Consider the following 219,638-nt stretch of genomic DNA (forward strand, 5'->3'; position numbering starts at 1 on the left):
AGGCTCAAGGGTTACACTTCTGCTTTTTCTTTTTACAGCCACTTGTCTCTCTTCTTTTTACCGTATTTAGTCTGACATGCTGAAAATGAGAGTCTGCTTTTCCAGACTGGACATTTTGCCCCATGTGGTATGTGGTGCGACCACCTGATGTTCCAGGCCTTCCATGATTGTTCTACACTGGCTGACCAAGAAGGTCAGTGCAAGCGTGGAAACTGACAACACCAAGTCTTAGCTGGTGACTTATAAATGAAGTGAGACCACACGTGGTTTTATAGCACATTCGCAGCAGCATACCATGGTAAGCCTTCCAACCTGATCTACAGGCACATTGGATGAGGAAAGTAATTCATCAGAAGATTGACAGATGACAAATGGACACTTCCAACCTGAAATAAAATATAAAGTGCAATCACTCTGGAAACAGTATGTAATTATCCAAAAAATTTAACATACTTATGACCCTGCATAGATCATAAATGTGCAGAGCACTCCTAACTATTTAGGCCAAGGTCATGTGCACAAATTTTCATAGAAGCACTGTTTCTAATAGAAAAAAAAAAAAGTCCTGGAAATATCCCAATTTTCCCTCAAAAGAAGGATGAATAATTGTGGCATATTCACATGATGGAGTACTACTCAACAGTGAAAATTAGTGAACTTCAAATACATCAGTATGGATAAAAAACAATTTGTGCATAAAAGGCAAACTAAAAAAGCTTATGCAGTATTATTCCATTCACATTAAGGTTAAAGACATATAAAACCAAATATGTTATTTAGGATACACGCATAGGCAGCAAAACCAATGAAGGGGACAATAAATGTAAAAGTCAGATGTGTGGTTACCAAAGAATGGGATTGGAGTGAAGGGGTTCATAGGATTTCCAAACAATGACAGTGTCCTATGTCTTAAGTTGAATGGCAGGTATAAATGTTCATTTTAATGTTTTTATAATTCACCCATATTGTAGGTATTTATTTAAAAAATAAATGCTTAACAAAAATAATTAAAGAGAAAATATGGCTTAGGATTATTGGGGAAAGCCAAAACAGCATGCCTAAATCTAAGTCAACTTTGTAAGATAAGACTTGAGAACAAGATGACAGATTGTCCTGGAGCTTGGGGACAAGACCTAACCAACTGTGATTGTTTTTGGGCTCTTTCTCCTGCTTCTGTGGGGGAAAACTATAACACTGTGCTTATTGAATGCTCCCTCTGTTCCCTCTACTATGCTGACATTGATTTTACATCCTCAGCAAGGTTGAGTAACTGGTCCAAAGTTAAGCCACTTGTCAACAGAAGAACTGGGACTCAGACCCCCTAGTCTGTCTCCACGGTCTAAGCTGCTAATCAGAGGGCTCTGCCATTGCAAGAGAGAGCTTCTGTGAGGGCCCTGCCCTGACATCGACCTTGGGTGAGTCACCCAGTCTCCCTGACTTCAACTTCTCTCTTTTAGAACACAGGAGCAGGGATTCAAGGAGGGCTCGGGCTTTTTTTGACTTGGAATCTGGATACCACCGATGTGATTGGCGATTGTTTAACACTAGCCGCACACTCTTGAGTTTCCAGAAGAGAAGTCTTCCATTCTCCTTATGAGACTGCTCCCTAAGGAAGGGATGGGTGGCTGGGCTTTGGAGGTTGTCCAGGTCCTCCCTGGGACCAGGAGGTCAGTCACAGTTCAACCTATCTGCTCTGTTATACCCACCCATCCATTGCTGTTCCCCTGCAGGGGCCAGTTTAAGCCAACTGCAGAAGAAAGTAGGCATTGTGTGGTGTTGGTACTAAGCAGCCTGCTTCTAGGCTACTCTCCTGATGCTCAGCATGACAACTCTGTGGGGGTTAATATTATCATTCCTATTTTATGATGCAAAATCTGAGCCTCGGGAAAGTGACAAGATTTACATCCACCCAGTTTTCCTGACCCTTTAGCTGGGGTCTCTAACCCCCAAGCCATTTATTCTCCTTTCCTTTCTTGTGCCCCTTTCTTGGGGTGGGGTAGCGGTGCGCATCCTGCAGCAACAGCAGCCTGGTAGCAAGCAGGACCCTTGCCAATGGTGAGGCCCAGGCCTGGTTTTTCAGCTAGTGCCAGCTCAGGGCACAGATGGAAGAAGCACTGGGAGGAAGCTAAGGAACCTGCAGGACAGAGGAGGAAAATAGCAGAAGAGGGTGGGGGAAGGCAAGCAGAAAAGGAAGTGTAGCTGAGGCTGGTAGCAGTTTGTCTGTTCTCCTCTTTTGTGGCAGGAGAGGCAGGAAGGGAGAAAGAAAGAAGAAGAAAAGACATCTGTGGCTTGAGCAAATGAGCAAAGGCCCTTTTAAGCTCAAAGCTGTACTTTCTATGACACAAATCAGTTCCCTATTTTATCTGTACAGTAAACTTAACATTCTGTCTATCAAACTGGCCTGGGGTGAAGTACCTGTATTATTAAGAGAACAACTTTGATGAAAACAGCTTTCGCTCACTGCACCAGTTGAAGCCCTGTTGGAAAGAACATTGCAGTAGCCTCCCGGGAAGGACAACTCCTGGCCTTCATCTCCCCACCCCCTGTGTTCAGTCCTCAGAGTCCATCTGCCAACGAGATTCTCCTGTGAAATATTTCTGCCATCACCTGCTTTCCCTTGAGCCTTGGTCTCCCCTCTTGCTACTTCTCCATAGCTAAATCCACCCCCACTCTCAGGCTTCCAACAGCAGGCCCTCCTTTAGGGCTTCAGAGGCTTTTTGTTCTTCTAGAACCACTATGAATGCCATGTATGCTCTCAGTGATTGAGACTCCCTGATGATCCACCTTATTCCACACGGATTCCCAGTAGTTGACAATCTCTTTGGTCAGACTGGCCACCAAACACCATTTTCTCTCATCAGTCATATGGCCCAGCCACTAGTTCAAAACAGCCATCCAGAAACAGAGTGGGTGTAGATGATACGTGGGATCCCAGGCAACCAGGAGGCCAGGTGGTTCTCATCGGTCAGGTCATGTTAAGAGCAGGAGAGGGTAGGAAGGAAGAGTTTTCTGGCCTAGGAATGGGTACTTCAGAGATAGGGAAACCAAGATAAAGCTTGTGACCTGCAAGAATTGAGGCTCTGTCCTCCAGGAGAAATCCTCGGCAGCACAGGATATGGCTGTTGATTACCAATTTTCTGTTGCCTTTTATCTGGTGAAGCTAGATTAGTTTCTGGTCTTCCTACCCAAGCAGTCCATCTGGGTTCAGAAGGTCCCCAAATAAATGACTTAAACAAATGAGATGTTTCATGTTCTTGAATAGATGATTCAACATTATAAAACTGTCCATTATCTCCAATTTAAATTAAGTAAAATGTTAATGTGCTCCCAATAAAAACAGCAATAGGAGTCTCTCTGCTCATGTTGGAGCTAGACAATTTGATTCCAAATTTCTGTATGAAAATAAACAGGCAAGAAGAGCGAATAAAAACCCTGAAAAAGAAGATCAAGGGTAGGGAAAGGACCTCACCCAGTCAGATATTAAAGCATACTGAAGCCTATCTAGTGAAAACAGAATGGTAAAAACAATAATAAAATAAAATATTACCAAAAAAAAAAAAAAAAAACCCCAAAAACCAAAAAAACCGCAGTGTGGCACAGCTGCCTGGCCAATGGAACTGCAGAGAAAATGTAGACATAAATTGAAGAATATAAGGAAATGAAGTCTGTTATGAATGTGACATACCTAATGGAGGAAAGATAGGCTTTTTAATAAATGGAGAAAGTATAAAGCCATTGGGAAAAAGACAAAAGATCAGATTTGTACCTCAAACCATTTGCCAGAGAAAACTCCTAATGGATCCAAGATCTTAATATAAGAGATGAAGAAACCACAGTTAAATTTCTTTATAATCTTAACTATGACTTAAAATCTAGAAGTAATAAAAGATCATTCTTATAAATTTAGCTAAAGAAACATAGGGAAGCATTTTATGCAAAAAAAATCATAAGCAACATCAAAAGATATAGGCAGTAGAGAGTTACATTATGTTTTATAATAAAAGGCTACTCTCTCTAATGGATCAGGTGTTCATAAAAATTGAGAGGGAACCCCCCCCCAAATACCCTAGACAAAAATTGGACAAAATGATCTTTAAATGCATGAAAAGATATTCAATCACACTTCTATTAAGAGAGAGGTAATTATAACCAGGCTGAAGAAATATCTCACATATCAGATTTTGTAAAATTTTTTTTTTTTTTTTTTTTTTTTTTTTTTTTTTTTTTGCAGTGCTGGGGGTCAAACCCAGGGCCTTATACTTGCAAGGCAAGCACTCTACCAACTGCACTATCTCCCCAGCCCTGATTTTGTAAACCTTAAAGCCCAATGAGAGAGTGTTGTTGAAGCTCTGATGAAACACTTATGCTTGCAAAGTGTCACATTCTCTGTGGAGGGCAATGGGCAACACATAACAAAATTACTTTCATTTGCCTTGTGACCCAGGAATCTCACTTCTAGGTTCTTATCCTCAAGATACACCTTCACATATGTACCCATGCAACATCTGTATACAATTGTTTGTTGCAGTTACATTGGCAATAGCAAAAGATTGGAAACCTAAATGTCTATCAGTAGGGATCTGATTGAATACATTTTGGTATATACATATGTATATACATATGCACACACAGTTATTATTGCAGATATAATCTTGGGAATGATAAATCAGAAGCTAATAAAAATAGTCACCCACAGGAGATAGAAGGAAGCAGGAAACAGAGCTTAAGTGATAAGGATGTAGATAGATTCTATGGTTCTTTTTTTTAATTAAGTCTGACATTTAAACGAGGTTACCATGAGATATATCCTAAAAATGAAATTAAGGCAAGGAGAAAAACAAACCTTAAAAATAAAAACAAACAGAAACAAATAAATTTAAGTCATATTGTATCCCACAGAAGAGAATTATTTCAAGTAACTGCAAACACAGTTCTCAGTGAAATGTATTCAACAATGAAAATAACCGCAGAGGAACAGTGCTCAGTTTTTGTATTTTTAGTAGAAAAATATGTAGGTGATTTTTGAAGTAATTTTTATGTGGCCTAAAAAATTAGTGGGAACCAAGGTTTATGGCATAAATAGAGAAAAATATGAACATAAACTCAAAGAAGAAAAAAACTTAGTAATATTAAATTTAACTGAAAATACCAAGCTGCACTCGTGATTAACTAGCACTAAACATTGAAACGTCTTAGAAGCAATGACATTCCAAATTTTAAACACATGGAAAAATTCTCAGACACAATTATATTAAGGAAAGAATACATTCCCCACCAAAAGGGGGCAGAGGCTCCTATTGAAGAAAGGATTGATTTCAGGTATGGGCGGGAAAAGGAGAAAATAAACCTGAGTCCTCTTATCTTTTCTTACTCCTCAGAAAGCAAGGAGATGCTGAAAGAGGGATGTCAGAAGAACTTAGGAGCAACTCCTTGAAAGGTGTTACAGGAGAAAATTTGGGAACAATTTGAGTATCAAAGAGAAAAATGACTGTATTTTAAAAACTCAAACAAATAAAAATCCACTAGTCCATAATAATGAAACTAAAAACATCATTTGCTAATGTTGGAGGTAACTATACTATGAAGTCCCACAACAAGAAATTTTAAAGACTAGATTAATTGCATTTAATCTGATGTTTCAAGGAGGAATTGAAAATCCTCCTTGACTTTCACAGAAAAATGCTAATTAATAATTGCAGAATGAATGCTAGAATAAGAAAATCACCATTTGGCAAACTGAAATAAATAATTGGTTAAGCCAACGATCACCATCAATTGATGCAAAAATGAGTTGGTGAAATGTTTTGGGGGAACCTCATATTCCAACAATAACACAGGCCACCGGTCTCATCCCAGAGACTGCTGGCTAACTGCAAAGTTGACCTTCTCAGAACTGAGATCTGGCTTCACTACCTTAATCACATGATCCACTCAACAGTATCCATATTGCTTCTTGATGTGGTATAAAACTAAGTACATCCATCTCACTTACGAAGTATTCTTGCCATCAATATTTAATCTCAATCTAATTAACTTTTAGACTTAACTTTCAACTTCCATGAAGTGGATATATAATTAATCATCCAAAGGAGGGCACTCTGGGGAGTGAATGATTAACAAGCTTGCTATGCCCAGCTGTACGTGGGACTTTCCTAGACACTGGGAACATAAGGTCCTATGAAATTTACAGCAAATAAAGGGATAGAAGAACAAGTTGGGCCGCATTAAGAGGAAACAATAATCATTTTAAAATTCCAAATGTGGAGAGTTCACAAGACCACTACTTGGTCTTCTAAAAAACAGGGGAGGGTAGTAAAGGAAATATTCAAAATTAAATCAGATTCAAGAATCATGACAACCAAATGAGATGCATGACTCTAAGCAGGATAGTGTTTTAAGGAAACCATCTACAGAAGGAATTTGGGGACAACCAGAGAAATGTTCTGAATATTAGGTATCAGGGAATTATTAATGAACTCAGGTATGATAATGGTATTGTGGTAATACAGGAGAAAATTCTTACTAGGGTTTTTTGGGGGAGATGTGCACTGATGGATTTAAGGTTTAAGGGCCATGAGGTCTACAATTTACTTTTAAATATCATGAAAAAATGTCAGCAACGATTGAAGCTGGGTGAGGGGTATGTGGGGATTTTTTGTGCCATTCTTTCAGCTTTTCCACATATTTGAAATGCTCATGTCAGTTTTTAAACATGGCTGGATTCCAAATGTCTATAATCTTCAGTTCCCTCTAGAGAGTCATCGGGGGCATTGGAACTGCCCAGTGACCCAGGCCACCTCATTTATGTTGTCTCCATCAAAGGAGAAGAAAATCCTGCTTGAGAGACGGCTGGTATAGTCCTTCCATCTCCCATGTGTTAATCCCAGTCTTGACCATTTTCTGCTTTCTGTGGCCTTCCCAAATCTCACTCACCTTCAATGCTCACTTCGTCCAGAAGCTTGTCTTATTTCATTCTTGTCTACCAGGGCCTCTGCTCTCTCTCTCTCTTTTCTACTAGAGATTGAACCAAGGGGCACTTTATCACTCAGCCATATCCCTACCCTTTTTATTTTTATTTTGAGACAGAGTCTCACTAAATTGCTGAGGCTGGCCTCAAACTTGCAATCCTCTGACCTTAGCCTCCTAAATCACTGGGATTTTAAGCTTGTGCCACCATGCTCAGCATCTCTTCATATTTGGACTACAGTCTTGACTTTTACCCATAAGCCATCTCTTTATTATTTGTCATACTATATATTCCATTAATTTGATGAGATTATAAACATCCCGGTGAAAGGACTATATTCTATTTCTTTGATCTTTTCTTTATAGCAAGCATAAAACTAGAATATTATTTCTATATAACAAAAACTTCCTGAGTTAAATATGGAAGTTATTAAAAGACATCTGCAAAACTATGAAATAAAAAATAGCTGTTCAAATTTAAGAACCAAATTGATGTTTAAAATAATTGAAATTCTAATTCTAATGCAGGAACAGGAACTATGTGACCATGAAAATCTGGCTTTTCAACCGCAATACTTCTCCAATTGAGCCTGAGCGTAGACTCAGCATCCTTCTTAAAATGCATCCAGGAAGTGCTCAAAGCGACACTTCAGCAGAAAACTATTTGCTATCTCTGTCCTAAGATTCAGGAATCAGACTTTTGCCCCCCGCCCCCCCTGAACTCATCAACTCTACATTTAACTCCAGTGCCACGGTCTCCTTCATATTGCTTCTTTGATCGCACTCTCATGCCTTACCTACATCTAAACTCTTTTTCTAGTCCCCAGGAGATCCCAATAAATCCCTGGCCTTCCCAGGCTTCACTAACCTTCCTCCATCACCATCCCTGGAACAGTCTCCTCTGGAGGATAACATTCCCTGCAGTACAGGATCCTGATTGCCGCATTGCAAAGTGCCCCGAGATTAGACTACATCTCATGGTCCTGTACTCATTCACATTTGTCAGATCTGGAATAGGCCTAGAGAGAAAGTGGCCAGATTTAGCAAATGAAAATGCAGGATGCCTAGTTTAATTTTAGATAAACAAATGATTTTCTTTTCTTTTCTTTCTTTTTTTTTTTTTCTTAGTAAAAGCCTGTCCTAAATATTGCGTAGTATTATGTATTTTATCTGACAAATCTAAGGTAATGAAGTGATCTCTAAAAGTCCATTTCAGAGAAAGACTTCAAACCAGGGGAAAAAAAAAAAACAAGAGTAGAAAGAACTAAAACCTCCTTACTCCCACATATAATTTTTTTTTGCAAAGACAATATCTGTGGTCGAGATATATTTAATCAGAACAAGGAAGTCAATTATTTATGAAAAAAATGTTGTTCATGATTTTTAAATTATTTAACTAAATAATTTGAACTCCTATGGTGAAAAGGTTTAAAAAAGTTTTCACATCTCTGAACTCCAGTTATCCAAGTGAAAGAATTCAAATTCCCTCATAAGAAATGGCAAATTAAGGGGCTGGGGAGATAGCTCAGCTGGTAGAGTGCTTGCCTTGTAAACACAAGGCCCTGAGTTCGATCCCCAGCACCCAAAAAAAAAAAAAAAAAAAAAAAAAGAAATGGCAAATTAAAGATCGACAGACTAGAAACATCAAATAGTGCAGGTGGTGGCCTTGAAATTGGAATGAAAACCAAATGAACCACCATCATCGTCCCAGACCATGACTGCCTGGGAAGATCCTGAATATAAAATGAACAAATCTTTATAGAAAGCCATTTTATAGCAATAGACCTTCATAGATGACCTATAACATCACTATATAGATTTTTTTTTTCAAATCAATAAGGAAAAGACATTAGAATACCCCATAGGAACACAAGTAAACAGCATAAAAGGTTAATTCACACAAGAAGAAGTAAGAGTGGCTGATAAAGATATAAACAAGTCCATAGTCTTACCAAAGCAAAGAAATAAAGATATAAACAAGTCCACAGTCTTACCAAAGCAAAGAAATAAAGATATAAACAAGTCCACAGTCTTACCAAAGAAATGCAAATTAAAGCAAGTAGAAAATGCCAATTTAAGCTATCAAAGTTAGCTTTTGAAAAATAATAATAATATTCAGGTTTGTCAAAGAACATTGCTAAATGGGTACTCTTGCTGACATGGACTACAAACTGATAGAAACTTCCTAAGGATAATTTAGTAATAGGTATAGAATTCTTTTTTAAATTAATTTTAATTTTTTCTAACTAGTTATACATGACAATAGAATGCATTTATGCATTTTGGTAAGTCATACATGGAGTATAATAGAATCCTTAAAATGTTCATGTACTTAAAAGAAAATGAAAAATTTCTGAAGTTTTCCCTAAGTTTAGATTTATTTATAAAAGTACACAATTACGCTGGGTGTGGTGGCACAAACCTATAATCCCAGCCACTCAGAAGGATCATGAGTTCAAGGCCAGCCTCAACAACAACAACGGTGAGGCGCTAAGCAACTCAGTGAGACCCTGTCTATAAATAAAATACAAAATAGGGTTAGGGAATGTGGCTCAGTGATTGAGTGCCCCTGAGTTCAACCCCCAGTATCTCCCCTCCAAAAAAGTACACAATTAGAAATGATGTAAATGTCCATTGATAATGCAATAATTTAAAAATTGAATCTATCCTTAATATGAATAGAAAACAATATTTAGAAATAATATCTAATAGAACAATTAATAGAAACAATATATGATAATATGGGAAAAATAAATAATAAGTCCTACTTCTGTAGGACTTGAAATTGTCCATATAGTTTAATGGTTCATGAGTCACATTTTATAATCACATATACATACACACACTGAAACATTAACAGTAATTATCTTCAGGTGATTGTCTTATCTACTTTAAAAAGTTTCCTGATTTCTAAAGAGGTCTTTAATTTGCTTTTTAAAATAGGGTAAAAATTTAAAAGATGCTCACTGTACAGGTAAAACAATACTACCTTGTGTTGGTTTCATAGGACTGCCATAACAATTTATGGCAAATTTGGTGACTTAAAACAAAAGACATTTACTATCTCACAGTTCTAGAGGCCGGAGGTCCAACATCAAGGTGGACAGCAGGGCTGAGGGGAAGAACCTTCCTCTCTGGCTCCTCGTAGCTCCAGGCTCTCCTTGCTTGTAATCTATAACTCACTTCTCTACCTGTCTTCCCCTGGCCTTTTCTCTCTGTGTCTCTTGCAAGAACATGTATTACTGAATTTAGAACTTTCCTCCTTTCAAATTGAGATCTTTAATTACATCTGCAAAGGCCCCCTTTCCAAAAAGGGTCACGTTCACAGGTTCCCAATGTTAGGGCATAGACACATCTTCCCAGGGCAAATTCTCAACCCATGGCACACCATTAGGTAATACAGGATAAGTCACTTGACTTATAAATGTCAAATACATAGTATTTGGTTTTTCTTAGGACATCTTCAACCACAAGTAACAGAAAACCCAACTCAGGTTGAACTAAGTAAGAAAGGAAGTTGTTGAGTAGTCCAAGTGTCCTGAGGCTGGGCAGGCGGAAGAATTCAGGCCCAAATACTATGGTTAGGACCATTTTCCCACACTTTCTGGACCTCTTGGCTAATTCCTTCTTTCAGAGTGGCCAGATGGCTTTTTCAGGGAGTTGCTGGATCATATCATCCAATGAGAGACAATTTAACTTTTTGAGAATTTTGTGAACCTATTGTTAACAGGACCATTATTTGAAAATAAGATTACAATTAAATTACATTAAAGCAAAGGTAATAAATGCTCTACACTCATCTCTTCCTCATTATTTTACTTTTATTTATACTTTTGAGATTATTAACATCTATTCCATCCATCTCTATGGTGGAATAACATACATTTCTTCCCAAGTCCATGTTCAGTGACATTATGAGGGAGCTTAAAATCAATCATAGTAGAAGTATTTTCACCACAGGAATTGGCAAATGTTACAAATCAGGGATTTTTTCCAAGAGCCAGTTGTTAAACATTCACTGAAACACACACCACTCTCACTCTCAAGTTCCCCCCTCAATCCTGCCAGGTTCAGGTACAACAGGATGGAGACATACCTTCAGATAAAGTGAAGATCCAACTTCATTGGATATTTGAGTCACATATCTATCTCTGAACTAAACACCAGAGCTGAGGTACAGTGATACCTTGTTCTCCATTCTGAAGCTAGGTGAGAGGGCTACCCAAGACTATGGATTTAGGGTGATCCTCATATGAATGTAAGGAGCTTTCAAAGGAAGAATGGGGAGATGGCTATTGGGGAAACCTCATGGTATAAGCTCCAGGGATTGTAAAGCAATAGGCTACACATCATCTCAATCTCCCCTAAACCTCAAGGTCTCCTTCTTTCATTCATCTTGGACAAAAGGTGCATGATGTTGGACCAGTGAGGCTCCTGGCAAGTGAAGTGAGAGGGGTATTCCCTGACATGAGACGCCCTCCCCACAGTCTCTAACCCTCCCCTTTGGAGGGATAATGACCTTACTCTTAGTGAAGGAGACATATTCAAACAAATAATTGCAAAATGATGTGATGTATGCATTCATAGAGAAGTGTAAAAGCTATACTAAAAGCTAGTGGGGGAGTTAGGAAAATGGGGACAGCTCCCCAGGGAGGGTGTGTGAGCTGGACCTTTGCATGCACACAGGCAAGAGGAGCACAGAGGAGAGTTGATGTTCCCAGGGCACCGCTTGAGCAATGGCCCTCAGCCCCCCAGCTTCCTTCTTGCCTCCTCTCTTCTTCCAACACTCTAGACCCCTGAGGAAGGTGTGAGTTCCTCTCTCACTCTCTTTCCAGTCTGAGTCAAAAAATTAAACCCAACTTGGTAGTCACACAAAAGCACTGCTTGCTGCACCCTTGCATGGAAGACATGCAGGTTTTCAATGGAATCTTCAAAGCATCTGGACCACTTGGGAATCTCCAGCTGCCTCACCACCTCTAGGATGAAAGCCGCTCTTCCTCAGGCACAGCATCCAAAGGCACAGATTCTTGCTTTGTTAGCTTTTTCTCTTTGACTCAATTACTCTATTGCCACAGAACCGTTTTCTATTTTCATCCCCGGGCAGACGTTTCTACAACAGTCTTTTGAGCCTGGGGACCAAAGCACCATTTATAGCTTTGCTTCTGTGGGGAAAAGTGCTTTCAAGTGCCCAACATCCAACTTACAAATAAATGATTGAACTCAACTGCTTTTAAGCAAAGAACTTCCTGTAATGTTTTGCACACTTCAGTGCTAAAGACTGGTGTGTGTGTGTGTGTGTGTGTGTGTGTGTGTGTGCATATGCGCGCGCGTGTGTGCCAAAATTTCTAAATATGGGCACCAGGTGTTGCATTTTCAGACTGACCAAGTGTGACTCTTTTTTTAACCTCTTAAAGCAACAGAATCATATATCTGTTTCAAAGAATACTTGGCTTAAAAAATGGCCAGCATCCCTCCTCCAAAAATAAATAAATAAATAAAAATCAAAGAGCAATACTGAAAAGGTAAGGGGAAAAGATATATTTATTTCCACCATATAAGAAAACAGGTTAATTTATTTTTTAACTTTATCATTACAGATTAAGGCAAGCTTCCAAGCACAGAGAGATCAGAGATCAAAGCAATCCACACAAGTTGGTTTTACTTTGAATTCAGCCATCCAAAGAAATTGTCATGATGAGGTTTCTAGTTTGCTTCAAAGCAAGCACAGTCCTCTCCAAGAAAGAAAGAAGAAAGAAGAAAGAAAGAAAGAAAGAAAGAAAGAAAGAAGAAAGAAAAAGTTAAAACCACACAATGAAGATAGTACATATTTTGTGTCCCTGAGAAATCATTAGATAATTCATACTTCAGAAGGAGTGATCAATTGCTTTTTTTTCATTGAAAGCAGACTCCTGGGCTCATTATTTCATTTCAGCCCCCCACCTCTTGATTCCTCTTTATTTCTCTTCTACACCCTTGACTGATCTGCCCTCCTCAATTTCTTTATTTCTCTCTCACTTCCTCTAATCATAGGGTATGACGTGGTTAGAATTAATGCCCCTGAACCAAAGAAATTAACTTAATTGTAGTTTTTTTTTTCCCCTTTCAAAACTACCTACTTACTGGTGTTACTCAAGATCCATGCCCTGTGTATAAACATTAGCATGATGAGGCCTTGTCCCACAAACATAATATATAATATATAATTTTTATGCATGTAAATCTAGGTTATTTTTTTTAAATAACGTTAACTGTTAAACTGTACAAACTTGCTTCTGCGTTTGAATGAAATCTAGTATTTCCCAATGAGCTGAGCTGACTATGTGCTATTTAGGATCCAGTGCAAAATGAACATGTGAGGTCTCTGGCACAACAATTTTTAGGAATTTTGAGATGATGGTGGCAGAGTAGTGAGCCAAGTGTGGGACTCTGCTGTGGGGGATGGGGCCCTGGTGACTGAGCAGGTCACCCACCCATGGAGTTGGCCCTGCTGGTGTGTCCTTATTAATGAGAGCGCAGATATATACAGTTCTCTAGGCTGGTACAGAATGAACAAAAAATTCACATCGAAAATTAAATAATGTGTGTCCCCCAAAACAAATGTAAACATCCTGTGATGATTTCCAATACACTTCCTGAGAATTCACTTATTTACCGTAAGTGACACAGAAAATATTGTCATTTGTTACAGCACCTGGACCAACTGATGGAGAGGGTATTTTGGGTGATCCATTTTTTAATTTTTAGAATTTAATAAAATAAACTTAAATTGTGCTAACAGTGGAAGGAATTTTGAAGTCACCTTTCCCCTGGGGCTAGAAGCATTTGAAATGTCTGAGTAGAGGCCCTGAGGGCCAGACAACATGACTGACAGCTATGGAATAACTGACAGCTGGATGATGGAAGAGCTGATAAAGCTGAGAGAACTCTGGAGAACGGGTTTCTCTGGTCCAAACAAATCAAATCATGGTCACGTTTTCCATTAAGTGTCCCATGGTTGCAGTTGAATGGGGTTTTCATTTTGTCCTGGTCCTTCTGCAGGTCCCAAGGTCCTCTTCTTTGTACCCCCATCCAGTGTCCCCATCCTTTGTCCTGGACAGTACGCTTTCCATTTGTGATAACAGAGTCATCGTCCTCTGTCCTTTCTTGCTAAGTTGGCAGGATATTAGTGGCATCTTCTGTCCAGACTTCTATTGGCTTTGAAGTGGGTTTATGAAATGGAGAAGAGTGTCTGAGTTTCAGTTGCTGGATGGCTTGCAGCCAGATTCCACTGCATTTCCCAAAAACAAATACAAGCCACCATCATGAAATTTACCCTTTTCCCTCAATTGTCCAATCCAACTTCCAACTGAGACTCACATGAGCACCAGGAATTTTATCTTTACAACCCTTTGGGCACGGATGAGAAAACTGGGACTTGGAGAGATTAAATAACTACTAAAAAGAGGAAGGCTGTGTCTCAGCCACTGCATGGCCTGACTCTTGCTCTTACTCTGTACTGTTCACCATACTCTGCTATAAATTATAAGACTGAACATTTTCACATTTTCCAGGAAATGATCATATTTATAAGACTGCAAGTATGCTTATACTATCTCGCAGTGGTTTTCCTTATCTTCTGTCCCTCTGTCAATCACCTTTCTGATGCCCATACAGCTCTAACTGTCCTCCCTCAAAATCCACCCTCCCAGAGGATGCTCTTAACTTCCCAGGCATCCAACCCAATCACCCCCACCACTGCCCCGACTCAGATGCTGTTAGAAAAAAACTAAAAATAGCAAGCCCAGAATACTCACCAGCAAGGAAAAATAAACTAATCCTCCTTAAAGAAGTTGAAAATATTTCAGGAACACTAAAACATTCAAAAATCTAGAGTCATGTTGTATAAGTTGACTGGCAAAATGTTGTACCACCTTGTACAAATTCAAATAACAACAAATGTGCCTGTAGCACTTTATAAAGCTCTTTCACAAACACGCTTGAACTTCACACCATGTTATGACATGGTTGCTAATATTAGGTCCATTTGACAGAAGAGAAAACTGAGGCACAGAGTAGGTATGTGACTTGCCCAGAATTAGTCAACAGGAGAAGTGAAGTCAGGTTTTCTGATCTGGGAGCCCAGGTTCTTTCCACTCTCCCACACAGCTATTCATTGAACTATATCTTCAGCTCAATGTACATTTATTTCTCCTTTTCTCCAAATGACAAGAAACACAATTAGAAAGGGCTGAAAGCCTGCTCTAAATCTCTGCAGCTTACACATCCTCTTGCTACCGAATTTAGAAGTCATTGACCTTTGCTTATTCTTTCAAAACCTGAGTAGTCTTTAGATCACTGGAGAAACATGAATTATTTAATTAAAGAATGTAGGACAGCTAGGAAACTACCCAAAGGAAAAGAAACTTGGATCCAATGCTTCACTTGGTTCACAGAAATAAATTCCAGTGAATTAAATACTTAAATATTAAAAAAAAAAAACATTTAAAAATGAGTCGAAAACACGGGACTTCCCCCTTCCCACAAGAAAGGGCCACTTTTGTAATATCTTGACAAGTCCCAGAGCTCAATAAGAAAAATACAACACATCCAGTAGAAAAATATGCAAAAGATATAAATGGAGGACTTATTCAAATGTACATTTCCTTTAAATAGATATAAAGATGCACAACTCATTACATATTCAAGGGAAAGCAAATGAAAACTCCATTGGAGTATCTTTTTCCAGATGTCAGATTTGCAAAAAAAATTCCAAAGTTTGATAACATACTGTGTGCTAAGTGTGTAAGAAAATGGACCCATTATCCTTGTGGTGTGTAATCTGAGTGTAAATTACTACATCCTCAAAAAGCAATTTGCAGATTTCTATAAGGATTTAAATGCACATATGGAGGATTTCAGCAAATTGCTTGTCATCAAAGTGTCAGTGTAAATGATGGAGCCTGGACTTTATTCTAAACCGCAGGCTATTTGCACAGCCCTGGAGCTAAAAGACCATGAGGCCAGAGAGGCCTCTACCAACACATTAAATAGACATCGATATGCACTCATCTCAAGTGACACTTCTTTTTTAAATGAATTTTTTTTTTTTAGAAAAGTTTTAAGTTCATCACAAAATTGAGCAGAAGGTACAGAGATGTCCCGTATACCACCTACCTCCCATATGATCAACATCCCCTACCTGAGTGCTCTAATTGTTAGGTTTGATTACCATCCAAAGTCCACACTACATTATAGCTCACTCTTGGTGTTGTACATGCATTGTTCTATCAGTTTAGACAAATGTGTAATAACCATGATAATGTCAGACAGAGTAGTCTTATTGCCCAAAATATCCTCTCTGCTTTATCTATTTGCTCCTTTAATTTTCATGATAAACTGGAAGAAAAATGTTTGTTATGCCTGTTTTAATTATGAGGAAATCATGACTCAGAGCTTTCTTGTCCATGGTCACAAAACTGCTAAATGGCAAAGCCAATCTCAATGCCAGAACCAGCTCTATCCCTACAGAACTGTTGCCTCTGCCCTGTTTGTTCAACCAGCTCGAATCCCCCAGTCTGAGAAGGCGGAGAGACCTGTGTTACATGATCCTGGTCCTCACAATGTGTTGATCAGGCTGAGGCGTCAGTGGGCTGGCGAGTTCAGGAGAACATGGACACAGCAAGAAGGAGGCTGACTACAAGCCAGGAAGTGGGTTCTCATCAGATGCCAAATCTGCTGGCATTGTGACTTGTCAGCCTCCAGAATTCTGAGAAACCAACGTTTGTTGATCGAGTCAAAAACAAAAAAGTGGTGGTCAAATGAATGAGTGGCGTAATGCTGATGTTGGCCTGTGCAGATAAAAAGGATGTTGCAAAAAGGAAGAAGCTTGCAAAGTAGAACCCAAAACAGGAAGTCCATTGAAATCTTCAGAAGTCAAGTCATTTATTCATGATGAAGCACTCTGGACTTTCTCCAACGGGGACTTTGCTATACAGCCCAGAGAGCTTTTAAGACAGAAAATACTGACACCAAGTGGTGACAAGCAGAAAGAATGTCCATGCCCAGGGCCAGCGCTGGAAATGAAACTGTTTGGCCAACCTACATGCCACTAGCTCCTAGGCAAACTGGCTTGTCAATCATACCACCAATGGGCTCATCTCGCAGCACCTCTCAGATGTGGTGATCAGGGTTTGCTCCCAAGAAGCTGGAATTCCTTCCGTGCCGTCAGAATGCCAGACATGCTGGTGCTGCCACTGCAGGCCTGTGCTTCTGAGTCCTCGTTTACACTGCCATGGTCTGCGGCGCACTTATGTGTGTATGGAGAACACACAGAGGCATGCAGGATCGATGCACTCGCGTGGGTATTCATAAGCTCATGCATCAGGTGCAAAATCCCTTATCTTACTTCTGTGTATGGAGAAAATATGAGCTTCATTATTTTATTTATAGAAGGACTGATTTTCCTTTCTTCTGGCTGGGATGTGCAAAAAAACTAAATTTTAGTCCCATCTAGTCATTTCAGTCCAACTGAATAATTTCAACTGTCCTGCTGTATGACTCGGCTTTTTTTTTTTTTTGTGCTTGGATGACTCTAGGAGATTAACATCTTTCAGAGTTCTGCTCTCTTTCCCCAAGGTGGCACCTGGAGATGTGGAAGAAGCGTGTGGGCATCTGTCCTTGTGGCATTAGGGTACAACGTCTCAGAGCATGACCGATGAAGTGGAGCCAGTACTCAAAGGGAAGGTGACACTTTCTTCTAGTGCCCCACCTGCTGTCATAAGCGCTCAGGGGTGCAAGTTTATGTTGCCCAGAATATTGATGAAAATGCTGCACCAATTAAAAGCAGTCTTTTCACTTTCAAACCCAAATATCAAGAGTTACATGTTGTTACTTACAGGTTGTTATAACAACAAGGAGTGGGCACAAACATGCCTACCTGTAATCCCAGCAACCTGGGCGGCTGAGGCAGGAGGACCACAAGTTCTAGGCCAGCCTCCACAACTTAGTCAGACCCTGTCCCTCTCCCCAAATAATAAAAAGGGCTGGAAATGTAGTTCAGTGGTAGAGGGCCCCTAGGTTTAGTCCCCAATACCAAAAAAAAAAAAGGTCGGGGGGAGACAAAGGAGGAAATCTATGACTATTGTATTTTTTTAGCTTTGTATAAAGGAAGACAAAGTAGAGGTATCCATCTCAGTCATGCTTCACAAATATTCTGAACCAGTAGTTTCAAAGGCTTGGCAGTAGGAGAGGATTTTGTTGAGCTTGCAAAAAACATGGATATCCCATGGCACCCCTGTTCTCTGAGATTTAGATTCTACTGGCCTACCATGGGGCCTGGTCATTGTTAAAGGCTAAGGTAGTTCTACCCTGTAGCCAGGATTGTGAACCAAAAGTTTAAGCATAAAACAAATATTTATATAACACTGCATGCAAGTAAGAAGTAAGCAATGTTTTTGTTTTTCACCCATTACTATGGACTGAATGTTTGTGTCAACCTACCAGAAATAATTCACATATTAAGCCCTAATCCATAATGTGATGGTATTTGGAGGGGAGTACTTTGAGAGCTAACTAGTTCACAATGGTGGAACCCCTGCCAATGGGATTAGTGCCCTTTTAAAAAGAGATGAGATTGGTGATCGCTCCCTCTATTATGTGAGAATCCATGAGAAGGTGTTATCAGTGGTCTACAAACCAGGAAGAGTCAACTGGTATTCCAGAATGTTGAGAAATAAATTTCTGTTGTTTAAGTCACCCAGTTCATGGCATTTTTTTTTTTTTTTTGTTATAACAACCTGTCTGAAGAAGACACCATGGTGACCCAGGAGACTAATGGATGCAATTTGCCTACTTTTCCTCTCAGAGGTACCAAACTGCTCTTGGATTTACTTTTTCCTCCTACCCCTCATCGAAAGCTGTCTAAGGCAAACCCCTTCCTTCAGTGGAAGCTCTTATTGCTAGAACCTCTGCCCTTCTACCTTTCTTAGCAGAGTGTGACTGACTAGTGGAACACAGATTTTCCACCTCTGATGTCATATAGCCTCACGTTTTTTAAAAGGAGTCATCCTCCTTTGTGCCACAGTAGCATATAGTTTGTATAAGTTAAAACATTTTGGTTAAAGATAATCACAACATTTAGCACCTAACTATAAGCTATTGTCTCCACAATTTTCAAACATTGAATATGACATTTTTGACAATTTAGAAAATAAACAATTACTCACAAGCCTTTATAAAAAAAAAAATACTGTATAGCAAAGGAGTCCCTGCTCCCCGCACCAAAATTATTCTCTTTGAGAAACAAACATTTAAAATACATTTCTCAAATTTGTTGCATGAGAATTGAGTTTGGTGCCATATTTGTGATGTGAGGTTGTTTCTGCTGGGCCGTTGAACCCCTTTTTCCTCCCAGGTGGTGATAAAAGACTTTCGCTTCCTGGCAAGGAATAAGAGAGGGTTTTGGCTCCATCCCCAGCTAAACCAGCTTTAAAGAGATAGTCTGGCGCAAAGGCTTGTGGGCCCAAGCTCTCCCACTATAGGTAGGACAGAATTCCCATTGGTCTCTCTGGGTGGAAGCAGAAATGGTGTTCTTAAGCTATTATTAGGGACTGTCAACCATGTACCAGGACCTGTGCTAAGCTACTTAACGCACGCAAAGGTTAAAATCTAACTGGGAAGATAATCCGTACTTGTCCACATAAAGAAAGGTCAGTAGGGACAGAAGGGGAATAAAATAGGGTATTAAAATGTGTGTAACGTCCCAGGAAGCTGGCCCTGAGGTGAGGATTGGTGTGCAGGAGTCTGTTAGGATTGTCCTTGGGATCAATTTCTGTGGGGTGGTGATAGAAGTAGACTGGGCAGGGGGAAGAGTGGAACCACAGTATAATCCCCACATAGCTGTGGCCAGTCTCATAGGACATGCGAGTTTGGTGGCCTGAAGAGTTGTCACCCACTGAAACAAGCTGGTCTGGCCTTCAGATTAACTGGTAATTGATGTGGGCTGGCCCCAGGGAGGGTTTTGACCATACGAAGGTGGCTGTCTTTGTCAGTGAGCCATCGGCTCCAGCATTCCTGTCCTGGAGGGGACTCTAGGCAGCACACCACAGAGTCCACTATAGGAGTCTATCATGTCCTTGATGATAAATGTTCATAGCAGGAAAGGAAAGTGTCCATTGCTAAGAGACCAGGAGAAAGTAGGGGATTTGAAACACAATATTATCAGCTTCCATTTGTCATTTATTTCATCCAAGACCAGCTCAAACCTCCAGATTTACAGATATCACTGTGGAGTCAAATTCACCCCATCAAATCCAGCAAAGAGCAGCTGAAGTACTCAACAGACTCTTTTTAAACCATAAAAGTAAAACACACTTCAAGTTGGATTTAATTCCATGTACCTTACAATTTGGGTTATGATCCTATTGTTTTCCAATTCATTGTCTAAATGATTGTAAAATTCTCTTTCAAAACTTTTTTTCTGACTTGCCTCTGTGGTCTGGCCCATTTATCTTTCAGTCCCCATTCCTACTGCTCTTAGTTTCTTTCGGGTCTTTGCTCGAAGGTCACCTCCTCAGTAAAGCCTTCTTGGATCAACTTAAAGATAGCACCCCAGCCCCCTCCTGGCAGGCCTTATCCCCTTTCTTTCCACACATTTACACCATCTGGCTTACTATAGTTTATTTAATGATTTTATTTATTGTCTGTTTCCTTCTAATAGAATGTAAATTCCTACAGTGCAGTGATTGCTCTATTCAGTCTGTACACCCATGGCCTAGAACAATCCCTGGAACATGGGAGGCACCATAACATCTGTCCAGTGAATGGTTGGCTCCAGTTTCATCTGCTCTCTCTTGACCATTTGTAATAGTGCTCCAGTCGGAGTCCCAGCTTTGGGTTTCCAAGTCTCCAGGGCACCCTCTTGCTAGTCACCCCTCCAAAGGGGCTGTGAACCCACAAGCTAAATGTTCAGGGTGTTCTGAAGAGGAAGCACTTCACAAAGACCTTACGGGAAACCTTTATTACTCGTAATTTATTGTATCATAAACTTTTCCACTTAATTTTATGTGTCCTGAAGTTTGAAGCTGAAGAATCAAGCCAAATGCTCCAGCTTCCCAATGATGTGTGTGTTGTGGCTGGTGGCAGCGGTGGGTCAGTCAGCCAACGCTGCAGACCAGCACCAGTGGTGAGGAGCTCTGGAGCCTTGGGAGCTGGTTGCTGACATCCACGCATGACCACGACTTCTCCACCTTTGTCTCCAGCCCACTCCTCCCTCTTGAGCACCACACCACTTCCACTCCACTTAAAAACCTTCCCCCAGTGCCTGGAACAGCCACTAATCATTGCTCCCCAGGCTGCTCCTTCACCTTTGTCCCCACCACAAGGTCTGCAGGGCCATGGCTGATGGCATCCCATTCTCACCCCCAACCAAGGACCAACAGCTCAGCCTGTCATTGGGCCTGTCATCTCACTTCAGGGTTCCCATTCACTTCTCTGTCCCATTCACATTTTAGGATGATCTTCTCTTAATTGCGTCCCTTCTCTCTCCCTCTCCAACTCACCTCACTCGTCCCCGCCTGATTAATTTTTCTAAGGCACCGTTTTGGTCACAGTTTGCTTGGGCTCAAGCAACTTCTCTAACTCCCAAATTTATTCTTTGCAAATGCTACTCCAACTCTCCTACTCCAACTCTGCCTGAAGGCACATACTGGTGACTTTTCACTTCCACCTTACGCTCAGGCTGTAGCTCACTATTTTGTCCTCAGCTAGAGTTTAAGAAATATGCTTGAGTAAAGACTAGAAGTCACAACGACACTGTTTCCATCAGTCCCCTTGTTCTGTCATTTCTCACTTTGTGGATGAAGGTAAAACCCCATATAATAACTAAACTACAGGATTTTCTTGTACTTATTAGGCACCCAGAATAGATGGATAGATAGATAGATAGATAGATAGATAGATAGATAGATAGATGAATAATAGATTTGTATGTATACATATACAAATTGCTCCTTAGTGGCAAGAAGCAAATTTTCCAAGATTTTTGTCACACAAGAAACTCTACCAGTTTTCCTGGCAGTTCTAAGCTCCAGGGACACCTGCTGCCAAAACCAAACACAGCTGTTCAGGCAACAGAGGAAGCTGGTGCTCAGAAGAAAACCAAAACAAGACCCTGCCCACACAATCAAGGATGGCAAAGTTCCCAGATCTACAGCTTGAACTAAATAGATGAACCAGGGTATCTGATATAAAAGAAAATAAAACTGCCGGAAACAGAAGTTTTCTCTCTTAAACTGACTTCTTCCCAAGTGTGCAGAGTACAACAGCTGGACTCATAAGAATAAAAATAATATTTGCTGATGAGAAGAGACACCACCGTTCCACCAGCCAGGGAAAACCTGGCTCCCCAGCCCCTCTGCCGGCTGCTTTCCTGCCTCGGTAGAGCTCTCTAAGAATAATCATGTGGACACCAACTAATCCCCCAAGTGAGGAAAAATCAGTATTAAACTAGAAGGGTAGTGACCACACGTGCCGCTTCCTCTCGGCTGTTGTCACCCAACCAGGCAGAAGCACGGGTCAGGAGTGGCAGGGTGAGGAGGTGGAAGGAAGAGTACCCAGCACCCACAGGGGTCAGTGCTGGTTTTCATGTTATCCCATGAACTCTTCCAAGTCGGCACTGTGATTGCCACTTTCCAAATCCGAAGCTGAGAATCCCCCTCATTCAGGAAGGAGCACACACCTGCTTGCTCGGTGGCAGGTGGTTCCGGCTGGTCTCTCTCCAGCACCACCGATCCTCCCAACTGCGTTGCACAGGGTGTTCTAAGCGTTCTGCGGAACAAACAAAATAAAGTACAAACGAGCTGGGAGTATGTTGGGCAGAACAAAATTAACCAGGTTTCTTCACCTCAAGTCTTCTCGAGCCCGTCAGTGTTTTAACACACTTTGCACAGAGTTTGTCTGGATTCCCCAAATTTAATCCCCTGCAAACATTTTTTTATTATTATTTATTTATTTTATCACGGCAGACCTTTTTGTTTAATCTTGAACACTCCATGGAGCTAGCGTCCCCTGAAGTCCACACTGGGAATCATTTCCGGACACCCTTCCCGTCTCACTGAGAACCTGGGTTTGTTCTTGAGGGGGCCTGACACCGTGTTTTTAAGGATTCAGGGAAAGCAAAAGACCATGGAAAGGGCTCTGGCAAAGTACCTAGGAAGTGATGGGAGACAGGGAAGGGACGGGGGAAGGAGAAGCTTGAGTCCTGCTGATAGCCGTGAACAGGTGAGAGCACTCTTTGTATGCCAGTACTCTTTGAAATGCTCATTTAGCCTTCATAAGATAAGTATTATTATAACCCCCATGGCAGAGACGAGAGAATTGAGGCACAGAAAGGTTTTGCAACTCACCTAAGGTCACACAGCTCATGTCTGAGTGTTGAGTTCAAGTAGTCTGGCTCCTTTCCTGTGTTCTACTTGCTCCTGTTGAAGAGACGTTCAGGTGGGAATACTTGGAGTGGAGAAAGGCAGTCATGGGAGAAGAGTCATATTGTCACTGCACAAACAGTATAAAAACTTAATAATGGCAGCCTACATTTGAATTCTAATTTGTTCTGCAAACATGTACTGGTGCCTACCTTACCAGGTACTATGCTAGGTACAGAGGATTCAGCTTGAATGCGCTAGACTTTTGGTCCAACGGGATTAGATCATCACAAGACAGGATGGCACGTGCTGCTAGGGGCCAGGAGGCAGACAGTGGAGCAGGAAGGCACCTGACCCAAACTCAACACAGCCCTTCGACAGCTTATGCAGGACTTTCCCTTCCAGACGATGCTTGAGAGGAGGAGCAGTTGGTCTGAAGTATTTCAGGAGGAACAGGCCTGCTTGCCCCCAGAGCTTGGAATTCTGGAAACAGCACAGCGTGGTGCTCTTGGAGCTGCTTCTGCCGGAAGTGCAGGGTGCTGGGGCTTCCGGACTCTCTGCCCTCGGCCTAGTGCACGTGCAGTAACCTCCCCTCACTTGGGAGTCTCCACAGCCAGTTCTAAGCTTGATCCTGGGCACAGTAGGAACAGGAATGCTCCCCCAAATCCCATGGGCTCCCTGAATTTCCCAGATCTGCTGCCGTTAAGAGGGACTTGGGGGCTATTTTTGGTCAATGGGCTACGGGCAACAGTAATGGGTATCATTTCAAAGGCCAGGCATTTACTGCTGATGCAATATCCCCAGTCCAGTGCCTCTTCTCTGCCTCAGTGCTGAGGTGGCCTCATAGTCCAGATGCTATAGACACAAACGTGTGACGTCTCCATCGGCCTGTGTCTCGAGTGGAGCTGAGACCTCCACCAACAAGTAGCATGAAAGGAAAACAAACTTTGGAGTGTTAGGCCAACACAAAGCATTTGGGAATTATTGACCAATCTGCTGGAGCAAGGGAGTGCTCAACATTGGATACAAGTATCTCCAGAAAATGATGGAATAGTAAGATGGAATTGATTCCTGCCATGGGCGGTAATGCCAGTGAGGATAATAAGAACAATTGACCTTTATGCATTGTTTTGAAACTTTCAAGGCACTTTGTGAGCATGATATAATTTAATTCCTGCAATGACAATGAGACTTTGGTGTCCTCAGACCTATTTTAAGATGGTGCTGAGGGATTCCACACTTCCCTTCAGGCGTTAGTCCATTTTCTGTTTCTATAACAAAATACCCAACACTGGGTAACTTACAAGAAAAGAGGTTCATTTGAGCTCACAGTTCTGAAGGTTGGGAAATTCAAAAGCAAGGGGCATGTGCTGCTTCAACCCACAGTGGGACTCACGAGGGTAAGTGGATGTGTGTGGAAGGGACAAACATGGAGGACGGCTCCACTGCACAACGACTCACCCGTGACTCAATCCAGTCCCACAGCAGTGAGTACTCACCCCACAGGGAAGGCATTCTTCCTCTTGAAGGCTCCACCTCCCAATGCCACCACAATGTCAACCAAATTTTAATGTGTTTTGAGGGGACAAACTGTAGCACAGTGGCTTCCGCTGTCCTAACTGTGATCCTAGCCTGGGTCACTTGATGCCAATGCAAAGAATCCTCTGAGGCAGAAAAAAGGAATTAGAAGTCACGAACTCCATCACTTATCAAAGCCAGGTGGAAACAAATCCCCTTGCCTTCTCCAGCACTGGTGTTCTATTTCAGAGGCGACTTGCCTCGGGAAGATATGACTTTTACATGGAATCCAAGGGGCTTTGTCCTTCAGCCCTGCGCATGCTGTGGGACCAGGAAATGCGTTCAACTGCTCTTAGCTTACTGCCTTTGAATCATAACTCTTGGCTAAGGCCACATGGTGTAAACTCAAGGAAATCTTTTTTTAAAGCTAATTTGCTTTGTGATTACAAGCATGATTTGTGTTTATCGTAGAAAATTTGTAAAACACTGAAAAGCATGAAGACGAAAAAGAAATTATGAATAAACACAACAACCTGTGAAATCCACTATTTTAATGTTCAGCTTGCCATCTGTCTCTCTAGTCTTGTCAAAATTGGTGTCATACAGTTATCACAATGTTGCAGACTGATTTTACAAAGATTGTATTATGAACATTTACCCATGTTGTTTAGTAGTCTCATTTGAATGACTTAGGTGGCTGCATAGTGCTCCAGTAAGCCTACTGATCTCTATTGCTAGATGCTCACGTTGTTTCCTTGTACAGGTAATGTGGCAAATACCTAGGCACGTATACCCTTATGTGTCTCTCTCCTAAAAAATGGAACTGTCAGGTTGAGGGATTTGGACATCTTAAGGATTTTTTCACACCATAGTCGGATTTCTCTTTAGAAAGAGTGTACCTCCAACAGTGTAAGGGCATCCCCATATTCTACACTCTCACTTCCACTGGACATTTTATCAGTCGAGGTCCAGTTAGGAAAATGAAAAGCACACTATGGATTTCAACAGGGAGAATTAAATTTAGGGGATTTGTTTAACAGGCTCTGAAGGCTAAAAAGCAGCAAAAAGAGGACACTCAAAGAGAGTGACTTCAGGAAGCATGTCCCATTCCTAGGTTGGGATAACAAAGGGATGTAGCTGGGGTTGTTGAAAATTGAAAGTTTGGAGCAGGGTCCCATGGAGCTGAAACACAGACTTCTGAAAAGAGGGTGCTGCAAATTCAGAGACTTTTGACAATTACTGCAGCCAGAGTGGGAAACCATTCCTAGAAACTCAAGGAAATCTGCTACCCCAACAGTAGCAACCAAAAAAACCAAAGCACCAATTCCTTCTCCAGCTCTCCCCACTTGCAACCTCTCACTAGTACCCCCTATTGGCAGAGCCTAACAGACTCGGCTGACAAATGAGAAATAGGATCTGCCCAGTTCCTGCTCCAACCTGGTGGAACCCATCAGAAAAACGTAGGTAGATGTGGAGCTGAGAGATAATAGCCTAATAACCACACAGACATCATCACATTTAAAATTTTTGTTGGTGGCTTAGGAGGCTGAGATGGGAGGATCATGAGTTCAAAGTCAGACTCAGCATCTTAGCAAGAATCTAAGCAACTCAGTGAGACCCTGATTCTCAATGAAATATTTTTTTAAAAAAATGGGGACCTGGGGATGTTGCTTAGTGGTTAAGCCCCTCAGGGCTCAGTCCCTGGTACCAAAACAAACAAACAAACAATTGTTGGTAATCTTTTCAATATAAGTGATTCAAAGCATGAATCATGACATTAGTTAATATGATATTTTGATGATTTAATCATTTTATAAAACATAGAGATCAGATTTCAGATTGAACTGGAATGGCTTTAAAAACAAAACACAAATTACTAGTGATATTTATTTAAAATGCTTCCCCTGTGTCAGACCCTCTGCCTAATAGGTTAGATGGCTATCTCAGCCCTCCTTTTACAGATGGAGAAATTTGAGACTTAAAGAAGTTAAGCAACCTACTCAAGGTCACAGCTTCCAGGCAGTGGAGATGGAGTTTTTATGGCCAGTCCGACTTCAATGTTTGAACTCCTATCCACATCTCTTTACCACTGCCCCATCCCTTTACTGTTTGGGTGGCATGCCTTTACCAGTCAGTGGCCACACCTGGGAATGAACACAACCACCCCACACTCTGGCTAGACTATTTGCCTTCTCCCTGCTGTGAGACTACTGGTAACCAGGACTGCTTCTGACATAAAGCCTTCAGCACAGCAGTAGCCAAACACCTAGCAACAAGGTTTCAAATGGATTCTTCTCCAAATGTTGATCTCCAGCAAACAATCATAGTAGTCTGGAATCCCAGAGTTGCATTAAAGATTCTTCCAGATGTTATAATTCCTTCTCTAATACTTCATTAGAGTTGCCCAGCATCTGCTTGAACATTTTTCTAACATACCACATACAAAGCAACTGTCCATATTTTTGACAGCTGTAGTTATTAAAAATGTCTGTCTTGCAGAGCTGAAATCTATTACTCTACAACCTCCACCCGAAGATTTCCAATTTTGTTTTCCTGAGCAACACAGAGAACTTTGCAGATACTTGAAGATGGCTCCATCACTCTCCCTGACAGTGTGGTGAGGTGCTGCTCATGTAGTTTTGGAAGTGCCCAAAGTCCCAAGTGTATGGCAGTGAAGGAAGGCAGAGCTCAGATCTGTTCCTGGGGGAGACCTGTGTATAGGAAGGCTTCTTGGTGTGTGAAAAGCATGTGTTTTTTTCATTAGATAAATCTTAGCTCAAATCCTGGCTCAATTACTTCTTAGTTGTCACCATTTATGAACTCTTTAGCCTTCATCAAGCTGTTTAGACAAATGAGGATGGCCGTTCCTACTTGAGAGTAGCTCTGTAAGGATTCAGTCAGCAAAAATTGGTAGGTGCTTGTCCTGACCACATAGTAGGTGCTCAGGAAATGAGATAAATAAGTGTGTTGATGAAAGTCACAGACTTTATTTTTCCTAGAAAGTAAGGAAAATGTCTTTTTATGGCAGTGATTCTTGGTTAAAGTGATTCTTATCAGAAGTCACAGCCTTTAGATAGTTTATCTGATAGATAGGTTATATAACTATTTTAGAGTTATATATTAAACTACTCTCTGGACAACCTCAGGCCACTGAAAAAACTGCACTTGGAATCAGAGGAACTGAATTCATGACCTTGTTTGGTTCCTCGGTTCCTTATTTGATCTTGAGTAATTATCTGAGCCTTGGTTTCTGTATTTATAAAATGCACCCACATAAGTGAACATGTGGTCAATGCCTACCACGGCACACCATGGAGCAAGAAGAAGCAGCAGAGTAGAACACAGATCTGAAAGACAGTTGTGGGTGAAGCAGTTCTGGGTGACAAGCAGAAAGAGAAATATAACATGTCCTTTAAGTAAAATCAAAACAATCACATGCAACATATAACACACACATAGATTTCAGCTATGATTGTCTTTGAGAACAGACAGAGCAAGTGAGTAGGGAATTCAAAAAGGATCAACAAATGAAGACAGCAGAAGGCCCCAACCCATTCAGATATAAATAATATGCAAACAATGATGCTTTCCTACCTTTCTCACAAGGTTATTCTGTTCTGAGGAGCTAATGAGATTATGCATCAGGAAACAAATGTTAATTTGCTATTTTCAGTAAGAACCATATTGGACAAAGAAACTGAACAGAGATAGAAATTCCTTCAGCAGGAAGCTGTTAGCAGGGTAGTGCCCACAAAGCCTTGCCCTCCTGCAGAGTCTGCCAGTCGATGACATCAGAGCCCTCATACAGAAGGGTGGCAAGCTCCCCCTCACTTCTGGAGACATCGCTCGATGGCATAACCAGGAGCAGAGCAGTCTCTTCCATGGATCCTCTGCGAACATCCCACTCGGGTCCTCGGAAGAAGAGACCCAGGCAGACTGGGGCCTCCGTGAGCTCCACTCCTCACGACATCAGATTTCGAGATTTGGTCCTCTTCATTTTGGAGAAGAAAATGGGAACCACCCGCAGATCCTTCCTCATGGAGCTGGCCCGCAGGAAAGGGTTCAGGGTTGAAAATGAGCTCAGGTAGGACACCACCCATTCACTTGGTAAATAAGCAGGGGCTCTGTGAACAGCTTCGTTGGAATCCAAGAATCCTGGGCTTTCTTCCACTTATGGAAGAGGGGATGTTCCCACCGGGAGAGCAGCAGGTAGATCTGAAACCAAAGAACAGACATGGGCCAATCAGGTCAGGGAAGTGAGATGAGTGGGGATGGAAGATAATTATTTTGAAACTAACTGGCACCAAAAGATAAGGTGAAATTGTTTTTTTTTTTTTTTTTTTTTTTATCTTTTGCTGTTATGCAATGAGTTTTCTAGGGATGATAAACCAAGAGCTAGTTGGAAACCATTTGATTTCAATTTTGACCAAATAGAACAAAATATCAAGTTCACCAAAAATATCAGCTACTTTGGGGCCGAAAGCGTGGTTTGGGTGCTTGGCTCTTGCCTCAATATCTGACTGTGCTCAGGGGACCAGTGTCTGTGAGGAGTTCGGGTGAGTGACTAGCTGACTCACCACAGCATCCAAATGTGGGCTCCATCATGCTTTTCCGAAGAGCAGTCCAGGTGGGGTTCAGAGAGGGAAGCTGGTTAAAGATTCAATGACAGCTTATCCAGGGGTGGCATACACCCCACTTGTGTGAGGTGATCCAAACCCAGGCAAGAAGGAAACTGATGCAACCATCTGGGATACTTTGACTGGTTCACCCACTAACCCCTCAATAGCAGGTATCCCTGTTGTTTTTCTAATGGGTTTGTAAGTTCTTTGTGGGTCTCAAATAGATGAAGAGAAGACAGAACAAAATGTAGAAGCAAGTGGTGTAAGAACCTTGACAGAAATGATAGACCCATATCAGAACTGCCAAGGATGGTCCTGGGGACAGACTGGGGATCCATGGAATTCACTGGCTGTGACTGTGCCAGGAAGAGATTAACCACAATTTTTTCTTCCAGAAAAAATTACAAGAATTCAATGTGAAAAGACATTTTGATTTTTAAAATAGTTTTTGATATTTAAAAATAAAACTGTCAAGCATTTCTTGCTGGTGAAATGTGATCTTCAAAATGCTGAGGTGACATGTTCCAAAAATCAATAATCAGATATGTTCAATTTCTCAGCTCCATCATTCATTGAATATTGACTTTTCTTTTTTGTTAAAATGCCTCACTCAGAAATTCCTGGGTTGCCAATGATTTCTCCCATGTCCCCTTTTCTCCCTTTCTTCCTTTTTTTAAAGCCCTTATAGCCACCCTCCACCTCAGTCTCTGAAATCCTTTCCATGAAGTCTGAATTTCATCTAATTATTAAGTCTGCCTAACCTCGGAGGCTTACAGAAAGGGTTAGAATGGGGAGGGGAAAGGATTATAGGTAGAGGCCCAAAACAAGAATTGCTTTTTAAAAAATTAACAAATTAAAAGCCCTGGTAAATATGGGGCTTCTTTTCATGGTAAAGCAATCTGGCTGGGGCCAGAGAGGAGGTGAGAGCCAGACGGCCAAAACACTCCTTAGGCAGAAAGCTCTCTGTGGTTCAAGCTTCTGGCAGGGCCCGCGGCCTTAGTTATGGACGTAGCAGTGGATACGTACGAGGTGGCTGAAGCAGGTCCTTAGGCCGATGACAGGTAGCAAATTTCTTGTGTTGGCAGAGGAACTGAAGAGGCAGCTTGGTGCCCCAGATGCCTGCTGCCAGGGACCAGGCCAGCTGTTCCGGTGACAGAGGAAACGGGTGCTTGGGGAGCAAACTGCTCTGTGCATGTGATGGGGCAAAGTTCCCAGGCTGGTGGCTCAGAAGGCAAATTAAACACACATGTGCTCTATGGAGCAAAAATAAACCACAGGAAGTACAAATCCTAGCTCTCAAACAGAATTTTTGTACATAGATGTATAAGCTTTCATCGGAGAGAAAAGTAAGAACTATTATAAGTGGAAATCTATGGATCTCAAATCCTGGCTCAAATCTGACCCTTCCTGGCCATGTGGTGTGGGTCAAGGCCCTCTCTTTCCTCACCTTGGTTTCCTGATAAATGTTTCCTGTTTGGCGTGATGACCAAATGAGATGATGGATGACAGTGTGCTTCCATAAATTTAAAAAGTTAAACAAATGGAAAATGTAATTTTTTTTCTTGTTAATTAACATTGACAGACACAGCAAAACCTTAAGGAGAGTGTTCTCTCTCTCCTTTTCTTAACTAGGTTGAATGATAGAAGCAAATCAAAGACAGGAAGGAAACCCATCAAAGTGTTGCAAGTGGTTACTTGGGGTGGGGTGGGAGTAGGAGGGAGAGATTATGGCTGTTTTATTTTCTGTGTTTTCCAAATCTATTGGCAGTAAGCATATGTTTTAAAAATGGAACTAACAAAGAAGCGTGGTTTCTAAAAGAAAAGAAACTTCTCAGCAGTGAAGGCTATGCCTTTCTTTCCTAGTATATAAAATCCAAAGAGGGAACTAAGAAAAAGAAAAAGAGAATGACTTGCTCTGAGACAGGCAGCAGTTTCCATACTTCCTAGCACCCTCTCGGGTTTTCAAGAAGATTAAAATTGAGGGAAAAAACCTGATTCCTACTTTACCTGGGCCTGAATACCTATAGTAGAAATGGTGCGTCTTAATATGTTGAATGCTCTGGAGCTATTTCATGGTCTCCAGCATGTGTGTATCATACTGGGGTGGGACTGCATTCACATGTATGTTATATTACAAAAGACAGGCTATTCAGTGTGTCACGGGAAGCTGATTCTTGAAGCAAATCAGGGGAGGTGTCAGGTCCCTGGAGGCATTTTTGCACATTGGTTAAAAAGGATTCAGAATTTTATTCCATGACCAATATCCTAGATTTTAGAGCCACTTCACAGTCTTCATCTCCCCTAGGACAGGCTGGGGAAGGATCAGGATCAACTGCTTGACATGCTTTTGGTTCTTCCTGGATTCTGAAACATGGAGCTATTTGGAAACCTATCATTAGCCATCCTCTACAAATGCCTTGGCTAAGTTCCCCTCTGTGGCCTGACCCTAATCATTGATGTGACGCGGACAACTGTGATCAGGAAGGATGGCACTCCATAGTAACACACACCTAACAGCTTCATACTTGCTGAATGCCATTCCTCAAACAGCTGGCCACCCACCAGATGACAGTAGGGCCTTCAGTGGGACCCTCCATGACTTACCCACAATGGACAGCATAGTCTTCAACAGAAGCAAGATACAGCATCAGGCCATCATCAGTAAAGGGCTTCACCATACCCGCCCTGTACAGTATTTGTCAGTTTCTGGAGAAATAAAATAGTAGAAGACATGAGTCTTGCAAGCAATGAGTTTACCGTCAGTCAGGGGATTCAGGAATGGTAACTTTGTTATCAGTTAGTATTCATCATCATTATCATCATCTACCAGGTATTCCACATGTGTACTGGTCTTCCTTCAAAAATTATTCTGTCTACTCAGCTCTGTACTTCCAGCCATCTTGTATTGTTTGGTTCACTTTTATCTAACATGATTGCTTGTACATACCATGCTTTCACTATGCCATTTGAAATATGGCTTCTGCCTCACTCATCATTCCCAAACTAGTGCCTCCTAAGTCCTTGGGAATCTCAAGATGGTAAAAATCCACGTCTTTCCACCTGACATTTGGCAGAGACTCTCACCTTGACCAAATTCTATCATGGCTTCCAGCAGTTCAAGGTCATGCCCCAGGGGTGACCCCCTTCAAAGTGCCTGCCATCAGAAAGCTCTCGGCTGCCAGCAGAAATACTGTTGTTCTAGCCCCAAACCTGCAGTGGCAGATGTGTCCCTGAACCCCCTCTTAGACAGTTGCTGTAGTTTATAAACCCTTTCTCTGCCTCTTTGAGATGCGAATCTTCTAACCACTCAGAAGGAGCTTCGATCTCTTTGAAATGCAAACATCAGCATCAGAGGAGATTAAACTCTCAACTGCAGTCTCTGCGGGAAGGCGAGGATCTCCTTCTGTGGAGACCTTGCTCTAACTTGCCCCACAGAAGTTTCTTCTCTAGGTAAGCTCTGACTAATGAACTCCCTACCTGCCCGCTTGTGTCTGCTAGTTTTCCATTTCCAGAACCTGACAAATACTGTAACGTGGATACTAACAGAACCCATTGCTGGTGATGATGTGCTGTTTTATCTCACTCTCATCCAAGACAATGCCTTCCCATGGCACCCTTGTGGATAAATTTTGGAGTAGTAGGCAGGTCAATAGTAACACCCAGATAAGCTTTAATTAACACAGTTCATCCCCCCACACACCCATCCCCCCCCACACACACCCCTGGTCTTTCCCCAGCTCATCCCAACCTTTAAAAAGATTCCTGCCTTTTCTTCCCACTGAGCTCATTTCATGCTAGACCCTTTCCCCTATTGCAATGATCATTTCTGAAGAAAACCTGTTCTTTAACTATGTCCAGCTTTGTTCATCTGACATAGTTCTATCACTTCAAGTTTTTGGAGCATGAAATAAAAATATTCAAAGTCCTCCTTTGCACAGTAAACAGAATACCAAATGAAAGAGATCAGTTACCTGTTCTAGAAAATAAGATGTTAGGCTGGTTCATCTTCAAGGCTCCTTCCAACACCCAAACACAACCTCACTAGTTTTTAATTTGTGTTTTTTTCTCATTCTTCCCTCTCTCTCACATACCTTCTCCCTACACCTCTCTGCTACCAAGACCATTAAAGGCCCCCAAGGGGACAGGACTTGCTCCCTGTGTGGGGGAGTCATGCTGGAAGTCAGCTCCCGGTCTTCCTCTCCTCCAGCTATGCCTCCTTGTCTCCGCGAGGCTACCAGGTAGACCTCATCCACAGAATGTAGACGATTTTTTTACACACAGTAGACTGCAAGAAATATTTGCTCTGAGAATAATTTATCCAGTGGATATGAAACCAGCCCCAAAAGCTTGCATTTACCAAGAGTAATTTTTGTAATTAAAAACATTTTCCCTACATTGCATGCATATTACTTTATTATTAGCAACCTAATACTTTTTATAAATTCAAGAGCATGGAATGTAAATTTCATCCATGCTCTGGTTCAAATTACTTCTATTTCAAAATTTACAGACTTTAATGAAAAATTTCATACTCCCATTAAGATGGGCCAAAAAATCAGAGTGAGATCCTCTCAATCATAAGGAGAGCAAGATTAGAAAGAGAAATCTGTCTTTACTGGTGCTAATAAGAGCAAGGGGTCAGGCCAAACAAAACTGCTTTGATTTTTTTCAGTTTCAAGGATTCTGAAACAACTCAGTTGCTAAGAGAAATTGGCAGGAGGCTTTTAAAACCCTCAATAGCTCAGCTTAACTGTAAATGTCTAAAGTCATTGTTTACAAAAGAAGTCCTACAGCAGATGGGAAAAATCAAGAATGACCTTTCCCAGGAAACAAAGAAGTTATAAAGACTATAATGAAAGCAGGTGACCATCCATGAGATCTGAGAGAGTCAGACTGAAAGGGTGGAGGGTCTGTCTCCACGAAGGGACAGCTGCCTCTTTCATCATGGAGGATTTTTCTAATTATAGGGAAAGAGGACCAGTTAGGAAAGAGAGGCTGAAAGAGCAGGGAAACTAGTATCTGAGAAAAAAATTCAGATCTAAGATTTATGAGCTAATTCCATAATCCAGGGTTCTTGAGCATGTGAATGTCTCACACACAATTCTTATAATAAATTTTTAATTTTCATGTAAAATTATATTCCTGACTTTTTTTAGCTCACATAATAATTGTTCACATGTATAGGGAACAATATATTCAGACTTCCATCTCAGAAAAATAAAATAAAAAGAACTGGGTGTGTGGCTTAGTGGTAAAGTACCCTTGGGTTCAATCCCCCCTACCTCAATATAAAATAAACTTCTTACAGGAAGCACTGGTGTCCCAGAGTGAGTGTTCCTGGTGGCCTTTTATGACTCAGTTTGAAAAGTTGCACAGTGTTACCTCCCCTGTACCCTATTGACTGAAGCAGTCACCAATACTCTCAGATGCAAGGGAAGGAAAAATCCATGAGACAACCACAGTACAACCCAAGCACTGCATTTTGAGAAACTTCACTGAGGAGAAAATCTCCCAGCCTAGTTTTTGCCCCTCCCTATGCTGTAGGGGTGAGCACCGGGACTTCTTCCTAGCTGACTATATTTTGGTACCTGTTATGCAGCTTCCCTCTATTCTTCTTCCTCTAGCTTCCTGGGTGTCTCTGGTAGACGTTAGGGTTTGAGAGACATTCCTTTAGAGCTATAGATTACTTCATTCATTTATTTATTCTACCAACATCCACTAACCATGACTCTGAATTGGGTCCTGGTCCTGGTCCTGCACCAAGCCATAGGCTTGGTTATAACTCACAGAGGAAGCCACACCCCTGCCTTCAGGGATGCCAAGGACCAAGCCAGGCATGTGAGAATTACTCACGAGCTAGAAGAGGTGACCCAGAATCTTCTTCCCTGTACAAAGCAGAGGAATGAATCCCAGGTCAGAATTGCTACAATTGGTTCAAAGTCACCCAAACTTAGTTCAAGACATTAGTAATTGGTCATGATTAAGAAACTAGGTGAGAAGGGAGTTCACTGAAATTTCAGGAGCAGCCGTCTCAGCAGCATCTTGGGGTCTTTGGAAGAAGTCAGGGGCAGCTACCTGAGGGTTCGCCCAAAGTTCTTTGGCTTTTCACTGTAACAGGCCTCCATGGGCCTGGCAGCAACTAACTCAGTCTTATTCCGGATTTATTTGCCCTTTCAAATGACATTCATGTGTATTTTTCCCCCTAAGTAAAAAAGTGATGGTAGATAGTTCATGGCAGAACTTGCAAAGTGTAGAAAAGTATGTCAAACAAACGAAACCTCCTTCAGGGGTCCGACCACAGTCTCTTAGAATGTTAAAAGGTCGCTGGAGTCAGGTGCACCTGCGGGTGTGTCCCAGCTTCATGTAACCTCTCCAGCCTTCATGTAACCTCTTTTCATCTGAAATTATATAGTCTACCTCATATGGCTTATGTGAGGGTTAAGTAAGAATACATATGTGTGTGTTTATGTGTGCATGCGCGTGTGCATGTGCACGAGCTGTTATTATCATTTCTGCTAATAGTCTGGAATATTTATTTCTAGTTTTTTTGTTTGTTTGTTTGTTTTTTTGGTATCAGGGATTGAACTCAGGGACTCTTGACCACTGAGCCACATCCCCAGCCCTATTTTGTATTTTATTTAGAGACAGGGTCTCAACCAGTTGCTTAGCACCTCGCCATTGGTGAGGCTGACTTTGAACTCGTGATCCTCCTGCCTCAGCCTTGCTGGGATTACAGGCATGCACTACCACGCCCAACTTCAGCTTTTTTCCTCATATCGGTATCTGTTGTTCATTGTTTTATAGCTGCTGCCCCTGTCCCTCTCCATCCAGGCATTCCAGATGTCCCTGGGAGAGGCAGGACTATATCCAGGGGGATCCCAGGTAAAGAGATGGAGCGAAGTTGGGTTGGGAGAGTGGATGGTAAGAAGGATAAAATTGTTTGGAAGATGAGCCCAGAGCGCCTCCTCCGCATACTCTCAGAGATTGAGGCAAAACCCAGAGCCCAGAGAGCGTGGAAATCTCCCTGCAGATCCTCCATCTTGGTGTGTAGCTATGGAGACTGTCTTTCAGATTCTCTGGGACAGTTCTACATGATCAGCCATCTAATTGTAGTCCATACAGAGGACATAAAATAGCAGAATATAAATTCTATGTGGCAGCCACAGGGGCAATTGCATCTAAAAGTGAAACACAAGAAGTGTTATTCCATTTACATTTCTACCTTTTGGTGGAAATCAGTTTTCTTCAACAGCCATTCAGATCTTATTCCTTCTGCAAAAGGGAAGGAAGAGAACAGCTCCTGCCACTGCCCTGGATCGTGTGTAGTCACAGATGGGCAGCTCACAGATGGGCAGCTCACAGGCTTTGGATTAAAGTAGATTTAGGAGCAAATCCCTGCTCCACCAATTACCGGCAGGGTGGAAATTTCACTGTGCCCAAAGTTTTCTCGTTTTTAGATGGGGTAGTAATGCCTGTCTCATAGCTGAAGAATATTCATAATGAAGTTGAGGCACATCTGAAACATGCCAACCATAGTATCTGATAGAAATTTCTCGAATATTATTAATATTTTCAATATCGGAGTGCTCAGAGCAGAAAGGAACCCATGTGTCAGCAAATAGACAGACAGGTGCTGGAAGATGACAGGGGGCACATCTCCTGGTAACGCTGTCAGGAGAGGGCTCAGGACTGAAAGTAACCGGCGCACAGAGGCGAACCTGTGAGCATGATGACAACCCCAACCCAAGCAAAGACAGGGCAGCCCAGAGCCACGTGGCCTCCTGGAGAGGGTCCACCAAACCCAGGCAACACAAGATGGGAAAGAAGGGCCGGGCCAGAGCAGAGAGCATCCCCACAATTCATATTTCATAAATTATTTGTGGCAAAGGCCTGGTTTACAAAGATTTGTTTCAGACCCATGTTTTCATTAAAAAAAAAAAAAAAAAAAAAAAACTATTGTGGCAATGTCAAATTCTTATCAAAATTTCTAAAAACCAGTTTAAAATTTTTACTCTTATCTTGTTGAGAACCAGTGACCGACTCTGTGTGACACTGGCTTGAGAGGTCTTGTTGGCTTGGTTTTTTTGTTTTGTGTGTGCTTATCTTTGTTTTCGGTGTGTTTTGTTGGCTAGTTGCGTAAGGAGCAGGCATTGGAACTTTAAATCAGACTTCCTTCACATGATATGGAGCCCGTGGCCCACACATCTGCTTATAAGAAGTTCATGTGGTTCTCATCCAACGGCATGAGCTCAGATGTGCCCCGCTGTCCAGGAAATCCCAGGAGGACAGTAGGGTTGGTGGGGAGGGGTGGTGAGAGTCTGAATTTGGGAGTTATATCCCGGGACACCTTCTTGGCATAACCTTCTCCCTCTGAATTTAGAGAAAACCTTACCAACCAGAAGAATAAATATTCATGTCTATCATAATAGACATAAGTATATAGTAAATAACAATATATAATAGATATTATAATATAATATAATTACATATTATATGATTATATAATAATATATAATAGATATCATAATAAAAATGTTTCTAAAGGGCAGAAATAGAGAGGTACTAACCTTTCCTATATAAGCCTGTTAATTCTTTTGTTGTCTTCTTAAACTCTTGACATAAAGAACCTTTCAAGAAATTTATCAGAAATAATTTTTAGAAGTATATGGGCCTAGAATAGGGAAGTAGTTACTCATCTTTCCTTGGCTTGGGTTTGACTGCAGCACATTTCTGCTCCTGCCACCCACGTGGTCTCAGCTCTGACCTCTGTCCCCCACCCCTCTCCTGGTGCCAGCCTCAGATCCCAACGGTTGACCAGGCATTTTCACTTGAGTCTCCTGCCCTCTTCTAAGGTGGCATGCCTAAAATAACTTTAATTCCATTTCCCCACCCCTGCCCCAGACAGATGCCACCTGTGAAATCCCTGTTTCCAACAAAGAGTTGTCACTTTGCAGTGATGGAGATGCTGGGGTAACATTTGACTCTGTCCTATATTCTCCGCCTCTTGCAGGTGAGCTAATGCCAAGTGCCCACTGCATTTCTCCCTTGCCTTCCTTTCTAGTACGGCAGCAACCAGACTGGGCTAAAATCATCTCACCCCTTAAGCAGCTCCCCAAGCGCCCCCACCCATCGCTCTCCCTTCCCAGTCATTGCGTGCCCCAGCTCCGTCCTTTAGAGTGACGCTGCGGTGCTGATGTTCTGCTCCCAAAGCCTGCACGGCTTCATCAGACCCTGTGTAATGTCATGACTCCTCTCTCAGCCACTTCTGCAACTACATCCCCACCTAACCCCTCTACTCCAGGCCAGGCCATTTTTTCTGAGTCCCTCTGATCTCTGGACATTTTTTTTTCCCCAGGAGAACCCAAAGTTCTACCTTGCAGATACCTTATTCCTGCTCATCCATTACAACCAGACACAAATCCCACCTCTTCTGCAAAGCCATCCCCAGCTCCCTCCACGCTCTTCCTTCTCTAACACCACCTGCAGACCTTGTCCCTGCCTCGTGTCTCCTCACAGCCCATGTCACTAGCCACCTGCTCCATGGGAGACACTAACACCCAGAAACTTCTCTGTCCCTCTTAGGTGCCCATTGTCTCACCACCACCTCCACCAGGAACCTAAGACTGTGCGTGTAATCGTGAATCCCCAAATACCCAATGGATTGAACAGTAATTAAAAAAAAAAGAAGGAGAAAAGGGAATCAAGGAAGAGAAGTAGGAAAAGGAAGAGAAATGTATTCTGTTTTTCTCTTGGATGCCTGGCTTGTTCTCACTATTTCCCAGATTTATAGAAAATTTGAATGGAAAGGACCTTAAAAATCATAGGGCCCAATGATAGGATGCTAACTATGACTTGTTGAAAACGAGACACAACTGCCCCAAATAAGTTCATCAAAAAATGTACCATTTAAGAGCTATGTGACCTTCAAGGTGTCATTTAATATCTCTGTTCTTCAGTTTTCTGTTTTTGAAGTGTGAACAATATAATAATTACTTGTGGAGCTATGTGACTATTAAATGAGATGGTATATGTAAAGTACTTGACAGAGTCTGAACCATGATAAATGTCCAGTCATTGTTAGGGAAGAGATCCCTACCTGAATTATATCACAGGGGTGTGCTTCAAGACATACAAATCAATATTTCCCAAAAGTCGGTCACAACCTATAAATGGACTGTGAAATTAATGGATTGTGAAAGCAATTTATGGGGATGTTGCTATGACTTGAATGTTGTGTTCCCCCCAAATTTGTATTTTGAAAGCTAATCCCCAAGGTGATGATACGAGGTGGGACTTTTGGAAAGTGATTAGATCATGGAGGTTGTCACACTGGTCAATGGGATTAATGCCCTGAAAGGCCCCAGAGAGCTGCCTTCCCCTTTCACCCTAAGAAGTTACGTGTCAGGTGCCGTTAGTAAGGAATGGTCTCTCACAAGATACCAAACAAGCCAGCACCTTGATCTTGGACTTCCCAGCTCCAAAACTATGAACAATAAATTCCTGTTGTTTATAAACTACCCCCACTTAAGCTATTTTGTTATAGCAGCTCAAATGGACCAAGTCAGATAAGCACATCAACATCTATATGTATTTCTATTTGAATTTTGGGTCATGATATAAAATGTATTTATAACTGTGGATCACAGTTAAAAAAAGTTTGAAAGCCACTATATTAAAATGCCCTACAAATAAAAGTGAAACAGCACACCAAACCACATGTAGAGTGCAAGGTGTCACTTTAAGAACAATTTCATCTTCCATCTTCCCTGGACTTTGGTTTTTCCATTGACACCACAGTCTTGTTAATATTGCCTTAGTTTTTCTTGCATCTGACATGTGACACAGACCCCTTTTGTTGCTTCACTAATTAAAATGGAGAGGATTCCCTTGCATGGAGGCCTGAATTCCTTGGGCCTAGGGTCTGGTCTAGTGGGTGCCTTTCTCCATCAGATGGAATGTGTGGAAAACTTGAGGACAGAGAAGAACTTCTGGCTTTGAAAGCTACTTAAGCCAATAACTCCCTCTTGCATTTTCCAGTGATTCTGTCACCCACATTGTAGCAGAGAACAACTCGGGTTCCGACGTTCTGGAGTGGCTTCAGGTACAGAACATCAAAGCCAGCTCCCAGCTGGAACTCCTAGACATCTCCTGGCTGATAGAGTGCATGCGGGCAGGGAGACCAGTGGAGACAACAGGGAAACACCAGCTTGTGAGTGTCCAGCTGTGATTGTCATTGCCCTTTGCTTGGTGGCTAAATAACATAGGTTTTAGAATCAACGGATCTGGGTCAAACCCTATTTCTCTGCTTACTTCCTCTGTGTCTTTGGCTTTGCTGGGCTTAGGTTTTCTCCTCTGTGATACAACACTAATGCCACCTCATGACACGGCATGAAGATTAGGATAACATGTGCATGGAAGCCCTTACAGTGCCTGATAAAATATAGGCACTGAGTAGATGGTGGTTAATTTTATGAACACATTTATACCCAATATTTCAAAATATTTAAGCCTGGATATTCTGGTAGCCAGAAAAAATAGAGCGTTTTTTTTTTTTTTTTTCTTACTGTGATCATTTGGAAAGAAAAATAAAGTTTAGCTCTCAATGCCAAATTCTCAAGCAGTAGCGCCATAACTTTGGGGAAGAGGTCTTGGACCATAAAAGCGTTAAGTTCTCAAGAAAAAGAAAATGATAATTATTGGAGATCCTTTTTCATGTTTTTTTCTGATTTCAAAAAAATACATGATAAAGATCACAAATTCAAATATTAGAGATGTATGTAACATGGAATTTGAGGCCCTTATAATTCTATCTTCCTCCCAGAAACAACTGACATCAAACTGCCTCCAACTTGTTACCTCATATGTACCTTTATTATAGCCATAATTAATCATTGCTTAACATAGATGCTTATGCATTTGTTCAGGTGAGAAGAGCTGACTCAGCCCACTCCAACCCAGACCCCCAGAGGATCCCAGCACATGCTGTGCGAAAGATCTCCCAGTACGCATGTCAGAGAAGAACAACTTTAGACAACCATAACCACGTATTCACGGTAAGAGGTCTTTACCTCAACACCCAGAGCAAATGAAGTGTTTTCAGCCCCTTTCTATGGGTCTGCAAATTAAATTATGGGAGGGTTTTTTTTTTTTTTTTTTTTTGAAATCTAAAAAAGATTTCTCCACACCCCATCCCCCTTCCCCCTAGTCTGATCTTTGGTTTTTCTTCTGTCAAGATTGGGTTTCCTTTCTTGGAAATGGACAAATACATTTGGCTGATACTAGGATACTATGTAGAGATTTCTGATTATTGAGAGTTGTCATTAATAGAAACAACATCAAAAAGAGATATTCTGAACAATGAAATACTATAATTGGTCCAAAACATAGTAAAAGCATATAATGCATTAGGAGCAATAATGCATTAGTAGCCTTTGCTAGAAGTCAAAAGACTGAGTCCAGGGACATGGATTCCAGCCTGCTGTTAACTGATCTGGGCAGTCAATTCCCCTGAGCCTCACTTCCTCATCCCTGCAATAAGAACTCAGCTAGACCGTCTCTAAAGCTCTGTGAAGTGTTTCAAATGACCCTAGCAAGCCCATGAGCAGTCAGTGGTACCTGAATAAAACATGCCATAGTACATCAAACACAAAGCTGCTCATTTCTAAACTTCCAGTCCCATATCCACCAGGAAGACCAGGACAATGCAGCTCCTGGGCCCGCTCCTCATGAGGGCACACATAGCAGCTGCTTCATCCTCTCCTAGCAAGGCAAACATGCCCCACCTGGGATAACCCTGGGTGGTGGGGGTGTCTGTGTCACCTGTGAGCACACCCACTCATTCATCAAGTCTACATTAAGTGTCAGCTGTGTGCTGTGTACACACTAAGAGACAAATGCCCAGTGGTCACAGCAGAACCCTTGCCATAGGCTGGTGGGGAAGACAGCAAAGAGGAAAGGATCATGCTGAGTCATGTCCAGCCAGACGTGGTGAGTTAAATCATTCCTGAGCACCTGACGGCAGCAAACTCAGTTTCCTTGCAAGACACTCGACACCTGTCTTTTCCATTCAACTCCATGGGATCCCACGGGGAGGGTGCAAAGGTGCAAAGGCAGCCTGATCCCCACCTTGGAGAAAACCATCAGGTGGCATTCCAATATGTAAAGGAGAGACAACCAGAGGCACTTGGCGAGTGGAGACAGACCTTTTGTTTATCTGTTTTTATTCTTCAGGATGCTTTTGAGGTCTTGGCTGAAAATTATGAGTTTAGAGAAAATGAAGGTTGTTATCTGATATTTATGAGAGCAGCTTCCGTACTGAAATCTCTGCCATTCACCATCAGCAGCATGAAGGACATCGAGGGAATTCCCTGCCTGGGGGACAAGGTGAAGTGTATCATAGAGGTAAGGGCAAAGTGGAATTTGTCCACCTCTTAATGGGTAAGGGTTGAGACAGAGACACAGAGAGAGGATTGTGAATACCCTATTCACATAATTGACAGAAAAATCTGTCATCTCTCTCTCACCATCTCAACATGTATCTCCAGATTCAATGTGGAGATAGAGGTATCTATCCATGCATTTATATAGAGAGAAGGATAGATGCATAAACATGTATGATTCATACCCAACATTATCACAGTGGGAGCCGCGTGGGGCCAGCTAGTGGAAAAAGAAGAACTCCTGCTGTTGTTATTACCTGCGGTGAAAGACTCAAGTAACCTGAAAGCTCATCAACAGGGGACTGGTCTGACTCCAACAGGCTGTGTGGACGGCTCAGTTCTACTCAGGGTTGGTCCCCACTAGTGGTGGGTGTGACATGTGGAAGCACTGATTCTACAGCTCTACCTGTGTGTTCCAGAAGGAGAGCCACTGTTTCTATATTTAGAAATGTTTAAGGAGTCCCAGGAAGACAAGTGGGTGATCCTGTAGTAGTCTCTGTATAGTCAAATCATTCATTATTCAAGGAAAATATCCCAAGTGTGCTTAAAGGAGAGGGGTCCTGAGAGTAATTGTACAGGCTTGAAGAAGGACCAGCTTTTCAGTGGGTCCTAAATTAACCAGCACAATAGAAAAGTCCTCTTATTTTAGCAAGTTAATAGCCACTGAAAAGAAAATTATGACAAATCTGTGGGCATATGTTTGTCAATGAACATTTTGGTTTGGGTTCTGTAGATTTGAACCTAGTCATTCTCTATCTTTATCCTTGAGGATCATAAATAGGTCTTTGGATACAGGATTTTAGATTACAGGAAAATTCTTGTTTTCTCTAGATTAGCCAGGGAAATATCCTGCAGGCAATGGGTGCGCATGTCATGAAGAATCAAGCTGCTAGATCTGTAAATGTGGGAGTCTTGGATTGTGATTGTCCAGTGTCATAAATTAAAAAAAAAATTTTAATTGTCCATAGGAAATCATTGAAGATGGAGAAAGTTCTGAAGTGAAAGCTGTCTTAAATGATGAACGATATAAATCCTTCAAAGTAAGTGACTTTACATGTTTATTGAAAATGATTTTATAATTAATCTTCTTGCTTATTCTGGGATGGTTTTATCAGTCAGTTCAGGCTGCCATAATAAAATGCCATAGACTGGGTAGCTTAAACAATAGAAAGGTATTTTCTCCCAGTTCTGGAGTCTGAATGTTCTAAATCAAAGTACCAGTGTGGCTGGATTCTGTTCAGGGCTCTCTTTCTGGCTTATGTTTGGCTGCCTTTTTGCTGTGTCTTCTCACAGTTGAGAAAAAGAAGGTGAGCAAACTCTTTGGCATCTTATAAGAGTATAAATGCCACCATGAGGGCCTAGCCTCATTACCTCATCTAAGCTTAATTACCTCCCAAAGACCCATGTCCAAACACCATGATGCTGATGCTGGCATTAAGTGTTCAACATATGAATTTGAGTGGGGGTGGTGATTTTGTCCTTAGCAGATTTCTAGGAAGAAGATGCCTAAATAAATATGGGTGTTCCAGCATATCAACATGCTATGGTGATATGCAAATTACCTTTCCTTCCAAGAATCTCTCAATTGTGGCTAAAATTGTCATAGGACATAAAGACCAAGCAGATAGAACAAATCTGCTCTTGCAGAGCACAGTTGTGTCTAAAAAGCTCCTCTCTGCATCCTCACTACTCAGAAGCGGGGCTTACCTCTAGTCTACCCTAGATTGCAGGTAGGCTGACTTCAGTCAGTTCCTTCTGTTCAGAAGTGGTACACAGGCATAAAATGTGGCCTTGAGCAGGAGCCCAGGTCTGGAGTACAGATAGACCAGGGTTTAATCTGGGTTCTGCCACTTACCACCTGTGTGGTGAGGGAGAATTTATATAATCTCTTCGAACCTTCTTTCTTTTTTTTTTTTTTTTTTTTTTTTTTTTTTTTTTTTTTGGGTGCTGGGGATCGAACCCAGGGCCTTGTGCTTGCAAGACAAGCACTCTACCGACCGAGCTATCTCAAATGTGGGGTAGATGGGCAGAGCGTCATTGCGTGTATGGGACTCTCAGCACAGGTGGGAACTCCGTAGGGATATCTTCTCACTCGCTGGTGGCACAGGTGATCTGTCTGATTATGTGTAAACTGGATCTGCCTCTCATTTCTTAGCTGGAACAAAAATGCCTCTAAAAAATTACCATTGTCTACCTGGTTGGCATATTCCATAGACACTGGGTGGGAGTTCTGCTTGTACTGTTTCTCCATTGCCTGAGACCTAGAAAAGTACCACTTCATTGTCATAGTGATTATTTTAAAAACTAATAGCATGACTTTCCTCCCTTTTAGCTCTTCACTTCTGTTTTTGGAGTGGGATTGAAGACATCTGAGAGATGGTTCAGAATGGGTTTCAGAAGTCTGAGCAAAATAAGATCAGACAAAAGCCTAAAATTTACACACATGCAGAAAGCAGGTAATGGTCTCTCTCTTCTAAACCTCAGGTTTCCCTGGAATAGTCAGGTTTGGTAGAAATCGTAGCCAGTTGTGCTTTGATGTCAATGCAGGTGAGCTGGGACATTTTTTTGGCATCTGTTGATGTTTGAATCCAAATCTTGGCTCCAGCACTTTCCAACTGCATGATCCTGAACAAGTTAGTTAAAACCTTCAGGCCTTGGTTGCCTCATTGATGAAAGGGAGACAAGATTGACAGTTCACAGGGGAGTACATCAGAGAAGGCAAGCAAAGACCTGAGCTGTGTGCTGGCACCGAGTAGAAGAGCTTACCTGTGCTGCTTTGATTCCTTCATCCAGATGTCAAACTGGGGTGCCTGACCACTGGTTCTCAGGGACTCCCTTGACATTCAGGTCCTGGCTCTCCCCCTGGGTAAGAGACATGGGTGTGGGGTTAAGGACAGGGGATGTCGACATGCAGGATTGGAGAGAAATGAATACTTGGAAACTAGAGTCATCGTCACAGTTGTGGCTCACAACTGTGGATCTGCCTTACAAACTGAAAAACACCAGGAAAACAGAAGGCAAATGGTGGAAACTCAGACCCAGGGTTGATCTTCCCAACCAGGACCCTATAAACTGAGAAGACAGGTGTGGAGGCATGAACTCTGCGACCATTACCTTCAAGCGTGGCAGGGCCTCCCAGGGCTCAAGTGGTTTGCCCACTTCCATTTATGGAGGGTTCCAGTGAATTTTTCAAAAATGAAGAAATGTTGATACAGGGTCAATAATGTGTGCTTTAAATTTATATTTTTAACATGAAATACAACATAGAAGTACAATAGAATTTTAATAGAAATATTTGTGGTTCTAAAGTGGTCACAGTCCCCAAGCACTATGGCTACTGGAGTTATAGAGAGATGATGTCAACAAAATTTTACTGATATGAATGTAAGGGACTCTTCTACCAGAGGATATCAAGGAACAAAAGGAAAGCAAACAGCTATCTTCTGCTTAAGTAATGACAACAAAGAATAAAATCATAAGCAAAGGTAGAGGAATTCTGCAAAACCAAGTCTTGGTGGGTCCCAAAAAGACCCCCACTCATCTTTTGTGGATTTGTTAATCCCTGAAAGATTACTAACAAGCTTTATACAACATCATACAGGAAATAAAAGAATCTAAGAAAAAAAGACCCAGTCCTTATATTCTGGGCTACAGAAAATACACATTTAAAAGGTATGATTATATCAATTATAGAGATGTCATTTAAAAAATTTACATAAGTATTAAACAACAATGGCAAGTTAATGGTTTGGAATGACGGTAAGAACCCTCAATGCTTAGAATCACTTAGTTGGAACCCCTGTCAAAGGGCATTAAGTGCTCTTAAGATCTAAGGAGCCTCCAATTTCCTAAGTTTGTGATCTGGATTTTTCTTCTTCCCTTTGGGCTCTTCCAACATAGTGCATGAAGTAGCTATTCATTTAATCAGTCAGTGTTTGCCCCCGCTGTTTAATGCTGTTAGTTCTATGTAGAAATCAGGGAATACCCTCTCATCATATTTACTAGAAAAACAAAAATTTGGTTATATGCATTTCTTGGAGCAGCGCTCCAGTGTGCAGAATTGTCAATGGGAATTGCTTAGGGTTCTGCAGAGGGTAAGCTAACACACATTTAAAGTGTGACAAGTGGGCCAGGTGGAGAACCTGGTTCCCTTTAACGTATAATTGTGCCTGATTGCAGTTCTCTGGGACTAGAGTATTCACCTGCTCAAAAGTCAGTTCCTGAAATATGGAAGCACATACATAACATTATGCGATGTGATGAGTTTCTTGCCATACAAAAAAGGAAACCCAATTAAATTGTTTCCATGGATGTCACCAAGTTCTCATAGTACCCCCTGTTCATTCTTGATACCTGCAGGCTTTTGAAATCATTGCTAATCATAATTTTGTTTCACATACAATAAGCACGGGAGTGTTGTGGTTACCAACTGATTTGTACTTTGTATATCAGTCATGATGGCACTTTCTAAATGAGAGCCAAATGCAGTTTTGTTTTTTAGATCACACTCCCCACCCTCACAAAAAGCACCATGTTACCATAAAAAGGTGGCTTTTTAAAATAAAAGGAGAAAAAGTATCAATTGTGATACCAAGAAAGTACTCCCATAAGCTAAATAGTCCCATAAGTGTGACATTGGACACAGTTTATAGGGACATTAGTATAAGCATCATCTCTTCTTGATCTCACCAACACATTTCTGCAAGTGTTCTGTGTCAGTCCATTTTTTAATTGACCTGAAATGAACAATGTAGATGAGGAAAAGGCTATTTGGGGCTCACAGTTTCAGAGGCCTCAGTCTATAGATGACTGACTCTATCCCTCTGGGCCTACGGTGGCAAACATCATGGTGGAAGGGTGCAGCAGAGGAAAGTAGCTCAAGAGATAGCAATAAAGAGGCAGGGACAAGTTGTAAACTCCAAAGGTACATCCCCAATGACCCATCTCCTCTAGCCACTGCCCACTTGCCTACAATTACCACCCAGTTAATCCATATCAATGAACTAATTCATTGATTAGGTTACAACTTACAATCCAACCATTCCACCTCCAAAGAATTCTTGCATTGTCTCACACGTGAGCTTTTGGGGAACACCTCATACCTAAATCATAACATGCCCCATACAGAGATAATACGGAAGTTTGAGAACTTTGTGAACAGGATGTTCAAGTCAAATGACCTCGCTGCTCCCTCCCTCCCTTGATCTTGGGGTGAGAAACAAGGACCAACAGATTTGCTTCACATCCATCCTGAGTGTCAGTGGTGGATGAACCTGCAAGGAAGTAGACCTAAGTTTGTCAAAAGAAAGAACAGCCCAAGCAGAGCTTACAGACAGGATATGGGCTGCCTCTGGAGGTATCAGTGCCCCTGTTATTAGAGAGATGCAGCAGAATTTGGAAGGCCCTCTCTTGGGAACCCTGCAAAGAAGAGCATTCCCTGGTGCGGGATTACATAATTAGATGTCACTCAGGCTCAGTGAGTCTTCCTTGCAATATACTTCCTCCCAATCCTTAGAGATAAGCCTCCCTGTCTGCCTGCCTCCCTCCACGCTGCTCTGGGAAAAGCCCAGTCATTAGCTCTTCATCCTGACACTGTCTGAGCTTTCATTTGTTCATGGTGGCAGGCAAAGAAGTGGCGATCCAAACTCCTCAGACACTTTCCACCTTGCCTCAGACGCAAATCTACCCTCTTGCAATTCTTGACTTTCACTTTTTAACCCATTACCTTCCATCCTACATCTTACCATCCCAAATCCTCATGCATTACCATTTTTTTTGATCAAGAAGGCTGGATCTTCATTAGGATCTCAGACTGGAATGGTCTGGATTTCCAAGGGATATAAAATGTCTCCTTCTAGTAAGGAGATTGTAAGTCACAGTCAGACACCAAACAGCCATTGCTATCAAGGACAATCCACAACCAAGTGAACTGTGGGGCTTATTCTGTCACCATGGAAACAGAATTGAGGGGATGCCTGTGGCGATGAAGCGCCCCCGGGGGCAGAATCCCCTCCACAGAGGTAGGTTTTTTGTATGTACCTCACTCTCTCCTTTGACCTGTCAAATGACCTTTCAGGATTCCTCTATTATGAAGACCTCGTCAGCTGTGTGACCAGGGCAGAAGCAGAGGCAGTAAGCCTGCTGGTTAAAGAGGCTGTCTGGGCATTTCTTCCAGATGCTTTTGTCACCATGACAGGAGGATTCCGGAGGTAACCCTCGTTCTGCTTTGCTTCTCCTGCTCTAGTACCTTCAGTGGCTCCCCATCACATACAGGCTTCCGAAACAGCACAAAACACCTTTTGGGATCTGATGCTGGCTTCTCTCTGCAGCTTGTGTCCTGCCCTGGCATTTCATTGCAGCAGCCCCAAAGGGCTTAAAATTTCCTGCACATACAGAGCTGTTGTTTGCCTCTGAGACTTCACGCAGTGGGAATTTTCTCCCTCAACTGCCATTCCTCAAATTGTCACCTGGCTGACTTTTCAGCCTCTAAGACTCAATTCAGACATTTCCTCCTCCAGAAGGCTTTCTTCATCCCTTCTTCTCCAGGCTGGGCTAGGGACCTCTCTTCAGTGCTCTCTGGACACCGTCCAAGCACTTAGTGCACACATATTCAGTAATTCAGCCCAGTGTTTATTCCCCACTAAGCTGTTAGAACTTAGTTCTCATGAGACCAGTGCGTGATGCCCAACACAAAGTAGGTGCTCAAGAACCTTGTTTGGGTCACAGATGAATGAGTGAATGGATTCTTCACAGAGGTGTGTGCGGGGGTGGGCTATTGAGGCACCGGTTCAGTAGAGGATTCTTCCCTCCAACGCCCCCCTCCACCTCTCCCTCTGCTCTTTTTACTTCGTGGCTATTGGCTGTTCTGACAACCAGATTTGGGACAAAGGAAAAAGTGAGAAAAAAAACTGAACCTAAGAAAAATCACCTTAAGTTATGTCCTAATTCTAAGAGTGTTACCTTGTAGTGTATGAATGCAGTTCTTAGGTTTGCCTGTTGTCATGGCATGTGTGTCTGTCTGTCTGTCTGTGTTTTACAGGTATGAGTGAACATGTAGAAGGAATGAAATTCTTTGTTACTTTCCCCGCCCCCCACATCATCCTACATGTACTATATATGGCTTTTCTTCTGTGTCATAAATTTATTTTGCAAAAACTAGAGGCAAAAGCATTTTGTGTCACGATCCTTGGCCTCAGGGCATAGAAACAAAGGTAGTTTTTTAAAAACTGAGGGCTAAAAATCTAATTGGTTTCCATTTCATACCACTTTTAAAAATTAGGGGTAAGAAGATTGGGCACGATGTAGATTTTTTAATTACCAGCCCAGAAGCAACAGAGGAAGAAGAACAACAACTGTTGCATAAAGTGACAAACTTATGGCAAAAGAAGGTAAGAAGAGATACTAAAAATACATGACTACCTACTCAAGCATTATATTAACATGTTGAATTTTATATATTATTTACCTCATAATTGTGTGATAACCAATAATCAATTCTCAATTATTAGTAAGACATTATCACAAAGCCATGTGACCTACAATGAGATTTAGCTGCTGTGTGTCCTTAGAGTCCCTGTTATGAATATGTACCTTGTTTATTTACACTTACCCTATCACCAGAGGGGCCTCTGCAGCCACGTATGTGTGATTGACAGGCAGAGGCCATAGAACACCCAAACATAATGGGAAAGCCTGGGAAATGCTGAGAAAGTCTCAAGCTAGGAATGCAGCAGGACCACTCAGACCAGGATCAAATAGGGTGTCGCTGTGCCTTGAATTCCCGCCTGGACTTTGTGCTGGATGGGAAGGAGGAAATGAAGGAGGGCAAGCTGGGTCCAGCAGAGGTCATGGCTCAAAGCCCTCACCCACTGACAAAACCAGATCCTGACGGGCTGGCCCAGGCCCAGCGGAGGAAGCCAACCTGCACTGACGCTGAGGCCCGGGCTCTTGTCCCCCTCTAGTGAGAGCCCCGTGTTCCAGAGGGACCACAGGGCTCCACCCTGCAAAGCGAGTAAGCCGAGGAGGCTGGACTGGTGTTCCCTGGTGCTGCTTTATCCTTTCTCCTATCCTTTCTCCGTGGATCGTACTTGTGAGGTGTGGACCCAGCTCTCTGATAGGCCAGTGAGAGGAGATTAGATAAAGTGAAAATTAGAGCTAGGAACACACAGCCTCAGCGCCATGGACTCTAGACGTGAAGAACCAACTGGAACCACAGCCAAGTGCACTGTGAGCCTCTCCCAGCATCCCTCTCAGAATAATGGACCCAGGGTAACCAGGGTCCCTGATGGTGGACACAATAGGCCCCTTTAGGGGACAGCAGGACAAGGAAGAGTCAGCTATCCTGACCATTCCTCTGCATGGGTGGAAAAGAGGAAAGACTCTCCTTGACAGATGAAGGAGCACGGTACTGGACCCTGCAGGCTGAGGTCTGGAGGAATGGGCTGCTTGGTTGCCCACCTGGGCCCTTGCAAAGGGGGACCCATCGTCCTGTTTACGGACACTCCTCATGCTAAGACTACCCCAGATCGGGATGGGAAGGGAGGTGGCAGCGGGACCCTCTTGCCGTTGGTCCTTCCTGGGTTTCAAGGCTGTCATACTGCCCTCCCCAAGCAGAGGTGGGTGTTTTACATGCAGGCCCTGCGATGGCGGCTGATGCTTAGCTAGGAGACTGGGGACTTTAGAAGCACAACCCCGCCGTTTCCTGGCTGTTCAACATGGAATTATTCCCTAATCTTTCACGTTCCCCTTTTGCTTGTCTCTAAAGCAGGTATGACACGCCTCTGTCCTCGCTAACATGGGACTGAGAGAGCTGCATAAGGAATGGGCACGGTGCCCGAGAAAGTGCCAGGGCTAACAAATGTGGCCGCTGCCACAATCTCTCATGCTTACTGAACTCTGCCTGAGAGCCTGGCGCTGGGGCAGATGAGGGGACACAGGAGGAACCGGTGCAGCCCCCTCCCCTTCACTCACTAACAGCTTGACAGCAGGGAAAGGGGCGGAGCAGTTCTGACCACACCGCTGCAGCTCCACGCCTGCGCCCCAGTTCTCCATATTTAACTTCCGCCTCTGCTTCACAGTCATGTCCCTCTCTTCTTTCCCAAACCATAGCCTAGCAGGCACGCATGCACATACTCACAGTGAACAAGGCTGACCAGGTGTTCAAAACCCCTGCGGAGCATGAACAGCCAAGGGTATCAGGGGAGCCACCTCAGATGACTCTAAAAGTTGCCCTGGCAGAACATCCCTTAGTGGGAGGTGAGAAAAGGGGAGGCAAGGGGCTTGGCAGTCTTGACCTTTGGGGAGGGGTCTCCGTTGCCGAAGACTTGGTTTGCCTGAATTCTAAGACTGGCCATGGATAGTTCACCCCAGGGAAAGGACACCAGCCAACTCTGGCTAGGGTTCACGCCTGGCAAGCAGGACCTTGGGTACAGACCCCCTAACTCTTCCCTGCCACCACATCTCCAGCTTGTGGCACTGCCAGGAGATCCAGTTCACCAGGAAGTAAAAGAATAGAAGTGGACCCTCCATAACCTCAGCTTCTGCATCCAGGATCCAACCAACCTTGGTAGGAAATATTAAGGGAAAAACTGTATCCGTGCTGAACACGTGCAGAGTTTTTTTTCATGTCATGAATCCCTGTGACAGCTATTCACATAGCATTCATATAGGTCCTATAAGTGATCTAGAGCTGATTTACAGGGAGGATGTGCACAGGTGATGTGCAAATTCCACACCAGTCTATAGAAGGGTCTCATCTGTGGACTTTGATATCAGAGGGGTCTTGGAAGCAATCTGGAGAACACTGTTTTCACTTTGAGAAACTGACTTGACTTTCAATAGGGGATGCTGATTCTGCTGAGGAGCTGGAGGAGATTGAAAGCAACGGGTGGGAAGGGACACTGGCTGGAGGACCTCAAGCTCAGCTGATCCTGTCCCACCTTCTCTAGCTCTCTCCTTATCCTGAGTTCTAGTTGCTCTGTCCCCTGAGGACAGCGGGGAAGGAGCAGGGGAATGCCTCCTTCCTAGTCAGGACTCTGTTTCCAGTGGAAAAAAGAAGAACATGCTGGTGGGTGTTGATGGGGAAGCCAGAGTCCAACCCTTGAAAGGAATTTTCACAGGAGAGAAGTCATGGGGGAGAGAAGAAATGGGGAACGAGGCAGGGAACTAAGAAAACAGAGATAGCCAAATTCCAGAAGGAAAAGGAAAACTGAAGTCCATATCAGGGTTGCATACATGTTGACAACCACACCCTGCTGCAGACAGAACCCAATAGGCAGAGGGGGCGTCTCATTCAGGGGAGGCAATCCTGTGAGCCTTGCAAAACTCAAGACAAACTCAACCAAGGACGGCTGTATGTGACCAGCGAAGTGTCACCACCGTGGCAAGAGCAACAGCACCTTTAGGAAGCCAGCACTGCAGATGTTTTTTGAAAGGAAGGTAGATGTTATTACAAATTTGACTTCAATGTGAGACTTCTTAATGTTTTAATAAGTTGCTCTTCAAATTTACATATTGAAATGTACATGAAAGTCAGCTATAATGTACCCGTTTTGGCAAGTTTCATTAAAAAGCATTTAAATAGACTGGTGGTCGGAGGTCATTTATGGCAGCATTCATTCTCCTACCCAGAGGTTCCTTCCAACAGCGGAGCTCCCTCCTCAACCCTCCCAGGGCCTTTGTTCCTGCTAAGCTGCCCTTTCCTGAGATGGCAAAGGAAAAATTCTCCTCTGAATGGAAACAGTGGCTCTTGGGGTTCTGCAGAAGAAATGGAAAGTGTGTCCCAAAACAATAATAAACGGAACCAGCAATGCTCAGAGTGGGGTCCCAGGACCAGCAACATCAGCATCATCTGAAGACTGGGTAGAAGTGCAACTTCTTGGGTCACTGTGAGAACAGGCCCTGCAAGCTGTGCTTTCTTAAACCTTTCAAGTGCTTTTGATGATAAAATTAGAGATCAGAACTTAAGGCTACATGGTAACAAATCCCAGGCACCAACAGCTATGATTATGCTATTTCGGGGTTATTTGCTCCTTCAGTTGCCACTTGGCTTTAGCAGTTAACTGCCACTCTCTGCCTCTCTCTTCCCCTCCTCCATCCTGTGTGTGAAGAACTCCCAGGGAACAGATGGCAACTTGCTTAGCCGTGTCTCAGAATCACTTGTTCGCTTGCTGAGTAGACACCTTCAGATGAAATATCTACCTCTACCCCACTTGCTCCAAGGCAGGCAAGAGAAAGAGCAGCCCCAGTGCTGCTGGAAATAGTAAGTCACCCTGCCCCAAAGTGGAGCTGAGCCTCCAGTCGCAAACTTTGATCTACTTAAACCTGGTCATTAGTATAGCATGGGGACACTATGTCAAAGCCACCCACCTGAAAGCAGTGTGACTTTGTTTTAATGGTTGGTTTGTTCTCAAAGGAGTAAGGGGAGTCTCAGCATTCTGAGAGCCAGAAGTAGGGAGGCAAATTCTCTCAAGGTTTTGCTGTTAAGTGGCTTTGGCTCAACCTTTCTGGTAGCTAAGTTCTTTTTCTGCAGAGGGAGGATAAGACACTTACTCGCTCAGCTTCCTCACCTACTGTGCCAGGTAGACTCTGGATGGAGCTCAAAAATGCATCTGCCTCCATTCAGCCCTGGAAGGGTTTTGTTAAGAGTCGGCCATAAAATCACAGACTCCACTGGCGACCTTCCTGGTATCCTGTTGTTTCTTTTCAGGGGTTACTTCTATACTGTGACCTTGTGGAGTCAACATTTGAAAAGCTCAAGATACCTAGCAGGAAGGTGGATGCACTAGATCATTTTCAAAAATGCTTTCTGATTCTAAAATTGGACCATCAGAGAGTGGACAGTGACAAGGCCAGCCAGCAGGATGGGAAGACCTGGAAGGCCATCCGTGTGGACTTGGTCATGTGCCCCTACGAGCGCCGTGCCTTTGCCCTGCTGGGATGGACCGGCTCCCCGGTAAGTGCTACATGGACCCACAGGATGAGGCTGGCTTCCCATAACATGTTGACCAGGTCTCCTGGGGCCCAGGGGAGAGATGACAGCAGGAGGATGGGGTGCCATTGTGGTGCTGGGTTCAGAAACCTCTAAATCAGGCAGTCTACCCACCACAGTCATGTCAGGTGCGGCTAGAACAGCTATGTCTGATGTGTGGTCCCAAGAGCAGCAGCAGCAGCAGCCTCACCTGGGAACAGGTTAGACTTGTAAACCCTCCACCCCACGTAGACTTACTGACTCAGAAACTCTGGGGCTAGAGTTTGAAAAGCACCCCTCCCCCAACTGATTCTGAGAGAGCTCAGGGGTGAGACCAAGGAAGCAGAGAAACTAGCAGGCTCACCCAGACCTGGTGACAAGCCCCCGCTCTGCCTCCTATTAGCCGGGAGATCGTGCACTTAGTCTTCCCAGGGGGAAAATGAGGACTGTGGCCTCGGCTACCTCAAGGTTGCAGAGATTTGGAGACAATGCTCTCAAAGCCCATCAGCGCCAGGTGCGTGGCCAGTACTGACTAAATGGCCATTCAACCCCCATCATTTTACGCTCACAGGAGAGGGAACCAGGGGCTGAGTCCCTGTGGCATGTGCTCCGCCTTCCCAACCAAGCTCTCCACACTTCCACCTGTTTTCCAAAGCTGTTGCCTTGAATGAAATGGATCCTCGGAGGGTTTTATACTAATGAACTGCACAACAAAAATGAATTGTTTTTGACTTTGAATTAAATGCCAAGTGTCTTTGCTTTGGGCTGGAATTACCTCAGCACAGGGTCTTAGCCCTGGGATTTCTTATCTGAATCAAAAAATGTCAACTGGCAATGAAATGCATCTTTTATTCATAAAAGAATGAAAAAAAAATAAATGAAAGACACATCCTAAATGTAATTTCTCCAGTAGACATAAATCTTTGGGAACACAGAGACTGTTGAGAAAGGGGACGGTGCCAAAAGGAAATCTTCACAAGATCACACAAGGTCATGCCAACTGGGATTTATGGGCTGAAACCGCTGCCCTTTGCCCAGTTTGTTTTTAAGACAAAATGTTTTCAGCACATTCTGGTCACTTTTCTCAGAGTTCTCAGAAATTATGGCTACTGGTTCTACAAGACACCGGCAGAACATCAAACTCACCCAGTTTAGCAGGGTGACTACACGAGTTATTAAACCTCTCGAAATTCCCGTTGCCCATCTGTCCTGGGGTAACAATGATGCCCACCTCATAGTGCTGCACCACCTGGGTTAAATGAGATGCTGTCTGAGTTTAAAAGTACCCAGGGCTCAACACACTTAAAGCTGAGCTACTTTTGTGATTGTCTTATAATCTTTATATCACTTAAGTGACACACTTTTGGTGGGTTTTGCTGGCCTCTACTGGCTCTAGTCTGGTGCTCTGTCCCCCAGGAGATAAATGTGGGTGGGCAACTAGGATTGGTCTAGTCCAAAATTCCTGGTCCACTCTAATGTCACCTCAGCCCAGGGATAGTAACTACCACAAAGCTTCCACATGATCTCGGGGCCCAAGGACTTCCTGAGGAGGGTCCATCTGCAGGAACACATGAAACTGAGGTTTTCTGAAGCCACCCAGGTATGGTATGCTCTCAGGACTGTGCAAAGTTCATTAGTTAAAAATCAAGAGAAACTTGTTTTCCCCTGAATCACATTTCTTCCAAGCAGGTTAGCATCACTTTATTTCCTGGTGTTTTAGTCGGGTTTCTTGTTGCTGTGACCACAAGACCTGACAACAACATCACAGAGGAGGAGAAGTTGATTTGGGGCTCATGATTTCAGAGGTTTCAGTCCATAGACTCCATAGTTCTGGGCCCCAGGTGAGGCAAAACATCGTGGTGGGAGGGAATGGCAGAGGAAAGCTGCCCAAGACATGGGCACCAGGAAGCAGAGAGAGGACTCCACTTACCAGGGAGGAAATGTGAGCACCAAAGACACTCGCCCAGTGACCCACCCCATCTAGCCACACCCCACCTTGCCTACAGTTTCCACCCACTTGATCCATTCAGGTGGATTCATGCACTGATCAGGTTAAGGCTCTCATAACCCCTCATTTCACCTCTAAGCTTTCTTAACACGATCTCACATACGAGCTTTTGGTGGACACCTTATATCTAAACCAAAACAGCCAGAATTTCTTCAAAAGTATTGTTCATGTATATTTATGTCAAATGTTGGGAGGAGACACACTGTAGTCTCTGGAAACACAAATGATTATGGCCAGGTACCTACTTCAAAAAGCATCTCTTCCTAAAGTGACCTTACTTCCATTGGCCCTAAAATTGTCATAATAAACCTGAATATCTACCAAGAGTACACATACTGTGCTGTCTACAGTGTCACAGGGCACAACTTGCCCATGTGTATGCAGTGACTATGAAACAGCCCAAAGTCTAAAGTCTGTCGGGAGCAATGATACAGGCAGCCTGTGCTACTACTGCCTCTGCCCATGTCTGCCTGTGGTTATCTGAACATAAGATCCTTGCCCTACCTGTTTCACAGCACTTACTTTTTAATGTATCCCATAATTAATGAATTTCTTCTGCTATTGTGAATTATCTATGCCCCTTGATAGAATCTAAGTTCTCAGGGGAGATGTCTTTCTTTTGTTCACTGTTCATATTCCAAGCACCCAGACACAGCTGGCACTCAGCAAATATTTGTGGAGTAATTTCATTACCTTCCAAATGACAGACACAGTGCAATTCCTAATGGGGCGTGGAAACTGCTCCTCAGGCTCTTGCAGAGGAGCCCAGAGAAACGTCTCTCACCCAAACTGTAGAGCTGGGGATCTGGGCACTGGCTCCACTTGCCCCAGCCTCACCTCCTCCTCCAGCCTCTCCAGCTGCCACCAGTCACCAGTCACACAGTGGGGTGTGAGCCGCTGGGGGAGGAAGGAGAGCGGCCAGGGCTGGGAAGGGGGAGGCGGTGGGCCAAGCAGCACTCCTGAACCTCCACAGACCTGTCACTACGGCACCAGGTTCTGCTTCTCCCCAATTTCTCCACAAGCCTGGCTCCATCTCCAGCAGGCTGTGAAGGACTTCTGCTGGACCCAGTCAGGGACAGCTAACTTCCCTGATAGGAAATCATCCGTCGCCACTAGAGGGCGCAATGACCCCAGGTGTTCTAAGGACAAAATTTCTAGCTCTGGGTTTCTCTCAGGAAAACCAGTCTCAAAAACCTTATTCATTATTCTCATTTCCAAAGCTTTCTTGTCCTCTTAGGCTTCAGGTTTTGCTCCCTGTAGCCTCGAAGCCCAACTCGTGATCTTAAGAGATGCCGTTTTGGAGGAAGCGACCTCAAAGAATCTTAGTAGGAAAGAATGTTAAAGCCAGAGGGGAATTTATCATGTATATCCTCCATCCTTTGACCAACCAAGATTCAGAGAGGCTGGGTGACTTGCCAAGAGATACACAACCAGGTAGGGACAAAAATCCTGGAATCTGAGTCCCCTGACTCCTTGTCCTCTTTTCCAATAATGATATTTAAATTTTTAAAATAAAATTATTTTATACCTGGCCCAGTATTTACTTCTACACGCCAGGCATTATTTGACTAGTGAACGGGGTCATGGACAAAAGACATCAGGTTCCTGTTCTCACTGAGCTTACAGTCCAGTGTGTTCATGGGAACACAGAGCTCTGCCATCAGCGTCTCCCTAGGAGAGAAAAATCACTTTGAGAATGTTTAGTGGAGATGGATATTCCACGAGAGGTTCTCAGCTATCTCTGAACGGAGAACAGTGAAGACATTTTGGACTTGATGTTGATTCGTTCTCATTATCACTTTCTAGCAGTTTGAGAGAGACCTCCGTCGCTTTGCCACACACGAGCGGAAGATGGTGCTGGATAACCACGCTTTATATGACAAAACCAAGGTAGTGCTTCCTTCCCCAAATGGGCAACTTTGATCCTCATCCCTAAGACAGGTCCCCTGAGCACTTTCCCTGGACTGATTTTAGTGTCCAGGGATCCTTTCAGTTGCTATGAGTGTCCCACTCCCAGCTGATCACAGTAAAGTGCAGTGAGAAAGACCCCCTACGGGCTGACAGTCCCCACCTGGTCCAGAGTGCAACTCAGCGTCTTTGGGCTCAAAAAAGATAAGCTAAGGTAACCCCAGAGCAAGCAGAGCAGTGAACAGATTGAGTTTGCTGTGTCCTTGCTGTTTGCGTGAGTGACTTCAAAGAAAACCAGGGATCCCCCCAAATCCCAAACACCACTTGATTACCCCTCAAATGCTGAAGCAGTAGCATTCTGAGTGGTTAAAGAGAGATCCTGCAAGGAGAGCGAGAGTTGCCTGGAGATGGAGATGGGCAGTGGGCTAGGCTCACCAGCAGTGTGACTCCTGTGCTGTGAATACTTGCCTTGCTGTGGTCACGATCCAATTCACACCTTAGGCAAATGGTATATTACTACGAGGCTTATGAAGCATCCAAGATTCAACTGTTATATCCATGAGCACCTAGGTCTGTTCTTCTTATAGTGGTCGAGCACACAAAACTAGGTTCTGGAGGGGAAGAAGATAAAATAACTGGAAGTAATGGTCCTTGCCCTCTAGGAGTTCACAGTCTACATGAGATGTATTTAGTTAGGGATGCCTCGGTTACAAGTATCAATAGGCAAAAGAAAGGGAACTAGGTTGCTTACTGCAGTGTCCAGGGGTAACACTGGCTTCAGGTGCAGCTGTATCCAGGTGCTCAGGCAGGCTTCTGCAGTGTTAGATTCATTCTCAATCCAGCTTTTCCATGCTCCAACAGAGCAGAACCTCTGTCTTAATAGTATGAGCAAAAATCCCAGCCGATATGGTAACTCTGATTGGTCAGACTTGGGTTGTGTGCTTCTCCCTGGAGGTGAGAGTAGCTCCACCTGACTTTCATGGACTGAGTGTAGAGGGAGGGGATTTCTCAAAGAAATTCAAAATGCTGCTCGCAGAGAAGGAGCTGTAGATGCTAGCGGGAACCCCCAGAAGCTGAGCATGTGGGTGGAGGTAGATGGATATCATTTAGAAAGACTTACAAATTGATACATAATAAATAATTTAAGCAGACAGGCATTCTATGTGCCCAGGAGTGTGCTATTTACAAGAAGATATGTGGAGGAGGAGGGTGGTGCTCTGTCTTAAGGGGGATCCCAGGGTGGGAGCGGGTGTAGAGACTAGAGAACACAACACTTAGTAAAGTGTCCTAAAACTACTAGCAGCACATTAGAATCATCCAGAACTTTTAAATAGATAGATGACAGGGCCTCTCTTGAAGCTTCAATTTCCTTGGACAGGATGTGGTTCAAACTTCAATTAAAAAAAAAAAAAAAAAAGCAACTCCATCTGGTGGTTCTAATGAACAGCTGTTAAGAACTAGTAATGCCTTTTGCTTAATATGGAAAGATGTCATGACTTTATCTTAATTCACTTAGTATCATTGTTTAAGTCAGCTTTTTTGTTGCTGTGACTGAAAAATCTGACAAGAACAATTAGGGGAAGAAAAATTTATTTGGGGGCTCACAGTTTCAAGGTCTCAGTCCATAGATAGCAGGCTCCATTCCTGAGGGCTCAAGGTGAAGCAGGACATCATGGTGAAAGAGTGCGGTGGAGGGAAACAGCTCACATGGTGATCAGGAAGCAAAGAGGTCTCCACTTGCCAGATACACATATATACCCAAAGCCATGCCCCCAATTCCCACCTCCTCCAGCCACATCCTACCACTTCCGTTACCACTCAGTTAATCCCTATCAGGGGATGAATTCACTCACAACCCAATCATTTATCCTCTGAACCTTGTTGCATTGTCTTACACGTGAGCATTTGAGGGACCCCTCACATCCAAACCATAACAATCATATTCTTCGAAAGAAAAATGTAAAATTTACAGAAACTAGTTACAATAACTTTTTCTACTCAGCAGCAAAACTTTCTGATTTTGTAATAATTCATTCTAACAAAGATAGTTTTACAAGTCATATTTTCACTGTGTTTGCACTGAGATGCTTTAAAAAAAATAACTGAATGCACATATTTCTCGTTATGTTTTCAGAGGATATTTCTCAAAGCAGAAAGTGAAGAAGAAATATTTGCACATCTGGGATTGGATTACATTGAACCATGGGAAAGAAATGCCTAGGAAAAAGTTGTCTGTCAGTTCCTTAGCCCATTTATTGATTGGGTTCTTTGTATTTTTGGTGTAAAGTTATGTTCTTTACAAATTTTGGAGATAAGTGCTCTATCTGAAATGCATGTGAAAAAGATTTTCTCCCACTCTGTAGGCTCTCTTTTCACATTATTGATTGTATCCTTTGCTGAGAAAAAGCTTTTTAGTTTGAATCCATTCCATTTATTAATTCTTGCTTTGATTTCTTGTGCTTTGGGAGTCTTGCTAAGGAAGTCTGATCTTAAGCCAACACTAGATTGTTGCCTAGATGCCCTTCAACAGATGAATAGATAAAGAAACTGTGGTGTATATATACACAATGGAATATTATTCAGTCATAAAGAAGAATAATATTATGGCATTTGCAGGTAAATGGATGGAACCGGAGAATAGTATGCTAAGTGAAATAAGCCAATCCCAAAAAAACCAAAGTTCGAATGTTTTCCCTGATAAGTGAATGATGATATATAATAGGGGTGGAGGGGGGTGAGAAAAGAATGGAGGATCTTTAGATTACATAGAGGGAAATTAGAGGGAGGGGGTATGAAAAATGGTGGAAAGAGACAGACATCATTACCCTACGTACATGTATGATAACATGAATAGTATGAATCTACATCGTGTACAACCATAGGAACAAAATGATATACCCCATTTGTGCACAATGAATCAAAATGCAGTCTGTAAAAAAATTTTAAAATCTAAAAAAAATTTTAGAAGTTGTCAACATTTTGTTCCCATTCTTTTCAGGTTAAATAAATCATGCTTCATATTTGTAAAGGATTGCTTAAGAAACTTTACGATTCTTTAGGACTTATTGAAATGCGGGTTGCTACTAGAAATAAATGGCTTTGGAGACATGATAAGGAAGCATGTGGTCATGGGTTATGGTCTGACAGACCCTTTGTACCACAGCAGCTTAGAATTCACAATGTGCTTTTCAGTAGACGTGGGGTCGTCGCTGCAGCTCACGGGGAAGCCCTGGAAACCCACTCTGCCCTCAGCGTAGCTGTGATACTGGATATCCTCAATAAAAATAGGAGGAAATGGGATGATGGCGTCGTCCTTGCTCAATTATCACAAAATGTTTTTAAACACAATAAACAGCTTACGGTTTATCTTGGGAGGACAAACAGGCTTGGTTAGAATTTGCAGAGACTCCAGCTCCCGACCGGCTCGGGGCAGTTCAAAGCCCGCAGCTCTCCCGCCACAATGGGGCTGGGCTGTGGGTGTCCCAGCGCTGGGCCGCATGGCGTGGAGTCTCCCGCTTCTCCTCAGGAGGAAGTGCGGCGTCCTGACCCACCTAAGGACTAGCCCTCCTTTTCCACCCTGGAGTCTTTCTCAGGAAGGTGAGCTCCTCAGTCTCCTAGTCTCAGGGCACCCAAGGGAAGGGAGGGAGCCTCTGGAACTTCCAGCCAGGCCCATTCTGACCGCTGTTTCCTTCAGGGGGGCCACGGACCAGACCCTGTGGTCCGAAGGGACCTAAAGGCATCTGTCCCGGTTTGGTGTTCTCAGCCTGCAGAAAAGCTGGAGGCAAACTCTGGTGACCATTAGCCCATATTCAAGAGAGGAAAGCCAGAGGGGAGCATTGAAGAAGCCATGTGGAGGGAAGAGAAGGGACAGGGGGTGGCCATGAGCATGGGGAGAGGTCCCCAGCAGAACCGGCTTCCTTGGAGTTTCACCTTCGTGGGAACTCACGTTCTTGTGGTCAGGTATTGAATTACACATCAGGGCTCCATGGCTCCCCATGCCCCGCTCTGTGTGTGTGTGTGTGTGTGTGTGTGTGTGTGTGTGCGCGCGCGCGTGCGTGTGCTTTATGGTTGAACCAACATTACCCAGGTTCCTCTTCCTGAACCCAGCCCCACAGCATTAGTAGAACGCCCGGGGACTGGGGTCAGGGAGTGGCTGGAAGATGGACCTTAAATACCCGAAGGCAAGAGCGGCCCAAGGGCTGGGGTTGTGGCTCAGCGGTAGAGCACTTGTCTAGCACGTGTAAGGCATGGGTTTGACCCTCAGCACCGTAAAAATAAATGAATGAATAAGTAAAGTTAAGGTATTAAAAAAAAAAAAAAAAAAAAAAAAAAAGAGCAGCCTGAGCCCGGGGAGGTGAGAATGGTTGCACAGGCCTGCTAGTGCTGGTGGGCCCAGACCCAGGCCTGAAGTCAAGGAGCACCTCCAACCACGTGAGCAGAAAGACGCTTGCACCAAAGTTCCTCTAGACACCCCATCAGGCTTAAAGGGGCCAGGGACAACGATCTCATGGAACCCAGGGGTTGACAAAGGAGCACAACCGGACATCCTGAGAACCATACCTTGGGTGAGACGGCCCAGGGCCAGCCACTCCTGCAGACCTTCAGGGGCCCTGGGGACTCCCTCAGCTTTGTCCATCACTCCCTGAAACTCCCATTTCTATTTTCTGAAACAGAGAATTAAACAGGGCCAACTTGCCTGTTTAATCTAGGCCTGAGGGGTCCTTAGTTGACCAATGACCATAGCCAATAGGCAGGCTGCCCTTGCGTCAGCTGTGCACTGTGTTCCAATCAGCCAGGTTCGGGTGTGGCTTGCTTGCAGCATGGCTGCCTGCCTCGGTGTGTGCAGTGACCGTGCTGCGGAGCTGCTTTCCGAAGGGCTGCGACCAGGCTGCTTCTCTGTGCAAGATCAGCTGTGGTCATGGTGAAACCGAAACTGGGGGCACCGAGGATAATAGGTGCTGAATTCAGGGAGATTGGGAGGTGTGGCCTGGGGCAGAGATGCCCACCTGCTTAATCCCCTCATAGTTAGAGAAACCTCAAAGTGTACCCACAGGAACCCTCACCGTCCTGGCCACCGGAGAAAGTACACCCCCAAAGTCCACTGAGGAGTCAGCAATCAGGGTCAGTCACAGACCAGGGCCGGCAGGGATTAATATTCAGAATTCAGCTCTTCTTCAATAAATCAATATCCTCTCAGAGGAGAGGCTTGGATAACAAGGAAAGGAAAGGAACGGCAAGATGACGATGACAGAAAAATGGCCGGTGCGTGCAGGAGGAGGGGAGCTGTTATGGAGGAGAAGAGTAATCGCCCAGCTAGGTAGGACAGTACAGGTTAGAAGCTCCGCGTCAGGGGTTGGCCCTCCAGGCGGGGGAGCCTGGGGATGGCTTCACAGGGCAGGGCGGACCCCAGCCTGTTTTAAAGAATGGGAGGATTCTTCGCATCTTCCATAGCGGTCCAGGTAAGCGCAGAGGCCAGGAGGTCCCCCACGTTCCGCACTGGAGGGGTTGCTGAGCCAGAGCTTCCATGTTTGGAACAGACTTTTGGAAACAATCGTCCCAAGACTTCTCTCCATGCTTGAAACTTGAAAGGGAGGGAAAGAAGTTTTTGCGATGGATAACAGAGGCCAAAGACTGGCAGCCCCTAAAACAGCCTTCAGATGTGTTGTGTTTGGTCTTTGCTGTGTTTTAGGGATTTTAAAAAATAGTGGCCAGTATTTAAAACTAGATAAAATGCACATTTAAAAAAAATAAGATTTATGGTTTCTTTTGGAAAAGACACGATAGGCCATCGATTTGCTGGAGCTACACAGCTCCTCTGTAGCAGGCATGTGGGCCCAGTTAAACCAGGACACCTGGCCACTGTCCCACCACTTCCCTTTGACAGCGTCTGACCACAGTCCATGAGATAGTCCCCTGGTCCTTTCTGCTGCCCCTGTGCTTCCCAGGGACAATATACAATATTATTTTAGATAGTATGTAGATGAATATCTTTATGCAGATATAATCAACAAATATTTATTGAGAGCAGCCCATTTTTCTAGGTACAGGTGTAAAATAGAAAACAAAGTTGTCAGAATTTTCTGTGATTATAAGCATGAATCTTGCATTCCATGAAGGCATTTATTTTAATCTATTACAAAAATCACAGTTTTCTGATTATGGTGGTGATATAAAGATTCCTTTTGTGAATATACTTGTCTAGGCTAGAAAAGTGATCAGTGTAAGGGCATGTAAGAAATATTTCCAGCCTCATGAGGAAGAATGGGGAGAGAAGAGTTGAAAGCAGGTGACTAGCTTTTGGGAAACGAGCAGGTGGCCTTCCTACCTTCACTAACCAACTCCTCAGCTCTGATTCTCTGAAGGTCCCCACCAGTCAATAGCCCCATGCACGAGTTTCCTCATTAGAGAATCTTGAAGATTCTAACAGCTACTTCCCTGATTTGAGAAGCCCTGTAGAGAGTTCCACAAACGCCCTCTGCTGAAGTTGCATATGATTTTTTGCTCTAGGCTAGAATTATTATCAAGTAGGTTGGTGATTGGTTATCAGAACCCCGCCATCCTCAGTGCCTCCTACTATAGGAACAGAGCGCCCTCTAGTGGCCAGCAAGAGAACTTTAGGAAGCAAATACAGATCTTGGTGGATCAAGTAAGAATTCAGAGCAGGATCTTAGAGACTTTCTACACCAACCCCTTCATTCTATAGATGACAGATAAAGATCCGTAGACAGGGAGTGACCACTCAATGTCACACAGCAAGTTAATGCCAGAGTTCTTCCTGATTTAACAGAGAATCTTTGTACAGACTGGTCTTCCCCATTTACCAGCTCTGACTTTGGACAATCTCTCTGAGACTTGGTTTCCTCCTCTATAAAAATTCTGGTTCTTTTGTCTGCATCTTTCAGAGGATTAAATGAAGCAATGCTGTAAAATGCTTAAAAGAATCATTTAGGGATCCTTTGGATTGGGAAGGGTGAAAGAACAAGTTGATAATGCCTCTGGGGAAAGGACAATTAAGTACCCTGCCAGTATTTTACTTGCAGTCTTTCTCTGCAGAAGGTTCCAAGTCCCTGGAGCCAGAACAGGAGGTGGTGGGGATTGGGGCAGTCAGTGTTTTGGCTCTTGGACTCTCGGACCCCAGCCTGCTTCGATTGGCCAGCACAGGGGACAGGAGACAAAGGCCCCATCAAATGTCTCCAGAGTTTTTGTGAAGCTGAAGTGCAGATTTTTTTTTCTATATTTTCAGTTGTTGAACCTTTATTTTGTTTATTTATACGCAGTTCTGAGGATCAAACCCAGTGCCTCACTCATGCTAGGCAAGTACACTGTCACTGAGCTACAACCCCAACCCTCTAAGTGCAGATTTTTAGGACTTTAGGGTACTCACTGACATTTGTCTTTTAGGGACAGATGAGAGCCACAGTTGAAGTTGCTTTTGCCTATTTCAAGTGCATTTTTGTCAACCAAATTCATCCTAAGCATTTCAGATTCCTCCCTCCTGCATGCATAGCCCCATAGCTGCACAGAAACTCCCCCCAGTTACCAGTTAAACTCATTATTCATAACACTTCGTTTTGTGCAAACTTAAATCATCTCTCAAAACAAATTGCTTTCCAGTCTACAGGACCAATCAAATTCACTTCCTAGAGCCATCAGTGAAACCAGCAAAGTAACATCAATGCCACATACCTCCTGGGGTTGGTGTAAAAATAAAACAAAATAATAGATGAAGAATGCTTTTAAAACTAAAAAGTACTATAAATTTAAAGGAGATTAGTCTCTGTCATATTATCCTGCTATAGCTCCAGTCCCTGGGGACTGCTGCACAGAAAGGTAAGCATATGACTTTAAAAGTAACAAATCAGTCATCTCAGACGGACTGGCATGTAAATCCAAGGGCAAGAATACAGTGTTCTGTGAAGAAATTCCTGGAGAGCTAAGTGAGGGAGACCAAGTGACCCTCGCAGTGGTGACCTTGGATTTGAATACACCGCAGCCTGCAGTGCATTTGTGTTCTGCATTTCCATGGCATGTAGGGGACAATATTTGCACATGAAACAAATCCAAAACATGTGTTAAGCGTGTTAGCTTCCCTGGTGAGGGGGAGGAGGCAGAGGGGGGTGTGATTCTAGCCATGCATTGGGCATTTGCTGTCATGCAAACCTAATATGGTGTGCTTGGCAAACTGAGACGGCTGTGATTTCCATATGCAATGCAATCTTATGTGGTCTGTTGTTGACCGGAGTGTCAAGAAGATGTTCAATAATGACTGCAGTAAGAGCAATAGTCTTTATATTTACCCATGGAGTTGCTGGTTTTCTTTCCTTGTGTGGATGCTGATGTCTGATACCATTCTCCTTTTGCCTAAAGGACTTCCTTTAATATTCTCATAGTGCTGGTCTGCTGGTGGTGATCTTTTTTTTTAACCTTTGTATATCTGAAAAGGCTTTGCCTTTTTTAAGAGATGGTTTTGCTTCAATCCCCAGTACCACAAATAAATAAATAAATAAATAAACAAAAATTCTAGATTGACAGTTTTTCCTCTGTACTTTAAAAATGTCGTCCCATTGTTGAGCTTGTATTGTTTCCCATAAGAAATCTGGTATAATCCTTATCTTTGTTTCTAGGATATAATGTGTCTTTTTCCACTGGCTGCTTTTACATTCTTTATCACAAGTTCTGAGCAATTTGATTATGAAGAACACTGGTGTAGTATTTTTGTTGTCGTTGTTCATGTTTCTTGTGCGTGGGATTTCCTGAACTTCATTGATCTGTGAATCTACAATTCTAATTAAAATTATCATTTATTATTTCTTTTTTTTTTATAGAGTAGTCTTTTTTTTATTGTAAACAAATGGGATACATGTTGTTTCTCTGTTTGTACATGGAGTAAAGGCATACCATTTGTGTAATCATAAATTTACATAGGGTAATGTCGTTTGATTCGTTCTATTATTTTTTCCCTTCCTCCACCCGTCCCACCCCTCTTTTCCCTCTATACAGTCCTTCCTTCTTCCATTCTTGCCACCCTCCCTAACCCTCATCCTAAACCTAACCCTAACCCTAACACTAACCCCTCCCACCCCCCATTATGTGTCATCATCTGCTTATCAGCGAGATCATTCGTCCTTTGGTTTTTTGAGATTGGCTTATCTCACTTAGCATGATATTCTCCAATTTCATCCATTTGCCTGCAAATGCCATAATTTTATCATTCTTCATGGCAGAGTAATATTCCATTGTATATATATGCCACAGTTTCTTTATCCATTCATCAACTGAAGGACATCCAGGTTGGTTCCACAATCTGGCTATTGTGAATTGAGCAGCTATGAACATTGATGTGGCTGTATCTTTGTAGTATGCTGATTTTAAGTCCTTTGGGTATAGGCCAAGGAGTGGGATAGCTGGGTCAAATGGTGGTTCCATTCCAAGCTTTCTGAGGAATCTCCATACTGCTTTCCAGAGTGACTGCACTAATTTGCAACCCCACCAGCAATGTATGAGCGTACCTTTTTCCCCACATCCTTGCCAACACCTATTGTTGCTTGTGTTCTTGATAATCGCCATTCTAATTGGGGTGAGATGGAATCTTAGGGTAGTTTTGATTTGCATTTCTCTTATTACTAGAGATGTTGAACATTTTTCATATATCTGTTGATTGATTGTACATCTTCTTCTGTGAAGTGTCTATTCATTTCCTTAGCCCATTTGTTGATTGGATTATTTGTATTCTTGGTGTAGAGTATTTTGAGTTCTTTATAGATTCTGGAAATTAGCACTCTATCTGAAGTATGAGTGGCAAAGATATTCTCCCACTCTGTAGGCTCTCTCTTCACATTACTGATAGTTTCCTTTGCTGAGAGAAAGCTTTTTAGTTTGAATCTATCCCAGTTGTTGATTCTTGCTTTTATTTCTTGTGCTATGGGAGTCCTGTTAAGGAAGTCTGATCCTAAGCCGACATGTTGAAGATTTGGACCTACTTTTTATTCTATAAGATGCAGGGTCTCTGATCTGATTCCGAGGTCCTTGATCCATTTTGAGTTGATTTTTGTGCAGGGTGAGAGATAAGGGTTTAATTTCATTCTGTTGCATAAGGATTTACAGTTTTCCCAGCACCCTTTGTTGAAGAGGCTATCTTTTCTCCATTGCATTTTTTGGCCCCTTTGTCTAATATGAGAAAATTGTATTTATTTGGGTTTGTGTCCATGTCCTCTATTCTGTACCATTGATCTACCTAATTGGTACCAATACCATGACGTTTTTGTTACTATTGCTTTGTAGTAGAGTTGGAGATTTGGTATTGCGATACCCCCTGCTTCGCTCTTTCTTCTGAGGATTTCTTTAGCTATTCTGGGTTTCTTATTCTTCCAGATGAATTTCATAATTACTTGCTCTATTTCTGTAAGGTACGTCATTGGGATTTTAATTGGAATTGCATTGAATCTGTATAGCACTTTAGGTAGTATGGCCATTTTGACAATATTAATTCTGCCTATCCAAGAACATGGGAGATCTTTCCATCTTCTAAGGTTTTCTTTAATTTCTTTCTTTAGTGTTCTGTAGTTCTCATTGTAGAGGTCTTTCACCTCTTTTGTGAGGTTGATTCCCAAGTTTTTTTTTTTTTTTTTTGAGGCCATTGTGAATGGGGTAGTTTTCTTAACTTCTCTTTCTGAAGATTCATCACTTATGTATAAAAATGCATTGGATTTATGAGTATTGATCTTGTAACCTGCTACTTTACTGAATTCACTTATGAGTTCTAAAAGTTTTCTGGTGGAATTTCCAGTTTCCTCTAAATATATAATCATGTCATCAGTGAACAGGGATAGTTTGAGTTCTTCTTTTCCTGTTTGTATCCTTTTAATTTCTTTGGTTTGTCTAATTGCTCTGGCTAGAGTTTCAAGGACGATGTTGAATAGAAGTGGTGAAAGAGGGCATACCTGCCTTGTTCCAGTTTTTAGGGGGAATGCTTTCAGTTTTTCACCATTTAGAATGATATTGGCCATGGGCTTAGCGTAGATGACCTTTACAGTGTTAAGGAATGTTCCCACTATCCCTATTTTTTCTAGTGTTTTGAGCATGAAGGGATGCTGTATTTTATCGAATGCTTTTTCTGCATCTATCAAAATAATCATGTGATTCTTAACTTTAAGTCTGTTGATATGGTGAATGACATTCATTGATTTCTGGATGTTGAACCAATATTGCATCCCTGGGATAAAACCCACTTGATTGTGGTGCTCTATCTTTTTAATATATTTTTGTATGCGATTTGCTAAAATTTTGTTGAGAATTTTTGTGTCGATGTTCATTAAGGATATTGGTCTGAAATTTTCTTTCCTTGATGTGTCTCTCTCTGGTTTAGGTATCAGGGTGATATTGGCTTCATAGAATGAGTTTGGGAGGGTTCCCTCTTCTTCTATTTTATGGAATATTTTGAGGAATTTTGGAATTAGCTCTTCTTTAAAGGTTTTGTAGAACTCGGTTGAGAACCCATCTTGTCCCGGACTTTTCTTTGTTGGTAGGTTTTTGATGACCTCTTCTATTTCATTGCTTGAAATTGATTTATTTAAGTTGTGTATGTCCTCCTCGTTCAGTTTAGGTAATTCATATGACTCTAGAAACTTGTTGATGTCTTCGTGGTTTTCTGTTTTGTTGGAATATAGGTTTTCAAAATAGCTTCTAATTATGTTTTGTATTTCACTCATGTCTGTTGTGATATTTCCTTGTTCATTCCAAATTTTAGTAATTTGAGTTTTCTCCCTCTTTCTCTTTGTTAGTGTGGCTAAGGGTTTATCAATTTTGTTTATTTTTCAAGGAATCAACTATTTATTAATTTTTTCGATTGTTTTTTTTGTTTCAATTTCGTTGATTTCGGCTCTGATTTTAACTATTTCCTGTCTTCTACTATTTTTGGTGTTGGTCTGCTCTTCTTTTCTAGGGCTTTGAGCTGTAGTGTTAAGTCGTTTATTTGTTGATTTCTACTTCTTTTCTTGAATGTGCCCCATGAAATAAATCTTCCTCTAAGTATTGCTTTCATAGTGTCCCAGAGATTTTGATATGATGTGTCTTTGTTCTCATTTACTTCTAAGAATTTTTTTATTTCCCTCCTGATGTCTTCTGTTATCCATTCATCATATAATAGTGTATTATTTAATCTCCAGGTATTGGAGAAGTTTCTGTTTTTTATTCTGTCATTTATTTCTAAATTTCAATCCATTATGATCTGATAGAATACAAGGTAGTATCTCTATCTTCTTGTATTTGCTAACAGTAGCTTTGTGGCATAAAATATGGTCTATTTTAGAGAAGGATCCATGTGCTGCTGAGAAGAAAGTGTATTCATTCTTTGTTGGATGGTATATTCTATATATGTCCATTAAGTCTAAATTGTTGATTGTGTTATTGAGATCTATGGTTTCTTTATTCACTTTTTGTTTGGAAGATCTATCCAGTGGTGAGAGAGGTGTGTTAAAATCGCTTAGTATTATTGTGTTGTGGTCTATTTGATTTCTGGAATTGAGAAGGATTTGTTTGACGTTCATGGATGAGCCAATGTTCGGGGCATAGATATTTATGATTGTTATGTCTTGCTGATTTATGCTTCCCTTAAGCAGTATGAAATGTCCTTCTTTATCCCTTCTGACTAGTTTTGGCTTAAAGTCCACATTATCTGAAATGAGGATGGGTACTCTAGCTTTTTTGCTGTGTCCATGTGTGTGGTATATTTTTTCCCATCCTTTCACCTTTAGTCTGTGGGTATCTCTTTCTATGAGATGAGTCTCTTGCAGGCAGCATATTGTTGGATTTTTCTTTTAAATCCAATCTGCCAGTCTGTCTTTTGATTGATGAGTTCAGGCCATTAACATTCAGGGTTATTATTGTGATATGATTTGTATTCCCAGTCATTTGACTCATTTTGTTTTTTTGACATGATTTGGTTTCTCCTTTATTTGGCTATTCCTTTAGGCTAGTTCCTCCCGTTGCTGATTTGCATCGTTGTTTTTCATCTCTTCCTCATGGAATATTTTGCTGAGAATGTTCTGTAATGCCAGCTTTCTTTTTGTAAATTCTTTTAGCTTTTGTTTATCATGGAAGGCTTTTATTTCGTCGTCAAATCTGAAAGTAAGTTTTGCTGGGTATAAGATTCTTGGTTGGTATTCATTTTCTTTCAGGGCTTGGTAAATGTTGTTCCAGGCCCTTCTAGCTTTTAGGGTCTGGATTGAAAAATCTGCTGATATTCTTATTGGTTTCCCCCTGAATGTAATTTGATTTTTTTCTCTCGCAGCCTTTAATATTCTGTCTTTATTTTGTATGTTAGGCATTTTCATAATAATGTGCCTTGGTGTGGGTCTGTTGTAATTTTGTATATTTGGAGTCCTATAAGCCTCTTGTACCTGGTTTTCCATTTCATTCTGCAGATTTGGGAAATTTTCTGATATTATTTCATTGAATAGATTGTTCATTCCTTTGGTTTGTTTCTCTAAGCCTTCCTCAATCCCAATAATTCTTAAATTTGGCCTTTTCATGATATCCCATAATTCTTGTAGATTCTGTTCATGATTTCTTACCATCTTCTCTGTTTGGTCAACTTTGTTTTCAAGATTAATATTTTGTCCTCAATGTCTGAGGTTCTGTCTTCCAGGTGTTCTATCCTATTGGTTATGCTTTCTATGGAGTTTTTAACTTGGTTTATTGTTTCCTTCATTTCAAGGATTTCTGTTTGTTTGTTTTTTTTTCAGTATCTCTAACTCTTTATTGAAATGATCTTTTGCTTCCCGTATTTGCTCTTTTAACTGTTGCTTGGTGCGATCATTTAATGCCTGCATTTGCTCTTTCATCTCTTCCTTCAATGCCTGCATTTGCTCTATCATCTCCTCATTTGCTTCCCTGATTGTTTTAATTATGTACATTCTGAACTCCCTTTCTGACATTTCTTCTGCTGTGCTGTCATTGGGTTTTATTGCTATAGTATCTAGGTTTGTTTGGGACATTTTCTTCCCTTGTTTTCTCATATTGGTCAGATATCAGTGGGACTCTGAGATATTGCAGATTTCCTCTTTGGCTTATAGTGTCCCTGTAGATTTCTAGTAAATCACCTCCCAGCCTTCAGTAGCCTGAAGTCTTGGAGGAACTTGATAATGCAGTGCTTCCGAAGAAAGCTGCCCTTAGCCTGCTACTGGGTCTGGGGCTTGGGGATGGCTCTGTGCGGAAAAGCTCTCACTGGGCGGGCCTGCTCCAAGAAACTGGCGTAGGTCGAGCCTGCAGCCGGAGGGAACAGGGCTGCTTGGGGAAGTCTCTGGCTGCCCTGTCCTGGCCCCAGAAGCCGCCTGCGTGCCGGGCCCACCACTGGGTCAGGGCTTGGGGTTGGCTCTGGGCGGAAAAGCTCTCACTGGGCAGGCCTGCTCCATGAAGCTGGCTGTGGGTTGAGCCTGCTGCCGGAGGGAGCAGGGCTGCTTGGGGAAGACTCTAGCTGCCCGGTCCTGCTCCGAGAAGCTGCCCCTGTCCAGGCCTGCCACCCGGGCCAAGCTTCACCCGGTGGGAGACACTCACCCTGCGGTTCTATGTTGGTCTGAGTCTCTCAATACCTCCCCTTCTTTAATCCCGGATTCTGGAGCGACGGGAGATGCAGTCACCCTCTAGTCTGCCATCTTGGATTCCCCATCATTTATTATTTCTTCCAATTTTTTTTCTGTCTGCTTCCTCTCACTCTAGGGACTTGCATTACATGTTTATTGAGTGTTTAAGTCAGCTTTTTAACTGCTGTGACTAAATGATCTGACCAGCACAATTATGGAGGAGGAAAAGTCTATTTGAGGGCTCAGTTTCAAAGGTCTTAGTCCATAGAAGGCAGGCTGCATTCCATCAGGATCAAGATGAGGCTGAACATCATGGTGGAAGAGTGTGGCAGAGGAAGCATCTCACGTATTGATTAGGAAGCAGAGAGAGACTCGGCTTGTCGATACAGATGAATACCCCAAAGCCACACCCCAATTCCCGTCTCTTCCAGCCACACCCTACCACTTCAGTTACCACTCAGTTAATCCCTATCAGGGAATTAATTCACTGATTGTGTTAAGATTCTCACAACCGAATCATTTCTCCTCTGAATTTTCTTGCATTGTCTCACACGTGAGCTTTTGGGAGACACCTCACATCCAAACCATAATTTTGAGCCAATCAATGTTATCCCGTGTATTAATGGGATCACTGACATTATATTCTTGTTTTCAGGCCTTTTAAATCTGTGTTTTATTTGAAACCAATTTTATTGATATATCTTTAAGTTTACTAATCTTTTCTCACAATGTATAAGTTTCCATTAGTCTCATCCAGTATATTTTTCATCTCAGGCATTATAGTTTTAATCCTTAAATGTATGAGTTGGGTTTTAGAAAACATCTCCCATGTCTCTATTTAACTCACTTAATCTTTCCTCTAGCTTATTGAATATTTGGAATATAGTTACAACTATTTTAGTGTCTGTCTACCAATTGTATCATCTATGTCAATTCTGCATCCAAGTTGCATCCAAGGATCTTCCTCATGATGGGTGATGTTTTCTTACCTCTATGAATACCTAATAATTTTCTACTGGGTTCTCAATGTTATAAATTACACCCTGTTGTGAGCTGGATATTTTTGTTTTTCTGTAAATATTCTTGAGGTTTGTTCTCAGATGTGGTTAAGTTACTTGGAAACAGTTTGATATGTCCTCTTCTTGCTTTGTAAACTTTTTCACTCAGGACGAGAGCAGCCCTGTCCTAGTGTAACCTAGGGTTAATATTCTTTCTCAGTACTGAGACAATACTTTTCTCAGTATTCTTCCTGATTCCTGATGAATTATCATGTTTTCTACTCCTGGTGTTTGGGAACAGGCACTGTTCCTGGTCCTGCATGAGCCTGGGAGCCTTGTTCTCCCTAATTCTTTAGAGTGGTTCTTTTTCCAGCCTTGGGTGGTTTGCTCACATGCATGTTCAGGTCAATACACAATAGAATCCTCAAGAAGGACCCTCTTTTGTTCTCTGAGCTCTGTTTCTATGTAACTCCTTCCTCTCCAGTACTCTGTCCTGAAAATTATATTTGCCATCCCTCCATGAATTTCCATCTCATGAATGGCACATGCAAAGGACACTTGGTAGGAAGATCATGGTGTCTGCAAAGCAGAGAGAAGTCCCATGTGACAGGAAGGACCATGGCACCCAATGAGCAGAGAGAAAGCCCTTGCTGCTGGAGGATCCTAGGTGTCTGAAGAGGAGGGAGAAAGCCCATATGGTTGGAGAGGACAAGTATCTCTGTCCACCTGCAAGTCAGGAACTGAAGAGGACCATAGAATTCAGAGGATTGTGCTGGGGGGTGGTGAGCACAGGTAGACAAAACGGGGTAGGGAGGGGCTTTATTTTGCCTGGTTTGTGAAAAACACAGTTAAAATATCTGAGCTGAGTGGACATAATCTTAGAGACAAACCAATCCAAATATTAGGTGCTGTGTAAGAAATGGGTCCCAAACACACTGTAAGATCATTCGTAGCTTAACAGCAGGGCAGGGCTGGAGAACCACATCTTCAGACTTCTGGTCTCAGCCTTTTGAGTACAATACGGGGTCTACCTTCCATGACAGATCAAGTATCTTCCATCAGTCACCCTGGTACCAGGAATGTCTCCGGGATAATCTTAGTTTCAAACCCAAGATGCTCTTCTCTTATACTGTCATACAGCAAAAGGAAAGCCACACATATTTTTTAGGTTCATAAAAAATGACTTTACTTTTTACTTTGTTCCAAAATAAGTTTTTGTGCATACAGCAGAAACAAATGACAGAAACACTGAACCTTACAAGTTTAATAGAAACAATTTGAAGTGAGATTCTAAGCAATGGATTGTAAGTAGAATTAAAATAAATGATCCAAAATACAAGCCATACCTTACTTAATAGGCTGCAAGGTTTTTTGACATGCACATTTCTATGCACCGTGGAGTTGAAAGATTAAAACTGCTATCTCCATCTTATGAGTACAGAACTGAGGCTCCGGAGATCAACAGTGTGCCCTAGGGCTGATCATGAGTATCAAAGTCACAGCCGACTTCTCAGTAAATCCAAGGTCCTTCCCAACATGTAAGAGAAGTAAAAGTACCAGCGTCCCTGGCACATCTGCTTACAAATGGCCAAATCTGCTTGTCAAGGCGACTGAACCCATGGGGCAAAGTGGTTTCGAAAAGCAGGTGTTGGCATGTGACATTGGTTGATTGGCTTTAATAGAACCATTCTGTTGTTCAGGAAAGTAGGACACATTTCTGACCAATCAGAGGCCCTGTGTGAGAAAGAAGTGTTTTCCAGGATACCAAGATGACTCATGGAGCTGGCAGATGTTCCCTGGGATGCTCGGGACCAGGGTTTCCCAGTAGGATGTCTGACATGCTCAAAGGCAATGGCCCTGAATGGAGGAAACAGGCTGTCTAGAAGCCTCCTCGAGGAGAAGGTGAAAGCCCCACTGGAGCTGGCTGACACTGTCCCTGGCTTTTCCTTGGATGGCAGGTGTGTAGCTACTCAGCTCATCCCTCTGTGCTCATCCCCTGGGTCCTCTTGATCTCTCTTCCTGCAAGATTTTTTTTTTTTTTTTTTTTTAAAGATAGTCCAAGGACATGGCCTTCTCTCTCTCTGATGGAGTGGATTAGCACTCATTCCTAATGATCTTCCAGGGCAACTCTTGCCTCCCCTCCCCTTCTTTACCCTACACACAGCTCGTAGCAGAACTGCCTTCCTCAGACGCTCTCTGATCACAGACTCAAGTGGGGGTGATGATTGATGTCTCTTAGGTGAGTAGTGGACATCTGACATGCTAGGAAGTCACCTTGCCCAAAGTCACAGAGAACATGAAACTAGTGGTGAGGCCAAAAGAAGGGGATGGGAGAAAATGGGGAGGGGGATGCAGAGGATTTGAAAACTGGAAAGAGGAATTGCTTGCAAGCCAGAGGGTGGTCTATTCTAGAGCAATTCCCACAAAATAGGACAAACCGGTTGCTGTTTGTCCAGTTTGCTTAATGGGTCCAACACCATTCCAGGTGGTCTCTCCTCTTCCATTGGGCTTCCCTGGAGAGAGCCCTCTGCAAGCTAAAATGGCAGTGCTGTCTGTTCATGGGCTCAAGAATCTTGTGCCCTCCAAAGGATATTTTTTAATAAAAGCAATTGTATCTTTAGCAACCACTCCAAAGGCACCAAGTTCAAAGATATTTGAGGAACTATCATCAGAGGTATCATAATGTCTTACTTCTAAAATTCATTAAAATACCTCATTGTAAAGAAAAATCACTTTAACATGAAATGCAAATTTCCCCCAACATCAACATCTTGAAGGCTAACTGTAATACTACAAATCCCTGTACTTGGAATTTGGAACTTGAAAGAACCTGGCCTTTTCCGGTTCATAGGTACAGACAGCATCACATCTAGATTTGAAGTTTCACCAGGTACTAAGGACACCTAGAACTATATTGAGATGTCAACAATTTGGGTTGAAGTTTGTGTAAAAAGTTTGCCATAAACATTTTCTTTTTGACTTTATGATTATGGGTAACAAATGCTGGTGATCAGTTGTTTGACTTTGTCAGGCAGGCAATATAGGAAGAGGTAGGAAGGGGGTCAGGGAGAGAGAACTGACATTTTTACTACCTACTAATTGGCAAACACTTCCCTTTATTTCTTTTTTAATCTTTTCAATGACCACATAAAGCAAGTATTATCATTCCCTCTTTTGCAAAGCCCAAAACTGAGGCTTGGAGAAGTTAATCAACTTCGTACAGCTGCTCAGGGGCAAGTTGGACTTTAGATTCCAGATTCTTTCCTCTGCTATTTGATATGATCCAACCAGATGTGGTCAGGGAACGTGTGGCTCCACGTGATTTCTACCCTGAGATATTCAGAAATAGGAACTGGCTTCCCCTCACACATTTCACATAATGTTTCATTTATATCCTAACTCGTACCAGGCTGATCTTGGCTGACACTTAGCCAACATAGAAGCCAGGTCTGATAGCTGCTGCTGCTTCTTCTTCTTCCTTTTCTTTCCTTTTTTTTTTTTTTTTTTTTTTTTTTTTTTTTTTTTTTAAGAAAAGGGATCTGAGAAAAAGATGAGAAGGCAGCAAGACACTCAGAAACCAGGCCCTTTTCCCAAGATCACAAAGTAAAGCAAGTTCCCACTGGGGTCATGATTGGGACGTACGGGGCTCTATCTGATGTATGGCAAATTCACCTGGTGCTCCACTGCTTATTAAACCACCAGGTCTGAGAGTTGGAATGAACCTTTTTGGAACCATCCCCTAAAGAGACAAATGTACCCCAAAGTGTTCCAGACCTATAAATAAAATTTGAATTGGTTAAGAAGCAGCTTGACACATCTCTTCTCCAAGCACAGATCCCTGGGTTTCAGCCCTGTTCTGCTCCCGTCTGCTCCTTGATGAAGCCACATCATTCGAGACTCAGTCTGGGAGTCTGGGAATAAGCCACCACAGTCCCCTCCTCCTCTCTCTCTCTTCAGGAGGACGGTAAGTGTCAGGCAGGGGTTCCTCGCTTCCCACTACAGTCTTCACGTATATGTGAGCTTCCTGTGCTCCTATTGTATTCTCATCTGTGGGTGACCTCCTAGGATTCTTAAGAAAACAGAGATTAAAAAAAAAAAAAATACACTAGAGATTTCTGCTTCTGGCCAAGATGGAATAACAGCAACCATATACATTTACCCTCCCACGTGAAACAACCCAAAATCAGATAAAACATTTAAAACGATAGTGTTCAAGACACGGACATCAGATAAGGAAAGACAGTGAGCCTTGAGGGACAGAGAACCGATAAGAGAGGTCTGCAATTGTTTGAGTTTACTACCGTGGGAGGCTTTTAGGCACTCAACTCTCTTTTGTTCATTGTTAGCATGTATCTCTTTTTCCATCCTTTAACTTTCAATCTGTCCCAGTCTGTATATTTAAAGTTGGGTTTTGTAAACATCATATAGTTAGATCTTGCTTTGCTAGCCAATCTGAATATCTCTGCCTTTTAACTGAGGGTATTTAGATAATTTACATTTAATGTGATTATTGGTATGGTTGGGTTTAAATCTATCATCTTGCTATTGGTATTCTATTTGTTTTATATGTTCATTGTTTCTTATAAAATATTTTTCTGCTTTATTCCATATAGATTGTAGAACTTTAATTAGTTTCATGAAAAAATCTACTAGGATTTACATTAAATTACATTTATTACCTAGATAACAAAGTAACCATAAATTTGTGGTGTTTGACATCTTGGTACTACTGAGTTTCCCTACCCAAGAACATGGTATATACCCTCCTTATTCAGTATCAATGTCTTTTACTAAAGTTTTATTATTTTCCATGAAGCATTACATATCTTTCTTACATTTATTCTTCACCTTTCTATATATTTTTATTACCACTACAAAGTGATATTTCATAAAATTACTTTTTTTATTGTTGCTGATGAGAAATGCACATTACTTTGATTGATTTTTGTATTCAGTGAACTTGTTCAAATATCAATCTTGTCAATTATAATAATTTATGTTTAGATTATATGGTTTTTCAATGTAGGCAATCATATAATCTGCAAATAATGTGAATTTTGTTTCTTTCTTTTTAATCTTATGTTTTCTTTTTCTTTTTCTATCCTACTGTATTTACTAGGACCTAAAATGAATAGAAGTGATGAGAATCTTTGATTTATATCTGATAATCCCAGAAAAAGAAAAGAATGCTTTCAACATTTTACTCTTAGGTATGATTTTTGTGTCATTTTTTAAAAAGGATGTTATTTTGCAAGTTAAGAAGTTCCTACTCTGGTTTTCCGAAAGTGTATATCAAAAGGGACTGTTGAATTTTTTTTGAACTCTTCTCCCATTGAGGTGGTAATACAATTTCTCTCTTTGAATTTGTCAGTGAAATAGATTACATTAAGTTGATTTCCTAATGCTAAATTAACTTGAACTCCAATAAAAATGCATGGAGAACCCCTTTGTGCTTGAGCTTCATTTGGCTGCATTCCTTCCATTTGCTTACATTGTACTTCTGTGCAGGAGAGGCTTTAAAACCCTTAGCTTGCTTACTTCTGTGTTAGTCATGTAGAGAGATTATAATAAAAATTCATACCTCAGCTATCTTGGGATTGTCGTAGATTTCTGTAATTTCACATGGTCTCTCACTTTCCTAAATTGGTTTAAAAAAAAAAAAAAAAAAAGAAGTGAAGAGTCACAGGTTTTGACCATAACCATAATTAGACTCAGTGATTCTTAAACCTGAATGCATATTAGAATCACCAGAAAACTTTAAAAACAAAACAAAAATATAAGCAAATGATACTGTTAAAAAAAAAACTGAAGAAACATCATTATGAGTTACTATAAAAATAATCCAGAATTGAAAGATGGAGAGATAAAACAAGACTGGCCCTGAGTTGATACTTAGATTCACTGTACTGTTTTACTGCAGTATATGTTCAAAATTACAATAATCCCTCTTTGTCCAAGATTTTGCTTTCCATAGTTTTAGTTATCTATGATCAAACAGGGTCCAAAAATGTTAGTGGAAACTTCCTGAAACAAACAATCTAAATTTAAAATTTCTATTTTGAGTAGCATGATAAAATCTTGGGCCATCTAGCTTTATCCCAGCTGGAAAGTAATCATCCTTTAATCCAGTGTATCCATGCTGTACATGCTACCCACCCCATGCAGTTAAGAAACCACATTCACAAAACATTTATTACAGTATTTTATCATAATTGTTCTATTTTATTATTAGTTATTGTTAATCTCTGTGTCTAATTTATAAAATAAACTTTCTCATAGGTATGTATGCATAATGTATATATGTATATACAGGGTTTAGTACTATCCACAGTATCAAGCATCCACTGTGGGATCTTAGAATGTATCTAAGGGGACTATGAATAAGAGGGGGGGCTACTATAACCATAATGAAAGTATCTATTTTTAAAAAGATCAATGACACAGCTCTATTGTCCAGAAGTTTTGACTTAATTGGTTTTGGTTATTGGTGATTTTTTAGCCTCCTAGATGATTTTAAAGTGTACTGAAGGGTGAGAAACTATTGCTTCAATAAATAATACCACCATCGCCTACAGTACTTCTTAATGTGTTTGAAGTTTACAGCTTGTCAACACACCTTTACATGTGATATAAAGATGTTCACCACCCAAGATGTCATTTTATTCTTATGATTTTTCCTACTCCTTAAAATAGGATGGGTAGTTTTTTGTTATGTTTTTTCTGGCACTGAGTATTAAATCCAGGGTCTTGCACATGCTTGCCAAGTGCTCTACCACTGAGCTGCATCCCCAGCTCAGGGAGGTAGTTTTTATAACACCCGTTTTTTGAATTGAACCAACAAAGGCATAGAAAATGTCACTTGTCCAGGATCATATAAATCATAAAGTGGCAGAGCCTAGGAAAGAACCAAGGTTTTCCCTCTCCCTGTCAGTGCATACTTAGCATTGTGGAAACAACCAGGAATGTTCATAAACAGGTGGAATTAGAAGCCAGAGTCTATGTGACCACACCTGGGAAATTTGATGGATATCAGTCTGTGTGGCCTTTGAATTCTGAGCAATCTGGTACTTAGGGATGGGAGGTAGATGCACAAGATCTTGCAAACTTGCATGTGCAGACTAGGAAACGGGCAGGTCTGTCCTGGGCACACCTCCGCACTGCTCTCCTCCCGTCTTCCCTAATGTGGCCTCCGTCCTCCCCTTGTGAAGCTTGGGCCCTTTCTGCCCCTCAGCTTGGAAAACAGACCCTCTGTGCAGACACGTGTTTGCTGTGGCAGCCAACATCCCCTCCACGGCTCCTTTACGACACCCGAGTACCATCCTCATGGCCAGTGACTTCCTCAAGCGACCTGAGGGTTGTGCGCAAAATCAGGTCGGCCTGAGCACAGTGTCAGGTCTGGAAGGGGAGTTGTGGCTCAGAAACTCCACTACCTCGCCCTCAGGGAACAACACTGGCCCTGAATTCTCAGACTTTTAGCCCAAAAGCCAGTTCACTGAAATACTGATTCCTGCTGCAGATCCAGAACCTAAGAAGCTGGTCATCACCTCAGCGGACTCATGGCTGCTTCTTCTTCTTCTCTGGTGAATCAAAGTAAGTAGCAAGGCCACCAGCAGAGCTGCAGCCACCAGGGATGGGATGCTTGCCGCTAACCCTAGAGAGGGCCCACAGTCCTGGCACAGAGAGAAAAACACAGTCAGGGAAACCCCGATTCTCCAAGATGACAGGAATAATTCAGCAGGTTAGAGATAAAACAAAAAGCCTGCATGAAGCCTCAGTGTCATATACAAAATCAGAAGAGTAACGTAATACTATTTTTTAAGAAGTTTGTAGGGAGGGGTGGGGGGAAGGGGAAAAATAACAGAATGAATCAACCAACATCACCCTATGTAAATTTATGATTACACAAATGGTATGCCTTTACTCTATGTACAAACAGAGAAACAACATGTATCCCATTTGTTTACAATAAAAAAAAAGAAAAAAAAAAAAAAAAGAAGTTTGTACCCTACATGACAAGGGACTTGCTTTCATAGGACTTGATTTACCTTGATTTACTTAGTTTAAATCAGGAGGCAAGAGTCATAATCTAGAAGAGAATGGACAACCAATCTAAACAGGAGTTCCTGGGAACAGAGACACAGATGTCTCCATGTGGGAAAAACTGAGGAGCCAGCCACACACAGCCTTCAGATGCCTCGTTCACCTCACAGTCTGGCCAAAAGCAAAAGCTTTTATTATGTTCTACACCATTTTGATGTGACTTTTCATATGTATTTATATTAAACGCATTAACCATTTTTCAAATGTCTGTTTTATCTGAGTGGAAAGTCAGGCTTGTAGCCACCTGACTTCACATTTGCAGACTTGTTTCTGGAAATACTGAAGACGATCAACAGGATCCTTATTAACATGCCATTCCTATGTAAGCCTTGGTTCTCCTTCACTTTTGGTGGGTGTGATTTTATTATAGAATAATAAAGTATAAAATCATAAATATGCAGGTTGATGGCTTCCCGATGATGAACATACTGTATAACCAATACTCACACCAAGAAACAATCCTGCCAGGGCCCCAGAAACCCCCCAGACTCCCTTCATCTCCCCCAAATGTGAGCACTAAAATACTGAAATCTATCACCATAGAGGAATTTTGTCTGTTTTTCCACATCACATAGATGTAAATGTAAGGTGTGTGGTCGTTCGTGTCTGACTTCTTTTGTGAAATCTACCTGTGATTTTATAGGTTCTCCCTCACTCTTGAACTTAGAAGGTCCTAAGAATAACATTTGAGCCAGGGTCTGGGCTTGGTGACTGTTCACATAGCAAACTTGAATCCTCAAAACAGATGCACCATACAGATAGAGCTTTCTTATCCCCATTCTATAAATGATGGAGCCAAGGCTTGATCATTTAAGAGCATACTTACTGCTTCTTTCCCACTTGTAACAACCGGAGAGGAAGTCTGTGTGAAACCAGAAAACATCGTCAGAAGACAGAGATCGATAGAACGCACCCCGAGCAGGACAGCCTGAAGGCGGTTAGGCTACAGTGCTAGGGTTCACCCCTCCTCTACGCTGTGAGCAACCACCACTCCCCAGTAACCTCCCTTGACTGCTTCCCAGGTAAGAACTGGAGTGGAATTTGACTGCAAAGAGGAAGAATTCAGCAATTCAGATGACATCTTTATTATTCACACTGTGGCTCTGCTGTGGCACATTTTCATCTCAAAAAGTTTTCACCTGTCCCTGGTCCCCACGGCCTTCCCAGCACTCTGGGCACGCTTTGGCCTACTTGTCCCCAGAGCTAGAGGGGAAGTGAGTATAAACATCGAAGACGGGCAGAAGGGAGACTCTTTAGGGAGGACCAACCTGTTCTTCAACTGTAGTGACACAAATGACTGAGCCTGTGAGTGGCTCCTGCTCCTGGGGACAAGGCCATGTTGGATGAATGTGTGTTTCTGGTTCATGGCCACTTCACAGGGGGTGCTGGATCTCACCCGTTTCCGAGCTATTTAAGACAGGAGTCTTGCCTTGATCAATAAAACTCAGGGAACAAAGTTCTACCTGAGCAACACGTCAGGTGGTCCCGGGTGGGACTGAGAGCACGGGTCTGTTCTCAGTGGACCGGTCTTTCCTCCACTCACAGGCTCCAGGGTCTCTTTTCTTCCTCTAAAAAAACAGGGACAGTGCCAGCTACCTCTCGGGTTGTGGGGGCATCACATGGGTACCAGAAGTATGAGCTTGTGTATCCCTTTAACCTGCAAAGCTCTGCTCAGATCTGTTGTTTATTTAATCCTCTCAGCAGCCTCCATGGGTCCATGGGAATGCTGGGGGTTTTCAACAGCTATGATCTCTGTTTTACCAAAAAGTGAAACACAGATATTACGGGACTTGCCAAAGGCGCCACAGAGAGCCATAGATCTGCCCTGAACGTGAGTGTCTGAATTCCGAGCTCAGGCCTCTTTCCCGGGAGTTCCTTTAGAGGAGGAATCCGATAACCAGGCATGGACGCTTGGTACTTCAACGACCCCACTTCTGTCTGCACAGACTCTTCCTGCTCCCACTAACCCTGTATCTGCCTGAGGCATTTTATTTCTAGAGTGGTAGGAAAAGTCAGCCATCATTTCAGGTAAGGCATATATCTTCATATTACAGAAATTTCCTTGGGGCAGCTCTGGCAATAAAAGGGGGGGCAGGTTTAACTTAGGATGCAGAGGCACCTTGTGAAGCCCCAGGGCAGGTGGGAAGCTGGCTTTTTCAGGGACTGGAGGTAAGAAAAGGGAACCTGTCAGATGAAACCACAGCTCTCTCCCTCTCCTAGTAGCACGGCCTCTGGTCTGTACCTTTCTTTGCCTGTTTGCTTTCTTTGCCTCTCTCGGGTGGAATTTTCTGCTCTGGTATACACCTGCTCATTGCTAGGCTGTCAAACACTTTTCCCAGATTGACTCGTTTATTCTTCACAACAAACAGTGAGACAAGATTATAATGATCCCATTTTAGAGAAGAGAAAAGTGAGGCACAGAGAAGTGAAGCAACTTGTGTGAAGTCACACAGCCCTAGGTGGTAGACTCAGGTAGTCTGGTTCTGGGACCCATGCTTTTACCTACTGTGCCTACCCTGCCTCCAAGGTCAAATGCAGCACTCCAACCCAGTTTTTCACACTTGAGAGCTCAGAACGGTCCATCAGGGCCTGACTTGCCTATGCAGCCCTGTTCCAAACTCCCTGTGGAGAAGCTCTGACCATGGCAACCACCTTCCCCACTTCCCTGTGCACTGGCATTGCCAGCACCAAAAGAGAAGGCTTATCAATAGAAACGTCACCGCCAAGTCGGATGGCTGACGCCTGGCTTTCCAGAGACTGCCCAGGAGGCAGGGCACTCAGTGCTAAAGCAGAGGTCTTACCCAGGTTCAAAGTGGGCATGGGACAGTTTTCAGACCAACGAGCTCTTCACCAAGAAGGATCTCCAGAAGGGGATGGCTGTCATCCTAAGGGGTTCGTCCTCCCTCCCTCACCCCAACTGGCCCAAGCAATGGCTCCTCTGCAATATCTCAATGATGGGCCACGCAGGAGAAGGCAAACCTGGGGTCTCTCTAGACCTGCTGGGTCCCAGCAGCCTGAGGGAAAGTTGAAGCCGTGACCAAGGAAAAAGATTTCGACAGGAAGAGGAGGGATGGAGAAACCTGTCTACGGACACAGGCAGAGGCCGAAGCACTGAGGCAGGTCAAGGCTCAGCAGGCAGGGACCCCCACCCGGCAGGGGCAGTCACCAGACACAGGCTGGCGGGCACCATAGTGCAGCAGGAAGTTACCAGGGTCTAACTGTCTGCTACTCTCTGGAGCTTTGCCCCCATGTTACAGAGAATATGAGCCCAAGCTTAGGAGTCCTCTGAATAACCACGTAGCTCATCAGAAAATCAGCACAGTCAACCCACAAAACACTGGGCCAGGAAGATGCCGTACTCAATCATGGCACAGTACTGATCGGAAAACAACCCAGCCGTTAGCACCACCCCAGCACAGCGTGAGGACCGAAGCCAGCAGATCCACTGTGGATTGAAACTGTTCACCCTGCACAACCCAAAAGTCTCCATTTTGACTGACAACTAAGTCACATAATCAAGAGCCTGAACATGTTCATCACTGACCCAATTGTTCCTCTTCCAGAATATATACTGAGGAAATAATCCTAAATGCAGACAAGGATCGTCTACAATGACACTAATCACAAAGTCACTCCCAATTATAATTAATCAAATAAGGAAATACTTCACTTGAAGAAATCACATATGACTACCCTCCATTAGGGTTGTGAAGACTGATAGAAAACATCTAAAGGTATGAAATTATACGGAGAGTAAGAACACACTAGTACACGAGAGTGAACGTCAAGATTTATGTGAAGTCCATAAAGAGTGGGAAAGGGTTAATGCCGTAATTTCTGTCGATTGGAATGAAAGGTCCGGGGGTGTCGGTGTGTTATAATTTTTATATTGAAAATGAGGCTCTCGGCACCCCTCAGCTGTTCACCGTTGCCTTTGACAGGCTAACTCATCACTGCACTCGAGGCACGTGGGGCAGAGTTCTGGAGTTCCCGTGTAAATTCGGCCTTGACCTTGGCTGCCTTCCTGGTGAACAGGGTGGCTGTACTTACTGCGTTAGCCGGCAGCGTGAAGTTGAGTGAAAAGCTCTGCAAGAGAGGAGGAAACATTAAACTTGGCAGGAACGGCCAGCAAGCTCCTGAGTCCTTAAACTCCCCACGGCTGGTGATTCCACAAGAAAGTATGGATCCCACACATCAATCAGCCCGGGAGCCCCAGAGGCAGCAGGGGAGCAGGGGAGCCGAGGTCATCAGGAGCCCCTTCTCAGATTGTCTGTCTTCCCCACACACACACTCCTCCAGGTCACCAACCAGATTAGGGGTCCAGCCTGTGAGGGTCTGGCCCAGGAGCCCTGACCCACGAGGGCAGTAGAAACATCACCCGAAATTCAGCAAGGTGCAGAAATTCTTTCCCCCCCCCCCCTAGAATTCCTTTCAGGGAAAGAACTGCAGGAATTTAGAAGTACTTTGTGTTTTCTGCGTGGAGCAGAAGATGAGCCCCCCAGAGGCACGTTCTAGCGCCTGATCCTAAACCACCGTCCCCGGAGAGTTCGCTGGGAGAGATCAGCCTTTCATTTTCGCCAAGCCAAGGCAGAGGTTCTGGGCGGTGGAGCTGGACTGGTCAGGGTGGCAGAGGAGAAGCCCTCCCACCTCCACCTTCCCCTCGCCCAGCTCCCAGTCTTGCCCATCCCATGTGGAATCCATGTTTAAAGATCGCAAGGTCAGCGGGGCACCAAAGAGCCTGCCCAGGTGCCCACTCCTCAGGGTCAGGCTCTGCCCAGGCTGCCATGGCTCCTCTCCTCCCTCACCCTTCAGTTTGGGCTCACTAGTGTGTCTTCCAGGCTCTTCCCTTCCCCATCTGACAGTGGGTGGACCCTTCTCTGACTGGGCAGATGACATGTTCTGGCCCAGGTGCCCCTGGGCTGCAGTGGCCTTGTCTCCACTTCCTGGAACTTCAGCCCTGAGTCTAGCCAGCCTGGTTAATGCCCCCACGGCCGGACCCTCCCTCAGTCCCAGCCTCCCTGTCCACCAAGCGCTCAGCCTGCACTCAGGTTCTTGATCTTCCTGCAGTCCCCCCAGAATAGGTTCTATCATTCTAAGAATAGTATGTTTGCTAAGTTTTAATATTACATATTATCCAAAATAGGAATATTGTGAAATATTAAAGAATCCCAAAGGATCCTAACATTTTGAACCTGAAGTGCCTCAAAGGTCATTTTACACTTCCAAATCTCATTTGTACAGAAAAGACTGAGACCTAGGGACTCATCAGAAATTATCTCATGGACAAATAGGAGCAGTTAGAGCCTCACTCTGAAAACAGGTCAGTGAACTTGGTCCACGTGACCCTGATCTGAACTGAGAAATGGTTGTAGCAGATAGTCCCCAAATGAGCAAAACCAAGAGGACACCCATTTTGGCTAACAGGTGGGTCAGAATTCAGGTGAATTACTGAAGGTGAAAATCTTCCATGAACCAAGAGTGCTTTGAGCACCCAAACATATACTCCCCCTTGCTCAGCCTTCAATTAGGATGGCCTCATCCAGGGCTGGGGTTGTGGCTCAGTGGTGAGCACTTGCCTAGCAGGTGTGAGGCACTGGGTTCCATCCTCAGCACCACATAAAATAAATTTAAAAAAATAAAGATATTGTGTCCATCTGCAACTAAAACATAGTTTACAAAAAGAAAAAGAAAAAGATGGCCTCGTCCAGCTCGAAAGCTTCAGTGGCGACTCTGCTCACTGCTCTGTCTCTTAGCAACAGGGCACCTTCCAGCTACGGAGAAGGACACCAACGCTGGAGGATGGCAACGCGTTGCCCGAGTCCACACAACTCATCAGCTGCAACCAGAACCTGGGTCTCCTGGTGACCGCCTCTTTCCAGCACTCCACTCAGCTTCCAGATAACTCCTGCGTTTCTGCAGATGAACTGCAGGCACTCTACACCTCTTCTTCTGGGACACCATTAGGCAGGGATCGGCTGAGCCTCAGGTCAGGGTCCTCTGGCTCAAGGGATCTAACCACTGTCCTTCATGCTATCACCAAACGGGCTGCGAGGCATTGAAGCAGCTGCCCAGAGGTTATCTCATCAGCGAGTGCTGGGCTCTGATGTCAGCGGGCCCCGGACAAAGCTTCCTTTGTGGGGAGGACAGAAGAGGCGAGACAGCAACAAGCAGGCTTTTGCATGTGTTGTTTATCAATGTTTGGATGACGATGATTTTGGCCAATTTTAGAAAGACATTTTGTAGAAACAGTACAGTATTCTCAGGGCGAGAAAAACATGATGCCGTGCCCTTTAGAGATGCAGCTGGGTGGGATGAGGCAACCCTGGTCTCAGAACCACCTGATCTGGGTTTGAATCCCGTCTCTGCCGTCTAATGGCTGTACGATCTTGGCTATATTGCTCAAACTCTCAGGTCTCCATCTCCTCACAGCAAACTCATTCCCCCAGGCTCAAAATGGGATACTATTAACTGGCCCTGCCCACTTCGCAGTGTAAACATAAGGGATATAATGTCTGTGGCAGCTCCTTCTAGTCTGTAAAATACTCTAGTGCATGAGGGATCATGTGGTGCCATGTTCTTCAAGGCCTGGCCAGCAGAGTGAGGGTGGAGAAGCCCCTCGGGAAGTTCTTACTGCATGGAACTGTAAGCCTGAAGTAGCAAAATTCAAGGTGCCAGCAACTGATCTGCTTCTTGCCTAGGGCTCGTCTGAGCAGGTATTCTAGCTATAGGGAGATTCCCGAGGAGGATGTTGTCCTTCACTAGGAGTTTGCTGCTTGTGAGGGGAAGAGAGTCAGATGGGGCAATGACGCAGTTATTGAGGGTGTGCTGGGTCAGACACTGCTCTCATAACCTCCCCATGAGGGAGCACTGTTATCCCTGCCTCACAGGAGAGGAAATCCAGACAAGATAGGTTTCTGGAGATCGTCAGCTGGTAAGCAGTATATCTGGTTAGACCACAGGTCTTCCTAATTTAATGTCTAAATTTAACTTCTTTGAATAATCCTCCCTTCTTGTTTTTAGATTCTACACAAGTGACACCATGTGATATTTTTCTTTTTGTGTCTGGCTTATTTCCTTTAGCATAATGTTCAGGGCCAAACTGGTTGTAGCCAACAGTAGGATCTCCTCCCTTTTAGATAGATGGAAAGTCCAGTGTAAGGAAGTAACAGCTGACCCAAGGAACTCCTCCTTTTTAAAGGCTAAATAATATTCCATTCTGTACACACACACACACACACACACACACACACACCACTGTTTCTTCAGTCATTCATCTGTTAACAGACATCCAGGTTGTTTCTGTAATCCTTTAATAAATCAGAAGCCTCATCTGTTTTCTTTCCTAACTTAGCAAACTTCACTTGAATCAAAACCAAATACATATCATAAGTCAATAAGAAAGGTGGGAAGCTTCTGATGCAACTTATGAACATGCATGTTGCTGATAACATAGCAGAAGGCGGACGGAACATACAAGAAAGGTAAATCACTGATGAGATCCCCTGATTCCCCAGGAAGCAAACAGAGCTGAGACATCTACTCCACATCCTTGTTCAACAACAAAAATATCAAAATAAAAGATGAGATCAGCTATTGTTAGATAAGAGTGTAGGAGAAGAATTAGTATTTCACATACAGGAAAATAATTAAAACCCAAGTTCCTTCATTGTGCCAAGGGTGCAGTTATACTTAGTTGAATTAGGAGACCAGAGCTTTAAGGCCTGAGAATTCGTTTTTATAGAAAGGAAGGTTAGGCTAAGATGCTAGCACTCACTCACCATTGCCGACGGTCTCTCAAGAACCTTCTCCAAACCCTGCCCTAGGCAAGCTCCCTTCTCACTGGGGTTATTGGCTTGGGTCTCCCATTTGTAGGAACATCCAGCTGGGAGAGCTGGGGAGGCAGGGCGAGGTGGCTCCAAGAGAGCCTTGGCCAAGCCATTTATGGGCAGGGGAGTAGCCAAGCCCTCAGCCCGTCCCTCAGGAAAGATGGGCTCCTGTTCCCTGGCCACTGTCAATGGCCCGGGCCCTCCATCCTCTTTGCCTTTATTTTCTGTCCTTCTTACTATCCAGGCAAGCTTCTTCGATCTCAGCAAAGATACCACAGCTGGCCTGAGAGCTTGGTGGCTCCTGCAGCTGCCAGCTCTTTAGAAACAATGGATCACAAGGGCTGAGAGTGGCCGCTCTGTCCCCAGCTGACAGGCGTCTGCATGGACCGTGTTCCTGGCCATGACAGAGTCCCCACGCTACCAGCCTCTGCTGAGGATGTGTGCAGGGCGGGTGTCAGAGCCACTCTGAGGCAGAGCTGTAGCTGCTAGTGAGGGCACACTCAGCGGTCAGTGAGTTGGGCTCCTCTGCTACCTGTGCTCACATTTCCTCTAGCTGAGGAAGCTGTGGACACAGGTGGTTTTCTGTAGCTTAGGATTTCTGCCATGGATTCTTAAGATGGTGAGTGAGTTGCCAACAAAACCATAGAACTGCAACCAATTGGTCATTTAAATGAAAACCACCACGTGAGGAGCAAAGAGGGGCCTAAAGAAAGAGCAAGTGAAGTGACCAGAGGTCATAGCTTTAGACAACTCCAGAGATGACATTCAAGGTGCACTTGGAAGAGGGGAAGAGGGTCACAAGGCGCAGCAAAGGCCAAGCTCCACAGCCTCCACGTGCTCATGGAAGTGGAAGGTCCAGTGCATCTGGACCAACAGAAACCAGGAAGCCACCTAGAAAGAGGGTAAGGGCAGAGCAAGCGAGTCTGAGGTCTGATGACATAGACAAGGCAGGGCAGGGTGAAATTTTTTTTTTTTGGTGCTGGGGATTGAACCCAGGGCCTTGAGCATGCTAGGCAAGCACTCTACCAACTGAGCTATACCCCCAGCCCCTGGGATTTTTATTCTTAGAGCATTAGGAAGCTTTTCGAGGGTTTTCAGAGAGAGTGTGATCCAACTGATACCAACAAGCTCACCCTGGCTTCTCCATGGAGCATGGATTGCAGGGGACAGGGGTGGAAGCAAGGGACAGGGGTGGAAGCAGGAGACTGGTTGGAATGGGCTTGTGGCCCATTTTGGAGGTGAAGGCAGTGAGACTTGACGATGTGAAAATATGAGGCAGAGAAGGGAGGGAAGGTGAGGGAAGGGCAGAACGAAGCCAACTCCTGGGCTGGGGCTCGGCTAGTGGGGTTCCAGGCACTGCTGGCTTAGGGAGGTGCTACTGGGAAAACAGAGTTGGGGACCTACAGCTCTGTTTTAGCGGCTGTACCTCAAGATACAGGTGGTCTGGGACTGAAGATGGCCATTTGGTGGTGGCACTGTGGATGGGTTTAAAGCTGCAGGTAGGCAGAGCAGGGGACCAGGATAGAAACCCAGGACTCGAGGACACTTAGGGGGCTGGAAGAGGAGGTACGGCCAGCACGGAAGGCTGCATGAGAGGAAAATCAGAGGCCTGGGGTCACAGAAAATAACCATTTCAAGAAGAGGGGGTAGCAGTTAACTCTGTCAGTCGCTACCTAAGAAAAGATGGAGCAGCCCTCTGATTCTTAGTTGGCAGCTGCTAGTGATCCTGACAAGGACAATTAGTGGCACGACCAGATTACCTTGAATTAGGTGGGTTTCCCATCCTGGTTAGACACCTGAGTCCCCTCACAAATGTACCATCTGGGCTAGAATAACTTCTCTCCTCCCTCTCTCTGTCTCTATCCGTCCCCTCCCTCTTCAGTTCCCTCTCCCTCTCCCTCCCTCTTTTTTCCCCCCTCCTTTTCCTTATGGTGAGCCTGAACTTCCTTACTGTATGGTAGTCTCAGGTGGTCAGATTGCTACATGGTGGCTGCCTTCCGTTAGTATTTATGCTTCCAGAAACCAACTTTTGGTGTATTTATGTGATGTGTTCTAACTCCCCAACTGTACTGAAAACTTACAACAGGAACTGTTTCCTGTGTTACTCTTTCTGTGTAATTATGTCTCATTGGTGACTCACAGTCCATCATTTTGTTTCATCTGCCCAGACATTTAATGCTTTTATATTTCAACTATCTTCTTTCTACAGTGTCTGTCCTTTGTCTGCATTGCTTTTATTGATTTTCATATTGGTCTTTGATACATTTTATGTCCATTTCACCAGTATTTCTTTTACAATTTCTCAGACTTCCTACATATCCATTTTTTAGATTTCTTTAAGAAATTTAACCTTTAAGTAAATAAGCATCCCCAAAGGCTTGAACACAGGAATGCATAAATATCAATTCTGAAACAGTTGAGAAATGCTTAATATTAAATAATATAGAAGTTCTAAGCTATATTTTGGAAGACGGAGAAAAAAATTCTCAAAAATATACAATTCATCTAAACAACCACTATCTACCTGAGAGGCTGTATTAAAGAAATCATATACCTGGCTTTCAGTGATGCGAGGATACTTGCAAGTTCACTGGTTAGAGTGAATCACAGGTAACTAAACATTGGGAAAGCACTTAAAAATAAAAAAAACAAATTTACAGATGCATAAATGTGTGAATGCACATATAAACAAACATTTATATTAACTATATTCTTAACTCATTCACCTCAGGATCCATGTTATCTGCATGGTCACCTTTGTTTAGCCCTAGGTATAACATTCAAAATGCAATTTTCCTCCTTATTAGCACACTTTCCTGATATCACAAACATCTTCAATCAGGGATCATTCAAATCCTGAAAAATCACAGAGATCCCTGAATGTGCACTTCCAACCCCACAGAGATCACACTGAGTGGAAGCCTGGTATCTCCCACTTGTCTACCCCCCTAACAACAGCTGGCCCTTTCATGGGGACCCAGTTAAGGCATTCACCCATGAACTCTATCCCAGCCCCAAACAACCCAAAGTCCAGCTTAAACTGCCTGCTACTAGAAGGACTTCATCCTGATTATGATCCCCCCCGAAAAGGACTAGGTCTGGGGTTGGAATTGTAAATCCCACTCAGAGCCCAAATTCCATTTGAAACACACATAAACTTTTGTTAGGGCTGGAATTAGAAACCTTAAATGTGTATCTTCGGAAGTACAAACATGAAGTACATTCAAACAAAAAAAAATTTTGTATAGCTCTAGTCTCACAATAAAACACCAGAATTACTTGAATGACTTCAAGGGAGTTGGAAGCCGTATCTGTGGAAATTCCACAACTTGGTCTAGGTCATGTTTTCTCAACCCACTGAAAACTACTGAAATTCTGGGTTAGATAATCCTTTGTCATGGGTTCTGTCCTGTGCATTGTACAATGATTAGCAGCATCCCTGGTCTCTGCCCACTACAAGCACATCACTTCCCTACTTGTGATAACCAAAATGTTTCCAGACATTATAAAATGTCCCCTGGCGGTGGGGAAATTATGCCCAGTTGAGAACCTCTAGTGTAGGAACATAAACGGGTTGAGTGAAAACCATTTATTTCCCAAGGCATAAACTCTTCAAATATGAGGTATGTCTTTTGAGTTACCCGGGAGGCTTATAAGAACCCTGGTGCCTGGGTCCTACTGAATGGAATAGGGGCAACCTCAGGTGACACAATGAACAGTTAGGGGTGACAGCCACTGTTGCAATCAGTTGCCTCTAAGGAGCCAGGCACCTTGTACTGGACAAGACCAATGTGGCCTCCACCTCCAGGGGCTTCCAGTGAAGCTTAGGGCTTCACTTCCTAAGACCAAAGTGACCATCTGAACTGAATCTGCTGGTACCCAGAAAACAGAGAAAACAGCAGGTCCTGCATTTAAGGCTATGTCGACCCTACTGGCAGCTGCCGGGTCACAGGCAAGTAGGCAGCCTTAGTCTCTTAATCTCTAAAGTGGGGATGCTACAGTTTCCAATGACTACATTCTTCAAATCAGCATACTTGGCACCAATTATGCTTCTAACTTTGCTTGGCACATGAAGAATCAAACCTGTACCAAAGAACTTAGGTTTGGGATCTAGTACCATCTGGCCAGACCGGGGATGCGCAAGGCCAAGGGGTTAGTGTGAACCCTGTCTTTGCCTTGCTTGTGCTTTTCTGACACCAGTAGGAAACTGTTTCTAGAGCCATGTGCTTGAGACTCACCAGCGAGTAGAAGGCCCTAGATTAAGCTTCCTGCAACATCCTGCCCGAGTGCTGGTGGTTGTGGAGAAAATGATCATGAAGAGGATCCATTTTGTCTGAACTAGTAACACACACCCAGGACACATCAATAAATCCACATTGTTTAGTGAAGCATCCTTTCTAAACAGCCATGTTAGCTCCCCCATATTCTCTTTGATATCATTTCATGAAATGTAAAGTTACTCAAAATAAAAAATACTCATACATTTATAGATAACACTTTATTTTTTTTAAAGAAACCTTTTAGGCATCTGAGATTATTTTCAGAAGTTCAGTCTATAAAGAAAACCTTAAAAACATCTGCTGAAGCCAAGGGAATGTTTGTTCCCAAATTGAGTACTAACAATACCAAGAATTATCTGAGGGTTGTCAAACGGATCAGGTGGGTGGTAAATTCCTATGTGAATTTGCCAGTTAGCCATATTTAACAAATAATTTAACCAGGATGAGCAATTTGTGAATCCTATGACACTTTTGAGGGAAGTAGTGAAATAGAAATGGAATCTTTAGAGGAAAAGAGAGAAAATAGTGACTCAGTACACAGCTTTGCCTCCTCCATTTGAAGAAATTCTGCTGCCTAATGTTAATCAGACCCTCCTCCTGCTCTAGGATGCAGGCCTTAGCTTCGGTGAGCTCAAATTACACTAAAATTAGACCAGGCTGGAGCTCCAGACCCCCAAACTCCATCAGGTCATTTGGTGAAGCTAATTCTCTAGTCTTGCAGCTCTGTGACACCCAAGGCATGGCACCCAGTTAAAGGACAGAGCAAGCTGAAGGGCCATCCTCTGGCCCCTTCATCCACTTCCAGGAACATCTGCAGGCAGGTCGCTGAGAGATCAGCACAGCCTGTGCAGGGGCCTGGGTCTTCTGCCTAATGGACTTTATTTGGGGAAGCTAGCCTTGCGGCTCTTTGCGGGACCTGTGCCCTGCAGAGATCCCCCATGGGTGCAGGCTTCCAGAGGAGGGGCCTGTCCAGCCCCAACTGAATCAGAGCTTGTCTTCTGGGAATACATCACTCGCAGGCCTACATAAAGGTTCTCATAGGGCTCCATTGTTGTAAATTGGCCACATGGTGACAACAGTTGAAGTCACATACTTTTGAAAATGTTCACAATAAAGCAATAAAAAGAATCATCAGTGTGGCAAACGCTGAAGCCAGCTCTGTTTCTCCCTCCCGCCCACTTCCCCATGGAATCTGTTCGTCTTACATAGGCTTCTCAAGGTTAAAAACACAGGATCCTCGTCTCCTTGGAGAGAGACCCTTGGCAGCCTCCTGATGTATTCTGATTTCAGTTTCAACTTTGATGGACAAGATGAGATAAAATAAAACCTCAGAAGATCCAAAGATCTGAGCAGTGGAACCCACTGTAACAGGCAGGAGGGTCTGAACCACAACAAGAGGGGTTCCATTTGTCACATCCAAGTTCATCCTGGGCAGGGTCTGCCATCTACCAAGATGTGAGAATGGAGGCTGAACCTTAGTCCAGGGCCAAGGGAGGCCAGAAGAGAGCTTGGTACGGCAAAACACGTGGGGCCAGCACTGGAGGCCTGTACAATAAAGCTACAGCCAGTGGGTTGGCATTTTTCACACTGCATTGATTAAGGCTTTGACAGCTGATCCTTTACATACTTACATATATACAGACATATATTAATAATAATAATTTGATTTCTTTTTCTGTTTTAAGGAAAAAAGTATTTCCATGCATTTCTTTTATGCTTCTTTGTATTATTCTAGTTTTTACTCCCAGCAATCATTGAACTGACCATCATCTTCTGGTGGCATATTCTGATCTTTAAAAAGAAGAACCTTTAGCCGTTTAGAAATATTATGTTCAAAATGATGATTCATCCCAAGGGAATTCCAGTGCTGGGGAGTTTCTTGGCTCTAAGTGGAAATATTCTTGGGTGCTGCCCTGTGTTCAACACCAGCCAAACAGGACTAACCATCATGTAAACATTATTTTAAAATTATTCCAACATAAATACTCTTTTAAAGCTAACATACCACAGCTTTTAGCTCATAATGCCCATAGATGCCTTAATGAAATGCCATTCAAAACTAATCATTGTTTAAATTATACCTTGAGGTGCTAAAATCATGTAAACATCATCCTCCGTACTTCCCTAGAACAAGTGCCAAGTGTTGTGAATCCTGATTGCAAGTTGGTGATTGAATGCTAGTTAATCTGAGAAAAGTTACCAGCATACTCTTTAACCTGTTTGGTTACAGGAGATTGGTCACAGGTGGACTTTTTCCACCAGGTGATGATTCTAACATAACAGAATTATTTTCAACAGTGTTCACCCGTGAGGGACCTGAACAGGCCCCTCCTGAGATGTCTTTGCACGTCTTGCAGATGCAGTTTGAACCCGCTGTCAAGGAGTCAAGGTTCACAGCAGCAGGTGTTTCCACAGTTGGAGGGTCTTCCAGGCCCAGGGACCTCCCCAAGCACAGGTGGGGATCCTCACGGCAGTGAGAGTGGCGATACCAGGAGGAGCCAGGATGTTTTCTTTTTGGAAAACTAGGAATTCTCCCCAGCAAATGTTCTGCTGGAGTTTACAGCGGATGCCATGGCCCCTTAACGCAATTAGGGATGGGGGAGCCCAGAGAGGGTGGGGAGGAACATGCTTGAGGTCTTCCACCTTCGCAGTGACAATTCTCGTGCTCAAAGCTCCTGTGTGCGCTGCTTGCTGTTATGTCTCTTTTAGCCCGATGTTCACCTTTTCAGGTTTCCTGGTTGACAGGTCCCTGGCGGAGAGAAGGCAAAAGTTTCCAGCCAAGCTCTAATAAATTAGTTAAGCTTTTATCCTCACTGCTCAGTGTAACCTGCATCTCCAGGATTCGGTCAGATTTCGTGGCACCTATAGAAGTATGAGGAAGAGGACTGACCCACCAACCCTAGGGCTGGCCTCTTGCCCGCCAGGAGCAAGGGATGGAGTGCGAGCAGGAAGACACGTAGCTCAAGTGGACTTCAGGCCTTAATCTCTACAGCCCACTGACAACACTGCTGCTGGAACCAAGGGAACATCTTCCCTCCTCCTTGGCCAAACGTGCATGTGCCTTCATTCAAATATATACCTTCAAGACTGGATTTTGAGTTTTTTTTCTTGAGAAATATACTGTATGCTGTTTTAGGGCTGATTTGCCAGGTGCTGTTGTAAAAGCATTCTCAATGCCTCTCTTTCGAGAACGTGGGCATTATTTCTTCATGTGCAGGGCATCCTGGAACTTGGTGCTGGTATATCGGGCATGAAAGCCTTTCTTGTTAATGGTGTCATCCGTGTGGAATCGAATCATCAGGGAATCCCCAGCAGAGTAGATCTCTTCCAATGGCTAAGAAAAGGAGAAAGGGAAACCAGGGGACTTGAAGTCAGTTGACTGTGACTGGAGTTTAAATGAGGAGGGGACAGGACCACACCCAAGGACACAGGATGGCCCAGGCTGCCATGAGGTGTCCCTGCCCCAGAGACAGAAGGGCATCCATACAAGATCCTTTTCAAATGAAAGCACGGCAAATTCTGCTCTAGAAAGTTCTGTGAGCCCTGCTTTCCCAAACATGCTCCCAGACCCACAGATCATATAGCATCTGTGGTTTAAGTGCATGGGTGGGCCAGGCACTGTGCTCAGCACTTCCAGATCTGACCTTATGGAGACTTTCAAGAACTTTATGAGGCAGGCATTATCTCCATTTCACACTTGAGGAAACCAAGACTCAAGTGCACACAGGTGGGCAGGACCAGAGTTGGACACTTTCTGATGCTGAATTACATGCCACGAGTCACCCAGCTCTGTCACCACTCTGCTGTGTCTCCCAGGAGACCTAAACCAAGGACCACTCTTCAAGCTATGGCCTGACAAAGGACAAAAAGTGTATTGGAGCTGAAAGGTCCTGCCAAGTTCCAAGACTGCCACATCCCAGGTCCTAGTAGAGCCAAATGGGGCTTCCCACAGAGCACACTGCTCAGGACCCGCCAAGGTTCCTCTCCACAGTCGGAAGGACTGTTTCCAAGGCAGTGCATTAGGTAAGTCACACTCTGTCATTCTTTATTTTTTGGAGGATGAGGAAAGATGGAGGGAAATTACTGAAAGACATAAATCCCATGTCAAGTATCTGTGTACAAGGAGCTTCCGTGATTCCAAATGCTTTGACATAAGTCCAGCCAATAGCAAAGAAGATTGAGTGATGAGCCCTGAAGGCAGAGAAAAGGCTGGAGCCCAGCGTGGGCAGTGTGGCAGGGCCAGGGAGCTACCAGGACACTGTACTGTTGGTGCACTTCATCCACTGAGCACCGACTATAAGCCAGGCCCTGAGCCACATGCTGGGAAAATAATAGAAAAACAGGCCTGTCCTGGTCCTAGGTTTGGTGGCCCAGGAAAGAGACAATCATGAGAAAAGTGTCAATGACTTTGAGTATAAGTATTGGTTATAGTAAGACTGATTTCATAAGCATTTGGTTTTGGTTGGGAAGAGAATTGTTAATATAGAGAATACACAAAATCATAATTAAATAGTAAGAAAATCCTGAAAGCCAAACAAAAATGGAAGAGGATTCTTTGCAAATATGGGGCCAAAAGGCACAGAGCTCTTCCTTGGACTGACCTCAGCCCAAAGCCTTCAGGAACGGGTTCCTGGATGCTCCCTCCCAGCCTCCTCTCCCACGATCCTCCTATTTCCCCCTCCACTGCAGAAAAAATGGGCCTCTTCGCTGTCGCTAATGAGCAGTAGGGACAGCGAGTCCTACTCGTGCTCTGATCCCATGGTTTTTGCCCATGGCGCTGGCACCCTGGACTCACCCCTGAGCCACAGAAGCGGCCCAGCCTGGGTGCCGAGCTGTCGTAGCCGTCGTAAGCCTCCATGTAGTCGTAGCCACAGTCGGCCTCCTCCTCCACCTCGAAGATCCGGAATATCAGCTCCACGCCGTAGCCATCTTCTGCCACGATCACCCAGTCACAGTGGGCCTGGCTCGGGTAGTTGTTGTCCCCAAACTGGGCGTGGGAATAGAGCTCTTTGGTCTGCACTTCAGCCTTCAGCCTGCCCCCACACTCTGGAGAAGAGAGAATGAGATGTTCCCCCAGCACCCAGAGCCCAGGTGCCGCCCACCCTGCTGACTGTCAGCTTCTCTGCAGGGCCGGGTGCATGCCTTGTAGGGGACGCCAGGAAATGCCATCGTTCCAGATCACAGAGGAGTAAACAGAGGCCCCTGAGGGGCCAAACTGGCCCTTACCAGACAGGTTCCATGTTCCCATGCTGGGCCACATAAGGCTTCTGGGAAACTCAGAGTGCGGAACTGAAAAGCTGGCTTTGTTTTTCTCCCTACACTTAAGAAGATATGGGGTAGATGAACAGTTTGCCTGACTGGCTGCTGGGATGTGGGATCTTGACCACTTCAAGCCCTGGAAGTGTCAGAAGCTCAAGATGGGCTCGCCAGCCCCATAGACTTACTGTAACTTTTCATTTCTGCCAACAGAGGGCGATAAAGGCACATCAGAACTGCGGGTGAGCACCCAAACCCAGAAACCTCAATCCTGGACTTCCTCTTGCACTTGAGTTGACTACAAGCCAACTGTGAGGTCCCCATGGGTGTCACAGGTGAGCCACACCTCAGCTTTGGGCTTGGATTCTATAGCCTTGGCTTCTGTGTTTTACTAGGACAGAAGTCCAGGTTGGCCGGGGCCTGTGCCATCTTGTGTCTATGCTACTTGAATCCACAAAAAATAAAATGGATAAATGAGATAGGCAGGTCTAGATCAGGAGCACCTGAAGGCAGACTCCTCCACAGTGTTCCTTGATGTGCTGCACACCCCCAGATGCCAGCGGCTCCCCGGTGTGGATTCCTGCCACCCTGTTCTGAACACGCAGGCCCAGGGGGAGCCTGTCTGACTACCAATTTCTTCCGAGTTTGACCAGTCTTTGGGAAATCAAATTCCTGAGATGAGACGGCAATGAAGTGAGTACAAAGCAGGCTAGGAGGCCTCCTACCCCGCCTGTTCCAGGCCCCACGGGGATGACCTCTAGTCTACCTGCCCGGGCTCCTTTACCCCCTCTTTACTTCCAGCTCTGTTCAGCCACTGGGAATGCCAGCAGGTCAGAGCAGGGAGAGAAGTTAGGTTCTGCATCCTGGCTCCTGGCTGCCTGTTCCTCCTGCAAGTCACTGCTGGGGCGGGAGGGGATAGTAGCCTGTGGGTCTATAGGCCTAGTGACTGTCCTGTCCCTTGCTGTGTCCCCACATCCTGCCCATGCTTTGTAAACAGTCTTTTTATGAAATTCTCCATAAATAACAACTCTAAGTATGTCCCCATTTCCTGCTGGGTCCCTAACCCTCCTTGAACACCCATGTTCCAATTTCCATCTACAGGGAAAAGGGTGAACTCACTAGCCAACGGCCTTCAAACTTCTGTGGGGGAAGCCAGACCTCCTCACAGTGCGGAAGGGAGTCTTAAGCCATGAAGAGGTTTTGGCTAAGCAGGGCCAAGTGAGACCGCCTGGGGATGCTGGCTGCCATTTTACTCGACCTGATTCCTACTTTCTAGCTCTGAAAAAAACTGGAGGGAGGAGGTTGTGAAAAGGGTCATAGGGTCCCATGATCATGACCTTAGACTCAGTATCAAACTCAGGAGGCTAAGTGGTTCTCAGGTACCACAGGCTCTAACACAATCTAAGCCAGAATCAAAGGGCCAACACTGGCCCCAGGGGCTCTGGTCCCAGGCGAGAGCTAACAGAGGAATGGCTAAAGAGCCGAGCCAGTTTTCTTATTGACCTTCTTCTACTTAGCAAAGTAGATAAGTCATAAGCCTATACGTTTTCCCAGGATCCAACAGAACTATTGATATTTTGAGGACAAAATAATGGGGAGCAGAAACACATCTCATTTTCTTGAACTGGTCCTCAGAAGTAAAGAGGGCTACTGCCCCCGCCCCCTCCCAGACTGGGTTCTGCAGACCAGAAAAAATCACAAATACATTGTTAAAAGGGAGGAATGAAGGAAGGAAAGACACGGGGTACCAGCAAAGTGCTGTCCCTGTCAAATTTGTCAATTAATTAACATCAAAAAGAACCACCCTTCTGCCTGTGGTCGCCCATGTTTCCTTTTAACATGGACATTTTATCACAGCTGCCTTACCTTCCCCCAGAGAAACACAAGGCTGCGCTTCCCTGCCTTTGCCCCCACTCTGCTCCTGTCAAGGAGCTCATCACCTGGAGCCCTGTACCTGTGCTGTATGCTGCCAGGAAGCCTTTCCTCTGCACAGAGGCATCGGAATAAAACCTGAGAAACAGGCTACTGCCCGAAGCCACCACGGGGTCTGGTTTCTTGCTGCCACAGAACCGGCCGAGGATGGGGGCCAGGGTGTCGGGCCCGTCGTACATCTCCAGGTGGTCATAGGCACATTCCTGGTGCTGCTCGATCTCAAACTCATTGAATGTCTGGGGAAGAAGGAAGAAAAAGTAAGGAAAAGGTCTGGGGTTCAGCTGAAGTTGGAAAAAAGGAGGAGCGGAAGTGCCCAGAGGGGTTTGTCCAGCCCCTCTGTGGAGGACCATGTCTGGAGGCAGGTCTCCCCTCGGTCCCCAAAGCAGCCCATGAGTTACCTACACTCCTGCTGCTGACCACCCGGAGTGGACTTCCTTCCACCCCTACTTCATCCTAAGAGTTGGCACTGACTGTGCTCCTCCTAGTGCCAGCAGCTGTGTTCAGAGATTTACAATATCACCTTATTAAAAGACCCTTTTTGGCCAGGTACAGTAGCACATGCCTGTAATCCCGGCAACTCAGGAGACTGAGGCAGGAGGATCACAAGTTCAAAGCTAGCTTCAGCAACTTAGCAGACCCTGCCTCAAAATAAAAAAAATAAAAAGAGCAGATGATGTGGCTCAGTGATTAAATGCCTCTGGGTTCAATCCCCAGTACCAAAACAATTTAAAGAAAAGTCCTTTTGGACCCATCATCCCAGATGTGAAACATAAAAAAAAACTTAAATATAACCTATAATATACATATATATAAACATAACCTATAATATAATATAGTTATATATGCTATATACAATATAGTTATACAGTATAATTAAAAACAAGAATATAATTAACTAATATAATATTAACTAATGTGATATCTAAGTTTCAGATTATAATTTCTAACTTAAAAGCATCTTTGTCAATTTTGCTGAAATATTCTCAGAATCAAAAACTTGGGACTTAATGGGTCCTTGCAAGTCTGTCATGTGTCCGATCTCTGCTTTTACAGATGAGGAAACTGAGGCAAGGAGATGTCAGCTGACTTGTCCAAGGTCATCCACTGGTAGAGCCTGACCATAACCCAGAAGCTATGGCTTCCTTAACCTCTGTTCTCTATGGATGAAACAGGAGGGCAGGCTGCTCCGTGCAGATGAGAGTGATGGCCATTTGTTGGGTACTTTTTCCATGCCAAGCATTTCTCTCTTAATTCTGGTGATGCTATAAGAAAAAAGCAGCGTGCAGAAGGGGAAGGCTTAGAGAAGCTACCTGGCTTGCCCAAATTAACACAACCAGAGACAGAGCTAAACTTGACCCCGAGCCAGCCATCTCCGTCCACACTTTAAATCATCAACCATTTATACCACCTCCCTCCTCCCCATGTCCCTTAAAAACTGTTCCCCGAAGCTGGGAGGGGACCCCTGTGCTTCAGTCGTACACAGGCTTTGCAGCCCCAATGGAGGCAACTGACGGGCTGCCTGTGGGGACAAGGAGACGGGACAAGGTGAGCAAGGACAGTGTTAGAGGAAGTCTTGGACTGAAGTACAGAGTAGAAGTGAGGCTGTTAGTTGGGGGGAACCTAAATTTAAGACAGGGAGGCTGGGGTGACAGGACAGAGATGCAGGTAGGGAGGGGAAAGAAGAAGGATCCCTCTGAGGCTTCCCGGAATAATGAGCACTATGAATGGGAAAAGCTCACACCTCAGGAGAAGGGGAGCTCTGGGAGCAGGGGGGACTGGGTAGAGACACCAAGCAGGAGAGGGAAAGCAGGGCACCTAGTGGGTCACGCAAAGGGAAGGAGAAGCAGGCCAAGGAGGTGGGGAGCTCCCCAAAGTCCATGTCTGCCTTGTCACTGTCCCCATGCAGTGAAACACCAGGTGTCTTGGGAAGTAGTTAACTCACATTCTATGATAGCAAAACATAGAGTGCAATCAATGTACCCCACCTGCTCCATTCAAGGGAATGTCTTTTTTAAAGGAACAGGCGTATGCAGGCACCTGAGATAAAGGCTTCTGATTGTGCGGGTACACGATCCCATCCCCAGGGGGCGCCAGTCCCTCGGGTTGGCAGAAAGGTACTTAGCCACTGCAAACATTTTCCAGCAGACAGCAGGATTGCCTTTCTTGAATGCACTCTAACTCACCCTCACCCAGATTCCAGGCTATTCTGACTGACCCAGAGTAGTAGCTCCTGGGAGCAAAGCACAGTAGCATCGCCTAAGTGGGCAATGCATGCACAGGAGGTGCCTGCCAAGGGCACCCTGCAGTCAGGGGTCCTTTCTGCACTCCCCCCACCCCCGGCAGCCCATTCGCCTGCCTCTCCTCCCCTTTACAGGTCTCATCAGTAAACACCCTCACAAGTCCCTGCGCCAGAGTTCACGGATCACCACGTTCTCCTTTGTTCTCTCCATTCTCCCTGAATTACCGCTCTAGCATTCTCTGGAGTCAGAAGACTTGTTTATAAAAATTGTTGTCTGTCAGAAGTACAGACTCTCCAATACTCCAGGATCTGAGAGCCACTGGGGGCTGAGGAATGAGAATCAGAGGAGAGACTAGTTTCCCCTTTGAAACGACTGAGCGTGACCACACATCAGATTCGTGGAGGAGACTTTAAAGAAAAGAATTCAAGGTGGTGGTTGTTGTTAATTCAAGAAAGAATTAGCATAATGCTTCTATTGAAAATTGAAGAAAAGGATATAGAAGAATATGAATAGTAAGATTCCATTTGAGAAGACTGAGTAAGAGAAAAGACCATTATTTTCCCATGCACATGTATGCTTTGTATGTGCGTGGGGAATTTCTGAAGTAATCCACAAGAAAGTGTTGAGAATGGTCTTTTCTAGAGTGCATTGGGGGATCTGGGGACTTCTGATTTCCCCAGCCCAATCTTCTGAACTTACTACTTTTCTTTCTTTCTTTCTTTACCTTGAGAATGAAACATTGTGTAAAAAATCAAAACTGGAAACACCTGAATCTCACACAGCCCTGCAGATCCGTATGTTGGGCACCACCCCAGCCAGGTGCCCCTGTGAACAGGTGTGTTTATAGAGCTGTTCTTCATTTTCTCTTTTCATCTGCACAACAGCCCCAGGAAGTGGGCTTCATTAGCATCCCCATTTTCCAGGTAGTCAAATGAAGACCCAGAAATGAATGATGTGCCCAAGTTTCAAAGCTGGGAAGTGGCTGAGTGGAGACTCAAACTCATATCCACCTGACACCAAGGTCCATGTTCTTAATAAACTACAAAAATGACTCACAAGTTTCACCCTGTGACCTGCGGTCGAAGAGATGTTCCAGGTACACTCCCTCCGACTGGGGTATTTATCAGGCCAGTTGGGGCTCGCCAGGGTCCCCTCTGCACTGCTGATCTTGTGTGCACAGCCGGCTGTGGACACATGGAGAGAGAAGTCATTAACTTGTGGGTAGCACCAAAGGTGTTCATTCTAGGGTAGCTTCTTCCCCTGTCCCTTGTCTCAGGGTCATCAACGGTGGGGGTGGCCAGCCTGGATCAAGTGTCCCCTGGTGCAGAGACTTGCCTATTTGTTTGAACTGGTTTTGCTGTCTTCCTGGCTGTGGCTCAGGAGCCAGGTCACCTCCTCACTTTTACTATTCACATCAAAGTCATCATTGTAATCTGCTAGAGTTCAGAGCACAGGCCCCTGGCTTTGGAGCTTGGTTCAAGTCCTGGTTCTACCACGGACAGTCTTAAGGGTTATGTCCTGATTTGTAAAAGTGGTGCCAACCTCGTACATGCGGCTTAAATGAGATCACGCATGTGAGAGGCTGGAGCCAAGAGCTTCATCCCTTCTGTCTACACGCTTCCTTTTGCTTCTCAAAGCATTTTCACTTGGAGTCTGCCTGCTCTGTCCTGGTTACAGTGCATTGGCAAACGGGGGTCCCAGGGCTTGCTCAATGCCTAGCAGTTTGGCCAGTAGCTAGGTTCTGTCTCCCTCTGTGATGAACACCGTGGTGAGCATTTTGTATGCATCTCCCCACTCAATCCTTCCCATTTACAAATAAGAAACTAGAAGAGGCCTGTGGTTTTCCCATCCTCCCCAGCCTTGACTTCCTGTACTGGGCTTCATGGCTGGGCCAAGGCATGAAGTCTGTGTTTATCACAGGGGCACAAACTCCCTTCTCTTGACAGAGTAAGAATAAAGGGAAGGCTTCTTCCAGAATGACAGGACATTAAAAGTCTTCTGGCCATGAAGAACTCCCAGTAGTGAATGGGGCAGGAGCAAAGGTTTTCCCAAAATATATTTCACTGAGGTCTGTATATGGTAAATAATACTATGATAGGCATAAACGGTCGATATTTATTGACATCTAAGGGTATAATATGTATCAGACTATCTGAAATACTTTCCAGGCATTTTTACAAAAGTTTTAGGAAGGAGATAAATTTAGCCCCCTTTTTTGAAAAAACACTTTTTTAGATGTTGATGGACCTTATTTTGTTATTTATAGGTGGTGCTGAGAATCAAACCCAGTGCCTCACACATGCTAGGCAAGCGCTCTACCACTGAGCCACAAACCCAGCTCCATGTTTAGCCCGTTTAACAAAAGAGAAACTGTGACTCAGGGGGATTAGTAACTAGCTAGTAAGCGGCAGAGCTGGGATTGAGACCCAGGGAGTCTGATTCTGCTGCCCACAGGCTTAACCACTCCGCTGTTGTAACTCAACTAGGCTGTCCTGTGCCTGCTAAGACCTGGCAGGAGAGCCACAAGCAGTCGCCAGGAGGAGGGCGAAGGACCAGCCTAAGAACACGAGGGTGGGAGGCTGCCCACGCCTGTTCCCGCCCACGCCCCGCCCTCCCGCATGCGCACTAGCACTCCAAGGGCAGGGCATGGGGCCGAGGCAGCGCCACCCCCATGGGCTCTGCTCACCCTCTTTACAGTCGTGCCCGTTCTCATGCAGCCGGTAGCCGCTCCTGCACCTGCACAGGTAGCTCCCAAACGTGTTAACGCACTCGTGCTGGCAGCCACCGTTGTCCTTGGCACACTCGTCCTTGTCTGGGGAGATCAAAGGACTCTCCTAAGAGGAACTGCCAACTTGGGAACTTCCCTCATGGCTCAGAACCTGCTCACAGTGGCCTCCTCCGGGGACCACCCCCCCATTGTCCATTCCCTCCCCTTTTCTCCTTATGCGGAGCCTCTGCTCAGATTCGGGTGTCACTTGGCATGGGTGTTGGAGGACTGTAGCCACAAGCCAACAAATGCCCAGGCTTGGTGGGAACTACCACAGCTAGAAAAGGCCAAGGAGGATTGTCCCCAGAGCCACTCCTTGATCTGAGATTTCTGCCTCCATGTAAGATGCTGCTATTTTAGGTCACCCAGCCGTGTGGTAGTTGGTTAGGGCAGTCGTAGGAAGCACGGCCACCAGTATCACACCAAGCCAGATCCTCTGGGTGCAGGCGTGACTCTGCCAAGGCAGAGGGACCAAGAGGGAAGGGAGGGAGCAGGCAGAGGGGAGGTGCCCAGGAAGCAGGGAGGCCAAGGCCTATAAGGCTGTTCCCCCTCAGTCCTGGCCTCACCTTCACCCCCTTACCTGAGAAGAAGTGGGCCCTGAAGCCACGTTTGGAGACGGTGTTGTCAGACTTGAACTCCACACGCATGTTGTTGCTCTGGGAGGTGATGACCTCGGGTGTCTCTGAGCCACAGAACCTGCCATGCAGCCTGGCGTCAGGGGACAGGCCACTGCGCACCTCCACAAAGTCGTATTTGCAGACCTACAGGGAACAAGGTGGAGAGCAGCCTGCTATGCCCACGTCCCCACCCCAGACCCCCTTTCTGAGAGCTGCACCTCGCCATGTAGCTAGATGGGCTCAGCCCAGCCCAGGGGGAGGTTCCCTGTCACTAGAATGAGTTCCAGAGGGCAGTAGGACTTGGCTTTCCAGCTGGGGCTCAGCAGTGATGCCATCGCCTGGCACCAGCGCTTATGGCTGACTGTAGCCTGACTTCTACTTATTTTGTGTATCGGGCTTCCACATGAGATTTTGCTTGAAGAAAGGCCCCCACTGCTAAAAGAAGGAGAAGCAGAAGAGAAAGACACAATCCATCTCTATTATATTCTCATGTAGAGAAACTAAAGCTCAGAAGGGGAAAGACATTTTGTCTGAAGTCACACGGCTAGCAGTGGTGGAGTCAGGACCAGGGTGGCTCCATGTTGCCGGCCGTAGCAATGATTTTTCTCAAAAGCAACTTCACTGCTGAATGGTCTGATCAATTTCTTTCAAGGGTTTGTTTTTCCCATGCAGTATTCACTTGGTGGCGAATCCCTCATTGGCACCAGAGCCTCCGTGTATCAGCATCATTCGGATTGGGGTCTCTTCTCAGTACCCGAAAGGGCTGACTAGGTGACAGTCTGGCTGGTGCTGTTAAGGTGAGAACCCCAGCTTGGCTGGGGCAGGGGGAACATGGAAAAGGGCCTGTGTGCCCCCAGGGGTCCCTCCAGCTCCAGGTGCAGACAGGGAGCATGACTGACAGGCACTCTGGTTATAGGACACTGCCTGGGTCTCGTCTGATGTGGCCATCCATGACCACTCCCAAGAGAGGGAATAGGTCCTCTCTAGCATCCTTGTGCCTAGGTGGTCCTCAACCCCTCTGTTCTAGCTGGACACCAACTCCCACATTCACACCCCAGACTTCAGACCTGTCCTGACCACCCCTAAACCCTGACACCTGCCTCCTTCATTCTTGTCCCCCTTCTCCTTGGATTTATTAATGACGAGGGCTGTCACTGCTGGTTAATACTCCCCAGGATCCTATGACTCTGAAGCAGCAGCTCCAACACAAGCCACCTCCCTGGTGCCCAGCTCGGAGTCACTTCTCATCCTAGTCCCACCTCAGTGAGAGCAGAGAGACATACGTCATTGCCTTCCAGTTCAAACACTTCGAACTGCAGGGAGATGCGGTACTGAACAGGGGCCACCACCTGCCAGACACAGTTTTTGTTTGTGGGATACTCCTTGGGCCATCCAGGGCTGGTGATGGTTCCGTTCAGCTTGGTAATGAAACCGCCACAGGCCACTGCACGAGAGAAGCAGAAACAAGATTCATTTGGTTGTAGTTCCAAGTGACTGCAATTTCCCCCAAGCAGCAATAAGCCCTGCTGTTCTTCAGTAATAATGAAAAAAGTTAGGCCATCTGAACTGATTAATGCAGTGTCCTGTTTTCTAACCTAATTGTTTCAATGAGGATTGGGAGGGACAAAACTGGGAAGTCTTTACTGCTTTTAAAAATGACAACCATGAATTGGGCCTGTTGTGCCCCAGCACAGGTAGGGGTTCCACATAACTTGGAGCAAAGGACAAATAAAAGTGTTTGGGCCAAGCTATTCGCCATACCTGGCTTGCATGAGCAAGCAGATTCACACAGGTGGGCAAGGTGCACAGACCCCAGCCAGGTAGAAGAGGGACAGAGGAAATAAGCTATTAGTTCACAGCCAGCCAGTTGCCACATCTCTGCCCCACTTCTCCTGAAACTTCTCCCCGCCCCCCTGCCATTCCGGCTTGGCAGGACCAGCACCAACCTTCACACGTCTTCTTGTCGGCGGCCAGCTCGTAGCCGGGGTCGCAGGTGCACTTGTAGCTGCCCAGTGTGTTCACACAGCGCTGCTCACACCCGCCATGCTCTGGCCGGGAGCACTCGTCCACCTCTGCTGGGAGGGAAGGCACCCCCTAAGTCATCACACAGCCACCTGGCTGGCTCCCTGCCCTTCACATCCCAGGGACCCCAGATGGAGGCTTCCAAGGACCAGTGTACTCCTGCTGACCACCTCCAAGGAGTCCTGTGCCCATGTCTGGAAAACTGGCAGTAGCTACAGTTCAGATGGGGTCCTGATGACCCAAGCAGGAGTTGGTCAGCCCATCAGGGCTCCTAGGGGAGCCCATTCCTGGACCATCAAATTCTACCTGGTGTCCAGTCAGCAGTGTGTGTGTGTGTGTGTGTGATTTCAAAAATCTCACAAGGTTCCATACCATTGTAATGCCATGGAACTGAGGATTCCCACCCCCCTAATATAGAATTTCTTGGAGACATTCAATAAAAGGTGACAATGAAAGGACACTTTTCTAGATGAAAACGTGTAAGTACTCTAGACATTAAAAGTGGGACCTGTCACTCAGCATTCTTATAGATACCCTCAAGAGGTAGATGCAGGAAGATCTGAAAGGTTATGCAAAACACTGGGTTCCTCAGTTAATCATTGCTCCTGGGAGAAACTGCAGGGAGAAGCCAGGAGGAGAAAGGGTTGGGGAGTCTGAGGGATTCCGCACCAACACACTTCTAGTGATGTGTTTGGCACATTAGATAACAGGAGGTAGAATACCACGAGTGCTATCCAGAAGAACACAGGAGCCCTTGGAGAACCCCCCGCGCACATTTGCCCATGCACCACTGAAGAACAGACAAATCCTAGCCGTTGGCATCTCCAAAGAGCATTAGAAATAAAAGGAAAAATACTCTGCATTGCCAAGCCCTGGTACATCTATCCCTGAAAGAGCATGTAGGATGCAGCCAACAGAGGTAGAGGAGTCTATCAAAGGGACTGAGGTGTCTGGAAAAAAAGTCCAGTCTGGGGAGAGGAAAGAGTGCGGTAGGGCAGGGAGGAGAGCATTGTTCCATAACACCACGGAAGACAAGAAAAGCACAAATGTGGAGTTCTTCCCCCAAACTGTCAAAAGAAGACAGAAATCAGGACATCTAAGAGTTGGTAAAGGCCTAGAAAGACACCCAGTCTCCTGCCAGAGGCAGGGGTCCTTCGAAGAGCAGTCCCAATAGACAGCTTTCCAGATCCTGCCTGAACACTCCAGGGAAGGGCTTTGGCTATGTCTTGAAGGTGCTTCTTGGGTTGTCTAACTCCTTGCAACTTCCAACCCATAGGTCCTGCAAAAACACAAGTCCTCTAGCCTCACTCCTCCCTCTCTGCTGTACTTTCCTACTCAGATAAACCCATAAGTTGCCAATCTCCCCTTTCTGGGCTGCACGAATCCCTCACCAGCCTGGATAGGGTAAACACCTCACTGTTTCACAGTCACTAGTAACCTGATGTACCCCCTCAGAGTGGGGTGTTCTTGGGCTCAGCAGTGGCCAGTTAGGGGCTACTGGGATTAGAAATGGCCCAGGCAGGGAGTTGAAATGTCTGTGGTCTCAAATAAATTTACTATTCAGTCTGCTGAGATAGTAAGAATCAGGCAATTATTTTTTCATCACCTTACAATATGCAAAGCACTGCCTTAGACATCTGCTAGGAAATATAAAAAGAAGAGAACAAATAATGAGGAGCAGGGGAAGGAGTCCAGGCTTTAAAGTGAGACAGGTTGGGCTGGATCCACCAGGGGCTCTTCTCCTACCTGGGTGATGGCTGGGATTTAACCTCTCTGAGCCTCCTGTGCAGGAGCAGGAGAAGAAGGGTCCTTGCTTTGAGTGGTGATTGAAGATGATGCCTGCGATGCACCCAGCATACAGTGAGCAGGGTGATCACTACAGACAACAGGGGAATTTCAGTGGCTTCTGAAATTCAGTGGGTGGAGAGACACAATGATGGGGGAATGGAAGGAGAAAGCTACCTGGCGACACCTGAGCCAGGTGAGTGGAGCAGTGCAGGCCTGAGGAGGAGAAGGAGACAAGGCAAAGACAGAAAGATGGAAAATACATCAAGGATGGGCCGGTGGAGGAAGACCAGACAGGCAGGAGGGATGCACAGCAGATGCAAGAAACTGGGTGGAGGGCAGAAGAAACCAAGGAGAGTCTGTCAGAATAGATGAAGACCAACAAAGGCCCAAGACAGGACAGGGGGAAATTCTGATGACCGAAGGTACAGTGGCTGTGGGCAGAACACACAGGCAAGAACCATGGATAAGCAAGTTTCTTGGTGTGTCTTAGCCAGGCGCAGGAGGGAGCCAGTGGAGTGGACCTAAGCCTAAAGCGAAGGAAATGCAGTTCCGGCAAAGGCCAGAAGGGTGCGGCGTTGAGCCAGTGAGCAGGATAACGGTGGACTGTTCAAGAGCAGTGGCATGTCTCAGGACTCAGAGCAGTGGCATGTCTCAGGACTCGCAAACCTTCTCTAGTGTGGATGGAGGGTGTGCAAGTGTCCCGGGGGCCCTGCTCTAAGTGGGAGCGTGGTTGTCTGCGTCACTTCCATGCTGCCATGAAGTAGCATCTGCTCCAAGTCTACTGGCTCGGGCCTGCTCTGGGCTGTAGTGGCCAAGGTCAACCTCCCAGAAAAGGTCTGGGAGAGCATGTGGGTAGGAGAAGAGGCTGGAGCCAGGGCTCTGCTCAGCATGGCAGCAGCCCTGGCTTCTTTCTCTCCTCTGAGTGGAATTAGTAGGGGGCGGAGCCATTCTGTGGCTAAGTAATGAGACGGCTTAAGCAGGATCCCAAATATGGTTTCAGAGAGAGTTGGAGAAAGGGGCGAGAGAGCACATGGTAGGCTTTTGAGGGAATACCTTGAAGGAAGCCAGTCCCCATCCCTAGACACCGGCGCTGCCCATCTGCACTGGACAGTGGAATATGGGGCTCAAGGTGGAATCCTTGCATTCGTCACATAGGGGGTGTGGGACCAAATGACCCAGCCAACCCCTGAATGCCACTGCCACCTCCCAGAGCAACAGAATGTGAGGTGCTCTGCTTGCTGCCCAGCCAGTAGGCCCTGAGAGGGGCTGCCATCTGGCATCAAGAGACAGGGGCTGAAGCCAACTGGCACCCTGGCCAGTGTCATGGGCCAGCTGGGCCCTGGGCAGAGCCTGCTGCCAACTGGCATCAAGGCAAGAGCCTCTTCTCGCTCCAGCTCTCCTGAAGGCCTTGTAGTTACACTTCCAGTTTCTTTCACTGGCTGGGTCCTGACACACGAGCTGGACTCGCTGGGAGAAGGCTGGGCTAAGGAAGGTGGCCATGACAGTTCCTGCTCTCTTTCTTGCTCTCCCCAGGACGCCTCAAAAAGGAAAACACTATAATCCCACATCTCGTGTGGCACTCACAGCTTATAAAATGCCTCCACAGATGTCACTTCACTGGGACTCCGCAGAAACTGGTTCGAGAAAAGGGGCAGATATCCTCCTCCCTACTCTACAGAGGGGACAACTGAGGCTTCAGAAAGGACACATGGCTGCCTGCTTGGGTGGTATGGTTAGAAGAGGGTTCTTCTGACATCCAGACCCTTCATGTAGAACCTGGAGGAAGGGTCTAAAAAGGAGGTCAAAGGGGAGAAGGGGAGAGGGACCAGGATCTCTAGGCTGGCAGTGCCAGGAGCCCAGGAGAGGTGGAGAGGCAGGGAAGCAGCCTCCCTGGGCTCAAGTAGCTGGGCCGCTGGGGGGGTGCTGGCACTAGTTAAGGGGTCTCCACTGCAGAGGACAGGCTGTCTACCAGGGCTGTGGGAGTCCTACTGTGTGCCAGTTACAATGCACTGAGCAACATCATGGTCCCCACTAGGGTATGGTCTGCAGGATTTCAGGGGCCCTGAGAGCAGACAAGGAAGATCCACCCATTCACAGGAAGCCCACCCTGGGGCCAAGCATGCTGGGTCTGCCTTCATTAAGACCCTACAGAACGTGGGTCCCCAAGGCAACAAGGAGGTTTGTTCCCAGAGCGTCCCCTACTCTGCTCCCCCCACACTCCCCTGGGGTAGGCACGGAGGCTGGGGGCGTCAGCCTTAGGAGCTGAAGCCCTGGGTTGTCTCTGGCCCACACTAAGGAGCGTAAGGCCATGTCCTAGAAAGTCTGAGCTGTGTAGTCACACTGTGCTGGGCTCCTCTGTCTGCCGCTTTCCTAGCTGATCCTGAGCAGCCCTACTCAGTGCTGATCAAATGTAACTCAAACCTAATTCAAAGAGCTATTTGGGAAATTAAATGACATCAGGTAAATCAAGTACCGTACACAGCCCTGGCACACAATAGGTGCTCAATTAATGATCACTTCGATTCAAAATTTTCGCTGTTATCAATATTCACCTTCACTAAAGTTGGTTTGACCTTGTCAACTTGCTAAGTCTAATTTCCAAGCACAGACCAGCCTGCCCTGCAGAGGCCAAGGCTGAGCCTGCTCCGGATCAGTTGGGAACTCCACGGGACCCTACACACAGCTCTGACATGGGTCGCTGCCTCCTCCCTGCGGGGAGTCTGGTTTGGTGCTGAGGTGCCATATGGGTTTATGATTCTAACACTGGGGGAGCAATATTTCTTCCTGTGACTAAAACTGGAAGCAAAACGCTAATTCATACCCTTGAAAAAATTGGCCGCAAACCCCGCTTTGTTGATGGAACCATCAGACACGAACTTCATCCACAGTCTGTTGGAGCTCGATTTCACATCCTCTGGCTTCTCATAGCCACAGAAGTGGCCAATCAGCGTGCTCTCCTCCGTGGGGCCATCCCGGATCTCCAGGTAGTCATAGGCGCAGCTGTCGTGCCTTTCGATCTAAAGGGAGAAACAGAGACAGTGCGGATGGTGGCAGATGGCTTGGCTTCGTGGTGTTCGACTTGAGAATGAAGCCTAAAGATCACTCTCACAACCTAACCCAGCCAGCGGGGACTGAACTTCTCCAAACTGTTCTCTTGTTACAGCTGTCAAGGGTGAATCAAGCTGAGAAGAGAATAAGAGAAGCGGAAGAACAATACTACAAAACTACCTTGGATTCCAACCTAGGTCCCTCGACCTGTCCTACAAGCTGCCTGCAGAAAGGAGGTGAACCAAATTTCAAAGCTGGCAAAAACTTTGATATCAGATGCCCAGGCACAACTCACTGGGGACTTGAAATGGCTTCTTAGGTTCCTGTTTTTAACACAAAAACATATCTTTGCAGAACGCTTTTCCAGTCAAAGTTGCCACTTAACTCCATCCCAGGTAAGACAATCCAAGCAGTCCTTACCTCGAAAGCTTGGAAGGTAAGTCCCACGTGGAACCCCTCCGAAACTGTAATCCTCCACACACATTCCTTGGAAGGCCTGTAGTCGTCTGGGTAGTTGGGAGATTGAATCTGGCCTGCATCTTTGTTAATGTCTCCCCCACAGGTAGCTATAGAAAGAGAGCATGGGAGGAAGGGTGTCAGAGAAAGGCAGGCGGCCTCTTGTCACCAGTAGGTGGCTCCACGCACCGATATTTTCATCTCCATCCAACAAAGACTGCCTCAGAAAGGCACAAATGCATCTGTTACAACTCTGAATTTTTTCATATAAAGAAAATAACCATACGGAGCCTTCCCTGGGCATTAGATTCACCTGGGAGATCACTCCAACTGTGGATGCCAGGGCCACAGTCCCAGAGGTTCTGATTCGAGTGGGTCTGGGGAGCGCTGAGCAGCAGCAACATCCCTAGGTGATTCTAACATATAAGGCAGGGGACGTTGGGCACACACACGCACACTCATGCACTCACACAAACAAGAACGTTATTTCCTTTACAAAAACAAAACTCTGGCTTCTCCAAAAGTTATGTAATTTAAGGCCAACAGGAGCCTTCATAATTTTCTAGCTGGGTCCTCCCCCACTTCTTTTTTATGGTGGGGCAGGTGGTGTGGGGAGTGAGCCAGAGAAGCTGGGCACATAGAGCAGCATTACCCTCAAGGCTGGCATTCAGCCAGGGGATGGCGGACCTTCTAAGAAGCGCAAGTGCTTCCTGATGTTGTCTAGAGTTTTCTTTTCACAAGTGAAACAAACAGAGGCCCAGAAAGGTCAGGTTCTTTGCTCAGGCTCACACAGCTATTCAGAGACCACTGCTCTATAACCCTGACACCACCCTGTGAGGGTAAAAAACTCCCTGGCTGGACAGGAAGGAGGTTCAGCAGGCTGGTGACAGGTAGATGACACAGGTTCTGTGGGGAGCACAGCTGGCCTCTGCTTTCCACCTGTGGCAGAAGCAGCCTCACAACTGTCAGCATGCCCCTAACCGGGGTCACCCCATCCTCAGGCTCTGGCAAGCTACCACGCAGGCCCAGGGTGGGTCAGGGATAGCAGGCTGTGTGGGAAGGACAGCAGCCACCTGAGTGGCTTCTTTCAGCATGAACAAACCTTCATACACCGCGAAGAAACCTTTGCCCAGGATGTTGCTGCTGCTGCGGAACTCCACCCAGAGCCGGCTGTCCGTGGAAACCACGGGCTCTGGGACCTTGTCACCACAAAACCTACCTGGAAAGTGCAAAAGACACAGTCAGGATGCCTGGAGATGCCAAGAAGGTACTCACTGCAGACTGAACAACATGGTTTTTCAAATGTGGCTTGAAGTGAGCAATAACCCAGCCTGTGACAGCTGATCCTATAGCATACAGAGGGCTGGAAGATGGGATTGAACGTCCCATGATCACTGTGTCTCGCAGAGGAGAATCCCAGATTCTGATCAATCTAAGCACCCAGGGTACCACTGAGGTTCCTTCCCTGCCAAACGGGTCCTGTGGCGCCTCTGCAGGCGTGGTGGAAGGATGGTCTGAGACTGAGTCCTGTTTCTTGCTATTTCCTGTCCTCTCATGCCCCTGCCTTTGGACATTATGCTTTGTTGCCTCAGGAATGGAGGCCAGAGAAGACACAATGAAAGAAATGGATCCTGGCTTTTGAATCCCAGGAACCAAGTCACAATACCGTAGATGTGGAAGCCCACATGGTGAATGAGTGCACATTTCCTCACCCTTGTCATTTCAGAAAGATTCCTAGGAGAGAGGAGGGAAGGGACAAGGAGGCAGAATTGGAGAGGGCACCAGGCAGCCCCTAAAAGAACCTGTGCCCTGTCCCACCCTGAACTGAGACTCTGGATGGAAAAGGACAGACAGAAACCCCAGGCAGGTTTCAGGATCTGGGAGAAGCAGAAAATTGCATCCCTAGTCCTTGACCAGAGTCTGAGGGGCAATGGGACCCTAAGATTCCCCTGCCCTTCTTGGGGTCAGAGTAGAAGTGTCTACATGGTTCAGCAAGACATTTAGCCATGATGCAGGCATGTGAGTTCCTCAGCAGAGCATGGTATGGCACGGCAACACAATTCTAGGCTCCTGGGGGCTGTGGAAGCAACTTTCTCAAAGTCCGCAGGGTTTGGGGAGTCACAGAATAATGTCTCCCTAGCGTGGAGGAAGACATGGACTTGGTACCATTCCGAACTGGCCTAATATTGAGGCAAAGAAGAAGCACAGTAGCCATTTATCTGGCCAGAGCACTGACTTGTTGGAGATGAGGACATCCCAGCAAGGCCAGCCAGGGTGGCAATATGGGTACCTCCCCACCACGCCTTGGCACGAAGCATGCCCACCCCAGGGGAAGAAAACACAAGTTGACTGAGATCGAGTTCCTAATACCTGATAGAAAAAGGCTCATAATAGGGGTGGGGATATAGCTCAGTTGGTAGAGCACCTGCCTTGCATGCATCAGGCCCTGGGTTCAATCCCCAGCACCACGAAAAAATAAAAAAATAAGGGCTCATAATAGATGTGAGTTTTTGTTCTTGAAAAATATCCCAATATTTCTTTGAATGCATACATGTGGTCTGAAATTTGGACCTTCTACAGAGGAGAAGGTGAAGGCCAGGCCTTCCCAGTACATGGCAATCCACGGCCATGGGTCGGGTTCGGGTGGGGCAGGTGTGGATTGAGTCTCACTGGTCAGAACACAAAGCAAACAGGGTCTACATGGACCAAAAATCCATGGTTCTGCCAAGCACCTACTATGCACAGTCCTCAAAGAATTTCTTTAGTTTGGGGAGAGGAGTTGGGGCGGGGGTGGGGGCACCTCCAACAAGTATCGGTGTTCTTTGGAGGAGATGAAAATATTCTAAAATTGGTGAACACACATTGACTTTAAATAGTGAACTGCACAGCATGTAAACTGTACCTCAACTTTTAAAAGTCTACTTAACAGTTATTTAGTGGACACTGTCAGCTCTACATCAGGCCCGGGGCAGACCACTTGAAGCTATAATTCTGCTTTACCTTTCTGAGAAATGGGGGAGCAGTGAGGTTGGGGAAGAATAGATGCCACGAGGGGCTTTCTTAACACCCCTCACAACTCTGGAGAATGTTCTCTGGGGAGAGATGGAAGAGAGGGCTGCTCATCTCTGCTTCCTTGCGATTCTGGGCACTTGTAGCCATTTGGATTTGGTGAGCTTAATATTCAGAGAGATGAGATGAAACTGCTGCAGAGACTTTGGCAAGGAAAAACCCATCAGAAGCCTATAAATTTTCGGTAATTGTTCCTCTGGCGTGGCCAATTAGTTTTGATTAGTTTTTGGAAAAAGACACATACCAGCGCTCGTCAGCGGGGAGACAGCTCACTGAACAGCAGTTAGACAAAGCCAGTCCACAAAGGGAATTCCTCCTTAGCCTAGCGAGTTTCAAGTCCAAGTTCCTGCTTTTAAAACCCCAGCTGTCACAGTCAATGGGGACTGTTTCCAAAAGAGAGAGGGACACTGCCTGTGCACCACTGCCTGAGGACCTAACCGGATCAGAACTGCCCACCAGCTGAGGGTCAGAGGATCACCAGCCTCTGCTCTGTACCCTGGAGGAGGGAGGAACTGCAGCTGGGTGTATTTACAGCCTCTACAAAGCCAGACTTGACAGGATAAAGTACAAATCTAGGTACTCCCCCCTGATCCTTTTGTCATTCTTAACTGGAACCCATTACCTGGCCCCTTGAGTGACACCCCAGCATTCTCAGCTTCACCACACAGGCGCTCAGAGAAGCCCCTCTGTCACTGACCATGTCCATGCCAGCCACCGTCCTAGGCACCTCACGTGGCTTATCTCGTTTCATCCCTGCTGCTCTCTGACTTAGGTGCCGTTGCTAATCCCATTGCATACATGAGAAAATGGAGGATCAAAGCTGGAAATGGAAGCAGAATTTGAACCTCGACGTCTAGATCTGGCTTTTCAGCATCAATATCACCTCCTTCATCATCACCACCAGCACCTCCACTGCCCTCAAAAGGAACTTGGGGGAAATCGTGAACATTGCACCATTTTGGATAGACAGACATAGACTCTGCTCTCTAGGAACCTAAGCACCATGCCCATTTCCCTGTTTGGAAACAGCCGAGTAAATCCAAATGAAGGTCAAAGCCTCACACCATGAAGCAAGTCTCGTGAAACACAGGTCTTGGCTGCTGGCCTCACTCTGTCATTCCTGTTGGTCCAGGAGGCTGCTCCTGCCCAGGTAACCCCACAATGGTGGGGCCATGTGACCCTGATGGCCAGCCTGGACTTTTTGAACTTTTCTCCCCATTTCAGGGAAAGGGGGCTTTTGTGTGTATTGTGGAGACCCAGAATGCCCAAAGACAGTTCTGCATATAAAAGTACATCATTAAGAGTAATTCCTCTAACAGGAATACATGGAGGGATCAAATTTCCAGGACAATACTTAAAGACGACTGGACCGGTTCTGCATGCAGCCATCGCCTTCCACCTTTTGGTACGATCTTGTAAGTGGTCCCTGAAACTGAAAAACCAATTTGAGGTCTTTAACCAGTCACAAAATGTTCTTCATCTACTTAATTTTTCCTTGAAATCGCTAAGTGAAAATCTGGGTCTCAAACAGTCTCCTTCCAGGGAGAATAAACAGGCTGGAGAGAAACTGGAATAGAGAAAAGGTATCGAATTCCTAAACTGATATCTGGTTCCTGGATTTGGAGGAGGAGTTTAATAAGGATATCAAGAAGAGGAAATGCAGATGAGGACCACTACAAGTGGGCTCCATGGGGAGTCATAAAGGGTTCATTCATAAAAAGTCATGCACGCATTATGCCTGGGTTTTCACACACCGCCCTGGGAAAAAATGCAATGCACGGTTTTTCAGAGCGAGATGCATACTTTCACAATCCGCCCTAATCCGCTCTCCCTCCTGCCAAAGGGGCATTGACCTGCCTCCTCCCAGTAGATTTCATGGCACTGACCCCTCCCAGGGACCAGCTCGGCTGACACAGTGCACTTGTTCCAAACACAAAAGTTCACTAACAACTGCATTTGGAAACATCAGAGCAGGCCAAAGAGTTGGCAAAGGAGAGCTGCTGCACAGGAAGAATGGTGATCGCAGAAGCTGCGTGCGCACACGCACACACGCACACCACATACATACCACATACCCACACACCACAACACGAACATACCACATACACACACACCACACCACGTACATACCACACACATACACACCAAACACGTTCCACACACACCACACATCACGTACATACCACATACACACCCCACACGACATACATACCACACACGCACGCACACACACATCCCACATGACATACATACCACACACACACACACATGCGCACCACATACATACCACACACATACCCCAAACGACATACATACCACACACACACACCATACCACATATATACCACACACACACATCACATACATACCACACACACACACACGCTGTACCACATATATACCACACACACACTCCACATATATACCACACACACATACACACCACACCACATACATACCACACCATACACATCAAACACGTTCCACAAACACTACACATCATGTACATACCACACATACATACCCCACACAACATACATACCACACACACACACACACACCCCACACGACATACATACTGCACACATACACAGTACCACATATATACCACACACACCACATACATACCACACACATACACACCACATACATACCACACACACACACCCCACACCACATACCACACACACACACACATCCCATACCACATACACATACACACTATACTACATACATACCACACACACACCACACCACATACATACCACACACACACCCTATACCATATTCATACACACACACACTGCACCACACACCACATAATACCACACATACTGTACCACACACCAAACATACCATACACACACACCCCAAATACACATCACATACCACATACACACCACACACCAAACACCCACCATACACCAAACACACCACACACACATCCACCACATACCACCCACACATACCACACACCAAACACACCAAAACACACACACACACCACACGCACACACGCACTGCACTAGTGGGTAAAATATGCACTCCAGAAACCCCAAAACAAACAAAAACACCCAAACCATCGCCACCACCCACAAGCTGGGCAAGTCCTAGCCCATTAATGAAAGCGTAGCCAAGACAGGAGGACCTGCAGTAAGAAGATCCCTGCTTCAAGTTAAAGCAAGGGGAACACCTGGACAGCTGCCAGTGCCCATTCCAGGAGCGTGACTTGGCCCTCTTTGGGGAAACGGGTGACAGAGAGCTTCCTCCTCCTGAGTCTTGAGTCTATCCCATTCCTGGGGGGATAGGGCTGCCAGGTTTAGCAAACAAAAATCCAGGAAGTCCGGTCAAATTTGAATTTTGGATGAACACAGAATAATGTATTTTATGTGTCAACCCCAAGAGGAGATCCTGCTCAGATCCAATAGTCATCTCACCCTCACCAGGATATCTGAAGAGCACCTCTCTTATCTGTCATTAGCTAACTGTGTGACCCTGGGAAGTTAGTGCCCCCTGGGGAGCTTGGCTTTCTTGGGAAGGGGTGGGTTCTCTGCCAGGCTAAGGGGGCCATGGTTCCATGTTCTCATGGAGCTCCTCCCACACAGCTCTTGGAAAATGCACTTATAAAAGATCCAAACAACTGAGGAGTATGCAAAACAAAACGTGAAGCAGACCCCACCTCACCTTCCTGTCTCAGAGGCAACCATTTCACCAGTTTGATGAGCATCCTTGCAGTCCCCGTTCTATGTATTTGGTATTAGATGTGAACACGTGCACGTATATTCTTAGGTCAGCAAGATCATTTTCTGACCCAACTTGTGGGGGTCCCATTTCACTAGTCTCCCAGAAATCTGTCTTCATGGAACTCTTCCCAGGCCATGCTGGTCCTCAGCCAGGTTTGGAAACCTGTGTACCCAGGGATCCAGCCCTCTGTCATTTTGCCATACCTGATCAGTGCTGTCTGTAAAACCATACCTCCCTCTGGCTGCTAGCACCTGCCATGCCTGCTCTTGTTAGGCAGGAAACAGAAACAGGGGACACACAGCCTCAACCCTTTCAGGGCTTGGTATAACCCACTTGTCCTGCAGTGTCCACATTCCTGTGCGTGCTTGGCTTGGGGATCACTTTCCTGTCCTGTGTACATGGACTGCTTTCTACTGAATAGATTCTTCCTCATGGTGGCAACCTGGAACTCCCACTCAGAGCCTGCCCTGGCTGCTTCCCAGCTCCCTGGAGCTCCCAGGGACATGGATTCCTATCTGTTTTGCCTCTAGAAATTTAAATTCATGGCCCTCCTGACACAGGTGCTTTGTGTGCTACTCACAGTGATAACAGAAACTTAGTAGCTACCAGAGCCCCTCCTGAATCCAGCCAGACCTCCCGTCACTGTCTCTTCTGCATATCCCACGCTTGGTTCCCCAGGATCCAGCCTGCTCCGGGGCTCCGTGTAGCAGTGACATTCTCAGTTTAGCCCTCTCCTCAATTTCCCAGGGTTGTCTTCAGCCAACTGCCCCAGCCATGGCTCACTCTCAGGCTCATCATTCACAGCATAGCACGAGTGGCTTTTCTGCTCATAGAAAGATATGCCAGAGACCAAGTCCTCACCAAGCCCCCAGGCTAATCCAACCCAGAAGCCCACCCTACAGACTGCTCTAGCAAGGATAACCCCCTCAGCTGGGACCCTTCCGTCTAGCTCCTGTCCATCGGCTTCTCTCTCCAACTCCACCATGGCTGCCATTCCTGAGCCGAATAAGTTCCAATGTCAGCTCCCAAGTCATGGATCCATTAGTCCTCAACACAGTGTTCATCTTCCCTGGTCATCCATGAGGGATCTGTTCTTTTGTGGCAAGTCTTGAATGAACTCAGCTTTCTCTATACACTACCTGCCCACGGTCCTTCACTCAAAAGTCCAAGCTGCCTCTTCATGGATGAGTTCACGCCCTGACCACAAAAATATATATCCAGCATAGAAAAAGGGAAAAATTTCTAAACCAAGAACAGAATAATTTTTTAAAAAAATACTCTACCATACTAAGATAACTACTGTTACTTATTTACATTTATAATTTCACTTGGTATTTATATTTTAGGTCACAAAATGGTTTCTTCCAGTGGGATTCAATCTGCACAATGTTTTTCAAGTCATTTTGTTTTGAATGATTTGGGGTGGGACATTAGGTATTCAGTTCACCACATTCCCTACCACTTCTTATTCTGTTATACCAATTCCATCTCATTCTTTTATACCTTTGAGGTCATCTAAGTTTGCAATGTCTACATTAGGTATGTATGCACGTATGTATGTAAATATGCACACATATTTTTTAATTAATGCATATTCTATTTTCTGTGTAACAGCATACCACAAACACCTTTCTATATTAACACATAGCCACGTCCAATTTTTAATGACTAGAAAGTTTTTCATTGAAAAGATGTATCATCATTTATTTGGTTAACCCCTATTTTGTTGAATGTTTAAATTGCTTTCAATTTTCCTTGCTTCAGTGCACATCCCTGTAGCTAGAGCTTTGCACACTTCCTTAATTAGCTCCCTAGGATAAATTCCAAGAAGTGCAATTGCTGGGTCAAAGGTTATAAGCAGTTTTAAAAGCTTTTAACATGTGTGGCCAAATGGAGTGTTCAGAGTTTTACAATGACACAGGCCCTTGAGAGCTTCCTGTGACTGCCGACAAGGCGGTCCCTTGGAGACAGTGAGAGCATCCCAGGGAACACCTGATGGCTTCTCTCTTAAGGCTGTCTGAAGTCCACTCACCCAATAGGGGGGCTTTTCTCCAGTAACCATCCCGGACCTCCACATAATCGTACCAGCACAGTCGGCTCTTAAACAAATCCATGGATGTGAAGTTCAGGACGATCTGTAAAGAATTACCATAAAGTGAGTTTGGACAACAAAGCCCGAGTAGTTCTGCATGATATGTCTTGCATACCGGTGTTCTCATGTTACCTTTTAGCATACAGAGACCCTAGAATGCAATAGGAGTGTTTTCTCAAAAATACAGGCACAGGAAACCTCGTGACATTAAATAATAAACCTTAGGCAGGATGGGGAGTAAACAGAAGGAGATGGACCCTTAGACTCTGTCTGGGGAATCACTTGAGCTTTTGAAGTCACTAGGTGGTTTACAGAGAGCACAATGCATTAAAAAGACAGCCCAGGGCGCATTGAGACTGGGATTTGGAAGGAGGTAAGGGGTCAGTGAAGTTCAGAGATATGGAAAGATCTTGTAACATCATCAATCATTCGGGGGGCAGGGTGGGGTTAGCCTGAGTGCATCTGAGCACCTCCGTGATCAATGTCCCTTCAGCCATGACCTCATTCTTCTGAGGTGTGGTATGTCTAATAGCCTTCCTATAATTAGTGCACTCATTCATTCCACCATGGTTTGCTGACCACCTACTGTGTGCTAGTCTGTGTTGAGCAATGGAGAGAGAGCAGTAAGATGGTATCAGCCTTTTGGGAAGTTAACCAATGAGGCAAGACAAGTGTGACAAGCCAGCAAGGACACTGAGGGCAGGGGGAGGTGGCAGGAAGACCCCTCTGTCATCCAGGGAAGAGAGAAGTGAATTCTGCCTCATGACACCTTGGGAAGATTTCTCAGAGGAGGTGTCACTAACCTAAAGGGACTAGAGGCAGAGAAACAGGGCTGGAGAAACTGACATGGGCTAAGGCAAGGAGCTGTCAGAGAATCTGCCCTGCAGGCCCTGCATCCTATGTGTCTGCAGAGAGGCAGCAGGAGAAGCAAAGAGATGGGGGAAGCTGGGGAGCGGGCAGGTTCAGCTGGAATGAGACCAGGCATTTCAGCTCTCCTGGTCATCTTTGAGGTTCCTCAGTGGATGTCTCTCTGGTCAAATAAGTGAATCCTTAGTGGAGGGAGCAGGGTGGTCCTGCAGACTGGGCCTCAATACACCCATGATCTGGCCTTGATCCCCTGTCACCCTCCAGCTTGGGGTCACCCTGGCAGATGGCCAGGAATGGAGTGCAGGTTTCCCCTCTCATTTCACCCCTCACTCCAGCTTCGGCTCCTGCCACACTGAGAAGCCCAGCTTTCTGGTCCAAGCTCTCTAGCTGGCTCTCTGCCCATGTTCAGCATGTCCCTGCTCCTTCAATTCTCAGCTCTTCCTGCTCTCCAGCTAGTCCTGGTCCCTGCACTGCACCCAACCCTACTCCTCTTTCAACTCCAGGGACCTTGCTCTCAGCAGCTCCTCTGGCTCCAGCACCTTCATTTCCTGCCCCTCCACTGGCTACTTCTCTTATATTCACAATAGCCCTGGGGACCCTCTGCCTGGAAGGATACCTACAGCCTAAAGGGGTATCGGTCAAAGGCTCTAGTCCCTCCAGCCCAGACCTAAGGAATAGTGATTTGTCCTCAAGCTCCCTGGCCCCTCTAAACAGGAAGTTTTGAACCTGTGCTTTCTGGTTGTCACCACACTGACCTAACCTCTGCCTACTTCTTGACTGGCTTTGCCCTCCCTGCTCCCCACTAACTTTATGAGCACCTCAAAACCAAGCATTTCCCATCCCACCTACCTGACAATAGGAGACCCATTACCTCAATCACTCAGGTGCCAGGCCCTGATATAACCAATCCCTCCCTTACCTCTGTCATGGACCACCCCAGTATCTGCTCTGTACCCATGCTGAGGGCTCTTATCCCTTTAAGATGTCTGTGTCCCTCCCATTCAACCCCATCTTGGTTCCCCTTCAACTTTTCCTGATTCCCAAATTCGGGACTGCTGAACCCCATCCATTCTTCTAGATCAATCTTCCCTATCTTGTATCTCATGTTTACCAGATTCCTTCCTCTGTGGCTCCCTACACACCCAGCTCAAAAAATTAAAATCCCTGCTTACTTTCTAGAGCTTCCAGGGTCAGTCTCTGTCCCCTTTTTCCAGAGCTCCTTGATACACCCACACTAGTGAAATCCTCCCCAGGCCTGGCCGCCATTTCCTCAAGTCCTTCCCTGGTTTCCTAGCTGGATATGATCTGATCTTTGCCTCGTTGGAAATACCCACTCTCTCTCACAATGATTCAGAGCAGGTGTCTTTAGTCAGGCAGATCTGGCTTTGCTTCTCAGCTCCACTCCTTACTAGCTCTGGAATCTTGGGGAAATATTGATTTCTTGGCCCTCTAGTTTACTCATCTGTAAAACAGCACGCACACCATTGGGCTGTCCAGCAGACTGCATATAAAAGCAGTACATAAAGAGCAGAATGCCTGCCCAGCATGTAGGAGGCACCCCATACATGGCAATTAAAATGAGGTCCCAAGAGTGTGCATTTAGAGACCACAAACTGCCCCTCACAGGCTACCCATCAAAAAAGGTATTGGGGGTGCCCACCTCTCCCCTAGGGTCAATACCACCCAGTGGTCAGGTCCTAGGACAGGAAGCATCTTCTCCCATAAAGCCCTATAGTCTCTTAGGAAATGAAAAGTGAGTTCCAGAAAATAACGGGCCAGCTTATCTCTATCATTGTGTGTGTGTGTGCGTGTGTGTGAGAGAGAGAGAGACCACTTTCCTTTAAAACTGGTGTTTTTCAACCATACTGTATATTAGAATCACCTTGGAAACTTCAGGAAAAAGCTGGTACCAAGCCAATGTCCCTCCTTCCATTAAACTAGATTCCCAGGGAGCAAGGGGGAGCCCAAACTAAATGCTAAGCCTCTTAAAGACAGGGATGTACCCTAGGTTTCTCTCACATCCCCCACAGTGCCTGTATTCAGGTGATTGAGTCCAACAATACTTATAAGCTGGTTGTACGATAATTCTTTAGTCTTTGCTTTTTAAAATTACAGAAAGGAAATGTTAGTACAACTTCCCTGGTAACACATTCATGATCTGAATGAACAGGATAATTATTCAGGCTAATTATTTTAAGTGTGTTAGTGAACCATAAAGACCATAGGGGAAGAGGTGATGAACGAGAGGTGATACTTGAATCAATCAAGTTTGCTAATTACTAGCAGCTCTGGGGAAGGCTGTGTGAAGCAGAAATTGGAATAATTGGTGCAGGAATTTCAATGATGTATATTCTCCCTGCCCCCAGTTAGCACAAATAATTGAGGCTTACATATCACAGCCTAAGCTGTGCAGGGCAATTCAACAATTTGGAGATTACCAGACTCATTCCTCTCCTCCTCTTCCTCTTCCCTGCCTCCCTCCTGTTAGGGCCTCCAACAGACACAGAAGCCTCCCATCTGCTTAAGGAAGAAGATCTGAAGTCTCCAATACAAGATGGCAAGAGCGCCATTTTAAATGCTCAGAGTCAAAGAAAGGGTGTACATGTGTGGGTACACACGTGTGTGTGCAAATGTGTATGTATAAATGCACATGAAATGTCTACTAGCTTGTTCCCTCTAGGTAATAACATAAGATGATGGTCAAGCATGTAGGTTCCCAGTCGCCCAGGTTCACATCCCAACTATGAAACAAATTTAGTATCCTTGGGCAAGTCCATTTCCTTACCTGTAAAATGAGCACGGTAAGGCCGTCTAGCATATGGGGTTGATGTGAGGATTCAATCAAACTATCTAGATTACATAGTGAGTAGGGAATTCAGTCCTTAGAAAATGCTCACAATGATTCTTAGCCACTTCTCTCCAGCCATCTCACTATGCTAAACCCAACACTTAAATGGACGTCTTTTTAAAGCTATGGATTAGGAAAGCCCGAAGGCTTCCAGGCACCTGAAAAATTCCAATGCACCCTGCTGCCACTCTCAGCTGCTGTCACTCAGTCTCTCATGTATCCACATTGCTGGTCAACAAATATCCACTGTGCGACTGTTTTTGTGCTATAGACTACGTGAGGACTGAGGGTGGACAATCTTTGAGCTTAAGGTTTAGAAATGGGACAAATAAACCAGCAGTCATGGTACTGTAGGACATCTGTGACAGGTGTGATTCCAGAGAGATCTGGGAACATCTGTTAGGATTTGGATGTGAGGTGTCCCCCAAAAGCTCACATGTGAGACAATGCAACAAGGTTCAGAGGAGAAATGATTGGGTTGTGAGAGTCTGAACCCAATCAGTGAATTAATCCCCTGATTGGGATTAACTGAGTGGTAACCAAAGTGGTAGGGTGTGGCGAGGAGGTGGGAATTGGAGTATGGTTTTGGGGTATATATCTGGCAAGTGGAGACCTCTCTCTGTCTCTGCTTATTATCACATGTGCTTCTCTCTGCCACACTCTTCTGTCATGATGTTCTGCCCTACCTTAAGCCTGAGGAATGGAGCCGGCAGTCCATGGACTGAGACCTCTGAAACCGTGAGCCCCCAAATAAACTTTTCTTCCCAGATCTTTTAGTCACAGCAGCAAAAAAAAAAAAAAAAAAAAAAACTGACTAAAACAACATCTAAGACAACCTGAAGAACACTTGCATTTGTAGCTATGAAGTAAAAAGAGAAACTTTGGAGTACAAGGTCTGGGTTCCTATTCCCAGTTCTATATCTTACCATGAATTTGGTAAGCTCACCTTAATGTGTGAGCTTCTAATTCTTCCTTTATAGACTGGATTTAGGAATAGTTACCCTGGGCTGGGGAGATAGCTCAGTTGGTAGAGTGCTTGCCTCCCAAGCACAAGGCCCTGGGTTCGATCCCCAGCACCACAAAAAAAAAAAAAAAAAAAAAAAAAAAGTCACCCTGAAGTAGGGTTGAAAACATGCCACCCTTATTCCAGTACAAAAAGGCCCTTGCCCTAGGCCCAGCTCTAGAGGGTCATGGAATCTTCAGGGACAAATGCACATGTAAACCCAGAGCTTTCCTGGTCTCAAGGCCTCACTCCAGGGATCCAGGACCCTGGAATTCCCTGTCCAAATAGCTCTGAGCCCACTTTCAGGGCATGCAAGGACCCATTCCTTGGACCCATCATCCTGAGGGTGAGTGCATACCTGGCCACCCGCCTCCTTTAGCCAAAGAGCAGCTGTCTGCAAAGTAGGAGTGGGTGATGTCTGGGATTGTGGGCCAGGGTGCCAATACAGTGCTCCTGAAGCAGCAGACTGTGGGCTTGGGGCCAGTTCTCCCATATTGTCACCTTCCAGAGTAGCACTCTGAGCTGTCAATAAATTCTAAATTGGACCTTGTTCTCCAGGGCATAATAACAGTGTACTTATGAAGGTAAGAGATAGAACCTACTTTACAGTTAGTTTGATTTATAACTTACATGGATATTTAGTATGCACTAGGCCTCCATGTGTATGGGCGAGACCGGTGGAGAAGTTCAGAAATAATAAATGTATAGCATCAGGGAAGTGCCTGGTATGTACTGTGTGCTCACAAGAAAACTGTATTGGGTCTCAGTGGTAGAGTGCTTGCCTCTACGTGGGAGGCACTGGGTTCAATCCTCAGCACCACATAAAAATAAAGGTATTGTGTCTGTATACAACTAAAAAAATATTTTAATAAAAACTGTGTTATTACTACTAGTAACTGTAAGGATAAGTCCTCTTGTCTCACCCAACTAACAAGGAGGTTTCTCATCTTTAAATTTTATTTATTATTATTTTAATTGTACATATTTATGGGGTAAAGTGTGAGAATTTGATATATATATGCAGTGTGTAATGATCAAATCAGGGTAGTTAACATTTTCATTTCCTTAAACGTTTATTTTTAATAATTAATTTTGATTAACGAATAATGGTAGCACATATGTATGGGGTACACTGTGAGATTTCAGGATGTGTACACCACATGCAATGATCTAATCAGAGCAGTTAATGTTCCCACCTACCTTTTCCCCTGGAGTGACAGAGATCCTCCAGACACAGTGAGAGTAAGAAGGGTAGCCATTTGGGAAACCAGGTGCAGAAAAGTTTCCTGTTGTGTCCTGAAGGGTCTCCCCACAAGCTGCACAAGCAAAACGAGAACTATGATGAGGGCTCCTGCACCTGCTCCCTGCCCAAAAGCCCCTGTGCAGGGCTGCACAGCAAGGACACCCTTCACCACCCAAAGTCCTTTCCACTGGCAAGAAGCAAGCCAGGCACATCGACAATTTTTTGGCTAACATAAGTGAAAATAGCATCAGGGTGCAAAGAGTAACATCCATCTGCTAAGGCTCTCGGGACTAAGGAAAGCCTGGAGTTGGGCTGGAGTACCCACTCTCTGGCCAGCTGTGTGGCCATGTGCTGGACTTTCATTTTCTTACCTGTAAAGTAAGCAGGGCCTCACTCAGAGGGGGCATAGAATCATTTGCATTGTATGAAATGGGTCCGCTCAGTGCTTGGGACCCACTGAGTGCTCCATACACTGCAGTCATTATGATTGCTAATGATAACATATGCCCCAGGAAGAATGTGGAAGTGCCAGTCAGTGAGGCAAGGAAAAAAAAAATGCTTTTAAACTCATCTCAGCTGTTGGTGTGATTTTTTTTTTTTTCTTTTTTTTTTTTTTGCAGTGCTGGGAATCAAACCCAGGGCCCCAAGCATGCTCGTCAAGCACTCTACTACTGAGCTACACCCCCAGCCCTCAGCTATTAGTTTGAAACTTGCACACACCTCCTCCTCCTCCCTCTTTTTTCGTTTTCCCCCTGCCACACACTTCCAATCCAGCTACCAAATAGTCAAGAACACAGAGAGGAATGCAGAAGCACAGGAGGTTAGAATATTCTATAGCATGCTATTCTGTCCTTGTGTGTTTGAAGGGTGCTTGGTCATGAGCCTAAAACATAGAACGTAGATGTTAAAAATATTTCCCCAGATTTGTCCTTTAAAAAAAAAAAAAAGGGTACCTGTACTTTGGGAGCTGCAGGTTTTGGAGTTCCCTGAGCCCCAGGGACTTAAGCCCCAAAGACAAAGACACTGGCTTGCTGAGTGCCTCTCATCTTAGGGGGCCACCTCCAAAGCATGGAAACAAGTGTCCTTAAGCATCTTCTCCTACATGTGATTCAACCTCTGCCTGACAAAAGCTTAGCTTTCAGTCACTATGTGAAATGACTTGAAGATCCGTATTTTTTGGAACTGCAGGAAGAGAGGTGTGGAGAACTGCCCATCCCTGGCCTCAGGAAATCCTGGATATCAGGGCTTCAATATCATATTACCGAACAACTGCCAGGCATCATGAGGATTATGCCCGGCAGTCAACACCCCTGAGGGTTCCATGGAAATTATTTTAGAATAATCATCAACATTCTGCAACAACAGATATATTACTGTGTGGCTCTGTGGTATTTACCAGCTGCCTTGGACCCTTTTGGGAAATAAGCAGCATATACATTATAACTAAATAAATACTGTGGCGTTTCCCAGGGAGAGCTATAAGGTTTCCCTTTAAATTCAGCAAGGTTATATGATATGTGTGTTCTGTATTTCAGCCCCAATATGCCCCCAGATGACTGATAGCTGAATGGACATATTTCCGAGTTTCATGAGGATGCAAGCCCCACACAGCCCTTTGCAGGCCCCACGGTCCTGTATCACAGAGCAATGTGACAGCACAGGTTTTCTCCAGTGGCCCCCATCTGGAGAGTTGCTGGACCTGTTGGTAATGGAACTTCCTACTGTCCTCAAACCACAGGAATGTGTTTTGTCCCAGCCATGGTAAAATCTTGGCTGCTGTGACCTGTGATTTGCACTGTCACCCAGCAGCTCAGGGGATGCAAGGAGACCTCACCCCCAGGGTAGCAGGGGTTGAGATGGTGCTGAAAGTAAGGGGAAGAGAGGCAAAGAGGGCCAATTTAAATGATGGGGACTGTTGAACTGGACACACAATAGACCTTTGCTCCAACCCAAGGGTACTTTTCAGTCTTCGATAGCAGACTACTGGTCCTTGATCTAAGACTATAGAAATGACCTCCTTTACAGCACTGAGACTTCCCCTACCCAGAGTATTTGGGAAACAGATCCCCATTATCCCAAAAGCATTCTCCCTCACTCTGTCTTCCTGCTTAGCTCCCTGGTTCTTGTCTTGCCAAATCCACATCACCAGTTCCAATCATCAGGTGCTCTGACTGTTATGGGGCCACACTGCCCCCTATACCTGTGTACTGCTCTCCTACTATGATTTCTTTCCCTCTGGACCCCAGGCTTTGCCAGAGAAGTCCAAAGACCCCCACAAGTTTAGCTGTAGGCTCTGAGACCTACAAGTCTCCCACCATTTTGGTTTTCTACGCTATCTCACACCTCCTAAGACAGGTCTCAGATAATAGCTGCCAAGAAACAGACCCCTTAGGTTTCCCAAGTTATCTTAGCAAGGGGCTGCTTGCAAACAGCATTGAGCTGTGGGATGCTCAGAGGTATTGGGAACGCTGTGGATTACAGTTACCTGGGCATTTGTACAGCTTCCGGGCTTGAGCTATGTCTCCCTGACTGAGACGCACACGCTGGCCAATGGTTGGCCTGACGCCATTGTCATCCCGACGGGGAAGGATGGTGTCTAAGAAAACCCCTCTACAGGAACACAAAAGAGAGAGGAAGAAAAGTCAGGCTGTCAGCCTGTGCACATGGGGTTTACAGTCTTCATTTCCTTGCCCCTCATCCCGACAGCATTCCTTCCCCCAGCCTGCCTCTCCCCCGCTGGCATGATGGGGGCAGCTTCCCTCGCTCCGGCTGGCCTTCCAGCATTTCATTTCACCAGTTGCCTGCTCACTTCCCAATGAAAGATGACTGCCAAGTTAAAAAATGTGCCCTAGCCTGGTTGCCAGAGCCTTCCTTGCTGCTGTGTAGTGAGCATTTCCATGAAGCCCCTGACAGCCCTAGCTGTGGGGCCAGCACACTGCACAAGGCAGGAAGCACCATTCAGACAGAAGGTGGTGTGAGGGGCGCCTCTGGAGGTGTGCACTGGGCACTACCATGCATAGATAAGTCCATTCAGGGAGAGCCTGGGAGCTGGTGCAGTGTGAGGTTCTGGGCCACTGACCAGCAAGTAAAGGCAAATGAGTTGATGAATCAGAGCTTGAGGGGTCTTGACGGCCAGAGAGAAATGCAGAGAACAAGAGAAAGTTGAAAGAGACTGGCCTGGATGGTCGGGGCAGCCCTTCCCCGTATTGGCATCATATTCTACTCCTACGTGAATGACATCTAAAATGACAGCCTTATTTCTAAAACACAAATGGAAACCAGGATGCCTGGCTGAGCCCTGGCCTTATCTGCACCTCCCTGTGTGGGCGTGGTTTCTCCCCACCTGCTCTGCTGCCAGCTCTGAGCCTCCTCTGCCTCCAGACCATCTGTGTGTGGGGCCTCTCCTGGAGGTTAGGCCTTCCATTGAACCGAATCCTCCTGATACTACCTCTTTCCTTCTTTTGTATCTGAGTTTCTGGAAAGAACTGCATCTGTTTTGATGCTCACCTATCATTCATTCCTCATTCCATCACATCTGATGCCACCTGTAATGGTCACCACTCACCTACCAAGGGGTGTTTCTCAGTCTTTGCCATGCCCTCCACAGCCCTGGGACCTGTTGCCCCCTTCCCTCTTCACTCTGTTCTCCCTATCCCTGGGGCACTGCTCGGAGCTGCTCAGAGCTCTACTTCCTGCCCCTTGGGTTTCTCCCCACTCCCTCTGTTCTCCTCTCTCCATGTTCCACCCACTCCTCGGATTTTGCCCACACCTGGATACCCACAGTAAGTTCTATTTCCAGCCAGAACCATCTACCAGACCCCTGACACCTGGTGCCACCTCCTCTGAGCTATCCTAAGGGCCTCTTATGCCCAACTGCCCCAAACCAAGTTTGCTCCATTTTTCTCCTTTTGGTTCCATGACCTTGTCTCCTGAGACTGGACCAAAGGTTCCTGAGCTCCTCCCTCTCCCTCATGCTCTCTTGGACCAGTGACTAGGTACTGCGCCTTCTGGGATGGCATCCCTCAAGTCCCTAGCCTTCTCCTCATTCCCAAGCCACCGCCTTAGCTCAGGTGTGCCCTGTGAATGGTGAAGGAGGGCAAGACACCCATCTCACATGCCAGATCTGCTAGTGACTTTGCCAGGCAGTGACATGGTGTGCTAGCCTGGGCTGCTTAGACCATGTGGTGGTTCTTATGTTTATGCTGCAAGATTCCTTTCTTCAGGGAACTATCTACAAATGAACATGTCATTTGTTAGGGCACAGGTGCCCATTTTTACAGTAGCAGGAGACTGAATTTAGAATTGAACAGAGTCATCACTTATGGTTTAAAACCTGGTGAGGTCACTAAGAGAGACCAAGGATTCCACTGAGGTTTCTCTAGGGGACTCTGGACCTAGAGAGGAGACAATAGGAGTTAGAGAAGCCAGGGCACAGTTAGAGAAAGGTGGGCATAGGGAGGCCCAAAGGGAAATCAGCGGATGGTCCAGACTCCTCATGCTATTGTTGGAGAGAAAGTGAACTTGGAGTCTGATTTAGAAAAACAAGCAAACTAAGAGCAAAACTATGACAAAGTGATGCAACCAGGAAGAAATACAGATAATATGCATGTTCCAGGTTAGTACAGAGTTTAGGGAAACTGTTTAAAAGAGAGAGAGCAAGGAGAAAGGAGAGTGTGCAGTTAGTAGCTAGGTAATTGTGGACATTTTAGCATTTCCTTTTGGATGTAAATAGTTATTTTGCAAAATGTTTTGAAGTCAGCCCTTGTCTTGGCTGCATACTTTAATTCAAGAGTCATTTTTTGAAGCCCACTGTGCTCTGCTCCCCGAGCCTAGCAATAAGAGACCTGCCTGGGGTTGGGCACTTGACAAACACCTTCTTTTTTAATCTTCTTTACACCCTGGGAGGCAGATCTCCTATCACTAGGCTTCCCACTCTACAGGTGAGAAATCTAAGCCTGTAGGGCTTACACGACTTGCCCAGGGGACAGCCAGCTCTGGAACCCAGGCAGCCCTGGAACCCACCCCTGAGCATCTTCTTCCTTCCAGTCAGTGTTTCCCTCCCTCCAGGAAACAGTGGGCCTTCAATGACAGTATTAAGAACACAGAAGACTTCGAGCCCTGGAGACCTCAAGCAGGCACACTGATCACATGCGATCAGTGTTTGGAGCTGGGACATCCCAGTATGTCCCAGAGCCACCGGCAAGGCGCTGGGCTCCGAAAGAGGTCTACTGGAAGAGCTGCCCTGGGTAAAACACTGCCACAGTGCTCCTCCCCCTCGAGGAGGGTGACCCCTACCACTAACATTGACGTTCTGCTAGACTGAGAGGGGCTCTGGCAGATGCCGTAGGGAATAAAACCGTCAGCTCTGGGTTCTCCAAACAAAGACATCCCTGTACTAGAAGGCTGTCTCCTCCTGTTCCCTGGACCTTGCCCAACAAAACCTCCAGAGACACCACTCCCCACAGCCTGGGTCCTACTAAGGGGGAGTGGAGAAGAAGCACAATAAACCAGAGGGAATAAAGTGGTAAGGAGACAGCTCAGTTGTAAAGAAAAACAAAGACTGGGTTTCCCATCAGTGGGAAAAGTCTTTGTTCCCTAGAGGAGTACATATTTGTAGGCTATCATCTGCTCTTTCACAGAATCAAAGACAAGGCTTCAGGGGATATTTGACCAGGAGTAAGGACATGGAGTTAGGGAACTGAGAAACTTTTATTTATTTATTTATCTATTTGTACCAGGAATTGAACCCAGGGACACTTAACCACTGAGCCACATCCCCAGCCCTTTTTAATTTTTTAGTTTTAAGATAGGGTCTCACTAAGTTGTTGAGACTGGCTTTGAACTTGCTGTCCTCCTGCCTCAGCCTCCTGAGCCACTGGAATTACAGGTGTGCACCACCATGTCCCACTGGGACTAGAGAAACTTTTGATGAAGTTCCAAAAAAGCCCACTAGTAGAGACCCAAAGGAAAGAATGGTTTTCTGAAAATCCATGCAGAAAATTGGCAGAAAAGACAATTTAAGTTTCCATGTGTATGAAAATTGGCAGAAAAGACAATTTAGGTTTCCACATGTAGCATACTAGATTTGGGAAAAAAAAAACATTCTGAACTCTGAGGCAGAGGTAAAAGGAAAGCAGTGGTAGATTAATAAAATAATTAATCACACCTCCTAATATTCATATCCCTTTGCAATGTGAAGTTGCCACTCCTGTCATTCAGAGGTGGAGTCTGTTTCTTCACTGGAGTCTGAGCTGGCCTTGTGGGTTGTTCTGACCAGTAGACTGTAGCAGAAGAGATGCCACGCAAGTTCTAAGACTGGGCCTTAAGGGGCTTGCCACTTCCCAGCTTGCCCCCAGGAGCTGAGTCCTCACACAGAGAAGAGCCTGGTCACACCTACTGGAGGATGACAACCCACGAAAAGGGCATGGCCAAGCAGCACTAACTGCCCAGATATGTGACTGGCCATCTTTACCTTCCAGTGCAAACTGTCAAATGACTGTTGCTGTGTGAGTGATACCAGGGAAGACCAGAGAAGAATGAGCCAGACTGACCCAGAGTATCAGAAAAAAGAATGAGCTGCTGTTTTAAGTCACGAAGTTTGGCAGCGGATTGTTCTGCTAGGTTAGGCAGAGAATTGTTCTGCAATAATAGATATGATAACGGCTGCAGAAGGGAAAGCTGCCCATCACACCCAGTGCTGCCTCTGTCAATCTCCCTCCTAGAGACTCTGGGTACTTTGGATGAGGAGAGATTATTTCATGGGTTTGGCTCATGGATTTCCACTGGTTCATGCTGATAAAATGGTTCACTTTGATAATAGCAGTAATGGTTGTCTCCTGAGGGGCAAAAGGGTTGGGATTGTGAGCTAGAAATCTCAGGGGGGAAAAATAAGAGATTTTTCTTTTTTAAAGAAAGACAAGAAAAGAAGTGCTGGGGGGCTGGGGAGATAGCTCAATCGGTAGAGTGCTTGCCTTGCAAACACAAGGTCCTAGGTTCGATCCCCAGCACCCAAAAAAAAAAAAAAAAAAAGAAAAGAAAAGAAAAGAAGTGCTGGTGTCCAAAGAGCCCTTGTCTGGCCTCTGGCTCCTGAGTTTTTTCTAGCACCTGGCACAGAGGAGGCCCAAAGACACTGCAGTCCCCACAGCCCACTCCAGCTTGGAGAGACACAGATTCTCCTTACTGAAGTCATTTACTGTGAATATGTGGAAAGAATTGCAAAATGCTACAGACCTCCTAGGCCCCTCTGAACTCATATATTAGTGTATTCATTTAACAAATACCTATCATGTGCCAAGCACACAAACTATGTGCCAAGCACCCTAATGGGTGCTGGAGGCTAAAAGAGAATGAGATAGACTCTGTCCCCAAGGATCTCATCTATCAAGGGAGAGAGGAATATGAAAGATAAATAGTAACAGATCAATAATAATTCCATAATTAATTATAAAGCAATATGAAGTTACAGAAGCCACAGAAACAAGATCCAGGGTACCCACTTCTCAGGGGGGCCAACTTGACAATTTCCTGCTCTTGAAATACTTGGTCTCTCTGTAATAGCCTGCAACCCTGGGATGATGGAGTGACACTTGGTTATTCCCTGTGCCATTTCCCAAACTGGGGGCTCAGCCCAACACACAGGGACACACACCCCCTGACAGGCTCTCATCTTGCCCACTCTACTGGCTTCCTGAGACTCTGCACGCAAAGCCCCATGGTGGGCCCTCAAAGTCTCAGCCTCCCTGCCTGGAAGAGGAAGCCCAGCCAGCTTCAGATTTCCTGTACAGAAACAGGTAAGATCGTATCTGTCAACCTCTCACCCATCTACACCAGATTAAGAAAATGTAACATGAAGGTTAGAGATGGAAGGGGCTCAGAGGACACTCTCATGAGGAGACTGAGCCCCACAGAGTGGGAGATTCAACCAACCACACAGCTGCCCCTGACTGCTGTCTGCACCTATCTCAGCAGCAAGGTTGAGAGAACTAGGTCTGGAACCCTGTCTTCCTACTTTCAGTTCAGTGGTCTCTTTGTCACACTCCAGTGCCCCTTGTGTCTTTGAAGAAGAGTCAGGAGACAAACAAAGAACCAAGGGTGGCTCAGCCTATGCCACTTGAAATGCTGGATACAGGAGAGAGGTCAGGACTGACTCAGCTGTGTGGCCAGGGAACAGTGCCCTGGAGAACTTGGGATGCTGTAATGTACTAATATTATGACCCCCATCACCAGGGGCCTCCACCCGTCTCACCTGAGAATGAAGGAGCCCTGGTGACTAGTTTCCCTTTCAGTCTAGAAACTCTCCTGAGCTAATGGCTGCCTTTAATCTTTATGCACATGGCAACTCCCAAAGCAGATTGTTTCCCTTTTTGCTGTGACTCCCAGGAAACACAGGGCAGGGTCTGCTGCTAACCCAACAAGATGTACAAGAACTTATGGCATGTATTCTGAGTACTAATTTTTTTTTCCAGGCTTCTATCCTTATTTTTTCCTCTTTTCCTGATTTTTTTTCTTGTCCTATTGGAAATCACCTCACACCTTTCCTGGGGGGAATCATTAAATAAACAAACAGCTGGTTTTAAGAGGAGACCAGAAAGAAAGTGCCAAGAGAGAAAATATCTGTATTGTGTTTCTTCTTTAACTCAAGAGCAGGGAAGACTTACAAAAATGGGACTGGTAGGGAAAAACTTGTATACGCAAAACATTTATGTGGTCCAGAAGCAGGACAGTATGGAGAATACATAACATCTGTACAACACAGCTGCACAGCTCTTCAGACCCTGCCAATACCAGCCAGAAGTAATTGGTCCAGTCCTACTCAGTAGCTTCCATCATCTGTGACCTGCAGGCAGGGAACCTGGATCCCTGTTCTAGCTCCAACCCCAGCTACCTGTGCACCTCTGAGCTGGCTGGAGCCTCACGTCTTTACCTCTAAGGTGAATCTGTGATTTACAGTCCTCCGTCCTCTGACACAACCCAGCTTCCAATAAACCAAACCTCTTCTAGGAGAAGTGGTGAGCACTACCACGCTAACACAAGGACATGCTTTAAAGATGCTCCTCCACCCCCTGAAATTTTACACACAGCCTCTAAGTTATTACCCCAGCCAACCTCTCAATAATTCCCCTTTTCCAGTTTGCTGCTTGTGACATTAGGACATGATGGAACGCCAGCTTCACAATGGGATTCAATCTTATTAGCGGGAACCTGATTAGATTATATTTCACTGCAGCCCAGAGGCCACTGTATTTCAAGGACAGACAGGCCAGCCGTGCTAGGAGCATGCAGAGACTCGCTTGCTCTGCACAGACCTCAGGAATCTGACCCAAGCCTGCGGCAGGTACAATAAAACAGACAGCGTGAGCATGGGTTCCGACCTTGAGAAGGTGTTCCGGGCGTAGTGCATGATGCTGTCAAAGTCGTAGGTCTCTCCCAGAGAGCTCACTTCCCCAGCTTCCATTTTTAAGAAATTATACTCCTGACCTGTGACACAACACTCTGTTAAGGCCTTTGAAAACCAAGGCAGCACCTGAAAGGAGGCAGAGGAGGGAGAAGGAGGGCCCATAGCACTTCCCACAGCTCTTATCCCACCTAGTCAAATAACAGGCTCGTGGAGCTTCCTGTTGCTGTTTCTAACAGAAGTTGGAAATTGGAAACTTAGCACAAGCCCTGTGTTCTCCTGGCCTCGCCACCCAACACCCCTCCTCAAATGCCACTTGAAAATCTTTAACTATATTTGCAGGCTGATTAGCACTCAATCTGCTTGTCAAAAAAAGAAAAAATTATTTTTAAACTAAAAACTAAAAAATTCTCTTCTGTCAATTTGAAGAAAGAAAAGCAAATGAATCCAAGTTAAGTTCAATTCCTAGAACTTCACAGTTTAGATTCTCTAAAGCATGTTTAAGGTTACCATATAATTCAACAAGCAACTTTCCTGTTAAATATCAAAGGTTAAATCAAATTATTTAATATGAGAAGACATGTTTTTAAAAATCTGTGCACATCAGCTGCCTTGGGGCAGAATGCTTCTAGGCAGAAACGCGGTTCTTACACGCACTCATCTCTTAACTGCACTGCCGTTTCAAAACCATGTGTTGCCCGAGTCAGCAAAATGACTCATGACAGCAGCCAGGAGAACTCTATTTTTGGCTGATCAGTCCTGATGCTGCAACAGTGTTCTGGTCGATTCCGCTCCATCTAGGAAATTGTCCTTTACAACATGGAAAACCATTATTTCGCTTCTGTTCTACAAACTTGAGCAGACGTCTGCCCAAGAAGGCACAGGTGGACAGTGGCAGTGCTGGCAGCAAGTGTCTGCACATTTGGGTTGCTGCCCCATGTTTAGCTATTACCTTTGCTCAACTCCCAACAGGCCCTCTCCTCCACTCCCTCTTGACCCTGTGGATGCCACCTTCCTGGCTGGTGGCTTCCAGACTCCACACGGGCCTCCTTACCTGGCTGGATGTTTTCTCTGATGATGGTGACATGCTGGTCTCTGTCTGGCCGGGTGTGTTCATGCCAGAAACCAACCACGTGGCCCAGTTCGTGAGCCACAATGCCAAACTTGTCACAGTTTTTCCCAATGGATATGGCCTGGGGACCCCCTCCTCGACGCCCAACATAGGAGCAACAGCTGGACAATGATAGAAACACTCAGGTCAGCAGGTCAGGGTCCCACCCCGCCCACTGGCACTTTTCAGAGGTGAGAGTCCTCTCACTGTTCAACTCTCTGCCCATACAGAAATTTCCTCCAAAGATGCTTCTTGAACATTCTGGGAATATGAAGGAAGAGAGAGTTTCTCCTCCTGGAATTAAGCACATGCACCTGGGGTTCAACTGGATGATCTATGAAGATGAGGAAAAGAGACAGCAGAAGGAGGCAGGAGTTTCTGGAAAGTTTGCCTCTTGGTACCATTGTCAGAGGAAACAGATGACTCCCTTCTGGGCACAAGTCTTTTTTCAACTAATATTTATTCATTATTCCTAATACACTGGCCAACACTGATTTTATCAAACTATTTTGACAAAGGTATAAAACTTAAGATGTCCCATAATCTCATCATCCAGACGTCTCTTGACCATGCTTCAAAAGGTCGAAGTTTCTCATCTGCACATCCAATCTCTATCCAAAGCTAATAATTGCTAACAGTTTCTTAGTACTCCCAATTAAAGATACAAATATACAGAAAGATTTCTTTATACAAGTATATATTTAAATTATACAATACACTATGTACCTTATTTTTCATCCTGCCTCTTTCCCTCATTTTAGACTCCACAGAACACATTATAGACCTCTTTAATTTGTTTCAAAGCAATATAGTACCAAGTTTATTTCTCAGCACTAAATATTTTTATATTATTAAAATTTATTTCATCAGTCTGCTACCAATGTACACTTAGTTTTTGCTATTTAAACAAAGCTGCAAGAGAGAAATAGAACAAATAAATTACAATGAAACAAAAGGGAAACAGGAACAGTTGGAATCTTACTTGTTCATGGCAGGGTGAATCCCAAGCAATGGAATTGATGAATAAAAGGATATGTGCATTTGAAATTTTGATTATGATTAAAAAGTGATATTTTTCCATTGTAGAATGCATCATGCTATTTCTTGTATAAAGAAAAGCACTTCATTTTTCGTCAGTTACTTTTGTGATCAGTCCAGCTTATTAGAGTCTCTTTGGGTTTCTAATAGTTTTTCGATTGATTTTCTGGGTTTTCTAGGCACACGATCACATTAACTTCCAATAACATGAACTTTGCCTTGTTCCTGCCAATATTCATAGTGTTTTTTTCATTCTCCCATCTCATTATATCACTTAGTATTTCCAAAACAAGGTTAAATCATGGTAGTAGCCATAAACATCTTTGGCTTGTTCCTGATTCTAACAGAAATCCTTCTAGGATTATTAGCAATATTGGCTTATGGTTTCAAATGATATAAGATACAAATGTGTTTTATATGTATATGTGAAAATACATACAAACTTTTTGTAATTGACATCTATTACTGTGCTACCTCCTTCTTTAAAACAGAAAATGCATGTTGAACCATGCAGATGCCCTTTAGCATATATTGAGATTTGCTAAAAGGCACATCTTTGGCCTATCGGTCATGTTAGTAGATTTCCTAATGTTGAACTAATCCTGTATTCCTTAGGTAAGCCTACATGGCAACCTACTCTTCCTTTTTCTTACTGCTGAATTCTAATGTTTTACTCAGGATCTTGCATGACTATTCATATGTGAGATGTCTATAACTTATTTATTTACCTATAGTTGATGCCCTTCTTGTCATTTCAGGGCAGTAAGGCTATGATAGCCCCTTAAAGGAATTTAAAAATGTTTTCTCTCTATGTTCCAAAAAGTTTCAGGAGTATCAGAAAAATCTGATTCTTGAAGGTCTAGAAGAATTCCCCTATAAAACTCTGAATTTGGTGCTTGGAGCAAGATAGCTTTTTAACCTCCATTGTTCAATTTCTTTCAAAGTCACTGGTCTGTGCCAGTACTTTACATTTACCTTGAAGTCATTCACATTGTCAAGATTTCCACATTTCTTGCCCTGGAATGTTGTAAACTACTCTTCTATGATCCTGCCACATCTTTTCCATTTCTAATGTTGTGTGTTTCTGTCCTGCCACTTTTTGTCTCAGTCACACCAACAAGTGGTTTATCTATTGTCTCTTGTTTGTTTAGTCAAAGAATTCACTCTTGAATTTATTAGCCCTATAATGTTTTACTTTGTTTCCTTGTGCTCTCATTAGGTTTATTTTGTTATTGTGACAAAGGTGGTTTATATCTGTTTTATTTATTGTTGCTGACTTCTTTTAATTGGATACTTACTTCTTGAGTATTGGTGTGGATATTTTATGGATAAAGCTTTGTCCTTATTTATTTCATTTTGAACCACTGGGCTTTCATTATCTAGTCATTCTACCTTTTTAATCTTGATTTCTTTATACCTAAGAGCTATAAAAAAAATAGGTGGAGAAGCTTTTAACTTGCCAAGTAATGGTAATTCTATTTTTGTTATTGTGTCCAGTTTCATTGCTTTGTAATCTGAGGATATTTTAATACTATTTCTGCCTTTTAGGGTCCATTGAGATGATCTTAATGCTGAATAGAGGGACAATGTCTATATGCCTTCAACTAGCACTTTATAAAGATGTTACAGAATATGATAGATCTACAGAATCAACTCAATTATATTTTTTAAATCCTCTATAGTTCTCTACTTACTTTTTATTCAGCTTGATACTAACCTATTTGGGCTGATGAAAATGAAGTAAATCTCCTGCTGCTAGTATTTCTGTCAATTTCCCCTTAGATTCCCAAGGCTTGTTTTATAACTCTTAATGCTATGCTATTTAGTGCATAAATATTTATGACACATATTCTCACCATAACTTGTACCTTTTCTTATTATAAAGTATCCACCAATTTTTTTTTAACACTTTCTAACTTCAAAAACAAAAACAGGGCTGGGAGCTCAACTCAGTGATAGAGTTGGCTTAGCATGGACAAGGCCCTGGGCTCCATCCCCAGCACCACAAAATAAATACACACATAATCAAAAACAAAACCAAAACAATAAAAGCCTCATCTATAATTAAAATTGTGCTGCCAGTTTCCCTTGCTAGCATTTGCCAGTACATCTCCTTTCCTTTTGCTTTTAAACCTCTCTGGGTTATGGACCTAGCTCATGATTCTTAGCTTATGTTAGAGCATGCAATTCGATTTTTACTTTTGACCTAGGATGGGAACCTTTCTTTTTCAGTGGAGAGTACCTCACACTTATGTTTATCAACATAACAGATATATTTCTTCATAATTCAGTCATTCACATTTCTGTAGGAAGTGTATAAGCCCATGCAGAATTTTGCATCTAAGCACATTCATTCTTGAAAAAGGACAGCTCATCCTTCCAGGTATTGGCTTCTCAGTGGGGTCAGAGGTTAAGAGTCACTGAACTAAGCCTTTCCCCATATAAAACACAACCCATTGCTCTCCTGGAAATGGAACCTAAGAGTGGATATTCTGGAGTCACTTTGGACCCATCTGTTTTGCCAGTGGCTTGCAATTTCGCAGAGGGCAAGGAGAGTTTCCAGCAAAGCCTCAACTTCTATAAAGCATCACCTTAGTGTTACAGAGGAATTTAAGACTCATGCACCCCTGAACCATCACCTCTGATTCTGCTTAAGGTGGCTTTGCTTCTGAATACTCACCCACAGGTCCTGTAACTGAAAACGATAAAGCTTTCCTCATCCGTCCTCTCAATGAAGGTCACACAGGTGTGCTTCTCCCAGTGTCTCATGGCCTGCTTGAAAATGGCCCTCTGACTGCCTGAAACGACAGGGCAAGGACTGGTCACTTCATACTTGGGGTCATACCTTCCTCAGACATGCTGGCCTAAACAAAGCTTGCTCTGATGAGCAAAGCAAACAAACCTGCTAATAATACTGTAATATTTGCTTAAAATATAAGAGCAGATTTTAAATATTCTCACCACCATCCCCACACATATACCCCAAATGGTAACTATGGGTGGTGATGGATGTGTTAATTAATTTAATTGTGGTGATTATTACATGATGTAATCAGTGTATTAAATTATCACTTTGTACACCTTGAATATATACCATTTTATCAATTAAGTATCTTTTAGATTTTCAAAACGCTTTCAAAAAACATGGGTGCTTGGAAGTACAAAGAGGGCTGGGGCTGACAGTCTTGAGTGCTAGAGGGGTGCAAATAAATAAATAAAATAAAATAAAAACAGAAAGCACTGCAATAAACTCCCAACACAGTCTAGAAGATATGGATGAGGTGTCATATTGTCCCCCAAAACACAGACACAGAATAAAGAGGAACAGCTATCCATTCTTTTTGACATTTGACACTTTCAGTTAATTTGTTTATAGCTGAATTACTCAGTAAAATAGCAATTTTACTTATTAAAGAATATCAAACTCCTAAAATATACCATGAGTTCATTTTGATGAAGGTAATATAATCTGTGGTCAGAGGAGCACACCAGACTTGACAGAACACAATTAAGATTCCAAAAACATTAACAGCTTTTCATAACCCTACATTTTGGTTCCTTGGGCATGCATCCTTCTCTGCTATTAGAACTGGAGGCTCCCCGAGGGCAGGCTGAAGTCCTAGTCATCTTTTTACTGCAGCACTTATTGAAGCATCTGGCACTAGGAAGTGTGGGTAATGCCACCATCAAGAAAGGGGCAGCTCCATGCTCCTCCCAGGCTACGGGGACCCCTTTCTCCACAAATGTGCAGTTATTTTACCAACTTGCTTTCTGTGGTTCTCAGTGGCCATGGCAGGTCATCAGGATACCTGCTTTTATCAAACACCTCTTATAGTAGAAGTCACAGAGCCGCAGGGAGCTGAAGGACTGGGAGGCTGGGCGCTCACTCTGTGGCTTTTTACTGAGGTGTTCAACTCTGGCTATACTGGCCACAGTATAGTGGGCAGATTTTGCTTCTTTTGGGCCAGGCCCTGTCCTAGGTGCTGGAGATATGGGAGTGAAAACAGGAAGAAAAAAAAAATTCTAGTTCCCATAGAGCTTGGGCAGAGGTAAAGCAACCAGAAATGAGAAGGGAAGTAATTTTAGGTGATGGTAAGTGCTGTAAAGATTCTAAACTGGGTGCTGGGGCACCAAGTGGCTGGTGGGGTTATGGGGAGGCAGAGGGACTTTCTGTGGATGTGTGTCCCTTGATGTGAGACTTGATTGATAAGAAGTGGCCAGCCACGCAAAGCTCTTGGCAAACAGAAGGGCAAGTGCCAGACTACATGTGGAGGTGGGCATATTCTAGAACAGGAAGATGGCTGCTGAGGCTACAGTGTAGGGACTAGGGAAGAACAAGGAGAGGGCAGAAGACGGAAGGGGAGGGAGGCGGGCCACCAGGGGAGAGCCTGGTAGGCCACGACAGGCAGTTTCAGTTGCACTCTAGAGGCAATGGGAAGCCATGGATCACTCACATGTTCTGAAGACAATAACACTAATAGAAAATACTAATGACCACATGCTAGGCCCAATCCTAAGTGCCTTATCTATATTAATTTCCTTGATTCTTAAAACATCTCTATGGAATAGAAAATGTCAGGATTTGAACCCAGGGAATCATGCTACGTCATGTCACCTCTACTGGCACCCTGGTTGCCCTGGAGAGCACTACTCAGATGGGGGTTAATAGGGACCACGATGTCCTGGTGTTCATCTGGGCAGAAGATGACAAGCTACCATGTACAGCCACTTGGGCTGTTCCTTGTGCCTGGGGATGGGTGTGGCTTGTCCTCACATGGTCACTGTGCAAACTCCATCCGTCTTCAGGACCAGGGTGATTTGTTCCTTCCTAATCCTTGGGAACGAGGTGACCACTTTGGGGATACAGCCTCAGAAGAGACTGTGGTTGCCCTAGGAACAAGGGAGCCTTAGAAGATTGGGACTGCTGTGGTCCTGGCATCCACTCTGTCCCACCCAAGTCACTCCTGGGAGGATGCTGTCAACCCTGGGAGCCAAAGCATCCAGCCCCAAGGGAGCCTTTTCTGGGGCTACTAACCAGTGAAGTTCCCTCCGATGACATAGGGGATGACGCCTCCAGGCCATATCCTCTCAGTTCTTGAAGTTGTGGCTCTTCGAACCCGGGCAGAGAAGGTCTTGGCTGTGGCATCCAAGGTCCCAGGGCTGTGCGGAAGCATGATGTCCTCTTTACCATCTGCAAGACAGTCAGGGCACCATGCACTTTGCCCTCTGATTCCACTTGTGTTACCTCAAGATTGCATGAACCACAAATCCACAGAGGGGCATTAAAACCCGCATGCTAAGGCGGGCATTGCACCTGTCCAGGGCTTGGGCCCTGGGATGGCAGCATTCCAAATGGGAGGAAGAGGAAGTGCAGTAAGTGGACCAGCCTCTGATGGGAGAGGATCAGCTTGTTTGAAACCTTGAAAGGGGCCCCTGTGGGCCACAGAATCAAGCCCCCTGTGTGAGGCCAGATTGGGCTGAATGTTCTCTTCAAAGCCATGAGCATTTGGGGGAGCAAACTGGGTCAATCCTTTGCCTTGACTCAAGACAATCAATGTTGCAAATATTGAAGTAATTTGGCCAGTACAGCAAAGAAAGTGGACCAGAGTGTGAAAAAATAAATTATTTGTAGGATAAACCCTGGAAAAAACCAAGCCTCATAAAATCTCCCAGCTCTCCCCAGTGTCTGGTCACATCTGGACCCATAAGAGAAGAATGTAGGAAACAGAGGTTTGATTTAAGGTTCTGAGTCCAAGCGTTAGACTTCTGGAAATAGCAGAGGTGGACAGGTGGAACAGAATGCTTAAGCCTGGGGCCGCCACATACCTGAATCCACACTTGTGTTATTAATCATTCAGATAATTTATGGGTTTGTGAAAACAAAAGGTCTGCTTGCCTGGAATCCCTCATTGTTCTCACCTGGGGCATTTTTGCTTCAGTTTTCATCTCCACCCCCTAAAATGCAGTTTTGGGGTTTTTTTCCTTTAAATTCTTTTCAATTTTCTTACCTTCATTAATTTTATTTATTTATAATTTCATTCTTTTTATGCATTTTATTCTGATGTCTTCTTTCTAGCTTTTTTTTTCTCTTAAAAAATTGAGATATAATTCACAATCATAAGATTCACCCTTTTAAAGTGTACAATTCAGTGTTTTTAGCATATTCATAAAGTTATGCAATCATCACCACTATCAAGATGTACAATGTTCTCATCACTCCAAAAAGAAACCCTGTATCTGTTCACAGTCACTCCCCATGGCTCTGTTGGCAGTCCTTGGCAGCCAGTAATCTCCCTTGTTTCTATGGATGATGTCTATCATAAATGGAATCATGCTCCAGGTGCCTTTTGTGTCTGGCTCCTTTCAATGGGTATGTTTTTCAGGTTCATCTATGTTGTAACATGAATCAGTTCTTCATTTCATTTTATAGCTAAATAATATTCCACTGTATGGATATACCACAATTGGTTCGTCCATTCTTCAGTTGATGGACATTTGGATTGTTTCCCCTTTTTGGTTATTATAAACAATGCTGTTAAGAGCATTCACGTACACATTTTTTTTGGACTGTTTTCCATTCTGTTGCAAATATGCCTAGGCATGGACTTGCTGGGTCCTATGGCAACTCTATTTAACCTTTTGCAGAACTACCAGACTGTTTTCCACAGCATCTGTACTGTTTCACATCCTTGCAGCAATATACCAGGGTATACAACACTTGGTATTGTCAATCTTTTTTTATTATAATAATCATCCTAAGGGGCGTGATGTGGCATGTCATTGTGGTTTTGATTTGTATTTCCCTAATGATGAATTATGTTGAACATCTCAGATATGCTTACTGGTCCTTTGTATATCTAGTCAAATCCTTGCTCCACCCCTTACTTGTTTTCTTTTTTTTTCCATGTTACAAATAATTCTTCTTTATATTTGTTTGTTTTTGTGGTGCTGGGGCTCCAAGCCAGGGCTTTAAGCATGCTGGGCAAGCTTTCCACCACTGAACTGCATTCCCAGCCCTAATTATTCATAATATGTTATAGATGCCAAATCTTTATCAGATACATGAATTCCAAATATTTTCTCCTGTTCCATAGATTATCTTTGCACTTCTTACCATTTGAAATATAAAAGTTGTAAATTTTGATGAAGTCTCATTTATCTGTGCTTTTCTCTTGTTGCTTATGCCTCTGCTGTTATATCTAAGAAATCACAGCTTAATCCAAAGTCACAAAGATTTATACCTATGTTTTCTTCTAAGAGTTCTACATTTTTAGTTTTTATATGTAGGTCTTTGATCCATTTTTAGTTAATTTTTATATATGGTATGAAGTTGGGGTCCAACTTCATTCTTTTGCAAGTTGTTCTGGTGCTAGTTGTTAAAAAGATTAGTTTTTCCCCATGGAATTATTCTGGCAAACTTGCAAATATTAATTTTAAAAAATCAAAGATTTTCTAGTTCTGTGAGTTGAATGCTTAACCCATAAATTTTCAATCTTTCTTATTTTCTAATATTAACATTTTTAAGGTTTCAATTTCTCTCTTTTTCTTTACCCACATCCCAACTTTTGACATGTACATTTTCAGTGTTAGGTACTGATATAGTTTATAAGTTCCATTTAGACATTTTTCTTTGACCCTTGAATTATTTGGCAGTGTGATGTTTAATGTCTAAACATTTAACTCTGTGTATATGTTATTGATTTCTAACACTGTATTGTATTAAAATATTTTAAGATTTGTGGATCACATATTCTCTGTTGCAAATACTCAACTGTGCCATTATAGTATGAAAGCAGTCAAAGACAATATGTAAATGAATGTGATGGTTGTGTTCCAATCTAACTTTATTTGCAAAAACACATGGCAAGCTGGATTTGGCTTACTGACTGACATTGATGGTTGGCCTATGTGCCAAGATATTAATTCCATGATATTTAGAGTTTTCCTTTGTTGCCTAGTATAAGACTGATTTTAAAAAAAATATTCCATGTGTCTTTAAAATAATGTACATTGTCTTATTGACAGGTGAAGTGTGTTACATATGTTGTCCAAATAGTCTACTTCCAAATACTTTTGGCTCTTTGGTGTATCAGTTTCTGCTGTAGTGTGGATAAGTATGTCCCCCAGGCTCCACCAAAAAGTTCATGTGTTGGAGGCTTCGTCTCCAGGGTGGTAGTGTTAAGAAGTGGTGGGACCTGGAAGACTTGGGGTCTAATGGGAAGTCCTTAGGTCACTGGGGGTGCTGCCATTGGAAGAGATTAAGAGAACTCTCATGGGACCCCCAAGTGCTCAGAAGAACGTTATGTTATAAAATCTGAGCGAGCCTGAGCCCTGAATTTGTAGCTTCCTGCCAGCTCATGTGATCACTCCCCCTCATACATACCCCGGTCAATATTTTTGCTATGAGGTCCTCTCCAGATTTGAGCGCCATGCCCTTCAATCTCCAGAACTCTGATTAAATAAATCTTTCTTCTTTAAAAGCAGCCTGCCTCGGGTATCTCCTTATAGTGATAAAAATGAACTAACAACAGCTACTGAGAAAAATGCTTTAGATAACCTCCAGACCTGAGACTAATTGTTGTTTTCTCCTCTATTCTTAATTTTTGCTCTAGATTGCTTAAAGCCATAGATTGCTTAAAACCACAGTGGTTAGGTAATACAAGTTTAGGATTCTTAAATGTTCCACATGAACTATTTCTTTTATCATTACTGACCCTCTTTATAATGATAATAATAAAGTTCACCTATATGATCATAACAGAGCTTTGCACTGATCAGAATGTCAGGGTTCAACATACTTTTTACTTGTACAGGAAATAGTTTCTTGTAAAATGAAAATTTTATAGAGATAGACTATAGATTCACATGCAGATACAAGATATAAAACAGATATTTTGTGTGTCCTTTACTCAGTTTCCCCCAATGGTAACATTTTATAAACTACAGTCCAATATCACAACTGGGATATGCATATTGACACACCCACTGATTTCATTCAGATTTCCCTAGCATTACTTGTATGTGTGTGTGCGTGTGTGTGTATATAGTTCTACATAATTTTATCACACGCAGAGTTTATGTGTCTACCATATTCATGACACAGAACAGTAACAGTTCCGTCATCATAAAGATTCTTGATATTGCTATTTTAAAATCACATCCACCTCCTTTCCTCCTTCTACCTATCCATCCTGGCAACTACTATTCTGCCCCATTCCTAAAATTCTCTTGAAGAAATATATACATGGAAGCATGCAGTATATAACCTTTGGGGATTGGCTTTTCCCAGTCAGCATAATTCTTTAGAAAGTCATCCAGGATGTGTGTATGAAGTATCTTTTTGTTTCTGAGTAGCTGTGCTTGAGATCCATGTTCCACAGTTTTGTTTAATCATTCAACTGGTGAAAGGTACCTGGATTGTTTCCTGCTATTACAAAAAAAGCTCCTATGAACACTCATGCTTCTCCATTTACCTAGGTCTTCCTTGATTTCTTTTATCAGTATTTTAAAAAAATTTTCATCATACAAATCCTATACATGTTTTGTTAAGTGTCTATCTAAGAATCTCTTTGGAGTGACCATAAAGGACATACTGGGTTTAAAATTTTTGTTTTTGGCAGGTACAGTGGTGTACACCTGTAATCTCAGCAGCTTGGGAGGTTGAGGCAGGAAATCGAGAGTTCAAAGCTAGCCTGGGCAGTTTAGCGAGGCCCTAAGCAACTCAGGGGGACACTGTCTCTAAATAAAACATAAAAAGGACTGTGGATATGGTTCAGTTACTAAGCGACCCTGAGTTCAATTATTTTTGTTTTTGCATGTTTGTTGTTAAAACACAAAAATATAAGCAATTTTTGCATGGTGGTCTTGTATTCTACAATCTTGCTGAGTTCACTTACGGGTTCTAGGAGTTTTTTTGTTTTGTTTTCTTGTAGAGTCCTTGGGTTCTTCTACAACACAACATGTCATTTACAAATACGGACAACATTTTATTTCTTCCTTTCTAATTTGTATGCCTTTTATTGGTTTTTCTTGCTTCACTGCAGTGTCTAGAACTTCCAGAACTCTGTTGAATAAGGGTATCAGAGCAGGCATCCTTGCCTTGTTCTGGATCTTGTAAGGAAAGCATTCAGTCTTTTACCATTAAGTGTGACACAAACTCTAGGTCCTTCGATAGAGTTTTTGTATCAAGTTAAGATAAATCCTCTCTATTCTTAACTTGCTGACTTTTAATCCTGAATAAGTGTTAGGTTTTGTTAAATGTTTTTTTCATATCAAATTAGTTGGTGATCACAAGATTGTTCTTTTTTAGCTTGTTGATATAGTGGGCTACATATAAAAATATTGATTTTCAAATGTTAAAACAGCCTTGCATTTCTAGAATGAATCTTACTTGGTTATGGCATATAATTCTTTTTATACATTACTGGATTTGATTTGCTAATAATTTATTTAGAATTTCTGCATATAAGCTCAGCTAAGTTTTAGGTGGGCCTCTTATAAACAATAAACATCCAGATTGTTTTTCTTGCTATTCCACATAAGATTCTTTCAACACATGAATTTCATTATTTGTTTTATAAGCAATATGCCTGGACATATTGCTTTACTTTCATTTTGTGCTTTTTTTTTTTTCTTTTATCCCTTTCTCCATTTTTATTTCTTTTCTGATTTCTATTGGATTTATAAATTTTTCTATACTTCCTTTTTATTTCTGTTATTCCCTTTGTTTTTTAGCATTGCCTTTGATTTTTAACATTCATGTTTGACTTAACAAAGTATAAAGAATTAGTGAACAAGAAGATGGATCAGCCAGGCATGGTGGTGCACACCTGTAATTCCAGTGGCTCAGGAGGCTGAGGCAGGAGGATTGAGAGTTCAAAGTCAGCCTCAGCAAAAGTGAGGCACTAAGCAACTCAGTGAGACCCTATCTCTAAATAAAACACAAAGAGGGCTAGGGATGTGGCTCAGAGTGCCCCTGAGTTCAATCCTGGTACCTGCCCCCGACCAAAAACAAAAGATGGATCAGAAGAACCCAGAGCTTCCAGTTTCATTTTAAGAAATAAAAGTCTCCTGAAAACACAGAAAAACTTCAATTTCTTATGTTACTTGTTACCTGCTCTCAAACTCCAAAATTACTCTCTATTATTAAGGGCTGGTTTGTGTGTCTGCAACACAGATTTATGACTACCTTCAAATCCATCCATTCCTTTGCTCACTGCTACTTCCTGCATCCCATTTCTCCTACCTGGAAATGCCTCTTTTAATATTCTGTCATGGTGATAATAAATTCTTGTCAGTCTTCATCTGTAAATATCTTTTATCCTCACTCTTCGTAAACAGAGTTTAAGTGGGAATATACAGAATTCTAAGTTGACAAGTATTTTTTTCCTCATCAGTTCAAAGAGTGTATTCCAATGACTTGTGGCCATCATCATTGCTAATGAGAACACTCTTTTTCGTTGAATGTTCATTCCATTTCCCATTATGTCTTATCTTTTATCGGTTTCCTTCTATTGCTCTTTGTCTTTGGCAAATTATAGAATCACTATAATTGTGTATATATAGATTTATCTTACTTCTCTATTTGGGATTCAGTACTCTTTTTGAAATTTCACATCTTCCTTCAATTCTGGAAAATTCTAATTCATCATGAGTTTTATTTGGCCTTTTCCCCAGTCTCTGTGCCTCACTTTCTAGAATTCTTATTGATTACACATTGGAGGCTGCCATTTTAACCTCCACATCTCTATGCCTTTTTTTTTTTCCACATTTTACATCTCTGTCTATCAGTGCTGAATCCAGTATTACTTTCACAGATCTATTTTTACCTTTTCTTTCTTTAGTTGTGTTCAACGTACTATTTATCTTGTTCCAGTTTTAAAGAATACAGTCATCATTTATTGAAGACTTATGTTGGTGCTTTTTCAAATATGCCTTCTTTTTTTTCATACCGTCTTGTTTTTTCCCTCCAATCTAATTTCTAGTTCTTCTTCTGGCTCATTATTCATTTTAGTTAGATTTATTTTAATTCCTTCAGGTTGTCTTATCTTTGAATATTTTGAGATCCCAGTTCTTCGATTTGTTGTGTCTGTTGATTCTTGTGTTTCTAAAGTTTTAAAGTTCACCTTTTAAATATATTTTTTGTTTTAGTTGTAGGTGAACACAATACCTTTATTTTATTTTTATGTGGTGCTGAGGATCGAACCCAGGGCCTCACACATGCTAGGCAAGCACTCTACCACTGAGCCACAACCCCAGCCCTAAAGTTCATTTTTAAGCAAAGGTGTTCCTTTCTTCCAAGAGTACCAGGTGCCCTGGATCATGGCTGTGACCCCATTTTGCATTTTTTCAGAGCTCTTGGAATTCCATGGATCCCAGATCAATATTTATGTTGATTTCTCACTTTGGGGTTTCCTACACAGGAAGTATAATTTGAGAACTCATACCTGCATGTGGAACAGGTTTGGGTAAACTAAGTCTCTTGCAGAAGATATTTTTGTCTCCAATTAGAGCCTGAGAAAGATAGCAAGATTTGTTTCCACTCCTCTGAGTCCTTTGAGAGCATTTATTTGATGTGCATCTCAGTCTCTGCTTCCTGCCTCACCTGGGATCACAGCCACATCTTCTGGACCTCTACAGACATTACATTGGCCATTAAAACAGCAGCCCATGGCTCTTCACATCCTAGTCCAGTTTTGGTGTCCTCTGCATGGTTTCACGACCATCTGAAGCTTAGTTCTATGAGGTTAACTTTCCCATTATCTTCTCATCGTGGTCATTTACTGATTTTTCCCCTTAAACTTCACTTCATATTTTTGATTTGGGGTGGTGGAAATGTTTGTTTGTTCCACGCCCCCTCAACATTTCTATGCTGGTATAAGAGGTACCCACTAGTTTAATTGGTCATATTGCCCAACTCAGAAAGTTGATATGTAATATATTTTTAAACCTGAAATTAATTGTTGTACTGCTAGAATTTCTAGAACAGAAGTCATACACTTGCAGTCTTGGGATCAACCCAACCCACAGATGTGTTTTGTTTGGCCTGGACACTGCTGGCCCACACTATGTTTTTTTAAAAATCTCACTTTGGAAGCCAACTTTTTAAAATCAAGGGATTTCATATAACAATCCAGATTTTCTAGTTTTACTTTAAAAATGGAAAGATCTGGCAACAGTGACCCCATCTTCCATCCTGGTACAACCCACTGGAGTACAGGAGCACCTGTCCTAGTAGTCAGAGGAGGGGGACATGTTCTCCCATTTGTCAGAAACCCCCTCCTGTTTCATGTTGTCCCATTCAGTCCACGTCCCCCACTTACATGAACTTCCTGGCCCTATGCATATTTGAGTTTGCTATCGCAGCCCTAGAATCCACTGCATTAAAGTTTCAAATGTGGATTGTTCCAATAGAAAGGAAGCTCCATGAGAGCATGAACCGCGACTGGCTTTTCACCCTCAATGCTCCAGACCCTGCACAGTGCCTGGCTGGTGTTAAGCTTTCAGGGTATTTGAATTTTGAATGAATGAAAGAATGGATGAGCCATTCTAAAAATAAACAGCTCAACAGTCCAAACAATTCTGTGGCGGAAACCTCTCCAAAATGTTGGCAAGGCTGAAGCCCTTAATGTTTACATCCTGAGAATCATCATGTCTTAAGTAATCACAGGCAGCGATGTAGCAAGTGGAAGTTTGTTATTCATTTCCCATATGGTTTTCAACAAGTCTCTTAATTTTCTTCTTCTGCCAATTCCTCTTTGGGCAAAAATATTCCTCCATTCAAGGCAATAACACCAAGACATCCCAATGCCGCTCGGACAAGCTGTGCTACACACACATGTGATCTAGTAATGTAAGGGCTGATTTTATGTGGCCGAGTCAGCATGGGAAAATCTTAAGTGCACCTGGAAAGAGGCTAGGGTGTAATTTCCAGAGATGGGTTATTGAATGACAGCTTCCCCTTCGGTCCAGTGAGAAATTTAATTTGCTGAGGACTCAACACAGGAAGCATTTGCCGATTAAAAATATGTCTAAACAGATGTTCTGCTTAGCCTGGAAGGAGGATCTTAATGCAACTGTCATTATTGGATTTTCTTGGATTACTACTATCTGGAATTGGAGTCCAAATAGAAGGATGTAATTATTTATTATGGCCAAGAGTCCTGCATTTGAAGAGGAGCTCAGGGGTGTCTGAAAGGATTTAACACGCTGGGGGTGGAGTAGGGAGGGGGATAAAGCCCATTTAAATTCTCTGGCTCTGGGAGGGGCCCTTTCCTCTCTGACAGTGCAAAGCGGCCATCGCTGTTCAGTGTTCCATTTCCGGCTAAAGGCACAGCCGTGTCATAAACAGAACCAGGCCTGGTCCAGCATTCTCAAGCAAGCAGTTGTGATCTTCAGATTAGGCAGAGGGTCACTCCTACACCAGAAGTATACACCAGACTGTCCAGCCACCTGCAAAATTCTCACCCCATGAGTGGTGGGAGAATCCATACCTTGTCTGCCCCAATTCTGAAAGACTAAAGAGAAGCCCCTTAGTAAGAGGGGAGATAGTAGATTATCCTACACAACAGTTCTCAAACCTGGCTCCACAGCTAGAATCAGTTAGAAGCTTTTAAAAATGCCGGTGTCATCCTCTGCCCAGGGATTGCGACTCAGCAGTCCTAGTGTGAAGTTCAAGGCATCTGCAGTTTTTAAATCTCCCCACTGTTGACCAAGCTCAGTGAAATCTGGGAACCACTGATAGGGCTCAATGGTTAAGATGGAGGCATTTGGGGCTAAGGGAACTTAAGCTCAAGATAAGTGCTGCCATTTGCTACCTGTGTGGCTTGAATAAACCCCTTCCCCCTTCTGAGCCTGGCTTCCTGTGAGCATTGAGTCAGGCAAAGGATGTCAAACACCTGCAGTGAGGAGGGGCTTAGTTGACTTACAGTGATTACTATGAAGGCCTGGGTTGGGGACAGGGTAAAATGTGAGCCTGAAGCTAGTTGGGCTTGGTGATGACACCCAAACACACTGCCACAGGTGACATGCATGGATTCCAGCATCGAGGGGCATTTTGCACCCAAGTTTGTGGGTCCCTTGTTCCCTGGTGCAACCAGATTCCATTATTCTTTGTTGTGGCACAAAGGCCTTAGGGCCCATGACTGAAGGCGAAAGCTCCATTCTCTTTTTTTTTTTTTTTTTTTTTTTTGGGTGCTGGGGATCGAATCCAGGGCCTTGTGCTTACAAGGCAAGCACTCTACTGACTAAGCTATCTCCCCAGCCCCCTCCATTCTCTTTTATGAATATGATTCTAGAAATTCAGTTCTGTCCAGTCACAGCTCCCTCCATGGAGTAGTGACAGACTCCATTTCATTCATCTCATTCTTAGCCACCAAAAGCTCAGCTCCCATCTCCTGGCTCTGCCAGGGGGTGCTGGGAGAGCCCAGCAATGCACCCTCCCCAAAGCTGCAGGCACAAATCCCCACCGTCAGGGCTGAAGGGAGCCACATAATGCCAGGAAATAAACTTGCTGCTGAAACCAGCAGCCGGGACGCTTCCCCCAGAGCCTTTCTCCTGCTTGGGCGGTCTCTTATTCTCAGGGAGCGGAAGAGGGGTAGGTTGCAATTAAAGAGGAATCTGAGATTGGCACAACTTATCTTTCATTCAAGCAAAAACAAGAGGCACAGCAGTCTGGCGCCCAACGTTGTCCTGAAGGGACGGGATGGCAAGGATCAGCCCATCCTTACCTCACCTTCCAAGTCTCCTTCCTCCTCTGGTTTGCCCTGGGTGTCTAGAGACCTGCTTGTTTGCCCCTGTAAGGCAGAGTAGAGGGATTGGCCTATCGTTGACATCACTAACCTCTCTGAACAAACCAGGATTGTCTGAAAAGCTGCAGACTATGGGTATAGCCAGTTTCAGAGGTATATGTGTATGGGGGGAGTGTGTTCTTCACCTTCCTTACAAAGCCCAGGATCTTTTATTGCAGTGCGGGTCCCGTGTGCAACCCAACTAGGGGCAGAATTTCAATGGGCTGCAGCAGCCTTGTTCCTTCCTGTCCTCCGCAATTGTGTTTCTGTGCAGCTGTTGAACAGCTGTGGAATCCCAGTCCAGAGGTAAATGAAGCACTCTCAATGTTGGATAATATAATTCTTGGAAGTGGAGGTAGGGAGGAAGAAGGGGAAGAGCTACATTCATTGGGCACTTTTTAAGTTCCAGACACCTGGTCATGCACATCACATAAATATTATTTCTAATTCTCACCGAGTCTCATATAAGGAGTTGAATAACTTAATCAAAGCCATGGCTATTAAATGGGTATTTTTCACTGCTGTGACTAAATGATCTGACCAGCACAATTATGGAGGAGGAAGGGTTTATTTGAGGGCTCACAGTTTCAGAGGTCTTAATCCATAGAAGGCCAGTTCCATTCCTCAGGGCTTGAGGTGAGGTTGAACATCATGGCTGGAGAGGGAAGCAGCTCACATCGTGGTGATCAGGAAGCAGAGAAAGCCTCCGCTCTCCAGATACAAAATATATGCCCCAAAGCCACGCCCCAATTCCAATCTCTTCCAGCCGCATCCTTCCACTTCGATTAGTCCCATCAGGGATTAATTCAATGATTGGGTTAGGACTCTTACAACCCAATCATTTCTCCTCTGAACCTTCCTGCATTGCCTCACATGTGAGCTTTTGGGAGACACCTCACATCCAATGATGGGTGAGCTGGGATTCAAACCCAAGTGTGTCTGACTACCCCAGCTGGGTCATTTTACACCTGCAAAAACTTTACCAGTTTATACTTACCGTATAAAAAACTCTGATACTATCTATTGTTGGTGAGCAGATAAGATGCAATGATGGTCTCCAGATATGACCCCCACAAGTCCCCCCCTTATCCTGTGAGCTCAAGCTGATTCTCACATGCTGTGGAATCCATTTTGAACACGGCAGAAGCAGAGTGTTTGGAGTTCTGAATTCCAGGCCTTGAATGATCTGGCATCTCCTGCTTCCTCCCTCTGGGAAGCCAGTTGCTATGCTGTAGAACTTTCTCAGACTAGACCGAATGGGGAGAGGGTCCACGTGGAGGCACACTGGAGCACCAGGGGTGAATAAAGCTTTTCTGGACTTTCCAGCCCCATTCAGTTGCCAAATGAGTAACATCAAATTAGTGACCCCAGCCAATGTCAGTCAAGAACTGCCCCACTGAGCTCAATCAGCCCACAAAGTGATGAAAGGTAACAAGTCACTGTTTGAAGTCAGCATGTTTAAGGGTACTTTTGCCCAACAGTAAACCACACAAAGAAGAAAGAGAAAATGAGCAAAGAATACAAAGAGGCAAGTCCCAGAAATGCACACCCAAATTACTAGCAAACACAGGAAAAGATGCTCAAAGCCATCAGCAGTCAGAAAAACACAAATTAAGTAATAATAAGCTATTCTTCACTGGTTAAAAACACTGACAACACCTAGTGCTAGTGAGAATCTGGGGAAAGGGGCACACTTGTAAGTTGCTAGAGAAAGGTGAATTGTCACAACTGTAGACATGCAATCTAGCAACATCTCTTAAAAACATACTAAATGTAAAAGGCTATCTGTCAGAAATGTCTCCTGCAGGCATTGCTCATAAAGACAAGAACCAGAAGTGAAGTGAATGCTAATTAAGAAAGTACCGATTGAATAAATTATGATCCATCCCTTCCAGGAATATTTTGCAACTATTCAAAAGGATAAATTTAAGTTAAAACAAGTACCTTCTAGGGGTTTTCCATGAGGTAATTGATGAGAAAAGCATGATGCATTTAAAAATATGTATCAAGTTTAAAATGACAAAGCCTCTATCTGGGTATATGTTTATGTCTGCTTATATACGTATAGTTCTGCGTAAGTGTATATGTCAACATAGGTGCATGGTGCACACAAAGTCATTAGCGGACGTCATCCCAGAGAGAGGAGAGGGGTGGTAGGGGCCAAAGAACAGAAGGAGGTACCAAATGAAAGGGAAAAGAACAAAAGGCAACACTAAGAAATAGTGTATGATGACATTTTCGCATTTATGCATTGTGGGAAATGTGCATGAAATTATATATACACATGTATATGTACGAAAGTTAACATTAAAGCAAAAGCATAAAGTAAATCAAATACTCATTTCTCTCTCATCCCTCCAAAGGCATCCTTGAAACAAAGGATTCTGGTATTTAAAAATTATTCCTTTGTTCTGCAGTTAGCTTTATGTAGAAGAAATGCCATTGCTGACCGTAAGCCAAGTCCTAAAGGCCACAGCCAGAGGAGAGTCCTGCAGGCTCTCTCCTTTGTCCCCACTCTGAACAGGAAAGGCTTCTCTGGAAATGAGATGCCTCCAGTGATCTCTAGGCCAGAGCTCTCAGGACTAGTAGGCCACACTCATGTCTGAGCCTTGTGTGTGGACAGGCCATGGGGGTACTTCCAGGCTGACAGGTGGCCCCTGTCCACAAACAACCTGCTACCTCACCCATTCCCTCCCTCAGCAGCCTAGGGGTCTCTGGTCTATGCTGCCCCTCCATCCCCACCCCACTGTGCCTCTTGCTGGCCTCCCAGGCCCACTCATTCCTTGAGTTGCCAGATTCCCTCACCTTGTCATCTCTCCTCGCAGGCCTTCAGGGGCTTCAACTTTGCAAGCTGAGTGCCAGAGAGAAAAGTCAGGCCAAGCACACAGACTTCAACTGATGACTATGCAGACCTAGCACCAAATGCTGCCATTCCAACCCTTTCTCTGGCAAGCCAGCCCCTCTCCACCAAAGGAAAGTGTACCTCAAGTCCACGGACTGCAGGGCTTAGTGTCTGTGAATGCATTCAATGCCACTAAATGGTGCACTTTAAAATGGTCAAAATGATAAATTTGTAGTTATGTTTTTTTGCCATTAAAAAATATAAAAGGTACCCAAAGACCTGGTGAGGGCCTCACATACATTACCCTTTCTAGCTTCCTGGCTGCTGGCATTCAAGGCAGTAGCGTTTGTCCAGCTCTCAGATGGCTGCTCTTCAAGTCCACCTATAAGAACAGGGAAAAGAAAGAGGAGGACACATCAGCCTTCTCTGCACCAGTTTCAGGGATGAAGGACCACAACTGGTCACCAGTAGTGATTTGTTCCACCAAGGTTTATTGAGCACCTACTATGTGATGGGCACTGTTCTAGATACTACAGCAAAAAGATAACCAATTTTTTTTATAAACATGCATATCGTTCACAAATTAGAATATTACTCTCCTTGATCAACTCAAAAGTACTCGGAGTCAAATTTAGAAAGAGGCAAGTCCAAAGTCCACTTTCTGACCCCTACTCCATAAGGAAGCCCCAAATCATGTACAACAAGAGAAGTTATACTCCATTTATGTATGATGTGTCAAAATGCATTCTCCTGTCACATATAACTAATTAGAACAAAAAGAAAGAAAGAAAGAAAGAAAGGAAGAAAGAAAGAAAGAAAGAAAGAAAGAAAGAAAGAAAGAAAGAAAGAAAGAAAGAAAGAAAGAAAATAAAAGAAGAGAAAAGAGAAAGCAAGTCAGCACAAAAACAGAACAGAAGCTGTCTTGTCTGGGGTCCACCCAGAAGGAATGCAGTTGCTGTTGTCCTGGTGTTCTGGGTGTTCTCTATGAATTCTGGTTTCCCCTGGGGAAGAGTCACCTTGAAGAAACTGCTGTTTCCTATAAAAATTAGATTGTGCAGATCCTGTATCCACCAAGGACAGTGAAGCTGGTGTGTGTTTGCTAATGGCCACCATCCCTACACCAAGTTAACACTGATCTCCACCAGGATGATGTCAATCACCAAGTGTTTCCTAGTCCTACTATGTGTCAGGTACAGTTCCAAGCACTGTGGGTCCAGCTGTGAACAACATAGACAGGGTTCCTGTCCTCGAGATGTATCCATTCTAAAGAGGAAACTGGACAATAAACAGTAGATGAGAAAACAAATGAAGAAGATAATTGCAGTTTCAGAAAATGCCCTGAAGATCCAATTCAGTGTGTGCAGAGGGGAACTGGAGGAGTCATTTGTAAGGTGGTTGAGAAAGCCCTTCTGGAGAGGTGACACAGGGATTGAAATCTGAGACAAGCAGGATCCGGCCACGTGGGGATCTGTGCCAGAGCATCCTCAGGAGAAGGAAGGATGTAGAAAGAACCTGGATCCAGAGTGGGCTTGCCATGTGGAGATGGGTAAGGCCCAAGGAGGAGGCAGGGCCCTGCCAGATGTGCTGTGATCTTTGATTTTAGTCTCTTCGTCACCACCCTGTGGAAGAATTGAAAGAGTGTGTGTGTGTGTTTTAAGATTGCTCTGGGTATTGGTAGGCAGAAGTGGAAAGCAGCTGATCAGTTAGGAGCTTTGCCTGGTCCAGAGGCCTGGACAGCACACTGCAGTAGAGGTGCTGGGTCCCTGCTCATCAGAAATCTAGCTGGGGACAGAGCCAACAGCAGGGGCTAGAGGACTGGATGAGAGGGATCCCCAATGACTGGTAGGTAGGGCAGCAGACTTTTACCCAGAAGAGACAATTGCACACATGAAGTCACATGGAAGCTCCCAAAGGATCAAAGGATAATCTATTTATAAGAAAATATAATATTTATATATATATAGAGATGTATATATATAAAGTATATATATTTTTTAATTTGTTTAGGAACTTGTAGCTTATAAAGCATTTCCCCTGCATTCCCCTTTGATCCCCATTAGAACACTCTGTGGTAGGTAGAATGTAACCCCCATTTTACAGAGGAAAATACACCCTAGGGTGATTAACTCAGAGTCACCCAGCCAATAAGGGGAGCTGAGGGGTCAGGACATAAGTCTGCTGGTCAGAAACCCCTTGATCTTCCCTGTGCCACAGCTGATCAGTGTCCAGCGCTGCTCAAACAGCAACTCACCCCAGCATACAATCTAATCCCTGGGCCACCGAAGCCCACCATGCAGCCCCTCACACCAGCTCCTACAGCCTCCTGACCAGCAGGCTTCTTTCCCTCCCTCCCATGACTCTGACCTTGCAGGGGCTGCAGCTGCGGGGCCTCCTGTAGAGAAAGGTCCCAGTAACGCCAGGCGGGGACAGGAGGCTCCGTGCTGCATCCTGCTCGTTCCGCTGCCTTTCTGGCCAACTCGGAATCCACTCACACACTCCCTGCAGCTGCCGGGGCCTCCGCTGCCAGCTCCCGGCCCTCGGGGGATTCTTCCAGTTGCGATATCATTTCCTCTCAGGCTAAAGGTCAGGGGAAATCCTGATGGTCTGAAATGGTTCACCAGCCCAGGAATGTGCCATCTGCGGAGGAAAGGCGAGCTGTCGCGGAGCTCCGGGGCCAGCCTGCCTCCACTCTCTGAGCAACTGTGGATAAGAACTTGGGCTGCAGCATCTTTCATCTGTCAAATGGGCTGTTGCGAGGATCAAATGAGGTAATAGGTTTGTTTAGGCATTCGTTCATTCAACAAATATTTATCCAGCACCTGCTACGTGCCAGACGCTGTTTCTGCTGCTCAGGATACGACACTGAAGAAACTCTACCCTGACCTCATGGAAATTATATTCTAATGCAGGGAAGGGAAGAAAACAATAAACGAATAGACAGCGAAATATTTAAGACAGCTGTTGATAAGTGCTGTGAAGAAAGTAAGTGAGGGTGAGGGGAACAGGGAATGCTAAGGACGAGGGTTTTCCATTTCAGGTAAGGTAGAAAAGCAGAGTCTGGAAAGAGCAGGGGCAAGTCTGTGGCTTTCTGGGGAAGAGGGGACAGCAGGTGCAAAGGCTGGGGCAGGAGGGTGCCTGGCACTAGGGAGGTGGGTATGACTGGAATGGAAAGAGCTAGCAAGAGAGTGGAAGGCCATGAGGTCTGTGGGCAGTGGTGGTCTGCCCGGGCAGCTCATGTGAGGCCTTGCTGGTCATTTTTAGGACTTTGACTTTTGAGTGATCTAGATAGGAGCCAGGGAATGAGGAAAGAGCTTTGTAACTACACCAGCTTCGTATGTGAGAGGGGATACTAAAGGTGGACAGGGCTGGGAGCGGTGGTGCATGCTTATAATCCCAGTGGCTCAGGAGGCTGAGGCGAGAGGACCACAAGTTTGAGGCCAGTCTAGAAAACTTAGTGAGACCCTGTCTCAAAATAAAAATTAGAAAAGGGCCATGGATGTAGCTTAGTAATAGAACTCCCCTGGGTTCCATCGCCAGCACTAAAAGAAAAAGAAAAAGAAAAAAAAGGTGAAAAGCAGCAAAGGAACATGGGAGCTGAGATTTGAAATAAGAATCCATATTGCAGTGCAAGCCCAGTACTGATGGTCAGCAATTTAGACTTACTTGGTTCCTACAAAAAGGAAGAGAGAGAGCGGGAGCACACTAGCTGTGTGTGGACACAGTCCTGGCTGCAGGGGAGTCACAGGCTGTGATGGAGGAGTCAAGGCTGGGACAGACTGCTAGCTCTGCAGCAGGCAGGGGAAGGGAGGAAGATCCTTATTTACTTGGCTCTCTGGTGCTTGGAGTTAGAGCAGGTGCAGAAACTCTGAAGGTGGGGAAAACCAGGTGCCCTAAGTAAACGAGCACTGAGTGTACTAACTGCTAGTCATGGTGCTGACCAAGTCCTAAGAACAGTGCTAAGTACTTCCCTTGCCTGGAGTTTTCCAATTTTAGCCTCATAAAGACCCATTAACACATGGGCCATGAACCATGCCCATGTTACAGATGAGCGCCTTTGTGTGTGACTTGCCTGTCCTGAAGGTGCAGAGATGTACTGGTAATGGCTAGAAGTGGGTGCTGTCTCACCTCACACCTGTGCTCCTTCCCCAGGAATGAGGACAAGCACAGGGAGGCACCTGGTAGGGGCCATTTGTTCCCAAAGGCCATAAGGATTTTTGTCCAGTGGGTCAAAGACATGGTTGGGGTCATGGTAGTTAAGAACATAAATCCCTCCTCTGTCCTTATCCTCAAGAGACGCAAGCTCCATCTTTTTTCTCAGAAGGACAGCAAACCTCAAATTTCCAGTGTGCTCCAGTGGGATCTATTTGGAGTCCATGTTCTTCTTCTGCCACTTCCCACTCCCGCTTCAAGCTTAGCAACACAAAGCACATGGTGACTGAATTTCTACTTTCCTCTTCCTATTCAGCTTTCTTAGCTACTACAACCTCCACCTGCCCAAATCTTACTGGTCCTTCAAGTCTCCATTCAGGCACCACTTCTGGGAAGCTGCCAGGTCCTCCTCTCGGACCAGAAGCCCTTGTCCTCTGCACTTCCATAGCTCCCTGGCTCATTCACGTCCCTCACCATAAGGTACTGGGATCTCCTTTGCAGAATCCCTGTGCGCTAGTTTTTAGCTTCTAGCACTTTGAAGGAAGAGACTTAACTTCTGGCCAACCAAGAATACCACACCAGGCCTGGCACATAGCAGGTACTCAGTAACAAACGATGGAGGGGAGAATAAGAAAACAAATGAGCTAGTATTTAAGAGAAGAACTATAATTCCTAGCTCAGTTTTACCACTGGAAAAATTTGTCCTTATCTGCTTTTATGGAGAGAGAGGGAGGCAGCTATTCCTGGAACATGGACTCCCAACCTTGGCTGCAATTTTGAATGATCTGGGAAAAAAAATTCTGAAAAAAGTACTGTGGTCTGGGCCCCAATCCCAGAGGCTCTTATTTAACTGGTTGGGACAAGGTCTGGACACAGGAACTTTGAAAATCTTCCTGGGTGATCCTGAGGTGCAGTCAAGGTGGAGACTGGCCACTCAGAATCCTGTCAGAGGAGACGTCATCTCATTTCCGTAGAGCTGACCTCCCTTGTCCAAAGCTCCCCGGGAATGGAAGATGTGGAGTTGGGGGCAGACCCGTCAAACTCTAGGAAAAGCCATTTCTCACCTCTAAATGGATGAAATGTGCTCCTCTGTTTTCTGTAAAAGCTAATGTGTAAGACAGGTGAGACTCAGCCGCGACTACAGATATAGGCACCACAGAACAAGGAAGAGAGGTAACAGCCTGACGCAGACAAAGACTGGTAGGTAGCAAAGAAGGAAGTGTCCTGGGTATGGAGATAAATTTTCCCTGGAGTATGATTGCAAGATTAAAAAAAAAAATGTGAAACAGATATCTCCCCATATTTGGTCTTTGCTTAATTACCTCTTCAGTGAGAGGATATGCAAAGACCTTGTAGATTTCATTAGTCACAGGGGTTTATTCAAACGTCTCCTTTGCATAAGAAACCCAGGCTTACAGCTGGTCTCTGGGAAAGAATGCCTTCCAGGCCTTGAAAAGAGAGCTCGGGCCTGTTTGGGCTCTCACTGAAACACAGCAGAGGTCAGCGGCCCGTGATGCATGGGGCCCGGCTGAAATGTTTCTATCCAGCATTTGCAATTCAATCCCACAGTTTCCTTTATGGAACAATTCACTAAATTCAGAGTTGTTCTTTTTTCTAATTCACCATATAATTCACCTCCCAAGTTCAATTAAGAAGCAATCTGTTAGCAACTTTGGGAGCAAGCTGCTTTTCTTTGGGAAAGCCCAATTTTCTTCCGCTCCCAACAAAAAGTGCCTTTAATTATATGCATCATACGATACATTGATGTACACACAACACCCCTCCACCATAATTAATGAAATATTAACGATATACATCCAAAGACAGAGAGCCTAGACAGGTAGGCTTTTCCAAAGCCCTTGTGCCATAGATCAATATTGCCCATTTGAACAATAGTGGCTATGAATATTCATTAATATGGAAATTAATAAAGAAACATATTAATTATTCCTTTTGTTCCTCATTCTTAAGGCGTGACATGACTCGATCCTTGGTTCTCTTAAACACAAGATTACTTGCCTTTTTTTAACTGCTGATCATTTGAAGGCACATCACATATGTTGTGTATTTAATCCTCAAGCCAATCTGTGGGTATTATTCCCATTTTACATGCAGGGTAACTGAGGCTTAGAGTACTCACAGTCTTTGAGTACAGAAGTTGAGATGGATCAGTCTGGATCAGTCTGGTACTCAAACCCTTCATCTATATCATATGTCAAAGCCACCCTGCTGGGGAAGACTCAGTTCTTGTGTTTACTGATTTTAATAGCTGTATTTACACCTTTGACCCATCACAGGTAAATCTAGCATAACATTGCTTTGCTTTGCTCTAAGAAAACAAAAAATAATCTTCAGCACAAGATCCTAAAAACAATTTTGTTTCTAGTCCATTCTTTTCAAAAAACTCTTGGGTAAGCACCTGCTCTGGGTTCCTGCAGACAGTGCCTAGGGGCCTGCTTCTAAGGGAGGGGCTAAAGATTGGCAATAAACAATGACATCATTTCGTGGAGTGATGAAGCACTTTGAAGAAACTTAAAAGTTTTATGAAAGAGTGATGGGGAATGAAGCCCAGGAAAGGTCTCTATGGGAAGGTGACATCTGAGCTAAGTAACAAGAAGTGGACATTTGAGGAGAGTGTTAGCAAAAAACAAACCAAAACTTCAAGGGGAAAAAAAACTTCCTGAGAAAGGAAAATGCAGAGTCCAGTGTGGATGGAGCTGGGGTGTAATGCCAGCATATGGGAACTGACACCTGAGAGGGTCACCTGAGTGAGCCTTCCCTTCACAACCTTGTCTTAATTTGCTGGGCCCTTTGGTCACACATATTATGTACAGCAATCCTGAGAGTAAGTAATATTATTCCTCTTTCACAGAACAGTAACCTGAGGTTCATGAATAAGTGAATAAGTTGGCCAAGGTCACCCCACTAGTCAGTGGTTGGATTTGCACTGCCAAGAGAGTCCATCTGACTCAAGAATCCATGCCTGTGACCCTGCCCTCTACTTCAGATGTGCACAGGTGTGGCCTCAGTCACATTCTGGGGGCGAGACTGGGGATGAAGCATCTGCATGCCTCTGTCTGAAAACTACCTACAAGACATAACTGCTCAACTGAGGTTTTACTTATTCACTAGGAAAAAAAAAAAAACAAAGGCAGATCTCCTTTAAAAGTTGATTTAGGAACAAACAAGGCGATCACTATGGTAATTAATGTGTAATCTTAAGCAATTCAATGCCAAGTCACTCTTATATCCATGCCAAATTTCAAATGCTACAGAAGGAAAAGGGAACATGAGTTAAAAGATCATTGCCAGATTTTGTTAATGAAATGACTTAATATTGGCAAGTGTATAATAAAATGGGAATTCTTATACACTTCTGATGAAGAAGTGCCACAAATTGGTAATATTTTATGAAGTAATTGTGAAAGATGTGTCAAAATTTTTAAACAAGGCAGTAATATGATTTCTAGGTATCTGTACTATAAATTAATTGGTAATGAAGACAAGGCAGTTCATCTCAATGCTTTTTTTAATATAATAAAAAAGACTATAACAACCTTACCCCCAAAGGGCATAAATTATATAATGGAACACTGTCACCTTTTAAACAGTTTTAGAAGTTTACTAAATGAAAAAATGTTCATATGTAAGTAAAAGAAAAAAAGTTAGGCAATAGTACACAGTAGGATTCCTATAGAAGCCTGTATAATTCTAATTTCATAGAAGTTACATAAAAAAAAAAAAAAAACCTGGAGAAACATACTGGATGGAAATACCCATTGTCATCATCTCTGGTTGGCAATTGTCCAGTGAAGTTCATTTCCTTATATACATTTTGCAATTTCCAATTTTTGTTCAACACATTATTAAAAGGATTTTCTTAAAGGAAAAACTAGATAACAGTATACACTTCGCCCAAGAATGTGTGCTCTGCAGTTTATAGTGTACACACACATGTGGGTGTCCACAAGCATGCACACACATAAACAGATGCCAGGGAAACCATTTTCTGACAGGTTAAAAAAAACAAAAACAAAAACAGATGTGTTCATGCAGATGAAAAAGTTGTAATCTAATCTTTTTTTCTGCTCTGATCACAGAAGGAAACAGAGTCCACACCTTGGCAAGGTGAAGAGAGGAAAGCTCATTGATGAGAACAAGGAATGCCTCTCAGCACCTTCTCTCAACCAGTGTTGGTGACCTTTTCCAAGATCCAACCTTGCCTTTTCCAGTCAAGTTCATGGGCAAATACCTACATCCTGGCACTGACTGATGAGGCCTAGAACTTGCTCCTGCCCTAGGCAGAGACTCTTGGGCGACCTATTAATCTTGCAAATTTGAGCCCTCCTTTTCTAGGAGTCTCTAGCCAGCTGTCCATTTGTTTGACACTGGACCCTCTGTTCATCCTGAATGCTCGTATCTGCATTCCTCCTGTTCCCCGATTGCTGGATGAGTTACCACCAGACCTTCTGCTAGGCATGCTCTGGGATACCTATTGCTCACCTGCCTTCAAACCTCCAGTTCTCTCCTGACCCCTGAACTTCAGGTATCCTTGTCTCCTTGGTCCATATTGTTTGTACTTAGCCTGACTTTGGCTTCTTGGTTGTGTCCATTATTTACTGCTGCATAAAAACTAAACCAACTCATAAGGTTGTTACTAAGATTAAGAAAGGAATAATACGCACAGAGCAGATAGTACTGTCTGGCTTTCATCAGCAGTCACTGAATTAGTTACTATTACTATTAATTATTATTATTGACTCCCAAACTCTTCTGAAGTCTGAAGGAACAGAATGGAATAAAGCAAGAAGGCATAGAGACAAGACATGTTATTATACTTCAAGCATCACAAATCAAGGAAAAAGTTCAGATTCTCCTTAAAGCAGACTTAATGAAACCAAGTTCAGGCTGAGAATCCACTGATGGTCACTGACAATCAGTGGAAGGAAGGGGTCCCACCATAACCAGGCATAAAATTTCTTTAAATCTTTCTCCATATGGTGCTGCTTACCCATAACAATTGAAATATTAAGTAAAAGTACAAAAAATTCACTGATTAATTAAGAAAAGGCTCATGTGACCAATTTATATGTGGTCATCCTATTATCCCTGGGAAAGTAGAGCTGATTGACCAAGATTCCCTGTGTAATTGTTCCCAAATTGCAGGCTGGCATTGTGAAGAGTCTAATTAATGATTATTGGATACTTTGCATATGCCAAATACTGCCTTACCTGTATTTTCTCATTTACTTCTTAACACAGTTCTTACAAGGTAAGGACTTTGGCTAGATTTAGTTGCAAATGAGAGAACTGAGGCTTAGAAAACTTTAAAACAGGCAAAGGGGCAAACCCAGATGCAATACCAGACCCATCCCTTTCCACAGATGTCTTTGCAAGGGCTAGAGATTCAGCCTTAATTATCTAATAGAAAAGGTCAGGAAAATCCCAGGTTCTTGCTCTGTGGCATCTAGAAGACAAAGGATCGTGTTCACTGGGAGACCTTTCTGAGTGTACCTCTCAGGGATGGTTCTAAGGCTTCAGGAAGCCTTGTGTATATTCTGAGGTATAAAGTTCCCAGGAGACAGGAGCAGCGCCTCCAGGAAGAAGAGGAGAAGAGAGAACAGTGCAGCAGGAATACGACAGAGGAGGAGTGGGAGTCTGAGTCCCCAGGGACACTGCCTCTAGCAAGCCCTCCCTGTCCTCACTGTCCCCTCCCCCAGATCCACTCCCCCACCACCAGGGGGCTACCCTAGACACAGGTGCCAATAGTCAATAGTTTTCAGTCCCCAAACCAGGAATCAACCCATGTTCTTGAAGGCTGAGTAGGTCCTGCCTCAGGAATAGAAAACAGTCCCCTCTGGACACAAAGGAAGGCTCTCTATAACCCGAGGGATCTTTGGTTTCTCTGAGCCTGTTTTCTTTCCTATGAAAATGGGTATAATAGGATCTAACTTTCTAGGTTGTGAACAGCACAATCTAAATACAATGCCTGGTACATCATCAGGGGCCATAGCCCTGATCATTCTTCAGGTCACCTTAAGATGCCAAACCTCCTATATCTTGATGACCATGCTGTAGTCCAAGCTCTGTGCCCCCCTGACTGGGCCAGCCTTCACTGTCTCCCCCAAATGCAGCTCTTCCCAGACCCCCACCTGCTGCATTGCAGCCTCCCTAGATGAAGGGTTGGCCTGAACCTGCCCAACAGGTGACAGCTGGTCTCTGTCCCACCCAAGGCAACAGGTCAGGAGGGTGTGAGAAGGAGGGAATGACAGACAGGAAGGGGTGGCTGCTCTTTCCCTCACAGAAATGGCTGTCACCTGAACAGCCAGTGGGGTTTGGCTCTGTAGAGTTCCGTGAAACTCTAGAGGGAAACTGCTGATCTCAGAGGCCTTCAGGGAATTTTGCTTCACCCAGATTTCCAGAAGTTTCTGAGAAGGGTGATTTCTGAAGGAAGGAGTGGTCGGGTGGCAGCACTGGGGGGAAGTCAGAATCACAGTTTTCATGGTTGGTGGGGAAGCAGGAAGGGAGCAGCAGGGACCAGAGCACAGGAGACACCAATTAAATTCTTGCCTGAAACACCAAAGACCAAAAACTGCACCAAAAGCTGAAAGCACATGAGAAAGGTGCTGGAAGAATCTTCTCAGCCCCCATTTATTTCCTTTGAGGTCCACTGAGCAGGATCAGCAATGATCTCATTTATTTGCTGTGTTTATAGCCTGTCTCCCTCACAGCCTGGAAAATGCAAGCTCCATTTTCTTCACTGGCTCAGTGCTGGCCCATCAGAGGTGTATGAGCAACAGCACTGTCAGTGGGAGAGTGGATGGGGAAGGGGGAGGATGAGTGGGGAGGATGTGAGGTCAGTGGGACATCAACACTGTTGGTGATGTTCTGAGGGGCAGCAGGGCCATGGGGAGGAGAGAAGGCAAGCTCAGGAGAGCTGCTTAGGTGACAAGACATAATTGGGTACCTGGTGGATGTGAGGGGAGAAGGAGGGAAGGTTCTCAGGGACATGATTAAGGCACCCACCTGCCAATTCTACACAGTGACATTTGCCAATTAAAAGGATAATGAGAGGGCCCGTTGAGAGTAGTTAACATAAGCAACATGCCATAAACTTAGTAGGAAACGTGTGCAGCCAGAGAAGCATTACACATTTTTATTGCAAAGATTTGTAAAAGTAGTAAGTAAAGGAGAGATGTCCTGCTCCCGGATGGGTGGGCAGGATGGATACCTGCGCTAGCTTCTCAAACTGTGGCTTTACATCTTCACTGCCCAAATTCTAAGACAGTTTTGTTGGAATCCTATTATATTTTGTAGGAAATGATCCTTAAAGTCATCCAGAAGAATAAACAATATGAGACTATTTTAATCAACTTTTTTACTGCTGTGACTCAAGGACCCAACCAGAACAACTAGAGGAGGAAAGGTTTATTTGAGGGCTCACAGTTTCAGAGGTCTTAGTCCATGGAAGGCTGGCTCCATTCTGTGGGGCGCGAGGTGAGGCAGAATATCATGCAGAAAGAGTGTAGCAGAGGGAACCAGCTCACATGATGATCAGGAAGTAGAGAGAAAGAGACTCCACTCTCCAGATACAAAATAGCCACACCTCCAATGAGCCACTTACTCCAGCCACAACCCACCTGCCTCCAGTTACCACTCAGTTAATTCCATCAGGGATTAATTCACTGATTAGGTTAAGGCTATGACCCAATCGCTTCTCCTCCAAACCTTATTGCATTGTCTCACACATGAGCTTTTGGGGAACACCTCACATCCAAATTATAACAGAGACACTTCAGGATTTCTAAAATTGAAGAGTAATATTAAAGCACATAAAGAAACTAACAAGGAGAGACACAGACAAATGGGACCAAATTGTTAACACTACATATAAAAACACACCATGTGATAAAGGAGTCATCGCCATACATGAGGAAAGAATAAAAAACAGAGGTGTTGAGAGTACATTTCAGAAATTAGGGGGAGGGGTGTCTAACCCACTCCCTAACAAAGCCAAATGGATTGACAAGTGTAAAAAAGAAAATTTAAGTACTAACAAGCAAAGCATAGAAAAACTACAGAGAGACAGAGACACAGAGACAACAAGGAAAGTTATTTCCCAAAGCTATTGAAGAAATAATCTTAAAATTTGAGAAGTTTAAGAAAAAGAAAATTTGGTCTGATAATCTAACTTCAGAATCTTTAAAACTTTGATGTCAGAAAGATGAACTCTCCAAAATGAAAACAAATCACCTATATAAGGGAAAGTATCGGTACTGAAGATAACAATTACTATCCACAAATAAATCTGCATAAATAGTTTATGCAAATCAGTGAGAAAAACTATATCCAGTGGACACAGAGATGAAGGAAATGAGCAAAGATGTGAAAGAAAGACTACAAATTTTTTTTTTTTTTCCAGTGTTGGGGATTAGAACCCAGGGCCTTGTGCTTGTGAGGCAAGCACTCTACCAACTGAGCCATATCCCCAGCCCTACAAGTCTAATTAAGTAGCTACTACAAACTGAATGTTTGTGTACCCCTCAAAATTCCATGTTGAAATCCTAACCCCTTGTTTAATGGTATTTGGAGGTGGGACCTTTGGGGGGGCAATTAAGTCATCAGGGCTGAATCTTCACAAATTGATTAGTGACCTTATAAAAGAGACCCCAGAGAACTCCCACATCCCCTCTGCCATGTGTGACACAGTGAGAAGGTGCCACCTATGAACCAAGAAGTGATCTGTCCCAAGACATGGAATCTGCCAGAGCTTTGGTCTTGGACCTCCCACCCTCCACAACAATAAGAAACAAATATCTGATGTTTATAAGCTACCCGGTCCAAGGTGTGCTGCTACAGCAGCGCAAATGACTAAGGCAGTAGATGGTCACTGTTACAGTTGGGATAGGAGGTGTCTCCCAAAAGCTCCTGTATTGTCAAAGGGATGTGCAGAGGTGCAACAACTCTACTAGTTTGAAGGGACTGAGTGGTAACAGTAGGCAGGAGTGCGTGGCTGGAGGAGGCATGCCCCAGAGAGGTTCACCTTTCCTGTGGTCCCCTGCCCTCTTCCCTCTGCCTGCTTCCTGCCTGCCATGAATGGAGCAGAGCTCCTCCACCATGTCCTGCCACCATGATGTTTTGCCTCACTTTGGACCCAGAGCAATGGACCTGGCCCACCATGGACTAAACCTTTGAAACCATGAACCAAAATCAACTTTCCCTCCTCTAATTTGTTCTTGTTAGGTATTTTGGTCACAGTGACACAAAACTGACTAACATAATCATATGGAAGTTTAGTCTTGAGAAATGAAGATAAAGCTAAAAACGAGGCACCATTTTCCAGCTACTAAATTAGTAAAATAAACAAAAATATAATGATATTGCTCAATCGTGGTAAGACAGGTGGAGGTTGAATTTTTATTTTGCAAGGGGTCACCTATCTGGAAAATTTGGGCAAGTAATTAAAATGTGCTCTTCATGAGATTAGGCACTGGGAATGCATGGACAATGATAACTCACATGCCTCAGACAGTGTGGGAGAAACAGGCAGACATGAGCATCCAGAGGCCTCCCTGGGAAGAGCAGGTGAGCTCCAGAGAAAGGTGAGAGGGGAGGGAGGAACTTCCAGTACAGAGTCAGGGAGGAGGGCGGATGGTGGAGGATGAGTCCAGGTCCTCTGCCCTGGGTCTCCCCTGGTCTGATCCCAACAAGTCTTTCCAGCGGTCCCCCACCTGCCAGCCACCCTGAACTGTGTACTGCCTGGGCTGCTCCGTTCTCACTGCCCAGGTCCCACCTGACCAGGCTCCACCTTCCACCTGCAGCATCCACCATTGCAACCCTGAGCAAAACCTGGCAAGGCCACCTCAGCCTCTTCCAGGAAGTCATGTTCCTCCTCCTGAGAACCAGGACAACATCCTGTGCATCTCTAACCATGTGCTTAGTAAGTACTTTCAGCCAAAGTGGCCTCAGTTAAAGCAACCAGTATTACTGCTATTCCCATTTTACAGACAAAGAAACTGAGGTCTGGTGAGGTAAAGTACTTGATCTGGGGTCAGCAGTTGGAACCTGGCAGAACTGAGAAAATCTGACTCCAGTCCTTGCTCTTCATTTCACTGCTTCTTCCCTAGTGTTCTAACCAGAGCAGAGAAGGAGGAGGGAAACCCCAGACAATGCAGAATATTCAGTTAGGTGCTTTGGTCCTGCAGAAAGAAGATACAGTAGGTTCTCATTATTTGTAGTAGTTATGTTCTATGAACTTGCTGGATACCAAATACCAAATTAGTGAATACCAAATAATGGCTCAAGGGAAGAAATATACAGTACAGTCTACTAAATAGAACACACCATACAGTGTCAGGTCCACATGTCCACCAACTGATAACCTCGTTTCATGTGTATTTCTGTTTAAAGACACCTCATTTAATACTGGTTATCAATTCACTCATATTGAACTCATAGGCAACATCACCGTAACTCATGCCTGAGAGCAATACATAGCTTTATAAAAGGACATCACAGCCGTCTTGCCATCAGGAACACTAGTCAGCTCTTCAGCACTATACTTGGGGACCATTTTAAACATCAAAATCACCAACAAAAACAGAGCACTAAGTGCATCACAAGAAAGACCCCTGTTCACAGTACGGGGGTTGAAACATGGTCTGAAGGTACAAAACTGGCCTCAGCTAGGAGCGAGCAAACACAGCCACTCAGAAGTTGTTCTCCAGGTTGCATGTCTGAGAATAACCACAAAAGTGCTGTATGATTTTAGCATTGCAAATGAAAGTTTTGTGAGTAGGAGAATTCACAGATTGGTGAACTATGAGATCAACTGTACCTCAATAAAGAAGCCAGAGGGAAGAGGCATTCACTTTGATGGGACCAAGGACCCCACCAGGTTCCTCAAGTCCTCACTGATGGGCTCATAAGTGACACATCATCTGAAGCATCTGACCATCAGCATCCCACCTCATCAAAGGAGGGAAGCAAATGAACTGGCTCTCAAGATCAAGTGTTAGTTTCTGAGGTAATAAATGGAGCCCTAAAGAAGAGTGGCCACTCTGGCCCATCAGCAGGGGACAGCTGAGAGCTTCAGCAAGAACCTGAGTTCTCCCAGCACGTGATGGACTGGACTCAGGTTCTTAGGTAAGCAGTTGACTCCCCTGAGTCTCCATGCCAACTGTAAAAGGGCAGAAGAAACTGTTTGGTGATCCACAGAGCTGTGCTAGGTTGAACTAATAATGATACTAATAAAGGGCGGGAAAGAGCTTCAAGCACTATACAAATATACAAATTTTTGCCACCTGGACTGGATGTCACGTGTGATTTTCAGTGGCTGTGATAAATGCGTGCCAGACTCCCTCAGGACCTGCTCCCTCAGGACCTTGGTCTGCATGTACAGAAGAAGAGGACAGCTCACCAGTCCACACAGGAATTGAACCTGTCACCAGCCCTCATCAGCTTGTCCTTTTGACTAACAGATTTAGAATGAATCAATGGAAAACAGTCACCCACTAAGAAGTGAACCAGGCCAGGCCAGCAGATCTGGGCCCAGTGGGGCTGAATGTGGGGGTACCCATCAGGAAACTGGAACCATTTGGGAAATCAAAGAAAGAAAAAGGTCCAAAAAAAGGAAAAGAAGACTCTAAGCCCTCTCTCAGGGACTGCAGGAACCCCGGGCTGTGTGGCTGGGAGCCTGTGGAACACAAACCTTCTCTGTAGAAGCTACCAGAATGTGGGAAGATCCAATCCATGAACAGACACAGCTGGCCTGGTGAGGGACAACAGAAATGGGCAGGGACTTCTCAGCACAGGCCAGTACAGGTGTGAAGCAGAGCGGTCATGTGGTACTTTACCCAGTGTTATGGTTTAGATGTGGTGTCCCCGAAAAGCTGGCGTGTGAGACAATGCCAGAAGGTTTGGAGGAGAAATGATTGCACTGTGAGAGTCTTAACCTATTAGTGAATTAATCCCTGATGGGATTAATTGAGTGGTAACTGAAGTGGTAGGGTGTGGCTGGAGGAGGTGGGAATTGTGGGGCATGACTTTGGGTATATATGTGTATCTGGCAAGTGGAATCTCTCTGCTTTCTGATCACCATGTGAGCTGCTTCCCTCTGCCACGCTCTTCCGCCATGATGTTCTGCCTCACCTTGAGCCTCAAGGAATGGAGCCGGCCTCCTATGGACTAAGACCTCTGAAATCGTGAGCCCTCAAATAAACTTTTCTTCCTTAAAATAGTTCTGGTCAGATCTTTTAGTCACAGCAGTGAAAAAGCTGACCAAAACATCCAGCAACTGAAGGCAGGGCTGGTGAGTCTCCCCAGGCCCTACACAGTACCCAGCCCATGCTGCTTATGTGTTAATCTGTCAGCATCACCTGCTTTCAAACAGGAGTGCAATTCCTTTAAAGAGAAAACATTCATAATACATGTTCTAATGTAGAAACAGAAAATGCTTTTACACAGATAGAAATGCCAATAAGCATGCCCCCAAAGTTATGTGGTTGTTCAGATTGAACACTGAGCTTCAGCTGAAGCTCTGAAGAACAGCAGATGGACTGATAGACTCTGCGGCTAAGACTTTCTCAGTGCCCAGTCAGAAGTGCTTCAGAAGCACTCAGTTGTCCTTATAAAAGTCTTTGAAGGATTTTATCCCATGGCCTTGGCAGAGATGACTGAATGACTAATAAAGATGTGCCAATGTTTCAAAAGACCAGCCCCACTTACTGGGTCACAATAAGAGTAGCAAGGAGCTCAGGAAATCAGAGAAAGAAAAGATCAAAGAAAGGAGGAGGTCCACCCAAGCCCTCCCTCAGAGACCTGAAGGAGAGAAGCAGAAAGAGTAGCAAGGATGTCCATTCCCTGCCCTGTACCCTTTCAGGACAGAAGGCTGCTGGGGTCAAGAACTATGGAAGGGTGGGGTTGTGGCTCAGTGGTACAGCACTTGCCTCACACATGTGAGGCACTAGGTTCGATTCTCAGCACCACATATAAATAAATGAATAAAATAAAGGTCCATCAACATCTAAAAAATATTTTTAAAAAGAAGAAGAACTGTGGAGTAGGGGCTTCACTTTAAGTCATAACAGTGCTTTGAGGTGATGGCATTTATCAGTAAAATGCAAAGGCCCCTTTGTCTCACAGAGGTTAACACCTATTCATGGTCCCATCCATGCATTTGTTGGGGCAGGAAGAACCTGTTCTGGTGCCAACTCACATGCAGGGTCACCAGCCCTCTATGTAAAACACCGAGTTATACCCCTGTCTGCCTTTTCTTTCCCCCCACCCCATGCCATCCAGAGCCTGGGACATGACATGCCACATTATAAACAGGTGCCAGAGAATAAAGGTTTAACAAAAAAGAAAAGAAACCCCCAAGGAGGACTATATCCCATGTCATAGTTGAAGTTCCAGGATTTTCCTCTCTTGATGGAGAGAAGTAACCTTGTCCAGTGTCATGAGACCTGAATTAGGGCCCAAGGTGGCACCACTTGCCCACTGGCCCAGTGTGCAAATTCAAATGCCTAAAGTTGGGGGCCAGGCAGGTAACACTTCAGGGTGAAAGAGGTTAGGTGTGAAAGATGACAAGGGAGTGGTGGGGACGATGGCAAACCACAGAGCACCTGCCCTTGCAGAGCTCAGCCCATCGTTATGCAACCCCGTTGATTGTTGCCATGTGGGATTGCTGGACCAGCATGGCCAGATCTTCTAACTTTTCAAGAGACGCCAGAATTCTGGGTTTTTATGAGAAATCAGATTTTTAAATGTTGGCAGTAAATTCAAAAAAAATGTAAGCACTACAAAACAAACAAAACACATCTGCAGACCAGATTTGGCTGGTGGGCTGACCACTAAGACCTCTGAGCTGGAGGAAGGCAGCCATGCCTATGGGCATTGCTAATGTCAGAGAAGGGAGGGAGGCCTCGGGCAGAGGTGCCTAGCCCCAGGCATGAAAAGGTGTTGGAGAACCAGGGAAGCAGAAGCAAAGGGGAGCAGCTTTAAAAGTCCACAGGCTCAGCACCAAGGCCAGCTGGAGCTTTGTCCTCATGGTTTGTGGGCAAGCAAGGGTCATTAAAGGGGACTAAAGGGAAATAATATGACCAGAACACTGAGTGAGATTCCACTGGCAACTCCACCACCATCATCACCTTCTCTCTCTGCATCTCCCTGGAAACCACAGAAATAACAACCCAGAAAACAGCCCCAGAAAAACATGGCTTTATCCAGGTCATCCTGCACATCGGCCACAGGAGAGCAGGATAGGAAGCCACATCCCAAACTTAGACCAGCAAGGCCACTGGCCACCCCTCAAGCCGTCTCCAGATCTGAAGGTCCAGCCTACTGGTCACCGGGTGCTCAGTTCCCTCCTGCTCTGCTATGGGAGAAGCTGGGCTTCCTTAACCTCCTCCCTCCAGCCCATGGCCACTGCTTTCTAAGAAGGGACAAGGGGAGGCCACAGCCATATTGCTGCCTATATTTCTGGGAGCCTCCTGGAGAGTCTCTGGAAGGGCCCAGGTTATATGGAATTTAACCAGACTGTTCTGAAGTTCCACAAGATATCAGATGAAGGAAAACCAAGTCCTCATGGTTATCTAATCAGCAACGACCACAGCTGGCACCACGTGTCCCATTCACGTTGCATTCAGGGGGCTCATGAAGGAAACAAAAGATTCATTCATGGTCCAACTCTCCATCTTATCAATAAGGAAGCTGAGGTCCCCCAAGGTGAAGTGACATCCCCAAAGTCTCCTCTATTGTTGGTAACTGAGGGTTGTAGTCTGTTATCATGCCCAGTAAATATGCTTGAGCAGTCAGCACATGCGCGAGGAAGGCTGACGTCCAGACTTAACAAAGCGCACCTACCAAGAGGGGCTGAGATATTCAAGAACAAAGGCACCTCGCTTTAGGAAAACTAAAACGGTAGGTTAAAAAAGGTTAAGGGAGGGTTGGGGTTGTAGCTCAGTGGTAGAGCGCTTGCCTAGCATGTGCGAGGCCCTAGGTTCGATCCTTGGCACCACATAAAAATAAATAAATAAGATAAAGATATTGTGTCCATCTACAACTAAAAAAAATTATTAAAAAATAAATAAATAAAGGTTAAGGGACTGGGTATGGTGGTGCATGCCTGTAATCTTAGCAACTCAGGAGGCTGAGGCTGAGGGTTGCAAATTCAAAGCCAACCTCAGCAATTTAGTGATGTCCCAAGGAACTTAGCAAGACCCTGTCTCAAAATACAAAAAGGGCTGGGGATGTGATTCAGTGGTTAAGCACCCCTGGATCCAATCCCTGGTACAAAAAAAAAAAAAAAAAAAAAAAGTAAAGAGGTGATTACTTATGAAAGCATCCTTTATTTTTATCAAAAAGGATTCACCATTGCATTCTTTTACACCAGGGTTAGAAACGCTTTCTAAACCTAGGCCACTGGTATTGGGCATTTATTGGAGGGCGACATAAATAAAAAGACTTTAATAGAGTCTATTTCATTTTATTCTGCTTTAGACATCAACCATTATTTATACTAAGATCAGGAAACATAAAACCCCATTCAATCCATTCAATAAATCATATAGTCAAAGGAGAGCAAAATTAAAGACAGAATGTAGATGTGGTTCAGTGGTAGAGCGCTTGCCTAGCACGTGTGAGGTCCTGGGTTCAATTCCCAGCTCTGAAGGAAAAAAAGAGAGGAGAGAAGTAGAAACAGATTAAGAAGAACCAAGAGAATGATGCTTGTAAAGGTGAGGCAGTCTTTCTGTTGTCAAAGCTGAGAAGCAAAGATTGGTCCCGCCACGGGTAGAAGCGGTCTCCAGCTCTTGTAAGGCTGTGTCCCCAAATTCTGAGTATTAAGACGGCTGATGGGAACTCATAAAATATTTTCCCATGAAAATGACATCATAAATGGCAATGTGAGGGTGTGATTATGAGGTCTGTCCCTAAAAGCCAAGTTATCCCCAAAGAAAGCTGGGCTATCACAGGGGGTCAATTTGCTCAACCGCCACCTCCCCAAATGAGAAACTGCTCCGTCACTACTTCTCTTGGGCCACAGATCTGGACCCACTACCTGCTTCCATTGCTATTTCATTTCCACCTCCAATCTCCCCCAGGGAGGTTTTCAGCCTTCTGCTAGGCTCATGGTAAAACCCCCTCCCTGGGACATCTCTTCCACCCTCAGGACTTCTGCAGTACCCCTACCAGGGTACCACAGGATTTCAGTAGAGGACACGTCAGCTGAGGAACTGTGAAGTAGAACTAGGCATGGTGGTCGTACTGGGAGGAGTACAAGAGGAGATGGAAGCAAAAACAAGAGACATTTTTTGGCCCCTGAGAAATCACCCTTGTTCCTTTCTTTCCAATTCCTATTTCTGTCCCCAAGAGGTGTCTCCCAATAGCTCACGTGTAAGATAATGCGAGAAGGTTTAGAGTAAAACGATTAGGTTGCGAGAGCCTTAACCCAAATGGTGAATTAATCCCCTGATAGGGGTCAACTGCGTGGTAACTGTAGCCATACTCTGCTTGTACCCCTTAGATGCCCATGAGACCATAGTGTTACAATAAACTCTTTCACTTGAGTTATCTTGAGTGGAATTCTGTATCTTACAACTGAAAGACCCTTGGCTAGTGTGTCAGGTCCTAACTCTTCATTTGTCCAAGCCTCTCAAGTTAATCTCCCAATTTTGATTCAGGCTCCCAGATTCGTGCCTGGGAGGCTCAGAGCTGCCTGGATGCATACTCAAGAGCATCTGCCTGGCTGGCTGTGCATCCTCTACAGCTCCAGGTGGACTCTCAGCCCCGCTTCTTCAAATTCTGACAAATGTAGTCATAATAGAGATCAACTCAAAGGTGAATTTGCTTTTCCCAGTCCTTCAAGTTCTCAGTGAACTCTGGCTTCAATCCAAGCTGTAAGTCAGCCTGAATGAGGCCCCAGAGAGTGAGATGATAGCATCCTTATGTTGCATCCTTTTGTCCTTCCCAAAGAGCAGATGTGCAATTTATCAGATGCTTCTTTATCATCTCGGATCAACTTATTAAATTAAAAACTTTCTGGGTGGAGGAGCTGCCAGGCCTTGCCGGTTCCTGTCCTGACGTCCTCCTATTCTGCCAGTGCCTGCTGACTTCTGTCAGCTAAGCTCAGGCACTGACTCTGGGGCCAGCCCTGTCCTCAGGCAAGGATTTAAGGATTTGGGACTCCACACTGAAGAGGCTGGGCAGCACATCACTATTGCCTCTGATCTGGCTCTAATCTGGCCCCTGACTGATTTGTGCACTTCTGATTTATTTCTTACTCTGTCCCCATCTTCCTCTCCCAGGTCAATCAATACTCAGACTTCAGTCCTCACTAACTCCCACTTCTCACAAGAGCCAGGGATCCTTGCCCTGCTATTTGGAGCTCCCATCATAAAACTAGAAGCCTGCTAAATGCTATTGTCCTAGGCTTCTGGATTCCCAGATTGGACTCCTTACTCACCCCCTGCCTGGATGACAATCATCATCTAGAGTTCCCTCCAAGTGGGAACTTCACCTGCTTTAGGGGGTAGGTGACCACCCCATAACAGCAGGGGGTTTGATCCCAGGTCCCACTCCTCCAGCCTGCCCCACTCCTCCAGTTCACCCAGAGCATGACAATAATCACTCTTATCATTAAATCTCAGTCTCCTCAATGATGTGGGGAAAGGTGGATACAGATGCATCCTTGGTGCTGAGCACAGAAGGAGTCCCCCATTAGCACTTGCTACATGAAGGAAGAGAAGAGGGGAGGAAGTGATTCTAATCATGAAGCTGGCATCGGAGAGGCAGCAAAGTTGTGGGGCAAACCCCAGGAGTGGGCGTAAAGGACAGACTAGGAACCCAGCACAGGAAGATCATCAAGGTGTACTCTGTGGGAGTCCAGGAGAAGTCTCATGGCCGGAGCAGGATAACTTGGATGACTTGTATGTCAGGAGGTGGAAGGGGCTGGGAGGAGTGAGCAGGAACTCCAGCACATTCTCGCTGACTTAGAGAAGTGCTAAGAACCATGTTTTCCACCTGGGAGTCTGTACAAAGGACCCAGTAAGAGAAGCTATTTGTCTATAGCTAAAGGATGCCCTTTTGGGGCAAAGCGATGTGGGCCTGCTCAGCCCCAGGGCAACAACCCTGAGCCTGAGAGTCATTTCTGTTGCTGGCACCCACTCGGAGCCAAGGTTCTGAGGATTGTACCTTCAAGCAAATGATCCCAAACCTGACAACCTCTGAGGCAAGTGGGAGAGAAGAACCCACCACACAGTCCTGAGCCCCTGGCCAGATCCTTGGGTTTGATCCCTGTTATGGTTTAGACATGAGGCATCCCCCAACAGCTCATGTGTGACACAATGCAAGAAGGTTTAGAGGTGAAATGATCAGGTTATGAGAGCCGACTGGAGGAGGTGGGTCATTGTGAGCGTGCCTTTGGGGTTTATATGTTGCAGGGTGAGCAGAGCTCTCTCTCTCTCTCTCTCTCTCTCTCGCTCTCACTGCTTCCTGGTTTGATGTCCTGAGCCACTTTCTTCCACCACACTCCTCTGCCATGATGTTCTGCCTCACCTTGAGCCTCAAGGAATGGAGCCCGCTGTCTATGGACTGAGACTTCTGGAACTGTGAGCCCCAAAATAAACTTTTCCTCCTTAAAATTGTTCTTATCAGGTGTTTTGGTCATAGCAGTGAAAAAGCTGACTAAAGCAATTCCAAATAGCACATGGGATTCACAGTTCTCAAATGTCTGGCATTGTTTATGTGCCCAGTGTGATGCAGGAATTCAAGAAGGAGGCCCAATACCAAGTAAAGATGAGTCACTGCTATTGACAGTCTGTCTGATGGAGAAAGGCAACCCCTCTCATGCAGTGGGGTAATCGAAAGTGGGATGTGGGGCAGCTCCCATTCACCTGTGGAACTCATGCTTATCTTTTACATCACCTTTTGGGTGGTGATGAAGAAACCAAGTGTCCATCAGCTCAGCAGGACCCATGGTGGTGATGCCAGGGGCCACTTCTAGAGGCAATGGAGTATGGAGACATGGAGAGATAAAAGTCCTAATCTTCACTTTGCCAACAATTACTTGTGTGATCACAAACAGGTTCTTTGACCCTCTGAACACTGGTCTCACATCTATAGGTACTAACAGTACCTACCATGCAGAGCTACTGGGTGAAGGGTGAAGGTTAAATGAGACCGTGTGTGTAAGGGATTTAATCCCTAATCAATAGACGAATGGTAGTTGTTGTTATTCTTTTCATTGTTTCTATTGAAGAGGAACCAGCACCTAATTGATTTTCAGACTTTTGTGACCCTAGAGTTTGATTCAGAATGACGAAGGAAGTTCTTACTGGGGGATTGACAGAGATTTCACATATGCTGGGTGGGATCAAATCCAAGGACTGACCAGAGTGTGTTGTTGCAAACCCAGCTCCAGCACTCCCCCAAGGTCCTGGCAGGGTACTACAATGAGGGGCTCCAAGAGATCCACACACTTGGGGACCACAGGGTCTGCGACACAGAAGTGGACTAGGGAGAAAAGAAGACAAGGGAGCCAGCAAAGGGACAACACCATGGGTATTATGGCTTTTGGTGTTAGACCCTGGAAAAATGCTTCACCTACCACATTCATTTCATCCCCCAGTAGGGCAGGTATCCCATATTAAGAATAAGGAAGTCGTTAGCCTAAATCCTTCAGCTAATGAGTACAGAGCCAAAGACACAAACCAAGGCCTACCTGACTCCAGGACCCGTGATCTTAACACTGCAGTCCTCCATGCTTCCAGTTGTGCACGTCGACATGTGTGGAAGCACACAGAAAAGGGAAGCCAAGGACCAGAATTTCATAACTTGAGATCCACAAGGTAATTTAAAACTCTTGAAATTGTGAGCAAAATTGTGAGTGAGAGGGTGTGTGTTTTTCTCAGAGAAATGCTCATAATATTCACTGGACTCTCAAAGAAATGCAAGAAACTCAAAATATCAAGTGCAACATATTAGAAGAAAAGAAGTCACCAAGACCTTATTCTCTAGGTCCCTGCCTCACCCAGTTCTTGGGGAGACATGAGGTAGAATTGGGATGAGGAAGGGAGCCCCATGACAGACCCTTGTCTCTCTAAAACCGGAGGCCCCAGCAGTAGAGGCCATCAGGTTCCTCAGAGGTGGTACTCGGCAATGCATGATGGGAAAGAAGACTTGAATCCAATGAACTGCCCCAGCAAGAAGTCCACCTGGCATTCATTCATGCACTCAGGACACGGCTCCTTCCACAGAATATCACAGGCAGCCACCTGCTGCCACTCACCCAGACACTTGTTAGTTAGTTTTCCTGCCCCAACAAAGAAAATGAGTGAAATTCTGAAGCCATGTCTACCAAGCCTGGGGAATGTGTCCATGGGACTAGAGGCTGAGAACAAGGCTGCTTAAAACAACCCTGCACACAAGTTCTCAAGAGCCTTGAGACAAATGGGTCTCTTTTCAGACCCTTCATTCTTAGAAAGCAGAGCCCAAGAACTCTGAACCAGAGTTTTCTGATTCAGGATGTCTGGGTATGTAGTAACCTTTGATGCCAAAAGTGAGCCCAGTGATGTCTACTAGCCTCGGTTCCCCCTTCTCTGTAGCCTGAAATGCAGAGCTCGAATTCAGATCTGCCTTGAAAGAAACGAGGATATGGTTTCATCAGCCCCTCTATTCAGATGGGAACACTGAGACCAAGTGGGGGCACCCTGTGCCACTCCAAGTCCTGGCCAGAGTAGGAAGAGGATTCTCTGTTAGTAGACAATGATGCGGTGGGTGAAGAGACCTCTGACTTCAGAGATGATGCCCAGAGAGGGGACACAGGCTACATCCAAAGTGACATCCTGGACTCTCTCCTACTCATTTATTATTTTGAACCAGATGCCAAACTGTTGGGGTTATGCAGATGCTCTACACAGATGGCAAGAGTTTGGGAAGCAAGGATTTAGAACAAGGTTGGCTTCTGAAACAGAGATGGATGTGGCCCAGTGGCTCAGAATAAGAGAGGCGAGAAATGTCAGCTTCCATCAGAGCCAATAAGTAATTAAAACCGCTTCCCCTTTCAGAGTCCTCATTACAGAGATCAAGAAATCAGATCCATTAACCAGACAGAGACAACTGCAAGACAAGACTTCCTCTCCAGGTACATCTGCAAAGATAGCTTCCTTGGATCTTTAGGGAAGAAATAAATAAGCAAAAAGTCCAAAGCAGCAACCACACAGGCTTCTGCACATCTTGTGTGGTTAAGAGAAGTGTCTAAGAGCTCAGAAACGGGGCGACAGGTTCTGCCACCATCACACTGAAGAGGATGCAAGAGAGTCAGAGAGTGTGTGTGTGCCTCCCGCTAAGTACTTCCTTCACTACACAGCTAATCCGATTAGCAGCTTTAGGAAACTCTGCAATGTTAATTCAAGGGCCCCATTCACAGAGCAGCTTGGCCCATGCCTGCCCAGAGCTCCCATTCTTCTCACCGCAAATAAATGCATAGAGAAGGACTTTCTCTGCCCAAAGGATATGCTCTCCCTGCCCCACACACATCCAAAATGCTGCTGCCACATCCTCTGGCAGCTCCCACAGCAGGGAAATGGGCCCTTCCCCAAATGCGGGAAGACAGAGCTCTCTGCACTTTCCCATAGCTGGCAGCTGGTGCTGAGTGAAGAGGTGTCACAGATGCGTTCAGCTGCGGGGCCATAGATGAGCGCTTGGCTCTCTGTGGGCCTTCGTTTCTTGATCTGTAGAATGGGGACTTTGAGCAGAGGGAGCAGCTGGAACAGAAGGCTGGAAGGAAGGAACTCAGGGCGTGTGCAGACACGATGTCATTGCATTTGGCTGGAGGGCCAGCAGAGGGAAGGGAGCCTGGAATGTGGACTGAGTGGATGGGGACCTTGGGAGGCAGACTAAGGAATGTTTCTGATAGGCGATGGGGGGCTACTGAAGGGCTCTGAAGGTAGCATTGCATTAGATCCCCAGGACTGTCCTACAAGTCCCCATAAACTGGGTGGTAACAACAGATCTGCTCTCTTAACTCTGGACACTGAAAGTCTGAAATCAAGGGCCTGCCAGGGCTGTGCTCCCCCTTTATGCTCCAGGGAAGAATCCTTTGCCTCTTCCTCGGTGTGGAGGCTCCTGACAATCCTTGATGTTCTTGGCTTGCAGCTGCATCCTCCTATCTCTGCCTCCATCTTCACGTGACCTTTTCTCTGTGCCTCTCTGGATTTATAAGGACTCCAGTCACGGATTTAGAGTGGGCCTGAATCCAGGATGATTTCATCTAAAGATCCAATTAGATCTACAAAAACCCTATTTCCAAAGAAGGTCACATTTTGAGGTTCTAGGCAAGAGTTTTGAGGGGCGGACACTATTCCACCCACAGTTGTTGCAATGTTAACAGGAAGATGGTAACAACAGGGCCAGGGAAAGAGATTCCAGGCACTGATATGGACTCGAACAGTTGCCACTAAGTGAATAGAACGGTGCCCTCTGCTGGGAGCCCCAAAGCCCTCAGAGGCTTCCTCTGTGCGCAGTGCAGCCCCTGAGTGGGCTCTTAAACCAGGCCAGGCACAAGGTCTTTGCTCACCCGTATTCCAGCCTACTTTCCAGGTTGTTCTCTGTTCCTTCCAGTTGGCCACGTGATTGGTACAACCTGGGATTTGGGAAACCCAGCTCTAGTCCTGACTCTGCCACTGAGTGAACTTGGAATGTTGGCACCTCAAGGAAATGAGGCCACATCTAGGGCCAATGACACTATTTCATTCTGCAGCCAGGAAAGTAGCTCAGCTCATAGCATACACCAGGAAAGGAGGCCTCTGGGCTGCCCGGAAGGTTTCTGGGCCCTTCCCCTACACCCCTGTGCAGGAACTTCAGTCCTCTTCCCTGAGCTCCCTTCCCCAGCCTCCAAACAAAGGAAACAGGCCCTTGGACCAAAGCTCGGAAATGCAGTACCCTCTGTCTAGGACGACACCTTTCGCACATTTGGATGTAGGAAGAGGGGGTAAAGGTGTGGCTCCTTCTTAAGAAATCTTTTTTTTTTAATTATTTTTTTGTAGTTGTCGATGGACAGAATGCCTTTATTTGTTTATATTTATGTGGTGCTAAGGATCAAATCCAGAGCCTCACACACGCTAGGCAAGCACCCTGCCACTAAGCTACACAGTCCCAGTCCTGTTTTTTTGTTTTTTGTGTGTGTGTTTTTTTAAATCAAGCAAACGTTTAAAGATCTGTGCATGAACAGTAACATTATTTCTATTAGGCGGGAAAACCACTTAATAAAAAGGAGAAACAACCTCACATCCATGTATAAGGGCTTAGTGAGATGAAGTGGGACAGAATTGCATATTGGACCACTACTGTCATTAGGATAATAAGAGAGACCACAAAGTATTGCAGGAAAGAATATCCATGATGTGGTGTCAAGCAAAACACAGACTACACTGAGCATGTCCAGTAAAATTTCTTATGTTTCAAAAATAGATATCTCTTTTCTATTTAAAATATATACACATGTGTGTGGATGCATGCACACATACATGTATGTACTGGCTCACATGGTCCAAGCACATTAATAGTGGAAGGAATGCAGCAAATAATGATAGGGATCCCTAGAGCAGGGATAACAGGGGATTTTCCCTTTCCACTTTACACAATTATGAGCTATTGAACTTTTTTTTTTTTTTTACAACAAGTGATGTTAGTTTAATCATCCAAAACATTAAAACATATTCCCACTCTGAAAATAAAATAACTATTCTAGATAGATGCAGAGTTCTATTGGCCCTCAGAGCAAAGCAATCAGGATAAAAATTACCTTGCCCTAAAAACACACTGAAAAGAAAAAAATACATAACAAGCTTGGGAAGGAGGAAACACCAGGTCTATGTTTTAAAGTTGTGTGCCCATGCCCCAAATTCCCTGAATAGGTGGTAAATCCCCACTTTCCACTTTCTTCCTAAACCCTCTCAGGTTCATCTTCTTTCTGGAAATTTTAATAATAATGAGAAGACAAGAGTTGATATTTATTGAGATCAGTTGCTATTTATTGAGCATTTATTATGTGCCAGGCACTTTACACAAATTCTTTTCTTTAGTCCTCATGACCTCACTCTGAGGTAGGGATTATTACTATTCCCACTTGGCAGATGAAGAAACTGAGACCCAGCTGGGGAATTCAGCCCAGGCAGCATAACCCTAAGGCTTTGACTATGACCATTTGTTCTAAGCATCCTTCCCAGACACTTGGAGCTCTTGGTCTCCTCTCATGCTTTAGAGAAGGCTCCAGGGTCTGCACTGTCTGTCCACCTCTGTCTTCTCTTCTCCACCAATTCTGACCAGTGTCTTCTAAGTTAAAAGTGCTGGCCTAACCTCTCTGGAGTACAAAGCTGAATGTGATGCAGCCTCTGCCCTCTATCAGTTCAAGGAGGAAAAGGACAGAAACATCCATCTCCATATTCCACTTTCAGTCACAGGAAGTGCTGCAAGAGGTAAAGCGTTAGGTTTCCCTTTGCAACAACCTCCTCAGGAGACCTTCCCTAACAGGGTCTCTCCAGTGGCTGGGAATACAGCTGCATGGTGGCTGGCCACTGCCCAGTCTCTCTCTGGTGCCTCTCACTCATATTTACCAACCCTGAGCCCCTAATCTGTGCCATGGCAGGTGCCCTAAGAGAGCAGCCAGAGAGCAGCTAGGGGTAGCCTGAGCATTTGCACTGGTGAATGGACATCACCTGATTGCTGTTCAGCCCCAGAGGGCAAGAAGAGGCTCAAGCTGGGAAGCCCAAGAGCAAAGGCTTTCATAGGCCCTGAGTGAACAGCATTCCTGCTTTCTAAGTGAATATATACTGGTGTGGAGTATAAATTGGTACAACTACTTTGGAAAATAGTTTGAGAGTCTCCTCTAATGCTCAACAAGTATACCCCAGGACCCTGCCTTGCTCCTGGTTGTGCCCAGCAGCAATGAATGGTTCTGTGTCTACCAAAGAACATGTAAGAATGTCAACAGCAGCTTTATTTATCATAGCCAAAGATTATAAACTGACCGAATGTCTGTCACATAATGAATAAGCCACAGTCCACTCACACAATAGAGTTCCACACAACAACATGGGTGGCTTTCATAGTCGTAAAGCTGAGTAAAAGAAAACAGAAACACACTGCCGGGTCCTTCTTAAGCAGGTAAAATGGGTCTGGTGATGAAGGTTAGACTAGAGGCAACTTTGGGACAAGAGATGACTGGGGGAAAGGGAACCTCTGGGGCCTGGAATGTTCCATATCTTGGCCTGAGTTAAGTAGTTACAGGGGCATTTACTTATGTAAAAGTTCATTACACTGTACATTCGAGATATGTGAAGTTCATTAATTTTAAGTAACAACAGAAACACAAAAAGTTTAAGAAAATCCTTTAACCACACAGACTCTAGTAAGGTCGATTTCTCTAGGCATCTGGGAAAAGCAAGAGAAGACTGATTCGATGGCAAGGTAGAATTATGAAGGGACTCTTCTTTTTGTTGGAGCTCAGATAAGGGTGTATCGGATGTACTGTTAAGAAAAATAATTTAAAACTTCATTTCAAATTCTAAGACTTCAAATCATAAAGAAGAGGGCTCAGAAATTCTAACAACACTGGTCATAGAACTGGACTCCACAAAGAAGGTCTGTGTGCCTATTGCCTCCTCCATCTTCCCAGCCCCTGGCAATGGTCCCCCCAACCTCCTGACAACCCTGACCCCTCATCCACCAAGCCCTTTTTGGAGCTTTGGTCCCTCTAGCTGCTCGTGTTCCTCATGAACCATGGAAGTCACCTCCTTCCCCGCTGTCCCAATCTGGGCACATTCCCACCCTCATCCCTGCAGGCTTCAGGAATGTTCCTGAATGTCACCAAGGCCACCAGCAGCTGGGGAAGGGGTTGCTTGATATACCCTGTCCCTATTGCCACTGGCAGTCAGCATGGCAAGGCTGCTCAGGTCCCAGCCAGGAACCCAGCTCAGGAGAGCAGTGGGGGAGGGGATTCTACCAAGGCACTGTGTCCTACTGCCTATTCAGGAAGGGCAGGAGCCCTGCAGCCCACAGGTAAAGCCCAAGTTCATTGACTCGGCAGAGAATCTCCTCACAGTCCTACCCAGCCAGACGCATCTCCCATGCAGCCCACCCCAAAGGGCCACCCTCCAGGGACCTACTCCTTGCCCCTGTTCCCCCAGTAAAGAGTACCTCTCACCCTCCTTGCCTTTGCGCCTGGCTTCTCCTCCACCTGAAATGTCTTTCTCCCACTAGGGACTCCTGCTTATCCTCAGGACACAATGCCAGGCTCCGCTAACTCTTCTCCCTCCCCACGGCCCTTGGTTCCTGCACGCTGCCCTGGGAGTTTTAGTAAGTGCCTGCCCTTTCTTAAGATCTTATGTGCCAGGCGCTGGGCCGCCCTGTTACCTCTGGAGTCATTCCCCCAAACCTCTCTGGGCTGAGGTTGGCTTCATCCCCATTTTACAGAGAGCAGGGCCAGATCGACACCCAGCCTCCCGGAAGGCAGCCACTGCATCGTCTCCACCTTCCCTCCACGGCACTGCAGCTGGCCCATGCAGGTGCTCAAAAAGCTCCAAAAGGAAGGAAGGCAGGGTAGAAAGAAGGGTCGCAGATAGTAGGCACCCGTGACCCTCAGTCACCAAATAACAAGTTATCATCTGCCACTTCAAAGACCAGTTCCTTCACTCAACTCCCAGGACTGCTTCTAAGATGCCACAGAGCCAAGAGCATTGACCCAGTGGGCAGCGGGAGGTGAGGGGAACCAGGAGACCAGACTCAGTACTATTCTCTTAAGTGGGCAGCAAGGAGGGAGAAGAGTAAGCAGAGTCTGAAGGTTGGGTGGTGACCTGGCCCTAGGTGTCTGTCACCTGGCTTGCCAGTCAAACAAGCACACAATACCCGTGGGCAAATGCCTCCCCCGGAGTGGTCATTCTTAACATTTTCAACAGACTTGCCCTAAAACCAGCCTGTCTGGCTATTCTCTCCAGTCTGGGACAAGCAGGAGCTCAGGTCAGAGCCCTAAGAACCGACACTGGGCTCCAGCCTAAACCTTCTAAGAAAGAGGCAAGTGGAGACATCTGAGAAGGATCTGCTAACTTGGAGGTCCCGCTGTACTTCTTCCCTAGAGAAGGAAGGGCAACCTGTCCTCAGCTTTCCACAGGCAGGTGGGCCCTAGACCGACAGGTCAAATACCAAACACTTGTGACCCTCAACCCCTCTGCTGGAGCCCCGCCACCCCTGCCAGCTGGGGCGGGAGAATGGGAATCAGTACTCACCTGTGCCATGTCCCGATTCCTCCACTGATGGCTTGGTCCAGTCTGGGGCCTTGTCAATGTGAAATAATTTCAGATCATCTTCATCCAAAGCAATGTCTCCCCAGAAGACAGCTAAGAAGGAAAAACAAAAGTGGTTCAACTAAAACTGGAAGTCAAGAAAATGGATTTACGAAGGCCCCAGAAGGTGCTGGATGTTGAGGCAACAACTCTGGGAAAGACAGTTCCTCCAGCTGAAATTCTCCCTGAGCTTAGTGATAGGGCTGGCAGAGAAAGAGGACTGGCAGCCATTCTGCCCATGAAAGCCATGGGGCCAGGGGCCGACCACCATGGGAATCGCAGTCCTTGTTCTACAAGGCCCCCATCTTTCCCTAACTCTAGGCAACTGCGGGCAAAGCTGCCACATAAATACAGCTTTTTCTCTCTTTTTTCAGTCCCCAGGTTGTAAAAGAAAAAGCATAATGTCATCACTTATACTATTGTTCACAGTATCTGCTGCCCTTCCCTGGGGGCAGATTATATTTCCCTACCCCATTGATGTCAGGATTGGCCACATAACCTAGGGTGACTAATCCAGCATGAGAGGAAACCTTAGGAGTTAGCGCATGATTCACCATGTCCTCTTTTCCCTCTCCCAGAAGACAAGCAATGTTCTGCACAGGGTAAGCCCAGCACCCTGGGATCTTCAGATGATGTGAGCCCAGGCAGGATGGATGTGCAGCTCTGATCTGAGGTCCCCCCAGAGGTCCATGTGTTGAAGGCTCAGTCCCCAGAGTGGCACTGTTGGGAGATGGTAGAGCCATTAAAGGTGGATTCCTGTGGGAGGGCTTTGGGTCCTGGGAGTGCCACTGAAGGAGACTGTGAGACCCTGGCCACCTGCTCTTTCTCTTTGCTTGCTGGTGATGGGATGAGCAGTTTTTTTCTGCATGAGCTCACACCATTATGTGCTGCTACACCACAGGTCAGAAGTAATGGGGCCAATGGAACACAGACTGGGATCTCCAGAACTGTGAGCCCAGTCAACCTTTACTCTTTACAAGTTGATTATTTCAGGTATTTGTTATAGTAACAGAAAACTGATTAACACATGTAGCATGGATTGGGGAGGACCTGTTTTTATAAACCTCTCAGATTCTTGGACATTCATAACTGGAGCATAATTTTTTTATCCTGATAATACAGAAATTGCTATTGAAGGTAGTCTGGTAGTATAATAAGAACATACTACCTTTGGATGTCAAGGAGACTGTTACTAAAAGGAGGTGATCTATGTCTGCAGTGGTGAGGCATTGGGCAAACAGTTGCTTGAGTTAACTTGGAAGGCAGATGACAGACTGAATGAGCATATGGCTTTAAGAGAAGGGACTGAAAGTCAGAATGTTAATTGTGTGCCTTGGTTGTTATTAGCTATGGTTGACAAGGTCCTAAAGAAAGAAATGAGCTCAAAAAAGAAATGGATAATTTTAGTAGGAATGAAAACAATAAAATAAAACCAAACAGGAAGAGTCCAAAAATTCAGGGACTTGGAGAGTTGGAAAAGTCAATCTATTCTCATAAATAAACAATAAAACTGAGAAGTTTGAGCCACAAGGGCTGATTAAAAGTGAGCCTCTGGTGTAGGTAGATAGATAGGAACCCTCATCCACTGTTAATGGGAATGGAAAACTGGAAAACTTCTTTACAAAGTTAAATATAAACTCATTATAAGAACCATAAATCGCATTCTTAGGGTTCTTCCCAAGAGAAATGAAAACATATTCACACAAATACATAAACTCAATGTTTGTAGCATCCTTATTCATAATGGCCTCAAACTTGGAACAACCTATCTATCTATCAACTGTTGAACAGATAAATATAGTGTATCTATACAATGGCACATTATTTAGCAATTCAAGGGAATAAACTACAGACACATGCTACAACATGTACAAATCTCAAAAACTAAGTGAAAGAACCAGATGCAAAGGACTACATGTTAAATGATGTGATTTACATGAAATGTCTAGAAAATATCTAATTGATAGAACTAGGAAGATTAGCAACTAGGACTAGAGATGAGAATAAGGATTGACCACAAATGAGCTGATGGAAATGCTCTAAAATTATAGTGACTCAAGAAATTACTAAATTCACTAGACTCATAGAATTACTCACTTCACAATGGCAGAATTATACAGTATGTAAGTTATACCTACAGGAAACTATTAAAGGAAAATAAACTCAACCTTGTAGCAAGGACCAATCGAGATGGTGCCCTGTACATCCTTTCCATTGGAAAAGAATGTACAAATAAAGAAAACTAATCATGAGGTTCTCTCACAGAAGCAGAGACACCTGCCTAGGAGATCACTATGAGCGGCCATGGCACAGAGCTGATCCAGACAGATATGAGGATGACAAACACTTCAGAAAAGCCCAGTGTCAAATGAGTCATGAGCATGATTACAAGAGACATGACTATTTGAGACTTAACAGTTGTAGGGTCTTTTGCAACATGTGCCCAGTGAGTTCAGCATTTTTATGGAACCATGACTATTCTAGCTCCCAGTCTTCCCCTTTCTGAATGGGAATGTCTGTTAACAGGTATCCTATTCCCAAACTATCACTGAATATTGAGTATGTATGGGGGGGGAGTGGATATGTAATTTTATTTTGTTTGGTTTTGTTAGTTTGCAAGTCTCTGGAGGAAGAGGAGTCACATCATGACTCGGTATAGAGGATCACAAGATCTAGGACTTTGAGCCTGGTATCATGACTGCACAGGACTGTGGGGTGTCTCCCCTGTGGAAGGATAAATACATTGTACATATGTGAGAAGAAGGCAAATATTAATTGCCAGCAGAGAGGAGATAGGTGATAGAATCTATTCTTTTTCATAACTCTTGCTCTTTCTCTTAGGGATAAATTGTACTTCCACATCTCTCTGATGTCAGGCTTCACCATGTGATTCTTTTTTTCTTTTTCTCTCTAGTGAAAGTGAGTGCAGGTGACGTGTGTCACTTCCAAGCAGAACCTCTGAGAGTTGGCACAGGTTTCTCATGTTCTTTTTTCCCACATCCAAATGAGGATTACCCATAAATAAGCAGCTCCAACTAGCTGGAACATGGGATGAAGACGTGATGTGAGGCATACACCTCTGTGGTGATGAGACAGGAGACTGGGAGAGGCAGGGGCATTCAAAGCACATGCTTTCAAGCCAGAAAGATCTGGGTCCAAACCCCTATGTTGCTATTAAAGAGCTGTGTGACCTTGGGCAAATCATTTGATCCCTCTGAGCTACAGTTTCCTCATCTGGAAACAGGGTTGGAAATACCTTGTAGAGTTGTGTGAGAATAAAATGAGATGAGATTACTCATTAAATGAGATGAGCATTTGGTGCAGGACCTGGCCCATGCAGAACAACTCAGAGATAGTGGTGCCATTCTAATTTTCACTGAGTTCACATAGGCATGTCTTTCCCCAGCTCCACCCTGTCCTCCTCCAGAAGATCTGCTCCCACTAGGCTCAACTCAATTCCCATATGACTGTATTCTTGAAGGAGGAAGACTATAGTAAAAAATGTTAGACCTTTTCAAATTAAAGTGTAGATTTAATATACTTTAATCAAAACCACAATAATTTTTATTATTAACAAACTGATATTAATGTTCATCTGCATGATTAGGTGATAACAATAAGAACAAGAGGACCAAAGGAAGACTAGTTTCATTAGACATCAAAATGTGATAAAGTTTCAAGCATCCTGCCATGCAGAATAGTCTGGAAGCAGTCCCTAGACTATATAAGAAAACTCTGATAAATGAGGTCTCACCAATTTGTGAAAAGTACGAGATTAATTAATGAGTTACATTAAACTCAACAAATGGGTTAGCTATTTAAGGAAAAAATCAAGTTGGCTTTGAACTTCAAATGGAACACCAAAATTAATTCCAAATAAAAAATGAAATCAACAATTGGCTCAACAATATTTAGAAGCAAATGAGCCAAGTTTATATAGTCAGTCCTCCATATCCAGGGGTTTTGCATCTGTAGATTCAACCAAACATGGATCACAAATATTTGGAAAAACATAGTGTCTCTACTGAACATGAACAGATTAGTTTCCTTCTCATTATTCCTTAAACAATACAGTATAACAACTATCACACAACATTTACACTGCATTAGGTATTATAAGTAACCTAGAGATTGTTTAAAGTATACAGGAGGAAGTGCTGAAGGCTGCAACTACTACACCATTTTTACAAGGCACTTGAGCAACCATGGCTTTCTGTAGCCAAGGAGAGCCCTGGAACCAACACCCCACAGATACCAGAGGACAAACTGCACATTCATCACATACAACTTTTGAATTCTTACTAAAAGTCAAAGCATGGCTCATGCCAGCCTTCTAAAAGAAGACAAAGTAGTTCCATCACCTCTCCCATCACCAACTACTCAAAGCATAATCCACAGATGTGTAGCATCAGTATCATCTTGGAGCTTGGTAGAAATGCAGAATCTCAGACCCAAGACCTGCCAAATCAGGATCTGCATGCTAACAAGATCCCTCAGGTAAATCATATGCACATGACACTTTGAGAAGCACTGAAGGGATCAGAGACTTTGTCTCCAACAATTGTGACCCTGATGTCCCAGGCTCACCACCATCTCTCTTATGGATGTCATGGCTATAATGAAAAGGTCAAACAGGGTAATTCTTTGCAGAGATGTAGAACATGAATGGAGAGGCCATAGGAAGCAACTCAAATGCACATCAACGAAAATGCCCTTCACTCCAGCATTGGCTGGCTGCACTGGAACCTTAACCTGTAATTCAAGTCATTGTCATCAGGTGAAGTGTTTGCTTAGGAAGCTCTGGCTCAGAAATAAACATCATTTCAGGGAAACACAATAGGAAAAAATGCTTTTCAGAAATCATAAATATAAATCCTTATAAATTAGTCAAATACATCTTAAACATTATTATATAATGTGTGGAAATACCGCAGTCAGCAGTAGGCTGATATTTAACAACTGGCTGGGAAAGGGATGATCTTGGTTTATAGTGTTTGCTGACTTCCTTGGTGTAAACACTCCCACCATGACTGATTTCAGAGTCACTGAACACGGAGTGGGGAAAAGATGTGCATGATTGGCCTTCGCAAGCAAGCAACAGCAGCTCCAGCACACGCCTGTAGTGACAACGTGTGCAAAGCACCTCATGGTCTCCAAGCTCTGTCCTGTTCCCTCTTTGATGCCTTTGTGTGTCTGGTCCTCACAGCTGTGAATGTAACCATGACCTGAGGCTTGTAGGGACAGGTGCCTTCAGTGCAGCCCCATCCCAGATTTGCACAGCATAGCCTCTTGCAGGGTCTCTGTCTGTCCCCATCTACAGCAGAAGCATGCAGCACTCACTCTATCCCTGGGATCAGGGCCAAATGCCTTCTGTGGATTTCCTCAATCCATCCTCTTAGGGTATTTGAGGAAGCCATGCTTGCTCCTACTTCATAGATGGGAAAACAAAGCCTCATCTTTGACACGGTAAAGGACTTGGCCAAGATCATGGAGCCAAGAACAGTCGTTTTAATTCAACTGAAGTCTCTCTGATTCCCAAATCAGAACCCTCATACCCCAAGCCAGCACTTTCCAGAGTTTCACATTCTAAGAAGTTTCTAAATGAGGCTGTGTTAAACCACTTTCTTTCCTGCAGGACTTCTCAGAGCTGTTACAATCCTAACGAATATCAGGATTCCAAGAGAAAAACTGAAAATGCCTCATTTCCCAACATGGTTGCCCCTGGAATCTCTTTTCACTGAGAGTCCTCTCCTAAGGGACAAATTTCAAAGACTACTGAGCTACTCAGCAATCCTCCAGGAATTAGAGATTTCTGGGACTAGCAGGGGCCCAGCAGGTGACAGGGCCCCATCTCCCATGAGACATCTGAGTAGTCTCTTTTCACACACATCCAGAGACAGGGAGTTCACACCCTACTGTCACATCCCCCTTACTTTTTCCAAATCCAGTGTTTGGATCTTCTCTCAGAAGCAAAGCACCAGAGGGATGAAAAGCCACCATCTTGAGCACCAGCCACACGCAGGTTCTTGGCCTCCTTCTACCCTCACATGGGCCAACCAGGGCAGCACATCACTGGCTCCGCTTTCCAGGTGAGGAGAGGGCTCAGCCAGCTTGGGCAGCTTGCTCCAGCTGAATTCTGAATTCTAACTTAAACGCCATGCGCCTTTGCTGCTCTGTATACAGTCTCCCCGGGTGACCTTGACAAGGAAGAATGACAGACCCCAGCCTCTGGAATCAGGAAAGGACTCACTGAGGGATGACACTTGACTAGGAGGGTGACAACTGAGCAGAAACTTGGTGGTGGCTAATAGGAGGAAAGGGCATGTTGGCCAAAAGGACAGCACGTGCAAAGGCCCAGAGGTAACACAGCAAGGCTCTGTCAGGGCAGGAGTTGAAGGGGCCAGTGAGGGGACCAGCTGGAGTGGAGGATCCAGACACTTAAACAAGATGACAAAAGCAAGGTAGCAATGAGGCTGCAGGAACAGAGAGGCTGTACAGGGCCATGGATGGAGGTTCAGACACAGAACAAATTCCAGGGCTATTAGAGCACCAATGTGGAAGGGTCACAAGGAGTCCCTCACTCTGGTACAGCACTTCAGTTTGCCATCACTCCCATGCACACATCCTCCTCCCTCTGTCTCCCTGGACCCCCACGCCCAGCTGGCACTGACCTTCAGAACATTTCAAGGAATGAAACAAGTAAGGAGTGCTCCTTGCAGCAGTCCTAGGGGATGGAAGGGGAAGAACCCTCAGCCTGATTTTATGTGGGAAGGTGACGCTTGGGGAAATGAACGAACAACCCACATGGGAGCCTGGGTCAGAGAGGGCAGGCCTCAACTCAGACCGTTTGGCCCCAAACTCCAAACCTAGAGCTTGTCTCTCTACCTCACACAGACCCCGTTTCTAGGACTGACATGCAAGGTGAGGTCAGCAAGAAGTGCTCCGTTTGCAGAGGAGTTTCGTGCCTGGCAAGGACTGGACAGTCCAGCAGTTGCTTAGACAGGACTGAGTGCAGGAGGGGTGGCCCCTCCCCACTGGAAACTCCAAGAGTCTTGGGGCTGCAGGAATCCTGGCAGTGTTGAATGCAATCAGGTTCCTGTGGACTAGAGAGCTGGGGTCGGGGTCTGTGAGGCAGGGAGCAGCTGGGCAGTCAGAGGGAGACTGCTTCAACTCTGTTGCCACCTTCTATGGCTAATTGCATCCTCCCCAAACTCAGCTCCCTGGCTCCCAGAGAGGGGCAGGCTCAGGGCAGCCCCTTGATCTTTCCAGTGCATCCTGGCCCCATGTCCTACACTGCTCTGGATTCACTCCAAAACCAAGGAAGACCTCCAGCAGGTACCTCACCTGGCTCACCTCACCTCACCTTCATTCACCTCACCAGCCACCAACCAGCCCTTTCCTGGTTTTCACATCTATACTTAAAACTTGGGGCTGCACTAAAGTGTGCGGTTGCTTTTCAATTTACTTTCTACCTAAGGCCCTAATCACAGATATCCCACAGTGAGACTGTATCTCAGATGGTCTACACTGGAAGCTGTGTGTGACCTTGGGCAAGTGACTTTTCCCTTCAGTGACATTTTCTTCACCAGTACAATGAGACAGCTGAACCAGCTTGGCATTTCTGGAGGTGTGGCCATAACCCACTAGCATTAGAAATGTCTGAGAGATGGTATGCAGACCTCCAGGCCCCAACCCAGAGTTATGACATCAGAATCTCCAGGGCCAGGACCCAGGAACATACAAGGAACATGCATTTTAAACACAAGCCCTGCCTCACCCATGTAGTGACTCTGACACACACTGAAGTTCAGGAACCTATGAAGCTCATGGTCTCGGTGGTCCCCCAGATCCAGGGTTTGATTTCTTCTGATTTCTTTCAGACAAGCATTGCACCTCTGTTGGGGCCTGTTATTGTCCACCCAATAACAAGCCACGTGGGAAGCCAGGAAGGACCTCACTAAAGTTCCACCAGGTAGTCACCTAGAGATAAGCCTAGGTTATTGGAGGAACTAAATAGGAAGCATGCAAACCATTGGAATTCCTCTCAGGAAACAGGCGGAGGTGGGGTAGAGGGGCCAGAGGCGGGGAGAATTACAGGGAAATCCTACCCAGAGACGCATTTAGTTCGCTTCAAGTTTCCAGCAGAGGGATTTAACAGGTTTAAAGCAGTTTTCTGTGAATCTTTGTCAAGGGAGTATATGTACAAACAAACAGGGAGGGTTTTTTTAGTAAAAAGTTAATCGGCTTAAAGTGTGCAACTAAATAAGCAAAGCTTACATTAAAGTGACTCACAGAGAAAGGACCCCATGGAAGGAAAGTTCTAGGAAATACAATATGGCCTCTATGTTCTTTTGTAGTTCCATGCTATAAATATTCATGGGACGGTGTTAATGGGGTCCACAGCTCTATGCAACCACAATAGTTTTTTTGTTTATTCTCAGGACCATGAACTTTGAAACCATGACCCTAAATTTCAGGACTCTGCATTCAGGCGCGATTGCAGAGCAGGAGGGGAGAGGTTCGGGCTTGCGGAGGACAGAGGAGAGGAAACAGGCGAATGTGAATCACCGCCTGGATCTTTGGGTTGAGATTAAAGGGTAGAATCTGTTTAGTATGGGAAGCCTCCTGTCTCCAGGGTCCCCAGCTGCTCCTGGGGAAATGGCCTTCTTGAAGGACGGATGGCTTAGTTATTCGAGCATATGGCAGAGAGGAGTGGGAAGTTGTAAATATTTTAATTGGATCAAGCAGATTTGTTGCGAGTTGTACATTGAGACTTAAAAAACTAATTTGGATCAAGGAATTTCTAAGATGGGGAGAATTTAAAAGTCATCTAAGTGATGTCCTTGTTTTCCATATGAGGAAACTAGGGCCCAGGAAGGCCAAACAACACGCTCAACGTATCACATCTAGAGACTGCATCTGCCAAGTCTCAACTATGCTCTTCACCACACCAGAGACAGCAAATATGACTAACATGTGCCTTCTCTTACCCACTCTTGCCCAGGACAAAGATCTCCAACTGTCCATTCAACCTGGACACAGCCTCTGAGTCCATCTCAGCACAATGCCACAGAAGGGCCAGCACAAATTGATAGAAAAGGCAGGAGTTGAGACCTATTTGCATTCACATCCTACAGCATATTGGCAATGTCCAAAGCCCATTACCTATTTATTCCAGTCACTTAAAACCTGAGCTCTACTCCAATCTGAGTGCACACATTAGAAAACCTATAGGACCTGAGACTCCACAGTACTCTTGTGTTAAAGGTCAGTCAGGACCTAGGAGAGCGCCCTACCCAGCTGCATCCTATGGAGCAGTTCTGAAAACTGATCACATCTCAAAAGAACGCCCAGTACTGCTTTCTGTCTTGGTGGGCATCATCCTACTTTACAGATGAGCCAAGAGGGTCTGGCTGGTGCCTGGGCTGGTGGCCACCTTGCCCCCTGCCTCATCTATATGTGTCATCTATATGACACAATATGGTTGCACCAATGTATTCCAGAGCCATGCCATAGTTTGACTTTCTAAGAACTTGATTCAACAAATAACTGCTCAGGGGGAAAAAACTGTGTACCAGATTGGCATGGGCAGGTGAGCCATATCTTCAAGGCTATTTAAGTTTTATAGCTCCAAATAGGTTTCACTGCACATGCCAACACTACTCAAATTGTGGTGTCTCTTTGAACACTATGAGGTGACTTCTTGAACCCATGATCAATAAGAAATGTCTGCCACTGGCACAGGGAGGCGGGGAGGTGGCAGCATCATATGTGCCACACATTTGCCATTTACAAATTGTTGTAAAGATACTAAAAATTTTCAGTCCACGCACATGAGTATCTGCAGCAAGTCCTGAGCTATGATTGCAGTTATTCTTTGTCTCCTTATTCTCTACTCTCTCTGCTCTGTTCTGTGCCCAGGGAGCTGACTCCTGTCGACTTTGTCTTCCAATTCCCTCCCTGTTCTGGCTTCTGGCTGCACTCAACTAGGAGAAGATAATGACAGCCTAAAGAGAAGAGGAGAGAGGGGTCCTGGCATTTCATCCCTGCTCTGGTCTGCAGGCCTGCATTAGATGCCTCCCTCTGTCACCTCCCCTCCTACCTGGTTCCATTGCAGGAATGCAGCTTTCTCCCCTGCCTCTTGACTCCAGGGGTAGTTCTCCAGCCTCTGGGTGTCTCACCTCTCTTATTTAACTCATGTCTCTAACCAGTCCCTTCACTGGTGTCTCTTCATCTGAAATGTAGTTTAAATTCTGTTTCCTCCTGGGCCCCTGACTTACATAGCTGTTCCAAGAAAATCCTTCCATTATTTCCATAGCTAAAAAGGAAGATGGGAAAGGGCATGACTACTTTGGTCTGAAATAACACTTCACTGATAATTCCAGCAGAATATGACTTTCTGCTATCTCACACCCACTGTGTTCCCACAGTGCAAGCTCACATGGGCTCCACTCAATAATGGAGATGAGGATGCAGTTTAGATCCTAAAAGCCAAAAGCTTCTTGGATTCTAATTTTCCTCTTATGTGTCTGATTCCAGGACTAGGCACATCTCATAAACCCTAATATCTCCATTGTGGAATGATCTCTTGTAGAGCCATAAATTACGAGTGCAATTACGCATGACTCATTCTGAAGATGAGGGCCTTCGGAGACCCTTAGTGCAGAGAGTGGAGAGATACAGCAGGAGGAGCACAAAGGAGGCCTCAATTCTACCTCCAGCTAGGCCCACAGCTATGCACGTGATCTTGGATAAGTTATTGCCCCTCTAGGCCCTCAGGTTCTCATAGGAAACATGGAAAAACCTAGAATAAATAATTCCATAGGTTCCTTCCAGTTCTAAAATTCTACCAGGTTTGACTCAAAGACTTCACATTGTTCAGGGCTGGGGTTGTGGTTCAGTGGTAGAGTGCTCGCCTAGCATGTGTGAGGCCCTCGGTTCGATCCTCAGCACCACATAAAAATAAAATAAATACAAGTATGGTACCCACCTAAAACTAAATATATACATATATAAAGACTTTACAGTGTTCAGCTTGTTAACTTTTAGAAATGGTAGCAGCCCCTTCTTATCTTGACTGAATCTTCTGCATAAACAGCCAGCAGTTTTGGTCTATTGTGGCAGAGATTGCTTCGCTGCCCACCAGCACTGTTTCTCCCCTTCTTCTATACTAATAATACCTCTGATTGTTAGTTCTAGGCCTTCCAGAAGCAAGATCTTCCAGATGTCCATGTCCAGGCACATCTATAGCCAAGTACAGCCAACGAGAGGAAGTACAAGTAACAAATGGCAGCTCCTGGGAATCTTCTTCTTTGTCCTCTTTTTATTTTTCCATTCCTCCCATGTCTAGATGGTGCCTGTGATGATTTGAGCACTGTATACCATCTTGGACCACAAACACAAGGTCTTCAAGCTAGGGACAGTGGAGTGGCCAGTAAGGAGGGGTTTAGGTCCTGGAGGACCCTGGGGCAGAACTGCCATACTGGTCCCAGATTGCAGTCCTCCAGACTCTGAGTTGAGAAAGAAACAGACTTCCAGCTTGCTTAAGCTACTCCCCCAGCTACTGATGGACAGCCTTCAGCCTCCAGTCTACCTGCTTTGTCATGCTGTGTGTTACTAGAGCTAGGCCCTATAAACATTTCTCCACCTGCTGGCTCAATGTTAGGTTTTGTAGGTAGAGGGCACTGTGGGGGATACTGCAAGCAGAGGGACTTCTCTCCCTGATTTTGGTGATCTCACCTGTCTTACTCTACAGGAATCACTGCTGGCAGTGTTCAGGAGAACCACTGGTACCAACCTCCAAAGTTTTGCCAGTCTCCAATGGGCCAGTTTCTATTGGACAGCCTTTTCCTGCAGTATGGTAGACCCTCCCTCACACCCGTGGTTTCACTTACCATTGTTTCAGTTACCCACCATCAACTATGGCCTGAAATATATTAAATGGAAATTTCCAGAAAAAGACAATTCACAAGTTTTAAATTGTGCACTGTTCTGAACTGCATACTGAAATTGTAGGCCATCCTGCCCCATCCTGCCTAGAATGTGACTTATCTTTCTGTCCGAGGTTATGGTTTGGATATGAGGTGTTCCTCAAAAACTCCTGTGTTAATGAAGAAGGTGAAAGGTTTACATTAGGAGGGCTATAACTTAGTCAGTGGATTAATCCACTTAATGGATTAATAATTTAAATGGATTACTAGGTAAATGCAGACAGGTGGTGTATGGCTAGAGGAGGTAAGTCATTGTGGGTGTGCCCTGGGGGATTATATCTTGTCCCCCTGGCTCCTCCTTCTTCCTCTCTGCTGTTTGGCTGCCATGAGCTCAGCAGTTTTCTTCTTTCATGCCCTTCCACCATGATGCTCTGCTTCACCTTGGACCCAGAGCACTGGAGTCAGTCAACCATGGATGGAATCTTTGAAATCATGAGCCCAAATAAACTTTACTTCCTCTAAGCTGCTCCTATTGTGTATTTTGGTCACAGTGACAAGAAGCTGACCAACACATTCAACATATCCACGTTATATGTTACTCCCCCCCACTAGTCACTTAGTAGCCATCTCAGATATCAGGTGACTATTTTAGTATCACAGGACTTCTGTTTTTAGTAACCCTTATTTAACTTAACATTGGTCTCAAAGCAAGACTAGTGATATAAACGAGGCAGCAGAACATAAAACACAGGACAGACTACTTCTGGTACTACATGACATAATTCAGAACATATAGAAAAAAATCTTGTCTGTATTATCGGTGATTTCAGGCATCCACTAGACATGTCAGAACATCTCCCCTGCAGATAAGTGATGTTATGGATTGGATATGAAGTTTCCTCTGAAAGCTTATGTCTGAGACAATACAGGAATGTTCAGAGGTGAAATGATTAGATTATGAGAGCCATAACCCAATCAGTGGATTAATCCACTTGATGGATTAATAATTTGAAAGAACTGTACTGGGTAGTAACTGTAGGCAGGTGGCGCAAGGCTGGATGAAGTAGGTATCTGGGGTGTGGCCTTGGAGATTGGATCTCGTGCCCCTGACTCCTTCCTCCCTCTCTGCTTCCTGAGCAGTGTTCCTCTGCCATACCCTTCTGCTATGATGTTCTGCCTCATCTCAGGTCCAGTGTGGGACTGAACCTCTGGACCTGTGAGCTCAAAACATATTTTTCCTCCTCTAAGTTGTTCTGGTCTGGTGTAACACAAGGAGAAGGCATTATATCTCAGCAAATTTCTCCAACCTTCAGCAGGCCACAGCCACACCCTCTCTTGTGAAGTTAGAATTTTAACTCTGGAGGGTCCGGTTAGGTAGCCTCCCTCCCTGGTAGTTGCTCCTTTCATCAGCTAGTCCTGCTTTCTTTAGAGTTCTCTTCTCCTCCTTTAGCAGTCAATCTTAATCTGCTAGTTAACAATTATTGATATTAAATTTACTAATTACTGTTCAAATTACTGGTGTGATTCCAGTTCCCTAACTGGACCCTGATGGACATAGCCAATGAACTTGGGTCTATTACTAGTGACTTAACCTAATATTAACTTATTCGGCCACAATCACCTCCAGGTGAAAAAGTCAGTGAAAGGTGCAGAGTAAGTTTTAAAAAGCTTTTAAAAAAAATCTTCTCTCCAAAAATTACCAGTGGCAAATAAGACAGATAAAATGTTGACGTTCTTAATATTTAAAGGAGTTCCCATGCAATGTTAAAAAATAAACATCTAACTAGAAAAGTGAGCATGAACAGAGGAAAAGCACATGAACAGAAAATGCACATGGCAAAAGAAATATAAACCATCACAATATATTTTAAGTTCAAAATCATTTGAAAAAGAAATATAAATTAAAATATAACTTCAAGTTGAGTAACAAATGCTTTTATCAACTGCCAGCATAGAATTTTAAAAACTAGAAGACAAAGTATTAATCCTGATGGGAATGTAAAGGAGTCAGAAATCTTTGAAGGGAAATTTGATTGGTTCTGTTTTTGCAGTGCTGGGAATGGAACCCAGGGCCTTGGGCATGCTAGACATGCTCTCTAACACTTAACTGTACTCCCAGTCCAAAGGGCAATTTAAAAAGAAGAATCAAAAGCTCTAAAAGCAGCTATATTCCTAGCAATTTCAGCACTAGGAATTTATCCTAGAGAAATCATTGAAGATGCACATAGAAATCTAGCTACAAGGATGATCCAGCATCATTGTTTATAAAAGCAGAAAAAGGGGGGGAATCTGTATGTCTGACAAAGGGGGCTGGTTTAATAAATGATGGTGCATCTATGCAACCAGGCACAAAACAACTCAAATGGATGCTCTACGAGTACGTTTATTTCATAAGCCTCTTGTCATAGAAAGAGGTTCATGGAATGAAGAGGAAGTGAAATATAAGAAAGGTTCAAAGCAATTGTGTGCAGTATTTTCGGGGAAAAAAAAAACCTGTTACAATGTTCATAGAAAAAAATCTGGAAGAAGATTGAATAAAATGTTAACAGCTACTTCTAAGCAACAGGATTACTGAACATTTTTAGTCCTTGCATATTTGCCATGGACTTCAGAAAAATGTTTCATGTTAAACAATCTTCCTTTCCTGTCCACTTCAAGGGTACCTTAATGCTTGCTGAATATATCTGGCTGACTTCATTCATAGTTCAACCATGACCCTGAGGCACAGCACAACTCAGGGTCCCTCCCACCCACAAAGCCAGGATCTCTTCCCTCCCTTTCCATCTCCAAGGCCACAGGGCAGTCTTCATGTTCTCAGGGCCAGATGTCCTGGTGGTTCCTCTGCTTCCTGCTTTTATGATCCTAAGCACTGTAGCCTTCAGAACCACAGTCCTCTGCCCAGAGTCCAGCAACAGCTCCCTATTTCCTTAGGGATATGTTTCAAATGCCTCAGCCTGACATTCACTGTTCCAAGCTTATTTCAGTCTTGTCACTACTCTGCTGCAAAGTAAACCAGAGTAAAACCCCAGCTCCAAACTCATCCCAAGCATTTCCATTGCCTCACCTTGACTCACAATGCCTGAAAGGCCTTCCCCTGCATCCCAGCTTCTCCAAATCCCATCCATCCTTTCAGCCAAGCTCAGAATTCCCCATGCTTTTCACTAAGAGGACTTCTTCAGTTGTCTCGTGGTGATTGCTACCTTTTCTGAATCCCTATGGCATCTCCTTGACCACCCTCCAGGGGCTGGCACCGTGCCAGTGATTGGAAAATCACATGATTCCAGTTTGTAACTCTGAGATTTCATTGTTCAAGGTGGAAACAGTCGCTGAGCAAGTCACACCAATAATTCTACCCAGTTCTAGGTGTACAAAAGTGCTATCCTGAAAAACAAAGGTGAAGAGTAATTTAAGAGAAGGGGCCTGATAGGAGCTGGGCAGGCCTCATGGGGGAAATGACAGCAAGATGAGTCCTGTAGGAGGAGTCAGAGTTGACCATTTCAGACAGAGAAGAACCTACTTCAAGCAGCATGACAGGTGAGGAGAGAGAGGCTGAGCAATGACCAGGACACACAGGGCTGCAGACTGTTCTCCTCCTAAGTGCACTGGAAGTCATGAAGGGGGTTAAGCAGGTCCAACTTTGCAAACATGCTCAGATATGAGTTCAGAGAGATCCCTCTGCCACCAACATGGAAAATAGATTTCATGACACAAAAGTGTCATCATGGTATCAGTTCAGGCTCTAACACAGAAGGCCAAGTGCAAGTTGATGGGTTCTTGGACCAAGGTGGCATCAAGGATGCAGAGAAATGGACAGACTCAATTTTGGACGCAGAATTGACAGAACTTGGGTTGGGTGGCACAAAAGGGCGAGGGAGAGTCAGGTGGCCAGGAAGGCAATCAGTTTCTGATTTAAACATCTGGATGGACTCTGGCACCTGTGATCATGGGGTCCAGAACTTTGTGAGCCATTGAGGACAGGATGGGAAATCAGGGCCAGTTCAACAGGGAGATGACAGGCCCAGGGACATGAAAAAGAGTTTCAGGAGGCAGGAAGCTTGAGGCTATTGCTGTGAGAACAGCACAGAGAACTTGCACCAACTTCAGGCCAGGAATCCAGGTGGGAGGAAGGGGAAGAGGCTTCGTGCAAATTGCAGGATGAGGTGGGAGATAAGAGGCCCAGCTGGCGGAGCAGCAAAGACCCGGGCTGAACATCAACACTCAAGTGCTCATGCAGGCGAGCTTGGGAATATTTATTGGTAATTGGCAGAAGTGGTTAGAGGGTGGCGTGATCACAGATATGTCCCTAACCAATCAGCAGGAAAGCTCGGTTCCTGTTGCTATGTTTGCATCCAGGCAGAACTGGATTATGAGCAGACTGGGGGTACCACGAGAAACCTGTTTATATGCATTGGTTTATCTGTCATCCTCTCCCCGCTTCATGGGTGAAAGCGAGCGAGCAGTGGAACAAAACATTATCACTTGCCACATGCTGCAGATCCCCAGAGAACTCTTGGCAGTCCCGAGAGGGAGAAATAAGTATCTGCAGGCCACTGAGATTGTCACTTACAGGGAAATTCTTAAGTGGGGGAAAAATAATAGGAATACTAATAATAGCAAAGAGAAGAGCTAACAATGAATGATAGCTTGCTAAACACATTAACATTTAATCTTCAAACCTATATGAGTTTTCCTATCATTCACATTTTTCAAATGAGGAAACCTGAAGCTCAGAGAGGTTAAGAAACTTGATCAAAGCCAAACTGATAGGAAGAGATGGGCTTCCAGCCTTGGTTACCTGATGCTCCAAAGAGTCTTTTACAAGGTGCTTCTGCTCTTGAAACCCTTGGGAAACTTAATAATATAGGTTCCCTTGTATAGGGGAAAGAGCATGGTTGGACCTATTGTCCTCTACTGACCTGACACCCATGCACTGCCCCCGGGTCTTCTGGAAGAAAGACAGAGAAACAGAGAGAAGGACAGATGTATTTCACCATCCTGGGTTATTCATTATTATTCTCAGTGCTTTGGGACTGAGAGTACTTTAAAGGCCAGAATTCTCCCATCCTTGTCAAATTCCTATCCTAAGGGTAGAGGAAAAGATAGGGACAAGGTGGTAGGTTATGGTACTCTGGGGAACAAATACAAAAACATGACCTTCAGACTAGGCACAATACTGATGCTTGTTTACTGTGGGTAGCAGAGTCGGGAAAAGATAGAGGTTCTAAGTTAGGAGAGGCCACGTGGCCTGGAGTGGAGAGCAGGGATTTGAGGTCCTTGTTCTATCACTTCCAAGCTCAATCCTGAGCCAGACCCAGTCCAGGCTGTCCACTGCATAGGCACCCAGACCATTTTCTGCAATGCTCATGAGATTACATGGGGCCAGGTCATGTCCCAGGGGCATCCATATCATCTGACCTGTTTGAGAGACCAGTGGAGGGAATGGAAGGAAAGGGGTTTTGTAAATTATTAGGTGTAGCTGGAAGTTGAAGGCAATGTAGCAATGGGAGGGTTAATATCTTCATTTTTTTTCCCTCTTGAAAAACATGGCGAGGGTCAAGAAGACAAAGATTTAAGGACCTGTGAAGTTATAGCCTCTATTTAGAGGCAAGGTCTTCTGTGGGAGGCTGTGTGCCACCAACAATGTGGTACAGGCCCACATCCTGCTGGTGCCTTTAGCTCTTTGGAACCTGAAGGCCACAGGATCACTGCTTTGGAAAGAGGGGTGACCGGGCGGAGCCAAAGGGCCCCACACCACTGGTACATCTCCAAATAGCCAGAGGCTGATTTGGGGGCGGGGGTGGGCAGATGTCAGCGTCTTGGTGATACAGGAACTCTCAGCCTAACACTGTCCCCAAGGAGGCTCCCAAGGTTCCAGGCAGGTTTCAGTTTTTAGGTCTCCAGACATAGCGGAGCTACCTGTGCCATCATCATCAGTAAACATCAAACTCTTAAAACATCATCTGGCTTTGGTTGTTCAGATATTGGGTTTCCTGTCAGCTGGAAATCTTGTTGGATTTCTGTGGGATAATGATAATAGAAACAAAAGTATTTACTGAATATCTATCATGCTCCAGGCATTATTCTAAGTACTTTATCTATATGAACTCATTCAATCCTCACAGTAACCTTATGTGATAGACATATCCCCAGCTTTCAGATGAGAAAACTGAGTCTCATCAAGCTTAAGTAGGTTTGCTCAGATTCCCGCAGCTATTAGCAGTAAAGTCAGAACTTGAACCCCAGCAATTGGCCTATAGAGTCTGCCTGCTTTGCCCCAGCTGCCTCACAAGAATGGAAAGCGGTGGTGTTGATGTGAACCAATTTATCCACACATTTTGGGGGCCATGACACTTTCTTCAGGGGCCATGTAATTCTAGCAATGAATCTATGCTAAGCGCATGTAACATATTTATTATTGAGTGCTTCTATTTGCTAGGCACTTATTAAGTACCTTTCATAGTGCAACAGCCTGCTCATAGGAGTTTCTATTAACTATACAATACAGATGAGAAAACTGCAGCTTAAAAGGTTGAGGACTTGCTCAAAGTCTCACAGTAACAGCCGAGAAGGAGGACCTAAGTCAGCCTGATGCCAAATCGTGGTTTAGAACCACAATGCTGCCGCAAGGTCCTTGTCCTTTGTGGACCTGGGAAGAGCCAGGCACCCAAACAACCATGGATCAAGCAGAGAAGCACCATGAATGTCCAGAGAAGCAGTGGTTAGCCAGAGGTTCACAACTGACCACAGAGGTGCTGTGGAATGACTCACCCTGCTGACCAGTCTACACTCAGCTTCCATCTGAGAGCATCTTCCCGCTCACGCAGCCAGCTGTACCCAGCACAGGTGAAAGGTGCCAGGGGGCAGTGTTGAGATCTGACAGGGACATAGATCCTCAGTACCAGTGAAGAGCTTGGCATGCGCCAGGAGCCCTGCAGATCTGGGGCTTTTGTGGGTAGCTTTGCAATGACATTATTGCCTTTCCTCCAGTCTTACTATGCTGGACAGTGGAAAGGACACCCTTATGACACACATGCCACCTCCAGGAAGGGCATGCAATGCCAATCACTACACCTCTGGGTGCAGAAAAAAGGAAAAATGGGTTCCATTGCAAGATTTGGGGACCTGCACTGGGTTTGTGGTTCAATGGTAGAGTGCTTGCCTAGCACGTGTGAGGCACTGGATTTGATCCTCAGCACCACATATAAAAGATAAGTAAATAAAGTTACTGTGTCCATCTATAACTAAATATATATATATATATATATATATATATTTTTTTTTTTTTTTTTTTTTTTTTTTTTTGGTGCTGGGGATCGAACCCAGGGCCTTGTGCTTACAAGGCAAGCACTCTACCAACTGAGCTATCTCCCCAGCCCCTTAAAAATATTTTTTTAAAAAGACTTGGGGACCTAACTTTGATGATGTCATTGCAGATTTTGTGTTTGTAAAGATGGGCTCTGTTCACAGGGATAGCCTTGAAAGTTAAAGAAGCATTAATGTCAGGCAGAAAGTCCAGGCCCAAAGCTCAGTTTCCTCAAATGCAAAACAGCTGCTGTGTACTCTGGGGGCAGTGTTGAGGGTCAATGGGTAGAGTTCTTACTATCTTCACCTCTTGGAGCAGCCTCACACACTGCTCACCCAGTGTGACTATGGCCACTGTTGGGAGCTGTTGGTTCTGTTTGACATGTGATGGCCACGCATCAGGCTTGCTCAGCTGAGCTGACTTCTCAGCTGGATCATAATTCAGAAGCCAAGACAGCGAGTTTACTCCCACGATTTGGTCCCCTTCTCCTCATTTTTATTTACTTTTATTTTTTAAAGCATCTTTATTGAGATATAATATAACTCTTATACCATAAAATTCACCCTTCGCTTTTTTTTTTTTGGTGCTGGTGATTGAACTCAGGGATGCTTTACCACTGATCTATATCCCTACCCCTTTTTTATTTTTTAGTCGAGTTCTTGCTAAGTTGCCCAGGTTGGCTTTGAACTTGGGATCCTCCTGCCTCAGCCTCCCAAGTTGATGGAATTACAGGGATGCATCACTATGCCCAGTCTTCTTCACCTACTTTTTGAGATCTGATTTAACAATAATTAGCAGATCTGAAATTAAGAATCTCTAATTCTAATTATACTATATGAAATCGATCATTTATTTATTGCAAAAATTCAAATTCTTCTACAGCATTTCAACAAGTGAGTTTAAGAAGTGCTTGTGAACTGTAATTATATAAATATAATTGAGCACTTGCCTCATGCCAGAAACTGCTCAGAAACTGGCAAATAATGCTTGTAGCAAATTGATTTGAGTCATTCTTTTCAAGTGAGGAAAACTTACTCAAAGTCACAGTCTTGCAAAGGAGAAGATTCTGTGGGACTTTTTGTCTCTTTGTTTTTCAGATGGGGGTCTCACTGTTTGCCCAAAGTGGTCTCCAAAACTTATGGACTCAAGTGATTCTCTTGCCTTAGCCTCCTAAGTAATTGGAAGTATAGGCACTGCCACCATGCTCAGTTCAAGGGGCACAGGTTCAGCAGGTGTCAGCCTCTACCTTTAACCAGCCTTCCCTGGGATACTGCATGGAGTGAACTAGTAGAGACAGAGGTAGACTAGATGTTGCTTCTGCCTAGAGACTGGGAAGAAAAACATGTAATTCCAATATGGCCCTGAAATATTTTAATTCCATCAAATCGGTACCTGCCTATCAGCAAGCACTTCATGACAAGTGGGAATGAAAATCAAGCTTTGAAAATGCCAGCCTCCCTTACCAGGGTGTGGCCCATGGGAATCTCCTGGGGGACAGCCGGGATGCCGGGAGGCATCATGTGAGACTCAGATCTGCACAGGAACTAGGGTGCTGGTGCCTGCCATGAAGGACAGAAAGGCTGGAGGAGCCCCGCCCTGGGCCCCATGAGCTCCAGGAACTCTCGTGAGGTCTGAAGCCCTCTGGCCAGGGCTGCTTTACGTGCCAGGTTGACAGCAAGTATGGAGTTCCTTCAGCAAAGGACCCAACTCACACTGGGCCCAAATCACTCCTCCCTGGTTCAGTAGATGCTGACAAATCCATTCAGAATGCTGGAAGTGGTAGGTACCGGGCATTGTGACAAAATCCCTGACTCTGTGAAGTTTAACATTCTAGTCTCACATCAGCAATGTGATAGCTGCTGGCAAGAGTTGCCCCAGAGGGTGCTCTAGGTGACCAAAAAAAGAAAAAGAAGAAAAAGAAAAAGAAGAAAAAACACCTGATTAGAAAGGCATCCTGGAGAGAATGACAAGGTAGAGTGAGGCTTCAAATTCCAGGCAGAAATAAGGTCTGAAAGTATGGGAGGGATCCAAACTTGCTCATGGAGAAATAGCCGGTTCCCAGGCCACAACCCTTACCACTGGCTCTTGAGCCATGCATCATCAGGTGCCACCAACTTTATCATATCCCAACCCAGGACTCACAGCTGTGAGGAAGTCCTGGCACCTGTCCAGCCACTGGCTGAAAAGTAAAGCTGGCTGCCTGCTGGTTCCCTCAGATGTAATAAACTCAAAGACTGTACAAGAACTTTCATATCATCTGAGTCTCGTGTAGAGAATTTTGGTGACCTGACTCACATGCCCTCAGCTCAACTCTGGGCAGTCCATGCCTTTACTCCATATCTCCCCACTTTTCTGCTTTAGGACTTTCTGAACCTGGAGAGCACACCAAGCCTGGATGTGCAGGAAGTTAATGCCTTGGGGAGGATGGCAGGTCATGGTTTCCTGAACCAGCTACAACAATATCTTCTATCCCACATTCTCACTTAACAATGTGACTGTGACATTCCTCCCATTGGAGAGATGAGTCTCTGTCCCCTTCCCTTGAGTCTGGGAGGGCTTGTGACCATGGTGGAAGTCATGATTCATGACTCCAAGGCAAGAACATCAAAGGCACTGTAGCTTCCGTCTGGTTCTTGTGGATTCACTTAGAGTCCAGTGGCCATGCTGTGAGGAAGCCCAGCTAGCACTCACAAAGAAACCACAAGAAGAGGCCATTTGTAGATGTTCAGTCCAACTGAGGTACCAGGCAACAGCCAATCTCAACTGCCAGACACGTGAGTGAACAAGCCTCCAAAGGACTCTGGCCCATGACTGGTAAGTATCTCCAGCCTGTGAGTCCTCCTAGCTGATGCTCAGACAACATGGAACAGACATAAGCTGCCCTGCTGGGTCCTTTCCAAATTCCTAATCCACAGAATCCCAGATGATTGTTCTGGTGATTGTTCTACACCACTGAGTTGTGAGGGGATCTCTTGTGCAGGAATAGAGACTGAATCAGGGAGCAAACAACAAAGGGGGCAGCCTTTGAGGCAGCCTCCTATCCCTTGGGCAGATAATTCCAAGAGGTATTCTGCAAGTTTCTCTGAGATCCCATTGGGATCGCACCTAAATTCCATCACCTAAAGCAGCTACCTCAATTCCACTCCCTACGTGGAACTTCCTCCTTCTCTACCTCACCCTTCCTGCTCCCTCACTCCCACTTCTTGGGATCACCTTCCAAACACACTATTTGCACACTAGTCCTTGTCTAAGGCCTTGCTCTCTGAGGAATTCAAATAAAACTGGCCTTATATCTACCCTACAATACAACGTTTTCTTGCTCACTTCCACTTTGCAGATGGGGAGACTGAGGCATGGAGAGGTAAAATGACTTGCTAACAGTTGCACAGAGAGTAAGAGGCAAGGTCTGATAAGGATCCAGGTCTTCTGGCTTGAATCTACTTAAAGAGCTGTGGATAAGGGCAGGCAGCAGCAAAAGGCCCACCAAGCTTTGCTCTCAGAGGCCTGGTGGTGGGAAGGGTGTTGTGACTTACTGTATAGTACAGGGCTGCTCTGTCTGAATAGAGGAAAAGCAAAATAGCAGAACTATGAATCAATAGAAAATGTACCCCAGAAACTCAACAGGCCAGGAGTATTTCACTCCCACTTGTCTTCCCCCTTCACAGCATCAAATAGATTGTCTAATAGTAAATGTAGAACTTACAGCTTAAAAACCTGCTTCAAAAGATCTACGTGAAGATGTTCTTTCCACATTTCTAGAAAATCTATTTATAAAGTACCTAACAATATGTCCAGCCACTGTTTTAAGCACTTCGATCTGTCAGAAATCACAAATCAAATGACTTGCTCAAGGTTATGCAATTTATAATAGCAGAGCAAATGGTAAAATAAATGGTAAACTGGCAAAAAGAAAATTGAAAACGTGATGAAATGTAAGTAGTAACATTATAAATAGTATACATAACATTTGCGAGTTTGCTTAGCCTCTGAAAGGCTGGCTAGAATCGAAGGTCACAAAACCATAAAACCCCAAATAGGAAGGAGCCAGGGGGCTCAAATGCCTGTTAGGTGTAAAGTAGGCCCAGGGCAAGATGGCTGATGAGGACCAAGAGGAGAGCACCCCAGATCTGTCAGTTTGCCATCTTAACAAGACCAACATCTTTATTCCACAGGGAAGGAACTGAGGTACAGAGAAAAGGACATATCCAAGGTGACACAGCTACTGAGAAGACAGGAACAGATCCAAGCCTCTCCCCTCTGCAGGCAGGATCCACAGCAGAATGGAGACCCACAATGAAGAAGAAACAGGTGGGAATTGTTTTAGATAAGAAGCCCTGAGGAACGTCCTAGGAGGAGGGCTTCTGGCTGGGACAGGAAAGGGCTGCTCTTAAAGGTTTGCTTTAAATATGCAACAGGAAGTGCAGTTCCCTCCAGCTGAGCCCACAGGCATGTCCTTTCATTGAGTCTTCAGTGCCCTGTGAACTGCTTGTGGTCCTTCCAGATGGCTGTCCCTAGATCAGGGAATTTCCATGAGATTGGGCAGAATGAGATTGTTTCTTCCCTCTAGGTCTCCCTTGCCATTGCCCTCTTCTGGCCACTCTTAGCATCAGCATAGCCCCAGAGAGGCCAGAGGGTTGGGAAGATGCAGAGCTGACTGAAACCACACTCTCAGGATCCTCTACCTTTTGGCCCTGCCAGCCTATCCCATCGTGTGGACAATAGTTGCAAAACAGGACTGCCCCTAGTTATCCAATATTCTCTCCAAACCTACTGGAGGAAATGAGGCCCACCAGCCTACACTGCCTGAAGGTTCTCCCCCAAGGCTGAGACCAGACTGGGAAGTTCTCCCAGACAGAACTGTGTCTCTTTTACCTCTGGATTTGTAGTGTCCAGGCCAGCACCCAACATACTGCAGGTGCTCAACCTATTCCTGAGCTAACTGATCTCTTCCCACTCCAGGCACCAGCTGCTATTCTGCCTTCTAGAAGTGCCAGCTCTTACCTGGCAGAGACCAGTACCTGACAGGTGCAGTTGGTGGCTGGTCCACTCCCACCCCATTCTCCCAACCTCAGTACCCTCTTTTCAGGGTCAGACCACCATTCCAACAACACTCTGGATACCCTCCTCCCTGGCCATGAGTGAGGTCCCCTGAGGCACTACTTGCTTCCTGCTGACATTTTCTTGAATTACTTCTGCCCACCTTCCCAACACAGAAAACCCACAAGGCATGGCACCAGGTGGATATTCTGCAAGAATCTTCTCTGTGGTAAAATCAGGCTCTTCTTGCCTGGTTTGATCTTCAACCTTCACATAATCTTGAGGTCTCACAAATTCCCTAGGTCCTCCAGTCTCTTAGGAACCTCTTCTTCCCCAGACTTCATCTGGTTTCCGCCCAGACTACACCAGAGCCACGGCAGAAACAATAAAATAACTAAAATGCCATCGTCATCATTCCACTGGGAGAAAATTTTCCAATAAATCATCTGAGCCCTCCTATTTATCCCCCAACTTAGAGATGAGGAAAGAGGCTAAAAAAGGTCGCCAGGGAAGGAGAGAATGCAGCTCTGGCCTATGACACTGACACAGACCTGGAAGAAGCAGCCAGCCCTCTGAGGGTAGAGGCTCCACTCCCACCTCTTTCTGCTCCTCTCTGCTGGCTGCTAAGTGACACTGGCTGGACAATGTTCAGAGGTAAACACCACTACCGGGGAACCCCTGGTCACAGGGCAGAAGTGGTCGTGGTGTCCTCTAAACCCAGCACCTCCCCGTAGAAGAGCAACCCTCTGGCCCAGCTAGGAACTGCCCCATCAGCTTTGGAACCTGCGCTTGAGTCCTTCTGGGGCTGACGACTCAAGGGTTCCTGCTCCGAAGCCACTACCTGGGGAATCCCCAACCCGTTGGTAGTTCGAGAGAAGCAGAAACTGCAGTGCGCTGGCCACGCGTCCCGGGGCACCGCTTCCTGGCGGGATTAGAGCACCTGCCGGCTTCCATCTCCGCCCGCCCAGGGTAACTCCGGCCCGGACCACGCTAAAGGAACTACAGGGAAGTTCGCCGCAATTCAAGTCCTGCGCATTTTCCCTAGGCTACCCTTCCTTCCACATACCGTGAAGCTTTTCTCTTTCTTCTTAAAATCCCTTCCCAAGAGTAACTACAGATCTTGGGAAACTTTGAGCGAAACTTACAAATGCTGTGAAACCAGAGCCAGCAACTCCATCTGAGCCTAGGAGCGCCGAGCCCAGCCCGGTTCCTCTGCTACAGCCCAGAGCGTGTGGCGGTGGCCAGTGCTGACCACTCGGCTGACAGACAACCTGGATCCCTGAGCGCCCTCTCGGCCTCGGGTACTCAACCCGATTCGCTTTGGGAACGTCCCCGCGGCCGCCACCCGGTGCGCGCAGCAAACCTGGGACCCGGGCGTCCGGGGCTCTGAGGGGTATTTAAGCAGTTCCTCGTAAGCATTGTTTTCCCGGGAAACCCGGGGCATCTCAAGAGAGGGAGGGGGGACCCACCCCACAGAATGCAGCCCCGGCTTGCCCACCACTCATTTGCATTTCAAAGGCAAACTTCTGCCGGACTTCCCCGGAGGCGACGGCACCTACCGGCTTTGCATGGGTCGTGGTAATGCTCCAGCTGCTGCTCCGCGCCCTCCTCGCCTTCCAGAGCCGAATAGTCCGAGGCGACGTCCAAGCGCTCCCCGAGACCCCTAGCGCCGCGGGGCAGCGGCAACAGCAGCAGCAGCAGGGGTGGCAGCAACAGTGACACCGGGGACCCAAACGAAATCGCCCGGGGCATGGTGGTGCGGGGCGGCGGGGGGCCGAGGGAGTTGCGTGCACTGAAAGATCTGCTCGGGCGAGGGACGGTGCACGAGGTGGGCTCCCGGCGGCCAAAGCTCGGCGGTTACGCGCGGCTGCCGGGCATGGCTCGGGCGCGAAGCGAGCAGAGCGCGGCGCCCCCTGTCCGTGTCGGGGCACCCGGTAAGCCGCCGCTCGGAGTGACTTGCCCAGCGGCCGAGGCTGCGGCGGCTGCGACTGTGGCGGTGGCGGCGGTGGTTGGAGCAGTGGCCGCTCCGCCCCTCTCCACCAGGGCTGGACCACACAGCCCTCGCCAAGGGCCCCGGACAACCAATCACTCGGGCGCCCGAGGAGAGGCCCCTCCTCTTCCCGGCACCTCCGCAACTTCGGAGGAAGGGGAGCAAGGTGAAGATGCCGAAGGCAAGGGCTGGGGGCCAGGACGCGCCCACCCAGCGGAAGGCGCCCTTCGTCGGGTGCCACCTCGGCCTTCGGCCCTCGGGAACGCCGCTTCAGGATATCAAGCCTGGGCTTCCCGCCTTATTCTCAAAACTCACTTTACAACTCCCCGATGCACACGTGGACGAACGCAGGAACAAGACCAGCAGCCCTAGTTGAGTGGTTCGCGTCGCTACCTACTCGAGGCGTGCTTTCGGACAATCGGTTCTCTGAAGAGATGAAGTGAATGTCTCTCGGGTCCCTCTCACCGCAGTAAAAAGCGAGGATTACGATTCTGAGCTCTCAACATCCCCTCCTCCAGCCATTGAGGGCGCTTGCTGCAGCACCCACCCAACCTAATGTAGTGGCTGATGACGTGTAAAAGAACGATTTAAAACGACAAATTTCCCCTCTAGGTGACCCTATCCTTTAAACAGTCTAAGATGCTTCCTACAGGCAAAAAGATTGACAAACGAACAGCTGTACGTGTTTTGTGTTAAATTAGACTTTTTTTTTAATCAAATAGGCCCCTCACCATTAATTCAGTGGGATAAAAATGACCAATTTCTTTAACTATTTTCCCCCCAATGAAAAAACATATGCCCAAATTCAGGAGCATAATCAAAAATTATTTGAAACCTGTTTCATCATATTTTAAGTTATATGTAAAAATTGTCAGAACTGAGTCATTTTGATTTACAGATCTTATTGCTTGCTTTTCAAGTATCTTTTTATGCAAGAATTGCTCTAATTAAAAAAAGTATAACATGTATGTGTAGACTTTTACCAATACACTAGTAGAATCTTCTTGCATTCAGACTGTAAGCAGAAAAATGGACTGAACTTTTCTTTTGGGTTTCCACATGGTTTTACAGCCACTAATGACAAAATAGTTAACAGGAGTCATCTGTTTTCTCATCTATTAACTAGGGTAATTCCTTCAAACCAGGAAAAAGTAAAAGTTAACCACTTGAGGGTACTATAGGCTATTTCATCCTGACTCTTCAAAGAAATGTCTCTGCCTGTTACCTGAGTTCTTTTCAAATGGGCACATATAGGATGGAGACAGATTGGGTAAGATCTGTTTAGGAACTGGCAAGTGGGAGGAGGGAATACACAGGCAGAAGGGGCGATGCCACCAAATGGCAGGGAAGGCCAAGTGGCCACTGAATAGGCAATAGGTGTGGGAGGCAGCTGAACAGCATTTCTGTTTGAATGCTGGAAGGAGTCAAACCCAACGCCATAGTTCTCTTGTGTTCACCCCAGTGAAGGTCACCACCTGTCAGTAGACAAGTCCACAAAGTCAACATCTAAAAGGCCTAACAAACTTCTGTGACACTTGCAGGTCTCCAGATGGCACTAGGCAAACAGCCAACTGGCTTCCTCATTAGCAGAGAATTCCTCTGGAAAATAGACCAGAGGCCACCTCTTGTGATGCACTGAGGTTGTGAGCTTTTATTGCCTCTACAACCCACCAATTCTTTTCATCAATACCCTTTGTTCAAATATTTTGAAGGCTGGTGCTCCTGGATGAGCAAACTGTACAGTGTTATGTCAGAAGGCCTGTTTAGATGCTACTTTGCCCTATCAACCAACAAGAGCAGTAAAATATTTAGATTGTGAGGGATAACTAATAGGGATGGTCAATATTTTCTTCAATACTATAGCTCCTGATTTCACTCATCACTTTTATAAACTCTATTCTGGGTTTGAATTATTTTTAAAATACATTTTTAACTTAAATCCCATTAAAAAAAAAAAAAAACAAAAAACTAAGGGTAAACTTAAAAGGCTCTATGACCCAAAGCTGCTCAACTTAGTTGCTTTTTACATTATTAATTATGTGTGTTTCCTCCCCATTGTCTCCAGGTCCTGTGGAAAACTGGCAAGTGGATTTTCTTTGCTTGGTGAGATATCTTGCCCTGCAC

General features: G+C 44.7%; 3 protein-coding genes and 1 non-coding gene across 7 annotated transcripts; 2 read left to right on the top strand and 2 right to left on the bottom strand.

Moving 5' to 3' along the window:
- Window positions 1–28,762: 28,762 nt before the first annotated feature.
- On the top strand, window positions 28,763–61,044 carry Dntt (DNA nucleotidylexotransferase). 2 transcript variants are annotated; one of them, XM_047554002.1, is made up of 11 exons: window positions 28,763–28,965; window positions 40,538–40,715; window positions 41,425–41,553; window positions 42,731–42,901; window positions 43,908–43,979; window positions 45,272–45,395; window positions 49,016–49,148; window positions 50,219–50,327; window positions 54,647–54,892; window positions 58,722–58,805; window positions 60,958–61,044. In XM_047554002.1, the coding sequence occupies exons 1-11, from the start codon at window positions 28,763–28,765 to the stop codon at window positions 61,042–61,044; spliced, it is 1,536 nt and encodes a 511-aa protein (XP_047409958.1). The 2 variants fall into 2 exon arrangements, with proteins under 2 accessions (XP_047409958.1, XP_047409959.1); XM_047554003.1 differs by having other exon boundaries at window positions 58,725–58,805.
- Window positions 61,045–77,879: 16,835 nt separating this feature from the next.
- On the bottom strand, window positions 77,880–90,650 carry Opalin (oligodendrocytic myelin paranodal and inner loop protein). 3 transcript variants are annotated; one of them, XM_047554133.1, is made up of 7 exons: window positions 90,279–90,649; window positions 86,551–86,586; window positions 83,964–84,068; window positions 83,327–83,545; window positions 81,945–82,070; window positions 79,982–80,038; window positions 77,880–78,469 (listed from the first exon to the last, which is right to left on the bottom strand). In XM_047554133.1, the coding sequence occupies exons 4-7, from the start codon at window positions 83,381–83,383 to the stop codon at window positions 78,299–78,301; spliced, it is 411 nt and encodes a 136-aa protein (XP_047410089.1). In that variant the 5' UTR covers window positions 83,384–83,545; window positions 83,964–84,068; window positions 86,551–86,586; window positions 90,279–90,649; the 3' UTR covers window positions 77,880–78,298. The 3 variants fall into 3 exon arrangements, with proteins under 3 accessions (XP_047410089.1, XP_047410087.1, XP_047410090.1); XM_047554131.1 differs by lacking the exon at window positions 83,964–84,068 and having other exon boundaries at window positions 83,327–83,362; XM_047554134.1 differs by lacking the exons at window positions 83,964–84,068; window positions 86,551–86,586 and having other exon boundaries at window positions 83,327–83,362; window positions 90,279–90,650.
- A 5,965-nt stretch (window positions 90,651–96,615) lies between these two features.
- On the bottom strand, window positions 96,616–217,276 carry Tll2 (tolloid like 2). Its single transcript, XM_047553499.1, has 21 exons — window positions 217,084–217,276; window positions 191,198–191,308; window positions 160,075–160,152; window positions 146,176–146,331; window positions 143,821–143,938; window positions 140,046–140,224; window positions 138,969–139,074; window positions 132,083–132,207; window positions 129,555–129,670; window positions 123,577–123,679; window positions 115,835–115,951; window positions 114,697–114,842; window positions 114,050–114,245; window positions 109,365–109,490; window positions 108,702–108,862; window positions 107,382–107,562; window positions 106,721–106,846; window positions 105,091–105,218; window positions 101,817–102,030; window positions 99,402–99,652; window positions 96,616–97,940 (listed from the first exon to the last, which is right to left on the bottom strand). The coding sequence occupies exons 1-21, from the start codon at window positions 217,274–217,276 to the stop codon at window positions 97,806–97,808; spliced, it is 3,066 nt and encodes a 1,021-aa protein (XP_047409455.1). The 3' UTR covers window positions 96,616–97,805.
- Trnag-ccc (transfer RNA glycine (anticodon CCC)) lies at window positions 128,360–128,433 on the top strand. Its single transcript has one exon. It is a non-coding gene; the product is annotated as a tRNA-Gly (tRNA).
- Window positions 217,277–219,638: the final 2,362 nt, after the last annotated feature.

Source organism: Sciurus carolinensis, chromosome 5 (genome assembly GCF_902686445.1).
Source record: "Sciurus carolinensis chromosome 5, mSciCar1.2, whole genome shotgun sequence".
NCBI lineage: Eukaryota > Metazoa > Chordata > Mammalia > Rodentia > Sciuridae > Sciurus > Sciurus carolinensis.

Excerpts from the sequence above, each read along its gene's own strand:
- Dntt (XM_047554002.1), top strand. The coding sequence starts at position 28,763 with ATGGATCCTCTGCGAACATCCCACTCGGGTCCTCGGAAGAAGAGACCC. Across the intron at positions 41,554-42,730 it reads ACCATAACCACGTATTCACG|GATGCTTTTGAGGTCTTGGC; the intron begins GTAAGAGGTCTT and ends TTTATTCTTCAG. Across the intron at positions 43,980-45,271 it reads AACGATATAAATCCTTCAAA|CTCTTCACTTCTGTTTTTGG; the intron begins GTAAGTGACTTT and ends CCTCCCTTTTAG.
- Opalin (XM_047554131.1), bottom strand. Across the intron at positions 80,039-81,944 it reads GCAGCCATGAGTCCGCTGAG|GAAAGTGAGAGACCATGTGA; the intron begins GTGATGACCAGC and ends AAACCAATTTAG. Across the intron at positions 78,470-79,981 it reads ACAATCCCAAGATAGCTGAG|AATCCTAGGAGGTCACCCAC; the intron begins GTATGAATTTTT and ends TGTTTTCTTAAG.
- Tll2 (XM_047553499.1), bottom strand. The coding sequence starts at position 217,276 with ATGCCCCGGGCGATTTCGTTTGGGTCCCCGGTGTCACTGTTGCTGCCA. Across the intron at positions 191,309-217,083 it reads CCACGACCCATGCAAAGCCG|CTGTCTTCTGGGGAGACATT; the intron begins GTAGGTGCCGTC and ends TTTCCTTCTTAG. Across the intron at positions 123,680-129,554 it reads CTGTCACTCCAGGGGAAAAG|ATCGTCCTGAACTTCACATC; the intron begins GTAGGTGGGAAC and ends AATTCTTTACAG.